A 273,157-nucleotide genomic window follows, 5' to 3' on the forward strand; every position below is an offset into this window, starting at 1 on the left:
TTTATACTTCTGTTGCATTTATAGCCTTCCTTTTTCTCCAAGGAGCTGGAGGCGGCGTAGTACATGGTTATCCCCCCTACGAAATAGGTTAGGGTTAGGCTGAAAGGAAGGGAGTGACTGACAACAAGGTCACACACACCCACACCCCAGTGCGCTTTGTGGCTGAGCGGTGATTTGAACCCTAGATTCCCCCAGGTTGGATGGCCACCTTTCGTGGATGATTTTGTTGAGATTTCTGACTTGCAGGGACTAGATGATCCTCGGGGTCCCTTCGATTCTATGATTCCACAAGGTCCCTAAACACAAGTTTGGTCCATGTCGTCTCTGCGCCTCCCACCTCGCCCCTCATTTCGCTGCAGCATTTGGGTCCCTCGTCCTCGGGCGGCCCTCGAACAAAACATTGGAGAAAGACGGTGTGCTCTCCCTGCTACGCCCATGTACACACGTATTATTATTATTATTATTATTATTATTATTATTATTATTATTATTATTATTATTATTATTTTATGCAGCCTTGTTGCTTTACATTTAATTCTCTGCGTATTTTAAATTCTCAGCGTATGGTTCAATTCTAATATGTAAATTTAAAAGTTCGAATTCTAACATGTACATTAAAAAGTTCGACGGGATGCGGGGGAGAAGGGCGCCCTCCAACTTCCTTCCAGGGGGAGTTTTCGTGGCGCCTGTAAATCCGCTCTCTCAAATAGGGTTGGGGAGCGGCTGGCTAAAAATGCCCGCCGGAACCCTGGGAAAGGGCAGTTCTCTGCCTCCACCCCGAAAAAACCCCAGAAGAGTCCCTTGTCCCGTCCTGCTCCCTCAGCTCCTACTATCAGAAGCCAAGTGATTTTAATTTAGATAGTTAAATACTCTTAGAGCGGGGAAGGGGGCTGCTCTTTAGACGGCACTTGCTTTGCGTTACTTTAAAACGCGTTTTACCGCTGTCGCCTTTTGGGGAGGGCGTCTTTCTTCTGTTTGTTCGACTGATGGGTGTGGATGTTTGGGGGGGGGGGGCGTCTTAGACGGTCTGCCCCAAAGCCCTGACGGCCCCTCACTTGGTACGGACTGGCCGTCTGCAAAGCGCTTTGCACGGGAAAGGGCTTTGCCTGCTTGCCCTAGGCGCCAATTCTTAGGGGTCTCGCTCCCACCCCCCCCAATGAAATATTTGACGGGGCTGCCCTCCCAAAGTTGATGTGCCAATCAAACGGTGTGCCTGTGCCGCGTCTTGTGTTCGATTATGCGGGGCGGGGCTTCCCTGCACACCCGCCCCCGCATATTGTATTCAAGTTGGCACCCAGGCTACCTGCCCACCTGAGGGGGTCCCCAACGCCGGGAGGGGGCACTTGGCTCGCCCCCTCGGGGAAAGGAAACCCCTCTGAGGAGACGGGAGGGGGAGGAAGAAAGAAGCGCGCGCGAGCCCTTTAAGAAAGTTCAATCGGGCGAGTTCATCAAAGTTTAAAAAGTTTCGCGGAGGAAGGAGCAAAGAGAGACGGGGGGGGGGGGGAGAGGGAAAAATGGACACCCGTCGAGGGCCGAAGAAAGTTTGCAGCCGGCGGCGGCGGCGGGGATTGGCTGGCGAGTTCCCCTGGCGACGGTGATGCAGGGCGAGGGGCTGGGCTGGCGGCCCCGCCCCGCCCCGGCCGGGCCGGGCCGGGCGCTCCCTGTGGGTGCGCGCAATCGAAGAGCTGAGGCGAGGAGCGCGGGCTGCGCGGGGCCCGGCAGCAGCTGCAGCTCGTTGGCCCCCTTCGCCGCTCATTGGCCGGCGGCACGAGCCAGCTGGATGTGAGCCTGGGGCGCGTCAAATAAGCCGCACTTCCCCCCGCGCCCACCTGCACAGCACCAGCGCACGTCGGGACCCCTTCCTTGCCCTCAGACACCCCTCGGGCACCTACCTACCTGCGTCCCCGACTCGCACCAGGCACCTGCCCCACCTTATCCCCGCTTAAGGCAGACCCTCGCCCTCTCCGCTCCCCTCTGAGGGGAGGATAAAAGAAGGGGGGAGAAGGAGGAGGAGGCGCAAAGGAAAGGAAGAAGGCGAGGCAGCCGCCCAGGACCAGCACGCGAGCCCCCCTGCCTTGCTTGCCTCGGACTTGCCCTGCACCCACCATGAGCAACCTGCCCAAGGAGAACGAGCACAGCAGCAACAGCCTCGAGGAAGAGGTAGGGGTTTGTTTTTTGGGAGGTGGGGGAGCCCCGTCGGGGATGCGCCTTCCTTCGGGTTGGCCAAGGTCTGCGGGCTCGGAGGGGGGAAAGGCTGGGCTGCGTGGTGAGGAGGGCGGCCGGTTCGCCCTGAAGTTTTCCTCTTGTGCGCGCGCTCTTTCCCTGGGCCAACGAAAATGCCTCTTGCTCCTTTTTTTTTTGCGGTTTCTTGACTTGGCGAGCAAAAGGCCTATGGCCGTTTTCTGGGCTGGGTGAAAGTTTGTTTTAAAACGCATCCGCTATGGGAGTGGTAAAAGAGGAATGCATCCCTTTTCTCCGAGTCTTCCTAGGGAGGAGGAGTGCTGTTGGTTCTTGAAGTCTCTCCTTTGTGCACGCAGCTGGTGGCGGTGATTGCTGCCTAAGGGTGGCTTTACTGTAAAACATGGAGGGTTTCCGAAAGCCTGTCTGCCACCTCCTTACTTAACCTGTGGCCTCCTTACTTAACCTGTGGTGCTTCTCTTTAACTAGTAGCAGGAAGCCCAGACTTACTGAGCAAACAGCCTTTGGAGCACCAAACCTGCACTTCCTACTCATAAAACCCTGTAGTGCCTGTTAAGACTAGACGCTGCATGGGCGTCTCTGCTGATTTAGAGCTTGGCTTTGGACCTTGGCGTAGCTTGGAAGAAGCAGACGGATGCTTGGCTTTCCTCTTCCTCCTCCTCCTCCACATCTAGGTGTTCCTTGTTTCCTCTTGTGTAGTCAGAATCCAGATGCAGTAGTGTATATTTTAAAATTTTTATGAACATATCATAACAAAAATTAAAAAGAATATCCCCAACTAACAAAGCAGGTCACTTCTGCGAACTTTAGAAATTCAAGTCATGCCTATATCCAAGTCTTAAGTTTCTAGTTTGGAACTGGGGAAAGCTTTGAAAACAACATCCTAACGCAGTTTAATTCCATGCAAAAGGGCCAAGGCTGTCTGGTACCTTGTGGCTTCTGGACTCGGCTTGCAATGGAGAACCTGTCATTGGCTTCCCTTCTGCTTGCTCCCATCTTCCATCCAGTCTTCCGCATTTCTTGTCTGCATCACCACCGCCTTGTGAAGACGACTGTATGTCCTTGACTGGCCATCATAGATCTGAGCAAGTCGCACAGACACCTCATTAGGTAGTGCAGGTTCCCTGTGAAAATTCCTCTGTGTGGCACACTCAAGCGTTTGTTGTTTTCTATACCTGTTTGTTCAAAGTAAGTAGCTGTAGTATGAGCCATATCAAGCTGATTTTATATATATATATGTATATTAGGACCCGGTTGCCTCCATTTTGTGTGCGTGGCGCTTGAAATGCCAAGAAACCTCAATTCCCCTTGGGCTGCTGCAGTCGATTACTTCTCTTCCTCCCCACCCCCATCCCTCTGAAAAATAGCCGTGTAGGTTTCTTGGCGCAGAATGGCGGCCATTCTGGTCCTAAACCCTTCCAAACATTGTAAAAACTGTACAGTACATTCTTAATATGCGTACAGAATAAATGGGAATAACCTATTGCCAATACTTTGCTTGTGCCTGCAATCTAAGAAGGTTGGTGGCTCTCCCCCCCCCCCAAAAAAAATCCTTATTGAACTCGTTATGTGATATGCTTCATTTGGGTTGGCTGTCCTCCTTTGATGTTAACTAGGTAACCCTGTTAAAACAGTACTGTACAGTGTCTTAATTCTATTGAAATAGCTGCATTCTTATATATGGCTTGGAGGGCTCTGGGACCAATTTGCTGGCAAAGCCTCAGAGGTTCATGGTAGGCTGCTTCTAACACTTCCTGTATCTTAGCTGCCTTACTTGTGCGTACTGGAGGCAGAAATGCCCCCCTTTGTCCACAGGGCAGCAGGTCATTGCTAAGCCTTCTTTCTGCAAGGTGTTTATGTAGGGCCACAGAACAGTAATATGATGGGTTGGATTGAAGCGTGTTAAAAACAACAGCAGCCAAAATAGTCCCTTGCATCTGGGATTGGAGGACACGCTCAAGCCTTCAGTTTCCATTGTAAATGAACTGGTCTGACTTGGTGGCAGGTCCTAGATTAGAACTTGCAAATCGCCAAATAAATGCCTGGCAGTTCAGAGGTTTTTTGCTAGGCCAACCATGTAGGAGGCACAATTCTGATTGTAGGCATTTTGCGTTAAGACCATTTCTCGTTCTGTAGTTTTAGGTACTTTAAAGCAGGGAATGGGCTGGATGGAATAGTAGCCCCCTGGCCAAAGTGGGCAACTGGCCAATTTCTAGCATATTGCTTAGTGTCTGCTGGTATACTGGGATTCAAGCAAAAAATGCATAGTAGGTGGATTTTGATGTCATTTTATTCTGCCTTCAGTATATAAAAGATGGCAGCTATGAAACACATGAACTGTACAAACTTAAACGAGTAGCAAAAGTTTTAAATATAAATTTAGATCATTTGTTTTTCTTGTGTGAAATAGGATAAATGAAGTGATGAATAAAATGTTCGGTTATATTATGTCATTGTGGACTTGTCCAGCCATTCAAGTGAGACTTTGGAAAGTTCTCCGTAAATCTGAAGTGGCTTTTGCCTCCCGTCTCCAGTATACAGTATTAAGTGGGCTTTAATCTCATTCAGGAAGGCATTTGTGTATTGCCGTGACTATGCATTCAAATTTAACTGAATCTAGATTGCCATGAGCGTGCAGTCCTGCTTTTCAGATTTAACACATTAGAGGGCACAGGCGTTGTAATAAAACTTAAGTGGACCAAATACTTGACCCATCCCTGCAATAAACTTAGCATGTGTGATTCTCTAAGGGAAGGTATTGGTGCGTCTGCATTGCTTGCCAAAGATGCCTGGTTCAGTCCCCAGTATCTCTAGGTTGGCCTGGGAAGAGACCCCCTTCTGAAATCCTGGAGAGGCACTTCCAGCTGCTGCAGACAATACTGAGCTTGATGGCAGCTTGCTTTGTTTCTTACATAAAGTTAATTTTGGGGGGATAAGGTAGTTGAGCATTCGCAGGCACATTAACAGATCAGAATATGGCTTACTCTTCTGTGCTCTGTAACCCCCATTCCTATTGCTAAGAAATTCAGTTGTTCTGATTGAGCTGTTCCTAAAGGTGTGGAAATGCAGAGGTCAACATTTATATATTTGAGAATGTTTTTCTGCATTTAAGTACAAAGTGGTATGTATGGGGGATCACTTTGTATGTTGCGCCAAGTGAACTATCAGGATCGGGGTTTAACTTGATTTATCTGGAAGGAAAAGTAGTATGAATTTATGACCGAGTCTATGATTGAGATCAGCGCTATTTCAATATGACGTGCTGTGTTCACCATGTTTTATTTATTTTTATTTCACGGGGGGTTCCAAATGCTGTCAAGTATATTGGTAGTAGCTTTTCTGGTCCTCTAATAGTGCAAATTGTGGACAAGTGATGTGGTGTGTAACCGCTGGGGGTTTGTATCTGTAAGCAGAGGGAAAACGGATTAGCTAAAGGAGTTCTCTGCAGTTACTGATGAAGAAGAGGAATTATGTGGACATGCTCACCAAAGAAGATCTTTGTGTGCTTGTTTTCTGAAGTGCACTACAAGTGTATTTACATATATGTGGGTCTCATTGCTGGTTGCGAATGTTATGCAGGGACCCTCCCTGCCTGTTGTACTGCATCTTTAAATCCTTCTCCCCCACCTTGCTGCAGAGATTCTGCATCTGTCATTGAAGGCATGCAACTGCCCCTCCCTGGCTATGCAGTTAAATTCCCCAAATGGTGCTGTTCTGACTCTTAACTACATGATGAAATATGGGAAGATTGGCTGTGCCGTCACCCTGCCCTTCTGGTTGGCTGCTGTGGGAGGCAGGGTGCTAGACGGGATCGGCCTCTGGTCTGATGCAGCAATACTCATGTTCTCTGGATGCAGGTGGGAACCTGGTGCCCTCCAGATGTTGTTGGACTCAATTCCTCTCAACCAGTATGGCTAGTGGTCAAAGGTGGGAGGAGTTGTATGGTCCAGTAGGATTGGGAGTGCTACAGTCCCTCACCCCTAGAGTACAAAGGAAGGATATGTTGTTGTTGTTGTTGTTGTTGTTGTTGTTGTTAATGTGATGGGTGGAAGCCTGGAACTCCAAGAAACCTTCATGAATAGGGAAGGACTAATTCAGGCTTCAGGTAACGTGGTCACCTTAGATGGAATTGCATGGATAATTCCAGGAAGGGTGGAATGAACCACAATGCTCAATGTTTCAGATAAGGCTGCAGTCCAAACCCCACATACCTGGGAGTAAGCACCATTGAATTCAGCAGGACTGACATGTTTAGGATTGTGCCCTAAGCTGTTATAAAGTTGAGACCCTTCCCTGTAGGGCAAGGGTCTCCAGTGGGCAGCAGGGTGCGTGCCATTACCACCCCCCCCCCATGATGCCCACAGAAGGTCTTTGTAAATACCACTTCAAAAATTCCCAATGCTCAAGAGATTGTTGCTTTCCCTTCTTGCTTGGACTGGCTCAGCCTCTTACACCAAATGTCTCTTTAAGCACACCAACATTTATCGTGATGTATGAAGTGGAAGCCATCAATCCATCTGTCCTGAACAGAGGAGAGTTTCAGAGCGGCTCTCTCTGTAAGTGACTTTTGCCTGTTCATGGAACGGCTGATTGTGTGTATGTGCACGGGGGCACAATTTTGTGTTTTGGCAGCCATTTTATATTATGCCACACCTTTCCCCCACTGCAGCCATTTTGGGGTCTGCTGCTCACTGCCCTTTCTCAAGGTTCCAGATGTTCCCACTGGCCCCAAATAGTTGGCATCTCCTGCTGTAGTGGGAACACTGAGTTTTCTACAGAATAGGATGGTCCTTCTCCCTGTATGTATTTGGGGCAGGGCGTGCACAGCTCATAAGGGTGGTTTTCTTCCACCTCATAGTGGAAACGACCCTGTTGCACTAGACTATTTACACCCTGCAGAGCCAAGTAGGCACACTGTCTTCTTCATTCTTGAGGTTATCTGCTATAATGCAACTCCTAGAGAAACCAATTTGAGGCCCATAATCTGGTTTGGTGGAGCTCCTCCCCCCGGAAAAAGATATATAATAAACAGTAATACTTGTTCTGATTGTCCAAATAATACATTCTTAAGTGCCCTATACTTACCATTTGCTGTATTTGTAGCTTTTAAAGGGCCATGGCCAGGTAAATATACCTTTTTCCATTCTCCCAGGAAACAACAAGTGAAACAGTTGGAGAGGGAGTTGAATCTTTTGCCTGCAGAAAAACTCCTTCCATGGAAAGAACTCTGGGGTGGCGGTACCTAGGTTGGTTGTTCTTGCTATACAACGGTTCTCAGGGAACCTGCAGGACTTTGGGTAGGATCCACACCCTACATTTAAAGCACTGACTCCCTCTGCAACAATCCTGGAACCATAGCTCCCACCACCTCCTAGAGTTGCAATTCCCAGTACCTTTAAAGTAAAGTTCCCAGGATTCCGGGGTGTGTGTGTGGGTGTGTGGATCATGCACTTTAAGTGTGTATTGGATGTGCTTTATATGTATGGAAATATTGTGGCGTATTAATTATTTAATCATTATTAAATTTGTTTATAGCCTTATACCCATAGATTACGGGGTTGTTCACAATTATGGCTTTTGTAGACCAGAGTATCTGATGGAGTGTACTTTAGAGCTTTCTACAGATACCTCTTTATTATTTATTTCATTATTAATTGCCTACCCTTTACTTTAAGGTCCCGGGGTGGGTTACAACAATTGAAATACAATATTAAACTCCAAAGCAGCTTGAAATCACAGAAGTAAGGTGGGTACCTGTAGAAGTTTGTAACTTAACAAGTGGAAAGGGCTTTGTTAGCACTGTTGGCCCTGGTTTTGGAATATTATTATTATGTTTGCTATTTATACCCTCCCTAAATAGGCTTCCCTGGCGGTTGCGTTGCAGACCTTTTGGCCTTGGCCAACAAATCATCTGCACACACACACGTGAACTTGAAAGTAACTTGTACTATAATACAAGTCATTGTAAGGTAAAGGTAAAGGGACCCCTGACCGTTAGGTCTAGTCGCGGACGACTCTGGGGTTGCGGTGCTCATCTCGCTTTACTGTCTGAGGGAGCTGGCGTATAGCTTTCGGGTCATGTGGCCAGCATGACTAAGCCGCTTCTGGCGAACCAGAGCAGCACACGGAAACGCCGTTTACCTTCCTGCCAGAGCGGTACCTATTTATCTACTTGCACTTTGACATGCTTTCGAACTGCTAGGTTGGCAGGAGCAGGGACCGAGCAACAGGAGCTCACCCCGTCATGGGGATTTGAACCGCCGACCTTCCGATCGGTAAGCCCTAGGCTCAGTGGTTTAGACCACAGCGCCACCCAACAAGTCATTATACCCACCCTGAAATCCTAACTGGAGGATGATGGGTGGTATATAAATGGATCAATGAACACATGATTTTTATTTGAAAGTCAACAGCCTATTGCATGGTGTGCTGTAGTATCTATAGTCCATGAACAATTTATTGTGCTACAGAATACCAAGTCTTTAAAAAGAGCCATAGTATGCTTCCTCCTGTGGAAAAGCTGTTCATCTTTTGCTTTCTACAGAAGGAGAAAAAAGGGAATAGGAGAATTGAGAGAAGGGAAGTGTGGTGACTATGAGGGACTGGGGAAAGGGAGAAGACAGCTCTGTCCACTGGGCTATGTCCTTCCCATTCCAGGAAGATGCTTACGCACCAGAAAAGGCTATACCTTCTGAAGTTGGGACAGCGAACAGTCTCCCACTGCAGGGAACAGGCAGAATTGGAACCCTCTGTCTGGAAGCACTTCTAGGCTGTGCATGGTGACATTTTCTGGTGTATAGGCTGCAGCAGAAGAGTTGCTGGACCCTGAACATCTTTCAGAAGCAATATTGGGACTAACTTAGAGGCAAGTCTATTGTTTCCAGTTCTTGTGTAGCTAGCAGACATTCAGAAACACAAGTGATGCCACCTCAGATTTGTAGCCCAACCTCTGTCTAACAAACTCGGGGCAGCATACATGGAGCTATCACAGTTCATTGTAGCCAGCGTAATGGAGGTTAGTCTTGGCAATGGTAACCTACCTATATAGCAGTTTAGGCTGAAATCCTAACCTTGCTTTCCTGGAAGTAAGTCCCATTGAATTCAGTAGGGCAGGGCAACAGATAGGAAACCTTTTTCATCCAGAGGGCCACATTCCTTTATGGGCAACCTTTTAGGGGCCGCATGTCTGCTGTGGGTGGGGCCAGAGCCAAAGTGAACTGAGCAACAAATGTGAGTTTTCTCTTTGCACAGTGCACTAGATTCTAGACAAACTTGTCCACCCTTTTCTGTTACCCATCCAGACAAGCAAGAGGTCTAATCCTCTTCGAACACCACCCAAGTTCCAATGTTACATGAGAGGAAGAAAGACTTTTCTCTATCCGCTTTTCCCCTGCCACACATAATTTTAAAAATTTCTATCATGTTGCCCCTTATTCAACCTTTCCCTAAACCAGAAAGTCCAGGGAGCTGGAACCTTTCCTTATAGGGTGCTGCTCCATCTGCGTGGTAATTTGGTTGCCCTTTTTCTGAACCTTTTCCAACTCTACGATATCCTTTTAGAGAGGTGGAAATCAGAATTGTATATAGTATTCCAAATGTGACTTCAGCAATAGATTTGTTTAATGGCATTCTATCTGCTTAGGGGGAGGATGGCCTGGGAAGGTTCTGAGGGCCAAATAGAGAGGCTTGGAGGGCCACATTTTGCCCCCAGATCTGAGATTTCCCTCCCCTGCCTATGCTAACACAATCCCATTGTTTCTTGGTTTAGACAATACTTGTCTTAGGTTCTGACTTCAATGTGGCTTCCAGCCCTTGCATGGCTTGATCTCAATGGATACTAGCTAATGCTTGATCCCTGTTCTCAGTATAGAGACAAACCTCTTGCCATTTCCCTTCAGAGAGCTCACTGAAGTGTCCTGTTCATGCTGACATGGTGTGGATCCAGCCAGATGAGTTGGATTCCGTGTAAAATGAGGCATGTGGCTGGCTGCAGGCTACTGCAGCAGCAGCAGCATACATGATGCTTTTAATGGCATTTAATAATTAAGACCTGGATCCCATCTGCAAAGAGCTTACAGCATTAAACTGCAATGGTAGGAGAGCACCATGCAATGAGCGGAGAAAAAATAGGCCATGGAAGAAATGAAGGAGGGGAGAGCAAATGCATGTTGTGGCCTTCTAGGCTTTGTTTCAGCTGGGATGAGAGTTGAGGTTTGTGGAAAAGCCAGGTTCCCAGGAGAGATTTGAAAGGAGGAAGGTGACCTTATAGAGTGGCATCGCATTATGCTGTGACTCCCAGCTCCTTCAGATGTGTATCTTACGGTGTTGTGAAAGGTGGACATGTGCTGAGAACTGGGTGTGATGCAAAGTTCTGCATGCTTACTTCCACTATGCATAGCCAGTGCACATCATGGCTTCATCTCAGTGGTGTCGTGGGCTGGGGGGGATGACATAGGGGCAGGGGTCCTGGGCAGAGTTTTTTGAGGGATGCGTTTTGCTCCTCGCGCTGCCCTGGCAGCCCAATTTGCAGTGGCAGCTGCTTTTTGCAGGCGAGTGAGCCTGCCTGGTTCAAGTGGCAGAAAGAAGCCAGGGCTCCCCCTCTCTGGCTGCTGCTTTCTCTTTGCTGCAGTAAATGCAATCTAGAGACTACCAACATCATAACTGGACAACATCAGTTTATTCTGTAACAGATAACACTCCCAGGGCATGTTCCTTGTTCCAGTTTTGTGGGTATGAGAGTCATGCTTCTGTATACATGGATCAAAAAATGGTGTACGGAATGGTAGCAAACAATGGCTAACACCTGCAATTCACTGGAACACACACATCTCAGGCTGCTGGGAATCTCATGAGTTCATACTTAATTGTATTGGAGGCCTGTGGTCTCTACATTTGTGAAACACGAAGGTAAAGGTAAAGGGACGCCTGACCATTGGGTCCAGTCGTGACCGACTCTGGGGTTGTGGCGCTCATCTTGCTTTATTGGCCGAGGGAGCCGGCGTACAGCTTCCGGGTCATGTGGCCAGCATGACTAAGCCGCTTCTGGCGAACCAGAGCAGCGCACAGAAACGCGTTTACCTTCCCGCCAGAGCGGTACCTATTTATCTACTTGCACTTTGACGTGCTTTCGAACTGCTAGGTTGGCAGGAGCAGGGACCGAGCAACGGGAGCTCACTCCGTTACAGGGATTCAAACCGCCGGCCTTTTGATCGGCAAGCCCTAGGCTCTGTGGTTTAACCCACAGCGCCACCTGCGTCCCTGAAACACGAATGTAGAGCTTGTATTTTAACCCACTCCTATGCCCCCTCAAAGCAGTCACCCGGAGGTTTCTGGTGGTGCTCCTGGCCATAAGGGTGCTGGCTTTCCTTTGTGTGCATCTGGGTGTCCATTCACCAACTGAACCCCTATGCGCAACCTGGCTTGCACCTCCACCCCAGCTGCCTTGTTAATGAGGGATGGGGAGCGCAACACTTGCCTCACCCCGGACATCAGCAACCTATGCTATGCTGCTACTTCATCTTCGGGTCATTGTAAGCAGAGGTGTGTAAATCATCCCTCATAGGGTATTTTCACCATTTTAAGTTGCCAGGTTTTGAGCTTGGTTTTGCTGTTGAGTTCCTTGTTAAACCCATTTCAGGGGCAGGGCCTAATTATGCTTGCCAGGCCTCTCCCTAATTGGTCCAATTGGTTCACCCACAACTTAACAAAACCCATGCTCTTTAGAAAAGGAACAAGCTTTGGGCTTGTGATCACTGAGAGTTGTGCCAGTGTGAAGCTATTTCGCGCCCTAGGCAAAGCTAACTGCACCCACCAAAAGAAATTGCTAGCTTCAATTTTCAAAAACAGTTGTCTTGTGGAAAAAAAATAAAAATATCAGAAATGAACAGCTATAAGAAAAATAAATCTGCATAAAACTGTGCCCCTCAAAGGTCAGAGTACTGTGCCCTTCTGAGGTCTGTGCCCTTGGTGGCTGCCCAGTTGGCTTAACGGCAGCACCTGCCCTGTGGGTGAGGTACTAGCAGCCAGTGGCAAAGTTACTTAATTTTAGACTTGGGGCTTTATGGTCTAGCAGTGGAGACGGGAAGCGCTCTAGATTAGGATGTATAAAACTTGCTTCAAAACACTGCTGCATTTGGGTTGCTCTTCCTGCTCACACGGTTGAGTGGGGACTGAGACGTCTGCCTCAAAATCCTTGACCAGGCATGGTCCTGAAGACCTCGTATCAGAAGAAGACTCACCTATTCGCAGGGCTTGAGCACATTCTGAAATTTAGGGAAGCAGCATCTTAAAATCTCTGCTTCTACTCCTGAAGAGCAATGTCTAGCAGTTATGGCCGAGGAGAGAGGCTTGGAAAGTTTCTGGGCGATGGCAGCTGCAGCATCTCAAAAGGGACATCATTGCCTTGCATGCTTGCTCTGCTTGTTTTATGCAGGTCATGGAATTTGGCTTTCTCTTGGCGCACAATATTATGTAATCTGCGTATGTACTGATGCATTGTGCACAGCTTTGCCTTGGGAAAAGTTGGAACCCTTGATACAGCGCAGGGTGTTGCATGTTAAGCCCCGCTGCCCAAATTAATTTTACCGGATTGCTCTTTGCCTTCAGAACTGTTGGATTTTTACCACTACCTTAAGTTAAAACATAATTAAAGGAACCCATTGCCTGCTTCAGGGAACTCATAGTACAGATGAAGACAACAGGTTGACTTGCAAGAGAGACAATATTCCCCACTCACAATTCTCTTTTGGCTTCCAAGTGAAAGTGTCTTCTATGGACTTGGTGTCCTTTGCTCTGCAAAGCTCAGTATTTTCTGTGTCTGTAAACATCTATCTGATTTCTTAACTGCAGATGCTGTGAATTGAATCTGGAACCTTTTACATACTAAGCTTATGCTCTACTCAGTGCAGAACAACTATAGCTACATCATTCATGCATCCCTATACGGACAATCTCTAAGGTTATGCATCGTATTTTGTGTGTGTGAGGGGGAGGAGGGGAGATACAATATACAGTCATACCTCGGGTTAGGTGCTTCAGGTTGTGTGTTTTCGGGCTGCGCACCGCACTGAACCTGGAAGTACTGGAACAGGTTACTTCTGGGTTTTGGCGCTCGCGCATGTGCAGAAGCACTAAATCACGCTTTGCACATGCGCAGAAGTGCCAAATCGCAACCGACACATGCACAGACGCGACATTGCAGGTTGCAAATGTGCCTCCCACACGGATCATGTTCGCAACCTGAGCGTCCACTGTATTGCAGTGAAAGGAGGAGTGGATTACCTAGGGGTGAAGGCTAGTACATCAGTGGTGGCATCAGTGTTCAAAACTAGCCGGGCACGAGGCATGTTTTGCTACTGACGTGGGTCCAGTTGTGACTATGTGGAGATTTCTGGATGCTAGGTTGGCAACCAGTTTTAAAACCTCTGTCTTAGTCCTTAGTTAATGCTATTTCCATTTCCCCTGTGTATGTTTCTCCTTCTTGCCTATTGGAACAAGTGACTTGTTGTAAGAGCAAGCTACCATCAAGCAGTGTAGTTGAGATCAACAGAATCATAGAATTATAGCATTGGAAGAGACCCCCAAGGTCAGCTAACCCAACCCTCTGGTGAATACACATTACATTTTGACGACCCATAATCCAGATTTAAGGTGCCATTTGGTGCCTAGTTTATATACCTGAGTTTCTAACACTGGGTGGCATGATTGTAGCTCAGAGGTTAGAGCATCTGCTTTGCATGCAGAAGGTATTGAGCTCAATCCACAGCATCTCTAGTTTGGGCTTGGAAAGAACCCCTGAACCCCTGGTGAGCCACAGCCAGTCAGTGTAGACCGTACTGAGAGAGATGAACCGATGGTCTGGCTCTGTATAAGGCAGCCTCCTTCCTATGCTCTTCCCATTACCCTGTGTTGTGAGCAAAAGATATATGTGGACCCAATACCTAGATTGGCACTTGCATCTTGATAGCGTGTATCAACCATGTGCCATTCTTCTAGGCCAAACAGTAGAACTTGAAGTACACAGGCTCCATGGCTAATCCTTGCTGACCTCTGATGGATACTTGCTCCTGTTGGTCTACAGTGCTTATCTTTACACTTATAGCTGTTGAGCTGGCTCTCCAGGCATTGCATTCTTGGGATATATTGGTGGCAAATGCCTTCCTGTTATGGGATTGTTGCCTGTTGTATTGCATCTGGAGGACAAACGTGTTTGTGAGTACCTTCAGTGTGTGCCAAATGTGCAGGTGTTCCTAATTTAAAAAACAACTACTATCAACTGTTCATGAGAACAGTTCTGGTTCTAATTGTTCAGACCTTGAATCTCAAGGCAAACCATGTTTCAACAGCTTATTGATTAAACAAAACAAATTCATTAAACCAAAAAGTGTGCCCCTTATGACTAGTTGGATGTTTCCTTTTGTAAGAATGCTAGAACTTAGGAGTTGAGAGAAGTTGTTTTCATCGCAGAGATCTCACAGCTAACTTTGCAACTGGATCACAATTCTTTGGCTCCTATCTCACAGCTAGGCTCTTTTCTAGCTGAAATAATTGCTGTCTGCTTGAAAACAGAGCTTGAATCCATCCACGTTTCTCGGTGGTTTACTAGCAAGGTTGGGAAGGAGAATAGGTATGGGTGAAACCTCTCTCCCTTTATGCCAGACAATAGGTGCACACCTTTCAAATTTGCTGAGAGTTGCTTGTTCATTTTGACTAACTCAGAAGCTGTGTTATATTCACTACAGAGAAGCACCCATTTCTTTTTTTAGTGGTTTTTTGTCTGTAACACCATGCTCCTTTATCTCGGCTCCTGAAAACCCTTTACCAAACCCCATCAATTTGCTTAAGCCACTTCTGTGCTCTCCATGCTGAGGCCAATGGCAGTCGTGCACAAGAGTTTTGCTCACCCAGAAAAGGAGTCCCCGAGGATGTATCAAATCAGCCATGTGGGGAGCCACTTTAACTTAAGTGTATTAATTGGGAATTAATTGGCATTGTTCTAATTGGGTTATTATTGGGGAAATATTGGAAAAGCAATAAAAAATTATTTGGCCGGGGGGTGGGGGTGGAGTCCCAGGTCTTCCATACAGCTTTGAATCCAAGGAGAGTCACAATCACATACATTGTAGTTTAAGGGTTGCTGGGAATTGTACCTCTGGGTGAGTAAACTTCAGTGCCCAGAATTCTCTGAGAGAAGGAATGTGCTTTGAAGTTATAGTGTACACACAGCCTGAGAGCTATTGAGGTTTGGATTTGAATGCAGGTTGTTTTAGCATCTTCTGTTCATTCTTAGAAGAGCCAGCCTTCATGTTCAAAACCTCCCCTTGTCAGGTCAGTGATTTCCTCCATCCATATTCTGGTTTTAATTGCAATAGCTAGACCTGCTGTGATTTGGAAAAACAAGGATGGTGGTCCAGCTTGCCCACCACCTCTGCAGCCCTCAGTTTTGCTGTTGTTGTTTTGCTGTTGCCTATGGCCACATTAATGCCGTACATTTCAAGCACTACGATACAGCAGGGGCAGAATTTGGTTCTGAGCTTGGACAAAATTTGGCAAAAAATATTTACTACTTTCACAACAATTGGCTTTTATTTATTTTTATTTTGTGCCCTCTCGCCTCAGTGCCGTGTACAAGGGAACCGCCTGCACCGCCCTAAATCTGGCGCTGGGTACAGCTTTAAACAGTCATGGCTTCTCCTAAAGACTTCTGGGAGCTGTGATTTGTTAAGGGTACTGAAAGTTGTACGGAGACCCCTATTTCCCTCCACAGAGCTAGAGTTATTTGTGGGGCCTCGACTGGTTAAAGTGGTACCATAGTGATTTAAGTGTATTGTGTGAATGTGGCCTTGGTAACGGCAACAGGTGGGCAAAGCTTTGAGGGTAAAACATTAACCAAATTAACTGTTTCTTCCTCAGCTTGGTGAAGTAAACAAAGCAGAGCCAGCCTTGGCCCTACTTACTAGTTTCAACTCTGAAAAGTCACACCTTACAGGAAGGAATCGCCATTAGTCTGGCGATGTGTATGACTGACTCGGAAGCTAATGCATCTTGGGTCACATCCACAGCATACATTTAAAGCATTCTTATGCCACTGGGGACGTGGGTGGCGCTGTGGGCTAAACCACAGAGCCTAGGACTTGCCGATCAGAAGGTCGGTGGTTTGAATCCCCCTGACGGGGGTGAGCTCCCGTTGCTCAGTCCCTGCTCCTGCCAACCTAGCAGTTCGAAAGCACGCCAAAGTGCAAGTAGATAAATAGTTACCGCTCCAGCAGGAAGGTAAACAGCGTTTCCGTGCGCTGCTCTCATTCGCCAGAAGCGGCTTAGTCATGCTGGCCACATGACCCGGAAGCTGGACGCCGGCTCCCTCAGCCAATAAAGCGAGATGAGCGCCGCAACCCCAGAGTCGGTCATGACTGGACCTAATGATCAGGGGTCCCTTTACCTTTACCTATGCCACTTTAACACATGGCTCCCTCCCTACACGTCCTGGGAACTGTAGTTTAAGGGTGCCAGGAATCATAGCTCTGTGAGGGGCCCTTAAGAGCTCTCAGCACCCTTAACAAACTACAGTTCCCAGGGATGCTTTGTGGGAAAACCATGACTTGCCCTGAACGCGGAACGCTTTAAATCATTTTTATATTAATAATTGGTACCCACACACAATGATGTTAACTGGTTTTTATACATAAATGGACTCCTATGGGGGGAGAAGGGCAGTTTTAAAACTTAATAATAGTTGTAAATTGCTTCAAGACCCTCCCTAGATGTTGGGCTACAATTCCCATTACCCCCGCCCATTGGCCATGCTGGAGGGGGCTGATGGGAATTACAGTCCAACACCTTTGGAGGACCTAAGGTTGGGAAAGGCTGCAATAGGGCATAGCAATTCCAAACAAGGCAGCCCTGACTTGAAATGCAAAGCTTCTTGGCTTTGGACATGTGATTTGGCTTGGCTAGGAGTGGGGCTCAAATCATCTGTAAAAAATTGCCATGCTCCGGTGTAATCCAGAGCAGTGAGTGGTCTAACAGCAGCTGGAGGCTGAGGTTTAATTTACCCCAAACCGCCATACCAGCTGATCTGAGTCCCATACAAAGGTTCTACATAGTTCAGATGAGTATCTAGCTTTTGCCACTGACCTCTTGCCCCATTCTAGAATGCAGCTTGGATACAGGCACAATATGCAAGCAAGCTTCCATTTGCTCTTATTTTCCTTCCCTCTCCACTTGTCTGCAAATGATGACCATGTATGGCGAAGGCATGAGCCAGAAAGGGCATGTAACTCCCTTCCAAGGCCTCTGCTTAAAACCGATAAAGCCGTCTGAACACAAGTTCCTTCTGTTGTTCCGATGTTCAGTGTACAAGCACAGCACCCTGGGAGACCCAGCCAATGGGGGCATCTTCTTAAAGCAGTCCCTGTGGGGCAGGTGACACTAACCTGATGGCAGTGCTTGTGCTCACCTCTGGACTCTTTCAGCGGGGGAAAAATCCTAGGAGGACACCCCTCACTTGATCAGTTTGTTTAAGGATACACTGATGGAGGCAGGAAAATGGTGCTCCCTCTGGAATTTGCTTCCTTGAAGCGACCACTAGGAAGACCAGAAGCTGCCTTACAACGACTGACCACTGTTCCATGTAGTTCAATACTGTCCAACCTGCCTGAGACTGGCTCTCCAGGGTTTCAGACCAAGGGTCTCTCCCTGGCCTACCTGAAGATGCCTGGGATTGGACCTGGGACTTGCAACATGCAAGGCATGTATCGTAACCTCTTCTTTTATTGTGGACACTTGAGTGCTGTTATCCCTTTATGTCTAAGAATTGTTCGCTGGCATGTGCAGGCAGCAAGTGACCTCAGTGCTCCAGGGGTGATCTCAATTTGGCTCCAGATTAATCCCTTTAATCATGTAAACACATCTGGTCAAAGCAGTTTGCTGTGTGGGGGTGATCACATAAACAAGCTGCAGCATGTAGCTATGAATTTTAAAAGTGTCTCCTGACCTAAAACCTTTTCATGCTCAAAGCGCAATAGTGCTAATGACCAACAATCATGCTTCCCTTTTCTTTAAAAATCTAGGCTGAATTCTGTTCTTGTAAGGTCATCTAAATGGCAGCTTCAACATATAAAGGTTTATTTCCCCCAACCTGCAGACCACCAGATGATGAGACACCCAACTCCAATTAGCTCCAGCCAGGTTGACTAATGGTTGGAGCTGACGGGAGTGGTAGTCTTTGATCGCTTCCAGACAACCTGTTTCGTTCAGCGTTCATCTTGATTTGTTGCACAAAATTGGTGGGAAGATTAGATGATGAGTCAAGCCAATTCACTCCACTTTCCAGTGCATTCCCCTATCATTTTCCTTATTATGAAAAGTTTGGTTTGGGGAGGGCAGGGCAGGGGGTAATGGTTTATTGCACAAGAATTTCAAATCTTCTTCAATTGCACAACCTAAATTTCCCAGGGGGGGGGTTGTCACTATTTTGGAGTGGGATTCAGTCTTGAGGCCCCCAAAGTCATCTGGGTGTACCAAGTTGAGTTTGGCTGCTTCCTGGCAAGAGCTTGGCTCTAGACTTCTGCTGGAGAACCTTTCCTGGAACTTCCCTTGATCAGCTTATTTTAGGGTAGAATATAAATGCCAGATGGTCTCTGCTAGTTAAAGCTTGCAAGAGTCCTAGGTTTCTGGTAAAGCTCACAAACAGGGAAGGGGTTAGCTGAGATACCTCAAGTGTTCATGACTTCAATTTGTAGCCTGCACCATCCCAGAGACTTAGAAGTGGGTAATGGCAGTGTCTCTTTTCATAGTGTGTTAGGAAAATGAGGGAGTGGTCCCCACCTTGTGGGTCTGCCCACCAAATGAAGACTTCTGAATTTAGAGAAGATTTTGACTAATCAGTACAGCTGGCAGATCAACCTATATTCATTATCGCCTGGGTTGTTTTTTTATGTGGTGACCTTTTTCAGATTGGTTTTTCCCTGTATTGATCTTCTATTTTCCTATGGATGTGTGTTGTTGTTTAGTCATTTAGTCGTGTCTGACTCTTCGTGACCCCATGGACCAGAGCATGCCAGGCACTCCTGTCTTCCACTGCCTCCTTTAAAGCACATCCTTTCCCTCCCAGAATTCTGGACATGGTAGTTTATTAAAGGTTGCTGGGCATTTTAATTCGGTGAGGGGTAAACGGCAGTACCCAGAATTATTTGAAGGAAGGAATGTGCGTTTTGAATGTGCTTTAAATGCATAGCATGTGCACAGCCTAAATTGTTTGCTGCCTTGAGTGTCATTGGTGGAAAAACAAGCTATATATTGTAAGAAATCTTCCCCAGTTTTTACAAGATAGGGTTGCCATATTTCAAAAAGTGAAAATCCAGACACAACTGTTGTTGAGCTGTTTGGAGCAACATTTAGACTTCTGACATGGGTTGCCATACATCTGGATTTTCCCACCCGGACACTGCTTCCAACAGCCATATTCCAGCTATGCCCAAGAAATTCCAGACGTATGGCAACTCTAGGTCATAGCACATCAGCACTACAGGCAGAGGAATGCTTGATGGCATGCTTCTTGATCCAGAAAGAGTTAATAGAAAGCTAGCTTGGATAGGAAGCTAGGCTAGAACATTTCCTTTGACAGGCTTGGAGGCAAGTTGTCATGTGAGCTCGCATCTGTATCCTGAAGATGTGAAGCCTGAGCCAGGTAACGTTTACTGCCTTAGGAACGCAAGAAGGGCTGTTGAGTACAGTGCGCTACTTCAACATACAAAATCTGATATTGTTATTTTCATGCTACTTTCCATCTTGCGTAGTCCTATGATTACTGTCTGGGTTGTTCTTTGTTTTCTGTACCATTGAGATGGATGTCCCTTTTTCAGTAGGAGATGACTTTATCTTCAGCTTCAAAACTTGAAACTATCCTCTTTAAAGGGTTGCTCTGTCAAAGTTATTATTTGTTAATCATTGTACTTGTCAGTTTTTCTTAAAGCAACTCAAAGCTCTGTTCTAAAAATGAGGAAGGGAGAGCAGAGACCTTGAATTTGCCTATCAGTCACCACTTGGACAGTAGACTTAGTTTCATCAATTGGCCATGATGACTGGGGTCGATTGGAGTTTAACAGTATCTAGAGAGTATCAGGTCTGCCACCCTTGTAAAATAAGTCTGGGAAGCAGCATTTTGCTTGTTTGGTGCTTCCTGTGACTTAGATGAGGTGGGCTATCTCATATGATCAAGATAAAGCTGCAAGCTTGACAGAAATCTTGTTAACTCCTGAAAGAAGCTGCGAGTCTTCATATGTGGCATGCAAAATGTTTGCAGAGGTTAGGCTGGGATTTGGTCAAGAATAAAGTAGCTTAGGTAGCTGTCAAGGATCAAACCTGTAGCACCCCAGTTCTCATTGAGCTATAACTCCTAAGGGAAGGGCTGTTTCTCAGAAGTAGAGCATCTGCTTTGCATGCAGAAGGTCCTGGGATCAATCTCCAGATAGGATCAGGAGGGAATTCTGCTTGAGACCCTGGAGAAGCCACTTCAAGTCAGTGTTGACAATGCTGAGCTAGATGAGCCCAGTGGTCTCATTCGGTATAAGGCCACTTCCTATGGTTCCCATCACCCCTGGACAATGGCGATGCTGGCTGTAGCTGGTGGGAGTTAAGGCCCTCCAGATGTGACAAAACTCAAATTCCCCATCCCTTGTGTATAAAGGTTAGAGAACTCAAGAGCAGAGAAGCTCAGAACTTCCTCTAAAAAGCTAACAGATCTTCTTAAGCAGCATAGATTTCTCAAATGCACAAAGGATTGTTCTTGCCGTGGACACAAAAGCCCTGCAGAACATCTGACACACTTAACTAATTTATGTAGCCTGTTCCTGTTGAGCATATTTGGACCAAGTTGTGTTGAGCTCTGACAGACAACAAGATGCAGGGTAATATTAGGGCTAAATGTTGCTAATGTCCAGGTGTTCACTATTTATTCTTTTTGGATTAACCAATTCTTTTGCCTTGAGCAAATCACACATGTGCTGCTATTACTGCTGCTTTGGGATGGGCAGGTGTTATGCCAATTCATGAGGATAGTGATGTTATTCTTCTTCCCCCATACCCATAAAGCACTCATATTGTCTGGTTGCAAAAATATTGCAAAAAATATTATGGTGACAAATAGGGATGATCTTTCCATTTTTGGTTTGTTTGGTTTCTCATTTTTCCAGTCTTCAATTCAGTCAGTTCTTCACATTTTGCAGAAGTTTGCAGAATTTTGCAGAATTCTTCGTGAAAATTAATCAGCAGTTGACTGCAGCTTTCTCCTAACAAACACATTTTTATGTTGTTGTTGTTCATACATTTTGGCAAGCAGTTTCCCCTAATGTATTTTTGCATGTTATTTTAATCAAAGTGCTCATTTTGTGCACACTTCATCCTAACACATGTTTTTGTTTTTTTAATATAAAGATCGTTTGGTGAACTTCACAATAAAATTTGGCCAAGTGTGAATTTCAAATGATAGCAGTCTTTTGGTTCATATATTGTTTTAGAAATTGTGAGTTGAATGGGTTTTTCTTTAAATGAGACAGGAACCAATTTCCTCCCCCATCTCTAGTGACAAAACAGCAGATGGCTTGGGGAGGGTTGGAGCAACCAACCTCCCTTCCAAGCAACTAAAGACTCACCCACACTTCCGCTTGACCCGCTGCTTCCCCCCAGGAAACCCTGCTGTTTGCCGCTGAATCGGAGCAAATACCAATTGGGTTTTTAGTGCTAAAGAGCAGGTTTTCTGGGGGAAAGTGGCAGGGCAAAGGCAACACCACTTGGACCAATGCCTAGAGAAAACGGGACAAGAGGAAAACCACTTGGACGTGTGCTTCCTAGGCACGAGACAAACGAAAGTGTGGATGAGCCTTGCAGTCACAGCCCCCACCCTAATATATATCTATACCCCCACTTTGACTACTTATCTTCTAATACCCTCTGCTGCAATAATCAAGTCTCTCTATTCCGTTCTACAATCCTGCAGGGGAAATACTTAGCTGAGTGTGTTTGGGTTTTAAGAAAGCAAAGGAACACATTGTCTATATGGTTTTACTGTGAGCACTATAGTTGCACTTCCTGGTGCAAAGTATAAATTCCTGGCACTAGATGCAAGTGGCCTTGGTCATAGGATATCTTGGCCAATGTGCTTCCTGCTCCTCCATGTCAGAGCCAGTGTTGGCCTTAACTTTCCTAGTGGCTTGGAGCGCACACTTCCTGTTGCAGTCATAGTGGTTAAGCATGGGTGCTAGAATAGTCTTTCTTCCTTGCGGCAGGAGGAAGTGTTTGAAAGACAAGCTGCATCAAACCATTTCCACTGCCACCTTCCAAGGAGCTAAGGGAGCACGCTGCCGTCTCCTCCCCGCTTTCACTGCTGGATGCCTCATAGCTGGGCATACCCCTTATGAAACAGCCTCTGCTCCACCAGTGGGGTCCTGCACTCACTCAGGGAGTCCAAAATTGGCATGTTCTCATAGGGTGGCCTTTCTCAAACTTGGCTTCCCAGATGTTGGACTACCACTCTCATGATCCATATAGCCTGCAGGGATTATGGGAGTGGTAGTAGTCCAACATCTGGGAACCCATGGTTGAGAGAGGATGTTCTAGGGCAACGGTGTCCAAGCTTTTTTCAAAGAGGGCCAGATTTGATGAAGTGAACATGCGAGGGCCGTCCAAAGTTGTAAAGCTCTTTTGGGGATTTCCCTCCAAAGTTGTTGAGCTTTTATTAAGGATTTAATACGATTTTACCCCAGGAACTAAACTGCCACAGGGGCCAGATTAAACCGAATGGCAAGCTGAATTAGACCATGGGCCGCACTTTGGACATGCCTGTTCTAGGGTGTGGGAGCAGGGGGCTTACCTCTGCCTCGGTCTGCCACTCTCACCCAGAAAGTGTTAAAATGTGATTCATGGCTGGTTGCGCAAAAAGCCTTGACTTTTGCAATTCATAAAGGCAGAGTGTGCAGAGTGCAGCATACTTGGCTCCCTATGCACCAGTAGGAAATATGGGAAGCTGGCCCATAGCAGAGGTGGGGAAAAACAGGTGTCTAATCAGTGTCTGCTTTTCCCCTTCTTGTAAGTACCTTTAGGATTGATGCTCAGTACTGGTAAATTGGACCATCAATACTGCCGCTGAACCAGGGCATTGTTTATAAGGATCACCTGTCCTGGGGTGGTAAGATATGTATAAGACCTGGTTTATCTTTCAGATCCTTCAGCATTAAGATCTGGGGGCATAGTTGATGGTTTCCCAGTGCCACTGGCAACCAAACTTGGGAGCTGGAATTTCCCTGCTACTATCCTGCAGTCGTCCCGAGGAGCCAGTTCTGAACCAGGCTTCACACCTCTCATCTGTCTTGCAGTTTAGTGATATTTCATGGGCTACATTACAATCTCTGCTTTAGAGCCGGGCTTGAAAAACCATCATCGGTTATCTGCTGCTGCCTCTGAACTTGCTCTGCAAAGGAAGATCCTTTGTGTTCATATAGGACACAACTCTGCTGCACGGCAGGGGATAGAAAACATAGGAAGCTGCTTTATTCAGAGTTGGATCATTGCTCCAGCTTGGTAATGTGTACACAGATGGGATCTCCTGGGGTTTAGGTGGTTCTGGGCAAGACTCTGGTCTTGAGAGATGCCAGGGGTTGAACCTGTTACTTCAAGTATAAAGCATGTGTTACAGCTCTTGAAAGAGGAGCATTATAATTCTTGGTCTGGATATGCATACTCTGTAGACCTCGCCTGGGCCGGTTCACTCCAGCGGAGATCCTTCCATGGGCTGGATCACGCATGTGCGTGAACACGCGGGGCCTCAATTTTCGGCATCTGCGCAGATGTGATTTTAAGCATCTGAGCATGTGCAGACGCGATTTCCGGCACCGCTGGTTTAGCGCAGTGGGTGGGGACTCGCCAAGTGGGCGGCTCATTTCGGGGGCCAGTTAAATGACTCCCGTGGGCTGCTTGTGCCCCATGGGCCTTTGATTGCCTACCCCTGTTGTAGACACAGCAGCCACTATTTTTCTGCAGCTAGGGAAATGGAGCAGTTCCTGTAGAAGCTGCATCTATGCTCCATTTGGCAGCAGTGGAAAGGCCCTTGGGCCACCTAGAGGCAATTCTTAACACTCACCAGGTGAGTGCTTGCTAGGAGCACTGCCAGATTTTAGGGGCCTCTTGCCCTCTGCACACTGAGCTGCCCTGGTTGCTTTGCTCTCCTCACCACCATAAGCTTACCAGTCAGGTGTCAGGTGGAGAGTCCTTTTTTCTCGAACCTTTAGAAGGCTTCAGGTAAGCCAGAGAAATGAAGATGGTCAGGGTGACTGGGGCCTTGGGAGCACTTAATTGCATGGTGCACTGCCCAACACCTTTAAATCTACAAAGAGAGAGGGAGAGAGAAGTTGTAGCAACCATTGCCAGACCCAGTTTGCCTATGCTGGCTGTCAACACCAGTCCTGTTTCCCACTGACCCTGGTTTGCCACAATCCCTGCTGGTTTGATGTCCCTGCTGCCTCGGGCTGCTGGAGCCCAGTCCTTTAACCCTGAAGTTCAGCTTTAATGATGCCACTGATGTTTCAGAGGCTAACCTAAATTAATAGGCGCAAAAAAGCAGTTATATCTGTGGATCCTTTTGGGCGAAAGGTTTAAACTGGTTTGGTTTCTTGAGTTTTGCTGTTCAGACGATTTATTTCTCAAGATGTGTATAAGGCTTGCAACAGTTTACAAATGAGGCAAATAAAGACATAAAACCCCATAAAATAACACAAACCTTTTTAAAAAAGCATATCACTGAAGAACAATTACTAATGGCAGTGACAGCAGCAGCAATGGCTCTTCCACCAAGTGCCTGCAAAAATATCCTCCTGATGTTGTTCTTGTAGGCCTCTCATTGACATCTGGTTGGCCATTGTGCAAACAGTATTAGATGGACCATTGGCTTAATCCAGCAGGCTCTCTGGTCCCTAAAGATGCATCTTAACCGACCACCTAAAGCTAGAGAGATGGTGCTAGGCACACCTCAATAGGGAGAGAGTTCTTTGTCTGAGGAGCCATCACCGAAAAGTCCCTGTCCCAGCCTGCCATACCACATACCCAGCCCCTGGTGGTCCCTCCTTAGTACGAGGTATCTGCCCAGACCTTGCACTGACCAGAAGAGAGCAAGGACCTTGGATGCAGCAGGTTTCTCAGCAGCTTTGCTGGGCTTCTACTCATGCCTACTTTAGTCCCACTGGATGCCAAAGAACTCTTGTCGCCATTATGAAGCGTTGAGAATGAAACCCTAAAATCTAAGGAGGCAATGACTTGGCAGTTGCCATCTGTGCCCTTGAACCAAAGGTGTCCCAAGCCCAGTTACTCAGCGGCGTAGCGTGGGTTGTCAGCACCTGGGGCAAGGCAAGTAATTTGCGCCCCCTAACCCATGGATTTGCGCCCCCTAACCTGTGGATTTGCGCCCCCTAACCCGTGGATTTGCCCTAACCCCAGATGTTGCGCCCGGTGCGGCCGGCCCCCCCTGCACCCCCCACGCTACGCCACTGCAGTTACTATACTGTCCAGCCTGCCATTTCATTAAAAGACCCAACTTGTTTGATTAACAGCTAAATAAGCATGTTCCGCTCTGATTAAGCAGGACTTAAATGCATCTGCTATTCTCTCCAGGACTGGCAGTTTAGGAATATGCTATTAGCAGCTAATCTTCTTGAAGGTTCCAAATGTTCTCCTTCCTACAACTCCCCCCCCCCCCCCCGGCAAGTGCTCTTTGTGTGTGTTTTGATATTGCTCAGTGCCTTATAAGTCCTGGTGTTTAAAACTGACTGCTGCAGCACAGCATTCCATCTGGCTAGCGTCAAGGGGCTCCAGCTGCATCTTATCCTGCGTCTCTCGGGATCAACCTGACAAAAGGCTCTGGAGAGCAAAAGATTGCTCTCCAGAGCCTTGATTCGTTGTGACCAGGAATGGCTTATTGCTGGCTGTGCCCAAGCTCTGCCCCAGATAAGACACGATTGGAGAGTGCCGCTTTTGCCCGGTTCCAAGTCTTAAGAAGGTACGACGTGTATACTGTGTTTTTAACTGATGCTGTCAACTCCCAACAGCAGTTCTTCAGCAAAATGTCTGGTATACCATTCAGTCTGGGTGAGCCATGAGATCCCTTAGCAGTACAGGCTGCCATTTTTTGCCCCCTGGCACATAGGCGACCAGTAAAAACCTCTGTGCTCTACAGCGGGGGAGGGAGGGACCAGGGACCAGTAGCCATCCAGATGTTGCTGATGTTCCCAGTTCCCGTCAGCCACATGCAGCATAGCCACTGGTCAGGGATGATGGCAGTTGGAGAGTAGCTGCTTTCTATTGGCAGAATCTCCCAGATTTGGTCTGTGGCTTCTTAGTACAGTGGTGCCCCGCAAGACGAATGCCTCGCAAGACGGAAAACCCGCTAGACGAAAGGGTTTTCCGTTTTGGAGGCGCTTCGCAAAACGAATTTCCCTATGGGCTTGCTTCGCAAGACGAAAATGTCTTGCGAGTCTTGCCATTTCCCCCCGCTTTCCCCCCCTTTTTCTAAGCCGCTAATAGCCTTTTAGCAGCTCAGCCGCTAAGCCTTTAATAGCCGCTAAACCGCTAATAGCGCTAATCCACTTAGCCGCTAATGGGCTTGCTTCGCAAGACGAAAAAACCGCTAGACAAAGAGAATCGCGGAACGGATTCTTTTCGTCTTGCGAGGCACCACTGTAGACCATAAGCTTAACATGAGTCAACAGTTCCAGTTACAGATAGGTAGCCGTGTTGGTCTGCCATAGTCAAAACAAAAAAAATTCCTTCCAGTAGCACCTTAAAGACCAACTAAGTTAGTTCTTGGTATGAGCTTTCGTGTGCATGCACACTTCTTCAGATACACTGAAACAGAAGTTGCCAGATCCTTCTATATAGTGAGAAGGTGGGGAGGGGTATTACTCAGAAGGGTGGTGGGAATGGGTGATTGGCAGATAGCTGAGATGAGCCTGTTGACGACTCTTAACGACTGCAATAGGTCTTACAGGAAAAAGCAAGGGGTGAGAAGGTGAAAAATGGCTTTGTCATGTATAATGAGATAAGAATCCAATGTCTTTGTTCAGACCAGGTCTCTCCATGGTTTTTTTTCTCACTATATAGAAGGATCTGGCAACTTCTGTTTCAGTGTATCTGAAGAAGTGTGCATGCACACGAAAGCTCATACCAAGAACTAACTTAGTTGGTCTTTAAGGTGCTACTGGAAGGAATTTTTTTTGTTATGAGTCAACAGTGTGATGCAGCAGCAAAAATAAAAGCTAAGGCCAGGGGTCAGCAAACTTTTTCATCAGGGGGCCGGTCCACTGTCCCTCAGACCTTGTTGGGGGCTGGACTATATTTTGAAAGAAAGAAAAAAGAACGAATTCCTATGCCGCACAAATAACCCAGAGATGCATTTTAAATAAAAGCACACATTCTACTCATGTGAAAACACGCTGATTCCCGGACCATCCGTGGGCCGGATTTAGAAGGTGATTGGGCCTTAGTTTGCCTACCCATGGCTAAGGCTATTCTAGGCTGCATCAACAGAAGTTTAGTGTCCTCATTAAAGGAAGTAAAAGTACAGCGCTATTCTGCCTTGGTCAGACCACACCTGGAGATACTGCGTCTAGTTCTGGACACCACAATTTAAGGAGGATATTGATAAGCTGAAATGGGTGCAGAGGAGGGCAACTAAGATGATAAAGGGTCTGGAAACCAAGCCTTAGGAGGAATGGTTGAGGAGTTGGGTGTGTTTAGCTTGGAAACAAGGAGACTACAACTTCACATAGAAGTTGGAGCAAGCTTGTTTTCACCTGCTCCAGAGGGCAAATCTATCTAATCTGCACTTTCCAAAGCAACATGAGAACCAAACCACAGCCACCTTTGGAAATTTTGCACTGATCTGAATTTTGCAATGCAGTTCTTAAACCCAACAGTGTTTATAAAATGCATATTAGGAGAAAAAAGTTGCATCAAAAGGAATACATTCGTGAAAATTACATATGAGAATGTTTTTTCATGTGATTTCATGTGCATTCTCATGTTATTTTCGCTAATGTATTCCTTTTTACGCACCCTTTTGTTTTTGTTAGGAGAAATTAGTATTAAAATGCTGGTAGATCTTCATGAGGGCTTTGAAAAAACAAAATTGCAAATTGTTGCAGAAATGTAGAGAGCTGAAATTAAGATTGGAAAAATGAGAAACTGGGAGAACTGAAATCGACAGATCTTTCCATTTCTACTGCCATCCATACCTGGAGATGCTAGGCGTTGAACCTGGGACCTTCTACATGAAAAGCAGATGTTCTACCACTGAGCTGCAGCTGCTCTTGCTTCTACTGCATTGTTACTCTGGTCCTGTATGCTTCTACAGATTGTTTCCTAACACTGAGGGCAGATGCAATAGATGTGTGAGAAGTTGGGCCGATTTAAGCTAATATATTTTAGCAGTTCAAAAGCACGTCAAAGTGCAAGTAGATAAATAGGTACCGCTCCGGCGGGAAGGTAAACGGCGTTTCCATTCACTGCTCTGGTTCGCCAGAAGCGGTTTAGTCATGCTGGCCACATGACCCGGAAGCTCCCTCGGCCAATAAAGCGAGATGAGCGCCGCAACTCCAGAGTCGGTCACAACTGGACCCTTTACCTTTACCTAGTCTTTGATTTTAAAGGCTTATTTTTATTCTGGACCTGGAATCTGCTCTGCAGTACAGGTCACCAGCTCTACAGCAGCCCGTCAAGCCGAGAACAACATGTGTGCCTTTGATGAGACAGAATATGTGCTGCCTCCCAAAAATAGATTCAACGGTGTAGAGTGTTCAGTTGTATATAATAGATCACACTTCAGTTAGTTTCCAAAGTGTACTTAAAAGTAATTTTAGACTGTGGACTTTTTGCAGGCCCTTCTCTTTAGATGGCAGTGTGTATTGTTACTTCAAAATGTGGCAGGCTAGACCTTCTGGACTCTGAACTTCTGCTCTGATGGCACCACTGCCAAAGTAATTTAAAATCCTCTGCATCAGAATTAAAGAATTTCCCTTGCTGCTGCAGCTAACTGTGCGCTGCACAGAACACAGTAGTAGGTGTTTGTTCCCAGAGGTCTTGGCCTACTTACAGTAACCTCACAAACCCCCCATCTGACCATCACAGCCCCTCCCCACTAGCGACACGGCCGAACCTAGAAGTTGCAGGGAAATGGGTGAAAAACAGCAGAGTAGACCCAACCAGTTTATTTAAGTCGTTACCCTGAAGGCTAGTTTGTAGCTTGTACAAAAGAGACAGTTGTGGCATTGGCTACTGCATCAGCTGGGTTCCAGTGTAAAGGTAAAGGTAAAGGTACCCCTGCCCGTACGGGCCAGTCTTGACAGACTCTAGGGTTGTGCGCTCATCTCACTCTATAGGCCGGGAGCCAGCGCTGTCCGCAGACACTTCCAGGTCACGTGGCCAGCGTGACATCGCTGCTCTGGTGAGCCAGAGCCGCACACGGAAACGCCATTTACCTTCCCGCTAGTAAGCGGTCCCTATTTATCTACTTGCACCCGAAGGTGCTTTCGAACTGCTAGGTTGGCAGGCGCTGGGACCGAACAACGGGAGCGCACCCCGCAGCGGGGATTCGAACCGCCGACCTTTTGATTGGCAAGCCCTAGGCGCTGAGGCTTTTACCCACAGCGCCACCCGCGTCCCGGGTTCCAGTGTACAGTGCTGCAAATGCATTAAGAAGGGTCCTTACAGTGCACAAAGAGCCTCCATGTGTAAAAACTAGATGTTGGGGAATGGAGTGTGTCCTAACCTAGCCTTTTCCCTGAAATGTTACTTTTTTATATGCAAGGAATATTTTTATTTGTAGGACGCCTCTTGTAGGACAGGAGGTTACCGGCCAAACATAGTCTTGCCACCTTTCTGAGAACTAAGCCAAGGTTTTGTCTTGGGAAACAGTGCACCTTTTGCTCTACAAGCTTTCTGTAGTACCTTGGCAGATATTGAAGGACATCTCTTTATGTTTAAAAGTTTGCTGCTTGAATTGCACTCTGTCTGCTTGGCAATGCAGGTTGGGTAACTTGAGAGTCTGACACAGGTGGTCTTGAAGGCCCCCATCTAAAGAAGGGAAATGTTTATTACTTTACCCATCCCTGTGTCGTTTTGATGGGGGGCTGTTGAGTAGAGTCCTTGGCCAAATCCGCACTGTACATTTGAAGCTCTGTGATACTACTTTAGCCATCATTCCTTCCTCCAAAGAATCCAGGGAACTGTAGTCTGTTATGGTTGCTGGGAGATTCAGGCTAACTTGGCTAGCTCTAGAATGGGTGTGTGTGTGTGTGCGCGCGCGTGCGCAGTATTCTGCACATTAATGGCAAACTCGTTCTCCAAGTGTGAATTCTTATGTAACTAAAGTGGCATTGTCCATGCACAAGTAGAAATTGTTAGGGGACTTATGGAGACTCCAAGGCTTTCAGAAGTACAAAAGATCATTGGGAGTAAAATTAAATGGTGGGGTGGCGTGGGGAGGCAGTAAAGGCTGAGCATGCTCTGTAGCCCCAGAATGCTGACTGGGCTGTTGGGAGAGAATGGAAATACAATGGCAGAATAGAATGGAGTAACCTGGGAAAGGGCATGGCTTGAACCCTGATGAGGAGCCCTTGATGTGTGCTAAATCCCCATCATGCTTTTTATATATTCATCCTACCCAAATGATGTTTTATTTGTGCCTCACCTAGAAATGTGAGCATTACAGGTGGGTATATAGGTACTTTTGAAGAAAATGGTAAGCATATCAGTAAAGCATTTGCTGAGGAAGCTGCAGGGTGATTCCTGGAATGCTGACTCATGGCAAGTTCTGAAGCTAACAGTGCAAAAGTGCCTTGGTACAAGCGAAGCAAATTTGCAGGCGCAGCCAGCCTGCAATATTGGCAGACGTGGTAACTGGCCTTTGGAAACTCCAAATGGTGCAGAGTGACCTTCGTGCCAGTTCGCCCTTGGCATCAAGTGGGTGGCGGAAACTCTGGAAGGCTCCCTATTTGAGAATGTGGATCTCAGGCTGAGAAAGGGCCCCCATCCCTGCCCTAAACGGTTAGGGTCCAGAACCATCTTGACAGGGCCGGACTTTGGTAATATGGTGCCTTGAGCGAGGGCAAAATTTGGTCCCCCCCCCCAATTCCCCCCTTATTTTCACAATAATTCCTTTGGCTACTTTGAGTAGCTACCCAAATGGGTAAGGGTAAAGGTAAAGGAGCCCTGGACGGTCAAGTCCAGTGGCAGACGACTATGGGGTTGCGGCACTCATCTCGCTTTCAGGCCGAAGGAGCTGGCGTTTGTCCACAGACAGCTTTCTGGGTCATGTGGCCAGCATGACTAAACCACTTCTGGTGCAACAGAACACAGTGATGGGTGGCAGAGTGCACTGAAATGCACGCTACCTATATAAAGTTATTTTATTTTTATTTTTATTATTTATTACAACCCCTTGGCTCGCTTCCTATGAGGGGAACTGTCTGCACTACCCTAAATCCAGCACTAATATTGACCTACCAGTACCTTAAGATCTACTTCTGAGGTTCTGTTGAGATGCCAGCCTGTAATAAAAGTTAGGACAACAAATAGAGAGAACAGGGTTTCTTCAACAGTGTGCTGCAACCATGTAAAAACCAAGCGAGGTTGGAGAAGCCACAACTCTCACTAATTTTAAACAGACCTTGGGGTCTTATTAAGAGATCTACATTGGGTTGTGGCTAGCTGTTTTACTTGGAGTAGACCCACTGAAATCTGTGAAGACTAACTTCCTTATGACCATTCGTTTCAGTGGGTTTACTCTGAGAAGCAATAGCCCTGGATGCTGTCTTTAATCTCTTCTTCCATTGAATGACATGCTGGTCTGTGCACCTTATGTTGGAAAGAATATTTTAAATATTCTGTTGGGATTTTGTGAATTTGTATGGCATACTGTTTTAAACTTTGAAACCACCTGTCATCTGGAAATGCCAGGGTGGTTTACAAAACATAAAAGTAAACTAACAAAACATAATTAAAATGGCACAACACGAAAAAAATTATAAAATTCATTTGGCAAGATGTGCAGCAGTACAGTTCATACCTCGGGGTGAGTGTGCTTCGGGTTGAGCATGTTTGAATTGCACTCTGCAGCAACCCGGAAGTAACGGAGCGCATTACTTCCGGGTTTCGTCCGCTTGCTCATGCACAGACACTGAAAATGACGTCACGCGCAGAAGCGGCAAAATGCGGCATGCGCTGTCGCAGCTTACGTTGCGTTTAGGATGCGAACAGGGCTCCGGAACGGATCCCGTTCGCATCCCGAGGTACCACTGTAATTCAGAATAATCATAAAACTTTGGGCAATATGATCAATGCCACCAGTGGCCTGGATAGAATGGATGTGCGTTAATGATAATTAAATTAAAAATAAAAAGTGGGAAGTCATAAAATGGCTCCCACAAGGATTAGAGTAAATTTATGCTGAGCTTCAACTGGTGTAGACAGGACAAAGCAGGATGTACACAGAAAAAACCCACAACGCACCCAAGTAGTATAGCAAATCAACTGCAATTCTACTTACAGTTGTCTAGAAATAGAGTTGGGCTCTTGCATCCTTCCTCCTCACTATAGGAAGAAAGTTGCTTCTGAACTAGGCTGTCTTATGTTAGTTTTAAAGGAGCATCTCCCTGATCTGCCACCCCAGAAAGTATGAGGGTTTGGGTTGCACTGTCAGGCAGATGTATTCAAATATGATACGGTCTGGATTGGTCACTGCTCTTGTTCCAGCAAGTTTGGGCACTGTGGGAATAGAGCATGGGTAGGCAAACTAAGGCCTGGATGGGGCCCAATCGCCTTCTAAATCCAGCTTGCGAACGGTCCGGGAATCAGCATGTTTTTACATGAGTAGAATGTGTGCTTTTATTTAAAATGCATCTCTGGGTTATTTGTGGGGCATAGGAATTTGTTCATTTTTTCATCCAAAATATATTCCGGCCCCCCACAAGGTCTGAGGGACAGTGGACCAGCCCCCTGCTGAAAAAGTTTGCTGACCCCTGGAATAGAGCATACAGGTCTGAGATTTAGTGGGCAGAACATTTTTTGCTAAAGGGGCCCAGTGCAGCAGTTTCAGACAAAGAATGCTCATTTCTTCAACACTGCCATCTCCCAGAGAGCAAAGCAAGATTTGTACATGTTGAGCCTAGTTTGTGCTAGGTCACTTTAGAGGCCAGGTGTTTTTATTTCAGCATGATCCTTCCGAGCAATCATGGGGTCAGAAGTAACATGGACAGTGTGTGTCGTTCTGGATGCCTGAGTTGCCACAGAAAACGCACACTGCTTGGTCATCTAAGGCCAGCTTTGCTTCCGGATCTGGGAATATTGCTGCAATAGGAGCTGTTGGTCCCCCCTGAAGAAGGAATGAATTGTTTTGACAAGATATTGGTGTAATCTGAAGCAAATTTCACTGCTATATCGGGACAGAAATTAAAATAACTAAGTTATCAAACTGTGGCTCTAGTTTTATTTAAAGTGGGCTTTTATTTATGAAGCACTTCCCGTGAGGCCACCCCAAATCAATTTACAATATAATGAAAACATAGAGAACACTCATATATTAAAACTGTTAAAACAAATGAACATATAAAAACAGTTTTATAAGGCAATTATATTTATAAAACCAGTTTAAAACAACAGCAGTAAATACATCGGTTCAAATTCAGAGAAATATCAGCTGGGATAAAGACTGCCATTTAGAAGGTTTGTTGAAAGAGGAATGTATTTTTCAGGAACCAAAAGGCAATAGAAAAGGTTCCTGCCTGATAGATGTCTGAAATGGAATGCATTTAAGGGCCAAATAATAAATAAATAAAATAAATAAAAAATATACTGGAGAAATAGAGACTTTACCAAAGACACACAGAGAGATGGCATGCACTTTGCAAGGGACATCAGAGCAGGGTTGCCCCAGACAAGCACTACTGTGAGTTAAAACTTTCTCGCTTTGCTCTTTTGAATATTCTAAAAGTTAAGCTATTACAAATCCTACCTAGTTGCTGCTCTGGGGGTACCACATGATAGGAAGGAAGGTCAAGAGCAGCGATTCAGCAGGCAGCCAGTTTTGAGAATTGCACTTCAGTTATTAAATTTATATCTTGCCCTTTCTCTGGGGAAAAAATACGAGAGACATTGCACATACCTTTGTAACTCAAGAAAATCTTTAATAAAAATACATTTAAAAACAAAAACAAAATACTGGGTACTTAGTAAGGGAAAGACTCCACATACTAGTACTTTTTAAAAAAAAGGGTTCGTTGCTAAGTACAAAAGTGAAAAATGACATCTAGGGCTTGCAGTTACATTTCTAGTTGACTTTGGTTAAACCACATTTCAAAAAAGCCAACTGGCAAACTGCCACAGAAAATCTTTTACATCTCTCCATCCTCTGCCCAGCTTCAGGGATCTATTGCTATATATACATATGCAGGTATCTAGTCTATACACAAAAAAAATAAACCTGTAATCAAATAATCCCACCTACTCTCCAGCTAGAAATGGAACAGAAATTCAATAACATTTAAGGCAAATTTATCAAATTATGATTTTGTGAAACAGTATGAGAACCGGAACACTGCCGTCCTTCCAAATTTGCGCTTTTCCGAATTTTGTTTGAAAATAAAGTTTGCTTTGTGATTTGAAAATATGGCGTTCTTGAGTGAAAATTCTGTAGAAAAGTGTGTGTTGGAAGAAATTGACCTGAAAATGCTGAAGAGTTTTCATGAGAGCTAAAAAATATATATCAAATTGCTGCAGTAATGTGGAGAACTGAATTTAAGATTTAAAAAAAATGAGAGAACCAAAAGTGACAGATCCTTCCAATTGGACAGTCTCCCAGTCAACAGTGGCTGTTAACTCACTTGAATATTCTTCGCAGAATGATTGCACTCCTGGATTTGTCAGTCATATGACTTGGCGCTTGAACCTTGGACTGTGACTAATAAGATACCCAGTGATGCAGTGCAGTGATCTCTAAACCTGCTTGGCATTCTTCCACCTCTTCTAGGTGAGGACACTTTTTGTCAGTGGCCTTCCTGTGGACATCAAGCCCAGAGAGCTTTACCTGCTTTTCCGGCCATTCAAGGTAAGTAGCAGCACACGCACCCCTACAAGCAACTGTGTCCTTAATCTATTGATATGGCAGCCTTGTGCCCTGTTGGCTATAGAGAAGAATCATAAAGTTGGTTCAAGGTCACCAGGGAGCAGGGCTGAGCAGGTATTCAACCCCAGATTCACCACCACCCCTCCAACTCCCAACCCCCCAAAATTAATAGAATTGGAAGGTCAGCCAGTCCTCAGAGGTCAGCCAGTCCAACTCTGATGCAGGAAATACTTCGTGAGCATCCCTGACCAGCTAACCAACCACCTTCCCGGATGGATGGGCCAATGGTCTGATCCAGTGTAGGAACCTCCCTTTCTTAAGTGTGTAGCTGCCATTAGTAACTAATGGGATTAATATTTAGGGATGGCAACATGTCGGGATGCAGGTGGAATGTCCTCTGTCCAGCATTTGTCAGTTAGCTGGCTTTTAGTGGCAGGGTTAGGAAAGGGTTCTGCTTGAATCCTTGAAGGAACCGTTGCCAGTCAGACAATGTAAAGGTAAAGGGGACCCCTGACCATTAGGTCCAGTCGTGGCCGACTCTGGGGTAGCAGCGCTCATCTCACTTTATTGGCTGAGGGAGCCGGCGTACAGCTTCTGGGTCATGTGGCCAGCATGACTAAACCGCTTCTGGCGAACCAGAGCAGCGCACGGAAACGCCGTTTACCTTCCCGCCAGAGCGGTACCTATTTATCTACTTGCACTTTGACGTGCTTTCGAACTGCTAGGTTGGCAGTTCATGGGGATTCGAACCGCCAACCTTCTGATCGGCAAGTCCTAGCCTCTGTAGTTTAACCCACAGTGCCACCCGCGTCCCTAGTCAGACAATATTGGGCTACATATAGCGATGACTTGACTCCATATAAAGCAGTTTCATAGGGTGGAAGGGCATAGTGCATCTGTGGTGGGGATGGTGGTGACAGGGCGAAAGTGTTTCTAACATAGTAACTACGTCTTAATGTTAACTCGCTTTTCAGGGCTGCAGAAGTATTTCTGGCACTTTGTTTAAGGGTGCTGGCCTGGCCTTGCATCCTTTTCTTTCCCTTTTAAGGAATCCAATAACTAACTTGCTGGCTTCTCTCTCCTCAGGGTTATGAAGGATCGCTGATCAAGCTAACATCAAAACAGGTAATGCCTCCCTCCGTCCTCATTCTGGCAGCTTCCCAGTTCTGCCCATAACTGCTTAAACTGTGGATCAGATGCCCTAATTCGGAAGAGGGAGGGGGGTGCAACCCTAGGATTACAGTAAAGGGATGGGCAATAGCACACACTCAAATAAAGCTGGGGCTGCTTTTATCCCATCCAAAGCCCCTGTCTGAAGGCTGTTCAGTTCTAACTGTGCTGCATCGACTGGCTGACACTTTCTAATGGTCTACATATTGCATGTTTTGTGTACATAGTTTCCCTTTCCCTACAAAAGTGCAGTGTCTTTCCCAAGACATTGCTTTATTGTACAGATATGGAAACTATGGCCGGAGTCTGAGTATTGCTGGACTCCAGCCTCCCATCAGCCCCAGGGATGATGGAGTCCAGCCCAATGATCTGGAGTGTGCCACAGGCTCCCCATCTCTGCTGTTCTAGCTAACAAAAACACCCACATCTGCCAACACGGCAAAGCAGCAAACCTTATCTTAAGGTGTCCTTTGTGCTGCTGAATACCCTGTCGGATGCACCCAAAGCTGCAACAGAAGCTAGTCTGCCTCCAGTGCAATGAACAAGCTGGGCTCTGGCCTCAGCAACAGCAGGTTCTTCACATCTCCCATCCCTTGAAATGGAAGCTTGGTAGGCTGAAAGGCATAGAAGAACTTGCTGGGGAAACAGGTCCCTTGCCGGGCTGCCTGTTTGGAGCTACCTGTGAAGGACACCTGGAAAGGAAAGGAAACCACCACCACAAGCTGTACTCAGCAGTGTGGCTAGATCTGTTAGTTCCAAGCACACATCATGCACATGTTGTTTAAACCATGTGTTCTTCTCCCTAGCCGGTTGGCTTTGTTACCTTCGACAGCCGGTCTGGTGCGGAAGCTGCAAAGAATGCACTGAATGTGAGTATTGAGGACCACACAGTTCAGGTACTTGCACAGCCCAACAGCCAGAATGACTGGGGCTCAGCATGCAATTCCATCCCATCTCATATCCGGTAACTTCATTGAAAGGAAGTGCTGTAGATTTCCAGCTACTTGGGACTCGTACCAATAACTATTATAACACATACTTGCAAACTTTGCAAGTTCTCCTTACCACGTGGCGAAATGATGCTCAAAGCAAGCTAATCTGGAGTTGGAGCACTTCAGTGCATTAGTGAGCTGTGTGGGTGAACTGTGTGTTGCACCAGTTAAGCCCAGATGACATGGCTGCCATGTGTTTCCTGCCCTTCAAGGCAGAACCGGCCCAAGATATTTTGGCACCTGAGGCAGACCCCCAAAATGGTGCCCCCTCCCCTCCACGAACTGCGACGCGGGTGGCGCTGTGGGTAAAAGCCTCAGCGCCTAGGGCTTGCCGATCGAAAGGTCGGCGGTTCGAATCCCCGCGGCGGGATGCGCTCCCGTTGCTCGGTCCCAGCGCCTGCCAACCTAGCAGTTCGAAAGCACCCCCAGGTGAAAGTAGATAAATAGGGACCGCTTACTGGCGGGAAGGTAAACGGCGTTTCCGTGTGCTGCGCTGGCTCGCCAGATGCAGCTTTGTCACGCTGGCCACGTGACCCGGAAGTGTCTCTGGACAGCGCTGGCCCCCGGCCTCTTGAGTGAGATGGGCGCACAACCCTAGAGTCTGTCAAGACTGGCCCGTACGGGCAGGGGTACCTTTACCTTTACCTTTACCCCTCCGCGAGCGAAGAAGGGGTGAGGGGATATCTACATTGGGAACAAGGGGGGGGGGGAAGAAGGATCAACATCGTGTCTGTGGATCCTATCACCTGAGGCAGTTGCCACACCTTGCCTCATGGGTGGGCCGGCCCTGCTTCAAGAGTAACCTAGGAATCTGTGGCATCTGTTGAGATGCATGGAAAGGTCTTCTTTTCCTGGCTCTCACCTGTAAGCTATTTAATGCAGTAACAGCTTTCGCAGTGGGGTGGAGTCGCAGCAATAGCCTCCCAAGAGCAGAGTTGCTGCTGCTTGCCAGGAGGGAGAGGGGACAGGCTTGCATCCTCATAGTCCCAACTTCACTGCCACTTTGTCCCAGTGATGGCTGTTGCTGTGGCGCTCTCTCCACCCCCAGCAGGCAAGCAGCTGCCTATGAAATGAGCTGGGAGCACAGCTGGCAAGGACTAAACATACACAACCACTCATATGGACCGCAAAGGCCAATTGATGCTCTGTTGTGTGTGTTGCTTGCCGGGAGCCTTCAAAAACTCTTGCTGGCAGTCTGAAACAGTAGGCTCTGTTCCTGCTACCAATACTGCTACATACGTGGACCCAGCCTGATCCCTTGGGAAAGGCACACAGACAACGTCTCCTTCCCAAGCTTTTGCATTGACAAGAAAGCACATTTTCTGTATTGGCCTTGCACGTTTTATGTACCGCTCTTCAGCCAAATTGTGTTCCAGTGTGGTTTCCAAGAAGATTGACTGCATGGCTTTCATTCCATTCTGCTCTTTCTCTCTCCTTCCGCTGCAGGGCATCCGCTTTGACCCGGAGAACCCCCAGACGTTGCGGTTAGAGTTTGCTAAGGCCAACACCAAGATGGCAAAAAGCAAGCTGATGGCCACACCGAATCCCACCAACCTCCACCCTGCCCTGGGAGCACACTTCATTGCACGGGACCCTTGTGAGGAATATTGTGGAGCAGGGGGAGGGGTGCAGGCCTGCACTGCGGGGGGGTTGGTGCCCTAGATTAGCCTTTCCTAACCATGGGTCGCCACATGTTGTGGAACTACAACCCCAGCCAGCATGGCCCCAGTGGTCTGGGATGATGGGAATCGTAGTCCAACATTATCTGAGTGGTTTGCTAAAGGCTGCTTTAGATGACGGTGCAGGCTGCCGTTTCCTGCTTTTACTGAGGGTTGCCTCACACATGGCAGCAAATGTCTTCCCCAAGTGAGCACTGATGGGGTCAGCTGTAGCAAAACTTTTGTATTAAATAATAATAATAATAATAATAATAATAATAATAATAATAATAATAATAATTTATTATTTATACCCCGCCCATCTGGCTGGGCCTCCCCAGCCACTCTGGGCGGCTTCCAAAAGAATATTAAAATACTATAATACATCAAACATTAAAAGCTTCCCAAAACAGGGCTGCCTTCAGATGTCTTCTAAAAGCCTGGCAGTTGTTGTTCTCGTTGACATCTGGTGGGAGGGTGTTCCACAGGGAAGGTGCCACTACCGAGAAGGCCCTCTGCCTGGTTCCCTGTAGCTTTGCTTCTCGCAGTGAGGGAACCGCCAGAAGGCCCTCGGTGCTGGACCTCAGTGTCCGGGTAGAACGATGGGGGTGGAGACGCTCCTTCAGATATACTGGACCAAGGCCGTTTAGGGCTTTAAAGGTCAGCACCAACACTTTGAATTGTGCTCAGAAACGTACTGGGAGCCAATGTAGGTCTTTCAAGACATCTGTATGCAAAAAAAAGAGGTGTTGAAGGGGCTTAAAAGGCAAGGAGATTAAAATCAATTTATGCCTTGGTATGAATGTGGCAACTATGCCTATGCATAACTCTTTTGTTTTTACTGTGTGTTTAAACCTGTGTGAAGCAACCCTTAGCAAAACACCTACATCAGCTGCACATGGAGGGGAGAGTATCTGAAAGAATTGGAGCCCAACCTCCTGGTGCGGCTGGGCCCAACTCCCATTAGCCCCACCCAATGTGACCAGTGATGGGAGTTAGAGTGCAGAAGCTCCTGGAGGCAAACAGGCTGGGGGACGGGATGGGAAGGCTGCCCTAGATTCATCCCTCGTCTTTGAGTGTGGAGTAGGAGGCACCTGTGTGCACACACCTCTGTGAGATGCTTGAGCAGGGCTGCTTGGACGGATGGATGCCACTGGGTGAAAGCCCTTTGGTCCTGAGCTGGGGTTATGAGATGTGGTGCAGGTGTGTATATTTGAATCTTACCTTGCTGCTCTTTCCGCCAGAGGTGCTGCTGCCCCTACACAACCCAGCCTGTTTGGTTTATTTCCCTCTCTCTCCGTCCATGTCTTGAGTGACGTGCTGTTGCTCCCTCATGTCTAGATGACCTGACTGGAGCAACCCTGATCCCAGCATCTCCAGAGGCATGGGCTCCCTACCCACTCTACACCACGGAGTTAACCCCTGCCATCCCACATGCTGCTTTCACATACCCAGCTGCTGCCGCTGCTGCTGCACTTCATGCTCAGGTGAGTCCATAGTGCCGCCCCTCCCCCTTTTTTTGATGAGCAGGCGTCTTGTCTCCTTCCCCCTCCAGCTCCAACAGAACAGCCTGCACCTTGGTCCTGTCATTGCAACTGCAGGGAAATGCAAGACCCAGAGCCTGGTTTGGGTTTGATAAGGTTACTAAATTGTCATTCCCCTCTGCTGCTCACCCAGACAATACTGGCTTGCTTTGGGAATCAGCGGAGAGGATCCAGTCTGGTGACAGAGGAGCTGTCTCAAAGGAAAAGCTATCCCTTAAAGAATCCTGTACCCTAAGCCCTTCAACTGCTAGTAGTCTACAAGAGTGGCAGATCTGCATTAAAATAGGTGGTCTAGTCCCTCTCAGTGCAGTGGTAGGGAAGGGGAAGAAGACTTGTGTTGGTCTGCTATGTAGAGTTCAGGAAAAGGACCTGGCCTAGAATTTGAAAGCATTGAAACGAGGAAGATGAGATGCAGATAGAAACACTGAAAGGACTGGGACGTGCTTTGCTGTGTTGCTGTACTGCTGGAGGCTGTCCCAATAAGGACTACATAGTGCAGAGAGCCAAAGCCCTCTGTCCTTGGCCAAGCTAATGGCTTGCACTCGATTGAATTAGTATAGTCTCTTTTATAAAGGAGAAGTAGATGTCAACCTTTTGGCTCTACAGTCTCACGATGCTCTTGCATTGCCTCCCAATGAAAGCATAGCATAGCATAGCATAGCATAGCATAGCATAGCATCCTGGCTCTTTTCTCCCTCCATAAGGGATCCCAGAGTCGAGGAGAGTTCTAGAATGCATTGCTTTACACAGGCCAAATCCCCTCCATGTGACTCTTAATGTGCTTGCGCCTCCCTGGTGTTCAACTCTTTTTGTGTGTGTGTGTGTGTGTGTGTGTGTGTGTGTGTGTGTGTGTGATGCTTCTACACCAAGTGTGTCAAATTTATGGTATCTAATATAAAAAAATTCATTTGACTACATGGTATGGCTTGTGCAGGCAGTGTGTTCAAAAGTTGAGTGCCTCCTGCCTGGGAGAATACCGTGCCTGTTGCAGGATATCAGCCGGGGACAGTGCTGAATCTGATGCTTTGCTGCTCCTGCAAAAGGGGGGGCTCGGAACAGTGGTGTTTCCCCCTCACCCCTCCTGTCCACTTGGGTAGATCATTTCCCTGGAATGAACCCAGCAACTCGCCCTTTGAAATGAATGAATGTGTTACTCATAAAGCTTTTATAGAGTTAAACATTACTTCGCCCCTCCTTACTAAACAACTGTCAGCGCAGCATTCCGCCCAATACGTGAGGCTGGAAGCCTGGTGTGTGAATGTTAAGGATGGGAGAAGTTTGCTGACAGGTGTTGTGAAGGAAGCCTAACCAGGAGATATTTGCCAAGCCCTTCTGCCTACGTGGTTAAAGCAGCCAGATGAGGTGTTTTGTTGCAGTTCCACGTAACACAACAAGGGCGAATAGTCTCCCCAAAGTGGCGCAACTTTGGCGGGGACAATAAAGACCCTCTCTCTTAAATGCTTGCTCCCATCTCTGGCAGCTTAAGGGGCATTTTTCTAACAACTGTATCATCTTCCTTAGTCACAAGTCAAATCCCAGGCAGCCAGGAATCTTACAGTGAATGATGAGATGTTGTTGCAAGACTACGGGCTTATCCGCACTTACCTGTGTCTGAGCACTCTATTTTTTTCGCCCTGGAGCTTTCCTCACAAAAACCCACTTTTTAGCACTCAATCGGAGCAAATGTCAATTTGGGTTTTCCACGGAGTGCTGTTTGCTCCAGTTGAGCTTTAAAGACCAGTTTTTTGCAGGGGGAGCTCCAGAGGAAAAAAGCAGGGCACTCAGATGTGGAGCTTTAACACACTGACCATGCCTGGAACAAGTGGAGGAAAGTAAAATGCAGATAAGCCCCATCTAGACATCAGATTGATCCACTTTCTGCTGCCACTAAGGACAAACACAGCCAATTCGGAAAGAATTTGCCCTTGCTCTGAACAATCGCCAAGGAAGCACTTGCGAGTTCTCTTATTCCTTTGCTTTCAGCTCAACCCTAGTCAGAATTGCTCCTGGGCTGTGGGAAAGAGTTATGCAGAGAAGCTGCTTGTACAAATGGGCAACTGCCAATGACTACAGACTTGCTGGAGTGTCTCCAGTACCAATGTTTCCCTCTACTAAAACACACCACTTTATTTCTGGGGTGGGAAACCTGTGGCCACATCCCCACAGGTGGTTGTGCTGCAAGTCAAGTCACCCCTGAACATTTGCCTTGCTGGTTGGGGCTGATGGGAGTTTGAGTTCAGTAACTTCCGGCAGGCCACAGGTTCTCCACCTTCTCCATAGCCGAATGAACTAACAAATGACAATGCAAGAAATCTTCCTCTGTAGCCCTTCTTGCAGCCGAAGAAGAGAAGAGGCATCTCTAGAGGGGTTGTTCCAGTGGTTTGAACAGCGATGAACTACGGATTCTGTGTTTGCCCCCGAATGCTGATTCCCTCCCACCCTCTTCCCCATCCCACCAAATCTCCTGGCAGGACCTACAGGCTGTCATGATCAGTGGCAGCTGCCAACAAAATGCCTCTTGCCCCCTCCCCCCCAAGGGGCTCCCACAGCGGCCAACTGGTGGTTGAAATGATCCCTCCTTTGATGTCTTCAGTGACCTGCCGCCAGGATGCCTACGCAGGCCAGCCCTGAAGCTCAAGGCTGGCCCTGGAGGTGTGGGACACCATAGTCCTGGCTTGCCCCTGCTAGAGTGGAGTGGCTGTACAACAGCTTCATTCCTAGAAGCCTTTAAGGATGGTGGGTCCCGTCTCTGGAAAAAGGCTGGTAAGGTAACATCATCTCTCTGCCATTTTGGGCACAATGGGGTTTTCCGCAAGCTTCTTTTTTTTATTATTTTTCTGCCCCATCTCTTCCTTGGCAACCCAGTGCATGGGCCTCCACGCTATCCACCCACCAAAAGCCCAGGCAGGATGAAATGCCAGGTATTTCTCTAACCCACCTATTGCCAACTTGGCACACATGACATGGCACCACAGCATGGCACCCCTTGTGTTGAAAGTGGCCCCACTGAGCAGGGATGGATTGGTCCTGCCTGTGGGAGGGGAGGAGCCTCAGCGGGTGGCAATCCTGCCACATGGTGCTGTCGAGCGGGGGGAGGGGGGCCTCCCTGCCACCTTTTTTCACTCACCACAGTCACGTGGTGGGAGGGGGGTTGAGATTGTAGTCGTAGCAACAGCACACACGGATTTAATCTCCCCCGCACAGCCAACTGGTGCACACACACACACATCAGTCACGCTATGGACTCTGTCAAGGAAGGGACGACCCGTCCTTGACAGGAGACCAGAATATCCTTCTTCACACTCTTTCCAAATGTAAAAAATCCTGATTTCCTTTAATATAATTTTGTTCTTTTACTCCTTCACTCCAGTCTGATACGGTTGCTGCCTATGTCATAGAACTTCATAGGAAAAGGGTGAGGAAGATGTTGAAGAGGGTGGAAGTAGGGTTGGACAAATCTGTTAATTGTGGTTTCTCCTGTTTTTCCAGGCTTAAGTTTGGGTTCACATTTCCACATCAGTGTGATTTTTTTAAAAGGGAATTTATCGTAATATATACCGTACATTTATAATGCAGTTTTGCATAATGCACGTCTTGAAAACCATTTCCCCTAATAATAATTATTTTTGTTCACATGTTTTCATAGATACATGCACTCTTGTGCACATTTTACCCCATTTTGTACATATTGCATAGCTGAGGAGCTGGATTGCAGACTTCGGAGAAGTGGAAGTTTTGAAGCATAGCTGAATTTCAGTTCCCATATTGTTTCAAGGAAGCATGAGTTAAGAAAGTTAGGCTTTAAATGCAAGCTGAACTGAATTCTCTCCCCTCCCTAGGTGGAAATTAGGGCTGCAGTGTTTAGTAAAACAAAGGGTTATATGCTGATCTGACATGCAGGTTTTTTAAAACTACAGATTTCATAAGAACTTACATTAGAGGATGAGAGCACCAATCTTATAAGACTTCTCCCTTTATCAGGGGATACCTCTAAAGGTGATGCAGGCATCTTTTTTAAAAGTGTGCTGCTTCACAGTTGCTTACTCATGTGCAAGTGTGATCAATTGAGTAGAGTCATGTGATGGGCCCTCGTGATATGGACTGTTAGCCACAGTCCGTATGTATCCTGTATCTTCCCTGTCATTGCATATCGAATAATTGTGTTTTGATGTGTTCCATCCCCCCAGCCAGCTTTGGTCCAAATTGAAAAAAGAACACCAATGCTGCCTTTTTGAAGCTGGTAATATGTGCACAGCCCATATGTAGAAGCAGCTGGCTTACTAAAAACACTCTGGAGAGAACCGCCCATTCCGCCAATGCTCTCAGTCTGGTCAACACAGATATCAAAGCAGCCTCCAGATACACAATTGTCATCTTAGCACAGGCATAGAGCCAACCTCTTGCCCTTCCATTGGGTTGTATGTGCACCTTGGGTGGCTGTTTCTCTCCTGGCAGGATCCTGCAGATCTAGCAACTGAGGGTTTTCTTTCCAGGGTTAAAGAGCACTGCACAGCCCGGCCAGGGAAACTTCCTGTTTCCATTCAGTTGTTGAGCAGAAGGAACAAAACTAATTCCAGATGTGCGGGGGAGATGGATGTAGGAATCTGGGAAATGCTTAAGCTACAGCCTGGGAGTGGTGGGAGTTTGTGGAAGGACAGAAATACAAAACATGACAATGCTGGTGGCTATCAGGTGGGAGAACTAAATGCAACTTTTAACTTGCAGAGAAGGATAATGGTAAGAAAAATTTGAGGTTAGCAGGCATGCTGCAGAGCAAGCCGTGCTCACAGACTGTGCAGATGTTGGAGGGAGTAAGAAGTCCAGTCCCCCAGATGTTAATATTGGCAGCAGATTTTATATATAAATTATAGTGCATCTAGTAGTACCAGTACAAAGGTGTGTTAATCCTCCTGAGCAACTTTTAAATTACATCACATCCACATTGTATATTTGAAGCACTCCTGCATCACTCTTAACTGTTATGGCTTCCCCTGAAGAAACCTGGGAACTGTAGTTGTTGAGTGGGAATTGTAGTTCTATGGGGGGGTCACCTAAGTATTGACGCCCATAACAGACTTCAGTTCCCAGGATTCTTTGGGGGAAGCCATGATTGCTACAATGGGTATAATTTAAGAGTACTTTAAATGTATGTTGTGGATATAGCCTAAGTTGCAAAATGTCTTTAAGCAGAGGCTGCTGAATGCTCTAGCTCTGAATTCCTAGTGTTAAAATAGGGGTTGGACCTTCAAGGACTCCCCTCCAACTGCATTATTGGGTAGAGCACATATAGTACTAATTATATTTACATTGGTCCTACTATTATGCCTTATGAGGAAGGCAAAGGTCCAATTGCAACTGCCTTCATGAATCCTCAAAGATGTGTTCCTCTTGGTTCCTGTGCAGTAAGAAATTTCTATTTGCTTTAGCTTGGGGATGGGCAACATGCAGCCCCTCAGGTGGTCCTAGGCTGCCCCAGCTAGCATGGCCAACGGGCAGGGATAATGGGATTTGTAATCCAACAATGACTGGATGCCCACAGGTTCCCCATTGTTGCTTTTTCAGGTCATGGTTGTTGGGTTACTTCTGAACTGAACGCTGCTGCAGCTGTCCAGATGTTACCTCTTCTCCCCTGTTAAGTTGCCCTAGCCCCAAAACTTCTCAGCGTTTTGCAGGTGTCAAAATAGGGGCTCTTGTACATTTGATACCTCACTATTCTCACACAAAGGGTCCCTGCGCACAAGCCTCGCACACTACTGCACATTTTCAGGCTCTGCTTGCTTTATTTGTTTACTCTGAAGCAGCCTCCTCTGCACCGAATTCTGGAGTAGGTGTGTCTCGTGTGCAAGAGAAGGCTATATGCGACAGTTTAGGCATTGTAATAAACGTCGTAAGATTAAAAAAACCAAAACTTAAAAAACCACCACACCTTAACCTGCCAGTGGTTGTACTCTTAAAATAGCTGCAACTTGAAATGTGGTTGGTCACGTTGACTAGGTGGTTAAGTTGTTTGGGAAGCAGTAGAGATGGGAAAGGAAGCAGGTTGTAAGTGTTGCACATGTGATCTATTTTTAAAATCTCAAATAGGAACATTTCTTTACCAGAGACTTGGTTCCAGACAAGAAGTACCAGCTCTGATAAATGTGGACAGTTGGAGCACGTGAGACCGCTTTGGTTGTGATGGCGAGGAACAGCCAAGAATTAAAGCATCACTGCAGAGTTGTAATGTGGGTCAGGAAAGAGGCGCATGAGCTGTAGGTTGAGTCTTAAGACAGCCATTGTTGCCACCATGTCCTTTTTGTGGCAAAACCTACAGCTCTGCAGGTCATTCATCAAATGTGACCTCCAAGGCATAAACTTCCTTAGAACTGGGAGTTGAGAAAAGATGCATCAGTTGCCTTGAAGGGGCAGGGACAGAGAAGACATTATGGGACCTTACTAATGTTATGGGCTTAGCAAGCCTGAGCATGTCTCCCTGTGTCAATTATTCAAAAGGTTGCAGGGAGCAATACATGCTGCCAGAAAAGAGTGGCAGTCCTGTTTTCCAGAGGATCTTGAGGAATAATGAGCAGCCTAAGAGAAGTAGCTTACGTAGAGTTTTTGGGAGCACTAGTTACCTTCACTGGATGCACTGATATTTCCCCCTCCTCTATCATACTCTGTCATTCTCTTCTAGATGCGCTGGTATCCGCCCTCTGAAGCTACCCAGCAAGGATGGAAGTCTCGTCAGTTCTGTTAGTTTTAGTGAGTATCTGGCTTGAGTGACTTGGCTCAAAAATACTAATAATTTATTATTCATACCCCGCCCATCTGGCTGAGTTTCCCCAGCCACTCTAGGCAGCTCCCAATCAAGTGTTAAAAACAATCCAGCATTAAATATGAAAAACTTCCCTAAACAGGGCTGCCTTCAGATATCTTTTAAAGATAAGATAGCTGCTTATTTCCTTGACATCTGATGGGAAGGCGTTCCACAGGGCAGGCGCCACTACCGAGAAGGCCCTCTGCCTGGTTCCCTGTAACCTCACTTCTCGCAATGAGGGAACCACCAGAAGGCCCTTGGCACTGGATCTCAGTGTCTGGGCTGAACGATGGGGGTGGAGACGCTCCTTCAGGTATAATCTCTCATTAGTGGGGATCGGATAGTTGGACGTCAAGTATAATGATCTTTGTTAGATAAAACACAGGCGGTGGGCATAACAGTTTCAAATTCACAGCAGAGCCGCCCCTACTATTAGGCCTAGTGAGTGAGGTGAGCTGCTGCCTCAGGTGGTAAGATGCATGGAAATATGTGGTGCAGGAGACAGGGAGACATGGAATCAACCAACAAGTCCTTTACATTCTCTTGAGCTGGTGACAGTAAGCCTTAACGTAACTGTGTGGAATGGGAGGGTTACATATTATTGCCCGCACATGGGAATACCAGTGAAAGCAAGACTCCCTCATGGCAGGTCCCACTGCCCCCTTCAGTCATAATGTTCAGAAGCACCTGCCATGTGAACAATGTGATGAATGCTGACTGATGTCGCAGGTGCTTCTGCATGTTATGGCATGAAGTGGGAGAGGTGGCAGACTCCCTGGTTAGGGGGTTATTGTCTTTTTCTTACTGCGTTATCTATTTTGTGTTTGTGTTGCAAACCACCCTGTGATCCTTGGATGAAGGGCAGTATATAAATTTAATAAATAGTGACTATAGTAATGTTATTCTTTAGGGTAGTAGACTCTTTGGGTCTGGGGTGGAGGGTTCTGTCCTGGTTATAGTGTTTGAAGTAAGGTTCAACTGCTGGTCTTCTGTAGGTAAAATGCAGGAAATAGGAGCCTTTTGTTTGCCCTGGGCAGACCCAGATAATCTCCACTAGTGACTGCTGTTTATTCTAACACTCATATACGGCCCATGAGCTTAAGTTACGTCCACCAATTATCGTATTTTAACAAAGTTTTGACTGGTGTTCCCTGTAAGGAGATGCCTCCATTTATAACCACAGACCTCCATTTTTTTGAAGTCTTGGTCTCTTCTCTGAGCAAACAAGCAATGATGGGGAGGATGGGCGTGGAAGATATCCTCCTTGCATCATAGTGGGACTTAGATGAATGGTGTTCTCAGCAATGCTCTCTCCCTTGCTTTTTCAAGAGCTGCCTCCTGGTCCACGTTTCCCCCCTTTGTCTCTCCATGGAGTGATGTGCCAGGGATGAAGTTATCTGGATCGCTGGAAACCTTCCTTCCAAGCCCTTCTTGTGGGCACCAGCAAGGTGCTCAACTGCAGTAACTTGTCCTTCTTGTGAACGAAGATGTGGGCTTTCCCGTCCAGGACTGTGAACATAAACTGCCCACCCCCTCACCCAACTCAGTGGACTCTGCATGGTCTGTGTTTTCGCTAGCCTTCCTGCCTGCCTGTCTTGCCCTCCGCTAACTCAGAGCAAACTTCCATTTCTGAGTTTCTCCTCCTGCTACGCTGAGGCCTAGTTGGAGAGACTCGGTTTTGGTGACAGACGCTTTTTCTCTTCTGGTTTTTTTTTTCCTTTTTCTGGTTTCCAGCTGGGTTCCTGGCACAAAAACGTGGTCTAGCTGTGTGTACGGTGCAATATCCAGGCCCTTCTTATCCTAAACATTGTTTATGCAGTTCCGCTGGAGGAAGCGAAAGACAATCAGTTTTGCATGTTTTCTGGCATGAATTTAAAACACTTTAACTTGGGTGTGTGCGTGTGTGAGTGTGCAAAGCTTGTTTTTGTTCTAGCATTTGTGTAACCATAGCAACGGGTCTTGGCCTAGCTATTGATCACTGAAGTTTTTCATCTTGCTTCTGTGAAGACTTTGCTTCTGGAAAACACTATCCTAGTTTTTGCCCTGTCTCTCTCTCTCCGCCCCCCCCCCCAATCCCCTTGGCTTTCTTTTCCCTCCAGTTTTCCCTTTCCAATCTCTGCTTTGACTAGAATTTGAAAAAGAAAAAAAAGTTTCTTCTCGAAAGTACAATGCACTGGGTTTCTTGTCCATTTGCCCTTCTCCAGTTAAAAGTCAGGGTTGTTTTTGTGTTTGTTTTCAGTCAGACTTCTATATATAGAACAGCTGTAAAATATTTAACCTTTTTTTCCACATCCCTCTGATTGGAGAGAATCCAGTCTTGCCAAATAATCAGCCATCCTTATGGGAATACCGAACAAAGATGTACGAGTATTTTTGTACCATGTGTAATAAGGAAGTATTTATGCATCATAAAAGATTTTGTGGTTTTTGTGCAATTAATTATTATTAAAGAGAAACTGTAATCTGTAAGATAAGTTAAATGTTTAGTTAAAAGCTTGAAGAGAAAAAGACTTTTTTCTGTAACTGATTCAGTCAGGCATAGTAACAAGAAGTTGTGCAATTTTTGTTAACATTTTATTGCTTGGTATTTGGAAGTGCTTTAAGTATTATTGGACCATGGCTGTCTCGCTTGTATTAAGATTCTTGAGAAATAAGTTGCTATATCCTATGAGAATGTGAAACTGGATAATATATGAATTGTACTCAGTGGTGTGTTGACTCTTTAGTGTGGTGGGGGCAGGGGTGGAATGTGGCTATTAATTTACAGAGCTCACAAACCTGTCCTGTTTTGGAAATGTGGCATGGGGTTACAATGGCACCACACCTTCAAAGTTCTATCCTACCACTTTAGCATCCATAACTTCTCGCAAAGAATGCTGGGAAGTGTAGTTTAAGGGTGCTGAGAGTTGCCAGAAGACTCCTATGCCCCTCTCAGTTAAAATTCCCAATTCAGACCCTCTTCCCAGGGAGCTCTATGAATTGTAGCTCTGAAGGGAACAGGTCTCTTGACAACTCTTGGCACCCTTAACAAACTACATTTCCCAGGATTCTTTGCAAGAAGGCATGACTATTAAATGTATACAGTGGTACCTTGGGTTAAGTACTTAATTCGTTCTGGAGGTCCGTTCTTAACCTGAAGCACCACTTTAGCTAATGGGGCCTCCCGCTGCCGCCACACCGCTGCCACGCAATTTCTGTTCTCATCCTGAAGCAAAGTTCTTAACCCGAGGTACTATTTCTGGGTTAGCGGAGTCTGTAACCTGAAGCGTATGTAACCCGAGGTACCACTGTATGCTGAATGTTGTGCATCTGTCTCCCTCACCCCTCGATCCTCATCCTCACTGTGGTGGTACACCTCTGAGTAGGACAGAATTGATAGGCCACGGAGGGAAACATACACCAGAGGCAATTTGGACAGGAACATGTATCGGTATCACACCCTCCAACATTCCCTGGATGAAAATAGGGACATTCTATTCTGCATTAGGGACGCGGGTGGCGCTGTGGGTTAAAGCCTCAGCGCCTAGGACTTGCCAATCGAAAGGTCGGCGGTTCGAATCCCCGCGGCGGGGTGCGCTCCCGTCGCTCGGTCCCAGCGCCTGCCAACCTAGCAGTTCGAAAGCACCCCCGGGTGCAAGTAGATAAATAGGGACCGCTTACTGGCGGGAAGGTAAACGGCGTTTCCGTGTGCTGCACTGGCTCGCCAGATGCAGCTTTGTCACGCTGGCCACGTGACCCGGAAGTGTCTCCAGACAGCGCTGGCCCCCGGCCTCTTGAATGAGATGGGCACACAACCCTAGAGTCTGTCAAGACTGGCCCGTATGGGCAGGGGTACCTTTACCTTTTATTCTGCATTGGTATCACTGCTTGAGCATATTTCTCCTGGTCAAGTGCAAAAGTTATTAGAGGAAACACACAAAAGGGCAGTATGTTAAGCGCAGAAATCTTTCTGTTCCTATCTCTAGGAACCGAAGCTGTGTACCTCCGAACTACCAGTTGCTGGAAATGCCCTGCTTCTGAGCTTCCTTTTGGCAGAAAAGGATGCTGGACTAAATAGAGATTTGGTCTTGCTGATTTGGTGGTCTGTGCTTAACCATTTCAGACTCTGCTTGTGGGACTCGATGCCCTTTGTATCAAAGAGTCCTGCCATGTAGAAAACTGCTGTGTTATGAGGGGGAAGTCCCTAGTTTTTGATACGGAGAGAATTTTGCATGGGGTAACACCTAGAGCCAGACTTAGCCGCTTCATTGAGAACTGGGCCTCACTTCTGCATGGCTGGAACATAGCCAGCCCTCCACCTGCCTGCCCAAATGTCTACCTAACAGCCATCCAGTGACTGGTTTTGGCTGTCGGCTGCTTCTTCCTTCCTTCATCTCTGTGTTGCCTTTGTAGTCCTCAGCAGGGAAGATGATGGGAACTAAACTCGAATTAGTTGGCTCTGGTTCCACGTGCCGTTCGGGCTCCTTGTCTTCTACCCTGGCAGTCTGAATGGACACTTAACCACCGCAGAGCCTAGCCATATGATCAGTTCTCATACCTGCCCTTTCCTTGAATGAATTCCACTTTTGTGTTTTATAGCCACCTGACACGTGCCTGGTCATCTGCTGTCCCTGTCCTCTTTGCTTTTCTAGTGTGGCTGCATCGAAGTCCAAGCTGCCATGACCAGTACCCACCAATTTGGCACCTCTGGGGGGGGGGGGAACGGTCTTCCCTTTTTGCCTGCACCTGTTCCATTAGAGGGGCAAGATGCGCTGCCGTCACCTAAAGGCAGGGACTGTTTCCATGAATAAATGATAACAAGTAAACCGTTCATGTTGAAACGACTGCTCAGCCAAGCGACATTCTCCCCAGCACCAAATAACTCTTCCCCACCCCCCTTCCTGCAGTGCAGGTGTCTCCATAGTGGGCAGGACTAGGAAGGGGGAGGTTGCAGGCAGCAGTTGGAGGGAGGGTTGAAGTGTTTCCGCAAATGCAGGTAAAACTGCACGGCCCCTTTCCCAAATCCAGACACGGAGGAAAAAGCACAAAGCAGACATTGTGTCTCCCAAATACAAACTAGTTCAACATTTGAACCCAGACTTCTATGCATTCTCCATGTTATTGGGAGCATCAGTCACTGGATTATTTATTTATTTATTTATTTATTTATTTATTTAAATTAATTTATACTTCGCCCATCTGGCTGGGCTTCCCCAACCACTCTGGGCGGCTTCCAACAAAATATTAAAATACAGTAACGCATCAAACATTTAAAGCTTCCCTAAACAGGGCTGCCTTCAGATCTCTTCTAAAAGTCTGGTAGTTGCTGTTCTCTTTGACATCTGATGGAAGGGCGGGTGCCACTACCGAGAAGGCCCTCTTCCTGGTTCCCTGTAACTTGGCTTCTCGCAGTGAGGGAACCGCCAGAAGGCCCTCAGCGCTGGACCTCAGTGTCTGGGCAGAACGATGGGGCTGGAGACGCTCCTTCAGATATACTAGATCGTGGCCAGTTGTGTTTGATGAGACATGGGTCTGCAACCCTGCTGTGTCTGGTGTAAGGCTGGTTGATCTTGACTTTGGCTGTATTCCCTCTTGCCTGCTTTGAAGTGGCATCTCCATCTGCCCCCTTACCCTTGCTGCTGTTGGCAGAGGCGTACCCACAGCTTGGTCAAACCAGTCCCTGCCACAGGCACAGCGCATAAAAAAATCACCTTTCTGGCTATGGGAAGTTGTCGACATAACACTGCTATTGCAGCAAGATCAGACATGGAAAAAGCTTTCTGTCCTCTTCACACCATGGCACAGAGGCACACAATTATTATTATTTTGCCTTTCATCCTCTCCTTCCCCTCCCTCTGGATGTTTCAGTTACCTGGATTGTGTAAAATGTACCGTAGTAATAATTTCTAATGTGGCTATTGCGGTAAAGTGGTAAACTCGCTCTACGTGGGGCTGCCCTTGAGACTGACCCAGAAACTCCAGCGGGTGCAGAATGCTGCGGCGAGACTCCTTATGGGGTCTTCGCTGCGAGATCATATTCATCCGGTACTATACCAGCTGCACTGGCTCCCGGTGGAGTACAGGATCAGGTTTAAGGTGCTGGTTTTAACCTTTAAAGCCCTATACGGCCTAGGACCCTCGTACCTACGGGACCGCCTCTCCTGGTATGTCCCACAGAGAAATTTATGGTCTGCAAATAAAAACATCCTGAAGAGCCTGACCCCCTCCTCTGGCAATCTGCACAGAATGTTGCTTAATGGTTGCCATTAATTTGATTTTAATTAATTTTATAATGAATGTTTTTAGAATGTTGGATTATTTTGATTGTTGTTAGCCGCCCTAAGCCCAGCTTCGGCTGGGGAGGGCGGGATATAAATAAAATTTTTATTATTATTATTATTATTATTATTATTATTATTATTATTATTATTATTATTTTTAGAAGGCACTGCCCATACAACTCCTTGCCAAGGGCCCCCAGGTACTTAACTTTTGGTTATCTTCTCCACATTCCCTACCCTTTTGCTAAATCTGAAGCCAGAGGGGGGACAGCATTGCTTACGAGAGGAAGGCATGGCAGCAATTAGAGCAAAATCCCCAAGTCGTATGTAAGAACAGGCCCCTTTCTGTCAAAGACCTTCCATGATCTGTGTGTAAGCCAACAGAAGGAAAATTATTAATCTACGGGTCTCAGGGCAGTGGACAACATAAAAATGCAATATAGAAGCACACAATGCGTAATAAAAATAGGAACAAAACAAAAACACACAGCCCAATAACCCCCCTTCCCCATTCCACAAACATATTTAAAAGAAGTATATGGTGCTACTCGGCCAAAAGTCTGATTGAAGAGGAACGTTTTTCGCCTGATGACTATAGGTGAATAATGAAGGTACCAGCCAAAGCTCCCTGGGGAGAGCATTTCACAAATGGGCAGCCACTGCAGAACAGGTCCGTTTTCGTGTTGCCGCTCTCTCTTGAGGAGGCATGCGAAGAAGTACCTCGGATGATGGTTTCAGGGTCTGAATAGGTTCATAGGGAGAGAGGCAGTCCTCAAGGTATTGCAATCCTGAGCCAAAATTGACTTGCCACCTGTATACAAGGCTTTTGCCAGAATGGCAAAAACTATTTTTTCTGAGTGGTGATGGTCATCTTCTTGGAGCTAGAGCCAAGAGTCTAGCTTTTGGTTTCACCTGATCTTGTGTGTGTCAAGGAGGGATAGCCAATGATGATTAGGGATGATGATGATGATGATTTATTGCATTTATATCTCACCTTTCCTCGAAGGAGCTCAAGCAACATCTGGAAGACCAAGGGTTCCCCACACCTGCTTAAAAGGCATGAGAACATATTTTTTTGAAATGAAAGTACAACCCATGGAACATGGGGTCTCCATTTATTCTGCCTGTGTTACGAAATAAGGGCTATATTGGAAGGAGTGAACTACAGTCTGTGGGTCACCTTTCCTGACAAAGCTCCTTCAAGAAATTGACTTGGCTGCCCTTTTGTTTCTAGGAAGTTGACCTATACCTGGCATATGTTATTAATCTCAGCATTGCCTGCATTGAGTGATGGCAGCACTCTGGAGTATGATAAAATGGTCAAAAGTCTGGAAACGATGCCTTATGAGGAACGGCTAAGGGAGCTGGGCATGTTTAGCCTGGAGAAGAGGAGGTTAAGGGGTGATATGATAGCCATGTTCAAATATATAAAAGGATGTCATATAGAGGAGGGAGAAATGTTGTTTTCTGCTGCTCCAGAGAAGCGGACACGGAGCAATGGATCCAAACTACAAGAAAGAAGATTCCACCTAAACATTAGGAAGAACTTCCTGACAGTAAGAGCTGTTCGACAGTGGAATTTGCTGCCAAGGAGTGTGGTGGAGTCTCCTTCTTTGGAGGTCTTTAAGCAGAGGCTTGACAACCATATGTCAGGAGTGCTCTGATGGTGTTTCCTGCTTGGCAGGGGGTTGGACTCAATGGCCCTTGTGGTCTCTTCCAACTCTTTGATTCTATGATTCTAGGTATTTTCCCCAGCCTTACCTGTTGATGCCAGTAGTCAAACTGGGGACATTTGCAGTTGGAACATATTATGTACTAGAGCCAAGCCCTTCCCATTTATGCAAGCCACCTTATACCAGCCAGTGGCACTGTGATCTAAACCACTGAGCCTCTTGGGCTTGCTGATCAGAAGGTTGGTAGTTCGAATCCCCACGATGGGGTGAGCTTCCGTTGCTCTGCCCCAGCTCCTGCCATCCTAACAATTTGAAGGCAGGCCAGTGCAAGTAGATAAATAGGTACCACTGCAGCGGGAAGGTCAATGATAATAATAATAAATTTTATTTATATCCCGCCCTCCCCAGCCAAAGCCGGGCTCAGAGCGGCTAACAACAATCAAATAATCCAACATTCTAAAAACATTTCATTATAAAAATTAATTAAAATCAAATTGATGGCAACCGTTAAGCAAAATTCTGTGCAGATTGCCAGAGGAGGGAGTCAGGCTGCGCCCTGACCAAAGGCCTGGTGGAACAGCTCTGTCTTGCAGGCCCTGTGGAAAGATGTCAGGTCCTGCAGGGCCCTGGTCTCTTGTGACAGAGCGTTCCACCAGATTGTTCCACCATGAGAAAGCCCTGGCTCTAGTTGAGGCCAACTGAATGGTGTTTCTGTGCTCTCTGGTTTCTGTCACGGTGTTCCATTGCGCCAGAAGCGGTTTAGTCCTGCTGCCCACATGACCCAGAAAGCTGTCTGTGGACAAACGCCAGCTCCCTCTGCGTGAAAGCGAGTAGAGCGCCGCAACCCATCGTTGCCTTTGACTGGACTTATCTGTCCAGGGATCCTTTGCATTTTACCATTACCAGCTTCTATGCCCAACTAAGCATTGTCTGCAGACTCTTAAGCAACAACAGCTCTCCAGGGTCTCAGGCAGAAATCTCTCCTATACCTGCTCCCTTGCGCTTTTAACTGAAGGTGCCAAGGGCACATGTTCTACTGCTGAGCTACTGTTACACCCTCTGTCCCCTTCACACAGGTGGGGTACCTGTGGCTGTTCAGCTGTTGTTGAACTCCAGTCTCCATCACTCCACCAGCCAGCACAGCCAGAAGTCAAGGATAATAGGTGTTGCAGACACACAATACCTTGAGGGCCACAGGTTCCCCATCCCTGAAAATGTTGCCTCCCACTTCCTTTCTTTTTACTCCAGTGGCTTCTCTCGCCACCAGCACCTGCTCAGTCTCTGCATTGATTCCTGCTGAATCGTTTCCCCCTCCGCTCCTGTCTGTCAAACCAGCCACAGTACTCAGCTTTGCTCACCTAAGCATGAATGGCCCCTGGAGACCACTAGAGCCAACCGTGGGAGCACCCTGCCCTCTGAATTATAGACGAGATTGTTTAAATCCTGCATTAACATGGGCTGAGCATGAATAATTCACACGCTCCGTGCTTGCAAAGGGGTCTTGCGCATGTGCGCACACATCCTTCATAATAATCAAAGTAGGTCAGAACAGAAGCACACTGCAATAAACCTCTGTGTGTGTGTGTGTACACACCACACAGCTATGTTGACAGGCAGAGCAGATTCTGTCTTAATCTGGTGTGGTAACCAGCTTGTTGGGAGGCAAACTCCATATAGCACAATGGCTGTCTGGTTTTGAAGACAGAATCTCCCCCTTCTGAAAACAGACACAACAACCTGGTCAGCTGTAAGTTGTTATTCATTTAAACCAGGGTTGGGGACAATTTTGGGGTCAAGGGCCGCATTCCCCCATGGGGAGCCTTCTGGGAGCCACATATTACTGGTGAGCCAGAGGCATGAGTTGGCAGAGCAATGATCTTTCCAGAGGAAGAGGAAGGACTCTAGGACCCTGTCAGAGGCATCATGCCTCCTTCCCAAAGCCCAACTCCTTGCATAGCCTGCTTTGGGAAGGTGGCAGGAGGGCTGGGTTAGATGTCAAATTTGGTCTCACTCCCACCACCGGTGTGACAAGACAGTGTGCCTCCCGTGGTCTCCATGTCGAAGAACTACTCTGGCCCACCATGGCTGTAGCCAGGATTCTTGGTGGAGGAGGGGCAAAAAGATCATGTGTAAAAATGCCCCCCAAAAGCGGACATTATGGAGGGCTGGCTTTTGTTGGGGGGACCAGTTTTCAAGGGGTGGCAGCGCAAAACCTCAGTTAATTTTGAGTATTTTAAATGATTTTCAATCATATTTTAGGATTTGGGGGGCACTGCCCCACCCCCCGCTATGCCCATGTAGCCCACTTGGTATGAAAAGTTGGCCGCCCTTATGAAGACACTTCGGTCTTCCTGGTTTTACGAGAGAATTCTGAACATGGCTATGGCGCCATCTAGGGGAAGGTCTCAGTTCAGCAAGCCAAGAACTACGTACAGTGGTACCTCAGGTTAAGAACTTCATTCATTCCGGAAGTCCGTTCTTAACCTGAAACTGTTCTTAACCTGAAGCACCACTTTAGCTAATGGGGCCTCCTGCTGCCACCGCCATGCAATTTCTGTTCTCAGCCTGAAGCAAAGTTCTTAATCTGAGGTACTATTTCTGGGTTAGCAGAGTCTGTAACCCGAGGTACTACTGTGGTTAAATGAAGGCCCGAGTCTAGCGTGAGGTACGTGTACAGTGGTACCTCGTGTTACATACACTTCAGGTTACAGACTCCGCTAACCCAGAAATAGTACCTCAGGTTAAGAACTTTGCTTCAGGATGAGAACCTAAATTGCGCAGCGGCGGCAGGAGGCCCCATTAGCTAAAGTGGTGCTTGAGGTTAAGAACAGTTTCAGGTTAATAACAGACCTCCGGAACAAATTACCAGTTAAGTACGTAACCAGAGGTACCACTGTAGAAGGCTTGCCGATTGGAAGGTTAGCAGTTCGAATCCCCGCAACAGAGTGAACTCCCATTGCTCTGTCCCAGTTCCTGCCAACCTAGCAGTTCGAAAGCATGCCAGTGCAAGTAGATAAATAGGTACCGCTGCAGCGGGAAGGTAAGCAGCATTTCCATGCGCTCTGGTTTCCGTCACAGTGTCCCGTTGTGCCAGAAGCAGTTTAGTCCTGCTGGCCACATGATCCGGAAAGCTGTCTGTGGACAAACTCCGGCTCCCTCAGTCTGAAAAGCAAGATGAGCGTCACAACCCCATTGTTGCCTTTGACTAGACTTAACCATCCAGGGGTCCTTTACCTTTTTTACCTTTACACATGTACAAGCATATTATTATCAAACAGGAATGGACACAGCTGTCAGTTTTGGTTCTCTCTTTCTCACTCTTCTGATCTTAAAATTCAGTTCTGCAACGTTTATGCAGCAATTTCCAAACGTCCATGTAAGCCCCATTACGAAGGCCTCGATTGGGCCTCAAGTTGAGAAACGTCATTAAACTGTGCATGGGAATACGGCCTTTTTTCAAAGGGAAAAAACAAGCTTTCCTTCCCTGGATTTTGCTAGTACTAAAATAAGAACTGCATCCTCCAATTCCTTTTGCTGCCTGGGAATACCTGTGGCCTATAGGTCATTATGTATATAAAAGGGAAAAGACAAGGTTGTTGTCCCTTCTCTACTTTTTTTATTCATTCTAGCTCTGGAAACATTAGCAATTACAGTAAGAGAATAAAATAAAAAGAGGTGCAAAGATGAACAGAAATTGGGATAGACTCATATTCTTATGTTTAATATATAGTTTTAACATTTACAGAGACTATACGATCTTTAACAGAATTAGTGAAACTTGCAACTGAATTTGGATGTTTAGTATAATATGCACTGAATAAAGTAAAAGCAGAAAATATGGATATAAATGACAGCAGATTCCAGGGGGGAAAAATTGATTATAGGGTAATGAAGGTGGTGATCCCATAAGAATAACAAATAAGAGCAACACACACACACACACACACACACACACACACACACACACACACGGCAACTGGCAATCTTACAAAACAATGTGAGAAATTGTATCTTTTTCAGGCCAGCTTGCCTGAAGATTTTTCACTTCATTTCAACATTTATCAACTGAGATACTGGCTCAGCAAATTAACAAATGGCAGTGTCTTCTCAAAAATGGTTTGGAGCAAGAAAAAGCCAAGAAATAAAGGTGGAGAAATATGCGGGATAAAAAGAAAAAAGCTGTCATCCGTGGGTTTCAGACCTAAATCTGTATTGTACTATGTATTGCAAATTGCAATAATTGGATCACTGAGCAAATTGACACTGCACAGTTCAATCCAATCTCTGCCCAGGGAGAAGCAGCTTATGTCACCACCTTATTTTAAGCCCTCCAGTTCATACTAGCCAGGGTGATGATGGGAATATCTTCTTTTTCTGTCACAGAAGAGATGTCCACATCAGGCCCCTTTCTGGGAGCTGGATTGACATAATAGCCAGCATTTCCTTGAGATGATGGTGGCATTGCCTCTTCTCTGTGTTCTGTGCCTGCAGCAGGGACCTCCATAGTGGTGGCACCCTGTCAGCCCACAGGAACATCTACTGGATCCTAACCTTCACCAGAAGTGTAGGCCAGGAGTTAGGATCACAACCTAAGAGATTTTACAACATGAATTAATTAAAGAGGCTGGTACTAATGTATCATCCAAAATCTACAAGCTGCTCTTAAAATAGAATAGTGGGCCAGAAAAAGTTAGCAGATTACATGGTAAAATGGGCTCTAAGTATTGCGCGGGGGGGGGGGGGGAGAATCCCACGAGACACATGGGAAATTTTGTGGCACAGAGTCCATAAATGTTATTCGAACATGATGATAAGGGAGACTTGTTGGACAAATATACTATTTTAATACTGTTTTATGTGCTTATAAGGGATAATGCATAATCCTACAGTTCTTGGTTTCAGAACTGACTTGTATCCAAAAAAGGAACATAAAAAGTTATTTCCAGTTTCAATTCCTTGTGGAAACATCTGTATACATAATTACTTCCTTCTCTCTCTCTCTCTCTCTCTCTCTCTCTCTCACACACACACACACACACACACACACACACACACACATATATATGAATTTAAGACAAAAAATAGTTTCTTTGTTTCAGCACACAAATAGGGCTCCTGTGACATTCACTTATACAGTGCTTCTCCAATTTGAAATATTGGCTTTATTGATTTTAATCTTGTTCCATACTCAAAGCATGTCTATTGGTTTCTCCATTGTGTGAGCCCTGTGATACTTAATGAAGCTCTTTCTTATCCTGAGAGGTAAGGGGACTTGGGGCCTTCCAAATGTTGTTGGTCTACAACTCCCATCATCGGTGACTGCTGGCCATGCTGGCTGGCGCTGGTGGAAGTTGGGGGTACAACATCTGAATTGCCGCAGGCTTCCCACCCCTGCTTGATACATCTCTTTGGTTTCTCCCTCGTGTGAGTTCTTTGGTGAGAGGTGAGGCTTTTCCTCACACTGAAGCTCTTTCCACACTCCAGACATTTGTAAGGTTTCTCCCCAGTGTGAGTTCTTTGGTGAGTAGTCAGGCTTGTGCTCAAACGGAAGCTCCTTCCACACTCCAGACATTTGTAGGGCTTCTCTCCTGTGTGTATTCTTTGATGAGAAGTGAGGCTTGGTCTCACCCGGAAGCTCTTTCCGCACTCCAAGCACTGATAGGGTTTCTCCCCTGTGTGGATTCTCTGATGGTACATGAGGGCCGAACTCTGACTGAACCTCATTCCGCACTCCAAGCACTGATACGGTTTCTCGCCAGTGTGATTTCTTTGATGGTATGTGAGGGATGAATTATGACAAAAGCTCATGCCGCACTCCAGGCACTTATATGGTTTCTCCCCCGTATGAATCCTTTTGTGTTTACTTAGGTATGAGCTCTGGCCAAAGGTGCGACCGCACTCCAAGCATTTATACGGTTTCTCCCTTGTGTGAGTCCTTAAATGACAAGTCAGGCTGGTGCTCGAACGGAAGCCCTTCCCGCACTCCAAGCATTTATATGGTTTCTCCCCTGTGTGGATTCTCTGATGAGAAGCGAGGTCGTTCCTCTGACTGAAGCTCTTCCCACACTCCAAGCATTCGTGTGGTTTCTCCCCTCTGTGGATTTTTAGATGGGCAGTCAGGTGAAAGTTCTGCCTGAAACTCTTTCCACACTGCAAGCATTTATATGGCTTCTCCCCGGTGTGCATTTTTTGGTGCCTATTGAGTTGTGACCTCCAACCGAAGTTCTTCCCGCACTCCTGGCATTTAAATGGTTGCTCCTCTACGTGGGTTTTGCCGTGAGCTTCACGGTTTGGGTTCGAGTCAGATCTGTTCTGAGACACAGGGCAGTTGCTGGTTTCGTTTCTTTCACCTTGGGTTGCAATTTCATAGCAGCCGCTGGCTTTTGAAGCAAAGGACTGACTCTGACACAGCGCTCCCTCATTCTCCATATCTCGGATGTCACCTTCTAGAATGAAAACAGGGAACTGATAAGAATTTGAGTTAGGCCTGGAGTCTCGTATCACCAAACCACATCAGATAACTGTTCTGATAAAAGAAGAGCTGAAAATACTTAGGTGTGAGGCAGTTTTCCAACCTCTTCTATCTAACGTTGACTGACTGCTGGTGTGGTGTAGAACAAGGGGTGGGGAACAGTATACTGGCCATCGGGCCAGATCCTTGCCTACCCTCATGGGCTTTAAATGCTTTAAATGAATAGTGCAGATGGGGACCTTGAGGGAAACTACAAGACTGTATAAAGATATTTCCAGATTTGTTTGGCAGGGCAAGAAGCCTCGAATGAAATTTAAGATATTAACTGATGCTAAAGAAAGAGGTGGATTTGCCCTGCCAGACCTTAAACTTTATTATGAATCAGCTGCTTTTTGCTGGCTGAGAGAATGGCTGCTTCTTGAAAACACTGAAGTGTTGGATCTAGAAGGCTTCAATAATGCATTTGGCTGGCACGCATATTTGTGGTATGATAAGGTAAAAGCACATAAAGCGTTTAAAAATCATATTGTTAGAAAAGCATTGTTTAATGTTTGGATAAGATATAAGGATTTGTTAGAAAAGAAAACCCCAAGATGGTTGTCACCAATGGAAGCGAAGGCACAGAAAAAACTCAATATGGAGGCCAAATGGCCAAAATATTGGGAAATTTTGGAACAAGATGGAGACAGAATAAAATTGCAGAGCTTTGAAAAATTGAAAAACAAAGTGCGAGATTGGCTCCATTATTACCAAATAATGGAGGCATACAATTTGGACAAAAAAGTTGGTTTCCAAGTGGAAAAATCAAAATTGGAAACAGAACTGTTAGATCCAAAAACTAAGAATTTATCAAGAATGTATAACTTGCTGTTGAAATGGAACACTCAGGATGAAATGGTGAAATCAGCTATGATTAAATGGGCACAAGATGTTGGACATAACATAATGATGGCTGACCGGGAACAGTTATGGACCACAGGTATGAAATTCACGGCATGTAATGCCCTAAGAGAAAATTTAATGAAAATGATTTATAGGTGGTACATGACACCAGTCAAGCTTGAAAAAATTTACCATTTGCCCGACAATAAATGTTGGAAATGTAATGAGACTGAAGGTACATTCTTTCACCTTTGGTGGACATGCCCAAGGATTAAGACATTCTGGGAGAAGATTTATAATGAAATGAAAAAGGTATTCAAATATACCTTCCTGAAGAAACCAGAGGCCTTTCTCCTGGGCATGGTCGGCCAATTGGTGTTAAAGAAGGATAGAACCTTTTTTATGTATGCAACAACAGCAGCAAGAATACTCATTGCGAAGTATTGGAAGACACAAGATTTACCCACCCGGGAAGAATGGCAGATGAAGTTGATGGACTATATGGAACTGGCGGAAATGACTGGCAGAATCCGAGACCAGGGAGGAGAGTCAGTGGAAGAAGACTGGAAAAAGTTTAAAGACTATTTACAGAAATACTGTAAAATTAATGAATGTTAGAAGAATGTTGGAATGAAGTTATATGGCTTTAGTAGAAATGTTGTAAGGAATTAAGTATAAATAGATTAATAGAATATTAAAGGAAAAAATAAGGTTAGAATGTGTTAAGATAATTATAGGATAGAAAACAGAGGAAGATGGAAAGGAATTGCTGAAACAATTAACAGAAGTGGAATACAAAAAGGGAGGTGTGAGGAGGTCGTGGAAATAAGTGAATGAAAGATAAGATATTGAAATTGTTTGATGTGTTTTAAACTGTTTTTGTTTTGTTTTGTTAGTTTAATGTGTTAGTTATGTAGTGTCTCTGTATTGTATTTTATTGTTCTTTGTTTTTGTAGTGTTTAAATTGTTGGAAAAGTAATAAATATTATTTTAAAAATAAAATAAATGAATAGTGCAGATGGGGACCTTGAGGGAAACTACAAGACTGTATAAACTCGTCAGAAAAATATCCACAAGCCTTCTGAAGCATCAGAGACCAGTGTGTTTGACCTTGGACTGTCTCATATTCAAGCCACAATGGATTTTGAGGTGGCTGAGGCAGGTGACATCACCTCAGATTCATATCTATTTTGTGGTGAATGTACAGCTTGACTTTTTACTAGCTAATCTGTAACATGGATGGTGGCAACGAAAGACATTTCCCCACTCCTCTTACAGCACAGGTGGGAAACCCTTTTCCAGATCAGGAGTCACATTCTCTTCTGGGCAACTTTCTGATGGCAGCATGCCAGTGGTGGGCGGAGCCAGAGGCAAAAGTGGGTGGAGCAAACAATGTAAATTTGACCTGGTTTCTACACACAGACTCACACACCCTTCTTCACCCTCCAGCCAGGCAAGAGGTATTAGAGTTCAAGGACACATTCCAGCCAGGCAAAAACACCTGAGGCACAGAGAGGGTCCAGTGAGGTGCATGGCCTGAGGAGAGCTGTGGAGCCAGACAGAGAGGTCTAGAAGGCTGCATTTGCCCCCTGACCTGAAGTTCCCCACCGCCTTACATTATACCCTCAATAATTTTGTCCAGCAGATCTTCCTCAGCAGCGACACCAAAGCTGTGCAACCTTTTCCCTAGGAACTAATAATAATAATAATAATAATAATAATAATAATAATAATAATTTATTATTTGTACCCCGCCCATCTGGCTGGGTTTCCCCAGCCACTCTGGGCGGCTTCCAACAAAGATGAAAGATACACTAAAATGTCACATATTAAAAACTTCCCTGAACAGGGCTGCCTTCAGAATGTCAGGTAGATGTTTATCGCTTTGACATCTGATGGGAGGGCGTTCCACAGGGCAGGCGCCACTACTGAGAAGGCCCTCTGCCTTGTTCCCTGTAACTTGGCCTCTCGCAGTGAGGGAACCGCCAGAAGGCCCTCGGAGCTGGACCTCAGTGTCCGGGCAGAACGATGGGGGAGGAGATGCTCCTTCAGATATACTGGACCGAGGCCGTTTAGGGCTTTAAAGGTCAGCACCAACACTTTGAATTGTGCTCGGAAACGTACTGGGAGCCAATGTAGGTCTTTCAAGACCGGTGTTATATGGTCTCGGCAGCCGCTCCCAGTCACCAGTCTAGCTGCCGCATTCTGGATTAGTTGTAGTTTCCGGGTCACCTTCAAAGGTAGCCCCACGTAGAGCGCATTGCAGTAGTCCAAGCGGGAGATAACCAGAGCATGTACCACTCTGGCGAGACAGTCTGCAGGCAGATAGGGTCTCAGCCTACGTACCAGATGGAGCTGGTAAACAGCTGCCTTGGATACAGATTTGACCTGTGCCTCGATGGACAGCTGTGAGTCCAAAATGACTCCTAGGCTGCACACCTGGTCCTTCAGGGGCACAGTTACCCCATTGAGGACCAGGGAATCCTCCACACCTGCCCGCCTCCTGTCCCCCAAAAACAGTACTTCTGTCTTGTCAGGATTCATCCTCAATCTGTTAGCCGCCATCCATCCCCCAACCGCTTCCAGACACTCACACAGGACCTTCACCGCCTTCACTGGTTCTGATTTAAAAGAGAGGTAGAGCTGGGTATCATCCGCATACTGATGAACACCCAGCCCAAACCTCCTGATGATCTCTCCCAGTGGCTGCATATAAATGTTGAAAAGCATGGGGGATATGACTTCCTCCTCTGTCTTTCTCACTGTTGACTTTTAGGCAGTAAACAATGACAGTGTGATTCTGTTAGGCAAATGCAATTCTAAAATGGCTCTGGTCTATATTTCTATTTATTATGGCTCTGAATATACCCCACTGTCAATGACCTGACGCTGAGCGTAAAGTAGTTTTCACTATGCTGCAGCTTTAACATTGCGTATTGATGTCTAATTATTGTTATCCCCTTTGTGGATTTCAGTTAAATGGAAATGCAGGATATACCGTATTTTTCGCTCTATAACACGCACTTGACCATAACACGCACGTAGTTTTTAGAGGAGAAAAACAAGGAAAAAAATATTCTGAATCAAATGTTGTACTAAACTATTTAATAAACAACCGGTATATCAGAATCATATTACAACCATGTAAAGCGAACAGCAGTCAACAGTGGCATTAAGAACCATCATCACTGTCATTAACAAATGAAGGGAGAATTTTAGGTTCGAGTACTCTTTTAGTCTTCTGTGAACCCCAAGAACTCATCAGTGCCTGAGTCAGAATTTATGAAGTTCAGTTGCTCACAATCACTGACATCACTTTCTTCGCTATCTTCATATAAAATGTCATCTTCTTTTGCATCCAAACCATTGCTAATGCCACATTTTTTGAATGACTCTGCAACGATTTCCTCCTTCACCGAGTACCATGATGTTTTCACCCATTCACAAACTTGAGTGATAGTGGGCCTCTTCATTCGTCCAGCAGGTGTCAGATCATGATTAGCAGCAGCCATCCATTTGTTCCACTCTTCTCGCATAAAGACCTTAAATGGCTTGTTGATGGAAACGTCGAGAGGTTGCAACTGGCTGGTAAGACCTCCAGGAATTACAGCTAGATGAGTCTTCGCTTCTTTAAAGCACTTTTTTGTACTTTCGCTAATATGTGCTCTAAACTGGTCCAGTACTAATAAGGCAGGTTTTTCCAAAAGCCCTCCAGGACGCTTGGACCACACTTTTTCAACCCATACTCTCATTCCATTTTCGTCCATCCATCCTTTCTCATGAACATGTACAACAATTCCTCGTGGAATCACTTCTTTTGGAAATGTTTTCCTTTTGAAAATTAACATGGGTGGCAATTTGGTGCCGTCTGCACAGCAAGACAACACAACCGTGTAATGGGTTTTCTCATGTCCGGAGGTTTTCACAGCAATAGTTTTGGCACCTTTCAGATCAACAGTCCTATTAGATGGCACATCAAAGGTTAGCGGGACCTCATCCATATTCCCAATCTGGCCAATTTCAAATCCATTTCTCTTCCTAGCATCAATTACAAATTTATGAAAAGACAGAATCTTAGATTCATATTCTTCTGGCATTTTTTGTGCAATTCTAGTTTTGGTGCGCATAGCAAGGCCACATCGCTTCATAAATCTGTAGCACCATGATAGTGAGCCAGTAAAATCATGAATGCCTTTCTCTAAAGCAATGCGTTTGGCTTCATATATTATCATTTTTCTGGAGACTGTGAAGCCATTATTCCGGTGATGTGTGATCCATTCTTTCATGGCCACGTCCATCTGTGGCCACTTTGCAGCATGTCCACGAAAAGTGTGCTTACTTTTATCTGCTTTTTGCAGCTGATCCTCCTGTTTCCTCCAATCTCTTATCATTCTTTCTGTTGGAGGTGGCCCAAAATGTCTCTCTGCTGCTCTGTTTCCATGCTCCTTAGCATATTTTACTACCTCTAGTTTAAAAGGAATCTTATATACTAGTCTTCTCTGCTTTATCAGAACGGGGGAGGTTTTCTGCAAGAAAATATCAGAGTTTTCTGCAAGAAAATGATGAAGGAACTGTCAGTAATGTATGGTATCTCCAATACAGTGATGAAGGAAGAGGAGGGGGGAGCTCACACTTGTCCTAGGCAAAGCAACCAACTCCTATAGGCCTAGGTGCCTTCACCCCCCCCCATTAATATTTGAGGGAGTCATCCTCCCCCCATGCTGATGGGCATTGCCATTCATATAAGGTACCAGTGTGCATGAACTTTGTCTTGAGATCATTGCACTCTGTGAGATGGGGCTTACCTGTACCTGCCCCCCCCCAATATTTTATTGAAGTTGGAAGAGGGAGGGAGGGAAGGAAGAGAGATGGAGAGCTCACATTTGTCCTAGGCAAAGCAGCCAACTCCTATGGGCCTAGGTGCCTTCACCCCCCATTAAATATTTGAGGGAGTCATCCCCCACCCCCCATTGTGGTATGCGAGGTGGGGCTTACCTGGCTGCCCCCAATATTTTTTGAAGTTGGAAGAGGGAGGGAGGGAAGGAAGAGAGAGGGGGAACTCACATTTGAGCAGCTGCCTTGCCTCGAACCGGAGCAAAAAGAGGAGGAGGAGATGCAGGGACACAAGCCTTGTAAGCCGCTTTGTTTGAATTTACTGGTGAGGTCTGGGGGAGGGACGGAAGGGGATGCCCTCTTTGTCCCTCCTTCCGGCTCATTGTAAAGAATGCAGAGTAAGAGCCGCTTACATGTGTGTATGGGGAGAGCCACAGAACAGGCAGACAGGAGGAAGAGAGGCTGTCTCCCTTCTCCCACCTTGGCTTTTACCCGCTGTGCGCAGCTCTTGCCAGCTTCCGAGCTGCCTCCCTTCTCCCACCTCGCCAAAAAGCCATAGAGCAGGCAGACACGCTGCGCTCAGCTGTTGCCGGCTTCCCAGCGAGCCAAGCCGGAGGAAGAGAGGCTGCCGAAAAGCCAGCAAAAGCGGCTCCTCCCGCCTGCATTCGCTCCATAACGCGCACACACATTTCCCTTTACCTTTTAGGGGGGGAAAACTGAGTGTTATGGTGCGAAAAGTACGGTAAATGCTTTAGTAAATAAAAATACCAATACGTCCCACTAGACCGGGTGAAGGGGAGCTGAGATGCTGAATGGCAAGACCTGTGCCAAAACATGTTAAGAAATGTAAAGAGGTGTTTTCATCATCTAGGAACTCTTAACTCCCATCATCCTTGCCCATATAGGCTTGGGCTGATAGGAGTTACGAGTCCAAAAGCGCCTGCAGAGCCACAAATCCCCCAACCTTGAACTAGGCAGCCTTACCAAGAGAGGCCACAAGTCCACAGCTCTCCTCCATGACTTGCTTGTGCAGAGCTCTCTGGTCAGGATTTAGCAGAGCCCACTCTTCTTCAGAGAAATTCAAAGCTACCTCCTCAAAGGTCACCAGGCCCTGAAAGAAAAAGAAAATGTTTCCTCCTCATAGATAAGGCAGTAATATCCAAAAGGCCAGTTATGGCAGAGGGGCAGTGGGGAAGATGGCTATTATCTTGCAGGATTTACACCTTTCACGAGTTGCATTCATAGATTTCCTAGTGGACAGCTTTGAGAGACACAAACAGAAAGAGAAAGATTCATCGAAGTCCAGAAATGTGAGCAGGGGGACAGAGAAAACCAAGCTTCCCCTTTTGTCTCTGCAGAGAGTCTTGCCCCTACCTGTTTAGGTCGCACAGAAGCCATTTCCTGTCTACCACAAAGTCGAGATGGCTGAGCATGGTTTTTTGGCACCATTCCATTACCTGTAAAAAACACACACATACACAAAGAAAGATAGTGGGAAGCTAGTAGAATAAACAATGCATGTCCAAGTACACATGGGTATTGCAAAGGCCTGGTTCCCACATCATGCTAATCCAAACCATGGTGTGATGCAAACAGGCAGGAGACATTGATTATGACATAGTTCCTCTGCAGAGAGCTAACCTATGAACCAAAGTTTGGATGCCATGCTAAGCCAAGCCACGGCTGAGCTCAGCTCAGTGGAGCACAGCAGCAAAACGACCAGAGAGAAGCAAAGCAGTCATGATCTCCCCAACTAGCAGCCTCATACTGTGTCAGGTGTGGCGAACCTTTGTCCTTCCAATTGTTGCTGCACTACAAATCCCATCATCCTAGGCTATTAGCCATGCATGCTACAGCAGATGGGAGTTGTAATTCAGCACCATCCAGAAGCCCTAAGGTTCCCCAGGCCAGCACTAAGCCATAGCTTGGATTAGTAAGCAAGGCCCATATATTTTCTGTTGAATGGATTTTGGATGTCAGCACCCATTTCAGCTGGGGGGGGGATCTCTCATCCACTCAATTCCCTCCCCCAGCCTAAAAAAAAACTTGGGAGCTCTTGGCTGCAATCAAAATATGTCAAAAACTTGAGGGCAGACCAAGTTGAAATATGCCCCATTAATCCTTACACTGTAAGGTGGTACCTCTGTTGGTCTCCTGCATGACCCCTCTTCCTGATGGACTGTGTCTGATGTCTGATGGAGCCTCCTCTGTCTCGGGGAAACCAGAGCCCAGTTCTGCAAACAGTTCCAGCTCCTGAAACAGCAATGAGAAGCAAAGACACAGAACTGGAGAAGGCTTAGAAAAAGTATGATCAGAAGCTTGGGGTTGGGGTCATCCCTCCTTGGATGATTTCCCCAAAGAAAGAGGCAATTAGTGGGGAGTTTTAGGGTATCCTCTTTCACATTTCAGGGCTCATGGAACTACCAGGATGACGTGCTCTCACCTGTTGCTTTTCTGCCTGACTGAGGAGAAAACCTTCTGCCAGGGCGACTGCCTGGGAACTGGTCTCGGCTCCACATTCTCTGACCCAGCGCCCCACCTCCGCTGGAAGGATGTTCAAGAACTGCTCCAGGATCACCAAGTCCAGAATCTGATTCTTTGTGCGCTGCTCTGGCTTCAGCCATAGGCGGCAAAGATGGTGGAGCTGGCTGCAAGCCTCTCTGGGCCCCTTGTCATCCTGGTAGCGGAACCGCCGGAAGCGTTGGCACCATACAACTGAGCTACTTGTGTCCTCGCCCGGGGTCTTCTGCACCACCATTCTTTCCCAGGATCTCCCACTGCTTCCATTCCTGATGGCATCAAGGCGGCCTCTTCCTTCTTTGGAGCCGGCTGACTCCTTCTTGCCCATCTTGGATTGGTGCTCCTCCTCTTCCTGCAAGAGGATCGCTTTTCCCTCCTCCCAGTTTTTGCCTTGAGGTAAAGATGGCCCTAACTGGTGCCGTTACCAAGGCCTGCAAAGCCAAGACATCATTCTGTAAGTGCATTATTAATTTGTAAAGGCAGGGAGATTTCCCATAAGCTCAGAAGTGACCATGTCTTGTCCCAAAACGAAAGGCAGTGAATGCATATTGTGAGACACAGGCTGGGATGAGGAAGAATTGCTTCACTTGAGGGCTATAGATTAAAGCCCTTGTTCTGACTGAGGTTCAAAAGGTGCAGAACCTGTCACACTAGTGCAGCTACCAACTAATACTTCTACTAGGAAGAAAGGGGAGGCTGAGAATTTTAAATGAACTAAAGTCTTGAAAGGCGGTTCTTGCACTTAAAGTATCCAATGTGATTGAGGGTCAGAAGATGGAGCATTCCCCGCTTCCTCCCACCTTGGACCTTTCTGTGGTGGCAATGGTCTCCTCATTTGAATAAGGCTGCTGAGGGGTGTGGTCTGGGGTGAGTCCTGAGGGCCACAGAGAGGCCACATTTGGCTCCCCACTTCTGACCCACTGAAGTATCCTGTTCACAACAGTAGCCAGACACTACTCCCAAACTTTGTGCCCATCAGGAACAGGAAGTTCCTCTTCCTCTCCTGTTTTCTTCTCAGTGTCTTTCTCCCTATTTGGTGCAACCCACGACAAGGCAGAAATCCTGCCCACAGCCATCCCTGCAAGAGCGGACGGTCCATGAACCCCACATTGCGCTCCTTGGTGGAAAAGTGGGATATACAGTACTGTAATAGCAAGCAAGCAAGCAAGCAAGCAAGCAAGCAAGCAAGCAAACAAACAAACAAACAAACAAACAAAGGATACCTTCTCTCTGCAGGATTTGAGCCTGGGAAGCTTTTCCAGAATCAGGATCCCCCCCGCTACTCACCCACCGTTCCCTGTAGCCCCGAGGCTCCCCTTTCCCCAAACGCACAAGGGCGGAGGCTCACCAGATCGCAGGAGGAAGGAAGCGCCGCTGCAGCGCCTGCGGAAGCCAAGGGGCCACTTTCCGCTCCTGGAAGAAACAGGGCAGGAAGGGGCGTCCAGGGGTGGGGCTGCCTTTGCTCCAGGGTTCACTTCCTCTCTCCCTCCTTCCCCCCCCCCCCCATAAAATAAATTCTCTCTAGGAATCCGACTCGATTCATTTAACCCAGCGTTTCCCAAACTTGGGTCTCGAACTGCTTATGGACTACAGCTCCCATCATCCCCGACCACTGGTCCTGCTAGCTAAGGATGATGGGAGTTGTAGTCCAAAAAAAGACCAGCTGGTGACCCGTTTGGGAAACCCGGATTTAACCCTTTGAGGGCCCCGCAACAGGAATCCTCTCGGTGGAGCATCCAAAACGCAAGCAAGCAATGCGCACTGGGCAGGTGGTGCTTCTTGATGCTCCATCCGTGCGCGCCAGGCGGGGAGTCCAATAGAAACCCGGAGAGGCGCCCCCGCGTTTCTTTATCGTTATTTCCCGTGCCGGTTGCCCTGCCTTTCCTATCCCGCAACCCATATGGGGAAAGGGGCGTTTGGCTTGTGCAAGGCGATGGAGGGAGGAGATGCATGCAGGCTGAGATGGTGGGAGGAAGCAGGGCTGGCCCACCCATGAGGGAAAATGAGGCAAGCTCTTCTGGCAGCAGGATCCAGAGACGCAGCAGATCCCGATGCACATCATAGAATTGGGACCTTGCAATGCAGGAATATGCAGGAATTTTGCACCCTTCCCGTCTTCCTGATGTGGATCTTCACATACCCGCCATTTTGAGGTTCACTTCAGGGCGCCAAAATGTATTGGTGTAGGTGGGACCCTTTTCTCGCAACTCAGTGCAACCCAAGGCAACTGAGACTCCGTTATTCAGTCCGCAGGCAAGCCTGACCCTGCCAAGGTTTCCCGTAGTGGAGTGTGTGAGGAGACAGAGGGATAAAGTTGTCTTAAGGCCCCATTTGCGCAGAACATTTTAAGCAGCATCATAGCACTTTAAACAGCCAGGGCTTCCCCGCAAATAATCCTGGGGACTGTAATTAGTGCTGAGTTGGCAGGAGACCCCCATACAGTGGTACCTCGGGTTACATACGCTTCAGGTTACAGACTCCGCTAACTCAGAAAGAGTGCTTCAGGTTAAGAACTTTGCTTCAACATGAGAACAGAAATCGTGCTCTGGCGGCACGGCAGCAGCAGGAGGCCCCATTAGCTAAAGTGGTGCTTCAGGATAAGAACAGTTTCAGGTTAAGAACAGCCTCCGGAACGAATTAAGTTCTTAACCCAAGGTACCACTGTATTCTCCTCAGAGAGCTACAGTTCACAGTTTATTGGTATGAGAGAGACTACAGTCTCTGTATGAGGGTGAGCAGGAATACCTCCAACAGTATTTGGAAAGAGGCTTGTCTCTTTCCTTCCTGGGGCCTTTGCAAAGTCTCCAGGCTAATCTGCTGATAATTTAGGTGAGGATACAAAGCGGCACAGTGAATTTAATTCGACTTAAAGAATTCCAGTTACCAATATAACCACTTACTATTTTGTGTACGTATATTCTTGCCACGAATGAATAATATGGAGCAACAAAATCATAACACACAGGTCTCTGACCTGAGGAGTTTACGGCCTAAATTTTGACTGGAAGGAAGAATTCCACAAAAGCAGCTAAGAGGGAGATCAGGGTAGCCAGATGAAGATGGGAAATGCCTTGCAAATCTATGTTCAGGTGGCTCTAAAAGGATCTTGAGCCTCTTCCTTTCTCCTGGCACGTACAGGTGGATGACAGAAACACAGTTTTAAAATGCACATTCATCCGGTGTAATTGGAGCCATGTAGGAAAGTGGATTTATAATAGCAATTTGGCCTTACTGAGTTTTTTGTCTCTACTTGTGATGTCTTGTCACCTTCATTGAGACAAAGATGAAAAATGCTAAGGAGTAAACCCTACACAAAACCAGAGTGGAATCCCTAAAATGGTTGGCTTGTTGGATTATGTCTCAGTTTGGCCATTCCAACTGCTGGTGCCAATTGTATGCTCTGCTTTCTTTTGGATCACGTCAGCAAGGTCGAGAGCAGGGTCTTGTTTTCTGGGCAGTCCAGGACATAAACGCACACTGCCCAGACTAACACAGCAAAACCAAGCACAGGAGGTAGCAGTTACGAGTTACCGGTCTCTGCAGCTGCAGAGATTCGCCAATGGTTTGATTTCGCCCTCTGGATGGGCACTCCATTGTATCTTGAGACAGACGGAATCCAACATTTCATGTTAATAAGCCCACCAATGCCAGGATGTTTGTGCTATCAACACTGCTTTGTGAATTTTTACCAAAACAAATGTGCACACCTTTAATGTAATTGTCACAATGTGCACCTTCTTATGTATTCATATAATCTCACTCCTCCCATAATGTATGGATGTATGTGTTCCTGTTACTTGAGGAAAACGCCCCATGCAGCTGTTGAGGGATAAGGCTTTCAGTGGCTACTACCCACAATGGCTGTCAGAGGCAGCATGTCTCTGAATGTCGGTTGCTTGAAATCACAAGATGCAAGAGTGCTATTCTCCTCAGCTCCTGCTTGCAGGCTTCCCATGGGCACCTGGTTGGCCCTTGTAAGAACAGGATGGTGGACTAGATGGGCCTGGGGCCTAATCCAGCACAGCTTTTCTTGCGTTCTAATGAACAGGACTCTAGTCCGTAAGCCTTTATGCCATCATAAATCTGTGACCCTTTAAAGTCCTGCACAACTCTTTGTTGGAGCTTCAGAATTCCAGCCCAGCTGCCCCTCATGAAACAGGAAGGGGAAAGTGGTAGCTAAAGACAATTCCAGGTGCCTGCTTGTGTCTCTCCCCGTGCCGTAATAATAATAATAAAAAATTATTTATACCCTGCCCATCTGGCTGGGTTTCCCCAGCCACTCTGGGCAGCTCCCAACAGAATATTAAAAACACGATAAAACATCAAACATTAAAAACTTCCCTAAACAGGGCTGCCTTCAGATGTCTTCTAAAGGTCAGATAGTTGTTTATTTCTTGTAACCCCACTTCTCACAGGGAGGGAACCGCCAGAAGGCCCTCGGAGCTGGACCCCAGTGTCCAAGCTGAACGATGGGGGTGGAAACGCTCCTTCAGGAGGGCCATTTTTAAAGTTAAACACTAGCAGTGTGAAAAGTGCTTGAAAACACAATGGAAGCCATTAAAGTTTTTTCAGTATTTTTATTTATTTATTTTAAATGGTTTATTTTATTTCAACAGGTATACAGCACTGAGTAAGAGAAAAAAGGAGAAGGGAAAAACGAAGCAACTAAAATGGTAAGTATACATAAAAGCGAACGAGCAGTATGTACAGGGATTACAATAAAGGGACAGCAGCTCAAAACATGTTCATAACAAAGCTAGTAGGGTATGAAAGCATTTGCCAAGATACATAGCGAAAAGGTACGTAGGTAGGGTAAAAAAATCAGAGTTATTTCCAGATAAACTCATACTTAGCAGGGACCATATTAAAGTGTGGGTGACTATTGACATAGGTCATGAAAGCCCACCAAACAGCTGCGTAATCTTCTGGTTTCATAGTACCGTGCAAAACTGTTGAGTTGACGAGTTTTTCCGTAAACGCAATATGCGTTGCTTTTTGAAGCCAATTTTCATTTGCAGTGCTTGAACCATCTTTCTATCCCTGGGCAACCACAAAGCTGGCTGCCACCGGCGGGTAAAGGACCAGCAGTTTCAATACAATCGAAGAAGTGTTGTCTCTAAGTATAGGAAGAAGGAACTAAGCCAGATCCACTTGTGCTACAAGTACCAATGATGGTGCCAATTTCTACTGCCACAACAGACGAAAAGGTGCAAACTGGACAGGCAGGATCACTAGAGGTGCCAGAAAATCCCTAAAGTCCCACAATTGCACCAACACAGTGTCTAATTCCCGAGTTTTGTATATTTGACTTCTATGAATGACTACCATGAGATTCTCTCTGATAAAGTTCATTCAATAGTGGCAAGATTATTTTCCTACTGACTGGTCAGTCAATAGCTTGGTGTATGTGTCTATCTGCAAGCTAAGTCTCCAGCACTTTAAAATATGGGGGGGGGGGGGAGGTGCCGGTACTCACCATGAAGTTGTTACATACACTAAGTGCCACACTTTTAACATTGGGGGGGGGGGAGGTGACAGTACTGCGCACCCTTGAGTACACCCAGAAAAAAAGCACTGGTCAGCGCTTTGAACTGGAGTACAAAGTTCAGGTTGACACTGGTATGGATGGCAGAATCCACATACTATATATTATATAAGGCACCTAATTTTTACTAAGTTCTCTCTGTTGTTCCAGGGAAATGAGGTGGTGGCAACATCTGGATTCCTTTTTTTGAACAAGCACCTTTTTTGAAGCTTTTTCTTGATATCTATCCTGCATCCTTCTTCGCCAAATAGCCTCCATATTGCACTATAAGGATGCTCTTTATATAGTGTTACAGTGGTACCTTGGGTTACATACGCTTCAGGTTACACACGCTTCAGGTTACAGACTCCGCTAACCCAGAAATATTACCTTGGGATAAGAACTTTGCTTCAGGATGAGAACAGAAACCGTGCAGCAGCGGCGCAGCAGGCCCCATTAGCTAAAGCAGTGCTTCAGGTTAAGAACAGTTTCCGGTTAAGAACAGACCTCCAGAACGAATTAAGTTCTTAACCCGAGGTACCACTGTATGTGAAAAATTGGTCCTTAGATGTTCAGCCAGACTAAACTAGCTACAGTAAACAGATTACACTTCAGTTTTCCCAGCGGTGCAGTTTACCTGTTAGTTTTCAGGTTCATTATAAAAAGTTGGGCCAAATATATACTACAATGCTACCAGAGTCCAGTAGAGGTACAGAATCAGGGTGTAAAACAGACCACATTGAGATTCTCAAAGTCCTTCTTTAAAAAGCAGCAAGTTTCTAGCTTTTATTACTTAGACAATGTGTTTGTAAGTGCCTGCTGAAATATATTCTCAGGGTATCACCTGAGTAGGAGCTTGAGTGGTAAAGGGAGAGGACTTCTGTGCCCTGCTATGTTCCATGAAAAGTCCAGAGAGCAATTTTATAAGTCCATGCAACTGCCTCCTGCTGGGAGAAGGTGCTCTGAAATGGCAATAAGGTTGTTTGCTCTCAAAATAGTTTCCCTTTTTGCAGTACCCTAGGGTTCTGACAAGAGTAGTTAAGAATCATCTAACCCTATGCTGAAGGGTGTAATATTGTGTAACCTTTTCATATACAGTGGTACCTCAGGTTAAGAACTTAATTCGTTCCGGAGGTCCATTCTTAACCTGAAACTGTTCTTAACCTGAGGTACCACTTTAGCTAATGGAGCCTCCCACTGCCGCCGTGCGACTTCTGTTCTCATCCTGAAGCAAAGTTCTTAACCCGAGGTAATATTTCTGGGTTAGCGGAGTCTGTAACCTGAAGAGTCTGCAACCCGGGGTACCACTGTAAAAGCAGAGAACCGCACCCCCCCCCCCCCGTGCAGTTAGGTTTCTCTTTTCATATGCTTATAAATGAGCAGATAGATCTCTCTCATATTTTTGAAGGTGTTTATCTTTGCAAGTTTACCAGTTTTATTCCAAAGTGCCTGTAGCCTGTGGCGACAGATGATTTTGGGAGAAGACTTTTACAAATGGTTTAATAACTTTTTTAAAACAGAAAGAAGATTTTTAGAAAATGGTGGTGGGCACTGAATTACAGCTACACTTCCGCTTGATTTGAACTTGGTTTCTTGTGTTCGCAGCACTTTTGAATAAACAAAACAAGTAGCATCAGACTGCACAGGAAATTCCTCAGCAGGAGTGTTAGAAACTCAATATAAGCTAGGCATCAAATGGATCCTTAAGCCAAGGTTACAGTGGCCAAAACAGAATGTCTAGTTGCCATTTTGGGGCAAGACGGCTCTAAAGTCCTATTTTTCAAACAATTAACTGACTGTGATTGATTCTCAGTTAAACATCTGGCTAGTTCAGATGACAACCTTGAGCTATCTCTTTTCTGATGAGAGCAGCTTTTGCATCTCATTTGGAAACCAAGGACCCAGAGTCTGGAGGAAGAATGGGGAGGCACACAATGCCAGATGCTTGAAGTCCAGTGTGACGTTTCCACAGTCTGTGTTGATTTGGGGAGCCATGTCATCAGCTGGTGTTGGTCCACTGTGATTCATTAAGTCCAGGGTCAACACAGCCGTCTACCATGAGATTTTGGAGCACTTCATGCTTCAGGCCTCACCTGCTCTAAACATTGAAAACAGTATCATGCCACTTTCAACAACCATGGCTTCCCTCAAAGAATCCTGGGAAGTGGAGCTGGTTAAGGCTGCTGGGAATTCTTAGGAGACCCCTATTCTTCTTAAAGAGCTACTGTTGTCAGAGTGGTCCAACAGCTGGTCCCTCTTCCCAGGGAACTTTGGGAATTGTAGTTCTCTGAGGGGGTTAGGAGTCTCTGGGCAACTCTCAAAACAGTTCTGAGAGTTTATTAGCTACAACTCCAAGGATTCTTTGGCAAGCCGTGACTGTGTAAAGTGGCATAATACTGCTTTCAATGTACAATCGTACCTTGGATCTCGAATGCCTTGGCTCCCGAGCAAATTGGCTTCCAAATGATCGAAACCCGGAAGTGATTGTTCCAGTTTTTTAATGTTCTTTTGGAAGCCGAACATCCGACATTGCTTCTGCGGCTTCCGATTGAGTGCAGGAAGCTCCTGCAGCCAATCAGAAGCTGCGCTTTGGTTTTCGAACGTTTTGGAAGTCGAACAGACTTCCGGAACGGATTCTGTTCGACTTCCAAGGTGCGGCTGTACAGTGCAGATGGGGGCTGAGACCAATGCAGTCTTTGGGACACTTAGATAGCTCCCCACCCACTTCGCTTAACACCCAAGTGTGCTGAAGCATTCCGGAGAACTCAAAAGCTCACTCGCCATTTTTAATGACATTTTGGTTATACCTGGGCTCAGTTACTGCAACAATATATGTACACCCACGGTCACAAGTAAAATTATGTATTTAAGAGTGATATATCAGCTACAATTAAAAGGAAACACAGCATAGAAAAGAACAGAAGCCACTGAAAATAACCCAATCATAGCTAATGATTAACGCAAAGCAACCACACCTCACATAAATTGTGCCCCTGCTCCAAGACTAATGTGAAGCCTGGCACTGCATGTCATCTGCAAGTTTGCTATAATTGGGGGTGTACGACGAGATGGCTGCTCGCAAACAGTCATCCAGATGCTTAGGCGTCAGCCGTGTTCTGTTTTTTGACTTGATAAACTTTCTGGCAGAGAAAAGGGACTCGCACGGATAAGCTGACCCAAAATAAGAGTTTACCTTTGCAGCAGTCTTTTTCAACAAAGGGAACTTCTGGGAACCAACCTGATTCCAAAAGTTGTCGTGGCCTGAATGAGATTTCAAAACCAAGTCATTTTGCAAGTCCACAATCTCCAGCTCTATTTCCTCCAGCCCAGCTTGGCAGAGTTCTGCAATGGCCATGGCAGTCACTGTGACATCGATGGAGTCGAATGGGTTTGCAAAAAAGGACACGACAGGCTCAATGTCAATGAGCTGCTCAAACTGAGTAAGGAACTGCTCTTCCAGGATCTCCAGGTAGCCCACAAACGGCACGCCATTGAAATCATTCTCTCCAATGACTTGCTTCATTGAGGGGAAGTAAAGGAGCGATTTCCTCTCCAAGTGTGACTTCCACAACCTCAGTTTATCTTTGAAGGCATTGACTGCAGTGACCATCCCAGAAATATGCTTGTCTTTACCCTGAAGCTCAAAGTTCAAAATGTTCAGTTTTTGCATCAAGTCAGCAAGGAAGGCCAAGTCCATTAACCAAAACCTGTCGTCAAGTTGTTCAACATACTGATCTTTAGACCTAAAAAACTCCTTAATTTCTTCAATCAGGTTTAAGAATCTGGCCAGAACTTTTCCTTTACTCAGCCACCTGCCTTCAGTGTGTAAAAGGAGATCATTGTGCTCAGCATCAACATCTTCCAGAAGGGCTTTATAAAGCCTGTGTTTTGAGGAGACGGCCCGGATGGAGTTTATTATCTTTTTAACCACATCCATTATGTGTTTAAACCGGAGTACTTTAGCACATAATGCTTCCTGGTGAATGATGCAGTGATATGAAACAAACTTTGGAAAAGATTCGTCCTGCTGGCACTGGGCGATAAACCCACCGATACACCCTGTTGCTGCTCCCTCGTCGGTGGTGATAGACGACAATTTGTGAAGAGGCAAATTTATTTCCATGGCAAAGTCTTTGAAAGTCTGAAATATATTCTCACCTCTTGTTTTTCCTTTCAGAGGTAATATTCGGAGTAGCTCCTCTATCACAGAAAGATCACTCAAAACCATTCTTGCAACAACTGCCATCTGAGACGGGTCTGTTATATCTGTCGATTCATTAAACTGAAGTGCAAACCAAAGGCAATTCTGAAGATCACTTTGCAGTTGATAATCCAAGTCTCTGGATATAGACTCAATTCTTCTTGTGATGGTGTTTCCAGACAGCTGCAATTTTTGAATTGCTGCAAGTATTTCTTTTTTATTAGGGAAACCTTCGAACATTGAGTCACCGGCGGTCAAAAATATCTCTTTCAACAAGTCCCCATCCACAAACGGTTTTTTCCTCTTTGCAAGCAAGCTTGCAATTTTAAAAGATGCCATCGTATTATTCTTGGATTGCACCACAGGTCTGGTGGCTGGTGTCGGTGGAATCGCCAATTTGGATTTCATTTCATGGACCTTTTTTTTCCGAAGTTCGGAATCTAGGGGATAATCTTTTGCAAAACTGCTGTGGTTTCTTTCATAGTGTCTCTGGACATTGTGCTTCTTTGAGACGGCAACAGTTGAGGAGCAGACTAAGCAGACGCACTTGCCATTCAGATCCACAAAGCAATACCTCTCTTCCCACTCCTTGTTGAAAAAGTAAGTCCTCTGCCTTTTAACGGTCGGCGGCTCACTTATTTTAATAACAGCTAGTATAGCAAGGGGAGGAAAAGAAGAGAACGTCAGTTCAGCTACTACTCACATGTACGGCCAAACTTAAATAAATAAATTAAAAAATCCTTATTAAAAAGCAAGAGTAAACTAGTGCCGGAGTAAATGATATAGGAGGCAAATCAAGTCTCTAGAAAACAGTCAGTCACCAAAGTCAAAGAATTAAATTATATGAAAAAGCAAATAACTCTACAATAACAACACACCCAGGAAATCAGAGTCCAAATTCTACTGCTGCCATGGGGTCCACTTTGGCTGTGCCTCTTACACGCACCAGTGGTGGTTGGTGCCCACTGAGATTGGTAGGGGGAAAGGCAGGAGGACCAACAGTAGGTGGAGCCAGAGCCAATGACAGGCAGAACCAATCACGGTACAGTGGTGCCTCGCAAGACGAAATTAATTTGTTCCGCGAGTTTTTTCGTCTAGCGAATTTTTCGTCTTGTGAAGCACGAAATCCCATAGGAATGCATTGAAATTCAATTAATGCGTTCCTATGGTCAAAAAAAGTCCAAACAAAGCCAAATTTGGTACAACAAGAGTTTATTAAGTGCTCTTTAAAGTCACACATACTGTAAAGAGAATTTCAAAAATTGAAGGAACAATTAAGTTTCTAAACATGACAGAAAAACATTTAAAAATCAACAAAGTGTACAGTACATTTTCTAAGACTCTGGGGGACAACTCGAAGAAGGTTCCTCTTCCACTCTTTGCTTCTTGCTGAAGAACCTGTCCATGGTCTGCTGCTTCATCCGCCTTTTCAGCACCTCCCTGAAAGGCGACATGACCCTCGTATCAAAAGTGTTCGCAAGGTCATGTGCCACGTGCTTGTCAGGGTGGTGCCGCTGTGCAAAAGCCTGCACATCCTTCCACTTCAGGCAAATGTCCCTCAGTTCTTTGGAGGACAGCCGTTCCTCAGTTGCTTCCTCCTCTTCCAGCGAGGCCTACTCCTGCGCAGCCTCTGCCTGCAGTTCGACCAGCTCCTGGGTGGTCAGCTCGTGGTCATGCTCCTCCACCAGCTCGCTGATGTCCTCCTCTGTGACCTCCAGGCCCATAGTCCTCCCCAAGGCAACAATGTCCTGCACCACTGTTGACTCTGGTGCATCAGAGTCACTTGGTGCCACACAGTCCGGCCACAGGCTGCGCCAAGCGCAATTCAAATTTCTCTGGCTGATCCTGTTCCAGGCCGTGGTGATCATCTTCAAGCAGGTGACGATGTCGAAGTGGTCCTTCCAGAATTCCCGCAGGGTGATGGTGGTGCAATCAGTCACCTCGAAGCATCGCCTGAAAAGCTCCTTGGTGTAGAGTTTTTTGAAATTGGCGATGACCTGCTGATCCATCGGCTGGAGCAGTGGCGTGGTGTTAGGCAGCAGGAACATGATGCTGATGAAGCTGAACTCCTCCAACAAGTCCTCCTCAAGGCCTTTAGGATGAGCAGGAGCATTGTCCATCAGAAGCAAAGCCTTCAGCGGCAGGTCATTGTCCAGCAGGTACTGTTTGACAGCAGGGCCAAAAGCAAGATTGACCCAGTCCACAAAGAGCACACGTGTGACCCAAGCCTTACTGTTGGATCGCCACATGACACTCAGCTGCTCCTTGTCGACCTTGTGTTTCTTGAAGGCCGGTGGGTTCTCCGAGTGGTACACCAGCAGGGGCTTGATCTTCAGGTCGCCGCTTGCGTTGGCACAGAAGAGCAGGGTCAGACGGTCCTTCATGGGCTTGTGGCCAGGCAACTTGGCCTCCTCCTGTGTGATGAAAGTCCTTTTGGGCATCCTCTTCCAAAACAGCCCGGTCTCGTCGCAGTTGAAGACCTGCTGTGGAACGTAGCCCTCCATCTTCACAACCTCCAGGAACTCCGCTGCAAAGTCTTCAGCCGCAGAAACATCAGAACTGGCAGCCTCTCCATGCCTGACCACGCTGTGGATTCCAGATCTTGTCTTGAACCGGTCAAACCAGCCTCTGCTTGCCTTGAAGACTTCTGGCTCACCTGAGGTTCCTGGCTGTTCCCGGACGAGGTCTGCGTACAAGGCCTTGGCCTTCTCACAAATGACGGCCTCAGTCACTGTGTCCCCTGCACGCTGCTTCTCTTCTAACCAGATGAGCAGCAACTTCTCCACCTCCTCCAGAACAGCTGGGCGGTTCTTCACGATCCTGGTGACTCCCTTGGCTGCATCAGTCGCAAGGAACTTCTCCCTCATCTTCAGGATGGTCGCGATGGTCGATGGATTCCTCCCGTACTCCCTGGCGAGGTCTGTCACACGCATTCCACCGTCGTGCTTCCGGATGATCTCCTTCTTCATTTCCAGCGTAATCTTCTCCTTCTTCCCCTTGCCGGCCTCTGCAGCAGCAGTCTTCTTGGGTCCCATGGCAGCACAGCTCCTACCTTCGCAACCCCCCCCCCCAAAAAAAAAAAAAAAATCAGTGCTTCACATCCAAGAAATTCAAAAGCACCCAGCCACCCACCACACAGAAAATCAAACCCAGAACCAAGTCCTTGAATTCCAAACACCCCAACCCAAAATCCAAAAACCCCAAAAAAAGTTTTAAAAGTTTAACTTACCGAATGGCTGCAAAAGAAGTTTTGGAAAAGCTTCAAAAATCACCAAAGTCTTCAAAAACCTCGACTATTCCCCCAGCCACCCACCACACAGAAATTGCAAACCCCTCCCCAACTGTTGCAAACCCCTCCCCAACTGTTCCCCCAGCCCCTCCCCAACTGTTGCAAACCCCTCCCCAACTGTTCCCCCAGCCACACACCACACAGAAATTCAAATCCAGAATTTTTTTAAAAAAAACAGCAGAGTGGCCCAATGGTCACAAAAAATCATAAAAATGCAGGAAAAAACCCACAAGCTTCCAGATTCTTGCAAACCCCTCCTGAACTGTTCCCCCAGTCACCCACCACACAGAAATTCAAACCCAGAATTTTTTTTTAAAAAAAAACAGAGTGGCCCAATGGTCACAGAAAATCATATAAATGCAGAAAAAAACCACACAAGCTTCCAGATTCTTGCAAACCCCTCCCCAACTGTTCCCCCAGCCACCCACCACACAGAAATTCAAACCCAGATTTTTTTTTTTAAAAAACAGCAGAGTGGCCCAATGGTCACAAAAAATCATAAAAATGCAGGGAAAAAACCACAAGCTTCCAGATTCTTGCAAACCCCTCCCCAACACCAAGTCCTTGAATTCCAAACACCCCAACCCAAAATCCAAAACCCCCCCAAAAAAGTTTTAAAAGTTTAACTTACCAAATGGCTGCAAAAGAAGTTTTGGAAAAGCTTCAAAAATCAGCAAAGTCTTCAAAAACCTCAAAAAAGGCTACCACACCGCGTGCTATGAGTTGCTCCTCGAAGTCAAGTCGCAACTGCACCTCTTCAAGCAATGCACCCTGGGTATTAACGGTTTTACGAAAAAGGAAACAAACTTGCAAGACGTTTCCGTCTTGCGAAGCAAGCCCATACGGAAATTCGTCTTGCGAAGCACCTCAAAAAACGAAAAACCCTTTCGTCTAGAGAGTTTTTCGTCTTGCGAGGCACCACTGTAGTTCTAGTTTTGTCCCCATCTTCCTCTCTGCTGTGTTCTACAAGGGAAAGACTGAGCCTAAGGAGCTGATAGGCAGAGCAGCTGCTTGGACTGAGTGAGGGTACAGAAAGCAGGCAGGTAGACGGAGAACCTTGTGGGGGCCACGCACACCCCGCTACTCTTGAGCATGTTTAGGTTCCCTCCCCTGTGTGGATTATTTCCATGGGTAGTGAGCTGCATACTCACAGTTACGTTCTTTCCACACCCCCGTATTTTAAATCATTTCTCTCCTGTGCAGATTTTGCAACAAGCTTCAGGATTTTAGAATTTTAACTCCCCCCGCCCCCCAAACACGGCACTTACGTTTTTCGCTTCTTTTCCTTATTCTCCCTATTTTCCCTTGGACTGTGATTTCATGATAGTCGCCGTCTTCAGAAACGGGGGATTTAGTCCTCCTTTTATGGTTTATTTCGGTCTTCCTTTTCTGCTCTTCACTCTTTTTGCACCGCCCTCTTTCTGGCGACATCCCTCGTGGTTCTCCTTTACTCTCCACTTCCCATCTTTCGCCTCCTGGAATAAAGACAGGAAAGGGATAAGCAAGTTTAAGAAATGGGCCCCCCAAAAATAATTGAGCTACAACTAGCCATTGTGATATAGGAAGGACTAAAATATTAGATGGGAGATTGTTCCTTCAATTAAGTGACAGCTGCCATGATATAGTTGGGCTAAGATCATGGAGACCAGGGTCCAGCTCCCAGCTAACCAGATGACCTTGGATCAAACACTAGTTAAGGCAGCCTTTGCCAACCTGGTGCCCTCCAGATGTTTTGAACTACAGCCCATCAGCTGTGCTGGCTGGACTGATGGCAACTGCAGTCCAAAACATCTGGATGGAGCCAGGTGGTTAAAGGTTGGGCCATCAGGTTAGAAACAAATGCTATTTTGGGTTTGTAAACAGGTCTCAACAAGAACCAGGGAAGAAGACACATTACCTAGAGGGGCCATGATCCCACAGCTCTTCATCACGAGCTGCCTGTGCGCAGCTCTCTGTTCTGGATCCAGCAAAGCCCGTTCCTCCTTAGAAAGGTACATAGCAGCCCCCTTCAAGGTTGCCAGATCCTGGGGGGAGAAAGATAAGAACCTTTCCTTCTTAGGAATATAACAAGAGATGTTATCTTTCAGCAAAAGCTAAAAGGCAACTTCAGGGGAAGTAACTGGGCATTTTGTGCAAGATTAAAACCTTCACTGAGTGGCATCAAAAGATGTAAAGGGGGACACGACAGCGGTTTAAAATGATGCACAAAGTGACCTTACTGGAAGAATCCGCAATCAGAAAGAGGAGGAACATCAAGAAGAGTGGAAGAAATTTAAGGAATACTTAGCTAAATACTATTATATAGGTGGAAATACTTGCAAGCACTAAATTTGGCTTAGGATTAAAGTATGTTGTACTGTATAATATTATGGATTGAGAATATTATGAAAAGAAAAGAAGTTAGTAATTTGAACACGTTAATTTTATTAGAGTGGATATTGGAAAACTGCTAAAATGAGATTTAATGAAAATCAGTTAGGAAGGATTTGAAGAAGTCATTTAATAATGGAATTTAACTTGGATTTTTAACCGTAAGAAGTTTTGTATGTTTTTTTGTTTTTCTTTTTAATATGTTTAGTTATTTGTTTGTTATTTTGTGTTGTGTTGTGTTATATCTGTTATAAATTTGGAAAACTAATAAAAAAAAAATGGGGGGGGGATGAAATAAAATGATGCACAAAGTGGAGACAGTGGAGGGAGAGAAGTTTTTCTCCCTGTCCCATAACACTACAACTTGCGGTCATCCAATGTAGCTGAATGTAAATTCAGGACAAAAGAAAGCACTTATTCTCACAGCAGAAGACGCAGCCAACTGGATAGGTTTTAAAAGGGTTAGATAAATCCATGGAGGACAAGCCTATCAATGGCATGTTCTGCCTCCTCTCTGAAGGCAGTATGCCTCTGGGTACCAGTAGTTGGGCATCACAAGTAGGGAGAGCGCTACTGTGCTCACGTCCTGCTTCTGGGCGAATGTGAGAGCAGGTGCTAGATTAGATGAATCCAACCGGCCTCTTCTTACGCCCATGAGAGATTTGTTCAGGTCTAGGGAGGTGAAAGGACAGAAGCACACAGTCCGTCTTAAATCAGCCTCCTCAACAATCCGCGCCCCCTACCTTATCAGGTTGCCCGGAAGCCGTTTCTCGTCCACCGCACAGAAGAGATTGCTGAGCACGTATTGCTGGAAGCATTCCATAGCCTGTAAGAGACAAAGTGGTGGGAAGCCAGTTGCACATGATGGAGAACCTGTGGTCCTCTAGGTGTTATTGGGCTCCATCCCCCATCATCCCTGGCTATTGGCCCTACTGGCTTAGACTGATGGGAGCTGTAGTCAGACATCATCTGGAAGGCCACCCACATCACTGCAGTAACATATCATTGCTTCAGAGATTTAAGTGGTGCACGTCGAAGCACACAAGAGTGTTACAAAATGTCTTGTCAAAATACATTTATACCCATTTTATATTTAATTTGGGTGAAAACGCTCTTCCCCATTTCCATCTTGGGCACAAATCAAAGTGCTGGCAAAGTCTTCCAAGTACTGAGCACGAGCACATTTCTTTGAATTATGGCAAAAGACTGGAGACTTGGAAGACCCAGGGAGGCACAAAAACAGCCCACAGGTTTCTTACATCCTCAGTACGAGAGACCAAGTTCAAATCCATACCTTGCCAGCTGGTCCCACCGTCACCCTCTGGCACGATCCCCTTTCGTAGGGGGCTGTGTTTGGTGTCTGTTGAAGTCTTCTCAGCCTCGGAGAAATCAGCACCAAACAGCCCCTGCCCCTGCAAAATCAACAAGATCCGAGACACTGACTAGGGCAGGGGTCTGCAACCCGTGGCTCCGGAGCCACATGTGGCTCTTTTACACCTTTGCCGCGGCTCCGGGGCGGATACTAGCGAGGGGAGGAGGCGCATTGTGCGCCCCGACACTCCCCACTGTGGCGGGCGCTGTACTGGCTGTGACGTCGCATGGGGGCGGTGCGTGCGTTAGTCACGCACCGTCCCGGCGTCACCTTCCCGCCCGCCCACCCGCTACATTGTAAGGGGCATGTACGCTGGTCACTGCATTGAAAGGGGGCATGTACGCTGGTCACTGTTTTGAAGGGGAGTGAAGAACACACACACAAAAAGGTAACTTGTTAATTTAACGTTTATTTCTATGAGGAGGAGTAATTCTGAGGGGTCAAACAAAGAAATAATTTTAAAAAGTGTCAAAAAAGTTATTTTTATAATGACGAGTTTTGCAGCTCCCAGTTTTTTTATCTTCGGAAACGGGTCCAAGTGGCTCTTTTTGTCTTAAAGGTTGCAGACCCCTGGACTAGGGAGAAGACATTGACTAGAGAGAAAAGGAGTGATCAGAAGCAAAAGCCTTGGGATTGCAGATACTATTTCCCCAAAGAGCTGGGCAATTAGTGGGGAGTTTTAGGGTATCCTCCCTCACATTCCCGGGCCCCTGGAACTACCGGGACAAAGTGCTCTCACCTGTTGCTCTTCCTGCTTCTTCTCTTCTGCCTGAGTCAGGAGGAAAATCTCTGCCAGGGCGACTGCCTGGGAACTGGTCTCGGCTCCACATTCTCTGACCCAGCGCTCCATCTCCGGTGGAAGGATGGTCAGGAACTGCTCCAGGATCACCAAGTCCAGGATCTGGATCTTCGTATGCTGCTCCGGCTTCAGCCACTGATGGCAAAGGTCGTGGAGGCGGTTGCAAACTTCGCGGGGACCCTCTGCATCTTGGTAGCGGAACTGCTTGAAGCGCTGGTGCTGCACATCCGCTCGGAGCAAGTTCTCGCTCAGAGTCTTCTGCATGGTTTTCTCCCAGGATTCCCCGCTGCTCCCAATCTTGATGTTTTCAGGGCTCCTTCCTGATTCAAAGGCAGCGGAGTCTTGCTCTTCCATCTTGGAAGCCTCCAGCGTGAGAGAAGGCTTGCGTCTTTTGCCTGCCAGCTTTTTGTCTCAAGGCAGAGATATCCCAAACTAGTGGTGTTGCCAAGGCCTGCAAAGCCAAGACATACTTCTGTTAGGTCCATTAATGCCCCAGGCAAGGAAGGAAGATTTCTGCCCAACAAATATGGATGATTCCTGCTACCAACATGGACTTATCCCAGAAGGAAAAGCAGTGAATGCCTTTGGCTGAAACCCTGAACCTCCTTCACCCACTTTCCTCCATCTGGCAACCCCTTTCCCTCACTGCCTTGTTCTCCTTAAGCCTGTTACTCTTAAGCTACTGTGAAAATAGTTTAAATCAAGGCTGCTGCTTGATGGTTGCAGGGTGGTGGTGGTGGTTGTTTTAGCAGAAACTTGGGGGAACTGAGTTCCCCTACCTTTTTAAAATTAAATAATAATTATTATTTTGTCTGGGGATGCTGGAACAGATATACAGTGTTACCTCGGGTTAAGTACTTAATTCGTTCTGGAGGTCTGTTCTTAACTTGAAACTGTTCTTAACCTGAAGCACCACTTTAGCTAATGGGGCCTCCTGCTGCAGCCGCGCCACCAGAGCACAATTTCTGTTCCCATCCTGAAGCAAAGTTCTTAACCCGAGGTACTATTTCTGGGTTAGTGAAGCATATGTAACCTGAAGCGTATGTAACCCGAGGTACCACTGTACACCCAATGCCTGAACCAAAAATCCACCTAGATCTGTAATCAATAAAATTGTGGCCATTTCTAACCCAGATCATTGCCTGCTTGAGTTTATTAATTACATTTAGCCCCTGCCTGGGGGTGAGGGTGGGGTGGCGGCACTGTGACTGGGGCCACAACAAACTTACTTTGTGGTGAGTTCCCTCACCTTTTCTCCAGGAAAAAAAAGCACTGGGTGGGTGATACTGCACTTTGTTAATTATCTGCCTTTTTGTCCAATGGAACTCACAGAAAACTGCCCATTTCTAAGGAAAACCCATTTTATTTTCTCTATTTTAGTGATATTTGGAGAACAATGTAAAACAAAGTAACATTTCTCTGGTATCCTGGCAGGGTACATGCAGGTTCTCTTTCTCGCGCGGCTGAGAACTGCCTTGTAAAAGCAAAAGCAAAGGTTTGCACAGGAAAGTAACCAGTTCCCAAGCAGAGGAATCCTCAAGCTCTGCAGCAACCGAGACCGACCACAGAATCACAGAATTGGAGAGTGGGAAGGGACGGCAATAGAAGTGGCAAATAGAAGGGGAAGAAATGGAGGCAGTGAGAGATTTTACTTTCTTGGGCTCCATGATCACTGCAGATGGTGACAGCAGTCACGAAATTAAAAGACGCCTGCTCCTTGGGAGAAAGGCGATGGCAAACCTAGACCGCATCTTAAAAAGCAGAGACATCACCTTGCCAACAAAGGTCCGTATAGTTAAAGCCATGGTTTTCCCAGTAGTGATGTATGGAAGTGAGAGCTGGACCATAAAGAAGGCTGATCGCCGAAGAATTGATGCTTTTGAATTATGGTGCTGGAGGAGACTCTTGAGAGTCCCATGGACTGCAAGAAGATCAAACCTCTCCATTCTTAAGGAAATCAGCCCTGAGTGCTCACTGGAAGGACAGATCCTGAAGCTGAGGCTCCAAGACTTTGGCGACCTCATGAGAAGAGAAGATTCCCTGGAAAAGACCCTGATGTTGGGAAAGATGGAGGGCACAAGGAGAAGGGGACGACAGAGGACGAGATGGTTGGACAGTGTTCTCAAAGCTACTAACATGAGTTTGACCAAACTGCAGGAGGCAGGAGACAGGAGTGCCTGGCGTGCTCTGGTCCAGGGGGTCACGAAGAGCCGGACACGACTAAACAACTAAACAACAACAACAACAAGGGACGGCGAGGGTCATCTAGCCCAGTGTTTCCCAACCACTGTTCCGCGGCACACTAGTGTGCCGCGAGATGTTGCCTGGTGTGCCGCGGGAAAAATTAAAAAATTGAAAGATTATTATTTTTTTAAAGTCAAATTTTCGATTGGGGCGCCGTCACTAGATGACCCCTGGGGTTCCCTCCCTCCCTCCCTGCGCCTCCCTCCTCCTCCGGGGAGGCCCTTCCTGGCTCTCGGCCAAGGCTTGGCGGCTGCCACTCACTCACTCGCTCGCCCACCCGTCCCTCCATCCCTGCACCCGGCCTCTCCCCCTCCGTCCCCGGCGCGGGGGCTGCCGGGATCCGTAGTCCCCTCGCCCTTGGGCTCCGCGCCAGCGCGGGGTGCGCAAACTACGTTTCCCAGCGTGGCCTGGCGGGCCGGGCGTTTTGTTTGAAGCGCTCTTCTCCCGGCCATGGAATGAGCGCGGCGGCGGCGGCCGGGCGGGCAGGGGCTCTTCCGTGCAGACCCCGCGCAGCCTGCCTGCGCCCCCGCGGAGATCGGGCGGCAGGATGGAGGCCGGGGATCCCCGCGGAGGCGGAGCGGCGGAGGCTGCCCCCCAGATAGGGCTGCGTCGGGGGGGGGGGGTATTTTTGCAATGCTGCATCCGCGCCGGAGGGGACGCATCGGACCGTGGGGAGACCCCTTGGCGGGCGTGCAAGGCAATGCATGCGTGCAGGCGTTGCATGGAGTGCAGTGCAATGCAATGGCAACGCGGCGCCCTGCATGCATGCATGCAACTTCCACCGGCGCTCCGGACTTGGCAGGTGAGGGGGGTCCCCAGTGGGCGGCAGAGAGAGCCGGGAGGGCGAAGGGGAGCCGGGGGGAGCAGCGCTGCTCCCCGAGCCGAGCCCGGGGGGAAACTTCGGCGTCGTTGCGCCGGGTGTTGGAAGCGGAGGCTGGCGAGGGCCCCTCACCTGCAAAACCTGGTCACCTCTCATATATTTCGTGCATTGCATTCATCGCCCGCTTTCTCCTCCAAGGAGCTCCCGGGGGCGCGCATGGTTCTCCCCGTGTTATCCTCGCAACAACAGCCCTGAGAGGTGGGTCAGGCGAGTGGCCCAAGGGAGCACCCAGGGATTGTCCTGGCCAGGTGGGGTGATTTGAACCCTGCTCTCTGCCCGGTCTTCGTCCTCATTTAGCCCCCACATGTGCATGACTGTGCATGACTGAGGTTTTCCCCCCTCGTCTTGGCTATGGTGTGAGTCTGTGCTGTTAATTAATGGGGTTCTGCCTTCGGAGAAGATGAGCCAGCCCTCAAGGAGGTGATTATGTAATTTGCTAGCAATTCATGTCCCTCCCGGCGTGACGCTGCGCGCTGACGTCACGGGGCTGTAATGGTGGTGTGCCTCGAGATTTTTTTCATGGAACAAGTGTGCCTTTGCCCAAAAAAGGTTGGGAAACACTGGTCTAGCCCAACCCCCTGCAGTGCTGGAATCTTTCAAACCCACGACCCTGAAAGTAAGTATTTCATGCTCTACCGACTGGGCTCTCTCTTCCCTCTTGTTTTCAGCATTCCCCTTTAAAGGAAATTGCACCCTGCTTAAAAATACGCGCGCGCGCCCCCCCGGCAGCACTGCTCTGCCCCGTGCAAAAATGCACCGGAGAAGGCGAGCTTTGTTCGGTTCTCAAAGGGAGTCGCTCATTCTAATCGAAGTAGAGGCATATATAATCGAAGAACCAAGTAGGTTCGTTTTGCGCCCGTTTTTAAAAATCGCCGAATTCAAAAGGCCTGCTTGTTTTTGCAGAGAGGACGACTGAAAGCGGATTCCCCAATACTGCGGGGAGCGGGGAATGTTGCCCAGGCTCCCTTCCTTTGGGGCGAAACAGAGAGCTAGGCTCGCCTCGCCCTTCCCAGCTCTGCAAAGGACCCCTCCCAGTTTTTGCAAGCGACCCACATTTCTTGCGCCTTTTCTCTCCACTCACTGGCTGGGCTCTGGGCCAAGTATCTCCCTCTGGGGTCTTCCCGCCCCACTCCTAGCTTCTCCCCCCCCCCCCTCCTTGCAAGCCTCCCGGGGCTCCCCTTCGCCCAGATGAGCCCAGCGCCTCTCACCAAATCGCCCCGATGCAGCTCTCGGGCAAGACAAAGGCCGCTCTCTCTCCCCCAATGATGGATCCGGGAGGGGAACGGGCTTCGTGGGGACGGGCATTGGATATGGAGGACGCCCCTCCTCTTCCCTCTCCGCCCCCCTCCGAAAAAATAAATAAATCAACTCTCCACTCTAGGAATCGAGCTCCGTCGAGCTAACCCTTAGAAGGCGGTGCGGCAGGATCCTTCCTCGGCGCGCATTTAGTGGTCGACGGGCAGGAAGCGAGCGAGCGAGCGCGCTCCCTTTCCCCCCTGCCACTATCCAGCGCGCGCGGCGCAAGATGGTTGCTCCTCCGCCTCTCTTGGTTTGCAAGCAGGAAGCTGGCAGTGCAAAATAAAGGACCGGGTAGGGCGGTTGGTGGTGGGGCGATTCTCTCCCCCCCCCCCATCTCGTGCAAAAGTGACTTCAAAGTGATATAGAAAAAATAGAGGTGGTTGGCTTTTACTGCCCAGCTCCCCAAGGGACTGAGCCCCTCAAGTCCATGATTGGTCAGAGATGAATGATGGAGGCAAGATGCAGTGAAAGCAAGGCAGATCTTTATTTTTCTGTTGCAACAGAGTTCCCTCCCCTCCTTGCCAAGAGGAAAGAGAGACCCCGAACCAAGAAGAAACATCTCTTTAAGGGTTTGCATTTTGGCATGGAGGAGGAGGACAATCCGTTCCACAAACAGTCAGAAATTCATCACAGAGCCTAGGGCTTGCTGATCAGAAGGTCAGCGGTTCAAATCCCTGTGATGGGGTGAGCTTCCATTGCTCGGTCCCAGTGCAAGTAGATAAATAGGTACCACTCCAGCGGGAAGGTAAACACCATTTCCATGCGCTGCTCTGATTCGCCAGAAGCGGCTTAGTCATGCTGGCCACATGACCCAGAAGCTGTACGCCGGCTCCCTCGGCCAGTAAAGCGAGATGAGCGCCGCAACCCCAGAGTCATCCACGACTGGACCTAATGTCAGGGGTCCCTTTACCTAAGGTGGGGTTACTGTGACTCAGGCAGGTCAAGGGGTGATATTCTTGAGGATTTAGCAAGTTTTACACAGTTTACACAAAACGTTAGCATTTGTTAAGACCATTGGGATGCCCATCAGACATCCCTCAATGCAGAGCATCTGGGCAAACAATGACATTTAATACAAAGGAGGTTCATAGATATAGGAGAGGGATCCCTTCTGGAACTTCCCCTGATTGCTATCTGACTACCTGTTCTTAGGCAAGGGGGATGAAGGAGGCAGGGGAAATACTTAAGAGTCTTTAGGAGAGCCCAGATGGCTTTTGGATTGCTCTCCTGTACTGTTTTAGACATGCGGTTTATATACTTACATATGTGTGTTTACTTTGTGCAGTTATCAACATTTATTCTATATTTAAGACCTTAGAATTCCTATAACAAAAGCAATACATTACAATCTATTGCAGCCTAACAGGATGGCCCCTCTGGAATTTGTCACACATACACACTCATGCCCCCTTGCACACACATGGACACGACTTTGTAAAATCTGAGCTTGGCTACCCAGAGCTTAAATACATGGCCTTTCACGCAACTTTCTAAACGCATGTGGAGGGGATTCCTAACTTGGTGGCTTGGGGGAGTTCAAATGCAGGATGAAACTATCAGTATAGGACACAGTATTTTGCATTGACATAGGGGACAATCCTGTATTATACAGGATGAGGCGCTGCTCTGGGTTTGCTCTGCCCCATCCCCCCAGCAAATCCCACCTTCTTGTGCCCATCTAGAGTGCAATACAGTGGCAAAAGTCGGAAGAAGATAAAAAAGCAAAGGTGACCCCACCAATCCATGCTGAGAGCAGAAATCTATAACTGGGCAATACCTTTATTAGGGCTGACCTCAGTTTCACAAACTGCTGACACACAGCAGGGAGAAAAAGGGGGGGGGGAGTTCAAAAATTAGGCTGGATGTTGTAGTTGGTTGTTGTTAGCGTGTTTTTAATTGTTAGAATACCAGTTGTCAGAAGAGACATATCACTTTGTTTTACATTTAATAAATAAACATCTAAAATAAAGGAACAAACTGTTTTCATCAGTAATGTAGGGGTTTTTATGCATTATGTGAATTAGTTGTACAATACACGTTTTGACAAGTCAGAGAATTAAGTTGTGTTTTTTTTAAATCAAGTGTTATAGGAAAAACAAAAACATCTGGAGGGCAGCAGGTTGGCAAATAATCCATGGCCCACAGCTAAAGGAATCCCCCCTCCCTCACTTGACAGTCGCCTCCTCTTCCTTCCCTGGTTGCTAGCTGGAGTGCTCCACATTTGCTTGGGGCAAGTATTTGTGCCCTGATGCACCTCACTTAACACTTAGGCTTTCCAGGCTTTGGTAGCAACTACAATAATCTTTGCAACAAACAAGCATACTGGTATTTTCCTTGAAACAAAGATTGGTGTTTCTTCTTGGAGGAAACAGCTTCTACACACCAGCTTTTTGGATTGTCTTATTACATAACTGGGATGCGGGTGGCACTGTGACCTAAACCACTGAGCCTCTCAGGCTTGGCGACAGGGTGAGCTCCCATAGCTCTGTCCCAGCTTCTGCCAACCTAGCAGTTCAAAAGTACACCAGTGCAAGTAGATAAATTGGTACCACTGCGGTGAGAAGGTAAAGTGTTTTCCTACACTCTGGCACTCATCAGTGTCCAATTGTGCCAGAAGTGGTTTAGTCATGTTGGCCACGACCCAGAAAGCTGTCTGTGGACAAACATCAGCTCCCTCAGTCTGAAAAGCGAGATGAGCGCTGCACCCATTGCCTTTGACTGGACTTAACAGTCCAGGGGTCCTTTATCTTTATGACCTTCAAGTTTTCTGAGAAGGGAACCTTTTCCTTTTGTTTCAGGGTCTGTTGACCTTTGCAGAGGCTGGTGTATTTATTTCACTAAGCAGGAACAGGCTGTGCTTGGGTTCTTAGTAGAGAGCTCTGCAGATGCAAATGATGGAGAACAGTGGGATCGTGGCCATTCCTGGTAAATCTCCCTCTTACTTTCTCTGGTAGATGATCATATCCGTTTACAAGATTAGCAGGGTTATTTTTATTTCCTAAAACGTTTTTATTTCACAGTTCCATATAACAAAAAATGCTAACAGTGATTAGACACCAACACAAATGTAACATATATAAAAATACACAGATCTGTGTAGAGCTGAAAACTTACAAAATGTTGCTTGAAAATTACTCATCTTCTGTATTTTTACCACTCTAGTCAATACAGTGGTACCTTGGGTTATGAACTTAAATGTGTTCCGGAGGTCTGTTCTTAACCCGAGGCGCACTTTGGCTAATGGGGCCTCCCGCTGCCGCCGGCACACTATTTCCGTTCTCATTCTGGGGCAACCCAGAGCAGCTACTTCTGGATTAGCAGAGTTCGTAACCCAAAGCGTTTGTAACCAGAGATACCACTGTAATCTCATCTTCAAGTATGTCATCTGCTTGCATTCTTTAGTACATCTCAGATGCTTGATTTGTCTTCTCCTTTGTTTTTTCAATAAATCACTTGGGAGAAGATCCTGACCAGTGAAGGCTTTTAAGGTAACTCTCCAAGCATTGTCCATGCAAAACATAAATTTCTACCCCCCCAAGCTGCAGTTCTCCAAATATTTATTGAGTTACATACAATATTTTGCTTTTTAATGTGAGCATTCACAAAGCAGCCTACCACTGACCTTACATAATTCTGTTCCATCATCCTTTGGATCATGCATGCTGGGGCTGATGGGAATTTGAATCCAACATCTGGAGAACCAAAAGCCCCCCAGCACTGGTACAATGAACACATACATTTGGCAAAGCTACAATGAACACAGGGAACTGCCTCCCACAAGGTTTACCACTGGTCCAAGACAAAAGCAACTGGGACATGTCTTGACTGATCAGCTTGTGAACCTTCTACCCTTTCTCTATCAAAGTAGTTCTTACGTTACATAAAGCCTTCAAGATTCAGCTGCAAGTCCAGTGGTACCAATGAGCCTCCTCTGTTTTGACACTACAGAACACTTGTTGGCTTTTTTCTGTGACACAAAACTGGGTTCTCGGTTTCTCTCACAGAATGGGACACACCATATACCACTGTTCTGGGTATGTAGTAATCTCTGATCTGATCCTCCACTAATTTAAGGGGGAAGCATTTTTCAAGTGACATTGCACATTCACCTTCCTAAATGCCGCTCATAGTCAATCCAGCTACATACAGCACAACTGTGTGCTTAGTTTGTGCATGAAAACCCCTCTTCTAATGGGCCCCCGTAAGCCAGATCTTGGCCTGGGTTAAGAATGTCCACGGCAGAGCCACTCCGCACAGAATTGTATCAAACTTAGATGGCGCAAATGTGACACACAAGAACAAAAGTCACGGCTTTGTTTCTATATATTTATTTTAAAAGTGAAAATTTGACAATGGCTTCAGATGGCGCCTCTTGGGGTTTTGAAGTTCATCCCTACAGTAGGCTGTGTGACCTGCAGGTTGGATAGGCTGCCGAAGTCCTGGAAGAAACACAGAACAGAAAACACTTAGCAAAGAAACACCAAGCAGATTTCAGTGTTGATAAATGAAGAGGGCATTCCCTTATCCTGACTAGCCGAAGGAATAGTGTCATTTAACTTTTGAGACTAACTTAAAAGGTGCACAAAACTGACACAATAAACAACAGCACTTTGTATTTGTGGAGAACACAATAATGATCTCCCAAGCAGTCTGGGCTTAGCCAACAAGATCCAATGACCATTTAACACTGCAGCATTCAAGAAAAATGCCCCCAAGAGTACTTTGAATACTGCTGCCTGGCAGAGTACTAAAAAAAAATGCATGCACAGAGAACATTGCATTGACAGTGATTCTCAAGAAGTAGCTAGCTGACTGTTAGAAGAGCAGTTCCTATTGGGAGCTGTGCCAGTCCCCTTGCCCCACTCACCAGGAGCTTCAACATCTCCTTGGTATCAGGGTCCACTTCAATGATCTCCTGATCCAGGGCAGAGACCTGATGGGGAAAGATAGAGGTTAGATTTGTTTTAAATAGCGGTCAACAGACTATAAACACAATTAACACCAGGACAACACAGCACATGTATGTGATACAAACATTATACCAGACAATGGTTCACTACTAATGAACGGCTTAAAAGAAAAAATGGAGGAGGAGCACCCCAAAACAGTGTGCCAATAGCAATATCAAAATATACACCAGTCCACAAATGACACTGGAGTAGATTTCTCTGGTATGCGAATGGGCTCTGTACAATCATCTCCCAACTTTACAGTCAAAAGTTTTCATTCTGGTGCCATCAGTCACACTAATCCCTTAACTAAGGGAACACATTTTAGGATTGTAACATATATATGACAATTTCCCTCCACCTATGTACAGTTACCGATCATTAAGTGCATTGTGACACCAACAAAGGTTGTAAGCAGATAAATTCATGTATAACGTGCCAGCAGTACCAAATTAGATGGACTACAGTCAAAACTTCAAGATTTGGGCTGCCTTGCACTATCTTCTGCAACTTTCAGAAGAAAATGAAAATGCCTAAAAGGAGCAGAATCTTCTTGACAAAAGCCTATCACCAGCAGCTACAGAGCTCTAAGAATAGATCAGGAAAGGGAAGTGACAGGAGACAGCACTTGGCCAACACACACAAACACACCCCAGAGTATGGCGACTGGGAAAGTATTTCATAGTTCATCAAAGTAACCTGAAGGGCTATTTCTATTGTTCCATTAAGTACCCAGATTCTTGGTCTACCAAGCATACACAAGGATCGCCCATGACAACTGCTCAAGGTTTAACAATCTAGGCTTATATTTACCAAAATACTAATTAGAAACATCAGGCAATGACACATTTGAAACATGATTTTACATAAACAGAGGAGCCAGTGTGAGAACAGCAATCTTCACTACATGGAAGCAAATTACTGGGCAGGAAACATGCACCAGACACTCCTCACATTTCACTTTCCCAACTGCATCCTAGAAGTCATACCAGCGGTATCCTAACTAGGTGGATAATCCATCAGAAACAACACTAAGTCCCCAGGAAGTGACCCCAGTCTTCATTCCAAAAGTACCAAAGGTCTGTCGATTACAGGCTTCTTGGAGCTTGCTTTTTTAGCCAGAACAATGGTAAACATCTCATAATACTTCTTCATGCTACATTTTTAACAAGGCTTGTATTGTATTGCTTGTATTGGCTACTCTCAATAGGATCAATAAATATGCTGCTTTAAACTGTGAAAAGGCAAGTTGTGAATGAACAAAAAGCCCTTGGTCTTCCTACAAACACTCATAAGAAAGCCAACCAATGCCAATGCAGAGCAAGGGAGAAACTAGCCCATTCCTCCTATGCGGCTTAAGTGAAAATCCACATCAATCAGATGGGTAGTGCCTAAACAAAAGTGAAATGGAAGCCTGTATTCCGTCCTAGTCAACTAGGGTTCTGGCCTAGAATTCGGCTACAAGCAGTCAGAAGAGACACTGACATTGAAAGTTATTCGAAAAGAAATGGAGTGTTTTACTGAGAGGTTGTGTACGTAAGCTGTTTCGCTCTGATGCTTCTCTGCAAAGAGATTACCAGCCACTAGTTTTGAAAATCGGGAGTAAAGTTTTTGTCATGACACAGGTAGATAAGAGTCCAGCAAAACTGCCCCTTATTACTAAGAGGCATTAAAAAAAATACAAAAAAACACAGCATTTGAGAAGTCTCAAGCAGTGAACACCACACTACTGCATTAAGCACACACAAAAATTGTCTGAAAAGCTCAGGGTTTGGAAGGGATGGAAAGAAGCCCCCCAAACACGGGAAATGCTTTCAGGAATTCTCTGCCTGCAGTATCAATGATCAGGCCACAAGCAACAGACCACAATCACTTTCGATGCAGGTTCATCAGTCCTTCTCCATGTCAGTGAACAAGCACAGCATATCCTAGCTACTGGACACAAGCTGCTGAGTGCCATAGCTCAAGCTTCCATGCTATTCCACCTGCTAGTTACCTGAGGCTACAGAACTGAGGGGAAGCACTTTCTGGCCTCTGCCAGTAGTCAGGTGATCTAGGGCCAACTAGACGGCTGCACCCCTTGCCTTCCAGAAAGATCATAGCAAGGGGAGATCAACCTACCCCCATCCATTTGCTAGTGAAGAAGCAACTGTTCTGAGGCTTGCTTTCCTCTCCGTTCCTTTTGTAACATTTGTATTAACTATGGACCTGTGGACAGGTATTGTCTCGGCTAATAATGTAAGTACAGCACTTAGAAAATGGTAGGAACTTGGAAGTGTTACATAAGATTACAGACAGCCTTTATTACACTAGGTTCTATACTTACCTAAATGTGTCCAATTCTCAAGGCCAACTCAGACAGCAATATGCAATGCTAGTTTCAGATCCAAGTACGCCATCCTAGTGTCCGTCACCCTTTTGAGGCATTCCTAACTGGCTTTCAGCATTACATTAATGTATATTTCAAAGGTGCCGCGTAATATATGTCTAACGTCACCTGTGACCTGGTTTGTTCATTGTTACAACACTGGGAGATAGAAGTTGAATCAGCAGTAAGGCCACCCAGGTGAATGCTGCATTTCTTAGCGAGCACATAGAGTACGCCAAGTGTGCTGGACCACGAATGTCAAAAGAATACATGCAAAAAAAAGGAGAGGCAATAGATTCCTTGCTATCTGAAGAGAGTGGAGAATCTATGCACCACAAGTAACTCATCTGAGCTTTCAAAACCTACCTCAGGGACATAGTTGTCTCTTCTTTCTCTTTCCTCTTCCTGCAGTTTGATGGAGATGCCCCTAACTGGTCCTCTTTGAATGCGTTTCATCAAATGGGTAACATACCTGCAAAGAGACGGGTGTCTGGTTAAGTTTGACTGTGATTCTCTCAAGTCCCATTAAGGTAAAACTAAAGACACACACAAGAAATAAATCTTCCACCCGTTCTAACCTTCTGGTTAATTAAGGAGAAGCCCACAGGAGTGTCTGAGAAGCTCAGGGTTTGATAGGGATGAGAATTAACCCTCCAAACACGGGAAATGCTATCAAGAATTCTCTTCCTGCACTATCAATGACCAGGCCACAAACAAGACCAAAATCACTTTCGATGCAGGTTGTTAAGAAAGGTGTTTAGCTCACTGGAACCTCCCCAGAGCAGTTGGCTGTAAGATTTCCATCGGGTCTCCTAGCATGTGCTAGCAGATCAGAACCAAACAACCTACCCAGCAACTTTATTGCGCAGCTTTTTGCTAGGGATGATGGCGATCTCCTCACATACTCGCTTGTTTGTGTGGAAGTCATTCCCAAGACGGGTATAGTATTTTTCAATTATGACCCGGGCGGCCTTTTTCACCGTCTTTGTGCGCACTCGTCCCTGGGAGAGTCAAAGACAAAACAAAAAGCAAAATCAGCAAGATGCAACAGAATGACTACACAATAAATTTTGCAAGGGGCTTAAAATCTTCAGCCTAGCCTTTTCTGTAGCAGCTTTTCTCAACCTGTGGGTCCCCAGATGTTGTTGAACTACAACTCCCATCACCCCTAGCTAGCAAGGCCAGAGCTCAGGGATGGTAGGAGTTGTAGTCCAACAACATCTGGAAACCCACAGGTTGAGAACCGCTGCAAAGAGTGGAAGAATCCCCAGGCAGCTTCCCTCTCAATGGCCCTACTATCGAGACACTCAGGTCCAGAACATGGTGCACTGGAAACAAATAGGGAGCAGGGGCAAGGTGGCAGACATGTGCAGTCTTATCTCAAAAGGGTTCAGAAAAGGTGACATTGGTCGAAACAGTCCCTTTGAGGCAGTCTTTCCCAATCTGGGGCTCTTAAGATGTTTTTGGCTACAGCATCAATCAACTCCAGTCAGCATGGCCAAACAGCAGAGATCATGGGAGTTGCAATCCAAAACACCTTGAGAGGACGGGACTTAAGAAGATGCTACGGCTTTACATTCACAACTTTTTGACTGATATTTAAACACAACTTCTGTCAGGAGTTCGTGCAACTGCATTTAATAGTTAATGACTGTTATTAAATAGAAGGGAAGATTGTTTGCCTGGCATGTGTTGCACTGTGCTACATACAAACATTATGCCTTGTGTCACTGCTTAGGCCATGGTTTGGCAAGGGTGAGACAGAAGCCTCTAAACTTGGGGAGCAGCTTCAGTAACTCATACGGCAAAGGGTCAACACTACCCATGCATGGCCAGGAAACTTAAAAAGCACCACTACCCCCAGGCACAGTAGGGAAAAGGTCCCAAGCTTGCTGCAGGAAAGACCTTGTCCTGCCTTAAATTGTCCACAAATCCAGGTGGAAAGAGTGAACAAGCCTTAGGCGCTTTGGGAAGGGGAATTTTTAATGGTCGGGCAGCTAAGGTCGAGGAAGGCTTGAGGTGAGAATACCATATTTAAGAGACACACTCCAGACACCTTTTCCCCTATACCTGAATCGTAAGCCTAAAATCCTCTGGAACCTTTCCCTGGTATGCAGATGCGTTGCTGAACAAGAATATGCACATGCTGCCCCATCACGCCAAAGGGAAACTTGATTCTGCCGGATTTCTCACCGTCTGACAGATGCTCGGGGAGCAGGGCGCCCCAAGGTCCGGAAAGAGAAGGCGGCCGCCCTATATTGGGCTCCCTCCCAATCCTTCCTTTCCCCTTCTCTCCCATCGCGAGTGAACAGAGGCCTACGAAAAGGCTGCACCGATCGCCTCCGCCGCCATGACAGAACCCGATCTCCCACTGGATCTCCCACCCGCCGCCCCGCATCCCCCCCCCCCCTAAATGCATGGAAGGCCTGGCCGGCCTAACTTCGGCCTTGGAGCCTTCACTCAAGGAATGCAGCCATCTCTATACCGGAAGAAACAGGGCACCCCCCCCCAAGTCGGGTTCAGCCCGCAGGGAGAAGAAGTGGGGGCTTAGTCTCTGGACTACCGACCGGGCGACCTGCAGCCCCCTCCGCCGGTGCTAGTTCCACCCCGCATTCCCTTCCCAATGGCCCCCCGGAGGCGGATGGCTTCGGATTCCGCCGCCCTCCTGCTCACCATGTCGACGGCGGCCGGTCCAAAAGAGGGCAAAGCATGCCGGGAAGAGAGCTATAAAGCGTTGGGGGCTAGAAGGACCAACCAAGGAAAACCGCGCCGCGCGTCTCCTCAGCGCCGCCTAGCGGCACGGAGGGAGCTTTATACAAGCCGTCGTGATTATAGAGGGAGAGAGAGTTGGGGCGTTCTGCTGCAAACCTTCACTTCCGGCTCATGTTGGACGAAGGTGACTGAAGTCGTAGGAATCCATTCAGATTAAATTCCCGCTTTGCGTTGCCGTACTTGAAATTGCTGGCTGTTATCCGATTTCTTTTATTACTTAAGATATTTATAACCCGCCTTTCTCCCGCGCTGGCATTCCCTCCAGAAAGGTCCGTTTCTCGCTTAATCATAGAATCATGGGACACCCCGGGGTCATCTAGTCCAACCCCCCTGCAATGCAGGAATCCTGCCCACAGCCGTCCCTGGGTGGGCTCGAACCACCAACCGGACACACTGTACCACTGTGGGCACTGGCAAATGGATGAGTTTACTCCAGGCTGCCCGCCCAAGGCATTTTTGCACCTCAAGCGAACCCTAAAATAGCTCCCCTCGCCTGCCAGGGAAGAAGGGGTGCTTGAAGATCTACATCAGGAGCAAGGGGGGTGGAGAATAAAGATACACATCGAAATCATGCTGCCCCTGTGGATCCTGCCACCTGAGGCAGTTACCTCGCCTTGCCTCATGGATGGGTTGGCCCAGACTGCAGATGAACTACAACTCCCATCAGCCCCAGCAAGCACAGTCAATTGTTAGGACTGGTGGGAGTTGCAGTCTTAACTCCATCTGGAGAGCTGCACGTCTCCCAGTGCTGTTTTAACTGCCCCTTAATAGATTTACTGCGTCTCTTTAGCTGTTGAATGCATCTCCACCTCCTGACAATTTGGTTGTCACGAGACATTTAAATGAACAGGAGCCCATTGGGGGCGGGAGAGGGGGTGGCAAATCATCCCCGTCTAACATAATTTCAGTTTTAGTACACAGTTATTTCAAAGCCTTGCACTAAAATCTAAAATCTGAAGTCCTTTACAGTCTTGACAAGACAATTAGTTTATTCAGTTAATTTGTCACTCGGTTTATCAGTATCTGCCCAGTTACTCTTGTTCTCTGGGCAGTACAGAAAAAATATATTTTAAAAACATTTTAAAATCACTGTGTGTGTGTGTGTGTGTGTGTACACACAAAAATACACAATGCTTTTTTCTACTCATTTTTCAACTCATTTTCCTAATCATGTTGAAATACTGCCCCTCAATGAGGCCAAACTTTAGTGTGGTATAGGGGTTAGGGTGTTTGATTAGCACCTGGAAGGAAAGGGTTAAAATCCCCATTCACAGAGGAAGCTCACTGGGTGATCTTCAGCCAGTCACTACCTAGCCCAGTGTTTCCCAACCTTTTTTGGGCAAAGGCACACTTGTTTGATGAAAAAAATCTCGAGGCACACCACCATTACAGCCCCGTGACGTCAGCGCGCAGCGTCACGCCAGGAGGGACGCACGAAAGTGTAACTTTCAATTTTTTTCCCTCCCCCTTGCCGGGGAACCTCCAAGCTTTGGGGGTGGGGGGGGGGAGGAGGCAGCAAAGCGAGGGACTGAGGGACTCCTCCAACGACAAGGGTTGGGGAAGAAGAGAAAGGGCTATTCCGCTCCAGTCACGGGAGGGGAATATGTACTGGCCCAACTGGTGTGCGGTCTTCGGAAAGCGGGGTGCAGGAAGGAAGCCTAGGCTCGGGGTCCACCGACCTCGGCGGAGAAAGGCAACAACCGGAGCCGATGACGAGCCGGCGCGTGCGTGCAGCGGCTGGCCTCGAGCTCGGGAAGCTGCGCGCGGCGATGTTGACGCGGGGCGCGCGAGAGCTTGGGGGCGGGGCGGGAGAGAGAGAGAAAGAGTTGGCAGCACCAGGCGCTGTTACTTATTGCGCTGCGGACGCTGCCAGCAACTGCGGTGGTTGTGCGGCGGCCGCCGCCGCAGAACATCCTCGTCAGTCAGCTGAGCTGCCTGGCGGCGTAGGGAGCCGAGGGGCGGGGCTTCCTTTCTGAAGGAGCTGAGGGTGGGGGTCCTTCGGCGAAACGGCGCCGGCCCAGAGCGCTTCTAGGAGGCTGCCTTTGTGTGCGACATAAAGCCCTCTTTCCCTCCCTCCAGCCCCGTGTCACATGTGGAAAGGGGGGCTGGATCCAGTGACGCAACTCGGAAAACTGTTAGGGAAGCCAGAGCAGGAAAGTGAGTGGGAGGCGGCGGCGCCGCTTTAACCCACGTTTCCTTTTTGAAAGAGAAACCAGTGTTTCCCAACCTTTTTTGGACTCGCTCGCGGCACACCAGGCAACATCTCGCGGCACACTAGTGTGCCGCGGAACACCGGTTGGGAAACACTGACCTAGCCTACCTAGATACTGTACAGTGGTACATCGGGTTACAAGCGCTTCAGGTTACAGACTCCGCTAACCCAGAAATAGTATCTCGGGTTAAAAACTTTGCTTCAGGATGAGAACAGAAATCGTGCGGCGGCGGCGGGAGGCCCCATTAGCTAAAATGGTACCTCAGGTTAAAAACAGTTTCAGGTTAAGAACGGACCTCCAGAATGAATTAAGTTATTAACCTGAGGTACCACTGTAAAATGAGGAGCATACCCTCCAACATTTCTCCAATGAAAATAGGGACATTCTGAAGAAAAGTGGGGCATTCCAGGATCAAATCATAACCCGGGACAGCTTCTCTAAATCAGGGACCTCCCTGGAAAAGAGAGTCTGGAGGAGGGAGAACTTTGAGCTCTGTGGAGCAGAGAAATAATAAATAATTTTTTATTTAAAATAAAATAAATAAAGGCTTTTTTCAGGGCAGAAAGAGTTCCGTTGTTTTTCTAACCCTACTGCTGGGCAGTGGATGTCCAAAATATTTTTTGTAAATTATTTTCCCCCACTTGATTCTTTTAGCCATAGGCTGTAGCAACAATGTTAAACCATTAGACTTTTTATTCATTCAATCAACCATTCCATATTTAAGAATAAAATTCTTCCAAGGTGGCTCACAATAACAATAAAGTCACCAAAACAACAACAACAACCCCACCGCAAACATGCATGATTAAAATGTAAAACACAGTCAATGTAAGATGAGAAATAAAGTACCGTATTTTTCGCTCTATAAGACGCACCAGACCACAAGACGCACCTAGTTTTTGGAGGAGGAAAACAAAAAAAAAAATATTCTGAATCTCAGAAGCCAGAACAGCAAGAGGGATCGCTATGCAGTGAAAGCAGCAATCCCTCTTGCTGTTCTGGCTTCTGTGATAGCTGCGCAGCCTGCATTCGCTCCATAAGACGCACACACATTTCCTCTTACTTTTTAGGAGGGAAAAAGTGAGTCTTATAGAGCAAAAAATAGGGTATTTACTCCACATCTAAAGACTACAACAGCAGCAGGAGACTTTTTCAGGTGGTTCACAATTTAGCGGAATCACCTGCAACATCGGGGCCCAGTACGGGCCACATGTTCTCCTGCAATGATTTTGCAAAGTTTTTTGCAGATAAAATCGCTCAGATTCGGGAAGAAGTAGACTCCACCGTGGGAGCAGGGCCGGGGCGGGAGAGTGCTAGAGTTCTGTCTAGTCAAGTTGAGTGGGATCAATTCCAATCTGTTACCTCCGAGGATGTGGACAGGCTGCTTGGACGAGTGAAACCAACCACCTGTCTCCTGGATCCTTGCCCATCCTGGCTTATAAAAGCTAGCCGGGAAGGACTGGGCAATGGGCTTCGTGGGGTGGTGAATGCTTCCCTCCGTGAGGGAGCCTTCCCAGACCCGCTGAAAGAGGCGGTTATTAAACCGCTTCTTAAAAAACCATCTTTAGATGCGGCCACGATGGCCAACTATCGCCCAGTCTCAAATCTTCCATTCCTGGGCAAGGTGATTGAGCGAGCAGTTGCCGAACAACTCCAGGCACGCCTGGAAGAAGCGGACCATTTGGATCCCTTCCAGTCGGGATTCAGGCCTCATCATGGGACTGAAACTGCCTTGGTCGCACTGGTTGATGATCTCCGGCGGGCTAGGGACAAAGGTGAGAGCTGTTTCCTAGTTCTGCTGGATCTCTCAGCGGCGTTTGATACCATCGACCATAGCATCCTTCTGGACCGTCTTGAGGGGCTGGGAGCTGGGGGGCACTGTTATACAGTGGTTCCGCTCCTTCCTCCTGGGCCGTGTTCAGAAAGTGGTGGTGGGGGATGAGTGCTCAGACCCCTGGGCTCTCACTTGTGGGGTGCCTCAGGGTTCTGTCCTCTCCCCCATGCTTTTCAACATTTACATGCAGCCGCTGGGAGAGATCATCAGGAGGTTTGGGCTGGGTGTTCATCAGTATGCGGATGATACCCAGCTCTACCTCTCTTTTAAATCAGAACCAGTGAAGGCGGTGAAGGTCCTGTGTGAGTGTCTGGAGGCGGTTGGAGGATGGATGGCGGCTAACAGATTGAGGTTGAATCCTGACAAGACAGAAGTACTGTTTTTGGGGGACAGGAGGCGGGCAGGTGTGGAGGATTCCCTGGTCCTGAATGGGGTAACTGTGCCCCTGAAGGACCAGGTGCGCAGCCTGGGAGTCATTTTGGACTCACAGCTGTCCATGGAGGCACAGGTCAAATCCGTGTCCAGGGCAGCTGTTTACCAGCTCCATCTGGTACATAGGCTGAGACCCTATCTGCCTGCGGACTGTCTCGCCAGAGTGGTACATGCTCTGGTTATCTCCCGCTTGGACTACTGCAATGCACTCTACGTGGGGCTACCTTTGAAGGTGACTCGGAAACTACAACTAATCCAGAATGCGGCAGCTAGACTGGTGACTGGGAGCGGCCGCCGAGACCATATAACACCGGTCTTGAAAGACTTGCATTGGCTCCCAGTACGTTTCCGAGCACAATTCAAAGTGTTGGTGCTGACCTTTAAAGCCCTAAACGGCCTCGGTCCAGTATACCTGAAGGAGCGTCTCCACCCCCATCATTCTGCCCGGACGCTGAGGTCCAGCGCCGAGGGCCTTCTGGCGGTTCCCTCATTGCGAGAAGCAAAGCTACAGGGAACCAGGCAGAGGGCCTTCTCGGTAGTGGCGCCCACCCTGTGGAACGCCCTTCCAGCAGATGTCAAAGTGATAAATAACTACCTGACATTCAAGAGACATCTTAAGGCAGCCCTGTTCAGGGAAGTTTTTAACATGTGATATTTTATTGTATTTTTGGTTTTTATGGAAGCCGCCCAGAGTGGCTGGGGAGGCCCAGCCAGATGGGCGGGGTATAAATATTATTATTATTATTATTATTATTATTATTATTATTATTATATACAAGAGAGGTTGACATGACTGAATTCCTTGGGAAGGACACAACTCTGGAGGCGCCACCACCCAGAAGGCCCTGACCTGCTATCAGCCAACCTAATTTATATTACTGACAGACAGAAGAGCCTCTGAAGCAGATATTAGGAGCTGGGAACAATCATATGTCCTGCTGTATTTGATATCTGGAGGCCAGAGGTTGACAAAGGCACATGGAAGCTGCTTTATACTTGGCCACACTACTTTCTGATCTAGTATTGTTTAGTCTGACCTGCAGAGGCTTTCCAGGGTCATCGTAAGAGAAGGGGTTTTCCCATCACCTTTCAATGGAAGATATCATGGACTTAACTGGGAACCTTCTGGATGCAAGGTGTTATGTACTGAAGTTCTCACCCCGGGCCAGCAGGGGGATACTGTAGATAGTTATGCAAATGAAGGATCGAAAGTGATGTTCAGTGATTGGATAGTTTGGAGGCAAATGAAGGATCGAAAGTGACGTTCAGTGATTGGATAGTTTGTATGCAAATGAAGGATCGAAAGTGACGTTCAGTGATTGGATAGTTTGTATGCAAATGAAGGATCGAAAGTGACATTCAGTGATTGGATAGTTTTAGAAAGTTGCTACAGTTACGTTGTTCTGGAGCTCTATATAAGCAGGCTGACTGAGCTCCTCAGTTCAGTTCTGTTCTGGCCTCTGAATAAAGAAGAGCTGTTAGAAGAATCGCTGTGTCGCCTGCTATGTCTACCCACTACTTAACACAAAGCATGTGCGCTGTCACTGAGCAACAGGCCAGAGCTGCTTTCATGCACCTGGGCCAAAGAATTTCGCCAAAACTTTGCAGAGGAGATGGAGAATCTGCTCAGTACCTCACCTGATGTACTGCAACACCACTCAGGAGATTTCCTGAGTGGTGGCTTATAGACACTCAACAGGCACTGACGCCCAGAGGGTGGCTTTCCCTTCAAATGAGGGAGCCCTCCCAGTCCTTCTACAGCAAGGTTAAATGTTTTTAGTGGGTGAAAATGCTGCCTTCTTCTCCGTGTCCCCTGAAGCAGGCCTCAGGCTGGTCTCCAAAGGTCCGAGGTTCCCCCTTAAGCATACAGAGGTGCGAGGTTTGCTGCTGATCATCGCTGCTTCACATCTGGGCTTTTCAAGAGAACCTCCCGCTGCCAAATCTGTCCTGACCAACGAACCATCAACATGTCTATGGCAGAAGCCTCCAGATGCAATCTTGGCCAGCAGAGAAGTCTCTTTGCTGAGTTGCCCGGCCACATCTCTTTTTCCCAAAGTGGAAGGTGAGCATGTGGTGGTTGTTATCTCCTCTTCTTGGGTGGACTCACTCCCACTTCCCCAAAAGCTCTTGCCCATTCTGCTGTGATTCTTGCTGCTGAAAGGTTCACGGGTCCTGCTGGGGTTTATGCTGGGGTTTCTCCTGCCAGAGGCTGAAAGGGGAATATGGTTGTTCTCGCAAGCCTGCCTCCTTCTCCCATTCCTTGCCTGGGAAACACAATGCTGATGGTTAGGCACTTCTTAGGCGTGCAGATGAGACAGAAACGGTGGGCTAGTTTTATAAATGGACTGAAGTTTTCACTTTCACCAAAGAAAACTAACTACCTATGTGGTGAGGAAGAGCAGTGTGTTGCTGTCAACTTCAGAGTTGCATTATTCAGCTGTGCTACGCCAATTAATTGCCGGCTCTAAGCACACTTTGGTCCCATCCATCCACTTTTGGGGCACTCCCACCACAGCCATGCAGGGAACAGAGCCCTTTTTGCACCAAAGCAGTATCTAACTTAATCATAATAAATAACTGATTGAAAATGAATGGAATGTCAGTGTGATAAAGAACGAGGTGCAGTGATCCTGTTAATTATACCTTCCCACTCCTGCCATTTAATTGCTGCTGTGACATTGTTAATTTACTATTTGGTTTTGCTATTTAGTAAAGGTTGATCATGAGTTCAACAGCCAACTTCTGTTCTGAGACTACTCAAAGTACATACGCGTGTATCTCTTCAGGACCCAGAATGCAACTGGAGCATCCCATAATGAGAGCATTGCTACATTGGCACCAAGACAAAAACATAAGTGGCGTGTTCTCTTGCTGTAGATGTTTACACATTGCCTAATAATGTATATTAAGTTACCCCACCCTTAATATACTTTTAACTCACCTTTAAATTTGTAGATTCAGGTATTGTATCTGAAGAAGTGTGCATGCACACAAAAGCTTATACCCAGAACAAACTTAGTTGGTCTCTAAGGCGGGGTGCTCTCCCATTGCTTGGTCCCAGCGCCTGCCAACCTAGCAGTTCGAAAGCACCCCCGGGTGCAAGTAGATAAATAGGGACCGCTTACTAGCGGGAAGGTAAACGGCGTTCCGTGTGCTGCGCTGGCTGACCAGATGCAGCTTTGTCACGCTGGCCACGTGACCCGGAAGTGTCTTCGGACAGCTCTGGCCCCCGGCCTCTTGAGTGAGATGGGCGCACAACCCTAGAGTCGGACACGACTGGCCCGTACGGGCAGGGGTACCTTTACCTTTTTAAGGTGCTACTGGACAATTATTTCATTTATTTATTTATTTTACCATAAATTCATGTCACTGTGATGGTGAACTCCTAGTTTGTAATGGAGTAATGCAGGGGTGCAGAAACCAAATCAAGGAAAATTTTAAGATGGCCACAGACCAGCATAAATAGAACTAAAAATAAAATTGAAACATTAGATTGGCCTTCTTCTAATCTTACATTTTGGGGTAGTGCAACCATTTCAATCTGATATGTGTTATTTATAGTAATAAAAAGCACGCTGGCCATAAGAGTGGGGGAGAAGATCCAATATCTACATCGCTAATACATGACCTTGATCACTGAGATCCTCTGATGGGGCAATTCAGGTGATTCCCTGCAACCCTGAGTTTCGGTTGGCCTTCACTAGGGACCAAGCCTTTAGCATGGCAGCCCCTGTCCTGTGAAACGTGCTACCTGTAGAGGTTAGGCAGGAAATGCCCCTGCCTTATTTTAAAGCTGAATTGTTTTAGGCAGGTCTTCACAATACGTATTTTTTATTTATAATCTATTGCTGTTTCATTGCTGTTTCAATTGTGTTTTACAGATATTTATTGATTGATCTTCCTGCATTTTATCTTGTAAGCCACCTCGATATATTTTATGAAAGTGCGGGTTAGAACTCTTAAAATAAATAGAAATAAATAAACAAGTATTGGTGGGCACAGGGGTGTGTTGGCATCCCCTAGGCTAGTGTCTATTAAAAGGAGGGGACTGTAGATGGATTTTCCTCCTTCCACTTTCCACGACCTGTTCAAATCCAACTCTTATTACCTGGCAGCTCACTGTCTCACGGGGGTAGCGGGCAATGCTGCTACGGATTAGTTGCTCCTTGTGCCAGTCTTGCTGCCAGCGTTCCTGAGCAAGTTCTGACCTCCTTCCTTCCAGACGCTTCGCCAGCTCTTGGTTCTCCCAGTAGATGCGTGCAAGATCACGCTGCCGCTTGCCCCAATTCAAGCTGTACGGGGAAGAGCGGATCACAGGGGAGGGGGTGGTCTTCTTTTAAAGAAGGAAAGGAGGAGCTGTGGACCTCCAGAGCTTGTAGGACTCCAGTGCTCATCAGCCCCTGCCAACATAGCCAGTGGCCAGCGATGATGGGAGTTGGAGTCCAAAAGCGTACAGAGATCCACAGCTTCCTCATTCAATCTTGAAACCCTTTATTTTAGATCTAGGTTTCTTGCATTGTGTCCTGGCCCCCTTTGAGCCACAGCCAGCCCCAAATGATCTGAATTCAGATGGCATTTGCCTCCACCCCCTTGCTGGAAACAGCTTACTGATGTCAGGAGGTGCCCTTTGGCCAGGGGTCAGCAAACTTTTTCAGCAGGGGGCCGATCCACTGTACCTCAGACCTTGTGTGGGGATCGGACTATATTTTGAAAAATATATATGAATGAATTCCTATGCCCCACAAATAACCCAGAGATGCATCTTAAATAAAAGGACACATTCTACTCATGTAAAAACACGCTGATTCCTGGACCGTCCATGGGATGGATTGAGAAGGCGATTAGGCCATATCCGGCCTCTGGGCCTTAGCTTGCCTACCCATGCCTTTGGCATTACAGTGGTTACAGACTCCGCTAACCCAGAAATAGTACCTCCGGTTAAGAACTTTTGTTATGTACTGAGTTGAATAGGATCCAAAATGTAGCAGTCTGATTGGTCCTAGAACAATGCAGCAGTATGATTGGTCCACAGGAGCCACCGAATCCAGCTCCAGGTGGAAGTGAATCTACAACCTGATTGGCCTACAGGAGAATCCCGGAATTAGCCAATCACGTGCAGCCCATTGTGTAAATAATGTATATAAAGCAGATATTTTGGGGGAACATTCATTCCTCCTCACCACTATGAGCTGAATAAAGAGCATGAAATCCACTCTCGACTCTGAGTATATTTCAACTTTGCTTCAGGATGAGAACAGAAATCATGCTCCGGTGGCGCAGTGGCAGCAGGAAGCCCTATTAGCTAAAGTGGTACCTCAGGTTAAGAACAGTTTCAGGTTAAGAATGGACCTCCAGAACGAATTAAGTTCTTAACCCAAGGTACCACTATATTTTCCCTTCCACTATCAGACTAGAACTTGGATCCTTCTGGCATCTCTGCTGAAGCTGCCCTAGTCACTATTTAAACCAGGGTTTGGGAAACTTTTTCTTTTGTCAAGGACTCCATTTTCTCATGGGTGACCTGCCAGGGACCATATGCTGATGGTGGGCAGAGACAGGGCTATAGGTGTGCAAGACTTGTCCTCATCCTCGTCCTCCTCTCTCCCACCCCATTCCCTCTTCCTTGTCCCCCCCCGCCCACATTACTTGTCTGAGGGCCACTAGTTTCCCACGCCTAATTTAAACCCACTACTTACAGACCTGTGAACGCAATAGAAGTTCCAGTTGTCCACCCGTCCCGGCGACTGCTTGATGCGCCAAAGTTTGGCAGAATGTGAGCGGTTTTCCTGGTCCCGAACAGCTTGGCGCTCTCTTTCCAGCTGAAAACACACAACATGAGAGGCTGATGGCAATTTACTTTTCCATCTGGAGATTTGCTTGGCTGAGCCAAAAATATGTGAGCCCAGCAATTGCATTCAGTTCTGGAGTGCAGAAGACCAGCTTTCATTCATTAGACTAATACCATGATTTGTGATTGCCCCATCAAGGGTATATGTCTGGTAGATCTTGAAATTATTTGTTTGCATATGCAAGGGGGAGTTATCCCAGGATATCCCCATCCCTCTTGGATATAAACTTCTGAATTGTGACTGCATAAACAAGCCCACATTGAGCATCCAGTTCAGTCCATTCCACAATACCTGGAGTTTCTTCAAATTCACCTGAAGATGCAAAGGTGTAGGTGGGGCTTTTGTGTTGACCACAGGAGCTGCTAGTTCCACCTGCAAGGTTGAGAGAGTGTCAGGAATATCTGAAGCTAATGATCTGGATTCATGCTGTTTCTTGCATTTCTTTGACCAATCAGTTTAGATATGATGACAGCATTGTTACAGCTCACAAGAGCTAGACATGGCTACAATTAAATATTTTAACAAGACACCCAGATCTATAATGTCAGCAAATCAGGCTCAAATATAGGGTGACAGGAAACTGTGTTATGCCAAGTAACTAGAACATTGGTATTACCCAAACTGTCAACGAATGGCTTTAAACAGGAATCTTCTCCCAGTCCTGTTTGGAACTGCTGGGGATTCTCCTGCAGTGTTTAGGTACAAACAGCAACAAAACCCATGAATGACTCATTCTGGGGCTATTTAATTGCACCCTGCCATGGGGAGTAGGTCACCCTTTGAGTAATTCCTTGGGAGAGCTGCAGGAGTTTGGAAAGCTCATCTTGGAAGATGGTTTTTTGGCATTTGAAATTGTTTTCATCCAAGTCCAGCTTCTTGAGACCCAGGGTGGGAGTCTGGTGATTTAAGCCACTCGGACCTTTCTAAAGGAGAAGTGGAACAGAAGAAAGTGAAATGATAAGGCTGCAACATTTCATAATTTTATTATCAAGAAAAACATGTCCCCATAAAGGGACCATAAAGAAGGCTGATCGCCGAAGAATTGATGCTTTTGAATTATGGTGCTGGAGGAGACTCTTGAGAGTCCCATGGACTGCAAGAAGATCAAACCTATCCCTTCTGAAGGAACTCAGCCCTGAGTGCTCACAGGAAGGACAGATCCTGAAGCTGAGGCTCCAATACTTTGGCCACCTCATGAGAAGAGAAGACTCCCTGGAAAAGATCCTGATGCTGGGAAAGATGGAGGGCACAAGGAGAAGGGGACGACAGAGGATGAGATGGTTGGACAGTGTTCTTGAAGCTACCAGCATTGAGTTTGACCAAACTGCGGGAGGCAGTGGAAGACAGGAGTGCCTGGCGTGCTCTGGTCCATGGGGTCACGAAGAGGCAGACACAACTAAACGACTAAACAACTAAACAACAACAAAAACATGTCCCCAATTAACTGAGCAGCAGATTTCAACCACTTTATTATTTTATTTTAATGAAGTTAATGTAAATACTGCTGATGGAGAGCTCTATCTTCCAAGAGGCATCCCTTCCTGCAAGGGGAGGAGAGAGATGTCTCTTCTACATTTACACCTGCTGCAAAGTATCCTCTAAAACAGATGGCTCTCCATATGTTGTTGGACACCACCTCCCATCAACCCCCCAGTGCGTATGGCCAATGTTGAGGGATTATGGGAGCTGTAGTCTTAACAGCATCTCAAGTGCCCACAGGTTCTCTTCCTTAAAAGTCTTTACCTGTGCACCTGCCCACCACCACACCCCACTCCCTACAGTTTGCTTTGGGGGTACAAGTGAGGAATAGGCCAGCTATAATAAGACACCCCAGGGACGCCGGTGGCGCTGTGGGTTAAACCACAGAGCCTAGGGCTTGCCGATTAGAAGGTTGGTGGTTCAAATCCCCGCGATGGGGTGAGTTCCCGTTGCTCAGTCCCTGCTCCTGCCAACCTAGCAGTTCGAAAGCACGTCAAAGTGCAAGTAGATAAATAGGTACCACTCCAGCAGGAAGGTAAACGGCGTTTCCGTGCGCTGCTCTGGTTCACCAGAAGTGGCTTAGTCATGCTGGCCACATGACCCGGAAGCTGTACACCGGCTCCCTCGGCCTATAGAGCGAGATGAACATCGCAACCCCAGAGTCGGTCACAACTGGACCTGATAGTCAGGGGTCCCTTTACCTTTTAATAAGACACCCCCAACAACATCCCTTTCGTAGTCTATAGTGTACCTTCCTGCAGTGCTCCTGATAACTGGCTTTGTCCCATTTCTCCTGCAGGTACCTGTTGGTTGCTGGAAGGAGAGGCTGGTAGGCTCGGTACATCCCTCACACAAAGCCCTGTATAACCTGCTGACAGCACTGAAGACAAATGGCTGGAGTGACCCAGCTGGGAAAGAGGCAGGCAGCTCCACTGGGTCCTAACCTCCACCTGTTCTCTGGGATAGTTGATGCTTCAAATGGCACCTGCACAACCCTCAGCTGAAAACAGAGCATGCCTTCTTTTTCATAGGCCTTATGACTAGTCAAGCTGGTGGCCTGGTCCACTAGCTTTGTTCAGGTGGTCCGGGGCATGTCCCCTTTAAGAATGTTGATTTTAAATTGTATTCAAATTGTTTCTTTTATTGTGCTTCATTGCCTTAGCATTTGAATTCCTTGAATGAAGCTAACTGGTTCTAAAGTGCCCAGAGGTTTGGCCAGATAGATGCCTGTTGGGAGCCCACAAGCAGGACCAGAGGAGGAGGAAGAGGAAGAGGAAGAAGAAGAAGAAGAAGAAGAAGAAGAAGAAGAAGAAGAAGAAGAAGAAGAAGAAGAAGAGGCGTAGTAGTAGTAGTAGTTTGGAATTGATATCCCGCTTTATCACTACCCTAAGGAGTCTGAAAGCGGCTAACAACCTCCTTTCCTTTCCTCCCCCACAACAAACACTCTGTGAGGTGAGTGGGGCTGAGAGACTTCAGAGAAGTGTGACTAGCCCAAGGTCACCCAGCAGCTGCATGTGGAGGAGCAGGGAAGCGAACCCGGTTCATCAGATTACGAGTCTACCGCTCTTAACCACTACACCACACTGGCTCTCAGAGGACAAGAGCTCTTTCTTCTCCTGGGGTTTCCAGCAACTTTTATTGAGAAGCATTACTGCACCCAATCATGTAGGCCCAGCAGTCTTCATAGCTAGCCTTAAGCTACAGGAATTTGTCTAATCCTATGTAAAGGCTGTCCAAGTTGGTGTCCATCACCGATTTCTGTGGGAATGACTTCTATAGTTTAACTTCCAACGTTCAGGTGCATTAGCTGTCCACAGGTACCAGTGTTATGAGACAAAACCTTTTCTCTATCCACTTTCTCTATGCCATGCAGAATTTTATAAACTTCCATCATGCCAACTCTCACTTGCTTTTTCTCAAAAGGTTAAACGTGGGGCTGCCTCTGAAGATGGTTCGGAAACTTCAGCTGGTGCAGAATTCGGCAGCCAGGCTGCTCACCGGGGCAAGATGTCTTGAGCATATTACACTGATCCCGGCCCGACTGTACTGGCTGCCAATTTGCTTCCAGGCCCAATTCCATGTGGTGGTTTTAACCTCTTAAAGCCTTAAATGGCTCAGGACTGCCTGCAATACTTCAAGGACTGCCCCTCCAGATATAAACTGACCCAGACCCCCAATCACCATGTGAGGCCCTTCTTCGTGTGCCTCCTCCATGAGAGGTCCGGACGGTGGCAACATGAGAACGGGCCTTCTCTGCAATGGCTCCCCGTTTGTGGAATGCTCTCTCCCCAGGGAGGTTCCTCTGGCGCCTTCATTATAGACCTTTAAAGTGCCAGGCAAAAACGTTCCTCTTTGACCAGGCTTTTGGCTAACATCATCTATCCTTTTAAATGTGTTTGTGGGATGGGGTTGGGAAAGGAGGCAATTGTTTTGGTTTTTAAATCATTTCTATATTGCATTTCTATGCTGTGAACTGCCCTGACATCTATGGAGGAAGGGCAGTATACAAATTTAATAAATAATAAGTCATAGTAGTAGTAATAACAATAGGCCCCAAGTGCTACCACCTTTCTTCATAGGGGGGGTTTACTCCACTCTTGATGGTTTTGACTACCCCTTTCTTAACTGTTACGGAAATTACAGAATTTTCCTTAACAGAACATATTCCAACTCTACAATCTCTTTTGAATCCTAGTGAGGTGACTAGGATTGTACACAGTATTCAAAATGGGGTCAACACCAGATTTCCACAGCAACATTACGAGTGTTTTATTTTCATTTTCAATCCCCCCCCCCCCCCCCCCGGTTCCCAGCATGGAATTCACCGTTTTCACAGCTGCTGTGCACTGGGACCATGCTGAATGCCAGCTGGATATGCTTGTTTGTGCATTGCTGACAGCTTTTGAAGCACTATATTCACCTGGAACACCGCTTCTATTCTTAAGTAGTCCCCAGAAGCAGAAATGGGATCACACTTCCATCACATCCTGACATGGCAGCCAGCAATTAGGATGTCATGAAACAGTAGCATTAGGATGGCGGCTTTGTTTTCTTTCTATTACAAAACCCTACTAAAACTGTATAAATTAAAAATTGTCCGGCTTGTTCTGAGCAAAGGCACTCCTTTTAAATGCTCTTTTTATGTATGCCTGGCCCCAGAGAACACGGATTAAAATTAACTTAACTTTTGTCTGGGATGACAGTTGTTTATTTGCGAAATGTAAATGGCAGACAATCACTCTCTTCACTTATCTTAACGTCTCATCCGTTTCTTTGATGTGCTGAGAGACAGAAGCTATATATGAAACTAGGATTTGAGCCAATACGTAATTTGAGACTTTGCTGCTATGGAAATTATATTACCTTGTCCACCTGACCGACGATAGGCCCTGTCAACCAATTCCATTTTTTGCCCCAGCCGCCTTCTTCCTCCCTACTGTATTCTGTAATGGCAACACTCAGATGAAAGTTCCACCTGTACTGTAATTTTGAAGCATTAAATAGTCATGGCTTCATCCTAAGAACTGTAGTTTGACAGTCCCAGGAGAGTAAGGCTGCCCTGTTCTCCTCTCACACATACAATTCCCAGACTCGTTTAACAATCAAACCCTCTTCCCAGGGAATCCTGGGAACTGTAGTTTCCGGAGAAATGGGGGTCTCCTAACAATGCAGGTGGCGCTGTGGGTTAAACCACAGAGCCTAGGGCTTGCTGATCAGAAGGTCGGCGGTTTGAATCCCCGCAATGGGGTGAGCTCTCGTTGTTCGGTCTTAGCTTCTGCCCACCTAGCAGTTTGAAAGCATGCAGTGCAAATAGATAAATAGGTACTGCTCCAGTGGGTAGGTAAACGACGTTTCCATGCGCTGCTCTGGTTCACCAGAAGTGGCTTAGTCATGCTGGCCACATGACCTGGAAGCTGTACGCCGGCTCCCTCGGCCAATAAAGTGAGATGAGCGTCGCAACCCCAGAGTCGTCCGCGACTGGACCTAATGGTCAGGGGTCCCTTTACCCTTTAACAATGCTCAGTTCAACCAAATGCAGTTCCCAGAATCTTTTGCAGGAAGCCATGCCTGTTTCAAATGGTGCAATGCTGCTTTAGAGAGAATGGTTTTACAGAATGAAGGTCTGTTTTCACAAGAGCAAGGATGCCAGTGAACTAGCCAATGGTCAGTCACCACCACACAGGGCAGGCTTCTGACACAGGGGACGTGACAGCTGGCTTCCTCTGCAAGGCCTACCAGCAGCATCTCCCAGGGTGATGCTGCAAAGCCAGGTGTCATCACCATGGAGCGTTCCTGGGCTTCATCCATTATTCACATGCAATTCGGGTGGAAACTTGATGCCTTGGCTGGTCTAATAATCCACAGGGAACAATGCAAGCCTTTGAAAGGGAACGTAGGCCAGGAAAGGCAGAGGCTGCTTCAGTCCACCCACCCGCGTGTAAACAGATTCTGGTTGCTTTTGTACTAGCCCTTTCCTCTAGAATTGCCAGCCTTTGTTCACTTTCAAGTTTCCATTTGAGAACTTGGATGAGGCTGTTGCTAAATCGTTTGGGGGTAAAGCACTACAGAGGCATGGCAGCTCTTGTGCGTTTTAGATTTCCTGTTGTACAATGCATTGCTTCTTGCCGAGTATGGTAGTGGGATTACTGCAGTAGTGCTTCTGAATGGCTCCCTTAACACTTTCCTTTAATTTACAGTAGGATAGTTTCTGTGGCAGGGAGAGGAGAAAGCCATTCAAATGAAATGAAAGAAGAGAATGCTATTTTCCTACAAAGGTGTGGGTGGGGGAGGGGGGAAGAGATATATTTTTTAAAAAATATTCCTCCTATATAAACTGCCAGTGTAATGAAAGGGTATTCGAGGGACCATTCGAATTACAATATTTTGCATCAGGAATCCCACCATGACGCTCAACACGAAGCACTAAAATAAGCAGTACTGACCATCAGGAAGCATTCAATTAACACTGGAGAGGACCTTTTGCTGAATGGGACTTGATTGCGCATAAGCATCAGAAAGGATCTTTGCCATGGTGAAGGGCATCATATTAAGGTTCAGTGCATGAAGTCCAGCTCATTACAGTATTACAGTGCTAAAGGACTCCCCAACAACCTGGTTTGATTACTCCAACTACTGTAGGGACCAGCTGGGAGGTTATGGTGAAATGAGACACATCCCAAGTAGTGTATTTCCAGTGAGGAGGATGCAGAAAGGCACTTTAGGGGTGCTCAAACACTGCTTGTGGGCTTGCCATCTGGTTGGCCGCTGTGAGAACAAGATGCTGGACAAGATGGGTCACTGGCCTGATATAGCAGTCACTTGGTTTATCAGTGTTTGATCTAGGGAAGGGTTTGTACCAACACCTGATCAATGAGGAATTTGTCAGCAAATGGCAGAAAACCATGGCTAAAAAAGCCACCTCTATTGGTCTATCACCCCTCCCCAACTGTATTACCTGGGTTATGAAGGCACCCTAAAGACGTTAAAGCAAAGATTATGGGACAATGACTTGCGATCTCAATCACACGCAGTCTGTAGTCCGCTGGCAGTAGGAGTACAATATGGGTATGTCTTTAAGTTAACATCTTACATTAAAAACCTGACAGTACCAAATTATCGAAGGCTTTTCACCAAAGCCAGACTAAATGTCTTTCCTTCTGCAGTGTTGGATGGCAGGTTGAGAGGAGCTCCCTACCAGGACAGACTTTGCTCGTGTGCTCAAGAAATCGATTTCATAAAACATATTTTGTTGCACTGTGCAAAATATAAGCAAGCCAGGGCTGAACTGATATTACCCTTGCTGGTACCTTTCCGGGGAAAATCAGAGGCTCACTATGTCAGGTTCCTCTTGGAAGACCGGACAAACGCTAGAACATTAGCAGTGGCAAAGTTTTTATCGGTGGTTGCAAGAACCAATGATCCCTATATTGTGAACAAAATACTTGTTTAACCTGGAGGTAGGCTGTATGAATTGTGTATTGCTTTGTGACGATTTGTTGGGTCTCTGGACCGTAATAAAGGTTGATGATGATATAGCAGGCTTTTATGTTCTTAGCATCCTGTTCTCAGTGACCAGCCAGAAGTCTGTGGGAAACTCTCAAGCTGGGCTGGAGAACAAGTGCCCCTTCCTTCATCAATGTCATGTTTCTCTGTATCAAAAATGCAAAAAAGAAAAAGAAAAAGAAAAAAAGAGGCTCGTTTTGTTTTGTTTAAAAGCCTGTTTGGAAGCCTCCAAGACACACACATTCCCTCTCACACATACCCTCAAAGGAAAAAAGTGCACCTGAGGATTTGCTGCAACGTGTTTATTATGTGCCAAGAACATCACAGCTTACTCCACGCATCTGTAGGAGAGTGCAGTCTTGCCTGCATATACTACAATGAGGTAGAGACTTCACATACTGCTTCACAAAACCCCACAAAGAGCAGCTGGAATATGCAACATCAGCTCAGCAGGAAGAAGGGAGAACTTAGGACACTGGTTCTTTGGCACACAGCTTCCAAAAGAGGGGAAATAATAAAACAAAATCAAAACTTCAACTCCCAGCACGATCTACGGGCTGTGCTGCTGGCTTGACTACGTTCCTTAAGGGTACCCTCTTGTTTCCTCAGAACAGAAAAGGGCTCCCACTAAAGCACAGCCCTTTAAACCAGCTCAGTTATAAAAAGAAAATTGAAGTCTTGAAACTTTGTGATTAAAAACCTTTATCAAGCCCCCTTAGTGCAACTTAAAGTGCAACGAACTATATACAGCAGCTCGAAGTTCCGTTTATCCGGTCCAGTTTCAAAATCCAAAAATCCTATCCTTCTGGGTTGCAAATACTGCTATTCACAACTGGTAAACTTCATTATTTTTTTTTAAACTTGAACAGCTCCCAGACACAAGTTGCAATGATGTTAAAAGCTGCCAGGAAAGAAAAAAAATCTCGTCTCAAACGACTTAAAAACCATTTCAAGAGTGTAAAAAGGAACTGGTAAAAATCCTGGAGCGTAAAATATGAAATATGATTTGGTTTAAGTGAAGAACAAAGTCTCCTTGTTGTTACAGTAAAAAACTCCAGCTGAACAATCTGTGTATGCCGTTCAGATGGGGGGGTTAAATGAATGGAAAGGCACTGTATGGCAACTGCAAAAAAACTGAGCCAATGAGACCTGCATTATTACCATCAGTATTGCAAGGAAGATAAAAAAGGGCCCTTGATAAATAAGAAACCGAGGCGAAGGCATCTGCATTAAACACCTTCTCAACACATGGTCCTTGGCGCTTCTCAGCAGCAACAAGGAACCAAAGTCTGGGAACTGCAGAATCATTTGAGGGGCCCTCCCCTCTGAAAAAATCCCCAAACAAACCCTCGACCAAAAAAAAAAATTCACTGTGCATTAGTGCAGAAACAAATAAAGACCAGCAAGTGCAAACGTGAAGGCAAGATTCCCCGTTAGTCCTTCCGACGGGCACCCCAAGCCTGGGTGTGGCACCGGCAAACATCTCCGGGCTCTCTTCCGGTGGCGGGTGAACAGGAGAACTTCCTCCTGCAGCGACTGCAGTGGCTCCTGGTGCCCCCACCTCTGCTCTAGCTGGAGTCTCTGTTCTTCTGGTTGCGCATCAGTGGGCGGTGGTGATGCAACATCTCAATGGAATGTTTCCAATGCCAGCAGGTGCGACAGAAGTACTTGAAGCAGACCTATGCAGAGGGGTGGGTGGGTGGGAAGAGAGAGGGGGATCAAGAAGCATCAGTCTGGCTCCATGAGATGCTCCGACATGCAGCAGGAACAAGGGGTGGTAGGTGGTGGTTTTAACCATAAGATTATAGAATTTTGCTTACACACTTACACCCACCCACCCACACCCCAGGGATATAAAAGGAATTTATTTCAATCTCTGGCTGGAATGCCAACAAGGTTACCTTATTATTCTGGAATGCAATTTATCAAGAGGTATCAGATAATTAGAGCACATTCAAAAATCTCCTACTAAATGTGTGGACAGATACTACGAAGGCATTTTGCCAAAAGGAAGTTCTGACATGGGAGCTGCCCACTGCCAGGATCTCTATAGCACAACAACAGAAGGGTTAAGACACCTGAATTTCCTGGATTATAGATAGGCTACCTTTCCAAGCCTATCTAGGAGAAGGATAACCCTGACCCCAAGCCTCTGCTGCCTTGCGAGAGAAGGCAAAGGAGTAAACCATACTCATATCCAGAGTGGAACTTCTAAGGTGCTTGGATGGTGCCTTGAATGCTGCCTCCTGGCAATTGCTGCAGCAAAGCTGGTGCCAAATGCATTGCTCTGCTTTTCTTTGGACCGTATCAGGGGGCCTTGTCCTGGGCTGCCCAGATGATCTCCAGACACACTGCCCAGGCTTGCGCCCCGGGGAGGTCACTTTGGTGCTGCTTATGCAGCGGTCTGACTTCACCCCTGGAGGTGCCCTCCATTGTCTCTCGAGACAGAGGGATGCCAACAACTTCCAATAGCCCCATCAAGCATGGGCCAATGGTCAGGGATGATGGGAGCTGCACGTCAACACCTGGAGGGCCAGAAGTTCCCCACACCTGCTAGACACGTTCGCTAAAAGCTTGCCTCCTACCATCACAAAACAAAAAGTTTGGGCTGGGAGTTAGGGAGACATCCAGCTCTTCATCCAGGAAAAGCCTACCAAGAAGTTGAAAAGAGGTTGCCCTTGGGCAAGTGGAGACTGTTCTCATCTACGTTGGTTGCTGTCCTTTGGAATATCTGAGGTTGCCTTATACAGCGTTGGACGATTTGTCTTTCTAGGTCAGTACTGTTTACAATGACTGGCAGTAGTTCTCCAGGGTTTATGAGAGGGACCCTTCCCCAGTCCTATCTGGAGATGCCAGGGATCCAACCTGAGACCTTTGGCATGCATGCATGCATGCAACGCAGATACACTGAGCTACAGCCCTTCTCCCCGCTAATTAAACAGAACACAGGACACCAACGACAGCTGCTTCACCTGTGCAACAGAGCAGCTTCCACTCACTCCAAAGATGGTGAAAATGGGCAAACATTTTAAAAGGGGGCAAAGGGGAAGGAGCCCTCAAAAAGTTTCTTCTGTGCACTACAGGAGAGTGGGTGGGGTAGGAAACACTGCCCCTTCAACCAGGTCTAAGGTGGACGGGGGGAAAACCCAAGAGCCTTACCTGGTCTCTGCAGAAGAAGGGACCTGGTTGAGACCTGCAGATCTGACACATGGCATCTTCCAGGTATGGATCAATCTGAACCTGCCCCGGAGGTAAGGAAAGGAAATTAAAGCCAGAGGGAAGGAGCCCAGGGGACGAAGCAGCACAGCTGGAGTTCACAGTGCAGTCTTAATGGTGAGAGGGGGAAAGAAGAAACGGGGGCATGCACTTCAGAGGAAACAAGCGGGAGCAAAGGCTGAAAGAGTTCTGAGTCTTCTGCGAAAGCAGCTGCAAGGGTTTGATGTTGAAGAAGACCAGTGCTACTGTCAGATTCATCTGGCTAAAGCAGGCACAGGCAAATACGGCCCTCCAGATGTTTTGGGACTACAACTCCCATCATCCCTGACCACTGGTCCTTTTAGCTAGGGATGATGGGAGTTGTAGTCCCAAAAAACATCTGGAGGGCCGAGTTTGCCTATGCCTGGACTAAAGCTTTGCTTTCATTTCATCTACTGGAGAAGTCTGCCCTTTCCCCCAGAAGAGGACCACAGGAGTAGTGGTCTCTGCACGGAACATGAAAATCAACTAGGTGCAGCCTCCCATAATATGTATCCCAGAGTGAATGGCTTTTTTATACACTTTCGTCATAGTGGCTTCTGAGGCACTAAAGCCAGTTTGGAGACTGACTGGCAGACTTGTTTTAGTAACTGCGTAAGGAGAAAAAGATCGCCCTTTCCCAGCATACTTGGAACACAGAAAGCTGCTGGAGTCGGACACATGGTCCATCAAGATTGCAATTGCCTACAATGACTGGCAGCAGCTCTCCAGGGTCCGGTTCCACGGGGGATTGAACTTCAGACCATCTGCACGCAAGGCAGATGCTCTACCACTGCGCCACAGCCCTTGCCTCTTCTACTCCCACCATTTCTTTGCTCAAACAAGGTTTTCTGCAGGCCTGGGGAGGGCCTGCCACAGACTCCATCTACAAAGGCTGCTCCGGAAGGAGAAAAACAGCTCTTTTTGGTGCCTGTTATATGAAGAACCGGCTGTGCTTACTTGAGGTTAATGCACCCTTTTGAGGCCTTATTACAACAGGGCTGCTTTGGTAAGATTTTAATCAGCAGCTAAGGGTAATGTTTTGAAGCTTAGCTTCCTTAACATGGCTATTCTCTGCGATCTTAAATTATGAAAGGGATGCTATACATATAAGGAATTTCTTGAAATAAATGCCTTTACAAGCTTGCTAGTGTGGATATAAATATATTATGAAACATGTTTGATGTATTTATGACGGTTTCTGATGCACCTATATATTGATCTGTTTACTGTTCCCACGAGCTACTTAAGAGCACACTTTGGAAAACCAGCATATAATAAGCTTGATGATGCTAAGATTCCTGGAATATCCAACCTCCTCTGCAATGCTGGAAGAAGATCTCTGCCAGGAAGAGACAGTACTGAGATAGGTGAACCAGTGGCCCAACTCCTCGTGCCTTATATCTGCTATCCCCCCCCCCCCCCGCTCCCTACTTACTTACTGAAATCAGTATTTAGGGGAAGAAGTCCTACTAGCTTACCGTATTTTTTGCTCTATAACACGCACCTGACCATAACACGCACGTAGTTTTTAGAGGAGGTAAACAAGAAAAAAAATATCCTGGGAGGGAGGGAGGGAGGGAGGGAAGGAAGGAAGGAAGAGAGAGGGGGAGCTCACATTTGTGCAGCTGCCTTGCCTCGAACCGGAGCAAAAAGAGGAGGAGGAGACGCAGGGACACGAGCCTTGTAAGCCGCTTTTTTTGAATTTACCGGTGAGGTGCTGGGGGAGGGACGGGAGGGGATGCCCTCTTTGTCCCTCCTTCCGGCTCATTGTAAAGAAAGCAGAGTAAGAGCTGCTTACATGTGTGTAAGCGGCTCTCCCTTTGCTTGAATTACAGTCAGCCCATCAGACTATAAAGTCACCTCGCCAAAAAGCCATAGAGCAGGCAGACACGGAGAAAGAGGCTCTCCCTTCTCCCACCTTGGCTTTTACACGCTGTGCACAGCTTTTGCCGGCTGCAGGCAGACACGGAGAAAGAGAGGCACCTCTCCGAAAAGCCTGCAAGAGCGACTCCGCCCGCCTGCATTTGCTCCATAACGCGCACACACATTTCCCTTTACCTTTTGGGGAGGGGGGGGACTGAGTGTTATGGTGCGAAAAGTACGGTAATTCCTATTCACATCCCAGCTCTAGCAAGCTCTTGCTCTCTGCTGCTGTCCCCCCAGGATATATATTTTATCCCACCTAGAATCTCTGTTCCATTTCTAGGGACTATGCAACAGCACCCACTTTAGGGATCCTTGCTGATAAGCACAACACAGGAGCTTGTCTTTTCCTTTCCTGCCTCTCACCTTTTTTGTAAACTTGGTTGTTTTGATCTCCACAAATGCAGCACTCACTGCTTTCAGATAGCTGCGCTGGTTGTTGAAGGTGACACGGCCAGATCCTGAAACAAAACCCAGCCCATTAGTGCAGTGCGCAGCTCCAATGAAAGATCCTGATACGCATCTACCAGCATAGTAATGAAAGACTTATGAGTCAGCACGAATGTGACTTGCTTGCCAAGGTCTACCACAGCAGGAAGGGAGAGGGGGTTCAGAGGTTAATGGAGGGGAGGGGTGCTTGAGGAATTCAATCTTTGCAAATTCCTATACGGAACGTCCTGATCTGCAACCCACAGACTAATGTGTAGATTGGAACCTAGCCACCAACAGATTTCACACGACAGCAGCAAGGCGACCCGCCTCTCCCCTTTATTCTCACAACCAAGCGGAGATTTGAACCAGAGTCTTCCAAGTCCTAGCTCTTAAGTGCTACATCACTCTTTTTAAAGTGATTTAGACTTCTTCAACAGTGCAGATTAATGTGGGAAAAGAATGAAACTATGGGTAAACACACGAGAAAGTGACACTGGCCCGAAATAGTCAGATTTATCTATTTCCAGTAGCAGCCTGCTGCCTATTCATCTTGACGAACTATACTCAAGAGACTTCTAGTGCTGAATGGACGGTTCAAAGCCTTTCAAGTTAAAAGCTAAAATAATGCTGTATAGATTTACAGCAAGGGAAGCTAACCTGTGACTCTCCAGTTATTGTTAAGATTTCAGCTCCCACCAGAACCAGCATGGCCAATTGCCAGGGATGATGAGAGCCATCAAGTCAAACAACATCTGGAAGGGCAAAAATTAGCCACCCCTGATTTATACCGTCACCATCCTGATAACCTGAGGCAGTGATCAAAAGCTACAAAGCAGGCAAGTCTTTGGCCAAAACAGCCTACCCAGAGGGAAACAGTTCAGTTTAAAGGGCTGTTATCCAGCGTTCTCTGTCCACTAGCACTAGCGGGTGGCTGAGTTTCAACGCTGTGCAACGGAGGAATCAAATGCAGCGGCTGCGCTAGCAGAAACTCATTGCCTTGCAGAATGTGCAGTCTGCTGGGAAACAAACTTAACAACAACCTTCCCACGCATTGTCTTGCAGAACACCATCCCGAAGCCACAAAATACTGCCAGTGGAACAAGGGAACCACCAAGGGTCTTTAACTTAGCACTACGTGGGATACAACTCAAAGTGACCACCAACCTTTTCCCCAGTCATGCTATCCAGCAGTAATATGCCACCCTGTGCAAGGCCATTTGACACCCTCCCCACAACTCTCATGGCACTGGGTTAAGCCAGGCTTGGGGAAGGAGGCGTGAGACTCTGGCAGGGTCCCAAAGTCCTCCCACCTCTGTCCCAGAGCCTGATAAGTGCTTGCCCAGCTTTGCGAAGGAGGTAGGAGGACTCTAGAACTCTGCCAGAGCCCTCATGCCTCTTTCCCAAAGTGGACAAGCACTGAGAAGGCACCCTTTTCAGCTGCGCATCTGGTGCGACCGCACCACACGCATTGCCCTAAAATTGCCTCTGTCTTCAACTTAGCCATTCAACACCCTTTTCATTTACAAGGTACCATCTGTACCTATTTTTGGCCATGGTAAGGTACCACCAAAAGGCCCAGAAACCAACAGAATATGAATGACTAGTCATTGATTAGCCTCACTTACCAATAGGGTACTTGTGCTTGTCTGTGTCGATACCTGCATACACGACGCCAGCAAACAGGTCATTGAGGATCCCTGCTAAAGCTTCGGCATTCAGCATCCCATGAAGAGCTCCCACGAAGACTGTTTTGCCAGGGTCAAGCCTCTGGGTGGGGCTGCGCACAAAGTTGCTGTCTGCCAGGACCCATGGGATCACTTGTACCTGAAGTCACCCAAGAGAAAACTGTGTTCGAGTCGAGTCCACAAGCCAAGTATCCTCCCCCTTTGAAAAACAAACCAACCAACTTATTTCTAAGTGCACCTCAAATGGTCTTCCCATGCCCTGATGCCAAGTGCACTTCAATCATTGTAACCTTCCAAACCGCTGAGTCAACACACAAATGGCTGCTCTTACATTCAGACTATCTGACTTTTGTTTAACTGGCCTTTGGGTCAAAGGTGCCCTGTTGGGATCTGAGCTATTAAGAGACACAAACTAAGCCGATGGGAACTGTAGTCAAAACCCACGTTGCGGAAGGCATAATGCCTAGTTCTGGGCACCACAATTTAAGAAGGATGTCGACAAGCTGGAACACGAGCAGAGGATTGCCGTAGGAGCTGTTCAACATGGGAATGGTCTCCCTTGGGAGGTTGTGGACTCTCCTTCACTAGAGGTTTTTAAGCAGAGGTTGGATGGCCATCGGTCATGGATGCTTTAGCCAAGATTCCTGCATTGCAGGGGTTGGACTAGATGACCATTGGGGTCCCTTCCAACTCTACTATTTGATGATTCTATGGAAGCCAGGAGATGGCTAAAGAATAGTTCTTTTATTCCAATTCTGGTACACTCTGGTTCAATACTCTATTTCAACCGAATATTGTGTCCTGTTAACAAGGGGGCTGCCGTCTCCTTTCCATTTAGTTCCTCTATGCACTTAAAAGCATATCCTGCCTTACAGACTGCATTTATTACACATTCCCTGTGAACAGCAGGGTTGGCATGACCCAGTGATAACATATGCTTGCACCATGGAAACAATACTTTGCAAGCAGTACATTTATGCAACACTTGCCCAGAGTATAGTAGAGCCAAGATATGTGACTGAAGCAGCAACACAAGATGTAGTCGTAGCCCTAATCCTTTGTGCACTGCCCAAACCAATCTCACAAGGGTCACGCCATCTAAATTGTGCATCCCACTTGAATTCAACTAGGGCAGAGGTAACTTGTTATAGATGTGTGGTGCTAGTATCTTAGGGATGGTTTGCCCAGCAGAACACAATCTTGCCCTTAATTTGGGACACGCAAATAAAACACAGAAGGGTGACTGAGCAACCTGCTGGTTTGTTTGCAGTAGATAATAATTTTATTATTTGCAACCTGCTCATCTGACTGGGCTACCCCAGCCACTCTGGGTGGCTTCCAACAAAATATAAAACACAGTGAGACATCAAACATTAAAAAAAAACTTCCCTATATAGGGCTGCCTCCAGATGTCTTCTAAATAAAAGATATTTGTATTTTTTGTGGCTGGTTGCCAGCACATATCCAGCCATCTCTCTGCACTAGAAACAATATTTAAAGAAGCCATCTTCAAGATGATACTATACAATACATGCTGAATACACACACACACACCACTGGCAATGTCACAGGGCAAGAAAGCAGAAGCCAACCAGCAACGGGATGCATTCTTCATGGTTTTACTGCTTGTGCAGCCATCCTTCAGCAACAAAGACCTCTTACTGGAGAAGATCAATGAGGAGCCTTGCTGCCAATTCTGTCAACGCAGAGTCACAAGCAACCTCTTCCAGCATCTATCACACTCCACAACACATTACCCATCTTCTGACCCACTGGCAACACAAACCATGTGCTTAGAGACCTTCAGAACCAGCACTTTTCCAAATGCGCCACTTTCTATCCCTCTCTCTCTTCCTGTCTATCTAAAAGCTGCATGTGTTTGGAGTCAACAACTATGCAACATATGGCACAAGCAGCCTTTGTGCAAACTGGGAGCAATTCCACCTATCACTGAGGGTAGCTGCCTATGCAGAAGTCACCCTGGAGAACGAGAGGCCGCTGCCAGCGCTTCGAAGGCAATACTTGGCTCCTAAATAAAGCAATACGAGGTTATAGCCACCCAACTGGGTGCCTTGTTTGGACTGCACAGCGGCACATCCTCTCACCTCTTTGCAGCGCATCCTGCGGCTCGACATCTTGAAATAGTACTCGCTCAGGCCACTGGGACTCAGCACATCACGGGAGCAGTTCTGGAGCAGAGCACGCACAGATTTCTCTGATTCAAACACCAGATATGCATAGCCTTGGGTGGAAGACAAGAAATTTACTTAGAACGCAGGGTGCAAGCATGTTCCCTTCTTCCCTTGGGAGTGTTTTTGCAGTGCAGTTCGTGTTAAGAATTGCCCAGTTGTACTCAATGGCCCGACTTAGTTCAACAGCGACCAGTTTGATGTTTTGGGGATGCTCAAAAGCAATGCCAGTCTCCTGCCTGCCTGCTGCTTCATCAGGCAGGCTGCCTCTGAACATTGAGGCTCCATTTACATCTATCAGTGGCTCATGCGCCCTCTTCTCAATGATTTGGAAAGTGCAGGATCAGAGAAAGACAACCTTTTGTCTATATACCACTTTCACAAATACATAGCAGGTTATTTCCACCACTGCATAGAGATGGGGGAAAATAATGATATTAGGCTATCTTCTTGCAATGTACAGAATCTCATTCCTTTTCACCGCTTCCATTAATGGAAGATGGAAGAGTTGGGTCAACTGAGCAATTCTTAGGCACAGCAGAGATTGAAATCCTCTACTCCAGACCGTCGCATTTGCCAGAGACACAATTTTCTCCCCATTAAGTACTCAAATGGTGCACAAAGACTGCAGTGCCAAGCAATCCAGGGTGCTTGCAAACCATAAGAAGTGAGCTTTTTCGTTTTGCTAACACAGTGCTATTTCTAGACCCTGTTCTGAGCTAACAGTGGAAGACAGTCCCTGTGGGTGGGATAGCCAGGGTGGGATGGCTATGCTGGGGAAACCACTGGTATGTCCGACTTCCCATGGCAGGCAGTTGGGGAGAGAGAACAGAATATACTTATCAATGTACTTTTCCCAGAAAAGAGGGCTTGCTATTCGAAGCAGGAGATTCCCCGCCCCAGGCAAAAAGGAGTGTGCACACACTAGCACTGGAGAGAGTCAGCATGTAATTGTGTACTTTAAATCAACAGAGGTGTAGAGGCTAAACTGGTGTCCCTGTGCACACGCCCAATTAACGTGTGTATGAGCTGAGCAGTAGCAGCCATAGCTCTGTCTAAAGTAAAGGCAGCTCCCTCTGCCCTAACAGCACCCACTTCCTTCTAAGTACAGCCACCATCACCCCTCTTGGGACCTGCCAGATGTCCTAGACGTCATCCCTAATTACTGGGCATCCCTATGGGTCATCCTGGCTAAGCTGATGAGAATTGTAGCCCACAACATCTGGAAGGAAGCAAAGGGAATGCATCTGAACTGCCTGGCGAGTGAGGAAGGGTGCCAAAATTGGAGAGAGGGGGAAGTGGGGGGGGGGGACCTAGCATGGAAGTACTCCAGGTTTCTCAAGACTGAACATTAGGGCTGATGCATCTTGAACATCAGAAGACAAGTCACTTCCCCAAATGCCTTAATGGCAAAGCAAGGTTTTCTGCTTGGCTCGGCAGAAATTCAAGCCTTAATACAACTGACTGGGGAGAATGGCGACGACAGCTACGGCTTCCTCAGCACAAATAAACACAAAGCTCTGTTCTTTTCCCTTTGTCCTGTGTGACAGCCACCGTGTGAACACCACTGTGTGCAGCCCCTCACCCCGAAAGAGCTGGCAGATTACATTAACGGAAAGAACCTGTGCGCCCGAGTGAGGCCAGTAATCCTATGGTGCTCTACCTGTCCAGTCACCACCATGCAGCCATGCCAGCCCAGCAGCCCACAGTGCTCTCTATACGTAGCATGGATAAAAAGGTTCCTACCATGTCTGTATTACCTTTAGGCATATTACCTTTGGGAGGGTAGCGGGGGTGCTTGCTATCCTTACCAGGCCACTCCACTCTCAGCGAGCCAAACACACGGAAAGTGCTGATCAGACCCGCTGCACAAATGAGAGATTTAGTTTAGAGGGGTAAGAGAGAGAGAAAAAACTCCCGTGCATGGAGTTATGCTTTGTGCATTATTTTTTTTAAACCCAGTAAAATATAAACATACAGCAATGTAATTCAATAAAACTTCCCCATGGCTCCATCAAACATTGCATCAATAATGATTGGCTAGCAGATGTGGGTGGTGCTGTGGTCTAAACCAGAGACCAGGGCTTGCCAATCAGAAGGTTGGCGGTTTGAATCCCCGCATCGGGGTGAGCTCCCGTCGCTTGGTCCCTGCTCCTGCCAACCTAGCAGTTCGAAAGCACGTCAAAGTGCAAGTACAGTGGTACCTCGGGTTACAAATGCTTCGGATTATGTGTTTTCAGGTTGCGGACCGCGGAAAACCTGGAAGTACTGGAAGGGTTACTTCTGGGTTTTGCTGCTCTCATGTGTGCAGATGTGCTAAATTGCGCTTTGCGCAGAAGTGCCAAATCGAGTAACGCACATGTGCAGACGCAGCCCTGCAGGTTACTAACACTGCAGGTTGCGGATCTGCCTCAGTCACGGGTTACGTCCGCAACCCAAGGTTCCACTGTAGATAAATAGGTACCGCTCTGGCAGGAAGGTAAACGGCGTTTCCGTGCACTGCTCTGGTTCGCCAGAAGCGGCTTAGTCATGCTGGCCACATGACCCGGAAGCTGTACGCCGGCTCCCTTGGCCAATAAAGCGAGATGAGCGCCGCAACCCCAGAGTTGGTCACGACTGGACCTAATGGTCAGGGGTACCTTTACCTTTAACAGACACATGGGAGGGACAAGCACAGGGGAAAGTTTCCTGGCCAGCAAAGAACCTCAATGGAGGACAATTATCAACCACTGGTAGGAGTGTCACTTTAGGGGGTGAAACTTAATTTTTGACTTCTGAAAATGTCAGTTATTGCCAAATAACAACGAATGATGATGATATACAACATAACTGCAAGTACTTGATTTCTATGCTATTTTGCCAAGCAAAACAAAATTTTATTAATTTAACCAAAATCTCTTTTGAAATCCCAAGCTGTGTTACAACTTTTTAGCATCCCTCATTTTTGGAATGTGAAAGCTGAAAAACTCCATTGCACTAGTAATGTACGAGTTGGTCGGGTCAGTCGTTTGGCCACTCAATGGATTTTGGCAAACTGTGATTTGCACTTCTGTGCTCCATATCCAACCCAAATTCTATTCGCTACTCCTGATATGCGTTTTCTGCCTTCTCATGTAATGACACTTGAATCATTCCCGTTTTTGTGCAATTCAGTGCAGCAGCTCTGATATTTTAAGTGGCATTCTGTAAAACACATAATAGCAATTACGTGGGGGACTCCACTGTTAGTGTCTTAATTATTTGCAGAGCCCACACACTCCACGTGAACCTATCTTTATCCTGACTTCCCTTGTAATGCAGCCTGGGGAAGCCACAGAGAGGGGATTTTTCTTGATATTATCTGTGACTGACTGGTCTGAGTTTGCCCAGAAAGCTTCTTGTCCAGCAGAGGCTTAAATCTGGCTGTCACCAAGCCAAGCCCAATGTTCTAGTCACCACAATTCACCATCTCATGCTCAGAGCATAAACAGCACGCTATGTCTCTGTTCTAGGCCACAGACCAAGGAAGACGAATGTAAGAATATACTTCAATGCATGGAGCTGGCTCGTGTGGCCTACTTTAACTGGCACTAGCTCTCTCACAAAAGTCTTTTCTGTGCCAAATAATGGTAGATAGCAATGCCAGGGATTGAGTGTGGGACCCGCTGTGTGCAAAGCGAAGAGGCTTAGTACTGAGCTATGGGGTCTCTCCTATAATTGATGAACTGCTTCTGGAATTCATGTGGTTCCAAAAACACATGGTGCTTTTTGGGATGTGTGTGTGTGTTTTCTGTGCTTTGTTCTGCTTTGCAGCAATTTTCATGCTGACGTTTCTAAATGTTGCATCATTTTTGGTATTTTTTTGTATGCTCCTGGGCGGGGGTGGGTGGGTAAGCTTTGCCCCCCCCCCCCGAGTAGCTTCTAAATTAAATAATCATAAAATTGTATAGTTGGAAGGGACACTGAGGTCACCCGGTCCAATATCCTGCAGTGAAGGAATATTTTGCCCAACACAGGGCTCTCTTGCACCACTGAGCTATCTCCAGGTTTTCAGATAAGCAACACAATACTTTATACAGAAAGCACGCTAAATTTAAGAATAGCTAGGCTGAGCAAACAATTGATAACAGAGGCAGCTGTTCTAGCTAGCATTGTCAACTGACTAGCTCCAAGAGCAGTTGACCTGCATAGGCCACATCCCTTGAGGCTGTAGACTTTGTATGGAGAGCCTGTTGTTGCTGCACTAAAAATCCCTTCATCCCTGGCCAGTGCTCATGCTGGCTGGGGTCAACAGTTGAGTTTCCAACACTACCTGGAGGGTGACAGCTTCCCCACCCATACCCTGGCGCCCTTGAATAAGAGGCAGATCAAGTCAGGATGAGCTGTTCTGAGGACAGACTGTGAAAACCCCTTGATCTTGCTCAGAAACATTAATAACCACCTTCAGACCAGGAATGGGAAACCTGTCTCTCTCCAGACATTGCTAACGGCAACTCCCATTATCCCTGACCAGTGGCTATGATGGCCGCTGCGGATGGGAGTTTTAGTTCAGCAACATGAACTAAATGCATGTGCTTGTCGTCCGAGACTCTTCTGCGTCTCTCCCCCCCCCCCATTCCAGAAAGGTTCAGAGGGTGGCAACAAGAGGGTGGCCTTTTCTGTGGTGGCTCCGATTGTGGAATGCTCTCCTCAGAAAGGCTTGCCTGGTGCCATCAGTGCAAGTCTTTAGATACTAGGCAAAAACACTCCTCTTTTCCGAGGCCTATGGCTATTAAATAACCTACGGTCTGTGAAAGTGTGGGGAAGTGTAATTATTATTTTGTTATTGTAATTATTATTTTACTACAGTCATGCCTTGGGTTGGAGTAGCTTCGGGATAAGTATTTTCAGGTTGCGTGCTGCGGTGACCCGGAAGTAACAGAGTGTGTTACTTCCGGGTTTCGCTGTTTGCGCAGACGGTCAAAATGACGTCACGCGCATGCACAGAAGCGGCGAATCACGACCCGTGCATGCGCAGACACGGGTTGCATTCCCTTCTGGATGCAAACGAGGCTCTGGAACGGATCCCGTTCGCATCCAGAGGTACCACTGTATTTGTCTATCGGTCGTTACGTTTTTCAGTATTTTTTATCACTGATGTTCTGCAAAGTGTTTTTAATGTTGTACACCACCCTGAAATATTCTGATAGAGGGCAGTATATAAACTGAATTAACAACAACAACAACAACTGAATTAACAACTGTTAACTGTTGTTAATTCAACAGTTATAACCACACCCTTAATGAAATGGGGTGGGGAAAAGAGCTAGAGTAAGCCAGACCCTTCACTCCACAACCTGCCTTAGCAGTTACTTGCCTTCTGTGATATCCCAGGGGACTCCTCCTAAGAACACCTTGCAGGAGTAGATTGGATTCTTGTAGTTTCGGGGCGGAAGCTGCCCACTCCATGTGCAGGTTGCCTCGTTCACAGCTGAAGACAAGAACCAAAAGAGAGAGAAGCTTCGTCTAAGAGCCAAAGACAGCTCACCATTCATCTTGCACCCAACTCTCCCTCGTGCCAATCTCCCCCTGCAAGGCCAGGCTCTGACTCACCCGCTGCCTGCTTGTGAAGCCTGGCTTCCCTTTCGATACTGAACGGGTCGTCCACGGAGTCTTGGATGCCCCAGGAAGGCCAGGTAGATGCTCCAGACCACTGCTTGGGGATGCTGGTTGGGGTGGAAGTGACTGAAGCAAGAGTAGCTTGATCTTGATCCAGGTGGGATCCTGCTCCACTCAAGGAATCCCTGGGAATGCCACCAAGAGGCAGGAATGACATCGGTGGGGAGATCCGGAGATTCGACTGCAAGAGAAACGTGTTAAGAAACACAGTTTGAAGGAGCCAGGTATGTGTAATTTCAATGCAGCGGTTAATCTAAAGCACCCTAAGATCCCTCATCTCTCTCTATGATCCCACCTTAGCCAATGGTAGGAAAGCGACAATTATGAATTCAGGATACTTAACAAAAGCAAGGGGTGGTGGTGGTGGAACCATTTCAAACTATGAAAGGACACAGTATCTTTCTCAGGCTTTAAAAGGGTAAAAGGTAAAGGTACCCCCGACCATTAGGTCCAGTTGTGACCGACTCTGGGGTTGCAGCGCTCATCTCGCTTTATTGGCCGAGGGAGCCGGCGTACAGCTTCCGGGTCATATGGCCAGCATGACTAAGCTGCTTCTGGCGAACCAGAGCAGGGCACAGAAATGCTGTTTACCTTCCCGCTGGAGCGGTACCTATTTATCTACTTGCACTTTGACGTGCTTTCGAACTGTTATGTTGGCAGGAGCTGGGACTGAACAATGGGAGCTCACCCCGTTGCGGGGATTCGAACTGCCAACCTTCTGATCGGCAAATCCTAGGCTCTGTGGTTTAACCCACAGCGCCACCCGCGTCCCTTTTTTCAGGCTTTACCGTGTAGCAAAGGTGATAGAACATCATGGACTCCTCATATATTTTCTCAGCTTAATATAATGAAAGTGTAAGGAATGTCTCGAAAGGCAGGTGGGGGAGTCTGTTTGAATCTTCAAGGTAAAGTATTAAATTACCAGATTATCCACAAGGAAAGTACTAAATGACCCTAATGGATGAGCCAAATGTGCGATTTAAGGCAATCTAATGGGTTGAATGCTAGAAAATTTCTGCCTTTGTCTACGGCATGCTTCTAGTCTCCATGTTGGAAGTCTCTGTGCAAAGCACAGTAAAAAAGATGCTTCAAAACCCAGAAGCAAGGTTGCAACATTTATCTCCTTCCAAGCTTTTTCTCCCCATCCTTACCCAAACTGCTATGCATCTAGTCTTTCTTTCAGAGCCAAAATGAATACCATGTGATTTTAAAAAATATGGCTTTTAGCTGATATTGCACGCTTGTATTTTACCTTGTTAAGTGAAGTCACTCTAAGACTTCTTTGTATAAAGTGACAAGCAAATGCTGCTAATCATAAATAATAATAATGGGCAAGAATTCCAAATCCACGTTACCATGGCAGGCATAATTAACTGTATTTTGGCAGCTGCCACGTTCATTAAATTATATGCAGCTTGTATCTACACGCAACAAGAATAGGCTCATTAAATGCAAGCTTCCAGAGCTACATATATGGCTGGCTAAGGCCCTGCACATGAAGCAAACAACGTTCATGTTAACACTGACAGCTTATTGCCATGTCTCTTCTCAGACCTATGGCAAAAGTGGCAGTGCTTGGTATTAGGCTAGTATACCTGTTTTACAAAGCCCTGGACAACTTGGGTCCAGGACACCTTAAGGGCTGCCCTCTGAGCCCTTATCTCCCAGACTGATCACTGAGATTAGGGAGGCAATCCTTGCTTTGGACTTCCATGCATCTCTTGGAGACTTCTTTATGTCAGACAGAGCTGTGGTTATTTAAAATTTTCTTGCATAACTGGTCGTTTTGATGATTCTCTTGTGTTACTTTTGACGGTTTCTGTGTTGTTGTAAAGTGCCCTGATGTTTTGTGAGAGGGTGGCTTATAAATACTTTTATCAAATACATACAATCAATAAGGTAAAGGTAAAGGGACTCTTGACTATTAGGTCCAGTCGTGGCCAACTCTGGGGTTGCGGCGCTCATCTCGCTTTATTGGCCGAGGGAGCCAGCGTACAGCTTCCGAGTCATGTGGCCAGCATGACTAAGCCGCTTCTGGCAAACCAGAGCAGCACACGGAAACGCCTTCCCGCTGGAGTGGTACCTATTTATCTACTTGCCCTTTGATGTGCTTTTGAACTGCTAGGTTGGCAGGAGCAGGGACCGAGTAACGGGAGCTCACCCAGTCGCGGGGATTCGAACTGCCGACCTTCTGATCGGCAAGTCCTAGGCTCAGTGGTTTAACCCACAGCGCCACCCGCGTCTTCAGCATAGAATTCTACAACTCTCTGCAGAGTTAAAAAAGCTTCGTTTCTAGCTTCAGGAAAGGCTTCAGATGAAGGCAGTGACAACCAACAGCTCAGAAGCCAGTGTGTAAAGAGGAGGGTAAGCTTAACAGCAAGTCAACAGGAGGGATAATCTTCTGCATCCAGCTCAGTCTCTGTACTCCTACTAACCCGCTAAATGATGTCTTTCCTTGTCTTTACTCTGCTGCCTAATGAAAAGCGATTTGATGAGTTCTATCACCAGAAGTCCATCCAAAGATGCGCTGCATTTCACAACCTGTTTATTTTGCAGCAGTTACAGAATACAGTCGTACCTTGGTCGTCAAACGCCTTAGTTGCTGAACAAATTGGCTCCCAGACTATCAAAGCCTGGAAGTGAGGGTTTCAAACAGTTTTTTTGGGAAGCCAAATGTCCAATGTGGCTTCCGATTGGCTGCAGGAGCTTCCTGAAGCCAATCAGAAGCCACGCTTTGCTTTTTTTGGAAGTCGAATGGACTTCCGGAACAGATCTGTTTGACTTCCAAGGTACAACTGTACATCCTGCCCCCAGCCCAATTTTCAGATCCTCTATTCCTTCTTAAAGCTATTTTGCCCTAACCAACGAATTTAGTGTAGAAAAAAATATCCCTTCCGACTTTGTAATGAGCAGGAAACCAAGTGTTGTGGTGTATCTTGCACAAGACCAACAGATCAATGATCAGTAGACCCAGCGGAATGTGCAACGCTTATTTAAATTGTAGAATCCGAAGCAGGACTCTGATGCTGGTGCCATTTGGCTTGTAAAAAGCTATAGTTTGGGAAACCAGAATAGCTTAAATCCACCCATCCAGCTGCTTGAGTATTCTCCCATTTCCTAGCGGCTGGATGGGGAGTCCGCAGCCAGACCATGTTCTCCGAAGTGCCATCAAATCAATTCAGAATTTCAGAGCACCCACCTGCCCTGCCACAACCTCCCCACCGCAAGGATACAACCTCCCCAGCAACTTACAAGAAAGTCTGAGAGATGGTCAGAACCAGAGCTGAATCCACTGGTGTCAGAGTCTGAGGGGCTGCTGGAGCGTGAATACAGGAACGAACGGGCGTTGTCCAGGCGGGAACCCCTCAAAGGGTTCGGGAGGCTATCAGTCAGCTCAGAGCCAATGGGATCCATTGTCAGGAAATTCACAGGGGGCTTCCCCAGGGGATTGCTAAACACACTAAGAACTGCAAAAGAGAAAGTGATGCTTTATGTACTTTTCAGCCCTGGTACCCTCTGCTCCCCTTCAATCAGATGGTACCTGTTTGCTCTCAAAAATAAAAGAAAAAATCAATCTGGGGAAAAGACCTCCTTGAGGATTATAAATCACCATCCACTGCTGTGTCAGGGAACAAAAGGATTGCCCACAAAGATCTGTGCTAAGTGCTCCTATGTAGATGCCCATCTATACCAAGTACACTGGCACCAACACTTCTGAGTGAAAATAAATATATGGTGACCTAGCCAAGCTTTCATTTGCTTTCCACAACTACTGCATGCAGGACCCTGCCATCTGTGGCTTTGCACACAAGGGGAATGGTGCAGACCATTTATGAGATGCCTCATGGCCACATGAACATCTCAGGCAGGGACATCAGAAGGTGGATCCACTGGTCCCATGAACAGGTTTTGCTCTCGAGAAGCACAACATGCCAGACAAAGCTGCAAGCCAAGGCAATGTGCAAGTTATCTACGATCTCAAATACTTGTGATATGGGACCTCCCAAATCTAATTGTCAAGGCTGCCTCGTTTTTTTCATCTCACTGTGCACACAGACTACATTAAACCATGTGTTCTGCTTACACTAGGGCCTGTAAGCAGAGCCACTGTCATCAACAATGCTTTCAGCTCAAAGCAGTTTACACAAAGGGCATTATCCGTGACAGTGGCTCTGCTTGTTGTGTGCTCCCCTCGCAGATAAACCTCGCCCAGTCCTCTCCAACACACCAATGGACTCTGTATAGTTACACACAAGCAAATGGGCGAATCACCAGACACAGAGAGATTGTGTTGCTTTGAGAAGCAGAAGCAAGAGCTCTGCCACGATGTTGGCATTTTCCTTGCCTACATCTTGACTGGGCTTCTATGTTTGTATTTTCAAGTAGAATAGCTAGAGAGGCTTTACTTGCAGTAAAGATTAAGAAAAGAACCTGTGCTATGCTAAGCTGGTAAGTAGGCACCTGGGCACGTTTGCGGAGATAGGAGAATTGTACCTTACCTTTTTAAAAAGAAAAGTTGCCGGCCCTCATGATTTCAAGTATGCACTTGAACACATGCAGAATCCTTTGTTGTCGTAATATTCAGCAAGTGGAGCTCTGAGCCCTTTATAAGTACACTCCTTAGTCCTTCACCCCAGGTAAATCACCTTAGCAAGGATGCTCATCTCTTAGCACTCAAGTTTTAGGAAACTTAAAACACAAATGGGAAATTGCCAAAATGTATTAAATATAAATAGCCTAAAACAGAAGAGTCTTGGGGTCTCCTAATTAATTAGTTCACATTCTTGTCTAGTTCAGATGTCTTATCTGTCCCTGTATAAACAAAGTCCCTACACGGTCTTCTGTAAATACATTTTTATCCATGTTATCTATCATCTTTATGTCCAGCTTAACACTACAGAGGCAGCACTGGATTATTGTGCCGGCAGCTGTTTCTCGCTCGCAACAGATGGAAGACTATGCTGGCTGGGGGGCTGCTTACACAACTCATGAGTAGCCTCGCTGCAGAACGTATAGCAGGTAAAGTCAACCTGCTAGCATTCTATTTGCATGATTTATTATGGGTTCCAATCTTGAAGTATGGGTATCAAACGTGGATTTCCTTAACATGGAAATCTCAGCAAGAATTGAGCTCAACCAGGTGATTCCTGGCTTTTACAGTAACTTAAGGCAAAACTGATAGGAGAGAGACCTGCAAAGATAAGCTGTGCACTGGTGCCTGTGGTTCTTGCTTTGATGAGTCTTAAGGGACAGTTACCGTGCAACTGGGTATCAAATGAGTATTTATATCTGGATGCCAATGCAACACGTTTTACCTCTGTGTTAGGCTCCCTGCCCTGCTGAACAGCTTGTCTGAACATAAGAAAGCTAAGAGCTTCATATTCTAATGCCTTCTTTTCCATCACACCAGCACTGGACATTCTTGTCCAAGCAATCTGATGGTGGGAACAGCAAGACAAAAGGTCTCAGTGGTTAGAGCATCTGCTTGGAATGCAGAAGGCCCCAGGTTCAATTTCCAGGGACAGCTGGGAAGGACTCCTGCCTGAAGCTCTGGACAGCTGCTGCCAGACAGTGTAGAAAATACTGAGCTAGATGCAGCAATGATCTGATTCAGCATAATGTGGTTTCCTATAATGCGAAGGTGGTTTGGAGGGAAGCTGATGCTATCTCAGAGAACCATCTTGTTCGGCATGCTTATTGCTCCTATGAAAATTAACTGGCGTCTCCTCACCAATGTTGGCTTCATAGCCAAAGAAACCCTGCCTGAATTTAATTTGTCCCATTTTTAGAACAGATTCAGGTAAGGTGGTATTCAATTTTAACAGAATGTGACGACAGAGACACCGTCTAGGAGACAAGAAGCAGTACGATGCTCCTATTTGTTGTAATTACTTTTATACTGCCCTTCAATTATATTCTAGGGTTGCTTACAAAAAAGAAGTGTAAAATCCATATAAGCTGTAAGCCACAAAATCATGAAGTAGCTAAGTAATTAAAATTACATTGGAAAAGATTGGGAATGTAATTGTTCAAAGGTCCTTTTACCTGAAGGGCAATGGGTGTCAGTGGCAGGCAAACATTTCTGGAGAAAGCATTCCACAACTGGTGCCTCCTCTTGGGTATCTATCTACCTGCCTCACCTCAGGTGGAAGCTTACTCACACCATCTTTGGTTTAAGCATTAAGCAAACACCAACTGAATGCTTCTTTAACTACAGAGGACCAGATACTAACACCACCCACACACAAAGCAGATTCTCAGAACTCTACAGCAACAGCAATATTCTGCCTCAGAAGCTTCAGAGCTCGATGTTCCAGGCTTCATGGTGGGCCTGCAATCCTGCCAATTTCTAGATGCAAGGGTTCTAAAGCAAGGTGGCCTCCTATCTGAAAAAAGAATTTCAATATTACAACAACAAGGGTTTTGTGGTGGTGGCGGGGAAACCAAGGCCCTCCTAATTCTGCAAGTTGTTTCCAAAAATGGCCAGCCAGAATGTCAAAAGGAGCTTCCAAGCACCTTGGACAGAAGGGGCAGGAATGCTGTCACGCAGCTAGAATCTAGAGATACCGAGTATCGTATTCTGGTTGTGAGAGGTCACACACACGGTCAATCTCCGTTTTGCTATGACAGCCTTGATGGCTATCTTCATGGAGAGGTTACACCACTTGAATAATTGCTTCCTGACTCCGGCCAGTCCATGTGGACATCATGAACTCCCTGTTGAGACAGACAGGAGGTACACTTCCACCCATAGCAGCAGGGAGGCCTTCTCCTGTAGCACTCACAGAGCGAATGTCTCCTGGTGTTTGATATGTGTTTTTGCTGTCCAAATCAGGACATATCTCTGCTTCAACAGATCCACAAAGACTCTTGAAGACGACTCTCGACTCCCAACTAGTTGTGTGGATTTGTATGCTCCATTGCCCTTGCAGAAAGCTGGAGTGGCATGTTTCCTACCAACTAGGGATGGGCAATATCTGGTTTTCAACACTGTGAAACAAATTGTATGCTTTGTAAAATTCTATTGTTATCCAACCCTGCCAAGATATCTGGTAGATTTGCCAAATGTTAAAATGAGCACAGCCTTCACACAGGCAAGACTAAATGACCTTCCGTTAGCAGATTGGATGGGCCGACACAAAGGAGTTCCTAAGGAGGACAGAGTTTGCAGCTGCAATTCTGTGTCATAACTCATGTACTCCTTGAATGAGCTTTTTATGATGACCTTCGAAACAAATTATATCCACCCATTGTTAAGATCGCAGACGGGAAGGACGTCTCTAGCAAAGCCCTTTTTTGTTGTTGTCTGATGAAGAGAGGTATATAACCTTTAGAACATCCAAACTGCTTACCGAGGCTTTACAAATTCACGTCATAAAACTGAAAAGGGGGAAGGGGAAATGATTTACCCTATAATGGTTGGGGAGTAGAAATGTAAACCACTATTAGCAGTATTCTTGTTATTCTTTTTATTTATTTATTTAATGGCAGTTTGCAAAACACAGTAAATCGAACTGAACTGAACACTGATATATCACCAGGTAAACATTGCAATATACTGATATATCACAAGGTCCGAAATAAGGAGGAAGGAAAAAATAAGGTGGGATGGGAGAAGCAGCAAAGTGTCTATTCCTGCATGTGGACTTCAAACCAGTTTGGGACAGAACATTGCCCAGCCCTAGCTAAGAGCAATGTTCTCCTACAGAACCTTATTTGCATCTTCTTTTGGTATTGGTGGCAATCGCTCTTTAAACACACACACACACACACACACACACACACACACACACTGCCCAGTTGTCCAATCACTGAATAAGAGGTGTGTATTTTAGTTTATTGCCGATTTTAGTTTTTTCAAAAAAAAATTTTAATTGTTCTATGTTTTTAGCTTATCTGCTTGGAGGGTTTAAAAAAAGAGAAAACAACCAATAAATTACAAAATAATACTAACTAACAATTCCTGCCTCAACATCCTCCAACATGTCCCAAAAGGACCAGGAATCATTAACTCAGCTCTTCTATTGGAAGCAGTGAAGACTGGGAACGGGTAGGAAGATTCCCTTCCTTTCCTGATGTTCACAGTAAACACCTTCTTGTTTTAACCCTGCCTTCTAGAAGATGAGTTAACCACATATCCTGCAAGGCTCCATTCCTCAGCTGACCAAGAAATTACCTCCTTTATTCCCATTGCAGCTAATAATTTTGAAAGCCTCTATCATGCCCTTTCTTCAGTTATTTGTTTTCCCAGTCTAACAAGTCCCAAATGCATCTCAGTGTTAAGGTGTACCAATCCCTTGATAACTTTTCAGCTGCCATTTTCTATATGTTTTCAAGCTCTATCTCCTTTGAGATGGTGCTGTTAGAACTTTTGCACAATATTTTCAATGTAGCTGCACTCAAGGATTTGGGATAGCACTAATAAGCTTATAGTTTTGTTCATATTTTTCCTACTAATTCCTTAACACTGGATCTGCCCTTTTCACAGCGACAGTACATTGAGACAAACTTTTCCGTTTGCTCTCCACAAAACTCAAGTTCCCTTTTCTGAGTAACTACTTCAAAATCAGAACCCCATCAGCATGTACCGTATGGGCCTGAATGTAAGCCACACCTGCAAATAAGCCGCACCTTTAAAATTTGGTGGACTGGGGGAGGCTTGGGAGCCGTGGACGGGACGGGCGTCATTGCCCCACACTCCCAGGCTGCTGGGGGGGAGGGAGGAGCCGTGTTGCTTTGCCAGCGCCCCCCCCCATTGCCCCGCACTGCTTCCAGGGGGAGGGGAGAGTTGCGCTGCTTTGCGGGTAAGGTCGCAAATATAAGCCGCACTTGACTTTTCACAATTGGATTTTTTTTTTTTGGGGGGGTGCAGGTTATATTCAGGCAATTACGGTATATATGATTTTTGGTTTTGCATGTGCTCACACCAGTGCTGCAATTGCCTACTTGCCCAGGTTGGAGAGATCCTTCTGGAGCTCTTCAGCCTGTAGTTTCACTATATTGAATAGTCTGTAGCAGTCAAGTTGGCAAATTACATTAGGGTTCACCTAACTCCAGGTTATTTATAAGTAGATTACACAGCATTGCTCCAAATAAATTATTTCTTATTCTTTTTCCCTAATAGGAGAGATCCATTGTTTTATTTCCCCTAATTCAGAAGAAAGTATGCTTATTTATTTCTAACTTTTATTTCCTATTTCCAGTTGGAATCTGCATTGCATCTGAATTGGTTTTATATATGCATTATTGTTGTTTTAAATATATAAATAAAACATATAAAACAGTTTTTAAAATTGGGTTTTAATATATGCAGGTTTTAAAAACCATTGCTTTAGAATTGTTTAAAAATGATGCAAGCGGACTTGAGAGCTTAATGGACTGAAAGGTGACATGCAACTGTTTAAAAATAGTGTATTTTAAAGCATCTGGGGACCTACACTCCTGTGAAACTTCCACATATAAGAGCCAATTAGCAAATATTCACTATGGGGCAGACGCAAGGACAGAGAAGGAACATGTTTCTCCATTCAAGTAAATAGGAGAGGGAATACACAATTTGCATGGAACCCCAAGTACAGGACTGAATTAAAGCTTCTCCCAAAGACATGTTAAGACTTTCTCAACTGGATCCTTTTATCATTTAGCAACAAACATGGCCAAATGGAATGGAAGAAAGGAAACTGGCTTGAGCCAGTGGCGCAGCTTAATCAATGTAATGCTTTAATGGCAAAGACCTGACAGCTCAATCTTAGTGAGACAACGTTCTGCCTCTTATTGCCAGCCTAAGAACAAAACTATGTGAAGCAGACAGCACTCTCAAGAGTGTACCACACAAGCTAGTGACAACTGACTACAATGGGACCCAAACGACTGATAAAGGAAGATACAATTTACTGAGATGGCTGTGTCTTGGTATGTTCATGTGCTTGCCACATACAGCACAACACACAATGGCAATTTTTAAAACTTCAGTCCTCTAGACAGTGGCCTAGAAAAGTTAATATTCATGAAGTGGTACCTTGGTTCTCAAACTTAGTCCGTTCCGGAAATCTATTCCAAAACCAAGGTGCACTTTCCCATAGAAAGTAATGCAAAATGGATGAATCTGTTCCAGACTTTTAAAAACAACCCCTAAAACAGCAGTTTAACGTGAATTTTACTATCTAACGAGACTACTGATCCATAAAATGAAACCAATAAACAATGTACTGCAGTCACACAATCAATCAATCAATCAATCAATCAGTAGCTGAACTGGGTGCTACACAGTTACAAAAACAAAAACACAAAATGAATAGGAAAAACAGACAGACCTCAGCGTAACACTGAAAACAGAAATGTGGCACTCAAATCAGAAGTGTAACACTCAAAACGGAGCACGTTCGGCTTTCGAAAAAGGTTCGCAAACTGAACACTTCTGGGCTTGCAGTGTTTGGGTTCCAAGTTGTTTGAGTACCAAGGCGTTGAGAACCAAGGTACCACTGTACCTAGGAGGACTGATGCATTTAAGGTTCAGAAGCAACACCAAAGAACTCAGCAAGGAGTCAGAGACTGAACTGCACATGATTTTGTGAGTGCTATCTGCAAAATAAGCTTGAAGAGAAACACAAAGGAATGGTCAAATACAGAGTCTCTGGTGGAAGGAGAAAGAGGGCTGCCTTAGGTGGTCTTAATCCAGCACAGCTCACTCCAGAATGGCATCGCCAAAGGAGAAGAATTAAGCAAATCTTCCTGTACTGTAATTCTGTTGCTCTGTCCAAGAACTGCCACTCCCAAGCTGGCAATAGCCCAAGCATTATCACTTGTGACTCAGCTGTTCTATTAAGCACTGGAGAGACCCTCTCTATGGAATAATCTGGTGGAACTTTTTCTTTTCTATACCAGATCAATAAGCACAGAGAAGGACAATCTTCCCTCTTTCTAAGAGTAAATTGACTCCACGGATTCAGAGGCCAGACAGCATACTGGCTCTCTATCCTCTCAAAGAAGACAGCATACGATTAGAAAGTCTCACAGCTGTTAACACTTGTATTCCCACGCCTCTCATAAGAGCATCTAGCAAAAATATGCAAGAATACTTCTGAGCAAGGAAATAATATAAAAAGGGAGGGGCAGTTCCATGGGAACCATTGTAAAAGCAGCTAGGGCTGTATAAACATTGCAGAGGTGAAATCACAACAAAGGTAATTATTTCTCTCAATTTAGATTGAAGCTGTTTGCGCAGGGAAACGCTCCAAAATGCAGTATTCCATAGGAAACGATGAGATAGATACAGAACAGATATGGATTGTGGCTAATGTCAAAGCAGAAGCAGGAGCACATTGTCCGCAGAGGAAACAGGAATGTGTACACAGCCCAAGGGTGAATAAAAAAAGACTACCCAAGCCTTACATAGGTGGGGTGGGAAGCTTAGGAAATGCAGACATGGGAAAATATTTTATACCAACACCCCCGTCCTCTGTAAAATGGTCTCTGCAGAAATAAGCCCCACAGACTTCAAATGGGGCTTACTCCAGAGCAAGAGCTGGAGCCTTAAGCCTACTGCACAATGGCTGCTTGGATGCTCACTTTAGCATAATACTAAAGCTGAGAAGATTATAATGGCACAAGGATGACGTGCAAATTTGTGAAGCATTCCGTTAAAAAAAAAAAGTTGCTTGGGAACTTTGGGGCCTTCTTGGTGGTGGCACCCCGATTAAGGGACTCCCTCCTTGCAAAGAGATCTGGCGCTTATCTGCATGCATTCTGGACACCAGCTGAAAGCAGTTCTGCGTGCAGCTGGATGCTAAACATTAATGCTGAGCCTTTGCTGTTTTAGTACTATAGAAAGCCTCCCGGTGTTTTAAAAGGGTTGATTATGTATTGCAGGCTGTGTTTGTTGTTTCACTTCAAATTCTGCACCCAGCTCTGGGATTGCCTGTGGCAATGAAGAACAGCCAACAAAATAATTTTAAACAAATGTCTACACGGAGCTCCCTTGTCACAGGGAACAATGTGCTGTATTGACCAAATCCAATGCCCTCTTAAATGTGTTGTGGGAGAGGGATTATTGGTTTGTTGTTCTTATTTTTACTATGCATTTGGGGTTTTTTATATTGTAACTTTATGTTGTGAACCGCCGTGGATCTGCAGGTGAAGGGTGGTATACAATATTTTAAAATAAATAATAGTAACAACAACAACAACAACAACAACAATAATACTTTCCCTACATTCGACGCTTTTACAAACAAAAAGCAAACTCAATAGCTACTAACCACAACAACTAGATTCTGCATCCACTGTCAAGAGGTATTGCGTCAGGCTCTTGTTACATTCTTAACTAGGAAGAGCAACTTGGAATGTGCAGGTGTACACATCTGTACAAATCCAGCAACATGTGGGGAGGAAACCGAATGGGAAGTCAGAGAGAAGAGCTCCTAGTTCATACAGCATGAGGCTATGATGGGCCTTCCAGGCTGCTGTGGGCGCTTTCCTCACCAGGTGTATTCCACAACATGGATCACATCCACAGCACACATTTGAAGCACTTGTAATAATTTTAACAGCCATGGCTTCCCCCCAAAAAACAACGGGAACTGTAGGTTTAAGGATGCTGGGACCTGTAGCTCAGAGGTGTCTCCTAATAACTCTCAGCACCCTTAAGCTACAGTTCCCAGGATTATTTTGGGGAGGGCAGAGCCATGACTGTTGAAGTGTCGTAGGAGTGCTTTAAATGTATGGCGCAGATCCAGCCACATTCCCGATACAAATAATAGTGCATTAGTGGTGAATTTATACTGGACTGTTTCCACATCTTACTTTATTGGTTGTTCTCTAAAACTGCCACAGGGGCATAACAAAAACAGTCCCAAAATTCTGCAAACAATTGTGGTATGGAAAGTTATGGGATTTCAGCATCAAGTTACACAATATGCCCCAACTGTAAGAAGTAGTAGTAGTAGTAGTAGTAGTAGTAGTAGTAGTAGTAGTAGTAATAATAATAATTTATTTATTTATACCCCACCCACTTCCAATCAAGTGTTAAAAACAATACAGCATTAAATATTAAAAACTTCCCTAAACAGGGCTGCCTTCAGATGTCTTTTAAAGAGAAGATAGCTGCTTATTTCCTTCACATCTGAAGGGAGGGCATTCCACAGGGCGGGCGCCACTACCAAGATGGCCCTCTGTCTGGTTCCCTGTAACCTCACTTCTTGCAATGAGGGAACCACCAGAAGGCCCTCGGCGCTGCATCTCAGTGTCCGGGCTGAACGATGAGGGTGGAGACGCTCCTTCAGGTATACAGGACCGAGGCCGTTTAGGGCTGTTGTTAAAAGTGAAGCAGTTGTTAAAAGGTAAAGGACCCCTGACAGTTAAGTCCAGTCACAGACGACTCTGGGGTTCCGGCACTCATCTAGCTTTACAGGCCGAGGGAGCCGGCGTTTGTCTGCAGTCAGTTTTTCCAGGTCATCTGGTGCAGCGGAACACCAAAACCAGAGAAGCGCACAGAAACGTGGTTTACCTTCCCGCTGGAGCAGTACCTATTTATCTACTCCCACTTTTTGGCATGCTTTCGAACTGCTACATTGGCAGGAGCTGGGACCAAGCAACAGGAGCTCACCTCATCGTGGGGATTCGAACCGCCAACCTTCTGATCGGCAAGCCCAAGAGGCTCAGTGGTTTAGACCACAGTGCCACCCGGGTCCCTTCGAAGCAATTGTTACCACCCCAGAAACTTTTCCAGACACAAACAGTATTAAAAACAAGATCACATTATGACCACCTCAGCAGCATCATGAGCACAAATAATCATGAATGCAGAGGAAACAAGGAATATCTGAAGGGGCTCTGAATGTTTTTATCATCTCCTTCATTACCCATGTTGTTGTTGTTTAGTCGTTTAGTCGTGTCCGACTCTTCGTGACCCCATGGACCAGAGCACGCCAGGCACCTCTGTCCTCCACTACTTCCCGCAGTACTATCATTACAACATTCCATATGGAGTGTTAAAAGATAGGACTAACTGTACTGGGAACTCTAGAGAAATTAACTGTACGCAGCCATTCGCGCTCCACACCAACCTTTCATATCTTAGGCCAGGAAATCCCTATTTAGCACCAAGTTAGTCAATTCAAAGGCAGCTTGGACAACACACTCCAAGTTTCAAACACAGTATTCGAGTTTTATGTACAACCTAAACTTTCTATTGTAAGTAGCATTACTGATATGGGGGAAAAGGGCACATCTCTGTACTGAGCCACAATAAATCCATCCTGTGAAGAATTTTCTGCCTACCGCTGAAAAAACAAAGAAAATTCTGCAAATGCTAATTGCACGCTGCTAATATATCTTGCAAATGAAGACCAGGAACTTGCTTTTTGACTGAATTATGATATGCCTGGAAATCAAATCTTGAATGAATTGCACATTAGCAGGTTTAATTACAAGGGTAAGCATACCATTTCTCCATATCACAGAAGCCAAATAGCATTCAAGGATACAGGCAGCAGATTTAAGGGGTGGAAATCTTCATGACCTGATGCTATGGACCAACAGCATGAAGTTGTTTTTTGGGGGGGGGTTTGAAAAAAGGACTTGAGGTTTGAGGTACAAGAAAGCAAGTTAGCTAAAGTTGAAAGCAGGCTCAACTTTACCATAAAGCTATTCTTGAATCCAGCCTTAGGGTTAAAGTTCCCATTGGACAAAAGTAATTAAGGCATTGGTTGTACTTGTAGGAAGTGGCAGAATGGTAGGGTGGGTTGTATCACTTTAAAAATATCCTGATAATAAAAAGAAAGCACAGAAAACAGCATGTGTTTCCCTGCTATATTAAACTTTCCTTTTGCCACAAATTAAGATGGAGGAGTGTTCAAAACTAGACTCCCCAGAAGTGGAACAGTCCATTCAGCTACCTATCTAGCAGTAGTTTAGTTTGGCCATGACAAAACGATTCCCTATATTCTGCTTCAGTGCTGAAATACCAGAAAATAAGCAAAACATGACAAGCCTTTAGAGATAATGGATACACTCTGACTTGGGGTCAAAAACTGTTCCTACCAGTTACATATTGCTTATAATTCCAATTTCCGATACAGCAGCAGAGAAAGCAAACATCATATTCCAATCTAGCCTGCAAAAGGGAGCAGATGTTTGTCAAGACACAGCCAGACTGTGGTACCATTGACAATGCCTTATATGACCCCGTTTATATTTAGAGAAGAGAAAACCTGGGAGTGGGGAACAGGAAAAAATGGTGGGGCTTCCCCCCCCTTACAAATCGGCAATTTTTAATATTACTATTATGAAATATTGTACAGTGGTACCTCGCAAGACGAATGCCTCGCAAGACAAAAAACTCGCTAGACGGGACTTCCGGTCGGTGCCAGCGCTTAATGGCGGTCCTACCTCCGGGCTCCGGAGAAGGACTGCTCCGCAAGTTCGGGTCTTACCCGCTACGGCGAGTGGGGGACCCCTAAAATCTCAGGCGCGGAAGCCTGAGAGCAAGGAGACTCGGTGGGCACCTTTGCGCCCCCCGGTACTGTGAAAGAGCCTTTTTAAAGGCTCCGGAGCGGCATCGGGAGTGAGCGCGGTGCTGAGAGTCGCTACCCAGCCTGCGGAGTGAAGCCGCGTCGCCATTAGCGGAGAGCGCCGATTCCTTCCTGAAAAGAAAATCTGGACTGGATTCCCGTGAGTAAGAAGGGAAGAAAATCAGGAACCTTTAAAATTAGAAAATTTGGCTGAAAACGGGAGGGCAAAAAATAAGGAAGTCTGCCCCCCCCGGACTGCAGGAACTTAAAGCAACGAAAGACCTCGCTGCAGTTATAAGAAACTTAGTTGCGAACTGTCAAACCTGAGCTGTCAAAAGTATCTCTTCCCTCCAGATCGGCAGGAGAAGGGGGAAAAAAAGATAGTCTTGTGAAGATACTTTTAATTTAAAGGGAAACAAAGTTTTTCACTGCTCTGATCCCCGGGGACGATCTGCCAGGACTTAACACCGGGAAAACTGTTCTTTAAAATAACTTTGAAGTGGATATAGACTATACCTTAAATGGTGAAAAAAAATTTAAGACTCTTAAGATTTGAATGGGACTTTGTTACTGATATTGGACTAGCTAAATTTAAATTGGAGAAAAAGTTTTACAACTTTAATGGCGGACTTGAGATTTCTTACATCCGGTTTTCTGTCTCTTTGTTGTCTCTAACTTGGAAACTTTTAACTGCTCCCTCTTGAGGGCTAAGAGGGAAAAATTGCAAAGTAACTGACTAATAGTGGGATTTTCCATTGCAAGTTTTTCCTGTGAGAACGGCCTTGGGATATGAGTGGCACGGCAGAGGAGATAAGAACCAGATCTAAAGCTAAACTAACACAAAAGAAAAGAGGTTCAATCTCTGGCAACACAGTGCCTGCATCGGATAGTGTGACAGCAGCATCAATGGAATCTATGACACAGGCACTGCTTAAAATAAATCAATCCCTTGAGGCCTTAACAAAGCAATCTACAGAAAATTCAAAGAAATTGACAGAACTTACAGCAAGATTGGATCTGAACACTACATCAGTGGCAACAAATACAGAATCTATAAATAGACTGATTCAGGAATCTTCAGAAACGAGGAAAATTGCAGAGAGTGCGAAATCTGTTGCAGGTGAGACACAGGAAAGACTTGTGCCGATTGAGAAAAAGGTGAATGAGCATGAAGCGGCCCTCTCCTTACTGGAATTACAACGGAAAGAACGGAATCTGAAATTTAGACAGGTTCCAGAGAAAGAAGAGGACAATCTGGCGGAATTTCTCACAGAGGCAATTTTGGAAAATTGGCAAGGAGATCTGGAGGAAGATGAAGTGGGGATAACAACTGCTTTCAGACTTGGTAGAAAGCAAAGCAAGAAGTCAAGGGATTGTCTGATCACCTTTAGAACCAAAGAGGAAAGAGACAAGATACTGAACCTTCACTATCAAAAAGCTTTGGTGATTGGAAACATTCAAGTCCAAATCTTTAAGGACATCCCTAAATACATCTTGGAAGTGAGGACTTTTTATAGAGACCTTGCCAATTTGTTGAGGAAGAACTTTATACCCTTCAGGTGGGAATTTCCACAGGGGTTGTCCTTTAACTACAAAGGGAAGAAAGTAAGAATAAGAACAGTACAGGAGAAAGAGTACTTTTTGGAGAGAAACCTAGAGGACCTACAGAAAGGTACGGTGGACCCGGCAAAAGAAGGACAAGGATTAACACCAGAAGGAGGAGGGCTAACGGACATTGCAAATCTATCATTTGGACTACCACAACCGCCAACTGAAGAGGAAGAAAAACTTGGAGCAGTCGGAGGATCAAACATCTAACAAACAAAATGTCTCTGCAACTTCTAAGCTGGAATTGCAACGGTTTGAACCATCCCAGAAAAAAACGACAGGTTTTCCACATTTTGAAAAGGGAACAACTGGATCTGATATGTCTACAGGAAACTCATATAACTAGAGCACACAGGAAATTGTTGGTGAACAAAAGATTGGGACAAGAATTTATATCTTCCGATAAAGTAAAAAAGAGAGGAGTAGTGATTTATGCAAAAGAAAAATTGGACCCAAAATTAAAATTTAAGGATGAAGAAGGAAGATACCTGGCAATTGAAGTACAGATCCAGGGGGAAAAATATTTGATAATTGGAATATATGCACCAAATGATGGGAAGGCAGAATTTTTTAAGAAGTTGCATGAGACTTTACTAGACCATCTCGACTGCAAAATAATAATGATGGGGGACATGAACGGAGTGGTTTCTACAAATATGGACAAGGCACAAAGACAGACAATATCTAAAGAAGGAAGACTACCAAAGACTTTCTTCGAGATGACGGAAAATATGGACTTGATTGACATTTGGAGAACAAAGAATCCTCTCGAGAGAGAGGGAACTTTTTTCTCAGAATCTAAAATGACATGGACGAGAATTGACCAAATCTGGGTATCCAGTGTGATGGCTACAAAGATTAAAAAGGTAGAAATCTGCCCAAAAACCTGCTCCGACCATAATGCCGTAAAGATGGAAATGAAAATGACAACAACTGGATCCTTTAGATGGAGAATGAATGACTCCTTATTTAGAGATGAACAATTCTGTAAAAAGGCCCTAAAGACATTGAAAGATTACTTTGAGATAAATTTGAGAACAGATGTTGAAAAAAGAACAATTTGGGACGCGAGTAAAGCCGTGATGAGAGGCTTCCTGATACAACAGAATTCAATCAAGAGGAAAAAGCAAAATGAAAGGAAAGAAAGAATTTTAGAAAAAATGAAGGAAGGAGAAAAGAAACTGAGGTCAAAACCAAAGTCTCAAGAAATTTTGAGAGAGATAAAATATTATCAGACGCAATATATGGAACTGACAAATCAAGAGATAGAATGGAAAATTAAACAAATGAGACAAAGGACTTTTGAGTCTGCAGACAAGTGTGGGAAGCTCCTTGCATGGCAATTGAAAAAGAGGCAAAAATTGAATACAGTTACTTGTTTGGAGATAGAGGGAAAGAATATTCATAAGCCAAATGAGATAAGTAATTGTTTTCAAAGTTTTTTTAGGAAATTATACACACAAGGGCCAGTAAACGAACAAGAAATAGAAGAATTTCTTAAAAATCATGGACTACCGAAAATTTCAGAACAGGGCAAGTTGATTTTGAATGAGAAAATAACAGAACAAGAAATAGAGGAGGCCATTCAAAAGGCACAGCTGGGAAAGTCTCCAGGACCAGATGGACTGACGGCTAGATATTATAAAGCTTTGAGAGAATGTTTAGTGCAACCACTGAAAGAAGTTTGCAATGAAATATTGGAGGGGAAAAGGGCACCTGAAACGTGGAAAGAGGCCTTTATCTCACTTATACCAAAGACAGAGACTGAAAAGAACCAGGTTAAGAACTACCGCCCGATATCATTATTAAATGTGGATTACAAAATTTTTGCAGACATTTTAGCAAAAAGATTGAAGAAAGTATTGACAGGTGAGATTCATAAGGATCAAACTGGCTTTCTCCCGGGAAGACACATGTCTGACAATGTGAGGAACATAATAGACATTGTGGAACTGTTGGAAATGAACATTAACAGAAAAGCGGCTTTGATTTTTGTGGACGCGGAGAAAGCCTTTGACAATATTTGTTGGAGTTTTATGAAAAAGAATCTCCAAGGGATGGGGGTAGGCCAAGGTTTTGAAAATGGTATAGGTGCAATTTACTCTGAGCAGAAGGCAAAGCTAATTGTGAATAATGTGGTAACGGAAGAGATAGCTATAGAGAAAGGAACACGACAGGGATGCCCTATTTCCCCCCTACTTTTTATACTGGTCCTGGAGGTTTTGCTAAATATGATTAGAAAGGACCAGTTGGTTAAAGGAATTCAGGTCGGAGTGAGAGAGTATAAATTAAGGGCATTTGCAGATGACCTAGTTTTGACTTTGCAGCAGCCAATCACTAGTACAAAAAGAGTTTTAGAACTGATTGAGACATTTGGTCAAGTTGCAGGATTTAAATTGAACAAACAAAAAACTAAAGTCTTGGAGAAAAATCTAACAAATGAAGAAAAAGAGACATTCCAGAATGAAACAGGTCTGGAGATAGCAAAAAAAGTGAAGTACTTGGGGGTGAATTTGACAGCGAAAAATGTGAATCTTTTTAAAGACAATTATGATAAATGTTGGACAGAAGTTAAGAAAGACTTAGACATATGGTCAAGGCTGAAACTTTCCTTGTTAGGCAGAATTGCTGTTATCAAAATGAATGTATTGCCTAGAATGTTATTTCTGTTTCAGACATTACAAATAATAGACAAGATGGACTGTTTCAAGAGGTGGCAGAAAGACATATCGAAATTTGTTTGGCAGGGCAAAAAGCCAAGAATAAAATTTAAGACATTAACAGATGCGAAAGATAGAGGGGGTTTTGCCCTGCCGGACTTAAGACTTTACTATGAATCAGCAGCCTTTTGCTGGTTGAAAGATTGGCTGCTCCTCGAGAATACAGACATTTTGGATCTTGAAGGATTTGATAACAGATTTGGTTGGCATGCATATATATGGTATGACAAGGTAAAATTGCATAAAGGTTTTAAGAGCCATATGGTGAGGAAAGCTCTGTATAATGTCTGGATAAGGTATAAAGATTTGTTTGAAAATAGAACCCCCAGGTGGTTGTCACCAATGGAAGCAAAAGAGGTGAAAAAATTGAATATGGGTTCTAATTGGCCTAAATATTGTGAAATTATAGAACAAGATGGTGAAAATGTAAAATTGCAGAGTTTTGAGAAACTGAAGTTTAAGGTGAGAGATTGGTTACATTATCGACAGATAAATGAAGTATTCAAACAGGACAGAAAGAAAGGCTTCCAAGTGGAGAAGTCAAAACTAGAAACAGAACTGTTAGAACCCAATACTAAAAACTTGTCAAGAATGTACAACTTGCTGTTGAAATGGAATACTCAAGACGAAATGGTGAAATCTAGTATGATTAAATGGGCACAGGATATTGGGCATGACATTGAGCTTGCTGACTGGGAGCAGTTATGGACCACTGGTGTTAAATTTACGGCATGTAATGCCTTAAGAGAAAACATTATGAAAATGATCTACAGGTGGTACATGACTCCTGCTAAGTTAGCAAAGATCTATCATTTGCCCAACAACAAGTGTTGGAAGTGTAATGAAACGGAGGGAACTTTCTATCACCTTTGGTGGACCTGCCCGAAGATTAAGGCTTTCTGGGAAATGATCTATAATGAAATAAAAAAAGTTCTGAAGAGAACGTTTGTTAAAAAACCAGAGGCCTTTCTCTTGGGTATGGTGGGTCAAATGGTGCCAAAGAAGGATAGGACATTTTTTATGTATGCCACTACAGCAGCAAGAATTCTTCTAGCAAAGTATTGGAAGACGCAAGATTTACCCACGTTGGAAGAATGGCAGACGAAGGTGATTGACTATATGGGACTGGCAGAGATGACTGGCAGAATTCGAGACCGGGGGAAAGAGGCGGTGGATGAAGACTGGAACAAATTTAAAGTTTATCTCAAAAACTGTTGTAATTTGGAAAATTAGGGGCTCAGAGTTATAAGAGATAAAGAACTACAGTTGTATTAATAACTAATTGAAGCTAAATATATGAAAGATAATCAAGCCTATTATCAGAGGGTTGCTGAAAAATCTTGAAACAAGAATGCAGAAAAGGGGTGGTATGGGGAAGTCGATTTTGTGTTTGTTTATGTTTATGTTTTTGCTATGTTTTTTCTTTACTTATGGAAAACTAATAAAAATTTATTATAAAAAAAAAAAAAACTCGCTAGACGAAAGGTTTTTCCGTTTTCGATTTGCCTCGCAAGACGAATTTCCCCTATGGGCTTGCTTCGCAAGACGAAAACGTCTCGCGACTTTGTTTTCTTTGTCTAAAAACAAAGACATGTTTTGTTTATAAAGTTAATTTATTTTCCCTTCAATTTTTGAACTGCTCTTTACAGTATGTGTGACTTTAAAGAGCAGTTAATAAACTGTTGTTGTACCAAATTTGGCTTTGTTTGGACTTTTTTTGACCATAGGAACGCATTAATTGATTTTCAATGCATTCCTATGGGATTTCGTGCTTCGCAAGACGAAAAATTCGCTAGACGACAAAAATTGCGGAACGAATTAATTTCGTCTTGCGGGGCACCACTGTATTTTAGACTGATGAACAAAACTTTAAAGACAGAATGGTGGGGTTTTTTTGATACACCAAAAGACAAAAAACAAAAATACAAATGAAAAGAGAGATAAACATAGTATTAATTACAAGATTATAAAGCAAATAATGGTCTTTGGACTGTAGACCCGACCTCCCGTCTATTCCCAGTTTCAATTATGCGTTACTTGTTGCCAGTATACACTTTTATCATAGATTGACTAATTCTTAATTTATCTTAGATCTCATATCTTTCTTAAAGCTACTACTGAAATTATTCAAATGCTGCGACAGAGTTTAAACTGCTGTAATTATTTTGCATATAAACTTTGAAGACCTCCCATTTCGAAACAAATTCCTGTTTTGGTTTGTTCTTTATTTTTTCTGATAGGCTAAAAAGAGAGAGCGCGCGCACAGAATTCTCAAATGCAAGAGCAAGATGCACTCTGGCCTCTTGGAGGGCACTGCCGTTGTCACAAGAGGATCTGATACCTTCTTTGCTGTGGCCTCCCTTTTGCTGGCATAGTTAAGTGGACCTGTTTCTGACCTCTTGACTAGGCCTCAAAGGACTCAGGAGTGGAAAAAGTACAGAGAAACATAATATTGTTAACACCCAAATTCATGCTGCTGCAAATTGTTTGGATGCATGTCAAAGGCAGAAATACAAGTGATGACAGCACAGATTGTATTCCTCCTGCAACATGGTGGCCAAGGTTTTTGCACAACACAACCTCCAACTCCTCTTGCTTCTTACTTATTTCAGATTCCTCCATCTTCTAAAGCACGTGGGGGTGGGAATAATAATAATATTTATTATTATTTTTATTTATACCCCACACCTTCCAGGTTTAAAAACTGGGCTCAGGGCGGCTAACAACAAATATGAAGCATTGATTAAAATGCGACTTAAAAACAGCGTAAAATACAACATAAAATGCAGCATCAATATCAATAAAATTCAAAAATTCAGGGGTCATTTTGTTGGGGGGGACGGGGACCCAGTCAGTAGACATCAAACTATCACCAAGGCTAACTGGCCAAGTTGGTTCTACTAGGGCCAGCAAGGAAACCAGGGAAGAATTTAAATGTGGGGTCCCAGAAAGGGTTTCTTCATAGAAGAGTAAAGGGAAAAGGGAATAGAGGATCAGGCTAATTCAAATTGAAGGCCAGGCGGAATAGCTCTGTCTTACAGGCCCTGTGGAAGGAGATCAAGTCCTGCAGGGCCCTAGTCTTGTGGGACAGAGCATTCCACCAGGTCGGAGCCGTCACTGAAAAAGCCCTGGCTCTGGTGGAGGATAGTCTGGCTTCCTTAGGGCCTGGGACCTTTAAGCTATTATTATTCATGGACCTTAGGGTCCTCTGCAGGACCTACCAGGAGAAGCAGTCCCGTAAGTATGAGGGTCTTACGCCGCATAAGAAGGTCTATGTTTGGAACAACACGATTTGTTTTACTCTACCACTGATTGTTTCTGTTTTTATTGTTTTTTGCCTGCTTCTCATAAACTGGCAAAACCAAAGAGATGCTGGATTTATCATAGTTCAGCAACTTGTAGCTTCTGGATAAGGTGCAAGGATAATATGCTCACCTACAGCATATTACAGTAATCTAGTCACAAGCTTATCCTTACTTCCTTGTCCAGGAACAGTTGTAGTTGGTGTGCCAAGCAAAGCTGCTAATGAGCCACAAATTGTCACCAGGACTTCTAGTGACAGCAATGGATTTGGGTCTGAGCCCACCAAACTGTCACCCAGGACAGGTAAACAACCCAATTCCGAGACCTAGAAACCACTCATAAATAAAAATAACTTTTAAATGGTAGGTGCTGCAGCAATCTAAAGGAGGTACTTCGCACTTCTAGTGATGCTGTTATGCTAAAGCATTGCAAGGCTGGAGTACTTCTTTCAACAAGATTCCCATTCCCAACGACACTGAGAAATTGTATTACTCGTTTTAGGCAGACCATTTTCTATTTCTGGGTTTGAACCGCTTTCTCCCATTGTTGCTCCAACTGAAATTGTGCGTTTCTGTGACCTTTACACACGATGTGGCTGCAGACATTGCATTACCATGATGCAGAATGCAGGGAAATTGGAGAAGTTGTGGACCACTGTTGCCATACCAATAAGGTATCCTTGAGCTCAGAAATGAACGGCAAGTAGAATACAAGTTGCCAAATTAGGAAATATTCTTAGTATATTGGAGTAAGAGGGGATGGTGTCAGCATCCCTCTCCCAAAACTGGCCGGCTGGATCTTCTGTATACCCAGCTGCCCATTCCTATTCTGGCAGACTTTGTCTTATGCCGATGTCACATCCATGCTATACACTTAAAGCACTCATATACCTCTGGTACAGTCATGACTTCCCTCAAAGAATCCTGGGAACTGCCCAGAGCTGTTACAAGACCCAACAGTGCCCATGTTTCTTTGGAGGGAACCATGACTGGTATGATACTACATTGAATGTAGTAGCTCTTACCTGAGCCAGACCATTTATCCCCCTAGGTCAGTATTATCTACTCTTACTTGGCAATGGCCTGGTAAAGTTATAGACAAGACTTCTTTCCCAGTTCTAACTGGGTATGGCTGGGATTAAACCTAGAAAACTTCTATATGCAATGCATGTGCTCTACACCAGTGAGCTACTGCTCCGTACAGTTGCCAGGGGCTGGGGCGGTTAACTCAACTGTTGGCTCAGCAACTTGCTTTCCTTTCCTACTGTATTCTGGCTAGCCCTTGCCAGCATTGCTGCCTTTCTTCTTTGCTATCTTGTCTTAACTGCAATGCAAATGTCTGCAACCTCTTGAGAATTTGCTCTCAGACCACTTCAGTCAAACTCTGGAGGGTTGGCTGGGAAAGTTGCTTCATCTCCTATCAAACTTTCAACCAGTGGCCAAGTCCTAGTGGTCCCTGCCCTAGCTCCCAAGAGGCGGTAGTACTTGACACTCTACAGCCATGGCCTCTCCACTACAACCAAGATGCCCCAACTACATTAACTGCTTAAACCAGTGTTTCCCAAACTTGGGTCTCCAGCTGTTTTTGGACTACAACTCCCATCACCCCTAGCTAGCAAGACCAGTGGTCAGGGATGATGGGAATTGCAGTCCAACAACAGCTAGAGAACAAAGTTTGGGAAACATTGATTTAAACCATAGGCTTCCAGTACAGTTCAGTACAGTTCCAGGACGCAGGTGGCGCTGTGGTCTAAACCACAGTGCCTAGGGCTTGCTGATCAGAAGGTCGGCGGTTCGAATCCCCACGATAGGGTGAGCTCCCGTTGCTCGGTCCCTGCTCCTGCCAACCTAGCAGTTCAAAATCATGCCAAAAAGTGCAAGCAGATAAATAGGTACTACTCTGGCGGGAAGGTAAACGGTGTTTCCGTGCACTGCTCTGGTTTGCCAGAAGCGGCTTAGCCATGCTGGCCACATGACCCGGAAGCTGTCTGCAGACCAACGCCAGCTCCCTCGGCCAGTAAAGTGAAATGAGCGCCACAACCCCAGAGTCGTCCGCGACTGGACTTAATGGTCAGACATCCCTTTACTGTGTGCCATTCCCTGCAACTAAATATACCAAAGAAAGGTGGTCACAGAACCCAGCTGACAAATCTGCAACAGAGGAATCACTTTCCTTACCTGGTGAAATAGAAGGCTGTGGACTATATACTTCAATGAAAGCAGCACCGCTGTAAGCAATGCATAATAAAGCTACAGATCACACAGCCTTTACCACTCTGGATGGTGAGAGCGAGTCACAGAGGAGCTGCATGCCGATTTAAAGGAATCACAGCAGTAAGTACATGCTTGGATTCAGAACTCATCAGTAGTCAAACACTGGCACTTCAAGAGTGCAGATCAGCAATAGTATTTTTAGCATGATTGCGAACTTTTTGCACTTTCAGCCAGCTCCCTGTAGGTTTGTACAGCTGAGTCATTACAGAAGCTTCTAAACTGTTCAGAACCAACAGCATAGCCTGGTACTTGGCAGGGCTTGTCCCTCCCAACCTACAGGCTGGGGCCTTGAGACAAGTCTGGTCAATGCTGCAGTCCTGGTGTCCAGCACTTCGCCAAGATGCCAGCTGCTGCACCAAGACATGGCGAAGGAAATCTGCCTGCTGGAAATCTGACTCTCGACAAAGCATCCAGTCTTCGCATACTAAAGCAGTGAACTCAAGGAGATTTCTTCCTTTGCTGAATGATGCACTTGGGAAGGCCATCTACATTGCTACTTGCTTTTTAAAAACCTGTCTGGAACCCTGGAGAACCAATGCCAGCCCATGCAGAGAATACTAAACTGCGTGGACCAACAGTATGACTCAGTATAAAGTCGCTTCCTATGTTGTTCCTATGTTTGACAGTTTTTAATTTTGAACTCCTTCTCCAAAATAGGCTTTTCCATACATAGGCAAAATCAGCTCTCTTCTGCTGTTCCTCTGGCTCTGCAGAGTCATTGCAAAGCAGATCAATCAATAAGGGGCATGGGAGGTTAGAACAGTGAACATGCAATGGCAGAGTTTTGCATGGGAACGGAGACACCCACTGCTGCTTCCTTGCTGTTCAGCCACTTCCAACACTTCTTTTTTGCTTAAGGTGGTGGTGGGGAGGCCACCCAGCTCAAGCACAATTCTGTGCTTGGATTGAGAATCGAAGTGGTATGTGATTCAGAGCTGACTTATGACCACGAGACGACAACACACCCATAGTTCAGTTTTTGCAGAGGAGTTAATGTAGCTGCATGCACCAAAAGGCACACAATATTGCCAACTTGGGCCTGCTGTCAGCCTTCCCACCAGAGTACCTGTCCCCTTTTGCTGAAAGATTCTCAAAATATCCAATGCCCTTCTTTATCGGCTAATGCTCCATTTCACAGAATTGTAGAGTTGGAAGGCACAACGAGGATCATCTAGTCCAACCCCCTGCAGTGCAGGAATCTTTCACCCAACATGGGACTCGAACCCACAACACAGAGATTAAGAGTCTCATGCTTTACCAACTCTATGTAGATTTCAATTCCCCCCCCCCTTTTTATTATGGACTGTTTATGTAATTATTGCTTATCGTTGGATGAAATGTGGGACTAGCTGCTTTTTTAGAAAAATAAGTGCTTATACACACACAGAACACCCTGAATGTTATACAATCCCTGCCCTCTAGGTGGGTTAATAGATGTGTGGGTGTTGCCACTCGTCCTATTTCTAATATGACTTTTCTCACATTGGGTATGGTCTGAAAATCTCTTGCTATGCATATTGTCTGTTGAACCTTAGCTACAAATTCAGGCCCTACATTGACACTGGTTAACTTAACGGATTTATTTAACAGGTTATATACACAGCTCGTTGGTAGTACTCCTAACAGACCTATGCAGAACATCTCCTGGCCTTAGGGATGGGAGTAGAGAAGGAGTCACAAAGCTGGGCTGTACATTTCAGGGAACAATGCACAGTTAATTTACTGTGCCCACATGTACAACACATGATGCCCAGATTGAACTGGTGCTTGGGCCCATATGCAATGCTATTTCTGCCCTATGTCTCATAAATATGCTCTCAATGCCAATGGGATCGTTCTGCATTGCAAGAATGCCTCTAAATTGCACGCTCATAGTCAATGGAAACAGTTATCTAGGTTGGTGAAATCTTAACTTTTGTGGTCAGGGCAAACTGGGGGTATCAGAGCAGACTTCTGCCACGGACAGAATTTGGGCAAGTTTTGCATTACTGTAAAGAGACTCAAGCGGGATTTACTTTGCTTATCGGGGCTCCCATCTGGGGGAAGTTATTTTTGCAGCAGTATCTTACAGCTGGTTGCAGTGCAGTTAAGAAGTACTGTAGTCATATATTGCTGCAATACAATGGAGTCTAGTGCAGCAGGTCTACAGTACAGAAATAAGTTACGGAGCACGCTTTGTTCAGGTAGTTGCCTAGGCATGTCTGGTTAATGCTGAGCCTCTTTGTGGCCTTCATGATCACATGCACACTGTCTGGAAATCCTTACTGATATGTTACCCCTTCGCACATCGCCTCCCTGGCTTGTATTATATGCACTTTTAATGGGACATTGGGTACATCCAGCAGACCACTTCATTTCCTTAATCACCACAGTCCCCACCTGCCCTGCAGACTGTCAAAGTGGCACACACAGTTTTTACAGATGGCTACAGTTGAGCAAGTGCCAATACTGCCCCACCTTAAGATGTCTGCACCAAGCTCTTGCCCCAGCCCACTGCGGCCATTATTCTATTGCAATACAAGCAAGCATGTTAAAAGCACAATATATGCCCAGCAGAGTTAATGGCTGCATTTACAGGGCTCTTTGGGAATCAGTTTGGTAGGGCAGATGTCCTCTGAGCATCCAACATCTCCCACTAATGCAGCCCTGCATTAGTTTTCCTACAGAAACTACCGTAGTTGTATTAATGCAACACATCTGTTGCCAAAATGAGCACAGCCCAAAATGAAAACAGTGAAGCAATTAAAGTACTTCTCTGACAGGCAACTTTTGCAATAACATAAATGGGCCTTCTGCATGTGGTTTCAAGCCCACCCGTCCCACTTCCTGGGAACACCCACCTGTTCCCCACCCACCCCAATTACATGAGCAGGAGAGGCATACAAGCCTTTCCTTAAGCCAGTCTTGCTAGAAGTTTGCAGAAGCGCTCAGAAGCTATTTAAGATGCTGATGCCAAAAGCATTTACAACAGCCTGACTGGACCAGCAAAAATACTGCCGAAACATCATACTGATTTGTCCTGCCACCCGTCAAAAGCCAGTGGTAGTTCCCAAGGCTTTAACAGGATAAAAATACGTTTTGGTTTCTTCTGCAAAAGCCAATACAACGCACATTCTCAAAGAACTGTACTGAGTATCATTGTAAACTTTGCCAGCTGAGCAAAAGCAGAATAGTTTTCAGAGGGCAGTGACTAGACTATTTTGGGTTTCTTTTACTTAGCTTGGCTTCTCCAAAGTTTCATCTTCCTGACTCATCACAGGCTGGCAAATCACAGAAACTCTGCAGTAGGAGAGGACAACACTCAAAGAAACAGGTGCAAATCCTTGGCTCCCCCATGAAGGAAAACTTCAAAAGGATAATGGAATGTGAGAGTTTAGTGCAGTCACATCCAAACAGAGATACTATCCTAACCTGGTAGATACAGATCCGTAATCTCACAATAGGAATAGAGGCACCTCTCACAGGCCCTTGACCCAGGAAGAGCTACCACCCACTGCCCAGAGTCAAGATTTGGGCATCTGCTAATGAGCCTGAATGAGGCTCCTTTCATTTCTTTCTACACCCCCCTGCAGGGGGCAGTTTCAATTGCTGTGGGAACTTCTGGTGGGTTGAAAAGCACAGTAAAAAACAACAACAGTCTAAATAAATACAATTAAACTCCTTACCGTCATCACCTACCCACGTTGCAACAGCCTAAAATATTACAACAGCCCACGATTCGAAGCCACTTTGGGGAGCACAACTTAAGTCCTCCAACCAGCTGGCTCTACAGGAGCATCACAGAAAACACTACTACTGCCCCCCGCCCAATATTTACCATTGCATTCTCAATGCAGTATCAGGTTTAGAAACTTATCGCTCCCTATTAATTGGGGAGGGGGGCAGCTACAGTTTCCCTTCCCCAAAAGGTCTCACTTAGCGCCCCAATATTACTCTTGAGGGAATGGGTGCCTTAGTAAAACAATAACAATAATAATGTTAAGAAGGAAGCTGTCGGGAGTAATCAGAACCTGCCGTTATGCCAGGAACATCTCCTGGTGACAAAGCTGCAAAAAAAGGCAATCCGGCAACTGTTGCTGTGCGTCAGCAGAGTCACTCACCAGACTGCAGGCTAGGCTGGGCTGCAGCATCCGGATCCTGGGAGCTCCATGGCCTGTCCCACCCTGGCTGGCTGAGAGACTGCAGCCCAAGGCACAGGTCAGTGGTGTCTGGGAGGCCACGCGGACCTTCCTGCACAGAAGGTGGGAAGAGCATTCTGCTTGCTGCCACTCCCTTGGAGTCCTGGAAGTCTGCTCAGACAGGGGGAAGAAAGAAAAACACACACAAATAAAAAATACACTCACGCACGAGCTCGGGAGTTTAGGAGTTTTTCAGAGGGAGAAGCCCAAACCAGATCTCACGATATTCAGCAGCTATTATTCCTACAGATAGTGATGACATGGAGGGGTGGCAGGGAGGAGAGGAGCAGAGCACCAGATGGCCTGCGCCCAGACCCACGTCCACCCTCCTATCCCGCCGGCACTAGTGACTGGGCCGGCATGTGACCAGGCTCTGCTGATGCTTACCGTTCTGCCAGAGACGTCACACGGCCATGCAATATAGCCACATCTTCGCTTACATGATAGAGGTGGAGAGCAAGCCTGCCCATGGGAGCCGAGGCAGCATGCAGGAGGAGAGAAGAGGCGAGGCCAGCGGACACAGTTAAACAGGGAGCTGTAGCTTAGCTCTGAGCGGGGAGGTGGCTGGAGGCAGCAGCCATCCCCCTCAGTTAAAGCAGAGCAGCAGAGGCAGCAGCACAGCGGCAGAGAGAGTGTGTGTATGTGAGTGAGTGAGAGAGAGAGAGAGAGATCACACTGTTGGCTTGGTGCTATCCAGCTCCCCTGGCCCCGCCTCCCCACCCACAACCCCCAAAAAACCCTTTCGTCCTGGAATGTTTCCAGCTGCTGGCGCAAGCCCTGGAAGCAGCAAAATGCAAAGCTTCACAATTCTGCTAGCATCGTCTGTTTGCTTTAAACTTGGCTGCCGCGAGCCCTCACAGTCTCTGCATTGTTTACCGCTATGGGTAACCTTCAAATAAAAGAAAGATTCTGAGCTACGCGTTGGGAGGTGCATGCACACTTAAGGGGTAGTGGTAACAGAGCCTGACGTTTAAACAGTGCTAAGGTTAAAGTCAGCATCCCCCTGCCTTAATATTTAAAAAAACTATTTTGGAAGGGGGGGGACAGCCACACCCAAAGCATAACCTGTCACTACACTGCTTTCCCATCTAAAAAAAAAAATGTATCTCCAAAATAAATGGCACAGGGGTGTAGGAGGAAAACGCAGTTATGTTTTGCAAGTCTCCAAATTCCAGCATAATGCAGAACAGGGTGGGAGCCAGACCAGAGAACCTTGTCTCCTTTGAAGCTCTAGTCATAAGGTGTTCCAGCAGTAACATCCTGCTCACACTGCCACCCACCTGAGATTTAACCGCTGGAACACCAAAGAGCACAGCTACCTGTGCCAACCTCTGGAATTGCTAAGAAATGGCAGTTTCATTCTCAACTTAAGACCAGACATGCTGCTTGAAACCCTAAAAGGGAGTTACAAAGCAGCCATATTTTTAGTACAGAATAAGGAGGAGGATCTTTGAGGATGCAAAATTAGCTTCTTGATGAAATCATCCAGGGGTTGTTTTTTTGGGGGGGGGTGAGGGGGAGACAATCAGTTATCAGCAAACCAACCAATCTATCATTTTTCATGGCCAAGTATTACATGAAGTCAACACCACACTTATGTAGTAGGCAGCTTGCATTTTATGCATTATCACCTGATAAAATCCTTATTCTCCATCCCAGCAAGAATCTCTACACACAAAACGACCCCTCCAATTTAGGGGTAAGGCATTCGCTGCCTTGCATCATAACCACAACTCATGTTCGGAAAAATTAAGCTGTATTACACTTGTTTTGAGTTTTATTGTAAATGAAATTTGCAACAGTTGGAGTTGCCCTTAGGATGCTAAATGAAAACCAAAGGTTGCTGGATCCCAATATTCCTGACATTTATAGTTAACTATTCATGAAAACTTTGTTAGCTATTGATAACTGATTACATTAAGTTTAGAATAGTCCTGTGTTTTTTTGTTGGTCTCCCACAGCTGTGGAATTCTTTTCTCTTCCCCCTCAGATTTTTTTTTTTAAAAACTGATAGAATATTTAAAACCTTGCAATTTAGGTTGTCATTTGTTGGCTAAGATTAAATTGGAGAGATGTTACTCTAAATGGATCAGATTGCATATTATTTACATTTTTTTTTAAAAGAGTGTGCTCTGAAAGTTTTGGGATAGAGGTGAATGCAAATTTAGGCTAGGAAGTCCTATTCTGGAACTCATGGGATTTTATAAAAAGCTATAACTTAAACATGCATGCTAGCTGGGTAGAGATTTTATCAAAACATTTGGGGGGGGGGGGCTTGGATCAGTTGAGTGGCTGAATTGTACATGCCTTTAGAGTGCTTCTTGCAAACACAAAACACTGATTAAGGATTCTCTATTAGACACAGCAGAGGTCTAAATACAATATTTAAAAAATCTGCACCAAGTGGCATTTGATAGGCAATATCGGTTGATATATTTCTTATAGAAGGGAGAAAGGGGAACACAATTCCTTGTTATCTATGTTTAGAATATGCCTAATAAACTATATGCTGCAACAGCAATGTTTAAAATGAGAAAATTGCTTGGGAAGGGCAGATCGTATAAAGTCCCCACACGCTGGTGGGCAGTATTTAGTTGTGTGATTTCACCAAAGCACAGTCCAGAGGTGAATGTGCTCAGAACAACATCTGAATCCGCTCACAGTCTGTATAATTTTAAAAAAAAAATCATTTGTGGCTGTATTAGGATGCCACAAATAGTGCACACTTTGCACTGGACTGACCAGCATTCAACATGACTTGGAGAATTTGTGTCCATGATGGAACTTCAGTGTAAGGCTCCAAGTTTGAGAGTGAAACTGGTAATTACCTAAAAATTGCAGAATAGACTTAGTAGTGTGTTTGCTGCAGGTCCATGCAGGCACAGGGGAAAAACCCACAGAACACCACAGCAGCACAAAACTGTTTCCTAGGAGTTTCAGTTTTTAGCAAGAAAGCAGCAGTCTCATGGTTGCCAAGATATTCTTGAATGTGTGGGCAATGTCTGAAGTCTCAGAGCCAGAGGGAATGCTGAATAAAATTTATACTATTCCTGGGGAAAGAGTGAAAGGCAGGGCTTGGGTGCCCTCACATGGCTTTCCAACTTTCTCGTGGTAGCAGAATTATGCCAACTGCAAAGTACTGATGCAAACTTGCACCGATATCACAGTTCACAGTAGTCCCGATTTTATCACTTGCAACTCTTGGGGTTGTAACAAATCTACTGCTAAATTAAAGTCACTAAGCGGTAGATTTGCTGCACTGGCAGAATGTCGTTGCACAAGGAAAAATAACATGCACTACCAAAGATGGCTGTGCAATGGACTGCACAGCTGTTTCACAACTGTGTTGGATTCCTTTGTTGTGCAAACTTTAAACTCTGCCATCTCCTACAACCCAGGTTATGTCCACATGAAACATGCTTTGTGTTAATAGCCTTACAGGGCAATCCTATGCATGTCTGCTCAAAGACCCACTGAGTTCAGTATATTCCACAGACTAGGTGGTTTCATGCAGGAACCTTTTGAACTATGTCTGCACATAACTGCTACACTGCAAGTGTGGAATACAAGCCTATTCTAGAGCTATACTCTCAAGAACAACCATTTCCTTAAAATGCAGAGGCACAAAGCATATTTGTGAATGTTCACTCAACATGATCTCCTTTGCGGGAATAATATCCCTTTAATCTGAAATCCTGTTAAACATTAATACTATTCTCAGAAAGGAGTAAAACTTAAATCTTTTTTACAAGTGCCAGCTTATTCCCTTGGAGAATAAAGCCCAATCTTCATTCTCCGAGGGAACATCTCAATCAGCTAGGTAAAGCTACTGAATTGAGATTCTATGACTTTTTCTAAACCCAGAACTCACCCTAAAACTTCATATTTACTTTGGGCATCATAAGGGCCACCTTGTTTTTCCACTTACAAAGGAATCAGCATGTTCCACCAAGGGATGGAGGACAGACCTAGGCATTTGCACAGGTAATAATCATAATCATAATCATAATTTATTACTTAAACCCCGCCCATCTGGCTGGGTTTCCCCAGCCACTCTGGGCAACTTTCAATAAAAGATTAAAAATACATTAAAACATCAGGCATTAAAAACTTCCCTAAACAGGGCTGCCTTCAGATGTCTTCTAAACGTCAGATAGTTGTTTATTTCTTTGACATCTGATGGGAGGGCGTTCCACAGGGTGGGTGCCACTACCGAGAAGGCCCTCTGCCTGGTTCCCTGCGACTGCTATTTTATGTTTGAGCACTTCCCAAAAGGTCTATGTTTTCCACTGTCCATAGTTATGAAAACCTGGACAAACATCAGTTATTCAAAACACAGCAAACCAATTATTCTAAAACAAGCTGCTGTTGGTAGAGCATGAGAATTTTAATTTCAGGGTTGTGGGTTCAAGCCCTTCCAATTCTATGATTCCTGTGCAGTACAGTGGTACCTCGGGTTAAGTACTTAATTTGTTCCGGAGGTCCGTTCTTAACCTGAATCTGTTCTTAACCTGGAGCACCACTTTACCTAATGGGGCCTCCTGCTGCTGCCGCGCTGCTGGAGCACAATTTCTGTTCTCATCCTGAAGCAAAGTTCTTAACCTGAAGCACTATTTCTGGGTTAGCGGAGTCTGTAACCTGAAGCCTATGTAACCCGAGGTACCACTGTACCACAGAAGGATGAAGGGAGGACAGCATGCCAGTCTACAGGAAACCAGGCTTCTTCTTGTAACTTTAAAACTATGTTTTTGTGATATCCCATGGTTGCTTAGTGGCTGTTTGTGGGCTGAGATGTCCATTTGCCATGCTCATTTTCAGCCTAAAACACGATGGTCTCTTTAAAGGAGTCAAGATCTAGGGGAGAGGCTCTTAGAAATTAACCTGGTATGAGCTTTGGAAGCAACCCCCGCCCACTTCTACGATTTTCAGATTGCAGGCTGAATAGTCCTATAAGCATTTACATCAACAGGAGCAGATGGTATTCCCCAGGTGTCTGCAGGAGATCAAGTGATATTGCTATGAGAATGATGCCAGGTTATAAATCCTTCAGAGGCTCATGGCAGAGAAGGCAGTGCCACTGGGATTAGCAATTAGTATGACTGGAAACAGTGGGTAGATGCAGCCAATAAATTTCACCAAGTCATGCCCACATGCTTGATGAGATGCCGCCTGAGCAGAACCAGTCAAATGCTTCATTTTATGAAAGAAGGCTCAGCTCCTGCAAAGCTGTTGTTCAACCTCCCAAGAAGTAATCCTCTTAAAATATTCAAAAGACCTTGTTAGCCCAGGTCTGGATTGCACAATCTGAATTTAACTTTCATCAAAAGGGTCTGGAGATGGCTACGGGCAGAGATTTAAGGCTCCATCAACAGTTTTACTGACCCAGGAACAGCATTTTCGGACGAATGCACTTTAAAGCTTAACTTCTCAAGGTCAAAAAACTGCACGCAAATTACTACTGTGGGTGTGTGATAAGGGAATTTACCACCTGCATGGTGGGGGGCTACAGTTCTATGTGCGCATAATACCACCAACATTAGTTAGAAGACATCATTCCCACATTATAGCTACATGTTTCAAGGTTAAGGCTGACCCAACAACAAATCCATACAGCCCCATAACATCTGATACGTAATAATGCTCTGAAAAGGTAGGGCCTTGAGTGCTGGAAAGAATTCATCTATACTCTCTAGGTGGGTTTTTTGTTCTGTTCTGCAGCAGTGAAGAACCTTTGGCCCATGGGCCAAATTATTATTTATTTTAAGTTTATATCCCACCCTTCTTCCCACAGGAGCCCAGAGCTGCAAAAAAAGGGTGAAAAAACAAAAAAGCATATTAGAAGGCATCCTAATCTGGTCACCAAGGCAGGCTTTCTCCCCCCACCCCCAAACCATGCACACCTGAAATCATGTGTTACATCAAGTGTGGAGCAGGGAAAGCCGTGACTAAAAAGAAACAACCATGAACTCTAAGTACTCTCTAAATTGATCCTTGGTGAGTGAGTGTTGCTGTTAAGTTCCAATAAGCTTACTGGGATCCTACTGCATTACAGAATTCCTGATCAGAAACCCATATGCAGCCAATCCCTGCCAGAGGAAGGGCTTGCTGTCAGCATCAATCATCTCATGGGCACCAAAAGCAAGCCCTACAAGGAAACATTTCCTTTGCCAGCATGGTTTGATTTCAACCCACCTGGGCAGAAGGTAAAGGTAAAGGGACCCCTGACCGTTAGGTCCAGTCGCGAACGACTCTGGGGTTGCGGTGCTCATCTCGCTTTACTGGCCGAGGGAGCCGGCGTACAGCAGAAGTAGTATATATAAACTTGGGGAAAGAAAACAGTTCACCTGGCATTGCAGTGACATCAGCTAATGAACAGGTGGGCTTCCCCACCCACCTGTTGAAGTGGCCTGGTACTTGCGTGCAGATTAAATGCAAATAATCGCCAAATCAAAAGGACCTAAACAGCACACAGTCCATTATCTGTGTCCTAAAACAGGATTTGCTATGGATAATTCACAGCCTTCTGGATATGTATTATCTAACGTGTGGACCCAAGAAGGTCCACTGCCTCCATTTTCTCCAAACATAATGCAGGTAGAGATCATAGTTATCTATGAAAAATAACTTAATTGCTAATTGCTTTACTTATACAACGAAGATGGGGGATTTTAGCTAAATAAGCACCCAGGGTACAGCTTACATATATTTAACTACTTGTGGAGCATTTTGTTTCTCTCTAAATACTATTATCAACTTTGGGCTTGAGCTTCGGGAGATTTATAAATCCCTGGCTGTTTCCTGCATCCAAATCCTCAAGGCTGCAGAACAAGACTCAGATCATTTTCAAAGGCTTGCTCACTGTCTTTGGATTAGCTACCTGTAGATTTAAGGACTAATTTACAACTAATTTAACACCGACTTGCCTGTTATACTGGCACATTCAAGAAAAAGAGCACTTCGGCTACACAACTACAATGTAAACTGAAGCTTTTCTAATTTTACAAAAACTATTTATGCCTGCAATTCTGATTTATTTTTTGCACTGCTCATTACGAGCACAAAATGAAAACAAATGTGTGCTTTCCAACCTCATCAGACAGGGCCAATTTTTAACCATTTAGAAGCATTGGGTAGTAGCATTTGTTTTATTTTAGTGATGGTGCACTTTGGCTTGTGTTTTAATACAACAGTCTTTACCTATGGAATGGGTCTGGTCATGCGGCAGAAAGTAGGGAACAGGTGTGCTTGGGAACTTGAAGTTTACCCACAGTATCAGGAATATAATCCTCATCTGACTCTGCCAGCTGTTCCTCCAGATCGCACACCTTGCTACCAACTTATTTGCTAGCTATTTAAACCATCAAGGAAACTCACACATTGACTGTAAATATTACAACTCCATAGAAGCCTGCAGACTAACACACCCCATATTTTAAAATATTATAATCAACTCATTAAGTCACCTGATAACAGATCTCTTTCTTTTGCAATGGGTGTTGTGCAGACTCCCTTGAAGTCAAGTGAGTTCCCCAGCATGCCGTTTATTTGTCGGAAAATCTTTGCGTTGCTGCACGTGGTCAAAGCTGGAACGTCACAGTTGTCCCAGCAATCTTTTATGGTCCTTCCAGTACTGTCCTTCTGGAAACAAAAGCGACCATATTAGCACCACAGAAGGGAGGGGGACCTTAGGTCAGAGAGCCTGAATGCAGTCCTCCATGCCTCTCCATTTGGTCATTGCGTGCTTGTTCACATTTGGACTACTCTGGTGTAATTTGAATGGAGGGGAAAGAGTAGTGTACAAGGAGCAACTTTGTGGTCTTTCCCATTCATAATAGTAGATGCTCCCTTTTGTGTGTTGCCCCTGGCTTTTGGTGTGTTGATTCTATGCCAATTAAGTACGGACAGTGCAGGAATAAAGATAGCTGTATACATACCTCAATTCCTTCTTTTAATCTCTACCCAGGAACTGCACAAAAGCACACAGGCAACTGTAAATTCTCAGCATACATTTTTGCAGTTTTCTGGTTTTGTACAAATTCAAGGGCCAGAATGTGCAATATCCAAGGCAGAATTTTTGAATTTGGTTTGCTTGTGCAGTTTTCTGGTTTTGGTACAGGTGTCTGGGATCAAGGGGAGGGAAATATTGCTCCATTAAGGAATGCGCAGGAAATAGGTACCAGAATGGCTGGAAAAGGAATGAGAGCATTGAGGAAGTACTAAGTGTGGAAATAGGAAGTACCAAAATGTGACAATAGATCCACCCCACCCCAAAACACTGAAACAATCTGCAAGCCTAAATGGAGAGAACTGGAGCCCAATTTATAAGATTATCCCTGTACTGTACTGAGTTATCCCTTGTTACGGAAAAATCTAGGTGTGAGGCTGTTACAGTGGAAAGGCATTGAGACTGTTGTTTAAGAGTAACACCATGGGGACTATGCAATTTAAATGGAAACACAAACAACTGCAAACACACAATAAAACTCCGCTGCAGACAAGCTCCAGGACTCTCTGCCCTGTACCAGTCACCAGCTTCACACAACATCCTCAAGTGCTTTTGTCTGACAAAGGTTATCCTTGAACTGCCACCCTGCCTCTTGCCTGCCTGAATAGAGAGGTGTGAACACAGAAAGGCATCTTTTGACTTTTCTATGGCTGGAAAATAGCCTACTGTACAAAGGCAGGATTCTTAAGAAGAGTTTGGATTTGATATCCCGCTTTATCACTACCTGAAGGAGTCTCAAAGCGGCTAACATTCTCCTTTCCCTTCCTCCCCCACAACAAACGCTCTGTGATGTGAGTGGGGCTGAGAGACTTCAAAGAAGTGTGACTGGCCCAAGGTCACCCAGCAGCTGCATGTGGAGGAGCGGAGACATGAAACCGGTTCACCAAATTATGAGTCTACCACTCTTAATCACTACACCACGCTGGCTCTTAACCTTTGCTTTGCCTCCAGCTCTGCCTGCCACTAGGCCTGTCCCACCCCCCTCAAGGGGTATGTAATGCTTGGGTTGAAATAGATTACCCACCTTGGAACGGCATAATGAAAGTGATGCTACAAGCAACAAATTTTAACTGAAAGCTTTCAAAATGTGCTTAAGGAGTCAGCCGCAACAGCTTTGGAATCAAACTATTTGAGCCACACAATGGTAATAAACCAAATACTTAGCATACTCTCAAGTTAGCATTTCCAAGTTTGTGTGAGTGGGTGATTCAGAGCTAGGGTCATTTTCGCTTCCTGTCAATGTAGTCTTTTCATACCATTAATCAAATGATCCCAGTGTCCTCTACTCCACCAACTATGCCTGCTCAAGGCTGCATCCTCCACACACCAACACAGGCACACAAATGTATTTTTTCAGATATTGCCAAGAACAGACCTGGAGACATGGGGATTGGGGTTTGACTGCTTAAAGTGCAGCATATTAATAAAGCAGTGGCTGCAGATCTAAACTCGCACCCTGTAACTCTTGCAACGGTTTCTTAACTTCTGAGACTCTGTGCTTGAGTCTCCAAAGCTTTCTGCACCATGAGGACTAGAATGCTTAATGAAATCAGGACTCAGCAATGTTGAATTCCAGCTTCTCCTAGAACACACAGCTGCAGCTACTGTGTGGTAATCAAGCAAGCAGCACAACCACCAGCAAGGAAAAAAACCTGAACACAGCACAGTCCGTAAAATATCTGTACTATCAGAGAACACACCACAGACAGCCCTTCTAGAGTCAACAGCTAATGAATACCACTGAGTTTCAGGCAATTGACTGAGGATAACACTATCTAGCAAGTATTATTCCTGACTCCACCACCCCTGTTCCTTAAGTTTAGGGCCAACAATGAAATACAAAATCAGTTAAGCTATCCAGCCTTTTAAAAAAGAAACTTGTACAGTGGTACATTCTTATTAAGTTTCATATGCAGTACACAAGCAATTTATTTACGCACTATCAATTCAAGTATCCTCTCCAGTTAAAATTTCCAACAACCCTAAAACTACACTGCCCAGAATCCTTTGAGGCAAAGCACGTGCCTCAAACGTGCTTTAGAAGTCCCTTCTCTCTGCGGGGAAGTTTGAGCTATCTCAGAATTTCTAGTCAGCGTCCACTAACTCACCTCCAAATAACTTATTATTTCTCTACTAGCAGAAAATGTATTTTTTCCACCATGGTGCAAACTGAAATTGTGAGCGTTGGGTAGAAAAGCACTTCGAAGGAAAGCACGCCCCCCCCCCACAAAACACAGGATAAAATAACTGAAAAGCCCAGCAGATTTCAGTTAGTGGGTCAGAACCAGGGCTTTTTTTCGGCAGGAATTCACAAGAGCTCAGCTCCGGCGCCCCTCAGGTGAGCCCTATTACAATTATAATTATATACAAAGGAAGCGTTCATGTTGAGTCCCGGCACCGCTTTTTCTTAACCCATACAAGCAATACCACCATTTTTATCATTTTGCTGTTTAAAAACTTTTGTAGCGAAAGCAGCAGAAAATGGGGAGGAAAGATGTGCAATTTATTGCACGTGCGAAGACTTTCTACTCGACTCCCAACGAGTTCAATGGCCCGCATTCCCAGTCATTTGTACACAGGTTTGCAATCTAGTAGCGTGCGCCTAGCGATACCTACTCAGAAGTAAGTCCTGCTGAATTAAATGGGGCTTACTCCTAGGTAACTGGGGTTAGGATTGTAGCCTAAAGGGCGGGGGGGGGGGGTCCCACCGAGTTCAATGGCCCGTATTCCCAGTCATTTGTACACAGGTTTGCAATCTAGTAGCGTGCGCCTAGCGATACCTACTCAGAAGTAAGTCCTGCTGAATTAAATGGGGCTTACTCCTAGGTAACTGGGGCTAGGATTGTAGCCTAAAGGGGGGGGGGACGGCTGGGGGTTTGGGAAACAGAAAAGCGGGTGGGGCAAGAGAAGCGGAGAGCCAGCTAGAGGAAAACGAAACCAACGGGGGAAATGCAGACAGGCACGGATGCGCACAAGGAAAAAGGGAGGAAACTCCACGCCCATGTTCATCGGAATTAAGAGCAACTTCGCTTCTTAGAAAGCAAAGCCCATTAATACACAAACCGAAGTAGGGGAGCGGAGACGAGAGCGAGTGTTGCCGCTCCTATGCGTTCCCCTCTATACGGCCCTTTTATTTGCTTACGATAATAATCAATATTCACGCGGAAGGTCGTGTGAACGCCGCCGCCGCGCCCCGCTAAGGGTCCCCAGGGCGACTAGCTCTGGGCGACTCCCAAACCGAAACGAAACACCTGCACTCGGGGGGGGGGGCGGAGAGCCAGAAGCCACGCGCGGCTCGAGCACGTGAGAACGCTGGGGAAGCCAGACCCGGCGCGGCCACCCCCTTCCTAGGCAGGCGACGAGGCCGCGTCCTCCTCCGCTGCAAAGCCCTTGGGGGCCCCCCGCAGCTCTCTGCCCACCCGACGCGGTCACCGAGGGGTTTTTTGCAATCCCCGCTTAGAGCCTCTCGCCGTTGCTTCGCCCTCCTCCTTTCCCCCGCTCCTGTCTCGGTCCAGCCTCGGACTCACCGGGACCGTAAAAGCCATCCCAAGGCAACCCGCTCGGAAACCCCGCGCGAGCGCTGCACGCGGGAAACTTATACCTGCGCGTCCGCACGTGGCTCCCCTCCTCCTCCTCCACGGGGCGGAGGAAAAGGCGCTAATTAGGGGGTCGTCGTTAAAAACAGGGAGAAGCAAAGTCCCGCGCGTGCACTTGCTTCCCCAGGGGGTCGGGCGAAGCGTCGCCGGGTCTGCCCCACCCTCGCGTGCAGGAGTTTGCAAACGCTCCCTGCCCGCCAGAAGGGAGTAGTTTTCAGCACAGGAGGCTGGCTAATTAATCAGCCGTTTGCCTCCGTGCCTCACGTATACTTTTGCACGCTCGAATGGCCACGCAAAAGCTTCAATTAGATTTATTTTTAACTGCGCAACGCCAGCCATAGAAATGCACCAAAGCTATCAAGCTATCCTGTTTATTTGGAAAAAAAAGCAATGCATGCATATGTGCTTTATTCTGCCGCTGTCGGCCTCCCCACCCGGTGCAAGGCGGTTTGCACGACAAATTTGCAACAGCTGAGGACGCGCACCTCGCTGATTTGGGAGCAAGACCCGCTGGATTCAGTAGGCCTTACCTCTGAGTAGAGGCTGCGCTGTAAAAAAACCTTAAAACGCCTTGCCAAGAGCCCTCCCAAGCCAAACAGATAAAACAACTATGGTTTTTAAAAAAGACATCTGTGTGTGGTGGTGTTTTTACTATAATTTTGTTGGCACCTGCCCAGAGTGGCTGGGGCAACCCAGTCAGATTGGTAGCATACAGATAATAATAATTTTATTAATATGAGGAAGCCCCTGCATGCAGAGACCACAGCTGTGGCGTCCTCCCAATAGCCAGCTAGATCCCTCTGGGAAAAACACGGGACCAGTGCTTTTTTCGGGGGGGGGGGGCGCAGGAGTACGCATACCCCTAAACGTTTTGTGAATCTAACGGGAGAAGAAACTAAAATTCTTTAAAAAATTAGTTTATTCTCTAGCACGGTGAATCGACAGTTCTGTTGCTACCCCTGATGTCCATTTACTGTATTTAGTTTTCCCGATTTCAACTATAAAATTGTGATTTTCTTGAGTCAAAATGAAAGTAACCCAAACATATTTTTTTTAGAAAAAAAGGGCTGCAAGGGACATCAGAGTAACAGGACGCTTCCCCTTTATCCCATCTCCCCCCCCCCCCCCAAGCAACCAGTAACCAGAGGCAAACCATCTCCCCCTCCTCCATTGGCTTCCTCCTCCTCCAGCAATATATCTAATGCCCTTCTGATGCCATCCAAGTTGGAGGCTATGTGGAAGCGTGTGTTGTGTGTTGAAGAAGTGCTCCTTCCGTCTCCTTTGTGTAGTGTGAACACCCAACCTCACAATCCACACACACCTCTGTTCATAGGAGCCAACTGCTGAGGGCCGATAAATAAAATGTTTGAGGGGGCCAGGGCCTCTGCAAAGTTGATGGGCATTGCCAATCAAATTGTTTGTGTGTGTTGTATCATGTGTGTTGTATCATGTGATCAGTTATGCAGGGTGGGGTTTATTTGCGCACACCCCTCAATATTTTATTCAAGATGGCCCCCCTGCTTCTGTTGGTGGGCGATAAAAGATGGGCCTCATCCTGTATATTGTTCAAGGGCATTGTGATTTCGGCTGAAAAGTATGGCAAACCTCGGGATCTCTCATCTGATATTTTTTCTCCCATCTCCATTTTTATGGCACATGGTATGCCATAAAATTGGAAGTGTATTTTTTGGAGGTGTTCTTAGCATCTATCAGCTGCCTTGAATAAAATATTAGGAGTGGCCAGATAAGCCCCACTCTGCACAATCGATCACATGATGCGGTACACACACACACCATTTGAATGGCAATGCCCATTAACTTTTAGGGAGGGAGGCCCCCTCAACATTTTTATTGTGGGGGGGCAAAGGGACCTTGGCCCCTAGGAGCTGGCTCCTATGGCATCAATGGTTAAAAAACACTTATAAACCAGTTAACCATCAAGGGGTGTAATGGAAAGTTGGCACGGTTAATTCCATAATTTGCTAGACTTTGGGGGAGTTTATTATTTTGCAGTTTTAATATAACTGCATACAGTAGTAAATCAGCTTGCAGCCTAAAAGCCGGGTGTCTCTGGAAGTCCTCTCCCCAAAACCATGGCAACTCCAACTAATACAACGCTGGCAGTAGCAACCTAGAGTCTCAGGCAGAGGTCTTGCACTTTACCTGCTACCTACCCCCCCCCCCTTTTTAACTTGGTGAGAACTAAGCCTAAAACCATCTACATGCAAAGCCTGTGCTATACCACTAGGCACAGAGAGCTTATTAAAGAGAAAACTACTGTAGTTGTTCAGCATAAATGGGCAAACGCCCTGTTCTGCTGAGCTGCACTGTGTGGTGTAGCGGTTAAGAGCGGTAGACTCATAATCTGGGGAACCGGGTTCGTGTCTCCGCTCCTCCACATGCAGCTGCTGGGTGACCTTGGGCTAGTCACACTTCTTTGAAGTCTCTCAGCCCCACTCACTTCACAGAGTGTTTGTTGTGGGGGAGGAAGGGAAAGGAGAATGCTAGCCGCTTTGAGACTCCTTTGGGTGGTGATAAAGTGGGATATCAAATCCAAACTCTTCTTCTAAGCAGGGCCCATGGGATAGCTGTACCTAACCGTTCATTGCTGCTGGCCTCCCCCCAGGTCAGAGAGTACTAAAAAATGTTTTAAGAGCCTCAAAGCCTTCCTTGCCTGCAGTCTTCTGGTGTCTCTCTCCTTCTGCAGCCAGTATTGGATCATCATAGCAAGTGTCTGCTAGGGCTGGAATGGTTAGTTCAGCTTTCCTCATTGGACATGCTGGTTGCAGCTGATGGGAATTGCATCTGGTGGGCACCAGTTTGAGGAAGGCTAGGTTAGTTGAATAGTCAGTTTGATGAGTTTTTTAAAAAATCCTTTGAAAGACTAAGCACGTGCCCCGTTTAACCGAGAAGCATATTTTATATTTTTAATACTAGCGCAGACTAAAGCTGCAGATGGCAAGATCTGCAGATCTTGGAAACATTCTCCCTTCTCTCACAACAGAAGCAATGTCTCTTCTAAGACTATGCACAGCATCATAATTTCTGTATACTGTACTGCAGACAAGAAAGTCCGGGGTGGGGTGCTCAGAGTTTGATAACTACTGGCTTAGAAAGAGGGACTGGTTAAATTTCATGTAGTATTCATGAGTTTTGTTGCCCCTCCCCTCTTTTCCCCAGTACTTGTTATAGAAATGAGTGCTTTATATCTGACTGATGCTGTGGAGAACTGGAGGAGGCACAATAATTTTCAGAATATAATTTTTTAAACTATAATGTTAATGGTTCCTTGAAAATTTTTTTTGCCTGCTCATGAACTGGCAAAATAAAAAAATATGCTAGTTTCCTTATAAATGGAGCTAACAAAAATGTCAAAAAATAAACTCAGTTTCTCATTATAGTGGTACCTCCGGTTAAGAACTTAATTCATTCTGGAGGTCCGTTCTTAACCTGAAACTGTTCTTAACCTGAAGCACCACTTTAGCTAATGGGGCCTCCCGCTGCCGCCGCCATGCAATTTCTGTTCTCATCCTGAAGCAAAGTTCTTAACCCGAGGTACTATTTCTGGGTTAGTGGAGTCTGTAACCTGAAGCATCTGTAACCTGAAGCATATGTAACCCCAGGTACCACTGTATTGCCTGAATAAATTATACTTTTAATAATCAGACATGATAATTCTATGGTAAATTTATATGTAATGCACTTTTTGTTCCTAAAGTAACAAAGTGACCTTTGATACATAAAAAGTGTTTTGTTTTGTTTTTTAAAAAACTATTCCCCTCCCAAAAGTGTTCATTCCCCCCCGCCCTCGATTAAAATTAAAAAAATCCTACATGGCTTCAAAATATCCAGAAATGTTACATCTCTGTGCTGAATAAATAAGGTCAACTGGAGGAACCCCAACTGAGTTGCAGCTCAAGTTCAAGTTGTCCATTGTCATAAAGAAATAGTAAGAGTAGAAATGGGAACTGATTCTTATTTCATTTTTGGAAATAAGGTAAATTTTTAAAAACCCTCATCGTTTTGGGTATTTGAATAATGGAATAGCAACATGATGATTCAGGATAGATATGTCTGCATATGTAACAATATTATATGTGCACCAATTGTGTTTTAAAAATACTATGGCAGTGTTAGATCAACAGAAATCTCAGTCCTCATATACATGTGGTTTCTTGCCCTTCTGCTCTACATTGGAGGAGCCATGGAGGAGGTTGTAATGGGGAAAGAGCAACAAAAGGAGATGTCTCAGGTTTCACTTTTGCCACCATACAGACGAGGCAGGAAACAGAATTTGCAATTCCAGGAAGAATTTTTATTGATCGATCTCTGCCCATAATAAATAGAGCCATAGAACAGAAAAACGGGGAGGAGACTCACTGCACAACAAGGATGGCAGAGTCACAGGGCATCTTCAGCATCCCAATAACCCGTTTCAGCCTTTTGTAACCTGGTGCCCTCCAGTTGTACTCCAAAAACTCTAGTGCGCACCAGGTTGCAAAAGGCTTCCCTAATTTGTTGCTGAGCTAATGTCTCTTATCCACATCAGAGGCTGCACCTTATTTTCTACCGTGGATTGCTTCCCATCGCCTGATCTCAGCTTTGACCTGTATTTTACATAGGGACAGGGAGACACAACAAGCTGGGTGGAGGGAGACGGATGGCTGAGCCCAGGAAGGAAGGACAGCTGGATGACTGAAGTGGGTGTGATGACGAGAGAAGGAAGCATTCTGGTCACTGCGTCAAGGAGTGGATAATGTCCTTTACTAGCATGGTGCTAATCAACATCTTCTCGCTGTTGATAGTGAGCTGTGCCACGCTGCCCGCCTTCTTCTCCAGCATGATGAGGATGAGACTTCCACTGCTAACCGTCTTGGCGGCGAACCTGTTCAAAGGGAAACAACCCAACAAGAAGGTGACTGCACGTCACAAGGTTTAGTATGGTGCAGTAGTCGGAGCAGTGTTTCTCAAACTTGGGTCTCTAGCTGTTTTTGGACTACAATTCCCATCACCCCTGAACACTGGTGCTGCCAGCAAGGCATGATGGGAGCTGTAGTCCAAAGATAGCTACAAGTTTGGGAAACCCAGAGTTAGTGCAATTTCCCCAGCCTAGTGCCATGTAGATGCTCTGGACTGCAACTCCCATCTGCCCCAGCCAGCATGGGTTGGGAGTAGTAGTTCAAAACAACTGCAGGGTACCAGGTTGGGGAAGGCAAGTTCAATTCCCCCCTGTGAGTCCTGGAAGACCTGCTCCCTGCCTTGCAGGCCTTCCTCCACCTGACCTGGGATGGAGGTGCCCTGATTGATTCCAGCTACAAAAAAACCTGAGGCTGCTGAAGTGGTCACAGACCATCTCAGCTGTCTTTCAGTGCAGATGTAGGTCGCTGAGCCTGAGCTTCCATAGGTGCCACCCGCCCTGAACCACCATTGGCACGATTGGCAGCAGCTATATTCTTTTGTTAATTGTGCTGTTGTGGCGCTGTGGGTTAAAACACAGAGCCTAGGACTTGCCGATTAGAAGGTTGGCGGTTCGAATCCCCGTGATGGGGTGAACTCCCGTTGCTCGGTCCCTGCTCCTGCCAACCTAGCAGTTCGAAAGCACGTCAAAGTGCAAGTAGATAAATAGGTACCACTCCGGCGGGAAGGTAAACGGCGTTTCCGTGCACTGCTCTGGTTTGCCAGAAGCGGCTTAGTCATGCTGGGCACATGACCCGGAAGCTGTACGCCGGCTCCCTCAGCCAATAAAGCGAGATGAGCACCGCAACCGCAGAGTCGGTCACGACTGGACCTAATGGTCAGGGGTCCCTTTACCTTTAAATGTGCATTTTATATTTAACTTGCTTTAGCAATGTTTTCATCCCCCCCACTTAACTCTGCTGTGTTAAATGTGTATTCTGTAGCTGACTTTCTTTGTAATGTACTATTTTGAAATCTTTAAGTTAATATTTTAGTTTCCTGTTAATTATGTTGCTTTGAATGTATGCTTTATATTTGGTTTTCTTCAGTAATGTTTTATTCTGCATTTTTTATTTGATGTTTTAATGTGTTGTAAACTGCTTTGGAGGGATGCAGGTGGCGCTGTGGTATAAACCACTGAGCCTCTTGGGCCTGCCGATCGGAAGGTCGGCGGTTCGAATCACCGTGACAGGGTGACCTCCCGTTGTTCAGTCCCAGCTCCTGCCAACCTAGCAGTTTGAAAGCACGCCAAAAAGTGCAAGTAGATAAATAGGTACCGCTCCGGCAGGAAGGTAAACGGCATTTCTGTGCACTGCTCTTGTTTCGCCAGAAGCGGCATAGTTAGCGCTGCAACCCCAGAGTCGTCTGCAATTGGACTTAACTGTCAGGGGTCCTTTACCTTTACCTATAAACTGCTTTGATATTTTTTTCTTAAAAATATAAAGCCATATAGAAATGAAATTATTAATAATAATCCCTCCCTCACATCCCCAGCATGTTTGCATTTTTACTGGGCTGTTTATACCTAAAGAACATTTGCCCAAAAGAAGACATCATAAGATCCGCCAAGCCTTTCTGTAGTTTGGTCTTTGGTTTCCACCAAGAAGAAGCCCCCAAAAGAATAGCACATAAAACCAGTTTGAAACCTGAGTAATGAGTCTAGATTTTTGTCTATGCAGAAAATGCTAGGACAATAGAGATTACAGTCCCTAGAGAGAGGTACAAAATACTAAGAGACTAAAGAGAGGGTGGTGTTTTTAAGAAGTGAAGATCAATCCACATCCTCTCTCAAGGGCAACCAGCTGTCTAGACTTTAAGCGCCCTAGATATTCTTACACTAAATGCTGCTAGATCCAGAATTCAGAAAAAAATGAATGCTGATGTTGCAAAACATCAGACCTGTGAGGTTCTGAAATGTTACAATTAGGGGAGATTTGCTCAGCACCAGGTAGACAGTAATTTAATTGCCACAGATGTAACGTGTGGCATAGTTTAGAGTCCTAGCTTTGTGTGGCTTCGACATTTCCTTTGTTTCATCAAAGTCTGGAACTACAGCTGCAAATTTGTGGGCATCAAGGGCAAGTATTTGAGAACAGAACCAGTAATAGAAGTTGTCAGACATCCAGATGGGGATTAGAAGTGAACCAAGAAAGCAAATATGGGGTTAGGACAGGGATGGAAAACTGGAGGCCCACCATGTGTTTGTTGGACTACAATTCCCATCAGCCCCGGCCATCATGGCCAATGGCAAGGGATGATGGGAGTTGTAGTCCAGCAACCTCTGGCAGGCCACAACCCTCACTATTTAGAAGAAGCAGAGACAAGATTGATCTTAGCATATGGCAGCCATCTCCTCACCGATACTCCTTGTCTGAGCCACAAGGCACACGGCTAACGTTGGCTGCAGATGTCACCTGTTGCACAATCACGTGGTCACTCTGGCATTTGTCAGGTAGAGTCAACTTCTCTGTGATTTCACTCATCCCTGTTAGCTTCCCTGGAGGACAGAAGGTAGAAAAGGGAAAAAAAGAACAGTAGACATCTGGGTGGAGACAGTGTATGACTTGGGAGGAAAAGGTCCAGGTTTCCCTGGCTGTCTAGGATACAAACCAATCTAGAATGGGAGATCTATGCTATGCGTAGCTTCCCGTCAGCTCCCACTTCAGGTTGCATATGCAATTCTGGAATTCCCATTTCCTAAAAACATTTGATACTGTCAACTGAAGGATGTGAATTTTGCCACCCCATGTCTGCTTCTATCCTTGAGATCTGCAGGTCAAATGTCTCCAACTATTCAAATTTTTTTTTCTGGGCAACTCCACCCTATAGGATACCCTACCCGTGCCTCTAAGGACAAAGGCATCAGCCCACAGTGACTAATGCAATCTCAATAGCTAATGCAAATTTCTGAAGGGTACACATTTTCCTGTTGTAGCCTGCCCATGTTCTTAGGTCTACAGGAGAGGCCCTTCTTGTCATTTCACCACCAAGAGAAGGGCATTATATGGAGTTATGAAATAGGGTAGGGGAAGCCAACATGGCGTCCTCCAGATGTTGTTGGACTACAACTCCCATCAGCCCTGACCTTTGGCTGTGCTGGCTGAGGCTGATGGGAGTTGGGAATCCAAGAACACCTGGAGGCACCACATGGTCAACCTTTGAGATAGGGGTCTTCTCTATGTCGGTGCTCTGCCAATGGACTGCCCTCTGCCTAGCATAGGGGTGGGGAACTGGATCTGACCAGTGGGCCAGATTCTTTATCTCCACTACCCCTTGCAGTCCAAGTCTGACAGGTGGGTGGAGTGATCCACTTGTCAAGCACCTGATATCACAATGATAACAGGTGTCCTGTGTTTGCCCATGTGGATGAGCAGCTGATGGTTGCCACTTGCAAAGCGCTGTGCAGAGGGCCATAGGTTCTTTACCCCTGGCCTAGAGGCACAATTGGTGCTGACACTTTTGGTGTTTTGGTGCTTGGTGAAAACTCATCTGTTCCCTTAGGGCAGTGTTGGCCAAACTTGGGTCTCCAGGTGTTTTTGGACTACAACTCCCATCATCCCTAGCTAGCAGGACCAGTGGTCAGGGATGATGGGAACTGTAGTCCAAAAACACCTGGAGACCCAAGTTTGGGAAACCTTGCCCAGGGGGTTATGGATTATTTTTTTTCTACTGCAAGTGAGAAGACCCAAGACCCGGAACGCTGAGTACTATAGGACTATGCTCTATTTGTATCTGGCTTTTGTGAACTGCCCTGAGACCTGCGGGTATAGGGTGGTACACAAATTTAATTAACAATAATAACAATAATTTAGAAGCTGTGTTAAATTGGCTTTATCATAATGCTGCTTTACTATTTTATTGTATCACAATCCACACCGGGATCATATGGTGAAGGGAAGGCTAGAAACTTCTTGTAAATAAATAGATAAATCTCAGCCCCAAAGGTTACCATCTGATAGTGGATACAACCAGTGGGGTGACCTTATAAACTGTTTCCCAGTTTGCTGCTGCTGTGGGGAGGTGGGGCCCCCAAATGCTGCTGTGTCTCCTTCCTCCCAACTCCCTGAGTATACTAGCATATTATTATAAAACTAAAGCAAAATTAGGTTTCAAGCTTTAGCTTTTTCGGTGGGGTGTGTGGATCTACTTTGGAAGCATATTTAAACAGAAAAGCAGCATATAAAATATTTGCAGTGAATAATTGTTTACATACAATTGCCATTTTGGATGCATGCAAGGCAGTGTTAGAGGCCTTCAAGAACAGTGGCAGCACTATTTGTTGTGTTGTACCTTCGCAGTGTAAGTAGCTATCTGCACTTGCTTAATAAGGATGGCCCTGATCCTGAACATTTTGCCCAAACCTGTCCATATTCAACCCCTTACTTCTTATTGGATTAGGATTATTGTTGTCTACACTACAGGTGGTTCACTGACCACAGTTAGAACCAGATCTGCATTCAAAACCCTAAATCTAGGATTTGAATGCAGGCTTCCAAGGCACAGCCAAGTGGAAAGACTTCATGGACGGAATCACTTCAGACTGCAAATGTGGAAGGAGGACGTTGCATGCTCAAAAGTTTCCATAAGGGGAAAAAAGAGAGAATGTCAAGCAGAAAGCTAGGCTAAACTGTTATCCCTGCCATTCTAGTTTTCTACAGGCAGGGTGGGGTTTTTTTGTTTGTTTGTTTGTTTTAAATATGCCTGAACATTCAAATATGTAATGCAACACCTGCAGCCCTACATGATACTTGTCGGGAAAAGATTTGCAAGTTGATTCTGATGAATATCAAACCGACCTTGGGTTTTGCAATACAATTGGGTGGTTACACTCCACTGTGAATAGCAATTCCTATTTATTTACCGTATTTTTCGCTCTATAACACGCACCCGACCATAACACGCACGTAGTTTTTAGAGGAGGAAAATCCATAGGCATGCCACCCGTAGGCATTCCCTCCATAACACGCACAGACATTTCCCCTTACTTTTTAGGAGGAAAAAAAGTGAGTGTTATGGTGCAAAAAATACGGTATTTGCCAACACATCTTATAGGCTTGCGGGACAGACTTAAGAGCTTCTGATTGCTGCAGAGAGAGCTGCAAAGGGCACATTCTCACAAGATCGAGAGTTCAGGGCAATTCTAGTTTGACACACCCTACCCCGTTCTATCCAGGATCTAAATGAGTCCCCATTGTAGCTTAGCTGAACAAGAGGTACTGATGGGGGCTATCTGAAAAGAAGACATAAGATTGATGTATGTTGTAATATCTATATAAGCCAAGAGTTTCCAAACGGAAGTGTACTATGTCTCCAAGGGAGGGTATAGGTGTATTTTTGTGTGTTTTTTAATCTTCAGGAAGGGACCCTCATAAAGCAAAAGCATCCCCCCCCCACCCTACAGGATTATATTCCTAGCGTTCTTACGAACAGCCATACCAAGCAAGGAGGCTTTGGGTTAATTGTCCCGGAAAGCCCCGCTGCTTGCAGAAAGTGGTGTGCAGCTCGGAGTGTTATTAGAGGCAGTGGTGCCTGGGTGCCGGGCGTTAACATGCCACAAAGGCTGCCTTGCTGGACCATGCAGGGAGTTTCGTCAGCCGACGGGATGCCAGGTGCTCTGCCAAGGTAAAAGGAGAAGGGAAGGCGGAGGGGAAGGTACAGAAAGGGCTCAGGAGCAGCTCCACCCCTCTGCTGGTCTCTCTCACGGCTGGGGAGCAGCATGCAAAAGTACATGCAACTCTACTGCAGAGGCAGAAAACCTAGTGGCCCATCAGAAGGAAAGACCCTTGTGGGCATTGGTGTCCTTACCAAAGCTTCAATGCCAAACCTTTCATTGAGAGCCTAGCAAACTGAGTTCTGAGGATGCTCCTTCGGTTGCAGAACAGCTTGCCTGTGTGTTCTGTCAGCTGATGCCCAAGAGCCAATCCCTGTCTGCCAGCGCCTATATATTCTTAGCCTCTGTGCTTGCTCCTAAATCAGAACAACATGCCTCTGATGCAAGGACAACTGTGTGGGAGTGCCTGTGCTTTTGGATCTTGGCCCCTGCCCAGTTTTGATGATGCATCTTCCTCTAGCCCAAGGCCAAGAATCTGTGGCCCTTAAGTCCACCTCTATTCGGCTCTAGCCAGCATGGCTAGTGGTCAGGGGTGATGAGAGACTCCAGCTTTAGCCCCCTTTATCCTTGTCTGCTGCACTGGAATTCACCTTACTTCTGCCCAACTTGGATCGAGAGCCAGATCCCTTGAGTCCTCCCAACAAAGTTATTAAAGACCCAAGTACACCCCTTGCTTTTGGGTCAATACTTGGAAACTTAGCCCTGGGCCAATATGTCCTCCATCTTCTGTTGGAGTCTATCTCATAAACTCCTGTGGAGCTCAGTAAGCAAAGCTTAAAAATAGTCACACAGTCTGGTGTCTGGTACGCCTTCATAGGTTACACCAAACCATAAGAAAAATTAGCTAATCAATATTAATTAATAACTGCTAACTTTACTGTCCTATTGCCGTGTGTATTGTCAATGTACAGCTGACATGCAACATCTGGGCAGTAGCTTAAAATTTGATATGGTGTAGAAATTGTAATCATCCTTGCAAAGTTGAAAATAAAGTTTTTGAAATAATAATAATAATAATAAATAATAATAAATAATAATAAATAATAATAAATAAATAATAATAATAATAATAATAATAATAATAATAATAATAATAATAATAATAATAATAATTTATATCCTGCCCATCTGGCTGGGTTTCCCCAGCCACTCTGGGTGGCTCCCAACAGAATATTAAAAACATCAAATATTAAAAAGCTTCCCTAACCAGGGCTGCCTTCAGATGTCTTCTAGAAGTCAGATAGTTGTTTATTTATTTGACATCTGATGGGAGGGCGTTCCACAGGGTGAGCGCCACTACTGAGAAAGAGTTGCTAGCCTCCTAAAGCCTTCATCAACCTGGTGCCTTCTAGAGGTTGTTGGACTACAACTCCCATCAACCCCAGGGGACTGATGGGCGTTGGCACTAGGTTGGTGAAGTCTTTCCTAAATGTTTCCCCATGTGTATTGACATCTGTAATAGGCTGGGGTGGGGAGACCCAACAGCTACTCCCTTCAAACAAGTTCTCTATACAGTCATACCTCGGGTTACAGATGCTTCAGGTTGCTTTTTTTTGGGTTATGGACCGCCGAAACCTGGAAGTACCGGAACGGGTTACTTCTGGGTTTCGGCAGTCGCGCATGCGCAGAAGCGCCAAATCACAACCCACGCGTGCGCAGGTGCACAGCTGTGGGTTGCGAACGTGCATCCCGCACGGATCACGTTCGCAACCCGAGCATCCACTGTACTAGTTACATGGAGACAATTCTTACATGCTGGGGTGACAAACAGCCTGCCGGGAAATCCTTTATTGCACTTATTACCCTGTTTGCAACCTATCTGGTAGGTGGGGCATGGAGAAAAGGGGCAAGGGATCGGGAAAGTAGCAGGAGAAATGGGGTGTGTCTACAGTGCAAGTTGCACCAGGCTAAGGTTAGGAGAAGGACGTGTGTGTCTGCGGTGAAAGCAGTGCTAATTAAAGGATCTGCAGCTACTGGGTTGGGAAAAGTCCCCAGGGTAGAAGCAGTGCTATTACTACGGCTAGAAAAGGAGAGAAACTACCCAGTGGAAGCAGAGCTAGCACTACGGCTACAAGGAGCAGACAGCAGCTGCAGCATCCACAGGAAGTAGCTACCTGTGCTGGGACTTACCCACACCTATCCTTAACAGTTGCTCTAAAGAAAAAGAAGAAGCCGGAATGCACAAGGCAGCGGAGGAGAACAAAACACATGATTAGCGTCAGCTGCCAACACGGCCCCCAACCAAAAGGGCTCCCCCCATAGCCACGGCCAGCCCGAGAGGGTGATGGCAGCTCTTGAATGGGTGCTGCGCCAAGAACGCCCTCCCCGTGTGGGTCTCTCTCCCATTTCTCTCTCGCTGGCCAGTTACACCCGGAGCGAAAAACCATTGGAAATCACAGGAGTAGGGAAACTCTCTCACACCCACAAAAAGAGAAGCATGGTCTGCATGCAAAATGCAGCACAATCCTATATATGTTTACTTGGAAGTAAGGCCCGCTATGCCCAGTGGGGCTTACTCCCAGGAACATGTGAATAAGATCGCATCCTTGATGTAGCAGGAAAACAGCCATGACGATTTTGAGTCTGGTAGCCTTTCTGTAGGGGGAAAGCGCCCCACAGATGGCTATACTAGGGCGAGGCAGTGGGGGGGGGGGCTGAGGGGAGGGAAGCCCGAATGGCCGAGGGCAATTCTCCCCTGTCTAGTATGATCTCGCTTCTCTTCCGGGGCAGAGTGGGCCAACAGAGAAGAGGGCTGTGCAATCCTGTCTTCATTGCCAAGCTCTGGGTTTGGAGCTTGCTGTCGAGAATCTGCCCTGTTTCCTTTTACAGCTGGTTTGGGGACGGGGGGGGGGGGGGAATAACACTTACCTTGCTCCTTTTTGAATTCATTCTCGCTCATGAAGACAGGAGCCATGAGCTCCCCCACTGGGGGCTGGATGGACACATAGAACTGGCGTGTGTGTGTGCTGGAAACAGAAGGAGACCGCGCAAGATGAGCTTGGCTTCACCAAGAATTCACCAAGAACAACAGGACAGTTCCTTAAGACCACTGCAATCTATCCTGCAGCTATTATACCCTCAGCTAGTTATCTTACCTTTCCTACTCATAAAAAGATAAAGAGACCCCTGACCATTAGGTCCAGTCGTGGCTGACTCTGGGGTTACAGCACTTATCTCACTTTATTGGCTGAGGGAGCCGGCGTACAGCTTCTTGGTCATGTGGCCAGCATGACAAAGCCGCTTCTGGCGAACCAGAGCAGCGCACGGAAACGCCGTTTACCTTCCCGCCGGAGTGGTACCTCTTTATCTACTTGCACTTTGATGTGCTTTCGAACTGCTAGGTTGGCAGGAGCTGGGACCGAGCAACGGGAACTCACCCCATCGCGGGGATTCGAACCGCCGACCTTCTGATCAGCAAGTCCTAGGCTCTGTGGTTTAACCCACAGCGCCACCCGCGTCCCTTCCTACTCATAAGGATGGCCTTTAGGGCAAATGGGGCACTGGCCCACTAACCTCAACCACCCCCCATCTACCTGCCTTTTTACTTGCAACCAGTCCAACAGGTGTGCACTGCCTGTCAGCTCCTTCCTTAGTCTCAATGTTGCCCTTACAGACCATGGCAGGGAAGAGGAGGGAGGGCAAAACTGGCTCTGTCTTTCATTGGATTGTATCCAGTATTAGACCTATTCAGAGTAGACCCATTTAAAGTAATGGACATTTCTAAACTCGGCCCATTAATTCAAATGGGTCTACTCTGAGTTGGACTTTGTTGGGTACAACCCACTCCAGTCTCAGCAGCCACCAGTTTCCACTGATATGGCCATGTTCCCCGTCTTCCGTCCTTGAATTGTCTTCCTCTGTCTTCCTGAGATCGTTTTAAAATCTTACTTTCAAACACTTGTATTTTGTTCCCCTGTTTATCTTTTTTTAAACTTCAAATTGCTCTTTTATTGCTCTGCTTAGCAATCTCTAACTTAAACCAAAATGTTGTGTCTGTGGTCTCACACATCTATCCATTTTTGGTGGCAGCTCCTTAAATGTGGAACTCATTGCATGTATTTGCATGAGTCAGTCTCCCTCCCACTCTATAAGAAGCAGATAACAGATACATTATCTCTTTTTGCAGGCCTCCTTCTAATCTGCAGGTTTTATATTATATATAAATTTAATTTTCAAGAAAGTAAAACCAAAGCATATCACAGTGTCAGTTTGCATTTCTTGGTACGGAAAGTATTGATCTGATGTGTAGAAATATTTCCTATTCCAAGTAATTCAAGAGGGTTCTGGAAGCTTCTCTGTGTGAAAGAGACTGGTGCAAGCTGGAAGTTTCTAGCTGAAACGTAAGTTTCTATTCTGCCCAGAGACAAGCTGCAGGTTCGTGACATTTGGGTTATTCCTTCAGAGAAGCTGAGTACAGCTGGCTTAAATTAGTTCTGTTAACTCTTTCTGTCGAGGTCATGCTGAATATAAAAGTAGGGCTAGAAGGAGCCTGGGTTTCACTTTCTATCTCTCTTTCCTTTTGGTGTGGTGTTCTGTATATAGTATGCTTAGTGTTAGGGTTTTAATCTTATTGCAAGTTATTGCAAGTTTAAGTTAAGTCTACTGTAACTGGATTTCTTATGGACAGTGCCAATCCTGAATCTATTGAATTTGTGACCATTATGCTCATTTGCCTTCAGTAGTAGTAAAGCTCTGCTGGATGAAGTATTAATTGCCTCTGGTCTATTTTTGGGGAATCTTGCAATGTGTTTAAGTTTTTACTCTGCTAACTATATATTGGAATCTGCTCTGGATCAATATGAGTAGAATTCATGACATGCAGCCCATTGACTAAGGTGACCTGCAGGGAGCTCTCTCATACACCCCTACCTGCAGCAAACAAACAAACAAGTAGAAGTATAAATATTATTATTATTTAGCAGCAGCAACATTCAGCTTGTAGCACAGAAAGGATCGACCTATCAGTGAGGTAGCAAGGACAAGGTAGACATGAAGCTAGTGGAGAGAATGGCAAAATATTGCTGTATATGGAGTTATTGTACTCTTGAGAGCAGAGCTGAGCTCCTGCTATTCTCTTACAGTGGTGATGCTTTGGTCTGCTCATTGCTGAGAACACAGCCATTGCTTTGCACAAAATGAAGGAGAAGAGGTACTCACCAGAGCTGGAAGCTGGCTGCCTGGGTCGAGTCACAAAAGTCTATGCCCATAGCAACACTGACTGTTTCACCAGGTGCCAAAGACTCTGCAAGCCCAGGAGAAAAGGACCCAAGTGAGATGTTAGGGTTGCCCCCATCTCGCACCTTGCACCAGGAGGCTCCAAAGTACCTTAGGGCGGGTTCAACAACCCCTCCAGTTTCATTAAGCAATACATGTTGGACCTGCGACAAAAAGTCTGGGTGCTCCATTCCAAACCCCATTTCCACCCAAATGTCAGTCAATTCTTTCTATGGCTACTGAATGCACTGAGTCATCACTAGGCTGATATTTGAGGATCAGCCCCCTAGTGGGTTTGGGGGGATAGGGTTGCACTTCTGAAAACTTCTGGTTTCCTGCAAGTCTGCAGATATTTCCCTCTGGTGCGACGGCACTCAGACCTGAACTTTGGAAACAGTGCCAATGTTGCTGTTCCAAATGGCCCAGAGGCTAGCATAAAAGGGAAATGGCCCAACTCCTATGCTGTTGTGATTCTTTCCCCCAAGCCAAACAGCAGTGGTTCTAACCACAAGAGACACACTCAGACTAGTGCATGGTGTAGTGGTTAAAGTGTTGAACTAGGACCTGGGAGACCAGAGTTTAAACCCCCATTCAGCCACAAAGCTCAGTGAGTGACTTTGGGCCCGTCAGTTTCTCTCTCTCTCTCTCTCTCTCTCCCACACACACACACCTCACAGGAAAAATGAGAGAGAGAACCATGAGAAACACATAAGCTACCTCAAGATCCCCGGAGAATAAAGGTAAAGGGACCATTGACCATTAGGTCCAGTCGTGGCAGACTCTGGGGTTGTGGCGCTCATCTCGCTTTATTGGCCAAGGGAGCCGGCGTACAGCTTCTGGGTCATGTGGCCAGCATGACTATGCCGCTTCTGGCAAACCAGAGCAGTGCATGGAAACGCCGTTTACCTTCCCGCTGGAGTGGTACCTATTTATCTACTTGCACTTTGATGCGCTTTTGAACTGCTGGGTTGACAGGAGCAGGGACTGATTCGAACCACCGACCTTCTGATCGGCAAGTCCTAGACTCTGTGGTTTTGACCACAGCGCCACCCGCGTCCCTTCCCTGGAGAACAGGTAGGATATAAATGGAATAAAATATATAAATAAGTATCAGCTAGGCTTGCTAGGGGGTAGGTAACGTTCTCAAGCCCAGCTGACTACCCCAGAAGGAGCCAGCAAAAAGCATGGCTGCCTGCTGAATCCCAAGCGCATGCATGTACCCATGCTCACATAGATCCTACCGATCTCCTTGAACTCCTGGACACGCATGCCTGAGAGCAGCTTGGGCTCATTCACACGGATGTTCTTCACCTCAGCAGCGGTGTTATTGGAGATCTGGATCTGCACAGCCACCATACGGGAATCAGGGGCGAAAGGCTGTCGGCTGAAGTAATACTCGACAGACAGCCCCTCTCCCGTCATGCGATGCAGCAGCTCATGCGTCTTCACAGCGCCAAACACAGGACTGATCATCTGCAAAGCAGGAGAGGAAGGAAGGAAGAAATGGGGAGATTCAGGCAGGCTAAAGTGCAATGAGGAGAGGCAGGATGGAAGGAGGAAGCCCAAGAAGGAACCAGGTGCTCCTTCCTAACAGGTATTTTAACAGCTTCTAATCTGGATGGAAAAGTCACCTTCCATACAAGAACGGGTTAATGATTTGCACTCCCTCTCCTTATCTGAAGTGGCACCGTATCAACATAAGCACAATTAACAGAAATACAAGAAGCCTTTGGTCAGCCTTTCTTGAAATTTATGCATCACAATTGGCCATTTGGTATGTATTGGTATTTCTAGTTTATACAGTCAAAACATCATATTCCCCTTTCCTACATCCCCTTTTTATTTTTTTGTTTGAATGCTGCTTTCTTCTTTGTATAAATGTATAATAAAATGTATAAAGTTAGAAATCAAAAGCTGGGAACATCCAGTGCAGTTCTCACTGGAAGGTAGCGTGGCAGCTGCCAAAGCACAGCACAGCCATGGCCAGTCATGTGTCTTGCACAGGAACACAAGGAGCTGCCGTATACTGAGCCATATCATTGGCCCATCTAGGTAAAGGGACCCCTGACCATTAGGTCCAGTCGTGGCCGATTGGGGTTGCAGTGCTCATCTCGCTTTATTGGCCGAGGGAGCCGGCGTACAACTTCCGGGTCATGTGGCCAGCATGACTACCTTCCCACTGGAGTGGTACCTATTTATCTACTTGCACTTTGACGTGCTTTCAAACTGCTAGGTTGGCAGGAGCTGGGACCGAGCAACAGGAGCTCACCCTGTCGCGGGGATTCGAACCACCAACCTTCTGATCGGCAAGTCTGTGGTTTAACCCACAGCGCCACCCGCATCCCTCTAATTGGCCCATCTAGTTCAGAATTTATCAACACTAACTGGCAGTGGCTCACCAGGGTTTCCCAGCCCAGAGACTTTCCTAGCCCAGTTGGGAGATACCAAATATTGAACCCAGGACCTTCTGTTTACAAAATGTGCACTCTTATCAGTGAGCTATAAAGTTCCCATATAGTTTCTACTAGCCACTTCAGATCTTGGACAGCACACCTGGGAGGCTTATTTTCCTGACAAGGGCAGCTAAGGAAATGTACCACTGGCCTCTAGCTTTCCCCAGCCACATAATTATCAGGTCCTGCACCCTAAAAATCTCACTTAAGGTCCTATCAACAAAAAAGAACCATCGTGGAATAGGGCAGTGTCCAACTAACTCATCCCATCAGTGCAAGGATTTCCACTTGCGCAACAGTGTCCCTCACTTTCCTCCCCCTATGTTCACCCTACACACACTCCAAATCTGCTCCAAAGGGTTGGGAGAACACCTGGAAGATATTTAGAGGGTTGCTGGGAGCGGGAAAGGAGAGGGAGAGCTGCCGGAACATTCACGTAGCATTATGTTAGTGCTATGTTCAAATTCCCACTGAACTGTGATGCTCACTGGATGGCCTAGGGCCTAGGCCAATCACACGCTCTAGGCCAAATCTACCTCACAGGGTTGTTGTCAAACCGATGGAAGAAAGAATCGCGCATTATGCGAGCTTCTTTGAAGGAAAGAGAAGATTCAAAAAGGTAAGACAGATAAATTGAGAGAGTGCGATATAAATAAACTGAGATCACTTACAGCAGCCGCTAGAGAAGTGTCAGTCAGGGTGAGGCCCTCAAGGTCCGTCACTAGGCTGGTGGAAACTGCAGGGCTGGAGGCAACTGGCTGTGGGGGAGGGGGTGTGACTGTGGGGCAGAGAAGCAGGAAACAAAGGCGTTAATAAACTTCTAGATCTGGACCTTTCACAATTTGGGTTGGGAAGAGAGAATGGCAAGTCAACAAGACCTGCTCTATGGGAAAAAAATAAAAGTGTCTAGAGTCAGATGTGAACGTGCGTGCACACACACAGAGTATACAAAAAAGTTTCCAGCACCATGGACAGATCACCTGCTCTATGGCAACCTGTAAAGCAGTCATTCCAAAACTTTGGCCGGGGCACAGATCATGAATTTAAGCATGGGTCCCTATGAGTCTCCAATATGCTGCAGCGTAACAGTTGCCACTCTCTACCAGGAGTCGTTGAATGATCCAGTTGCAGACAGACCTGCTAAGCATAACTTGACCTTGGAAGAAGTCGTCACCTGCTGCATCTCTGCAGAGACAGGCTTCCTCCCAGTGACAAAGGACCCAGAGTGAATTCACAGCAGGTGATCTTCTTTGAAAACAATTATTCATACCAGTCTCAGGACAACACAGGAACTTGTTGCCTTATAGCAAGTCGGATCATTGGTCCATCTAGCTCAGCTCCCTCTCCAAGGATTTCCAAGAAGAATGTTTCCAGCCCTAACCCACCTGGGGATGCTGAGGATTAAATCTGGGATCTTCTATCACCAAAGAACTACATCCCTTTCCCAAATTAGAGGAGGCATGCATGCATTTAATTTGTCTGCTTTTGCTCTTCTAAAAATAGTTATCATGACACTTCCCCCCCTCCCCAAATCAGGATCAGGGCTGCAGGTGTGTTGAGCCTGTCACCCACACTGTGTCCTTGATGCAAACCTCTCCACTTCCCAGCTGCTATTTAACGCAGGAGTTTTTGGTGTCAATAGCTAATCCGGGTTTCAGCTTATTTGGTCTACAGGCCATGGACACCAAACACAGCATAAGTTTTATCAAGAGAGCCTCAGCAGTGAGGAAGACTAAATATACCTGCACACAAGTTGTACCTTTTAAAAGCAAAATATGACAAAACCCACGAATAAGCAGAAATAGTTTTCTAAAAATACGTTTTTGACTAAAGCAAGATCCTTGGCTGCATTTTCTGTAATCTTAGGATTCGAATCCGCCATTAAAATGAAAATGATTTCCCCAAGTACGGAAGGGGTCAACTGCAGCATCCATCCTAAGGAATGTCAGGGGAAGGGGAAGATTTTTGCTGGGACCATGGTATGGTGGGAATAAGTTAAGCCCAGTGTTTCTTAAACTTGGGTACCTAGTTGTTTTTGGACTACAACTCCCATCATCCCTATCTAGCAGGACCAGTGGTCAGGGATGATGGGAGTTGTAGTCCAAAGAGAGCTGGGGACCCAAGTTTGAGAAACACTGGGTTAAGCTCCTAAACATGCCCTGTGATTCTGACCATGAATGTTCATATATTTCATTGTTTACATACCACTTACAGGGCAAAATGGCTTCTAAGATGTTTACAACTATGAAATGAATGATTAAAATACTATTTAAAATACAGTATTTTAAATACTCAGTAACAAAAATAGTGCTAATTCTTGAAACCAGTGGCATCAGGTGAACTTTTAGGCCTCATCCACACTGTATGTTGAAAGAAGTATCATTATGCTTTTAACAATCATGGCTATCTCCAGAAAATCCTGAGAACTGTAATTTCTTAAGGGGGCTAAGAGTTTTTAGGAGACCCCCTATGCCCCTCACAGAGCTACAATGTCCAGTGTTTCCTGGGAAGGGGGAAACTGTTAAGGGGGCAACACTTACAGTCATCTAGGTCGAGCAAGGAAATCTCCTTTACCCCTTTCTTGGGGGCTTTCGGAGCAGGTTTGCTGCTGGGAGGCTGAAAGACAAGGCAGAGGAAAAATTAGGAAAGCGTTAACTTTGTGTTTTCTGCATTGGCACAGCCAGTCCTAAACCCAGTCAATTCTGCCAGGCACAGCATTCTTCATACTCATCCATGTCACTCGCCACTTGAAGCCAACATATTGTATGCTACTAATAGCCAACTCTGATTCTTTGAGTGCCAGTCCTCATACAGCCAAAACAGCACCATCCAGGCACAAAAGGGGTGTTGGGAAACTGTATGTGCAGCTACTCACACAGTCAATTAAGGTTTGGCAGACAGCCAGAAGGTCATGTGAAGGAGTAAATCTGCCTGGTGATAACAGAGACATGGAGACAACTCCCTGATTGGTCAAGCTCTCTCAAGGGAGTGATAATTAATGGCCTACTAACTGGAATGTGTTAGTTCAGTGTTCAGTGTTCAGAGTTCTGAGTTCTGTGTGTCAGTGTAGGAGTTGTGAGTCGTGTCAGAGCTAGCAAAAGATCTGTGTTCTGTTCCTGTAAATAGTCCACTGTATATAATAAACACCTAACTACAAGTTCCTGGTTCCGGCTTCGTCTATCCTGTCTGCAGCCAAGTCGCCAATTGCTTCCATGGATTCTGCGTTTACTCTGCTAGGTCTGGCTAAGGTCCTGCAACTAGTCAGAAAGTTGCAAAACACCAAATAGGTTTTGCCAATAAGGGAGGCCTGAACAGGCTTGGGGGAACAAATCATCCTTAGGGACAAGCCCATAAAATTGCCCAATGAGGACTGACCAAACTTAGTGGCTGCACCAGAAAGACACCGGAGCTGGCAGATTTCATGACCCCACACCACTCACCGTCCTTTTCTTTTTCACTTCCTTCTCCAAGTGGGGTTCCTCTGCTTCGGAGCCAGAATCAGACTCCGACGAGCTGCTCTCGGATGGGCTGCCCTCCTCAGACGAGGATTCTGAGCCCCTTTTCATGGCCAGCACCTTTTTCTTGCTCCGCTCTTCCTCCTCCTCCTCCTCCTCCTCACTGGTGTTATTAGAAAGAAAGAAAAACAGGCCAATTGAGGCTTAGGCTGCATGCACTCATTTAAAGCACATGAATCCTGGGATCTGCAGTTTACACCGCACACCCTTAACCAACTAAGTCACATACATTAAGTGTATGGCATGTGTGCAGACTTAGGCAGTTTCTCTGGGGCCTCCTGCTTCTTCGGGTGTAGCAGGAGGTTGGAGATTCTGCTGATCTGCATGCTGCAATGTCATTGGTCCAAATTCTCCAGCAACTCACTCAGCAGCTAGTGCATGCTTCTACAGTGGTACCTCAGGTTAAGTACAGTGGTACCCCGCAAGACGAACGCCTCGGAAAACAAAAAACTCGCTAGACAAAGGAGTTTTTCGTTTTCTTAGCCGTTCGCAAGACGCATTTCCCTATGGGCTTGCTTCGCAAAACGAAGCGCAGCGCGTCTTCCCCGCTGTCCCCGGACCTCTTTTGAAGCAAGGGGCAGCGGGGAGAAGATTGCTTCTCTCCGTTGCCAGCCCCGCAATCTCCGGGGACAGAGGGGAAGGTGCGCGCGGCTTCCCCTCTGTCCCCGGACCCCTTTTGAACCAAGGGGCGGCAACAGGGAGAAGCGATTCTCCCCGCTGCCCCTTCCCTTGCTTTAAAACAGGTCCGGGGACAGAGGGGAAGGCGTGCAGCGCTTCCCCTCTGTCCCCGGACGGTCTCCATAGGAACACATTGATTGATTTTCAATGCATTCCTATGGAAAACCATGCTTCACAAGACGAAAAACTCGCAAGAAGAAAAAACTTGCGGAACGAATTAATTTCGTCTTGTGAGGCACCACTGTACTTGATTCGTTCCGGAGGTCCGTTCTTAACCTGAAACTGTTCTTAACCTGAAGCACCACTTTAGCTAATGGGGCCTCCTGCTGCCACTGCACCGCCGGAGCACGATTTCTGTTCTCATCCTGAAGCAAAGTTCTTAACCCGAGGTACTATTTCTGGGTTAGCGGAGTCTGTAACCTGAAGCATATGTAACCTGAAGCAGTCTGTAACCCAAGGTACCACTGTACAGATCTCTCCCCAGTTAGTTCCTCAGTTGCTAATGCTCAACATGAACAAAGTTGTGTGTTTTTTAACCATACCAACCTGCAGTCTGGAGTGGTACACTCCACTTTACCAATTCACTCTTCAGTGTCCTTATTCTACTAGGTGCATAGATCAGTCTGCGTGTCTGTACTCGTGTACACACACACACGTGTGCAGGCATGCAGTGTCTGCTCAAGACATTCTGCCACCTGAAGCCCAAGAGAAGATGGCACTAGACAACGAGGGGCCATCCACCTGTCAATCTTCCGACACCACAATGACATCAGGTGACTAAAGGATGTCCAAGCTGACCTGCGCCAAAGCAGAGCACTCAGAGCTGCACTCTCTGCTCATCGCTGATAAGGAAAGGATTCAATCCTGGTGGCTGTAGGGAAGTTCTGCCAAAGTGCCATGCAGCAGGACTGAACCCCATCCCTTTAGCCCATCATCCAACATCACCCAATGTCATCAGCTGATGGACAAGTGGGTATGGTTTGGGGAAAATGGCCTTGCAGGCCAACTTGCACCCCCTGGTGAGCCAAGATTGAACAGTGGACCAGAGCTTCCTCACCCCTGTGCTAATAGAATGACTTTCTTGATATGGCTCTGTCTGTCCGGAACTTTTATTTTATTTTATTTGGACACAGCATGCCCTTAGAAATGGGTGTTCAAAACTGCCTCTTTTCATCTGCATCTAATGCCATATAATTAAAGGTAAAGGTAAAGGTACCCCTGCCCATACGGGCCAGTCTTGACAGACTCTAGGGTTGTGCGCCCATCTCACTTAAGAGGCCGGGGGCCAGCGCTGTCCGCAGACACTTCCGGGTCACATGGCCAGCGTGACAAGCTGCATCTGGCGAGCAGCGCAGCACACGGAACGCTGTTTACCTTCCCGCCAGTAAGCGGTCCCTATTTATCTACTTGCACCTGGGGGTGCTTTCGAACTGCTAGGTTGGCAGGCGCTGGGACCGAGCAACAGGAGCGCACACCGCTGCGGGGATTCGAAACCGCCGACCTTTCGATCGGCAAGCCCTAGGCACTGAGGCTTTTACCCACAGCGCCACCCACGTCCCGCCATATAATTAGTTGAGTTTATATGCTGCCTTTCCACATTGAGCTGTACCCAAAGTGGCTCAGAACATTCACTTCTTATAAAAAATACAACAAAAACTGTTTTGTGTAGGTTGAGGGTGGAGAGTCATCCTTTCGTACCTTCCAGCACTCTCTAGGGATCTTTTCCTTAGGGCCTCCTTTCTCTTCTTCTTCTTCTTTTCCTCCTCTCCTCTTCCAACTGGTCCCCACTCTCTTCCTCCTCCTCCTCATCTTCCTCCTCCTCTTCCTTCACTGCCAGAACCAGACCCACTCTCACTGCCGCTTTCACTTTCAGACCCACTCACTGTCTCAGGCTCTGGGGGAAAAAGGAAGAGAGAGAAAGAGGGGAGGAGCCCCACACTTACAAACACACATGCAACAGGTTGTGCAGGAAAAGGGGGGCATTTATGGTATAAATGCAATAAGAAATACAGTAACTGTAAAACACAGCAAAAGATGTGTAACTCAAGATGAAGGCACTGATCAAAAGATTTGGCTAAAAATAACTGCAAAGAGCTGGAGCCTAAAAACTATGCAGGCTGGATGCCAGGCTGACCTTTTGGGTTTTTTCAGCCTGAGGGCCACATTTACTCGTGAGTAATGTCCCAGGGGCCTTGTACCATGGTGGGTGTGGCCAAAGTAGCTGCAGACACACACACACACACACCATTCTCCATCCTCCATCAAGGCAAGGAGGTGATATTAGCCCAGGTCAAAGACTCATTCTGACCAGGTAAGATGACCAGAGGGTGGAGGGTGTGACTTGGGAGGGTGTGAGTGGAGCCCTAAGACAGAGATGGCTGGATGGCTGCAATTGGCTCCCAGGCCTGAGGTTCCCCAGTCTTGTTTTAGGAGATGGAATTCCACAAACATGGGGCACCGCCACAGAAAAGACCCTGCCTCCCTGTTGCACGGAAGTCGTTCACATCCTCATAGACATTGCAGCTGGGTGCACCTTGTGTTAGAACACCTGCAGCAGTAGCTGGTGCCCATTGAGACTGGTGGGGTGGCTGGAAGGCAGGGTGTCAGGACTAATGACAGGCAGAGCCACTCAATTCTAGTTTTGCTCCTGTCCTCCTCCAAGATGAAGCAAGGGGAAGATGACAGGCAGGGCCGCCCCCTGGACTAGCTGTAAATAGGTAGGTGGGGACCAGCTGAGGGCAGACTGAGGTTGGTGGGGCATTGCCCCACTTGCCCTAATGGACCAGCCACCACTGCACTACTATGGGCCATCTTTGTCTCCCATAGGCAATCCAACTAATTCTCAAACTAACTACTGGCAACTGGCCTGCATCTTCAGTGGCCCAGGTGCCCAGCTCCTTTCCTTGGTCTTCCTTGGTCTACCTTACACCAAGTCGGACTTTTGGGTTCAAGTAGCTCAGTACATGAACAAGTAGCAGGCTTTCCAGGGTTTCAGGCAGGGGATTGAACCTGCGACCTTTTGCCTGCAAAACCATGTGCTCTACCACTGAACTACGTGCTGGGAATCTGAATACGTGCAGCTTCACACAGAGTCAATTAGGAGTTTGGCTGACAGCCAAGACATTGTAAAGGAGTAAAATCTGCCTAGAGATATAGAGACCTGGAGACAGCTCCCTCATTGGTCAAGCTCACTCAAAGGAATAATGATTTATGGCCTACAGACTGGAATGTGTTAGCAGAGTGTTGAGAGTTAAGAGTTAGTGTGAGAGTCGTGTGGTGAGAGAGCTAGTTAAAGATCCGTGTTCTGTTCTGTTCCTGTAAATAGTAACTTGAAGTCCACTGTATATAATAAACACCTATAAGTAACAAGTTACTGGTTCCTCTTCGTCCATCCTGCCTGCAACCGATTGCTTTCGTGAACTCTGTGTATACTCTGCTAAGGTCTGGCTAAGGTCCTGCCACAGGTCAAAAAGTTGCAAAACACCAATACTACGTCCCTTCTCTTTAAGAGTGGAGCCCAACATGGTACGTGCTGCCCACATGCAGAAGCCGTGATGATTTCAGAATTCCAAACTTCTCGCATGTCAGAGCTGCTGGTTTAAGCTTGATCACCCACTTCCACTGATAGGCAACACACAAGACAGTATTAAAAAAAGTCTGGGAAGTGCTTGCATTTGACTGAAGAAAACTGCACCCTCTAGTGTTTGTGTGCTGGTGGTGTTTCACCATTACAAACTAGTGAAAACTGCTGGAATACAGCAAGCTACCTTATAGCAGATCAGATGGATTCATCTAGCTAGCTCAGACATAGGCACACTTGGCCCTCCAGATGTTTTGGGACTACAACTCCCATCATCCCGGACCACCAGTCCTATTAGCTAGGGATGATAGGAGTTGTAGTCCCAAAACATCTGGAGGGCCGAGTTTGCCTATGCCTGAGCTAGTTCATCACTGCCAGCTCTTCATAGTCTCAGATACAGGTCTTCCCTATCACCTGCTATCTTATTTCTTTTAAACTCAAATATGTCAGACTGAAACTGGGACCTTCTGCATGCAAAGCAAGTATTCTAACACTGAGCAATGGCCCCATCTCCTCTCACCACTGTCAGCAGATTCTGTTGCCCCGGACTCTCCCTCTGAATCAGAATAGAAGGGCTTCTCAACTTTATCCTTCCGCTTCTCGCGGCTAGTGCACTTGGTCCATTCTGGAACCTGGCCAGAGCAGAGGGGGAAAAAAAGAGAGAGAGAGAGAGAGAGAGAGATTTCACTACACAGAAGTGAGCACATTAAAAAGGCCTGCATGTGAATGAAATGGGACCAGAAAGAACAGCCCGGAAGAATGAGAGACTTAGATCCACATCATACCAAAGGGAGTTAATTTTTTTCTGCATCAGACAAAATAAAAAATAAGTGTGCAATGTCACACTGTAGCATGCAATGTGCTTATTTGCTGCAATTGAAGGCAGGTTGTTTAATGCCATGTGTGCACAAGGTGAAACAGAGACACATGCAGTTGTTGCACATAAGGAGTGCACATGGCATATGATGTGCACTTTCTACATGGCGTTGATATCCATGTAGGAATATAGCCTTGTATGGAGCAGCCCTCAGAAGGGTGAGCCAAGATGAGTCAAGGTTTTCGGAATCCTGCTTGATGCACTCAAAGCGTGCATGGCTCTATGGCAGGAAATTCACAGGTTGAGCCAGCTAGTCCCACTCATGGACAGCAACTGCAAGAACTTTGCCACAACTGCAGTTGTTTCCAGGGAGAAGCCTATTGTTTGTGCTAGCATTTGCAGTGACAGCACAAATCCAATTCACGAATGCACAGCGTGTGGTTCATGATACGCCTGGGTTTTTGCTATTTTATATCTTTATTGATTTACTGTACTTGCGTATTGACTGCAGCTTTACTTTCTTTTCTTTTCTCTTAATCTGTTCACTGCTTCAATGGCCTTAGCTAAAAAGTGGTATATCAATAAACTGATGGTGATGATAATATCCGGGTGGGAATCACTGCAGCAAAGCACAGCCTGTCCAGGTTCTGGTGCAATACAGGAACTTGCATATTAGAAGAAGAAGAAGAAGAGTTTGGATTTGATATCCCGCCTTTCACTCCCCTTCAGGAGTCTCAAAGCGGCTAACAATCTCCTTTCCCTTCCTCCCCCACAACAAACACTCTGTGAGGTGAGTGGGGCTGAGAGACTTCAAAGAAGTGTGACTAGCCCAAGGTCACCCAGCAGCTGCATGTGGAGGAGCGGAGACGCGAACCCGGTTACCCAGATTACGTGACTACCGCTCTTAACCACTACACCACACTGGCTCTCAAGTTTACACCAAGATCAAAGTACTACGTCTCCTGTGACTGACTGCAGCTGTCCAAAATCTTCCTCATAACCTGCAACCTGACCCTTTTAACAGGAAATGGCAAGGACTAAATCTGGGTCATTCTGCACAGAAAGTTATAGCCTTTCCCTAAGGCCTGCTCTAGTGAGATGGCCGGAAGAAGACATTTGTACAGTGGTACCTCGGGTTAAGTACTTAATTTGTTCCAGAGGTCCATTCTTAACCTGAAGCACCACTTAACCTGAAATTGTTCTTAACCTGAAGCACTACTTTAGCTAATGGGGCCTCCTGCTGCCGCCGCTGCGCCAGAGCACGATTTCTGTTCTCATCCTGAAGCAAAGTTCTTAACCTGAGGTAATATTTCTGGGTTAGCGGAGTCTGTAACCTGAAGCATATGTAACCTGAAGCGTATGTAACCCGAGGTACCACTGTACATGTACCTAGAGGTTCTGCATTCTATCTTCCCTCCACTTTAGAGTAGCAAACACAAGTTGATTCTATTTTCTCCTCACAACAACGCAGTGAGGTAGGTTCCATCTAAGGGAAGGAAGCTGTAGCAAGTTCCATGGCTGAGTAAGGCCTTGAAATGATTTCCTCCGCTCCCTGCTGATCTACACCCAGTACTGGACCATATATCACCTGACCCTGCTGGCTCACACTTCTGGAGACGGCAGAATTGTTTGAAAGCCTCACGGCAATTTGTCACCCAGTTAAATGCAGCTTAGCTGTTCAACGGATTCCTTAAAATTGGGTTAGATTTGCACTGGGGTAAAACCAAACAGTTCAGCAGCAAAATAAATAAATAAAGGCAAACACATCATGGAAGTCACCATCTCAGAAAAAGCATTCCCACCCGGGTGAGAGAGAACATGAGAATACCTTTGCTAAGATTGTGTTTGCCACCTGCTGTTTTTGAAAGGGGCAATCTTTAGCTGAACAAAAGGCATATCGATCCATTAGTCCAAACTGGTCAATTAAAGGTTAGTTTGAACACACTGCACGCACAGTCAGAGCTACAGTGCAGAGAAGAAAACTGAAGGAGGAGGAGGAGGAGGAGGAAAATAGCAGCATGAGAGCAAGAGCATCACTGCACCAGCAAACACCACCTCTATCCGCTCGCCCAGCAGCCCAATGTTGCTTTCTATGGGGCCGACTGACTCTTCCTGAGGAGAGGCGAAAAAGCAGGGGTGTGGGTAAGATTCACAAGAGCTGGATCAAGCTAAAGGCCCAATAAGCCAAGCATCCTGTTCTCACAATGGCCAACCAGATGCCTGTGGCAGCTGTGAGGAACCCTCCAGATGTTCCTGAACTACAATTCCCATTCACCATTGGCCATGCCTGCTGGGGTGGGCGGGAGTTGCAGTTCAGCAGCTTCTGAAGGGCCACCAATGGTTCCCTACCCTTGGCCTATGGGAAGTCCACATTCAGAGTGGCCCACACTCAAGGGCCTTCACGGTGGTGGGTTCCTTCCTGTGGAACGCCCTCCCATCAGATATCAAACAGATTAACAACTATTTGACTTTTAGAAGACATCTGAAGGCATGTTTTCGATGGCTGGTGCTTTATTGTGTTTTTAATATTTTGTTGAGAGCCGCCCAGAGTGGCTGGGGCAGCAGCAGAAACAACAACAGCAGCAACACCTTTTTTCAGTTGGAACTCGCCAGAACTCAGTTCTGCTACCTTTCAGGTGGGCACATTGCCATTCTAAGAGAACAAAGGAGGCATTCATGGCAAGTTCCGGCACCTCTTTTTCTAGAAAAATTGTACTACTACAGGTGAAACTCGAAAAATTAGCATATCATGGAAAAGTTCATTGATTTCAGTAATTCAACTTAAAAGTTGAAACTAATATATGAGATCGACTCATGACATGCAAAGCAAGATTTGTCAAGCCTTGATTTGTTATACAGGTGAAACTTGAAAAATTAGCATATCGTGGAAAACTTCCTTTATTTCCATAATTCAACTTGAAAGGTGAAACTAATACATGAGATAGATTCGTGACATGCAACGCGAGATATGTCAAGCCTATATTTGCTATAATTGTGATGATCATGGTGTACAGCTGGTGAAAACCCCAAATTAACCATCTCAGAAAATTAGAATATTCAAGGACATATGCAAAACAAGGATTGCAAATGGAGCAAGATTGGACCTCTGAGAAGTGGAAACACATCTCGCTTTGCATGTCATGAGTCTCATATATTAGTTTCACCTTTTAAGTTGAATTACTGAAATAAATGAACTTTTCCATGATATTCTAATTTTTCGAGTTTCACCTGTACTACTACTACCACTACTACTACTATAATCATTGTAAGGAAGGCAGGGCAGGCAGGGCCATTGCCTTGGCAGCCATTGTCAGCAAGGGCTGGTGACTCCCTTTCGGGTGCAAAGGGCTTGCAAGCCATTTCACAATGTTTCTCAGAGAAACGCCAGTTTTCCCATTACTCCTGGGCGGAGGGGAAGCCAATACCTCCACGTTGCGCACGGATGGGTCGGGAGCTTCGCTGGGCCAGTCCGGGAGCTCCTGGTAGCCTACGGCCTTGGCATTGAGGAGGTGGGAAAGCGAGCCCAGCTGGAAGTGGTCACGGTCTGCAAGGAGCAGCAAAGCATCAGCATCCGCACAGGCCCACCCAACAGCGCCACCTCCCTGCTACCCGTGGCCCTTCGTTAGGCAGAGTGATTTGAGTAAAGCAGGTGGAGCCCAGAGAGAACACAAATCCTGATAATACTTTAAACTGGTCAAAAACAGTACAAAATGCGAGGAGAAACAAACAGAGGGGGTTCATTTTATTTACATGCCTTATTCATAGCATGGAGACGTTCAACAACTACACTTGCGGGGAAAAACTCCCACAGAACTACACAACCAATCAGAGCACGAGTTACCTCAGCAAGGATCATGCCGGTTGCTAGGCAACACCACCCAACACCCCTCTTGGCTGGCTAACTATAAATTCTCTTTTTAAAAAATGATTTTCCATTTTATACATTTACAATCATTTTAACATTTTGAAACTCGACTTCCCTTCCCCTCTTTCTGCGGTTCCTTAATTTTTTATATTTTCTGCATATTCCAAATTAACTTACTCATTTATTCATCTATACATTCTGTTTATATAACCTGTAGGTTAATTCTGAATGAGAACCGATTTCTCCCTGCTGTGCTCCCATCAACACACCCATGACCTGTTCCCTCGGCTGCTCCTTTTATACGCGGCACCTCACTCTACCTTTGAAAGAGGACTCCAGGATTGGGGCGGGCTTTTGGGCCAGGAAGAGCTTCTTGGCGTACTTGTTGAGGGCCCCACTCTTCTCGGTGGGCACAATGAGCTGGCGGATGAAGCGGGCACGGTCCCGGATGTCGTAATTCTGGTCGTACTTGGCCAGGTTCAGTACATACTGGGTTAGCAGTTTGCTCTGTGGCAGAGAAGACCGCATTGCACAAGAGGAACTGGGCCCTGGCAAAGAGTTGGGCAAGCCAGTGGCCTCCCCAACAGTCTCTTAGGCCGGAGGCAGAAAACAAACCAATACAGAACTACAGCAAAAAGGGCGCTTTAAAAAAAGATGCATTCATGGGATTGCTTCATTGAGTATTTTAATTATGAATATTTAAATTTAAATGCTGGTGCGACAGGTTTTTTTTTACCTTGCAAATTTCTTAGAAGCCTATTTCGGCATTAAGAAGTATGTTAAAATAAAATAGGGGCATAACAGAAAATATAATAATAATAATAATAATAATAATAATAATAATAATAATAGTAATAATAATAATTTATTATTTATACCCTGCCCATCTGGCTGCGTTTCCCCAGCCACTCTGGGCGGCTTCCAACTGAATATTAAAAATATGGCGCTCAAGTGAATTCTTGCACCTATGGGGCATGTCCTTTGCCTCTTGCTCCCCCCACAACACAAACACAAGTCAGTCCACACAGTCGGATCAGTTTTTTGGTGTCCAAATAAATTGGCACGGCCGCCTTAGATTCACTAATTTCAATGGGTCTACAATGAACTTAGCTCAGGGGTGGGGAATCTCAGACCTGGAAGCCAAATGTGGCCCTCCAAGCCTCTCTAACTGGCCCTTGGAACATTGCCCAGGACACACCCTCCTCATGCGTATTCCCTGGCTGGAATGCATCCCCGTACTTGAACAATGCTTCTTGCTTGCCTGGAAGGAGTGGTGTGTGTGTGTGTGTGTGTGTGTGTGTGTAGAAACCAATTTATATATAAAAAGATGGATGTCTTTTGAAAACCAGCACCGTTCTGAAGCTTCAGTTCTCGTTCTTGCTTCTCTGTGTTTGGTGCAACTCCCCTTTTGGGTGGAGCTGGGGGAGAGGAGGAATGGCCCCAGCGGAAACAGATAGACCAAAGGTAGGACCTTCTTGGTGACAGCCCCCTGACTGTAGCCCCACTGATTGTGGGTTGCCCTTCTTATGGAACTCACCTGGGACCTACTTTTTGGTGCCACATTATTTTCCTGTGTTTTTGCACAAATTATATTTTAATGCCACTCTTGCTGTTTTTACAGCTGCTGGATGTGTGGGTTTTCATTATTTCTATCACACACATTCAGTCGCTAGAGAATTGGGAAATCTATTTATGTCGAGAAAGGTGGGAGAGAGATGTTCTGAAATAATACATAAATACCATATGTGTGTTAAAACTTAACTGGCTGGGGCTTGTTTCGGAGCCGCGCTCCAGAGGTGCTTAGAGCATCTCAGAAGCACAGTGGCAAAATGAGTCCCAGGCTTCATCTCCAGCTCTGGGGAGGTGAATTGCCCAAGTCACTTAAGACTCTGTGGCCTGCCCACCCTCCCTCCCTCCCTCCCTCAGACACCTTTGTCCTCTATCTAGGCAAGCAAGGGACATTATAGGATTCCAGGAAGGCAAAATACTCAACGCCTATGTGAAGCAGGGCTACTGGAGAGTTTTGAGGGCCAAGTAGAGGCTTGGAGGGCCACATTTGCCCCAGCCCCAAGTCCAAAGTTCCTCTGCCTTGAGATGATTAACACCTTCAGCACAAAACCAGAGGTAAAGGGTAAAGGGACCCCTGACCATTAGGTCCAGTCGCGGCTGACTCTGGGGTTGCGGCGCTCATCTCGCTTTATTGGCCACGGGCGTACAGCTTCCGGGTCATGTGGCCAGCATGACTAAGCCGCTTCTGGCGAACCAGAGCAGTGCACGGAAACGCCGTTTACCTTCCCGCCGGAGCGGTACCTACTTATCTACTTGCACTTGGACGTGCTTTCAAACTGCTAGGTTGGCAGGAGCAGGGACCGAACAACGGGAGCTCACCCTGTCACGGGGATTCAAACCACCGACCTTCTGATCAGCAACCATCGACCTTCTAACCCACAGCATATACTGTATATACTGTAACCAGTTACAGTATATTAAATATGTGCCCTTGGCATGCAGACAGCAATCCTACCCACCCTGCTAATTGCATTCAACGGGAAAGCTGCCACTCCTATTTAATCCTCGGAAAGATCTTTACCTGCTTGGAGTTGGTCAGGTAAAGCTTGGCTGCCAAGTTGATGACCTGCAGCTTCACAATGTCCTCCTCGCTGGTGAAGGACTTGGCCATCTTACGCAGCACATCAGGGGCAATCTTGGGCACATGCTCACAGTACTCGCCGATCAGCCATAAGATGCTGGCACGAGCCATGGGTACCTATGCAGAAGAAACTGCACTGCATCTCCTCTTGAGATCCCCGGATCAGCCTTTTCCACTCCCCCGCACCCTTTCCTCATCAGAGCCCACCCATCAGGAGAGCATCTTCTGCCAGCTCAGGCCCCCACCTGGATGTTGTCGGTCAGCTTTGCCATGTGCTTGATGATCTCGCTGTGCTGAGACGGCTGCATCTGCAGGAGTTTCTTAATGACAACCACAGACTCGGCCACAACCAGCTCTAAGTAACAGGATGGGGAAAGTGTTAAGGCTGAATGCAAGGAGGCTCAGTCTGCTTCTCATCTCCCCAGTGGCCGTGTTCCTTTTGTAGAATCACAGAGCTGAAAGGGACCTCAAAGAGTATGTTGTCCAATCCTCTGCTGACACAGGAAATCCACTCCTACAGGAACCCTGATAGGTGGCCTTCCAGCCCCCGATTAAAAGCAACAAAAGCAACCAAGTTTGTAGATCTCATGACTGCACCCTGGGCAATCTCAGGGGTGAGTAGCCCATCTCACAGCCATAAGGTAGAGCTTCAGTGCTCCACATAGTTCTGCTCCAATAAAAATTTCACAAACTATATGCCAACGTGTATACTAAGAATTGAGCTCTTGCGTTTCAAGCCACCACCCTCTGGACCACACGCCCCTATTTTCCTAGCTATACCGCACTGAAAAAGGGCTCTCACCATCTCGGTTGGACAGCAGCTGCACAAGGCCATTGAGACATGTGTCACGCACTTTGCCAATGTTGGTGGCGCAACGGCCAATGGCCTGGATGGTGGCTGCCACGAAGTCTTTGTCCATGCTCCGGATGTAAGTCTGCGGGAACAAAAAGACACAAGGAGCTGTCTGGGAATGTCCATGCGGAGATGGGTGTGGCTGGACCTGTGCCATGCGGGCTGCATGCTAGCCCTCAAATGCACCATAATTATAACGGGAGGGACCATAGCTCAGTGGCAAATCTCATGTTGTGCATGCAGAACCTTCCTGTATTCAGGTGAGGGAGAATACCCTAGCCTGAGACCGTGGAGCACGGCTGCCAGTCGGAAGCCCGCTATGAATTTTTTTTTACAAGTACTTTGTGGGTAAGGCTGCTTGACTTCATAGCAATCTCGGTGCCACATCCATGCTCTCCTCCAGCCCCGCAAGCTCCCAGAGCGATGCCAAAGCTGCACGCAGCTTCGGCATGGCTCTGGGTCCCGTTCTGGGGGCTGGTGGAGGGTGAAGCTCCGCTTTCCCCGCCGCCAGCCCCACAAGGTCCCAGAGCGATGCCAAAGCTGCATGCAGCTTTGGCATCGCTCTGGGTCCTGTTCTGGGGGCTGGCGTCGGGGGAAGCCCGAGCTTCCCCAGCCCCGCACCTGGGGGGGGAAATAATTTTTTCCCTCCCCCCCCCCCAATCTAGGTACGTCCTATGGGCCGGTGCGTCCTATAGGGCGAAAAATACGGTAGTTACACTGGCAATGCCCATTCAGTAAGGCACATGGCATTATACTGGTTGAAAAGTCACTGTAAAATATGCAGGCTACCCCCCGTCTTCATTTCCTCTCCTATATACTATATGTCCATATCTAGTTTCTTATTCCTTATAACGTGCATGAATTGTGCTCTAGTGCTCTCTCACACTCTTCCTCTCCCAGGCATGGGGAACCTTAAGCTCTCCAGATGCTGCTCTTGTCATCCCTGGCCACTGGCCATGCTTGCTGCTGATGATGGGAGTTGTAGTTCAGGAACGCCTAGAGGGCCAAAGGTTCCCCACACCTGCTATTAATTAATTAATTTTATAATGAAATGATTTTAGAATGTTGCACTATTTTATTGTTGTTAGCTGCCCTGAGCCCGGCTTCGGCTAGGGAGGGCGGGATATAAATAAAATTTATTATTACTACTATTACTATTATTATTATTACTATTATTACTATTATTATTATAAACAAAGAAAAGCAAATAAATTAGAGAGTTGCAAAAATAGAACAGAAGTCAACCCCTGTTCAAGGACAGCTAGATTAAGGGCACCTTTAATGGTCTTTAAGATAAACTTTGGAATCACAACAGCTGGGATACAGCTCCGAGAATTCCACCCTTTTCTCCTTCCTTAAGCCGCATTTCTGTGACTTCCAGGAGACTCAGCTAATGAAACTGTACAGTCTCCCCTAATGTGTCAAAAACAAAGCCCCCTTGTCACCAAAGTCTCTTTCTAATGACCTCATTCACAACCCTTTAAACCAGAAAAACAGAAACTTATTGATTTGAAGCAGTCTGCCCTGTGATTATAGGATGCTGGGGACAAACAACAAGGCATAGCTAGTTTATCTTGGGATGGTAAAGCAGTTGTGACTGTTCCTGGACTGGGATACCTTGGTCATAGCAGTTTAGCCACTGGTAACTTCAAGACTGGATTACTGCAGTGCATTCTATGTGGGGCTTCCCTTGAAGTTGATCTGGAAGCTGCAGTTAGCGCAGAATGCGGGCAGGATTGAAATTCTGCCAGCATATAATGCCTCTTCTCAAACAGCTGCACTAGCTGTCAATTTGTTACTGGGCGAAGTTCAAGGTATATATATATATATATATATATATATATATATATATATATATGCAGGTTTTGGTGTCCTCGGGTATCTTCCCGTGTAAAAGTTGGGGTGTCTAGGCGACGTTTCGACGAGGTCTCACTCGTCATCTTCAGGCTGGTGCTTTCGGCTTCTTGTTACTGGAACAGAGCAGGATCTCAGTGTTTGAGTTCCTATAAATACTGTAGAGGAGGTATGGTGTATAGCCTCCAATGTTCTGGGCAGAGAGGAAGTTCCCAGGCTAGTGTGCCTTTTCTTCAAAGAAGAAAAGGCACACTAGCCTGGGAACTTCCTCTCTGCCCAGAACATTGGAGGCTATACACCATACCTCCTCTACAGTATTTATAGGAACTCAAACACTGAGATCCTGCTCTGTTCCAGTAACAAGAAGCCGAAAGCACCAGCCTGAAGATGACGAGTGAGACCTCGTCGAAACGTCGCCTAGACACCCCAACTTTTACACGGGAAGATACCCGAGGACACCAAAACCTGCATTCCTGTACCCGTGAAAATCTACGAAAGCAAATATATATATATATATATATATATATATATACACATATGGCCCTTTGCGGCTTGGGACCAATGTACTTAAGACAGCGTCTTGCCCCATGTGTGCCTAGTCCATTGCCTTGATCTGCAGAACCTGCACTTTTACGAGTGCCACACAATGCTCTTCCAGATTTGCAAGAAATTGATATTTGGAACTCCATGCCTGTTGCCATTAGTCAGGTACCCCTCACTTTAGATGCAAGCAAAAAGTTTTTTTTAATTCACCAAGATTACAAAGACATGTAATTTAGTTGTCTGTCTTAGTTTTTGAAGTGTTAATGATTTTATTTGTGGTTTTAATAATTATTTTAAGGGTAGTTTAAAAAACAAAATATTTTGTGGATTTTAGCTGGTCACTGCCAGAATCAATACACTGGATCAGATGAATTCTCACACCACATCCACAGTGTGCATTTAAAGCAGCGTATCGCTTTTTAATGTACAGTACAAATGGGGCCTTTGTGTAATGTAGTTCTTGAATTTTAAAATTGGATGCAATAATATGGCTTGATGAATTCAGTGGCATTCAAACAAAAACCCAATTTAAAGTCAAATGCTCCATCTTAACTGGGTTACAGAATGCAATGCGAGAATACGTTTGAGGTTGAATCCTGACAAGACAGAAGTACTGTTTTGGGGGGACAGGGGGCGGGCTGGTGTGGAGGACTCCCTGGTCCTGAATGGGGTAACTGTGCCCCTGAAGGACCAGGTGTGCAGCCTGGGAGTCATTTTGGACTCACAGCTGTCCATGGAGGCGCAAGTCAATTCTGTATCCAGGGCAGCTGTCTACCAACTCCACCTGGTACGCAGGATGAGACCCTGTCTGCCCGCAGACTGTCTCGCCAGAGTGGTGCATGCTCTAGTTATCTCCCGCTTGGACTACTGCAATGTGCTCTACGTGGGGCTACCTTTGAAGGTGACCCGGAAACTACAACTAATCCAGAATGCGGCAGCTAGACTGGTGACCGGGGGCAGCTGCCGGGACCATATAACACCGGTCTTGAAAGACATACATTGGCTCCCAGTATGTTTCCGAGCACAATTCAAAGTGTTAGTGTTGACCTTTAAACCCCTAAACGGCCTCGGCCCAGTATATCTGAAGGAGTGTCTCCACCCCCATCGTTCTACCCGAACGCTGAGGTCCAGCTCCGAGGGCCTTCTGGTGGTTCCCTCATTGCACGAAGCAAAGCTACAGGGAACCAGGCAGAGGGCCTTCTCGGTAGTGGCGCCCGCCCTGTGGAACGCCCTCCCACCAGATGTCAAAGCGATAAACAACTACCTGACATTCCGAAGACATCTTAAGGTAGCCCTGTTCAGGGAAGTTTTTAATGTTTGACATTTTAGTGTATTTTGGTCTCTGTGGAAGCTGCCCAGAGTGGCTGGGGAAACCCAGCCAGATGGGCGGGGTACAAATAATAAATAATAATAATAATTATTATTATTATTATTATTATTATTATTATTATTATAAATGTTGATGGCTTGTTTTGGGCAGGTGATGTGCTTTGACCTTCCTGTGGGTTAGGAACTAGGTTTTGTCACTGAGGATGCTAGGAATTTAGCAAGTACATTTTTTTTATATATATAAAATAAAATAAGAATAAAAATAAATATGGCATCAGTAAGCTAGTTGAAAAGAATCTGAGAATAGGTGAAAGCTGACAAAAAGTTAATTCTTTAGTTAATATTATGCCTAAATTGAATATTTTAGTCTTTGGTAAATAAACTTAAATTTAGAGACATAATATTGGAAAAACACAAATAAGAAATTGAAACAAGGTGATAATTTGCTGTTTAGAACTTTACAAATTTGGAAAGCAGAAACGAAAGATGTGAAGAAGCCTAAAAACGTGAAGAAAGTTTGAATTTTAAGAATTTGATTTTGATGTTGTATTTTCTCCTTTTTTGTATGTTTTACTTTGTTTTTTCTTTTTTGTTTGTTTATTGTATTGTTGGGGATGGGATTATATGTGTTGGGTGTTAAATGTTTAAAATTTTGAATAAATATATTTTTTTAAAAAAAGGAATTTAGCAAGTACAGAGACATTCCTGGCTCTGCACATATTGCTCCACCTCCAGCTCCTTTGCTAAGACCTTCCTCCAGCCCATTAGTCATGCTATACCTGGAACTCACGCAGGATGGTGGAGATGTTGGTCTCGTTTGCAAGGTTGGTCAGAACTTCCAGCTAGGAGGGCAGAAGAGAAAAGGGAGGAGTTACTCTAGGCGACAACAAAAAACAAAAAAGCTGTTATCTTCAGTGCAGCCTAGCACCCATCTATGGGTGCATCTCACACACCTTGAGGATCTTGATCTGGGTGGGGTCTGTGGATCTGATGTAGAAGCTTTTCAGGTATGGTTCAAACATTCCCTGCAGAGAGAAAGAAGCAAGATCAGCAGCAGCAGCAGCAGTAGCATCCTTGGGAAAATCCCATGGTGAGCTCTGGATTTACAGAAGGACCCAGAAAACCTCTCTTCAAGACATCTGGGCTGCTCCCCATCACTGGTTCAAAGGCAGCCTGTACAGCAGAAGCAGCAGCAGTAATGTGGCAGACATCCAGAGTCTTGGTATTTCTCGTCTCCCAGCCCAAGTGAATCCCTTAATAAAGGAAACAGGCACTCACCCTGCGCTTGATTGACATGGTGGCCACGTTCTGAAGCACCACATACTGGACCTCACTGCCATAACAAGAGAGACAAGGACTTGTCAACAAGGCAGGGACACTGCAGGATTCATTGCCAGCAGATGTAAAGATGACCACCTTTATTTCTTTAAAGGTTTAGACAAATGCATGAAGCACAGATCTGCCAATGGTCATTAAGAGACAAAACCAGACCCTCCGTATTCAGAGAGGCAGTATGCCTCTGATTAGTGGCTGCATGGACAAACAATGAGGGAATGCTTTCCGCCCCAGTATCATAGCTGTCAACTTACAGATTTGAAAATAAGGGACCAGCTGCCTCGAAAATAAGGGACCAGCAGCCAAAGTAAGAGATTTTAGTCAACCAGCTGAAATACGAAGTTAAAAGGGACCAGACAATTTTGGAGAGCAGCGCCGGTTTTTAGCCCTTCCCTTCGTTTCCAGAGGTTGCTGCTCAAGACACCAGCTGATGAAACACTGCAATTAAATAACTACAAGCAACAACCACTTTTCGATCAAAACAAAGTCCAAGCTACGAAGATGCTGCTGGAGTTCTGTATCTTTTCTCTCGTGCTCCATCTGAAGCTCTCAGTTCCATCAGGTGGGGCGGGAGGGGGGGGAATAGCACCCGCAGATCAGACCATCTACGCTAGTCTACCACTACAAATCTGTGGGAGAAGCGCTTGCAGTCCTTCTTCTGCTTTCCCCCTCTATGGTTAGCCCTTGGAACACCTGCCTGCGCCTCCGCCTCTGCCTCCTGTCTCTGAACTGCTTTCTCTATGGTTGCCCTCGCTCTCCTCTCAAGGCTCCTCAGTCCCAGCAGGGAGGGGCTCCCAGGAGCAGAGGCTGGTGAGAGGAGGCCGGGGGGGGCGGGCCGGGCAGTCAAGCAACACAGTTGGAGCCTCCCTCCTCCCTGGCCGGCAGGGAGGGAGGGAGAGGAGCTGCTTCCTTTGAAACCCAGGAAATTTAAGGGACATCATCAATAAGGGACAGCAGCGGGACACGGCGCTGGGATAAGTACGTTTCCGAGCACAATTCAAAGTGTTGGTGCTGACCTTTAAAGCCCTAAACGGCCTCGGTCCAGTATACCTGAAGGAGCGTCTCCACCCCCATCATTCTGCCCGGACGCTGAGGTCCAGCGCCGAGGGCCTTCTGGCGGTTCCCTCATTGCGAGAAGCAAAGCTACAGGGAACCAGGCAGAGGGCCTTCTCGGTAGTGGCGCCCACCCTGTGGAACGCCCTTCCAGCAGATGTCAAAGTGATAAATAACTACCTGACATTCAAGAGACATCTTAAGGCAGCCCTGTTCAGGGAAGTTTTTAACATGTGATATTTTATTGTATTTTTGGTTTTTATGGAAGCCGCCCAGAGTGGCTGGGGAGGCCCAGCCAGATGGGCGGGGTATAAATAATAAATTATTATTATTATTATTATTATTATTATTATTATTATTATTATTATTAAGGGAGTTTCCCGCCAAATAAGGGACGGTTGACAGCTATGCCCAGCATGCTTTGCTTTGCTTGCAACGTCATCCAGAGACGTCTGTCGGTAGTTGCTAAGCCAGAACCATAAGAACATAGAAACAGCCTGCTGGCACAGGCCAATGGCTCATGTGGCCCAGCATCCTGTTCTCACAGTGGCCAACCAACTGCCTGTAGGAAACCTGCAAGCGGGACCCAAGCACAAGAGCTCTTTCCTCTCCCTGCGGTTTCCAGTCTCTGGTATTCAGAAACTTGACTGCCTCTGAAAAGCTACAGAAACCCCCAAGTTCAGGCAGGGCTTTGTGGTAATCTACAAAGTACATCTCTCTGAAACAGGGCTAGCCTTTCGGACTACAACTCCCATGATCACCAACCATTAGCTATGCTGGCTGGCGCTGATGGAAGTTGGAGTTCAACAGCATTTGGGTCCTGAGGCCCCAGTCCTGCCCTAGGCACTTAAGGGCGCTATGTTCATTACTGTTACATTTATAGTGCACCTTCCTTCCTTCCAATTTTTTTAAATTAAATTTTTCAAGAAATAGAAATTAAACAAAGAACAATACATAACACTATAAACACACTAATGTACATATTTTCCAAAATGAAAACTAATAAAAAAAGAAAAGGAAAAATAGAAGATATAAAGAAAAAAGACGAAAGAAAAGAAAATATTCTTTTCATAACCTGAAATATTACCAAATTCTTGCTTCAAATACTGCAATATATAAATCTTAGTTAAAATATTATTAAAGACCTCCACCGCATTCACCACACGTCTCTTAGCTGTCTTGCTCGCATTTACATCTGTTCTTCAATCATTTCCCTTCCTTAGATTCTTTCATAATCTTTATGTTCTCTGTATTCTTCACAAGGTTAGTCTAGACACAACCAAACTTTCGTATTTGAGCCCTGCTTGTATAAATAATCATTTAAACATTTCCATTGTTTCTGAATTAAATTTTTTGACTTATGCCTTATTAAATCCGCCAATTTTGCTAACTCCAGGTACTCACAAAGTTTACTTAACCATTCCCCCTTTGTTGGAATAGAATTTCCTTTCCATTGACTGGCTACCAACATTCTCGCTGCCGTTGTTGCCTACAGAAATATGTTAATTTTATCTTTGGGAATATCCTTATTCAAAATTCCTAATAAATATGCTTCTGCCCAGTGCACCTTCATTTCAATGAGCTCAACGTGCTATGCTTTGTCTCCTTCCTCTCCATTTTACCTTCCATACAACCCTGTGAGGTTGAGTTGGAGGTTAGTGTTATGTACTGAAGTTCTCACCCTGGGCCAGCAGGGGGATACTGTAGATAGTTCAGGTCCACCTATGCAAATAAGGGATCGAAAGTGACGTTCAGTGATTGGATAGTTACAGAAAATTGTTACTGCTGCGTTCTAGTGGAGCTCTATATAAGCAGGCTGGCTGAACCCTTCAGTTCAGTTCAGTTCTGGCCTGTGAATAAACAAGAGCTGTTTGAAGAATCGCTGTGTCGTCCGATATGTTCACCCACAACTTAACACTGGCGACAAAGATGGGATCGATGGACAACAGAGCACAACCCTCTGAGCGGAGCTGAATCACTGAGCTGAAACACCGAGCGAAATCACTGAACAAAACCAATTCAGAGCTGACCGTTCTGGCTAGAGCACTGTGTTCCATCCATCGCTTCCACATCGGCATCGGAACCATAGGTTCACTTGTGCCTCTACCGCCGTTTGCGCCAGCCTCTGAATCGCAGGACTCCTACCTCGCTCGGTTCACTGCTACCTCCAAGCGCCCAACTTATTTAAAGGACTATGTTGTTGGACATGTAATACTGTCGGTCTAATGGAAGCAGGTGAAATGTAACTGATATGCTTTTGTGCCTAATTGAACCATTACGTGTAGTGCTGTATATAAGGAAACCATTACGATTGTAACTAATGCCGTATCTCGGTGGGGAGGGGTGTTATGTACTGAAGTTCTCACCCTGGGCCAGCAGGGGGATACTGTAGATAGCTCAGGTCCACATATGCAAATAAGGGATCGAAAGTGACATTCAGTGATTGGATAGTTACAGAAAATGGTTACTGTTGCATTCTAGTGGAGCTCTATATAAGCAGGCTGGCTGAACCCTTCAGTTCAGTTCTGTTCTGGCCTGTGAATAAACAAGAGCTGTTTGAAGAATCACTGTGTTGTCTGATATGTTCACCCACAACCTAACAGTTAGGCTGAGGGTCTGCAGCCGGCCAAGGTCACCCAGCAAGCTTCACTGCCGAGCGGGTATTTGAACTCTAGTCTCCCAGGTCCTAGTCCAACATCCCAACCACTACACCAAATTGGCAAGGGAACTTTGGAATTGTAGCTCTGTATTGGTTTTGGATTCTGTTCACTTGACTCATCTCAACAGTTATATATCCAGCTATATTCTAGAAAAAGGCACCGGCTGGCTAGAAGCCTGAACAGGAGTGTGCCACACTGCAATGTTTTGTTGCAGATCTCCGACGTCCCTTGCAGACACAGCAAATATAATGAACTATGGTCAAGAGCTTAGCTGGTTTCCTAACAGAAATGCACAGCTCTGCCCTGTCCTTGGGATGTTTCCAAGTAAGAGGGAGCAACTTCAGGAAAAGGAGAGAAAGAGAAAGAGAAAGAGAAAGAGAGAGAGAGAGAGACTAGAAGAAGGGGAGGTGTTTGCAGACCTGTGGCTCCGGAGAAGACGCACCAGTGCCTTAGCGATGACCCCAACTTCAGCCTTTGGAGCAAGGTGGAAGTAGAGCTGAGCAACAGACATCACTACCTGCAGAGAGAAAGGGTTTGTGCCACAAGGCCTTGGAAGCAAGGAAACAGGATTCATTTGTGCTAGCTGCATCTACCAGAAAGACTGCCTGCCCCTGTATAGACCTTGAAGACCACTAAGATCATCTGGCCTGGAAATGGGCATTTTCTGCCATTACCCCTGTACTGAGGGATGCCCTTCCCTCTGCTATAATTGAAGTTGCAACCACCTGTTGCTTCAGATGCCTTGTGAAGACTTCTCCTTTTGCCCAGGCTATCCCTGACCCATAAGATCAGACCCCGTTTTATGTGTCTGAATCTTCTGGATTTGCTTTACTTGCTACTACATGTCTTTATAGGTCTTTACATTGCTGTTTTACTGGTTTTACGTTTCATTTTTGCTTCAATGATATATTGCCTGTTCTTTTTTAGACTGTACACAGCTTAGAGATCTTTGAAACATTAAGCAGGATAAAAAGGTAAAGGGACCCCTGACCATTAGGTCCAGTCGCGGCCGACTCTGGGGTTGTGGTGCTCATCTCGCTTTATTGTCCGAGGGAGCAGGCGTACAGCTTCCGGGTCATGTGGCCAGCATGACTAAGCTGCTTCTGGCGAACCAGAGCAGCGCACAGAAACGCCGTTTACCTTTCTGCCAGAGCGGTACCTATTTATCTACTTGCACTTTGACATGCTTTCAAACTGCTAGGTGGGCAGGAGCAGGGACCGGGCAACAGGAGCTCACCCTGTCACGGGGATTCGAACTGCCGACCTTCTGATCAGCAAGTCCTAGGCTCTGTGGTTTAACCCACAGCGCCACCCGCATCCCTAGATTAAGCAGGATATGTATGCTTTTAAGTGAATAAAATAAAACCCACCACTAGGAGGGCACTGTTCCAAGGCCCAGGTTGTCTGCACTGGGCCAAAGACCTTTTGCCCCTTCCCCTCCTTTTTGAAAACTTTTCTTACAGAGTAGCTAAGCATGCATAACATGCATCTATACATATCAATTGACATATGCAAATTGTATGCAAATCTGCACAGGGGATGGTGGGTTTTCCTCGCTTGCACCTGGGAAGAGTTGGGTTGCCCTACCATCCTCTTGCTTGCACCCATTTCAGAGATCGTGGTGGCAAGGGGAGCTGTCGTTCCTAAGGAACTCTGCCTCCCCGCAGGGGAAGCACTGGGGGGTGCTAGAGATGGTGGTTCTCACCGCAGCATTGCGACTCTGCAGCAGGGGCTTGGTGTTGCGCAGAAGCAGGCGGTGGTCGGGGTCCATGACATACGGCTTGCGCTTCACCAAGGACGCCGGCTCTGCTTTGTCATCCTTGGAGTCTTCCTCTTCGGAACCGTAAAAAGCTTTCTCGGAGCTCTCTTCCAGGAGAGACTCCTGCCAGGCACAAGGGAAGCAGAGGAGGCTGTCAGGATATTTCATAATACAGTGGTACCTCGGGTTACATACGCTTCAGGTTACATACGCTTCAGGTTACAGACTCCGCTAACCCAGAAATAGTGCTTCAGGTTAAGAACTTTACCTCAGGATGAGAACAGAAATTGTGTAGCAGTGGCACGGCAGCAGGAGGCTCCATTAGCTAAAGTGGTGCTTCAGGTTAAGAACAGTTTCAGGTTAACTAGGGACCTCCGGAACGAATTAAGTACCTAACCCGAGGTACCACAATAACAACAACAACAATAATTTATTATTTGTAACCCACCCATCTGGCTGGGTTTCCCCAGCCACTCTGGGCAGCTTCCAACAAAGACCAAAAATACACTAAAATGTCACGCATTAAAAACTTCCCTTAACAGGGCTGCCTTCAGATGTCTTCTGGATGTCAGGTAGTTGTTTATCTCTTTGACATCTGATGGGAGGGCGTTCCACAGGGCAGGTGCCACTACCGAGAAGGCCCTCTGCCTGGTTCCCTGTAGCTTTGCTTCTCGCAATGAGGGAACCACCAGAAGGCACTCGGAGCTGGACCTCAGTGTCTGGGCTGAATGATGGGGGTGGAGACGCTCCTTCAGGTATACAGGACCAAGGCTGTTTAGGGCTTTAAAGGTCAACACCAACACTTTGAATTGTGCTCGGAAACATACTGGGAGCCAATGTAGGTCTTTCAAGACTGGTGTTATGTGGTCTCAGTGGCTGCCCCCAGTCACTAGTCTAGCTGCCACGTTATGGATTAGTTGTAGTTTCCGGGTCACCTTCAAAGGTAGCCCCACGCAGAGTAGTTTCAGAGAAGAGGCCAGGCTAAAAACGGTTGCTTAACAGAAGGACAACTTCATTGTAAAAATAAAGCCTGCAACACCAGCACTGCCTCAGCTGGACAAACTTGGTGTAACAGTTACCGTACTTTTCCCTGTATTAGATGAGGGGTTTTTACTCTAAAATAATGTTCAAAATTGGGGGGTCGTCTTATACACAGGTAGTGTAGAAGGGGGACAGGCAATAGGTTGCAGCCGCAAGCAGGAGCTTGTGAGCGGCGATTGGGTTGGTGATTGGTGGCTGCGGCAAGGGCTGTTGTGGATTGGTTGCCGCTGCAACAATTGGGCATATGATTTGCGGCTGCTAGTTGCGAGTGGGCAGACACTTGGCGGTTTCAGCATCGTGTGTTATTGGCTGCGTTTTTCAGTCATGGGAATGATTTTTGTTAGTCTCCCACCCCCCCACCCCCGCCAAAAAAGCTCAACAACTCTGGGCAATCCTTCCCAAAAAATCTGGGCCATCTCCCCCCATTTTCTTAAATTAGGGGGTGTCTTATACACAGGATGTTTAAAGTAACATTTGTAAAAAGAAACACAATCCAGAAGCTTTATAGGGACAGAACTACCCAAACTGTATAGAAATCTATTCATGTGAGTGACTACAGCAGCAAGAATGTTACTTGGTCAAAAATGGAAGAAGTCCCAGCAAGAGAAGAATGGATACAAAAACCTGTGGAATATGCAGAAATGGCGAAATTAAGAAATCAAGATAACAAACATTTTACAAAAGAATGGAAATGGTTTGTTTAATATTTACAAATAAACTGTAAACAGATAAGAATATTGGCAGTATTATTGTAACAGCCTGCAGTTTTATAAGAGTATATACTTAAAGTAGATTAATAAATGAGCACATTAAATTAATTTGGATATGCAGAAAATATTAAAAATAAACCTAAGGAACCGCAGAAGGAGGGGGAAGGAAGTCAAGTTCTGAAATGTTAAAATGATTATAAAATTATTGAAATGTATTAAATTGAAAAATCATAAATAATGACAATAAAAAGTACTGTCTACACTGACTGGCAAGTGATTCTCCCAGCCCTGCCTGGAGCTGCTGGGGATTATGGACCTTCTGCATGCAATGCTCTACCACTGAGCTATTAGCTTTTCCCCTCTAAAAAAATGTATCTGTGTATAGAAAATGCCACCTGCTGAATATAACCAAGGGCTGCACTTGTGGCCTTCTGAGCTACAACATCCATGCCCCAGATTCAGGATAACTTATCTCCAGAACCCAGGCAAGCGAATGCACAGGCTTCTCTCCTATCTGCTCCACTCACGTTTTGGTTGGGGCTGAGGAACTGGGTGCGAGCATAACGTGTCAGCATGTTGATGATCACCACCTGGCCCCATTCCTCCACGTCAATCAGCAGGTTGCACAGCTTGCGGTAGTTCTTGTGGATGAGGTCAATGCGCTCGGGGCAGACTTCCTCGAAGGCCATCACAACACTGCCGGCCACCAGCTGGCCAAGGGAAACACAAAGAGGAGAAAAGGTTGTTTACGTATGCCACTACTGCGGCCCGTGTTTTGTTAGCCCCAAAATGGAAAGCGAGCCAGGTCCCAACCAAAGAAGAATGGCAACTTAAGCTGACGGAATATGCACAACTTGCAGACTTCACAAATAGAATAAGAGAACAAGAACAACATACGTTTAAAGAAGATTGGAAAACATTTACAGTGGTACCTCTGGATGCGAATGGGATCCGTTCCAGAGCCCCGTTCGCATCCAGAGCAGAATGCAACCCACGTCTGCGCATGCGCAGGTCGCGATTCCCCGCTTCTGCGCATGTGCATGATGTCATTTTGAGTGTCTGCGCATGTGCGAATGGCGAAACCCAGAAGTAACGCGTTCCATTACTTCCGAGTTGCCGTGGAGCACAACCCGAAAATGCTCAACCTGAATCAACTTCAATCCGAGGTATGACTGTATTGAATATATGGGAAATAATTATGTACAACTGAAAACGCTGGCAGCATTAAGATAAATTAAGCAGTGTAGATAAGTTTTGATGGCTGCAATAATGGAATACTGAATGGTATAGTTTTTGTAAAATACGCAGGGATTTATGATATGTAAAATGAACCGTGGAAAGAGAGGAAAGGAAGTCATGGATATCTTAGGGATGTAAAATGAGTATTTTAAATTGTAAAAGAGAAAATTTAATAAAAAATTATATATATAAAAAACAAAGAGGAGAAAATGAGGCGCACCGAAGCAGAGACTGTGCCCCAAATGGAGAGGGTTTGCAGACCTAGGATCTGGGTCACTGAAAGGATGATCCCCCACCTGGCATGGAAATGCAAGTGCCAAGCTGGCAACAAATCAACAGTAAAAAATAGGATGAATGGGCAAGATGCAGCATCTTTGTATCTCACCCAGCCCTTCACAGGCTAAACTTGGCCAGCCTGCTTAGAAAATTCAGCAACAGCCTTAAGTACTGGGGAGACGGGAGTAGTTGGAGGAAAGAGATCCCGAAATAATAGCAATTCCATGGGGTAGTTGTGGGGTGGGTTAGTTGCATGAAAACCTACAAAAGGAGTCTTGCAGCAGCTTAAAAAACAACATATTTACTATGGTTTTCATGAACTAAACCAAGGAAATGGAACCTGTAACTCTACAGTCTTTGTTGGGACTCCAAATCCCATCAGCCCCAGCCAGCAAAGGGTGATGGGAGTTGTAGTCCAAAATCTGGAAGGCAACAGATTCCCCATTGCTGGGTTAGAGAATTGCATTTGACTCTAGTCTATAAAAATGTATGCCATAATAAATTGGTTGGTCTTTAAGGTGTGACAAGACCTTTGCGGGTTTTAGTGCTTTTTAAATCAATGTGTTCACCCCCACCCAAACAAAAAATGCTTCAGATATGCCCTGCTTACTCACAGTTGTCTTATCTGACAGAAGCTTTTCAATGACCTCTATTAACTGGTCCTTTTGGTCTGAATCAAGGCTGAAAAGAAGACAGACAAAATCAGTGTCAATAAGTGTTATTATACACTTCAGTCACGAGGTGGTACTCGATTTAGTTGTCTCTGGGGGTGGAGGAAGGTGTATCCTATAGCCTGCTGGAGAGAAAATAATTGAGTTATCATCTAGCTTTCCAACTCGTAAGGAAAGAAGCGCAGAAAGCAGGAATGCCATGGTACACATGCGTCCGCAAAACAAAACTGTCTCTTCTACTGCCCACAGCAGGCGATGTTAGTCTCCAACAGTTTGACTTCACCCTCAAAGGCGTACTCTTCCATTGTCTCCTGAGACAGACGGATGCCAACCAACCAAAGGTATCATAACCAGATTTTGCATGATGGCTCCTGAGATGAAAGAGCAGGTTTTCCTCTATGTTTGGATACAACTGGATGCCATTTTGAATCAGGAAGTCAAACTGAATCATTAAAAACTGCACCTGATTTCGTTTGTTTGTTTACAGTTCCTGAGCAACAGGAATTAGGAGGTTGCGGTTGGTGCAGTGGGTTAAACCACAGAGCCTAGGACTTGCCGATCAGAAGGTCGACGGTTCGAATCCCCGCGACGGGGTGAGCTCCCGTTGCTCGGTCCCTGCTCCTGCCAACCTAGCAGTTCAAAAGCACGTCAAAGTGCAAGTAGATAAATAGGTACCGCTCCGGTGGGAAGGTAAACGGTGTTTCTGTGCGCTGCTCTGGTTTGCCAGAAGGGGCTTAGTCCTGCTGGCCACATGACCCCGGAAGCTGTACGCCGGCTCCCTCGGCCAATAAAGCAAGATGTGCGCCACAACCCCAAAGTCGGTCACGACTGGACCTAATGGTCAGGGGTCCCTTTACCTTTACCTTAGTTAAGCAATAGTGCAAAAGGAGCTTTAGGAAAAGGAAAAGGCACCATGGAATTCCGGCATGCAAACACAGCATGCTGCTTTCACTTTGCAATAGCACAAATGAATGAAGGTTCTGCAAGTCTGTAAAGGCAGTCTGGGTTCCGGGGCCTTAAAAGGAGGCTGGAAGAAGTGAAAGGAAGAGGCTCCCACTTACCTGTACAGCTTGGGGATGGCATGAGCCGCCGTTTTGCGTACATAGGGGGACATGTCAGAAGCCGCCTCCTTGATGGCTAGCATCATGATGGGCACAATAATGGGCACGCGGATGCTGGAGAGCACGCGGAGGGCGCTGGCTCGGATCAGCTGATTAGGATCCTGTGGCAAAGAGGAGGTTTGCATCAGGCACTCAAGCCTAGCAGACTTTTTCCACCAGGAAGGGGTTCAGGATAACCTCCATCCCAATAAATCTACAGCTGGCATGGGGAACTTCTGGCTCTTCCGATGTTGCTCAGATGAAATTCCCATCAACCTGTGGACACTGGCCATGCTTGCCGTGCCTGATGGGAGTTGTAGTTCAGCAGCAGCTGAAATATCAAAGGTTCCTCGTCCCTAAGCCACAACACCATCTGTTCCTGGGAGAGACAACTCCTTGCTAGGGAGGCAAAAGAATAAAACCACTAAGCTGTATTTTACATACAGCTAGGGACACGGGTGGGGCTGTGGGTTAAACCACAGAGCCTAGGAATTGCCGATCAGAAGGTCGGTGGTTCGAATCCCCGCGACGGGGTGAGCTCCCGTTGCTCGGTCCCAGCTCCTGCCAACCTAGCAGTTCGAAAGCACGTCAAAGTGCAAGTAGATAAATAGGTACCGCTTTGGCGGGAAGGTAAACGGCATTTCCGTGCGCTGCTTTGGCTCGCCAGAAGCGGCTTAGTCATGCTGGCCACATGACCTGGAAGCTGTACGCCGGCTCCCTTGGCCAGTAAAGCCAGATGAGCGCAGCAACCCCAGAGTCGGCCATGACTGGACCTAATGGTCAGGGGTCCCTTTACCTTTTTTTAGCTTGGTTCCTCCTCTTGCCGTCTCCTTACATTAGACCAGAGATGTGGAACCCTTGGCTGTCCAATGATCCTAAACTTATGCAAGAGTGATTTTTGCATTTTTATATGCTTGCTTTGCTATTGTTCAGTTTTAAATCAATTATTTGTATCCTATGCATTGTGACCAATTTGAAGGCTTATAGCTTCTAGCAGTAAAAATTCATTCATTCTGTGGCAGAACGTCTGTCCTGCTTGCAGAAAGCCCATCTCTAGGTAGGGTTGAAAGAGAGTCTTGCTTGAAACCCTGAAGGGCCACGGCCAGTCGGTGTAGACAAAACTGAGCTAGGTGAACCAAGAGTTGACTCTGTGTAAAGCAGCTTTCTGTGTTTCTATATTCACAAGGAACTCTCTCAAGCTACATGGGAGCCAGTTTGATGTAAAATAGCCCAGCAACATCAAGAAGACCCCTTTCATCCAGATCTCTTTCATGAGGTCTCTCCTTCTGTTCACAAGTGTCATGTTCCCTTCGGTCAAACTCAGCCCTGCCTGGTTGATTTATATCCCAGCAGGAAACCTGAGCTTGTCAACTGAGACACAGAGACCAACTCCCAAGTCTCCTTTGGCAACGATGGTAGTAGAAGATTAAAACCCGAGTCACAAAAAGAGCAGCATCTTAGGAAGCCTAGTTTGGCAATCTTAGCAAAGAGGAAATGTTACATGTTTGGGGGGGGGGCAAGGGGAGGTTACCCTCTGAAAACACAGAATAATCTCATGATCAAACTAGATGCGATGTTTGCCATGGAGCTTGGCATTGTATAGCTGCCTTTTGTAAAAATGAAAATGAAACAATAGCTGAGAGCAAGGCAGCAATGACTGGCAGCCATTGGGAGAGTTGGGGCAAAAGGGAGGTCAACAGTAGGTGGCGCTAGAGCCAATGACCGGCAGAATCAACTGATTCTAGTTTGGTTCCATTCTTCTTCCTGCTGAAGAGAACTACCAAGACTTAGGGAAGGAGAAGCAGACAAGCATTGGCAATCCAGCTAACTCTCTAAATAACTCTTTGAAATTGACCTGGGTCTTGTGTTGCACAGGTAGTAAGAAGGCAGGCAGGTAGGGCCTGGAGGAGGGCAGAGTGAGGTTAATGGGGCAATGCTCCATTCATCCAAATGGACCAGCCTCCATTGTAGGGGGAGCATGAAGCCTTTGCCCTGTCACACACCCAATCAAGCTCCCCACCTCTTCCTATTTGCAAGGTGCAAAGTGCCCACTTTGGACCCCAGGAAGCAGTTTGAGAAGCCTGTCATATAGTCACTCCACCCTAGAGCAACTCTCAATGACAAAAGCAAAGCTTAGGCTCTGCCTCCCCCCAAAAAAGCATCCAACCTTGAGTCCTCTCTGGAAGGTAGAGATGGAGAGCAGGGCCAAATCTTGCTGTTCCTCCGCGTATCGGACCAGGTAAACATACACAAGCTTCTTCACCTGCCAGAGGAAAAGCATCCTTTGTTAGAACTAAGCAAGCCACCAGTTTTTGCTCCCCCCCCCCCAAACTCTACAATGAAGGCTTTCTGAGTGACAGCAAGGAGGAAGCGCTGATACAGCAAGGCACCTTCCATTGGCCTGGAAAAGGGAGGGAAGAGGAAAATAAGCAAAATCCACAATGGTCAAAGGTCAGGGGTGATGGGAACTAAGTTCAAGAGCATCTGGAGGACCACAGTGTCCCACCCTCAATTTAGCATGTGAGCAATGTCCGGCCATTGAAAAAGCACTCCAGGAGAGTGGATTTCTCCCAGAATCCTTTGTGCCACACTTTCCTCAAAACCATCTATTATAGTGCCCAACGTGGTTGCACTTTGGAATCACTTTCAATGCCTAGGGGGAGAGTGGCTGGTCACCTAGTCTGTACGGGGATGGAAATGGCACTTCTAAAACAAAACACGTCTTCCTTTTTTATTCACTTGAAACATTTATAGTGCCTTTTGGAGCCGATTTCCAAAAGGGTGCATAATGATAAATAGAAGACAACTGAATCACAATCTACTTACATGCATTTTACATAGTAATTATCTTAACAGAACACAAAAAGAAATTCTAAACAATTAGAACCAGCAATAGAAATAACTAAAGACAAAAGGGAAGGACCCCAGTGGACTTCCTGTGAGATAGAGTTTTGGGGCTGTCACAAAGAGGAGTGGGTCACCCTCCATGCAATATGAGATTTTAAGCAGAGACACATTGTTGTTGTTTAGTCGTTTAGTCGTGCCCGATTCTTTGTGACCCCCTGGACCAGAGCACGCCAGGCACTCCTGTCTTCCACTGGCTCCCGCAGTTTGGTCAAACTCATGCTGGTAGCTTTGAGAACACTGTCCAACCATCTCGTCCTCTGTCGTCCCCTTCTCCTTGTGCCCTCAATCTTTCCCAACATCAGGGCCTTTTCCAGGGAGTCTTCTCTTCTCATGAGGTGGCCAAAGTATTGGAGCCTCAGCTTCAGGATCTGTCCTTCCAGTGAGCACTCAGGGCTGATTTCCTTCAGGATGGATAGGTTTGATCTTCTTGCAGTCCATGGGACTCTCAAGAGTCTCCTCCAGAACCATAATTCAAAAGCATCAATTCTTGACACATTAGTCAATCTTAAATGTTGGAGCGGGGGTGGGAAAGAGATGTTCCCTGAGGTAATCAGGACTCAGCCCTATATTAAATCTTAGTACATGATCTCAGCAATCTGTAAAACAACACTGTAAGGGTAGGGCAAGCATTATAGATTGGACAGGAGTGGGGATGGGGAACTGAACCAGGGACTTCTTGGCTTGTTGCTCTCATTCTAAGCCATGACATTATATCACATGGAGTCTGTAGCCTTCAGGATGTGGCTGGACTCCATCTCCCATCAGCCCCAGCCAGCCTGAACCATGGGAGCTGTAGTCCAGCAATATCTGGAGGGACACATGTTCCCATTCCTTGCTATTCCAGCTCAAATTACCCAGCAACCTTCTTTCCAGGAAACCACAGCAGTTCTCTGAGAGTCCCTCTGGTGCACAGAAATCAATGCATTAAAGGTCTCATGTGAGCTGGATAGCTGTTCTGTAGTCACCCTAGATTGGGGAAAGTCTTATCTAAGGCAATCGGGAGTCCTCCAGATGCTGAGGTACAACTCCCAAAATCCTTAATCACTGGCCACGTTGGCTTGGGCTGATGGAGTCCAACAATGTTCAGAGGGCCCCATGTTCTTCCAGACTCTCTGTACAAGCTAAAAGCAGCCACTGCAGAGAAAGACCTGGAGAAACTGCCCCAGGCTGCTGCCGTTGTCTGCAAGGGATTGTATGATATTTTGCCTACTTTAGCATTGACTAGAATATAAAAAGAAAGGAAAACAATAACAACAGCAGCAGCAGCAGCAGCAGCAGCAGCAGCAGCTTACCTCTATATTCTTGCAAGCCACATTTTTTACCACAGCTGGGAAGAGATCGGATGCATTCTTGCCTCGTGCAATCATCTGGGAGAAGGAGAAACAGCAGTGGGGTAGCTAGTCAAGAAATCTGAACTAAGCACCCCCACTTTTAATTGGTCAGTTGCTACCACCCCTGCCGTGTGCACACTGATGCCCTGTCACTTCCAGTATCTTTATAGTAGGAAACACATCAAACTGCACATCGTCCACTGCTATTCCTGACCTCCCAAACTGCCCATTAAAACTACAGCGGTTAGGTGTTCCTCTCTAAGAGAGTGCAGGGGAGCTATAGAGGATGAACCCCCGTAAAATTCAGGGAAAGGACAGGTTGCTGATGGGGCCTGGAAACTCAAAACAAAATGAGGAGTGGGTTCTCCTCATTTTGAGGAAAGCCAGTGTGGTGTAGTGGTTAAGAGTGGTAGACTCGTAATCTGGGGAACCGGGTTCGCGTCTCCGCTCCTCCACATGCAGCTGCTGGGTGACCTTGGGCTAGTCACACTTCTCTGAAGTCTCTCAGCCCCACTCACATCACACAGTGTTTGTTGTGGGGGAGGAAGGGAAAGGAGAATGTTAGCCGCTTTGAGACTCCTTTGGGCAGTGATAAAGCGGGATATCAAATCCAAACTCCCCCCCCCCCTTTGCTGAACCACAGATGTGACGACCATCTGTCACTTGAGTTACAAAACTCCTGCACTTAGCTGGACCAGATGACTGTGGACCTTTCAATTCAAAAATCCTATGGTTCAAAGGAGGGGTCCATCTGCACTCTGTATTTATAGCAGTCTCATCCCCCTAAATAATCCTGGGAACTGTAGTTTGCTAAGCATGCTGGAAGTTGTTAGGAGATCCCGATTCCCCCCTCCTGCAGCTACAATTCCAGAGTTCCCTAGGAAATGCAACTAAACTGTGAAACCACTCTGGGAACTGGAACTGCTTGAAGGGTACAGGGTCTCCTAACAACTGTCAGGAAGCTTAACAAACCACAGTTCCCAGGATTCTTTGGAGGAGGTTTTTGCTGTGTCAGCAGAAGTGACCTCTCGGGGACACAGGCCTGTGGCTGGAGGTCCTGGGCTGCCCAGACAAGACGTCCCCTCTCTCGGCCTCACTCATGTGGTCCAGAGGAAAGCAAGGCGATACCTTTGGCACCAGCTTGGCTGCAAGAGTCGCTGGAAGGAGGCGTACAAGGCACCATCCAACCCTCTTAAGGACTTCAATCTGGATTTGTGTAGGGTTTAGTCCTTAGCCTTTTCTTCTCCCGTAGATGGGGGAAGCCGTGACTGTTTAAAGTAGTAAGATCCTGCTTTAAATGCATAGCAAAGATGGTACAAATTGGGCCTCTGGACCTGACATTATTCACTCAGTCAGCAAGTGTGCAAACGTGTGTTTTAAGTGGGCCCTCCACAGCTGCCAATTACTTTTTTTGAAATGTGCACAATTGCTAATAGCTTGTCTGGTTTGACTCTCAGGATCGAGGCCTCAGAGTATTGGGCGGGGCGGGGAGTGGTGCTCACAGCTGTGAACAAGGAACAGACAACCTATTAAGTGCCAGGGCAATGCTGCAGGCATTAGTGCCAGGGTCCAATACAGTGGCACCTTGGTTGTCAAACTTAATCTGTTCCGGGAGTCTGTTTAACTCCCGGAACTGTTTGAAAACCAAGGCGCAGCTTCTGATTGGCTGCAGGAGCTTCCTGCAGACAAGCAGAAGCTGCGTTGGACTTTCAGCTTCCAAAAAACGGTCACAAACCGGAACACTTACTTCCGGGTTTGTGGCATTCGGGAGCTGATTTGTTTGGGAGCCAAGCCATTCGAGAACCAAGATACCACTGTACAAGTGGATGGCAGGGCCCTTTCACCAAGCACCGAGAGAGCATGAACAGCAAAGACTGTCAGCAGCAAAACTTGGTTGGTTGTTCCAGGTTTCACCCCAAGAGTACAATTCCCTATTCTCACGCCGTAGCCAAGTCACAAGCGGGGAACTTACCGCTACAATCCTCTTCATGGCCTCAAGCTTCAGAGAATCCTTGTTGCTGTCCAGCATCTCCTTCAGGTCATCATGTCTGCAAAACATACAGAAAAATCATGCCATGGGCACAGATACATTCCAGGGAGGTGGTAGCAGTGGTCACTGTTGCAGGATCTAGAGCCGCTTTTAAGGCTAGCAGATCTGCAGCACCATCCTACTAAAAGAAATAAAAATTCCACTGTGTTCAATATGGCTCACTCCCAGGTAAGCTTCTGTAAGCTTCTGTAAGTCCCAGATGCTTCTGTAAGTTGGAGACCACTTTTCCAGATACCTGAAGAGCAGTGAGAAACATGGAGAGGTTGCCACACAGTGCAAGGGTCTCCTTGGGGTCTTCCCACAAAGCCTCAGATCCACCAGAACCCACACAATTCCCTCTTAGTTATGAGGCACTAAGGATGATTATCTTTTTCTCCCTTGAAAAGTACATAAAAGTTGAAGGAGGAAGTTTTCCACTTCCTCTTTCAGCTCTATGCACTTCTCAAGGCTCAGACGGTTTCTACTGGATTCAACTTTGATGCAGATCTGCTGGAAAAGCGAAGTGTATATATGGTACCCTTTCCCTTTCTCTCTCCCAGGGCAGGAGGACTGATCTGGGACCGGGGGAAGAGAAATGACCAGAACCCTAACAAATCCAAAAGTGCCCATGCTAATATTGCACTCAGGTTCTGTTTGTGGGTATCGCACAGGCAACTGATGAGAATAGGATGGTGGACTAAATGGGTCTTTGGCATAGCACTCCTTACATTATTGAATTCCAAGGCAGATCCATCTCTCTGTATAAGAGTTCTGTAAGAATATAAGAACTTCGGAAGAGCCTTCCTGGATCAGGCTAGTGACCCAATCCAGTCCAGCATCTTGTTTTCAGAGTGGCTGACCAGGTGCCTACAGGATTCAAGCACAAGAACACTCTCATGTAAGAAATTAGGAAGAGCCTGCAGGATCCCAGAAATGATATATAATGTGTCAGGGGACTGCCATCAAGAATGGGGAGGGAGGGAGGAACATACAGAGAGCCTCCCACTTTGATCAGCAGTAACACTTCATCAGAGACTGGTGTCAGCGAAGCCTCAGGCGAAACAGAAGAAGGAATGGGGTTTCCCACTGCCACCGTGACGCCACCACACGATTTCTGTTCTCATCCTGAAGTAAAGTTCTTAACCAAAGGTACTATTTCTGGGTTAGCGGAGTCTGTAACCTGAAGCGTCTGTAACCCAAGGTACCACTGTATCCTTTTTGAGGTGAGGCAACCAGAACTGTACACAATGTTCCAGTTGTGGTCGTGCTTAGATTTGTATAATGGCGCTACGATACTGAAAGTTTTATTTTCAATTCCTTTCCAATGACCCCTAGCATGGAATCTGCCCTTTTCACAGGAGGGTCAACGAACAAAGTCTTTGGCAAAGCCAATTGAGAAAGGAAGCCCAGCTACATCCACACATGCATGGGGCAGGGCTGCTGAGCCATATCCCCACTCCTCATAGGGCCACAGCTCACTAGCGTACCATAGAGTTTCCCCAGACTCTGCTTCCCAGAGGAAGCCTCCCTTCCTCCAGCGGAGACTGGAGGAGCAAAGACACAAAGGAACAGAGGCAGGGAGAGAAACTCGATCCTGGCAAACCGCTTGCACAAAAGGAATCCAAACCCACAGCAACCTGTGAAATATTTATCCCCCTCCGGAATTTATTCACAGCAGCCTGAAAAAGAAGCCGTGGCTCAGAGGCAGTTGCCACAGCAACATCAATGCCAGGCATTTCACAAACGTGTCCATGCCAGGCATTAAACTCCAGGCTGAGTTCATGCATAGCCAGCTGGCATCCTTAGGAGGAGGCTACAGGTTATCTCCCCAGCCATGGAGGAAGCACAACACTGGCCGGCCGGTAGGACTCAGCTTCTGCCACATCTATGCAAAAGGATTCCAGTTGCGTTTAAGTCTCTCTTTCTATATTTGCCTCCAGTGGTACCATCAGGATAGGGCTTTGGGACAGAAGATCAGAGGCCCTCTCTGCAGAATGAGCAGAAGGACACCCTTCAAACACATGCTCACATTTTGAAGCATGTAATACACATTGCCATCTCAGGAGCGCTACCCGCCCACCCAATACCACCATTAAGTCCAGGATCTAAAACAGTAGTGGGCAACCTCCAGCCCATGGGCCTCATTGGGACTCTCCATTTGGCCTGGAAGGCCACCCTGGTCAAACCATGTCCAGTCTAAAGCTGATTGTCGGTGCTTACAAAGTCTGGTGCACAGGGCTTTGCTAGAGCTGCAATGGGGCTTGCAAAGCACTGTAAAGTTTGATTTCAAACTCGGCCTGCCTGGGGTGGGCAGAGATAAGGATCCAGTCCCTCACCTTGGTCTACAATTGCACCACTGCCTGCGGTCCCCAAGTATTCCCTTTGGAGTCTGCTTTGGATACCACAGGGAGCTTCCACCAGGCTTGACCCATCATGCCAAAGCATCTCTCCAGTCGTAAGAGCCGACCAAGCTGGTAGAAGATAGGGGAATCCAAGTAGCTAAGACATTCAGGGACTGGACCCTTCCATGACACATTAAACAAAACAAGAAGTCAATCACAATGTTAAATGGGATTTGCTCCCATGTAAGCTCCTGCCAACCTAGCAGTTCGAAAGCACATCAAAGTGCAAGTGGTTAAATAGGTACCGCTCTGGCGGGAAGGTAAATGGCGTTTCTGTGTGCTGCTCTGGTTCAGTCATGCTGGCAACATGACCCGGAAGCTGTATGCCAGCTCCCTCGGCGAATAAAGTGAGATGAGCGCCGCAACCCCAGAGTCGGCCACGACCTAATGGTTAGGGGTCCCTTTACCTTTACCTTTAAGCAACTTCAGAATTAGAGTTTTAGACTGCAGTCCTAACCACCTCTACTCAGAAGTCAAGTTTTCACAGTAAGAGGTACATTTGGGTAAGTGAGGTCAGAATATTGCAGCCTTGGTCAATGAATTAGCTAAATGTAATACATACAAATTATTCTGAACAACTAAAAGAAGTGTGCTCAATTAACCAAAGAGTTTTTTTGTTTTTTTTTAAGTATTCATCCAAGTACTAAGAAGAACTGCAGAAGACACATGACAACTTGCATTCCTTCCTGCACAAGGTAACTTAAAGATTAGCCCTGCTGGATCAGACCAAAGACCCCAGCATCCTGCTCTCACAGTGATCAACCAGATATCTCTGGGAAGGCACCAAACAGGGCAAGAGTACAGCACAGCTGCACTCCCCATTCTTGTGAAACACAGCAAGGGGCATTCAGAGGCATTAGTGAATAAATAGGAGAACCATTCTTGCAACACACTACCTGCTGAATCAGACGCATACATGGTGGTGCAGCAAAAAAAAAGTGCCAGCACATTTGCAAAGAAAAGCCGTGTCTGGTATGGTTTCAGATTGGATGGGAACTACATGTTGAGATTCCTGCATTAAAGGGAGTTGGAGATCCTTGGGGTCCCTTTCAACACTACAATTCTATCATTCTCCGATTCTATGATTTAAAAAAAGCACAAAATACGCCCCCCTCCCTTTAGAAATACTGTTTATCTTATTTGCACATGGTTAATAGTATCAAAAAAACTGGCACAATGGACTTTTCAGTCTAGAATTGGTTAAGGTGGCTTCAGTAATTATTGTATTCTCTGGGTTAACCCTCCAATTTAACAAAGTTGTTTTTTAAAAAAAAGTTTAATTTTGTTCTATCCCTCGTCTCATTTGTTATGTTTTATATCCATCTCCATTATGACAACCTCTGTCTATAAGCAACAAATCTTAATTTGTGCATTCAAAGCTCACACAATTAATTGATTAACGTTACTTTAACTGGGAGGGATAGCCCTAACTACCCCAAAATAGCTACTACACTGGCAATTACTCTCCCCTAAGCATTCACAGAGTAGAAGGGAGGAATAACAGCCCACACCTTTGCAGAAACACCTGAATACCGAAAAGGTGGTTTGCATGTCTGCTTGAAGTCCCATTGAGTTCAATGAGAGGTTAGCAATGGGAAGGGGGAACCACTAGCCCACCAGATGGTGTTGGACTACAACTCCCATCACTCCTGACTGCAGGCCATGCCAGCTGGGGTTGATGGGAGTTGAAGTCTAATAAAATACATGTGGAGGGCCACAGATTTTCCGGCCCCTGAATATATGGAAGTGCAGCATATAGCAAGATAGGAATTAGTTTCTCCAGCTGTTTTTGGACTACAACTCCCATCATCCCTGACCACTGGTTCAGCTAGCTAGGGATGATGGGAGTTGTAGTCCCAAAACAGCTGGAGACCCAAGCTTGGGAAACCCTGCTTTATATGAAGGGTGGGGAATCTTGGGGCAAAATGCAGCCCTCCAAGCCCTTCTACCTAGCTCTCAGAACTCCCTCCGTGCCTCACCCCCTCCTAAGCTTGCAGCCCTCTCTGCATGGGCGTAGCCAGAATTTATTTTAGGGGAGACAGGCATTATATTGCAGGTTATCTGTGATGCAACTGGTCAGTTAGTTAAGTAACTTCAGGTTGCGTTTTTCTGGGTTATGGACTGTCGAAACCCGGAAGTACCGGAACGGGTTACTTCTGGGTTTCAGCGGTCGTGCATGCACAGAAGCACTAAATCGTGCTTGCGCATGCGCAGACACACCGAAGCACAACCTGCGCATGCACCCCTGCAGGTTGCGAACATGCATCCCGCACAGATCACATTCGCAACCCGAGTCCACTCTACTTGATTTGGTGCGCGGGGGGGGGGAGCTGTCCCCCTGCCTATGCCCATGCCTCTCTGGCTTGCTTTGCACCCTCCTTGAGTGTTTTTGCCTGGCTGGAATGTGTCCTTGAACACTGATAAGTGCCTCTTACTTTCCCAGATGGAGATTTTGAGAAGGGCGTGAGAGAGTGCATACAAACCAGCCTACAGAACACAGATACAATTTACATCCATTGTCCCGCCCACTTTTGCCTCTGTCCCTGCCCCCCCCCAGGCATGTGGCCCCTGGGAAGTTGCTCAGGTGGGAATGTGGCCTCCGGCTTGCAAAGGGCCTCCTACCCCTTGCAACCTCCTGGAGAGGACCCTGCCTCCTTGCATCGCTTAAAGGACCCTTCACCACGACGACGGCTACTGGAAACCTCGCCCGTTTAGCCGGAGAAGGCGCGGGGAACGTGCCCCCCAAGGCAGCAGCCCACCCTACCGTAGCGGCTGCACCACGCTGCCGTCGAGGCTGCTCTCGTGCTGGGAGACCGCGTCTTGCTCGGGCGCCTTAAGCTGCCTGGATTCATCGCCTTCCAAGGTGCTGTACCAACTCTGTTGGGCGCCGTCGGGCACCAAGACGGGGCTTTTGGCCTCCTCGCCCGCCGCCGCCCCCGTCTGCTGGGACTTCACCAAGTTGGCCGCGCTGGCGGGCAGCTGCTGCAGCAGCTTCTGCATCTCCGAAAGGGACGCGGGGCGCACGGACCGCCTTTCAGCAGCGGGGAGAGCGGGCGACCCTAGACGGCTGAGCCAAGGTTTGCTGGGGGGGGGGGGAGTCCCCACTCCCTTTGCTCCTTGGCTCCCAAGTCCCGAAACTCAGGGGGTCGCTGAAGCCGGAAAGCTGGCCAGGGAAAGCATGGATCCCCCTCCCCTAGCGTGCGCCCCCTCGAAAGCTCAGCCTCCCCCTGCTCGGCCAGCCACGTTAGCACGTCTGCCGCTGCCGCTGGCTTGCCGGGCTGGGGGCGGGTCTTCTTGCAGCTGCCAACCACTCCGACGACAGCCAGCCAGCGGCCCCGTCCCTCCCACCGTCGCCTTCTCGCCTTGAAACCAGACGCTGCAGCAGCAGCAGCAGCCGCTTCTTAGACGCCCGCCCGGGACGCTGAAGCGGCGGCGAAGGCAGGAGCAGCGCCACCTGGCGGCCGCCTGCGGAAAAGTCAGGCAACGCCCACGGGAATCCCTTGCTCCCGCGGGGAGGGAAAGCGTCGTGAGCAAGCAGCCCACAACCCCCCGTGGGCGAAAAACCCAACCAATAGGATCGTTTGTTTCGTCTTTGTTTTTTGTAAGGGAGTGGGCATGGATAAACTAGCTCATCTTAGAGATGGGGAGCGACACTGCTACACCTTTGTTCAAATGCCTGCTTTTCCAGAATTGCTTCCTGGGTGAATTTTGGGCCAGACGTTCTCTCTCTGCCTTACCTACCTCGCTGGGTTGTTGTGAGCATGAAATGTGGAGGCGACTTTTGCTTCTTGGAGGAAAGAAATGCAATGCATTTCAATAAGCTGGCTGCAATGGGGCTGACGGTATGATTTATTGCCATATTATGTATTACAGTGGTACCTCAGGTTAAGTACTTAATTCGTTCCGGAGGTCCGTTCTTAACCTGAACTGTTCTTAACCTGAAGCACCACTTTAGCTAATGGGGCCTCCCGCTGCCACTACGCCGCTGGAGCACGATTTCTGTTCTCATCCTGAAGCAAAGTTCTTAACCTGAGGTACTATTTCTGGGTTAGCAGAGTCTGTAACCTGAAGCGTCTGGAACCTGAAGTGTATGTAACCCGAGGTACCACTGTATATGGATGAAAGGCTGCCGAGAAAGATTTTAAATAAGCAAAAGAATATTTATTGCATTCCTGGGCCATCCATCTTCTGAACAGTTATCTACCCCTCCACCCATCCCATATCCTTCCTGCAGAGATCTATAAACACACACACACACACTGGAATTAAGAAGGCAGGCAGGGCCTGGCAAGGGGTAGGCTGAGGGTGGTGAGGCAGTGCTGCATTCAACCAGATGGAACACCCTCCATTGCCTTTCTCTAAGCCAGAGGGCAGGACTTTGGGGCAGAGCCCCACTCAGCAGAATTAGGAGCCCTCCACCCCAAACACAGCAAGACTTGTTTACCACATTACACCTAAGCACATAATAATAATTTATTATTTATACCCCACCCATCTGGCTGGGTTTCCCCAGCCACTCTGGGCAGCCTCCAACAAAACACTAAAATACAATAACCTATTAAACATTGAAAAAGCTTCCCTAAACAGGGCTGCCTTCAGATGTCTTCTGAGTGTCAGGTAGTTGTTTTTCTCTTTGACATCTGGTGGGAGGGCGTTCCACTGGGTGGGTGCCACTACCAAGTAGGCCCTCTGCCTGGTTCCCTGTAACTTGGCTTCTCGCAGTGAGGGAACCGCCAGAAGGCCCTCGGAGCTGGACCTCAGTGTTTGGGCAGAACGATGGAAGTGGAGACGCTCCTTCAGGTATACTGGACCGAGGCCGTTTAGGGCTTTAAAGGTCAGTACCAATACTTTGAATTGTGCTTGGAAACGTACTGGGAGCCAGTGTAGGTCTTTCAAGACCAGTGTTATATGGTCCCAGCAGCTGCTCCCAGTCACCAGTCTAGCTGCCGCATTCTGGATTAGTTGTAGTTTCCGGGTCACCTTCAAAGGACAGAGTCTCAAAGATGTGCTCTCCCAAGCCCACATTCCCAGAATGTTTGCACTTCTGTCTCGGTGACATCCATGCTGGCATTGCCATGTCCACAGAAAGGAAGATGGCAGGATCCATAAGGACGTGCTCTACGGGAAGCTCCCTTCAGACACCAGGCCTGTTGGCAGATCATCTCCTCCATGACACAAAGGCTAGCAACATTAACGCTGCCATATGGGAATCCCTTACGGACAATGGCAGTGCTTGGCGACAGAAAGTCAGATTAGGCATCCACAGCAGCGACCAGAGGAGGAATGCCCTCTGGGAAGAGCAGAGAGGCACAACCGAACATCATCTTCTGCCCCAGCTGCAACGAAACATGTCTCTCCTATATCAGTCTCTACAGCCACAGAAGGTGCTGTAACCTTCTGACAATGTGACTTCACTCCCAAAGGCACACCCCTCCATTGTCTCCCTAGACAGATGGATGCCAACAACAGAAGATCTCTCCATAAAACTTAACTCCAGAGACTACAGTCAATCATCTTCACCACTGTTTCAAACCAGCATGCATTCAAACTTTGCAGGAAAGCAAATCAGCCCCCTCCTACTTAACAGTGCAATCCTAACTGTGTCTACTCAGGAGTCCTGTGGAATACAATGGAGCTTACTCCCAGGTAAGCGGTGTTAGGACCGGAGCCGTCAACTCAACATTGGGAGCAGCAAAGCATTCAGCCTTAACCAATGTTACGGTAAGTAAAGACGTGAAGGGCTGAGGATGTAAAAATGGGGAGGGGAAACCACTCAAATTCTTCCCCCAGGCCTTCACTCTCTAAGCGTAAGCCTCAAGGCTATACAGTGTGTGAACTTATTCTTGCAAGATCTTGATGTTACACTTGATGCAACACAGAACTTGCTGATAAGCACCTTCCCTGATCACACTTCTCTTTGTTGGTGGGTTGTTACATTTCTCGACATGTGCTGTTCTGCCCCGTTCAACGTGATAAGCTTTTAGACCAGGCTTGGGGAACCGGCGGCCCTTCAGATGCTGTTGGGACTCCAGCTCCCATCATCCTTCAACACTGTCCATGGCAGCTGGGGCTGATGGGAGTTGGAGTCCAAGCGGCTGCTGGAGGGTCACAGGTTTCCTATTCCTGCTTTAGACACCCCCCACCTCCTCCATCAATACACCCTATGGCTGCAATCCTAAACAGACTTAATCAGGGAGTGAGTCCCACAGAAAATAGTAGGATTCATTTCTGATTAGGCATGCATAGGACTGGGCTCTGAATTTCCTCTCCAACAGCAATGTAGGATTCCTATATTTAGAAGTTTCTTATTGCTGCTACTGAAAGTGGAGATGGATGGCCAAGGGTATAACCCCAAAAGCATGGGATCTTGCATGGATTCGTATTAAATGTTGTGTAATGGGACGCAGGTGGCGCTGTGAGTTAAACCACAGAGCCTAGGACTTGCCGATCAGAAGGTCGGCGGTTCGAATCCCCGCGATGGGGTGAGCTTCCGTTGCTCGGTCCCTGCTCCTGCCAACCTAGCAGTCCGAAAGCACGTCAAAGTGCAAGTAGATAAATAGGTACCGCTCCAGCGGGAAGGTAAACAGCATTTCCATGCGCTGCTCTGGTTCGCCAGAAGTGGCTTAGTCATGCTGGCCACATGACCCGGAAGCTGTACGCCGGCTCCCTTGGCCAGTAAAGCGAGATGAGCGCTGCAACCCCAGAGTCGGTCACAACTGGACCTAATGGTCAGGGGTCCCTTTACCTTTACTTTTAAGCCTATATATGACCGAAGCTGACTTCAGAGTACTTCGTGCAAAACAGCAGCCATTTAAAAAAAAAAACCACACACACACAATAATTGGTTTTAGAACAAAGAAGTTCCATGAGATATTGCCAGGGGAGGCATAGGAAGTAGATTAGTGGGTGGGAAACCTGTGACCCTCCAGATATTGGACTACAGTTCCCATCATCCCTCACTGCTGGCTACAGCAGCTGGTGCTGATGGGAGTTGTAGTCCAATAACATCTTGAGGATCACAGGCTCCCCATCCCTGAACATACAGGATTGCAGCATAAAGCAAGGTAAGAAGTAGCTAACCTGGAATGAGTAATCCCTGTGTAAACTATGCCTTGTGTTACATTTTTGACCAGGGTGGTGAACCTCAAGCTTTTCTTCTATGGCCCTCATACGCTCTTGTTTATTTATTTAATACAATTTATATACCGCTCGATTGTAATGAAACCTCTCATTTGTTTACAATAAAATCATCACCAAAAGCCAGAGAAAAGCAAGTAGTTGCGTAGGCTTCTCTAAGCAAAAACATTCTAATGCCAGTGAGAGTACAGTGGAGGTGGCTGTCAGTAGGCAGGAAATTCCAATGTTTAGGTGCTGCAGGAATGAAATAACAATTTCTAAAAAAGACGGAACAGGTAACGTGTGGCACCTATAACAATGCAAGATCTGCAGATCGAAGAGGTCAAGGCAAGTAAACTCATCCCAAGCTGTTAAGGGCTTTATATACCAACAGCAACAGTTCAGGTTTGGTCTGGTAACAAACTGGCAACCAGGGCAGGCCTCCAGGCAGAGGTGCTCTGTGCTGCCATGGTCTTGCTCCTGTCAGGATATGTACCACAGAATTTTGCACTAACTGCAGTTTCTGGGTCAAGCACAAGGGAAGCCCCAAGTACAGTGCATTGCAGTAATCCAGTCTTGAAGCTACCAAAGCCTGAACGACTGAGGGCAAATTATCCAAAGTCCAGGAACGGCCATAGCTGTTGGGCCAATTACAGCTGGTAAGAAGCACCTCTAATCACTGAGACTACCTGGGCCCCAAAATGGGTTCAGAATCACCTCCAAACTGCATATCTGCTGCTTCAGGGGGACTGTATCCCTGACCATGTCAAGCAATCAACCAAATTCTCGGGAACCACTTGCCTACAGGACCTCAAGCATCTTGCCAGGTTTGAAGCTCAGCTTATGTTCCCTCGTCCACCCCACCACAGTGGTCCGGGACCTGCACACGGCCTCTCCCGATTCAGATGTTATGTATTTATAGAGGTAGGGAAAGGAAGCTGGCTAGCTCAATCGGTAGAGCATGAAGCCCTTAATTTCAGGGTCAGGGGTTCGAGCTCCACGTTGGGCGAAAGATTTCTGTGTTGCAGGGGGCTGGACTAGATGACCCTTGTGATCCCTTCTGACTCTACAATTCTATTATTCCTCTCTTGTATTTACACTGCCATCTTGAGGCCATCCTTTAGAATTGCAGAGGGTAAGGGAGGAACCCACAGCCCAGAGAGAGAGCATGCGTCTTGCATGCAGGTCTTCAACCATTGGTAAAGAATCAAGTCATGGGAAATGAGCTGTGCCTGGGATCAGGGAGAGCTGCTGCCAGTGAGTGCAGGCAAGGTTGGACTAGATCAGGCATAGGCAAACTCAGCCCTCCAGATGTTTTCGGACTACATCTCCCATCATCCCTGACCACTGGTCCTGTTAGCTAGGGATGATGGGAGCTGTAGTCCCAAAACATCTGGAGGGCCGAGTTTGCCTATGCCTGGACTAGATGGATGAATAGCCCCACCTAGTGAAAGGCATCAAAAGTCCCAATCTGTCTAATCATCATCATCATCATCATCATTTAATTATTTATACCTCGCCCATCTGGCTGGGTTTCCCCTGCCACTCTGGGCAGATTAAAAAGGTAAAGGTACCCCTGCCCGTACGGGCCAGTCTTGACAGACTCTGGGGTTGTGCGCCCATCTCACTCAAGAGGCCGGGGGCCAGCGCTGTCCGGAGACACTTCCGGGTCACGTGGCCAGCGTGACATCGCTGCTCTGGTGAGCCAGAGCCGCACACGGAAACGCCGTTTACCTTCCCGCTAGTAAGCGGTCCCTATTTATCTACTTGCACCCGGGAGTGCTTTCGAACTGCTAGGTTGGCAGGCGCTGGGACCGAACAACGGGAGTGCACCCCGCCGCGGGGATTCGAACCGCCGACCTTTTGATCGGCAAGCCCTAGGCGCTGAGGCTTTTACCCACAGCGCCACCCGCGTCCCTCTGGGCAGATTACAACATATCTAAAAATGTAATCAGTCCATAAAAACTTCCCTAAACAGCACTGCCTTCAGATGTATTCTAAAAGTCAGATAGTTGTTTATTTCCTTGACATCTGAAGGGAGGGTGTTCTACAGGGCGGGCACCACTACCAAGAAGGCCCTCTGCCTGGTTCCCTGTAACTTCGCTGCTTGCAGTGATAGAACCAGCAGAAGACCCTCAGAGGAGGTCCTCAGTGTCTTGGCTGAGTGATGGGGGTGGAGACGCTCCTTCAGGTATACAGGACCGAGGCTGTTTAGGGCTTTAAAGGCCAGTGAGGGTGGATTTCTGTATTTGGGGGTGGGGGTGTTATGTTATGTTGTAAATAAAATTTCCAATAAAAATTTAAAAAATACAAATACAAATAAAGGTCAGTACCAACACTTTGAATTGTGCTTGGAAACGTACTGGGAGCCAGTGAAGATCCTTTAGGACCAGTGTTATATGGTCCTGGTGGTCTTATCCAATGGAAACTAAACCTTCCAGAGCTGCACCATGTCTGTCTTCTCACTGGCTAGGGAAGTGCCTCTGAGCACGTGCAGAACATGTACATGTCTTCCTGTTAACCAGGAGGTTGTTGGCTCGAGCCCACCAGGGAGTGCCGTGGGCAGTGGCGTAGAGTGAGGGGTGCAGGGGGGGCCAGCCGCACCGGGCGCAACATCTGGGGGGCGCGCTCTCGCACTCGCAGCTCTCTGCCCCTACCTAGATCCACGGGTTAAGGGGCGCAAATTACTTGCCTTGCCCCGGGTGCTGACAACCCACGCTACACCACTGGCCGTGGGCAGGATTCCTGTACTGCAGGGTCTCTTCCACCTCTACAATTCTATGATTCCACCACCAAGCTCTGACCCTTCCCCATTATATCTGCTGACTGACAGTGGCTCTCCAGGGTCTCAGACAGAGGTCTTTGCCCTGCCACCATCTAGCTGTTCTGAATTGAGCCGGATGCCTCTATTTCTCTGTATGCCAGGGACTCCAAATGCATGCTCTTGGAGCTGAAATACTTGCTACCATCTGCAGGCACAAGCTGCAACCTCCCCTGCCCCAACACTACTATGTGATGGCTCCCTGCCTCCTTCATGCGTGATCTGTGGCACATGATTTTGCTTACTACATGAAACCTCTGCATCATGTGGCAAGTTTCAACTATGGCCATCTCTGGCAGTAGTGTATGGTCTTTCGAGGCAACACGCAACACATGCATGATTGCATTGTCCACATGAGTGATGTCCCTTCCAGTTACCTTGGCAGGAATATTGCTAGCTATAATAATAATAATAATAATAATAATAATAATAATAATAATAATAATAATAATAATAATAATAATTTATTATTTGTACCCCACCCATCTGACTGGGTTTCCCTAGCCACTCTGGCGGCTTCCAACAAAGATTAAAAAGACATTAAAATGTCTCACATTAAAAACTTCCCTGAACAGGGCTGCCTTCAGATGTCTTCTAAATGTGACATTTACCTGAGGTAGCTAGTGAGGGAACAGCACAGACCTCCACATTATCAGTCCACGACATGCTGGGGGAGTGTCCCAAGGAGGATATTAGTGCAGTTAGCTGTTCATTGATGATTTTACAGTCTCAGCAGCATCCAAAGCTTTTGTCTCAATCTGCAGCTCATAGGTCCTGAAAGACCTACATTAGCTCCCAGTATGTTTCTGAGCACAATTCAAAGTGTTGGTGCTGACCTTTAAAGCCCTAAACGGCCTTGGCCCAGTATACCTGAAGGAGCATCTCCACCCCCATCGTTCTGCCCGGACACTGAGGTCCAGCGCCGAGGGCCTTCTGGCGGTTCCCTCATTGTGAGGTTACAGGGAACCAGGCAGAGGGCCTTCTCGGTAGTGGCACCTGCCCTGTGGAACGGCCTCCCATCAGATGTCAATGAAATAAACAACTATCTGACTTTTAGAAGACATCTGAAGGCAGCCCTGTTTAGGGAAGTTTTTAATGTTTGATGTTTTAGTGTGTTTTTAATATTCTGTTGCGAGCCGCCCAGAGTGGCTAGGCAAACCCATAAATAAAGTATTATTAGTATTATTAGTATTATTATTGAGCAACAGCCTCCAAAGTTAATCAGATAAAGTGGAGGGGGGCAAAACGCGCACACACCACACTGCAGAAGATCCCACTTCCATAACAGAAGCTCAGTTTCCTCGCTGAAATGCAAAGGGAAGGGATGGAGAAGGAGGAAACTTCCTGTCATTTTGCTGCTGTGGAACAAGCAGGCAAATCAAATCAAGGCGGGCTTTCTGGAAGCAGTGAGCTGTCCAATGTACCAGAGCAGCTCTTACCCAAACCACGGAAGTGGTTAGTCTGTCTTTGCAGCTGCAGGCTCTGAGGGAATAATATGAAATGCTGCAAAACAAGAACTTGGGAGGCAGAACAATCAAGGGGGTGAATCTGGATTTTTGAATAAGGAACACACACAAGTCTAGCAGCAGCCAGCAGCATAACACTGACTGGGCCTGAGGCAAGTTGGAATCCAGCAACCTCTGTTCCAAGGGTGGCAGGAAGCCTGCAGAGCTGGTTGCCCCACCCTGTAGCTCCCAGAAGCCAAATACATTCTGCAAAAGCATCATAGATGCCAACTATGGATCACACAGCATTCCGTCTATCAAGATTGTTTGAAAACAAATGTTAATATTTACCAGGCAGCATAATTCCAGAAAGTCTCTATAGTACTACAAAGAGGGTTTCCATAATAGCAGACACAACACGCCCTCCTATTCATTTGGTCATCTCTGCACTAAAATTCCCTGAATCAGCTTCAACGGCATAGCATCTCAAACACACAAATGCTCCCGGATGCAACTTTTTATTATATAAGGTGGGTGTGGGAAACTTTCTCCAGGCGTTGCAGAACTACAACTCCCATCCCCTAGTCAGCATGGCTAAGAATCATGGACACTGTAGTCTAGCACCATCAGGAGGACCAAAGGTTCTCCACACCCAGAAGCAGTTGTGGATGAGACAGAGCTACAACTGCCAACATTGCAGCCCTAAAACACAAATCCTCTAAATAAGAAGTACCACTTCAGTAAGGTGCTACCTCTTAAATCTGCCTAATGCAGATTTAAACAACAGTCAGGGGAAGAGTCTTCACTCAAAGGCTGAGCATGTGATTTGCAAGCAGAAAGTCTCAGGTTCAATCGCTGCCATCTCCATGGAACGCCAGGAAGGATTTCTGTTTGAACCCCTGGAAAACCGTTGCCACACAGCATAGTGAGAAGCAAGACAGACCAACGGCCTCAGTCTGTATATGGCAGCTTCCCATGTTCCTAACATGTACAATCTTCCTTAAATTTAATTGGCGGGGTGAGATTAAATGTTTCATGTGACCTGCTGCAGCAGACGGCATTCCTGGGTTGACACCCCCTTTGAGTTTTTCCTGTAATGTGTAGGATTGTGTTTTTTCTCCAGCGGCAGGCAGTGATGCCTAGTGGAAGGTGAATTTGGTCCTTTGCCCGTTCTGGATGGGGTTGCACTCTCTCCAAAAGGCTCAGCTTTGCAATCTGGGTGTAGTCCTCATTCCGTCACTCAGGATTGCCTTTTAGCGACTTCAGCTGGTATAGCCAGCTGCGACCTTTTTGGGGCAGGAATAACATGACTAGTCATTCGGGCACTAGCAATCTCAACACTGCATTATTGCAATGCACTCTGAGTTGGGCTTCTCTTAAAGTTGGTCTGGCAACTGCAGCTGATGCAGAACGCAGCAGCTTGCTTGCTGAGTGGAGCTAATTTCTGCCAGCATATAGCATAACTGTTAAAAGAACTACACTGCCTGTCAATATGCTACTGTGCCGTGTTTAAGGTTCTGTTTTTCATTTACAAAGCCCCCAACAATTCAGGGCCAGGATACCTAAAAGGTCGCCTTCTCCCTGTCGTCCCACTTGGTCAAAGCGTTCAGCACTCTGGCTTCATTGTAGGCATTAGGCAGGGGGCAACAACATTGTGGTTTCAGTGAATTCCTAAAGCCTTTCTGTGTACCCAGGGGTTCCTGGTTTGTATAGATCAGCAGCAAATGCCCCCAGTGGCTGTGCAATCCATTGCAATCTATTTCATTGTATTTTATGCTGTTTTTATATTTCAGTTATTGTAGTTCTGGGTAGGGCTTTAAAGAAGAAAATCCATCTTGCATCTTGCATTTTCCAAGGCCTACGTGGTATCATAGGGCACTGCCATAAGTTTAAAACATGGATAGGGAACCTCAGGCCTGGAGGCCAAATGCAGCCCCCCAAGCCCCTCTGCCTGGCCCCTGAAACTCCCTCCAAGCCACAATCCCTGCTGGTTCTGCTTCATAGCCAACATGCTTTTGCCTGACTGGAATATGTCATTGAACTCTGATAATGCATCTTGCCTCTTCAGAAGGAGTCTAAAGAGGTTTGTGTGTGTGGAAACTAGTCTACCTTAGGAAGCTAAAATGCACATTTGTTGCTCTCCGCACTTTTGCCTCTAGCCCTACCCACCACCAGCCTGTGGCTCTCAGATTGTTCCCCAGAAGGAAATGCGGCCCTCGGGATAAAAATGTTACCTGTCCCAGTTTTAAAGGACCATAGGTTTACAGTGCACTGTCTACTGCTCTTCTTGCATGAGAGCATAGGAATATATCTCTCCCTAGTGTTGGAAAACACTGACAGCATCTCTCTGTACTGGCTGTGGGCAACCCTTGACATGGGTTCCCAGTGCCGCTCATCACATAGAATTATAGAACTGTAGAGTTGGAAGGGACCTTCAGGGTCATCTAGTCCAACCCCCTGCAATGCAAGAATCTCAACATGCTTAGAATACACAAATGATGCACATCCTGAACATGCCACCTTTCTGCAACTTTTCAGTTCAAAGAATCCTGAGAGAACCCCAGTTCGAGTTCAGCCAGAAAAGCACAAACTGCAACCCCTTCTGTCAGGAATGGGGAACCTCACTGGGCCAGGTTTGCTGGGGGTTGATGGGAGTTGTAGTTCAAAGGCTCCCGCCTGATCTAGAGTGTCAGCAATTCGACAACCACTCTGAGTGTAAAGATTACAAGTGAATAGCAGAGACCCAATTAACCACAAGCTCATTTGCCTGGAAGGCTTGATTCAGGTTAATAGTTTCTCCCCATAACATCCATTAGCTTCTGCTAGAATCATGCTCTAAAAACCCATTTCAACCATGGCAGGTGTTATTTTTTAAGCTGCTCTACAAGCCAGCTTTTATCCATGCAGCACCACAGACAAGAGTCAGCTGTGTACATGCCAACCCCTTGGGCTGGACTCAGTACAGGTCAGTTTCTGGCACTACTTCCAAATGCTCAAACTGCAGTTGTGATTGGGTGCCAAAAGCCAATCCATGATGAGTTAAGTAGGGCAATATTTGGTTTTGTGATATATCACCAGCTAAACATTGCAATACAGTGGTGCCTCGCAAGACGAAATTAATTCGTTCTGCGAGTTTTTTTGTCTTGTGAATTTTTCATTTTGCGAAGCACGGTTTCCCATAGGAATGCATTGAAAACAAACTTGCAAGACGTTTTCATCTTGTGAAGCAAGCCCATAGGGAAATTCGTCTTGCGAAGCAACTCAAAAAACCAAAAACCCTTTCGTCTTGTGAGTTTTTCGTCTTGCGAGGCATTCGTCTTGCGAGGTACCACTGTATACTGATATATCACAATGTCTGAAATAAGGATGGAGCTCTGTAGAGGCGTTGGCTGGCTTCACGGCTTTTCCTGCATTGTGATTTTTGCCGGCGCCTGCTCTTGTGATTTGCTGCCCCTTGCAAACGGCAGGGGAGAACTGAGGTGGCAGAGCTAACAAGGGCTGCAGGAATCGAGAGAAGCATTGGCCAGCTTCACGGGTTTTCCCACATTGTGATTTTTGCATAGCGAACACACACACACACACACACATCATGATTTGCGATATATTGCCAGGTCAAAAATTATAAAACTGATATCACAATAGACTTCAGACCAGTTTGGGACAATATATCAATCTTTTGCCCAGCCCTAGAGTTAAGCACATGGCACCAGCATGCACATGTTAGTTAATATCAATGGCTGTGCAGAGGCAAGTCAGTACACTGGGGAATGGGCCAACTTTTCCCCAGCGAAAACCCACATTCCCTTAGGGGAAACTGGGGGCCGGGCATGCAGGCTGGTGGTGGGCAGATCAGAATCCTGGAATGGGTGAAGCCAGAGTAAGAAGTGGTCCTGGCCCCCTCTCTGCTCTCATTCTGCCACCCTGTTTCTTTCTTGATCACCCCCATTTCTCTTGCTTTCTGCTACTACCACCCTCTCTCTCATCCTCCCCACCCAGCAGACTGCCAGAGGAAGAACAGATGACGATTGCCAGGCATCTGCACAGAGCATTTGTGCACACCCAAGGCTTTAAGACTCAAGCTATGGCTGCAGGTTACCTGGCCCTTCCATACAGGCTTACTGAAACCTACAGCAGTGCCAGTGTCATGTGAGTAGTGCTCAGGAGAGTCCAGTGGGATGCAAATTCCTCAGCCAACTCTCATTGGCCAAACTATTTTATAGTTACTGCTTTTATTCTGGGAGGGTTTGAGCAGCATGCCTAGGGCACTGCTCAGGTCTGCGTCCACAAAGCTTCAAGAACAAGGCAGCTGTCAGATATACATAGCTATACTTTGGGCCGGTCCAATAAAGGTCTAACTTCAAAGGGCATTTGGTCTCCTAAGGTGCAGCAGTGCCACATAAACTTCAGCAGTCAGAGCTGATGGAAGGTGACAGCCAAAGGGAAGCAATTCCACCTGACTGCACCAAAGCCAGTCTCTTGCTTCCAGGTGCTTCTCTCAGTGCCCACCTAGCCAATGAAAGGCCATAAACCAAGGCCACATCCACACTGCACATTTAAAGCACTTTGATTCCACTTTAAACAGTCACAGATTCCCCCAAGGAATCATGGGAACTATGGTTTACTGAAGGCACCGGAAGCTGTTAGGAGACCCCTAATCCCACATTGGATAGTTAAACTCTCCTCCCAGGGAACTCTGGGAATTGTAGCTCTTTGAGCAGAATTTGTTAAGGAGCGCCCTTAACAAACTACAGTTCCCAGGACTCTTTGGGGAAAGCCATAAGTGTTTAAAGTAGTGTCAGAGAGCTGCAAGTCTATGGTGTGGATGCGGCACGAATGTAGGTGGGGCCAACCTTCCCTGACCTAAACTGAGAAATGTTTTCCCCAATCGCACTGCAGCATATTAGCATATTGGCATGGCTGAAATCTTTGCCACAAGCCATTATTGCACATGCTCATGTAACAGCCTAACAATAGATTTTAGGCCTCCTCTGTAAGGGTTAGGAAACTTGGAAGCAGATAATGGAATCACAGAGTTGGAAAGGAACCTCAGACCTATCATTTAGTTCCACACCCTGCTCAATGCAACATCTTTAGAGACAAACCCTGTGGATCAAGAGCTGGTTCCATGTGCTGCTCCAGATGTCCTTGGACTACAACTCACAATATCCGTGAGCCATGAAAAATCCTCAGAAAAGAGCACCCCTGAGCATGAGCAAAGAGCACCTGTCCACAGGAACAATCTCACTCCAACACCCCACATACCAAGGAATAAGGAGCCAGGTCTCATCCTCCCAGAGGCTGCCAATGCCCCCTGGGATTGGTAGCCTGGAAAAAAGGGAGGCCAACAGTAGGGGGCACCAGAGGAGTAGCGCAAGGGACCAGGGGAGCCCTGGGCCCACATTTTTGAGGGGCACAATCAGGCAGGAGCCCTGGCAGCTGAGGCACAGCGACAGGCGGGTCAGTCCAGTGGGCAGGCGGATGGAGGGAGCAGGCGAGGAGCCAGTTGGAGGGCGGCTCCGTTCACCCCACCCCACTCCACCAGGGGAATAACACTTGCCCACCCGGGGCGCCGGCAACCCCTGCTATGGCACTAGGTAGCCAATGGCAGGTGGAGCCCAGGTGGTTTCTAATCTTGTCTCCCTCTATCGCCACCTCCCTAAGCTCTGCAGGGGGCAACCCCGAGCCTTGAAGCTGACAGCTGGTGCCACGCCCTGGTGGTTAAGTAAGAAGGCCGGCCGGCGGCAGGTGGGGGCCCCCGCGGTAGCAACCCGACAGGTGCTGCCCTAAGAGCCCCGGCTCTTCCTCCCCCTGGCAAAATCTTCATAAGGCTGGAAGGCAGGGGAAGCTTTCCGGGCCCACGTCGCCCGGTGCCAGCCTCGCCTGGGCGCAGGTGGCGCGCTCAGGTTGGCTCAGCGCCTCTCGCGTCATCCCCGGGATGGAGGGAGAAGCGGAGAGAGAGAAATCTGGGCCATCCATAACAAAGGCCAAGCGAATCGCCAAGCGGGAGCGCGCGCGCGCGCGGATGGACCCGGGGCCGGCGGAAAGCCCTGTCTTTGGCACGAAGGGGGCAATCCTGATCCCCCCCCCCCCCCATTCAAGCCAGCTATGGTTGCTTCCTCCCCCCACCCAAAAAAATAAAAATAAAATAAGGAGGGGAGGGAGAAACAGGTTCAGTCCCGCACAAGCAGCCTGGGATCGGGGGGGAGGCGCGCCCCCGACAGCCCCACCTTTTGTAATCCGAGGAGAAGATCCCTCCACTAGCCGGATCGTGCCCATATTCGGGCTCCCCCAGGCTGGAGGAGCCGCCTTTCTCCTCGTTGTAAGCTTGGCCGGCGGACATGGCTGCGAGGAGGAAAGCCGGGCTGGCTGGAGCGCCTTATGGAGGGGGGGCGATGGCAGCCCCGACGGCGGGTCCGGGATGCGGCTGCGGCTGATGTCAGTGTCATGTGGGAGCGGCTGGTGCAGCCAGGATTGGGCACGCCTCCCCCGGCCCTTAAAGAGACACGACCCCGCCGCCCGCGCCGAGGGGAGAGGCTGGGGGCGGGGGTTCCCTTTCCGGTGCTGGCTCATTTCATTTTTTAAAACCTAGACCGCCTTTTGGCCCTCAAGTCGAGGTACAATAAAAGAGAAGGCAACGGCCCCGCCCCCAAAGCACCCGGTTTAAACGGTCACAGAGCTGAAACGAAATATTAAAGCATCCACACCTGATATCTGAAGCACATTAGTTCCCCCTTCTCCCGAGAATCCTGGGAACTGTAGTTTAAGGGTGCTGGGAATTGCAGGTTAACAACAGGAAAATTTAAAGGAACTGTTGGAAACTCAAGGCAGTAGAGATATAAGATGATCAGAGGCCCCCCCCCCGAACTTGAAGCATGGGAAGTCTCAATAAAAATTTATAATTTGGCAGAATATTCGGACTATATGATATGTATTTGTATAATTTGGAATATTTACTGTGATTTGATTGGATTGTTAAAATGGAAAATTTAATAAAAAAATGTTGTTGTTATTATTATTATTATTATTATTATGGCACTGGGAATTGTAGCTCTGTGGGTGGTAAACTACAGTTCCCAGGATTCTTTATATGTGTGTGTGTTTAAATGGGTGTGAACCTTAAATGAAAATAAATAGCCAAGTGAAATAAAGATGGGTTCGATGCCTGCCTAAAAGTCATCAGGGATGGGGCCAGTCCAATCTCCCTAGAGGAGAGGTTTTCAACCTTTTTGGGTCCACGTTTCCCCTGACCAACTACATTCTTTCTGAGGCACCCCTGTGGGGCTCAGGAGTCCAGTTATGCCACCCCTTACCTGCAAAGCTGGCAGCCTCTTAATTTTTTTCAAACACCCTCCCTTTGGGAGCGTTCCCTCAGCCTCCTCTCACCTCTCCTTGGGAGTCCTCTAGGCAGCCGCTGCTGCCGTTCTTGGTCTCTGAGCTGCCCCACCCCAGATGCCCTCACCCCAGATTACTTCCAGAGCCACCATTCGCCTGTGGAGCTTATAGTCAGGGCTGCTGCAAAAAGCAGCTGCTCAAGCCTTTGGGAGGCAGAGACATGAGAGGGCATCAGAGGAGGGAGGGAAGGAAAGAGGGACAGAGCCCGTAACATCCCTGACCATCATTCAAGGCACCCTAGGATGCCAGAGCACCCTGGTTGAAAACCACTGCCCTTGAGGTAGAGGTGGATTATGGGGAGTGCAAATGCTTTCCCCGCAATGGGTGCTCAACAGAGAGGGCGTTGTAGGGGCTGCCACAACAATGACAAACAACAGAAGGTGAGAGGAAGGGTGGGGTGCCAGATTTTGGTGCTGCACAGGGTGCTGCTGGAATTTCAAAGCCCAAAGTCTGCCACTGGTAGAGGAAATTCCATGGAATGCTGCCACAGAAAAGGCCCTGCCGTCTCATGCTAACATCAACCAGTGTGTGATAGGACACACTGCAGCTTCCCCAAAAGCAGGCCAGACCAGGCATAAAAGATGTGCAAAACTCCTCGTTTGGTCTTTTGTGGCATAAGGAAGTTTTTGCTTTCAGCGAGGCTCCTGGCAATTTAAGGGACTACCTGACACGCAGAAATGTAACAGGTGCAGCGGCGTGTCACTCTTGCAAAGGCAAGACAGAGTTGATGCTGGATTTCTGCCTGCCACATACAGCTGTTAAGAAAAGCAGCTGTGCTTTTTTCCTGCTTTCCAGGGGAAAAAAGGTATCTCACCTGCCTGGTTTGATAGTGCCAGGCTGATGGGGAAAGGAAGGGTCCCCCCCTCCACAAAAATGGGTGCTTTTTCCATGAGGAGGCTGCAAGGCTTCACCAGGAAGCTACACCTCCTCCCACATAATTAAAGCTATATAATAACTGAAATTGGGGGCAGGAAGTCTTTTTCACCCCAAGGACCGCATTCACCTCTGGGCAACTTTTCAGGGCAGGCATAGGCAAAGTCGGCCCTCCAGATATTTTGGGACTACAACTCCCATCATCCCTAGCTAACAGGACCAGTGGTCAGGGATGATGGGAATTGTAGTCTCAAAACCTTTGGAGGGCCAAGTTTGCTTATGCCTGTTCCAGGGGCCACATGCCTGTGGTGGGAGGAACCAGAGGCAAAAGTGGGCGGAGCAACAAATGCTATTTTTTGTATAGTAGGCTAGTTTCTACACACACAACTTTCTATCTTCCATCCAGGCAACTGAGAAGCATTGTCAAAATTGAAGAACACAGGGAAACACTTGTAGAGAAGGGCCCGTAAGATGAGTTGGTGAGAACAGGGTTTGTGCTGATGGCTGAGCCTCAAAAAGCATCAGAAAGACTTGAAGCGCTGCCTGGTACCCATGGTGAGGTTGAAGGCAAGGTGTCCAACAATAGATTGCTCCACTCCTGAGTGATGCCACTCCTGAGCTAATCGCTCTGGCTCACTCCTAAAATTTCTTTCCTGCATAAGCAGCATATACACACAGTTTCCCACGGAAACAGAAACCTTCTGTGGGTTCCCCCGCCTGAACGAAAATTCCCCTGGGAGAGCATGTACAATGCAAGGGCATTTGTTGTGGCAATTGCCATCATAAGCAGCAGGGGGCGCTGCGCATTGATAATCCCACATTGGCTGATTCGTTTTCCTTTCGAGGGTGTGTGTGTGTGTGTGTGTGTGTGTGTGTGTGTGTGTGTGTGGCATTCACAACCCTAAAGACTTTTCCAGGTCTACAAGTTTCAAGTCCCACCCTGCTCGCCTAGGTTAGGGTAGTTAGTGCCACTTGTAAATTTGCCTTCACGCCTAGGAAAACGATATTTCTGACAGCTGTCAAGTTCTGCACTGGAGAAGAGAAGGATTCTTCTTTCTGGAATCTAGTTGTTTTTGGTTTTTTAAAAATTAATTGTTACATTTATTTCCTGCCTTTCTAACCAGAAGCAAAAGGGGGCACCCTGTTTACCCTCAACAACCCCCCCTGGAAGATAGGCGAGGCTGAAGGATGGCGACTGACAGTCATCCCGTGAGTTTCTTGGCTTAGGGAAGATTTGAATGCTGGTCTCCCAGGCAGTCGTGGGTGGCGGGAGCGAGGGAGTGCAGCTCGGTATCTGTTTAATTTTTTTTTTGCAAAGCAGAATCAATGGCATGATGCTCCGTTGCAGAGCGAGGGAAGCTGTAGGGCTTTCCTCTCTCCCGCAAATGAATGAGGTGATAATGAAGCTTTCAAGTTCGTTTTGCAACAGATTATCAGACGTGGTGGAATTCAGAGGAGGAGGAGGATAGTCAAGCGGAGGTTTGATGCAAAATTGCCTTTCCTTTTCCTTTCCTTTTTTTGATGCAGGATCCCTACTACACACTAGCAGTTCAAAAGGCAACGCTTCTTTGCAAGACGGTTAAAAGCTCAAGGTTGCATTTCAGCAGTCCGGAGATCTTTTGTTAAAGTAGCTCCATGTCTTTTGCGAAGTTGGGACCTGCATAGTCAGTAGTAAGCACCCCTGAGTTCAATGGCGCTTACTCCTACATAGACACACCAAAGGCTATTCTCACACCAAAGGCTATTCTTAGCATGGCTTCCTCCACAATGGAGGATGGGGTGGCCATAGCCCTTCCACATGAAACAAGGGGATGCAGTATTGGGAAATAATTTATAATGAATTAAAAAAAAAAGTTTAAAAGCACTTTTCCATAGACATATATATATAAATAACAAATCATACAAAGCGAAAGCAATACAAATAGAGAAAAACAATAAAGGGGGGGGGGAAGAAAAAGAAATAATACAGTATATTACAATAACAGGTTAAAATACAAAACTTCCAATAATTCTCATTATACTGCTTATATTGTCTATATTTTCTTGCACAGATTTATGTGATATATATGGTGTGTATATATATATATGGTGTATATACTGTATATAAAATTCCAGAAAAATATCAAATAGAAGCCATGCTGCTCTTAATAAATTGGACATTAGCCTATGTAATGCTGCTCAGTGTTGTGTGTGTGTGTGTGTGTGTGTGTGTGTGTGTGTGTGTGTGTGCAATAATGGGGCAACACAGCTGCCTGCATTTCTGCCCTTCAAAATTTACCACTACATCATTGATTCTAGCTTCAAAACAACAGCAACGAAGAAGATCCTCATAGTCTAAATTTTGCCTGTCCCTGTCCTGAAGCTCAAAAATGGGCAAATACCCCTCCCCTGCTTGGTCTAAGTTAGGGGTTTGCAACCCGTGGCTCCGGAGCCGCATGTGGCTCTTTTACACCTTTGCCGCGGCTCCGGGGCGGATACTAGCGAGGGGAGGAGGCGCATTGTGCGCCCCAACACTCCCCACTGTGGCGGGCGCTGTACTGGCTGTGACGTCGCATGGGGCGGTGCGTGCGTTAGTCACGCACCGTCCCGACATCACCTTCCCGCTCACCCGCCCGCTACATTGTAAGGGGCATGTACGCTGGTCACTGCGTTGAAAGGGGGCATGTACGCTGGTCACTGTTTTGAAGGGGAGTGAAGAACACACACACACAAAAAGGTAACTTGTTAATTTAACGTTTATTTCTATGAGGAGGAGTAATTCGGAGGGGTCAAACAAAGAAATAATAATAATAAAGTGACAAAAAAGTTATTTTTATAATGACGAGTTTTGCGACTCCCAGTTTTTTTTTCTTCGGAAATGGGTCCAAGTGGCTCTTTTTGTCTTAAAGGTTGCAGACCCCTGGTCTAAGTAGAACTCAGTGCATAAGTAGTAAGTTGTAGCAGGGCAAAGTAGGAATCATAGAAGGGACCATGGGGGTCATCTAGTCTAACCCCCTGCAATGCAGGAATTATTTTGCCCAATTTGGGGCTCGAACCCATGATCCTGAGATTATGAGTCTCGTGCTCTACCAAATGATCTGCCTTTTATCAAATTAGACTATTGGGTCATCCAGCTCAGCATTGTTTATACCAGGAGTTCCCAGAGGAGAGGAGTGCAGAAAGAAGATGCACCATGGTGCGCCTGCAGCAGCACAACCGGACGCCTTCATCTGCCCCAGCTGCAACAAAACATGTCTCTCCCGTATCAGCCTCAGCAGACACTGCAACCTTCCAACAGTATGACTTCACCCACAAAGCGCCCTCCTCCATTGTCTCCTGAGACAGACAGATGCCAACAAGAAGAGGAATGTGCTGCTCAGCAGAGTCACCGCTGTCGACCACCAGGTGGTCTGTGTGGACCCCACTTTGGGAAGCCCTAGTCCACAATGTTAGCAGCTCACCAGGCACTCCGACGGGGTGCTTCCCAGTTCTTCCTGCCAGGATTTGAACCCGGGACCTTCTGCTCACAAAGTTCCACTACTAGAGGCGCCATATCCTTAAGCACTTTTTTGGGGGGGACTGACATGATGTCCTGACGTTGCTCTGCACCCGGCCTCAACAATGCCCCCCCGGCCCCCTCAAAAAACCCATTGTGGGGGCCTATGGTGCATTGTCCCCCTGGAGCCGGCACCTATGTCCCCTATTAAGTTGTGGGTGAACATATCAGACGACATAGCGATTCTTCTCTTGTTTATTCACAGGCCAGAACAGAACAGAACAGAACAGAACTGAAGGGTTCAGCCAGCCTGCTTATATAGAGCTCCACTAGAACGCAACAGTAACCACTTTCTGTAACTATCCAATCACTGAACGTCACTTTCAATCCCTTATTTGCATATGTGGACCTGAGTGAAAACTATCTACAGTATCCCCCTGCTGGCCCAGGGTGAGAACTTCAGTACATAACATTCCCCATGGAGCTGCATCACTCCCGAAGCACTTTACAACACGCCAATCAAAAGCCCAGCTGTCTTTCCTTTCCCTCTCCTGGGACTGAAGATGGCACAGTGTGAACACTAAGGGAGGCCCAGGTCATCCTGTCAAGAGAGGAGCCTCGCAGCCAGGCTGACACTTGCCTTCAAAGATTAGGTTTGGATGACACCAGGTCATGCTTGGGACATCATGAAACTTTAATTCCAAGCACTGCAAGCACCACTGGAGCCTTTGTCCGACCTGGCAGCCACTGATCCCAGGAGTGGCAGCAGCAGAGCTGACAGCGCTCGTCCTCAGCCCTCTGTCAGTCACTTATCATGGAGTGCAGGAGACACCATTGATCATGTCAGGAGAGCATGCTTCTGCCGCAGAGCAAGGTGGATAAAGGGAAAAGGATCTCAGCAATCAAGGAGACCTAATTATCTATGAAACAGGAGCCGGGTGACATGCAGCTTAGCTGAGGGTGACAGAGGGCACGACCGTCCTTCAGAGCAGAAAGGACAAGGCTGTGTATGACCTTTGGCAAATATCGCTGGCTGGAGGATGCGCCAGTTTCAGAGACTTATAAACTGTAGAGTTGGAAGAGACCCGGAAGCGACATCTAGTCCAATCCCCTGCAATGCAGAATTCTCAACTAGATAGGCTAGGATATGGTTATAAATATATCTAGAACAGGGTTTCCCAAACGTAGGTCTCCAACTGTTTTTGGATTACGATTCCCATCATACCTGACCGCTGGTCCTGCTAGCTAGGGATGATGGGAGTTGTAGTCCAAAAAAACAGCTGGAGACCCAAGTTTAGGAAACACTGATCTAGAACATAGGATCTCTACTGGCTCAGGCTGAAGCACCATCTAGTCCAGCTCCCTATTCTTACTGTTATGTATTAAGATTAGCGGCAGTTCTCACTCAGGGATACCAGTATGTAAATGAAGGGTTGAAAACTGTCGCTCCTGATTGGTTAGCTAGTTGTGAGTTGTTACTGTTTCAACTCACTTAGTATTATATAAAGCAGCCAGCTAGGCTGATTCCAGGAGCAGTTCTAACTGCTATAATAAAGAGCTGTGAATCCAACAGAGCTGTGTCCTTCATCTTTTCCACTATTCAGCACTCACAGTGGTGAACCAAGTGGCCATGGAAACCCGTATCCAGGACCTGAGCACAACAGTACTCTCCTCTCCAGTAATTCCCAACCACTTCCTCCAACAGTGAAAGGAGAATATTGCCATCATGACTAATAGCCATTGGTAGCCTTATAGCCATTGATCTAAAATTTGAGGACCTGGTTGAATTAAAAAGGGGTGTTGCATCTTTTCCTAAAGACCTGCAGGAAAGGCTGTGCCATGTCTCGTTGGCAATGAATGCTAGGTATTTGGTAATTAAGGCAACAAGAGGGGGCCATCCCCAGTAAAACCCTGCTCCCAGTTCTCACACCAAAGGCTATTCTTAGCATGGCTTCCTCCATAATGGAGGATGGGGTGGCCATAGCCCTTCCACATGAAACAAGGGGATGCAGTATTGGGAAATAATTTATAATGAATTGGAAAAAAAATGTTTAAAGGCCATTTTCCAAAAAACAAACACAGCTCTTTTTGTTGGGGATAATTCAGATGGAAATTCCTAGGTGTCCAAAAAGGTTATTTATGTATGCCACTACTGCAGCCCATGTTCCGTTAGCCCCAAAATGGAAAACAAGCAAGGTCCCAACTAAAGAAGAATGGCAACTTAAACTGATGGAATATGCACAGCTTGCAGATCTAACATATAGAATAAGAGAGCAAGAAGAGCATACATTTAAAGAAGATTTGAAAATGTTTATTGAATATATGGGGGGAAATTGTGTACACTTGAAAACATTGGCAGCATTAAGATAAATTCAACAGTGTAAATAATTTTTGGTGGATGTAATAATGGAATACTGAATGGCTTGGTTTATTTAAAATATGCAGGGATTTACTGGTATGTTATGCAAAATGAACCATGGAAGGAGAAGATGGGAAGTCATTGATATTTTAAGGTTGGTTAAATGAATATTCTAAATGGTAAAACAGAAAATGTAATAAAATTATAAAAAAAGAAACAAGGGGTTACAGGTCACAAAAACGAGGAATTTTGGAAAAACCTTAAAGACCATAAATCCGAAGCATATTCCATTATCCCTGAAAGAATTCTGAGCACTGCAGTTTGCTCCTTACAGAGTCACAATTCCCAGCAATGCTTAACGAACTACAATGCCTAGAATTCTCTGAGGGAAAGATTGTACCTTGAATGTGCTCTAAAGGTATTGTGCGTACACAGCACTGCCTAACAAAACAAAACAGAACAGAACTTAAAGTAGGAAGGAAGTGTTTTTCAAGGACAAAGATATAACCCTGAGAAGGCAGAGTCTGCCCCTTGCCACCCAACCCACCCCCTTCTTCCTGCTTTCTGAACCGCACGCCAGGGCACCAGCAGGGCCAAGCTGTGATTTTTGAAACAGCTGACAGGGGTGTCTCCTTGTAATTAGTAAATTAGTAATTAAATTTTCTCTGCCTGCTGGAGGAGCCAGTTCGGAAGTTTTAGGCTCCGTAATCCTGCAGCATCTGCCCCAGAGTCTGTCACAAATATCAGCCGTGACCCCACCAACATGCTGGATTTAACATTTGCTCCCTTGCCTCAGTGTTAGATTATGTAGGTCTGCAATGCTCAGACACCTGGATGGGATACCTTCCCTAACAGAAGGGTTGCTCAGGTCTCAAAAAAACCACCAAGGAGGCCTCGTTTTCTTTGGCCCAGCGCTGGATAAGCAGGAGAGATGTATGGTGTTTTTTTGTAAATAATTTTTCATTGATTTTACAATTTGTAACTGTAATTTGTAATTTGTCATCTGTTCTTCCTCTGGCAGTCTGCTGGGTGGGGAGGATGAGTGAGAGGGCGGTAGTAGCAGAAAGCAAGAGAAATGGGGGTGATCCAGAGAGAAACAGGGTGGCAGAATGAGAGCAGAGAGGGGGCCAGGACCACTTCAGACTCTGGCCCATCCCAGGCTTCAGACCTACCCACCACCAGCCTGCATGCCCCCCACCCAGTTACCCCTAAGGGAATGTGGGTTTTCGCTGGGGGGAAAGTGGCCCATTCCCCAACTCAGTGGCTGTGCAGAGGCAAGTCAGGAGTTTAACTATCATGTGCATGCTGGTGCCATGTGCTTAACTCTAGGGCTGGGCAAAATATTGATATATTGTCCAAAACTGGTCTGAAGTCTATATTGTGATATCGGTTTCATAATTTTTGACCTGGAAAGATATAGCAAATCATGATGCATGTGTGCATGCTATGCAAAAACCGAGTTCCGAAATGTTCGAAAACCAAAAACTAAAAATGGAAGCCTCAAAACAGAAAACTCAATACGGAAGCTGCGTTTCATGTTTCACTTCCGAGGCGTGTTCGAAAACCGAAGCATTTGCTTCCGGGTTTACGATGTTTGAGTTCCGAAACGTTCGTCAGTCGAGACGTTTGAAAACTGAGGTAGTAAAGGTAAAGGGACCCCTGACCATTAGGTCCAGTCGTGGACGACTCTGGGGTTGCGGCACTCATCTCGCTTTATTGGCCAAGGGAGCCGGCGTACAGCTTCCGGGTCATGTGGCCAGCATGACTAAGCCACTTCTGGTGAACCAGAGCAGCGCACGGAAACGGCGTTTACCTTCCCGCCGGAGCGGTACCTATTTATCTACTCACACTGGTGTGCTTTCGAACTACTAGGTTGGCAGGAGAAAAACCGAGGTACCACTGTATTATTTTATTTATTCATCCTTCACCCTGAGGTCCCAGTGCAGTTACAGCAATTAAAGCATAATGTTAAAAACAGTTTAAAACAGCTTGCAAACTTAGAACTAAGGTGAATCTCCTAAAAATTATACTTCTCACATATTAGGAGTGAGGAGAAGAAGAAGAAGAAGAGTTTGGATTTGATATCCCGCCTTTCACTCCCCTTCAGGAGTCTCAAAGCGGCTAACAATCTCCTTTCCCTTCCTCCCCCACAACAAACACTCTGTGAGGTGAGTGGGGCTGAGAGACTTCAAAGAAGTGTGACTGGCCCAAGGTCACCCAGCAGCTGCATGTGGAGGAGTGGAGACACGAACCCGGTTCCCCAGATTACGAGACTACCACTCTTAACCACTACACCACACTGGCTCTCAAGGCCTTGTAAGCATCTATCACCTGTGTTCAAATTTGCTACCTGGCCAGGTTCAAGGTGTCATTATTAGTATATAAAGCCCTTAACAACCTGGGACCAATTCACATACACGATCGTTTTACCCCACATGGGCCCACGCAACTGCTTTGATCGGTGGAACTGGAGCTGTTACAGATGCCACATAATACCTGTTCTGTATTTATAAGAACTTGATGTTTTAGCATGGCAGAATCTACACTCCCTGCTTATTGATATCAGGCAGGCACCTTTGCTGTGCTCCTAGGGGAAACCCAGCCAGATGGGTAGGGTATAAATTGAAGAAGAAGAAGAAGAAGAAGAAGAAGAAGAAGAAGAAGAAGAAGAAGAAGAAGAAGAAGAAGAAGAAGAAGAAGTTGTTATTATTATATTGGGTGCCTGCTAAAAACATTTTTGTTTAGGTAAATCTACCCAGATATTTAGAAAGTTGCTGAGAGTTTTAATCTGTTTTTATTTTATTGTTATGTCAACTTATCAAAATCCTTAAATTATAGTTGTTAATAATTTCATTGCTGTTTTTAATTTTTTGTAAGCTGCTTTGAGGGTTTTTTTTGGGGGGGGGGGTTATATACTCAAGTGGCGTATAAATTTTATGAAGTAGAAAAATAAATGAAGGCCTGGGCAAAAACCAGCGCTTTTCCAGATTACCTGTTGAGTGAGAATTCAACCTGATTCGCGGACACAAAGCTTGCATAGAAATTAGATTATATCCAATCTTTATTGAGCATTTGTTCTGATTTGTTTGCAGGGACAATGAGTGTTCGTCTGTTATTCACCCCAATTTGTTTACAGGATGTTACATGTCTTCCTTTAAGTCACTTGTTCACCCCACACTTGTCAGTGTGTTCCCCCATCATTTTACACTCAGGAAAGCATCTCTGCCACTACTTGGTCGGAGCAGAAAACAGCTAAGGCCTTCACAGGCCATCTTTCCTCATACAGTGGTACCTCTAGTTACGAACCTGATCCGTTTCGGGGTGCCGTTCACACCCTGAAAAGTCCATAAGTAGAGCACCGCTACTGCGCATGTGGAAAGCCTGACAAAGTGCTTCTGCGCATGCGCAAAGCGCACAGATCACTTCTGCTTGTATGCGTGGGTTGAAACCCGGAAGTATACACTTCCTGGTTTGCCACATTTGCAACCCGAAAATCTGCAACATGAAGCGAACACAACCAGAGGTATGACTGCATTTACTATCTACTCAGGCCCATACATGAGTCCCAGGACGACTCGCCATCTTGGGAGGCACTGTAACCCAGCGGAAGAGCAAATTTCCAGATCAGAGCATTGGATTGCAAGTGCCGGGAAAGACCTGCGCCTGATATTCTGCAGAACCACTGCCATTCAGCATGGACATTCCATCAACGGTGTCTCTAGAAATTTTTACACATCACTTGGGAAGACAGGCCAACTAATGCCAGTGAACTGGAAGAAGCAAAGGTCACCAGTGTTGAAGCGATGATTCTTCAATATCAACTTTGTTGTACTGGTCATGTTGTTTGGATGCCTGATTATCATCTTCCAAAGCAACTACTCTATTCCGAACTTATAAAAATGGAAAGCGTAATGCTGGTGGTCAACAAAAGAGGTTGAAAGACTCTCTCAAGGCAAATCTTTAAAAAATGTAGTATAAACACTGAAAACTGGGAAACACTGGCCTGCGAGCGCTCCATTTAGAGAAGAGCCTTTACCAAAGGTGTCATGGGCTTTGAAAATGCTTGAACTCAGGACAAAAGGGAGAAACGTGCTAAGAGGAAGGCACACTTGGCAAACCCTCACCGGGATCAACTCCTGTCTGGAAACCTATGTCCCCACTGTGGAAGGACGTGTGGATCCAGAATTAGCCTCCACAGACACTTATGGACTCACTGTTAAAACCATGTTCAGGGAAGACAATCTTACTTGGCTACAAGGGATCGTCAAATAAGGAGGAGGAGGATGGACAGTGGTTTGACTAGGAGGCAGAGTGCTGTTTTTACCAAGTCGTGCCATTGATCCATCTTGCTGAGTATTGTCTACACACTGGCTGCCGGTGACTCTTTAGGATTTCAGGCAGAGTTCTCTCCCAGTCCTAACCTGGAGATGTCAGGAAAGTGAACCTGGGACCTTCTGCATGCATATCAGATGTTCTGCCACTGAACAGCAGCCTTTCCAAGTCTTCCAAAGTTGCTTTGTAACTCTAGGACAAAATGCCAGTGCGAGTATCTCTGCTCACAGTTAGCTTCCTTTTAAAAGGCACAAGGGCACCATTGGCCCTGTCGAATCTCATCTCATGTCTGTCCTCGCCCCATAATGAGGTGACAGTGCTCATAGATTGATATAAGTGTCGTGGGTGCCAGCACAAAATGGCTTCCATGAGCTACTCCCTACTGATGACTTGAGTACTGTCACCAAAAACCCATATATATATATATATATATATATATATATATATATATATATATATATTCATTCCAAGATGATTGGATTTGCTTCAGTTGATGATTATTGGCCTAGTGACAGATGGTGGCCATGCTAATCCCTTGCCCCCCCCCCCCAAATCCCCACCCTAGAGCTGGCTTTTTACTGACTGAGCTGAGGTAAGATCAACCAGGGCACAAATTAGCCAAGTCAGCATGTAATGCAGAGCTGTACAAAGCCGTCCTAAGCAAAGGCGGCCTACTAGTTAGCACAGGAATTCAGAAGGCAGAATGGGAAGGAGGTCTTGCCGAGGGCTTGTTTATGCGATCATTTGTCCTGGGAAAAGGCCACCATTTTTGTTTCTGGCAGCACTTAGCACAGGGATCTTGTGGTCCTCCAGATGTTGCTAGACTACAACTCCCATCATGCCTGACCATAGGCTATGCTAGCTGGGGCTGATGGGAGCTGGAGTCCCATAACATATGGAGGGCCACCGATTCCGATTCCTATTGCGGCAAGCAAAAATTTACCCTGTAAGGTTTTTCTGCAACATGGAGATGCAACAATGGGAGAAGCTTCACCAACTGAATTTCCACCTGTCTCAAAGCTGTTAAGAGTCACAACAGCCCTGCAAGTAAACCATTGCTGGTGAACTTAACTGTTAATATTTGCCTCTAATGGTATTTGTTAGAATTGTTAGAACCTATTATGTTTGAGAAAAGCGTTCACGTGTTAGGCTTCCAAGCCATCATCTTGGCATTATTGGATGAAAAATACAGGAGTGAGTGAGTTTATCAGAATTTATGGACAAAAATAAGTGGAAGGTCTGGTACATTATCTGCTCATGCTACCCACCGCACGGAAACTTAAAAGCAAATTGTCAGATTTTTATGGATGCCTAGAAAGTCTGTTCAGAGAGAACGGTCATATATAACATGATGATGGGGACAAAATGATTCTTTAATCATTGGTAATTTAGTTCTTTTGAATGCATTTTATTGAGAATGTAAACATTCACCTCTGGGAGCGGTGAGGAACTTGCGGCACTCAGATGTTGTTGAACTACAACTCCTATGATTCCCGACTATTGGCTGCACTGACTGTGGGCGATGGGAGATGGAGTTCAGCAACATCTGTAGGGCCGCAGCATCCCCATCTTTGTACTAAATAGACATGCATAGGATGCTTAATAGGGACGCAGGTGGTGCTGTGGGTTAAACCACAGAGCCTAGGGCTTGCTGATCAGAAGGTTGGCGGTTCGAATCCCCGTGACGGGGTGAGCTCCCGTTGCTTGGTCCCTGCTCCTGCCAACCTAGCAGTTCAAAAGCACATCAAAGTGCAAGTAGATAAATAGGTACCGCTCTGGCGGGAAGGTAAATGGCGATTCCGTGCGCTGCTCTGGTTCGCCAGAAGCGGCTTAGTCATGCTGGCTACATGGCCTGGAAGCTGTACGCTGGCTCCCTTGGCCAATAAAGCAAGATGAGCGCTGCAACCCCAGAGTCATCTGCGACTGGACCTAATGGTCAGGGGTCCCTTTACCTTTAGGATGCTTAATACTGGCTGGATTGTGTCCACAGCATCCAGTGTTTTCTCACTGTTTGATTAAACATGGGCATCTATGGCAGATAAAGGGTGATATTGAGTGTGTGCATATATTGCATTGAACAGAGACGTGCCAATGACCAAAGGCCCTCAGTGCATTCAACATTGACTAAATGCAGAAAAGAAAGTGCACACATTAAGGCTGTGTAAAAAGGTAAAGGGACCCCTGACCATTAGGTCCAGTCGTGACCGACTCTGGGGTTGCGGCGTTCATCTTGCTTTATTGGCCAAGGGAGCTGGCGTACAGCTTCCGGGTCATGTGGCCAGCATGACTGAGCCGCTTCTGGTGAACCAGAGCAGTGCACGAAGTTTACCTTCCTGCTGCAGTGGTATATTTATCTACTTGCACTTTGACGTGCTTTCGAACTGCTAGGTTGGCAGAAGCAGGGACCAAGCAACAGGAGCTCACCCCATCGCGGGGATTCAAACCACCGACCTTCTGATCGGCAAGTCCTAGACTCTGAGGTTTAACCCACAGCGCCACCCGCGTCCCTTAAGGCTGGGTGCATACACCCATTTACACTACACCCACTGCTTAGGATTAAGGAAGTAGTGTACACAGGTTAACTGCAATCCGCATCTACCCCATAGTATTTTAAAACTAAATGCCAAGTTTTGTCACATTCTCCTCCCTCCCCAAACCGGCTTCAATCCAAATTGGGGGGGGGGGGGGAGAAGGACAAAGCTGCATTCTCAGCCGGCAATGTATCCACAGCCTAAGAAATTGCTCTTTCCTCTCCCACTCCGCAGCCCTGGGGTCTTGACAGGATGGAGCAGGGAGTGAGGGGCTGCGGGTCTCTGGGTGTTCTAAATTATCTCCGAGTGCCTAAGCCCCATCAAAGGGATTGGAGGAGAGGAAGCTGACAGCTGATTCCTCCCTGAATTAACCCACCGCCATCGTTCTGCGAAGGGCAGGAAGGTGGCTGCGGCCGCAGATGGTGGCTGCCGGGGATCTAGGTCAGGAGTAGTGCACAGAGGGGCCTAATTCTCATGGGAGGAGGTGAAGGGGGCACCCAGTTTACTGTGTCATAAGGCAGAGCTGCAGCCGGGACAGAGGTGGGTGGGTGGGTTGCAGAGAACAGGGCTGCCGAGAAGATGGGAGATGTCGCTGTGCAAAATGGCCGGTTGGTCCTTTCATGGGCCGTCAGAATCCTTGCAAAACAAATCAGATAAGCTTTCATCACTGATGGCTCTGTGAATGGTCCTACACCACTCCTGCGTTACAGAAAGAGGGATGCAGATAACTTGACCAAGAGGTGTTCCTCTTGACAGTAGACCTGCATTGCACTTAAGCATGGAGTTCTGCCCTAATCAAAACTGGTCATGAGGTACAGAGCTATCAAGAGCCAGGGATCTCATGAAATTAAGCTGGTGTGTATATATAGAGCATCTCATTTGTTTCCGAAGTGCTGACACGAACACTTTGCCGAAGCTTGATCCTTCTTCCTCCTCCCCGCTATTTACCGCTACCTCCCCCCGCCATCACACACCTAGGTGTCCCTGATGATGATGTAACAGGTTATGACAGTAACACCAGCTCTGACAGCCTAGCACATTTTGAGATTTGAGAGCTTTGATAGTCTTATCTTCTTGTAAATAAACCCTGCTGCTGTTTGCAAGTGGATGGGCTCCGGGGTGGGGTGGGGGCTGCTGTTGACGAGGAAGGAGCAGCACAGCTCCCTGGCTTTGACTCACCTCTGACATGCCTTTGAGTTGGTGCATCTCAAAACATGGAATGCTAGGGAAATGATCTGACCACACTTAAGCATTTTTAAAGCCCAGTCTTATTTTAAGTAGAACAGGGAACCTGTGGCGCCCTATAGCGTTTTTGACACCAGTTTACACCACCCAAGCCAGCATGCCAAATAGTCTGGGATGATGGATGTTGTAATCTAACATTTCGAGGACCCACGTACCTACAGGACCGCCTCTCCACAAATGACAACACCTTGGAGGTCCCAAGTCACAAGGTGGTTAGATTGGTCTCAACAAGGGCCAGGGCCTTTTCAGTACCAGCCCCAACTTGGTGGAATGCTCTGTCACAAGAGACCAGGGCCCTGCAGGATTTGACATCTTTCCGCAGGGCCTGCAAGACAGAGCTATTCCGCCTGGCCTTTGGTTTGGACTCAGTCTGACCCTCATGTTTCCCTCCCCTTATGGTTTTGATCTATAGGCTACTATTAAAATGAGGCTGCATTTTAAATTATATTTTAACCTGTATTTTAAATTGGTTTATTTTTTATTTTATTTTTTATTTTTTTGTAATTTTACTGGTGTTAGCCGCCCTGGCCAGGGAGGGCAGGGTATAAATAAAAATATTACTATCATCATCATCATCATCATCATCTAGTCAGCACTTTAAGGTAGCAGGAAACACATATAGATAGATATAGATTCCTGAAGGAATGTTTGTTATCTGAATATTCAAATAAGGTAAGTATTCAAACTCCACTTGTCTGACTAGAAGAGGTTTGGATATTTTTCATATTACATGATATTTGTTTGTTACCTGATCACCTAAACAGCAGAATATTGGATGGCCATCTGTCATGGATGCTTTAGTTGAGATTCCTGCATAGAAGGGGGTCAGGCTAGATGACCCTCTGGGGTCCCTTCCAACTCTACATTTCTATGCTTCTATTATTTCTTTTGCTGTATATGAGGCAGGCTGGAACCATTGCCCCTTCTGGATCTATTTTAAGGTATTCGCCAAAGAAGACCTCTAGTCGAAATGTGTCTGGCAGTTTTCATTAAGAGAGCTCATGGCTCTCAGTTGGGGAAGGACATTATATGAACTAGTTGATTCATGTTTGTGGTTGATGACTGAGAAGTTTTTGATGTGATATTTTATTATTGTGTGTGTATGTATGATTTTAACATACTATATTACATTTCGTGTATATGTTGTAAGTAGAATTCATGTTCGTCACCCTGACTTTTCTTTTGTTTGTTGGAACTGTTGGTCAGGATACTATTCCTCTCCCTTTTGTTTGAGGAAGGAAGGATGAGAAAGAAAACTGATGGTGGAGAGATGGCCCACAAAACCACTACATTTTTATCCTATATTTTCTCCAAGGTGGCATGGTTCCCCTGCTGAACTTTATCCTCGCAACAACTTTGTGAGGAAGGCCAGGTTGGATCATAGTGACTGGTCCAAAATCATTTTTTTGAGTGTCACGGCTGTGAGGATTTGAGCATGGGTCTTGCTAGTTGTAGCCTGACCCTCTCATCTCTACACTGCAGGTAGATAAAGAGCCACTGGGAACTAAGAGCTTTGGTTAACCGAGTTAAATTTCTCTGGGGGATTCCACACATCCCTATTATGTCACAAAATTGGTTCGCTTTGACTTGAGCCCCCATATATTGTTGGACTATAACTCCCATCATCCCTCACTTTGGCTAAGGTGACTCCGGATGATGGGAGGTGTAGTCCAGCAAATATCTGTGAACCGAAGACGGAAGAGCACTCTGCCAATTTGTATGGAAATTGGAGCGGCAGCTGTCTGTATATTGACCAGGCTGCTCTGTGTACCCTAACCTCCATTCACCCTCCACTTTGCAGGAACCTTCATTCCGAAGCACAGGAGTGTGGCTGTGCTCTCTAAAACAAATCTGGAAGCATGGGGAAGGGAGGGCACTCTTTCCAGCTAAAGCCCCTTTAAGCAACTAAGCCCTAGTGCTAAGGGGTTTTAGGAAGCATAACACAAAGTGGTAATTAAAGACCCCTCCAGGACCCTTCCCCCAAGCTCCCTCCATAAGCAATTAATTACCAACCCTTCCAGGAGGGAGAAGGGAAGTTAATGACTTCTCCATGTAATGAGAGATAATTCTACTCCAGCCATCCTGCCCTTCTACACAGGCTGCCTGCTGTTGCCGCAGCCAAGTGGCACAGATCAGCCAGCTTTGGGAAGAAGGCTGGCCCGGGTTCAAGTGACCAGGGGTCTTGTGTTCAGGTCCAGGGGGTGGGGTGTGTCTGAAGGACCCTGGCAAAGTGGAGCACATCCAATGCAACAGCATCAGTTGTATCATGGAATATATCTTCTCTATTAAGGGTGCACAGAGAATCACAGAATACAATTGGAAGGGACCCTGAGGATCATCTAGTCCAACCCCCTGCAATGCAGGAATATGCAACTGTCCCTTATGGGGATCGAACCTGCAACCTTGGTGTTATCAGCACCACACTCTAACCAACTAAACTAGCTAGGCATGTCACAATGTTGTGGTTTATGTCAGGGACTGAGTGTGGTTTTCCAGACATCTCCACCTGGCTTGCAGGACTCCTCTCAGGTGCATCAGCCCTGCTATGCACCCTTCCTGGTCCTCGTTGGGTCACCTATCTCACTCCTTTGGCTCCTCCACAGGGGAAAATATCTTTCCCCACAAAGGGATCCACCAGGGGACTATTCCAGGGTCACAAAAACAGATAGAAAAATCTGGTTCTATAAGCATCATTTTTTTGGTGTGCCACCTTGTGCATGTGTATGGGATGGCACAAAAATAGGAATATTAAACAATATTCAAATATAATAACGTAAGAGAACCAACACTGAGAGCAACTGATACATTCAACTCTCTACTTTTTTCCTGCATGCCTTCACAAATAGGGCTCTGACACGGGCTCATGATTTATTGGGATTGAAAAATCCACAGCTTTCCATAAATAACGAAAAAAGAAGTGAACTCCTTGAGGTATCAGCAGGGCTCTGTTCATTCCATGCCCCTGCAAGAGGACTGACAGAGGAGAATTCATGGAGGCTTTCTCAATAGGGCTTATATTAATCTGGGAATAGCTCAGTCTGGTGGAGCCTGCAATGCAGAGGAACAAATAGCCAAACGTATCTTGGACAGAGTTAGGTCAGGGAGGATGGGAAGTGGTTGAGTGGGATAATCACATTGTCAATTAGGGTTATGACGGCTGTATTCTGTCCTTTCCCCCGAAATGTCAGGGCAACATATATAGGATTATCCCTTTCTGCCCTCACAACGACCCTATGAGGTAGGCTAGTTTGAGTGTCAGGCCCTGCCACCTTTCAGAGCTGGAAACAGACAAAACCTCCTTATTAGTAGAGAACTGGATATTGGGGCTAGCAGGAGCCAGGAATAGGGTGGAACAGGGAACCTATAGAGAACCCTTGAGATCACACCCCAAGATTGTACCCCACTCAGGGGAATGTGCAACATTTTGGGGGGCTACTTGCCACAACTGGGCTCACCCCTGACAATGACTACCTGGTCCCCAAGAAGCGTAATGTGCCAGAGCGTGAACCTGAACGGAAGCTTGGCAGTGCAATGTTCATAGGACATTTCTTGTAGGAGGAACATCATCACCTTCATGGTCATGGACCTTAGTTCTCCAGGAAGGGACAGGGCAACCAAGCTAAGAATTGAAACCCTTGGAATTGCTTGGAAGTTGCTGGTGGAATAACCTTTGTAGACCAGTCCCTAGACCTGGGGAGCTTCTAGCCAGCTGCTCTCTTGCTCAGCATCAGATTCACAACGGTTCGTACCATGGACAGTTCCCTTGCTTGACTGAATGCCGAAATGGGAGACTGCAAGCATTGTGAGTTAGCATCTGCCTTGAGAGACAATGGTGGTGAAGTCTAGCTGCTGGAGAATCACAACACTTGCTGTGGCTGCAGAGACCGGTAACTTGTAAATGCCACATGCGTTGTTTTTGCTGCGTTAGCAACACTGACGTGACCTCTGCGGGGGTCAAGTGTCAGGAGCTAGCTGGCAGAAAATCACACTGTTCAAGTTGGAGTTAACTCTTTATTCGCATATGAGCTGTAGAAAAAAGCTTGCAGTCCAGTAATAGATCTCCACCACAAATTTGATGTAGGTAGATACAAGCACATGCCTTGGCTTTGCAGACAGTTATTCACATGAAGAAATTGGTGTGGATTGTGTATATCTGGGCTGAAATACGTGCATAATAAAGCCAGGCATTTTGCAGATTGTGAGCTTTTTGTTGTTGTTGCATTTTGTTCTTACATTTCTATACTAATTTCCACTCCAGGAGCTCAAGGTCTTCCCCCACTTTTTACCTCACAACAGCCTTGTGGGGTAGATTAGGCCCAGGCTCACCCCAGTGAGCTTCATGACCGAGTAGGGATTTGAACACAGGCCCTGCACTAACATAATACTACTACCGCACCATGTTGGATTATCACACTGGTGTCCTAGTTCTCTTAGATTGGAAATGTTATGGTGGCAGAATGGAGTTGATTGAGAAACTGTAGGTGGAATAACTTCTTTGCACATGTGAGCCTATCAAACAAATGGAACAACTTGGGGTGTGTGTGTGTGCAATAGCTGAATGACTACATTTCATGGCACCATGCCAGACAACTGTTTTGCACTAGTGCAAATGTTCACAAGGGGGTAGCCATGTGAGTCTGGGCATCCCCTGAAGAGAGCGATCACTGGGGGTTGGGGGAGGGAGGGAGGGAGAGAGAGATCAGGGCTGCAGACTAATTATGACCTTGTCACTAATGGCTGATGAAGCATCCATCACCATCTGGCCTCTGACTGGTCACAGGGATTGACTGACTCAGAGCAGCTATCTCA

General features: G+C 46.4%; 6 protein-coding genes and 2 non-coding genes across 20 annotated transcripts; 1 reads left to right on the forward strand and 7 right to left on the reverse strand.

Moving 5' to 3' along the window:
- Positions 1-1,669: 1,669 nt before the first annotated feature.
- RBPMS2 (RNA binding protein, mRNA processing factor 2) lies at positions 1,670-50,222 on the forward strand. 6 transcript variants are annotated; one of them, XR_013390652.1, is made up of 10 exons: positions 1,670-2,160; positions 35,261-35,338; positions 36,443-36,481; positions 37,333-37,395; positions 38,965-39,115; positions 40,518-40,663; positions 43,314-43,488; positions 44,091-44,135; positions 47,394-47,461; positions 48,846-50,222. XR_013390652.1 is itself a non-coding variant. In XM_028705625.2 (8 exons), exons 1-7 carry the CDS (start codon positions 2,107-2,109, stop codon positions 47,454-47,456), a joined length of 594 nt encoding a protein of 197 aa, XP_028561458.1. In that variant the 5' UTR covers positions 1,671-2,106; the 3' UTR covers positions 47,457-47,461; positions 48,846-50,222. The 6 variants fall into 6 exon arrangements, 2 of the variants coding, with proteins under 2 accessions (XP_077775031.1, XP_028561458.1); XR_013390651.1 differs by having other exon boundaries at positions 43,314-43,483; XR_003703628.2 differs by lacking the exon at positions 44,091-44,135.
- Positions 50,223-59,042: 8,820 nt separating this feature from the next.
- On the reverse strand, positions 59,043-92,223 carry LOC114584998 (uncharacterized). Its single transcript, XM_077918909.1, has 14 exons — positions 92,044-92,223; positions 87,652-88,162; positions 86,835-86,952; positions 86,284-86,366; positions 85,068-85,194; positions 84,439-84,645; positions 78,686-80,531; positions 75,097-75,105; positions 71,505-71,569; positions 70,080-70,546; positions 69,778-69,889; positions 69,011-69,093; positions 68,621-68,747; positions 59,043-61,895 (listed from the first exon to the last, which is right to left on the reverse strand). The coding sequence occupies exons 2-14, from the start codon at positions 88,063-88,065 to the stop codon at positions 60,700-60,702; spliced, it is 4,854 nt and encodes a 1,617-aa protein (XP_077775035.1). The 5' UTR covers positions 88,066-88,162; positions 92,044-92,223; the 3' UTR covers positions 59,043-60,699.
- Positions 92,224-96,446: 4,223 nt separating this feature from the next.
- RPS17 (ribosomal protein S17) lies at positions 96,447-102,270 on the reverse strand. The gene is made up of 5 exons (XM_028706307.2): positions 102,125-102,270; positions 100,301-100,452; positions 99,818-99,923; positions 97,002-97,067; positions 96,447-96,573 (listed from the first exon to the last, which is right to left on the reverse strand). The coding sequence occupies exons 1-5, from the start codon at positions 102,125-102,127 to the stop codon at positions 96,493-96,495; spliced, it is 408 nt and encodes a 135-aa protein (XP_028562140.1). The 5' UTR covers positions 102,128-102,270; the 3' UTR covers positions 96,447-96,492.
- LOC114585003 (small nucleolar RNA SNORA71) lies at positions 98,836-98,969 on the reverse strand. Its single transcript, XR_003703778.2, has one exon. It is a non-coding gene; the product is annotated as a small nucleolar RNA SNORA71 (small nucleolar RNA).
- LOC114585016 (small nucleolar RNA SNORA71) lies at positions 100,062-100,193 on the reverse strand. Its single transcript, XR_003703789.1, has one exon. It is a non-coding gene; the product is annotated as a small nucleolar RNA SNORA71 (small nucleolar RNA).
- Positions 102,271-107,481: 5,211 nt separating the features above from the next.
- Positions 107,482-114,886, reverse strand: LOC114584898 (uncharacterized). Its single transcript, XM_028707064.2, has 5 exons — positions 114,782-114,886; positions 112,843-112,923; positions 112,403-112,521; positions 110,811-110,994; positions 107,482-108,966 (listed from the first exon to the last, which is right to left on the reverse strand). The coding sequence occupies exons 1-5, from the start codon at positions 114,872-114,874 to the stop codon at positions 108,469-108,471; spliced, it is 975 nt and encodes a 324-aa protein (XP_028562897.2). The 5' UTR covers positions 114,875-114,886; the 3' UTR covers positions 107,482-108,468.
- Positions 114,887-120,320: 5,434 nt separating this feature from the next.
- On the reverse strand, positions 120,321-176,461 carry CPEB1 (cytoplasmic polyadenylation element binding protein 1). 8 transcript variants are annotated; one of them, XM_028706474.2, is made up of 12 exons: positions 176,334-176,461; positions 172,191-172,365; positions 164,650-164,838; positions 138,389-138,603; positions 135,071-135,317; positions 134,835-134,948; positions 131,260-131,364; positions 129,416-129,552; positions 127,251-127,449; positions 125,560-125,654; positions 123,193-123,273; positions 120,321-121,712 (listed from the first exon to the last, which is right to left on the reverse strand). In XM_028706474.2, exons 2-12 carry the CDS (start codon positions 172,261-172,263, stop codon positions 121,602-121,604), a joined length of 1,566 nt encoding a protein of 521 aa, XP_028562307.1. In that variant the 5' UTR covers positions 172,264-172,365; positions 176,334-176,461; the 3' UTR covers positions 120,321-121,601. The 8 variants fall into 8 exon arrangements, with proteins under 8 accessions (XP_028562307.1, XP_028562306.1, XP_028562303.1 ...); XM_028706473.2 differs by having other exon boundaries at positions 131,311-131,364; positions 176,260-176,458; XM_028706470.2 differs by having other exon boundaries at positions 176,260-176,458.
- Positions 176,462-180,621: 4,160 nt separating this feature from the next.
- Positions 180,622-232,387, reverse strand: AP3B2 (adaptor related protein complex 3 subunit beta 2). The gene is given in 28 exon segments (XM_028705673.2): positions 180,622-181,213; positions 183,643-183,781; positions 189,764-189,861; positions 192,053-192,137; positions 193,351-193,582; positions 195,234-195,340; positions 197,103-197,178; positions 198,003-198,180; positions 200,454-200,521; positions 200,524-200,577; positions 200,579-200,649; positions 202,856-202,967; positions 206,578-206,696; positions 207,338-207,524; positions 209,608-209,784; positions 209,913-210,022; positions 210,470-210,602; positions 215,026-215,088; positions 215,200-215,271; positions 215,525-215,579; positions 219,714-219,811; positions 221,000-221,176; positions 223,332-223,514; positions 224,934-225,000; positions 226,052-226,212; positions 228,258-228,353; positions 230,290-230,364; positions 232,301-232,387. Coding segments are annotated over 28 exon segments (3,231 nt in total). The 3' UTR covers positions 180,622-181,062.
- Positions 232,388-273,157: the final 40,770 nt, after the last annotated feature.

The sequence above is a fragment of the Podarcis muralis genome, chromosome 14 (assembly GCF_964188315.1).
Source record: "Podarcis muralis chromosome 14, rPodMur119.hap1.1, whole genome shotgun sequence".
In the NCBI taxonomy this organism is placed as follows: Eukaryota; Metazoa; Chordata; class Lepidosauria; order Squamata; family Lacertidae; genus Podarcis; species Podarcis muralis.

What these genes read in the sequence shown, in the direction of transcription:
- RBPMS2 (XM_028705625.2), top strand. Translation starts at nt 2,107, where the DNA reads ATGAGCAACCTGCCCAAGGAGAACGAGCACAGCAGCAACAGCCTCGAG. An exon ending in TGCTTTTCCGGCCATTCAAG is followed by an intron (nt 35,339 to 36,442) that starts GTAAGTAGCAGC and finishes CTCTCTCCTCAG; the next exon opens with GGTTATGAAGGATCGCTGAT. An exon ending in CTGCAAAGAATGCACTGAAT is followed by an intron (nt 37,396 to 38,964) that starts GTGAGTATTGAG and finishes CTTCCGCTGCAG; the next exon opens with GGCATCCGCTTTGACCCGGA.
- LOC114584998 (XM_077918909.1), bottom strand. Translation starts at nt 88,065, where the DNA reads ATGGAAGAGCAAGACTCCGCTGCCTTTGAATCAGGAAGGAGCCCTGAA. An exon ending in CTTCCGGGCAACCTGATAAG is followed by an intron (nt 85,195 to 86,283) that starts GTAGGGGGCGCG and finishes TTCTCCCCCCAG; the next exon opens with GATCTGGCAACCTTGAAGGG. An exon ending in GTCAGGCAGAAAAGCAACAG is followed by an intron (nt 69,890 to 70,079) that starts GTGAGAGCACGT and finishes TTGCTGTTTCAG; the next exon opens with GAGCTGGAACTGTTTGCAGA.
- RPS17 (XM_028706307.2), bottom strand. An exon ending in CTGCGCAATAAAGTTGCTGG is followed by an intron (nt 99,924 to 100,300) that starts GTAGGTTGTTTG and finishes GTCTCTTTGCAG; the next exon opens with GTATGTTACCCATTTGATGA. An exon ending in GAGACAACTATGTCCCTGAG is followed by an intron (nt 97,068 to 99,817) that starts GTAGGTTTTGAA and finishes TTTCCCCATCAG; the next exon opens with GTCTCTGCCCTGGATCAGGA.
- LOC114584898 (XM_028707064.2), bottom strand. Translation starts at nt 114,874, where the DNA reads ATGTACCGAGCCTACCAGCCTCTCCTTCCAGCAACCAACAGGTACCTG. An exon ending in TGAATTTGAAGAAACTCCAG is followed by an intron (nt 112,522 to 112,842) that starts GTATTGTGGAAT and finishes GTGTGTTTTCAG; the next exon opens with CTGGAAAGAGAGCGCCAAGC. An exon ending in AACTTCTATTGCGTTCACAG is followed by an intron (nt 110,995 to 112,402) that starts GTCTGTAAGTAG and finishes TTCCCCGTACAG; the next exon opens with CTTGAATTGGGGCAAGCGGC.
- CPEB1 (XM_028706470.2), bottom strand. An exon ending in AGAAAGAGATCTGTTATCAG is followed by an intron (nt 164,839 to 172,190) that starts GTGACTTAATGA and finishes CTGTCTGAGCAG; the next exon opens with ACTTCCAGGACTCCAAGGGA. An exon ending in CCTTCTTCTGCAGAGACCAG is followed by an intron (nt 121,713 to 123,192) that starts GTAAGGCTCTTG and finishes CCCTCTGCATAG; the next exon opens with GTCTGCTTCAAGTACTTCTG.